Source organism: Dicentrarchus labrax, unplaced genomic scaffold, assembly GCF_905237075.1.
Source record: "Dicentrarchus labrax unplaced genomic scaffold, dlabrax2021, whole genome shotgun sequence".
Taxonomy (NCBI): Eukaryota; Metazoa; Chordata; class Actinopteri; family Moronidae; genus Dicentrarchus; species Dicentrarchus labrax.
The window spans coordinates 14483829-14767181 of record NW_026136714.1 but is presented as its reverse complement, the minus strand read 5'-3'; the positions used below and the strand labels follow the sequence as shown (position 1 = coordinate 14767181).

The following is a 283353-nucleotide window of genomic DNA, read 5'->3' as shown; positions in this document are numbered from 1 at the left end:
CATTAATGGAGTATTTTAATTTGCCAGATGCGTCCACCTCTGGTTTCCATTGTTCGTGCGTCTGTAAAACGTCTGTTGTCTGCTGGGAGGTTTACCACAACTGCAGCTACCTTCTTATAAAACTAAAAGAATTATATATTTTCAGTGTTACATTTTGGATGTTATGGTAAAACATGCGAAAATACTTTACTACTTTACCCTGTCACCATCACATTTTGCAACCACATTTTGGTCAGAAAAAACTCCCTTTAAGGGAAATTCGTCTTCAGGCCGTTTCCAGATGAGTATTTTAGCGAACTAATGGTTTATAGAGGCCTGGACTGGCATTAAAACCTTGGCATACCCGCTGCGGCTGCTGCTGCACTCCCGCCCCTTTATGTGTGACTCATATCTCACTGACAGTCAAGCGACAATTGACAACAACTAAATCCTTATGCAGATAAACCTAAAAGAGGACAATAACTTTTTGAAAATAGCAATCCGCTATAGTTAGTTATTTCTTACCTTTATTTATGGGGCGGAGCGTGCAGAGTCTAACAACGCCTTTGGGTGCAACGGGACACAGTGAAGGAGACAGCAGAGACAGGCGGACTGGGCAGGCGCAAGTCAGACCTCCGGTCGAGGGCGGGGCCGTTGTGTAATTGACATTGAGCAAAAAAAAAACAACTTTATCAAACTGCAGAGACTGTTCGTAAATGTTTTACATATGTACTAAGTGTTCACATTGTGAACATTGACGCTGAGGAGATGTTTAGTGCTCAGTATGTGTAGTTTGGGTTGGACGATCTGTCCGATGATATCAGTCTAATGATCTTATGATAGGCTATTCATGGAAATTCATGTGTACTGTGAATTGTTCATTGTTCCTTTGATATATTTATTTACTATTTATTTATTTACACGCACCTAGATTTTGCACCCACTTGTGTGTACATTAAAGTTCTTTGTTTTATTTTTATTTTTTTACCTATTCTTGTTTGGCTTGTTCTCCTTGTTTTAGCTGTATGTCTATGTATATTTCTTTTGAGTCAAATTGCTTGTATATGTGTATACTTGGCCAATAAAGTTGATTATGATGAAGTAACTGAAAGTAACGTTTTATTGTGATGGACTATTCATGTCCAATATTTATCTATAAAATATTTTGATTATTATGCCTATTACCCTGAGGCAACGGACTCTACCTTTTCCAAAAATACATTGTCACTTGAAATACAGTTTATTTAGATTTGTGTACAATTTGGTAATTAAAAATGAGTTAATGGGACAGCTGCAACACAGAGCTTATTATATGCAGTGCAAACAAAATTGTATTATATATTTATATTATTATAGTCACTGCCACTGTGAAACAACAGTGAGAGGCACAACTGTGGAAATGCTGCATTTGTTTTGGTGTAATAAAACTCTTACACCACTCGGGGGCAATGACCTCTAGCATAATATCCCCTAGGACGAAAGGGTTTTTCGTGCCCTATACTATGCTTTCAGGCAGACCTTAATCTCAGAATGTATCCAGTGTATCTTTACCAGCATGCTCCAGCAATCAGATGGCTATGCTTTAATTCAGGTTAGGAATAGTTAAGAAGAGGGCCATTGTTGGGGGTTGGGTGTGACCGTCGTACTGAATTACGAGGGTTTTTTTTTTTTGGCAAACCTGAAAGGCCACACTCAGGGAACGTTAGGACATCACACCGGGATTACAGCAGAAATACACCTGCTAGAACTCAAAACTGCCCCAAAGGCAGAGGAAGAGGGGTAAGAGACTAACTACCAGTTGATTGGGTGTGAGTTATGTATTAGGCCTAGGCATTATTATTATTATTATTATTGATATAATTATCGCATTATTATTAGTGTACGTTAATTAACAAGAAGTAGTTCATGGCTAGTCTCCAAATGAATGCGGCACAATTTTAACCGACAATGCGAAGTAGCAGGCTATTTGTAGGCTGTTACTGGTGGTCTACCGCGGTGTCTGTGTCTTATTTCTCATTAAAACCCAACTGTTTGTAGGAAATGAGACACAGTGAGGTGATTTGGGTGAAATGTTTACTTCTGTCCGGTCTAGCTCTGTGAGCGGCTGCACCGTTACCATGGTGACGCATATGGAAACAAGTGTTGATACCTCGGCGTCATCGGTCTGCGTGAACGAAATCCTCCACTGATAAATAGGACAAGATATTAAAGGTAAACTCATTAACTCGATTAATTTATGCATCATAATCGGTTGCACTTGTTTGGTCCGCGTAAGCTTTTGCAGATATTTGTGTTTGTGTGGCGGCAGTACGTCGACAGAGCCCGTGGTGATAATCAGCTAACTAATAGCTAACTTTACAACAAGCTAATCAATAATATAGCGTTAGGTAAGGTTAGAAAGCAATGTAAAGCACAGCGGTGTTCATAGCTGTTCATTTTATCCAGGTTATTATAGATAGCCACTAATGGTCTGTACTGATCAACAGATACAGTTATTACAACACCAGCGGGCCTATTGAAATCGCTGGCTATATCTTGCTTGTTAAGTAACATTAATCAATTGTCTATTTTTTTATTTTTATTGTTGTTTCCAATTTACAGCTTCAGATGTGTGAAGGACCTTCATCAATATCTGGGCCAATCCCCCCAGATCCTTCTCTGTTTCCTCAGTACTACAAACGACCTGCTTCAGGTTAGATGCAGCCACAGGCCTCTGCTATATTAAAAGCCCCCTTTAAGAGAGTAAAGTGTGTTATTTTCTAGTGATTCTGGGTCCTAAACTTATTATCTATAAGCTTAAGTGGGATGTGTTGTTTTATTAGATTTCACACTACACAACTTGGAATTAGGGATATCGTGATATACCGATATTGATGATAATAGTGATATTTTAATAATACACATATGATAGTATTGTGTAAAATATTACATCACCTAAAGCGATTTGAGGTTCACACTACAACATAGTAGGTGCAGTTATGGCTGGTTGCCAGTGCAACAGACGAGTGTAATTTATTTGCCAAATAAGTGACAAAACACACAATAAAAGTTAAAGATTTCCCCCAATGTTTTGTCTGAATTGCAATAACATTGTTATCTTGAATTGTTTTGGCCATGATGATCATTTTGTGAAAGTTTGATATTGTGACAGCCAGCATTGTATATATTGGGAGTTCTTTTAATAAATGAGGGCCCAGATCCATCATATGTATTTTAGAGTAACATCTTGTCTTCATGTGTTTGAACATTTGGAGAGCTCATTGTTTTATGAACCAAACATTAGCCTCAAATGACATGTTTAGTTTTTTCTTTCCTTCTACAGCTCGTGGCCGTTTAGAGGGTAATCACGATGGGACATTGGTGCTCCTCTCAGGGCCACTCGCTCCAGATCCTGTGTTGTACCCTGGCTGCTACAGTGCTCGTACCCCAGAACATCGTCCCCGTATTAGCCCTAATGCCACCCATATTCTGGAGCGAGGACAGAGAGGGGTGGTAGGAGAACTACTCAAACTAGACGGCGTCTCTATCACTCCTGTTCCCAAACAGAGTAAGTGCAAATTAATTGTTTTGTCTTTAAGGATGGTCTATCTTCTCATTTATAGTTTTAATTTTGATTGAGCACCACAGCCATATATAAATATTAAAAAGTAATTTAAACAACATTTCTTGACCCTTAGAACAGCGGATACACGACTTTGGTAAAGAGAATGTGCGTCGGCTCAGGGAGATCCAGAGACGCTGCAAAGAGCACGAGGCTGAGAGAGCACAGTCTCGTCCGGTTCCAGTCAAAGCTCTTTGGACCTCCTCCAAATACCAGAACGTCCCATCCAGAGTGATGGTCCAGCTACAGGTAAGGGGCATGTCTGTGAAAGATGGAAGTCCTTGAATTATTAATATTTCCTCTGCATTACTCTTAATCCAGTCTCTTTCATGCAGGTTTCTAGTCCAACTGCAAAACCACAGTGTCAAAACTTTCTGAAGGCCCACTCTAATGGTGGATCTACTGCCCTTTCAAGACCCCACTCAAAAACCTCTCCTCGAGCTTTGCAACGAAGGACCTCCTGCAACTCTACACCGGATCAGAATTTGCAAGTGAGAATTGCCAATAAATGTTTAGTTATTGATACAATAAGAGGTATATTATATTGATTGAATTTAATATTTTTTTCAGTCAAAGAAGTTGACAAGACAGCTGTAAGGCTTGCAACTCTTATCTGTTTATTGAACAAATAAGATGCATATGCATTTTTCTCTCTGTTGGGTATCTGCAATGTTTCCTTTTTGTTTTAATTCCATACATTGTTATATGTGGATACGGTTACAGGTGCAAGGTGAGTCCATAGACTTCATAAAACACAATGCCCGGGCTGCAGCAAAAACTGTGCTGCGTCGGTCCCAATCCCTGACGAACCTCCAAGAAAAGCCAGTCCCCAGTGCAGTCAAGGGACAGGTGCCTCAGTAGTGAGTATTCTTATTCGATGTCTTACCTCCTTACCTTACAATCGCAATCAGTATCCTAATCAATTCAAAATTTGTGAGTTTAGTAAAAACATGCTACAGGTGTGTTTTGACATTTGTGACTCCCTTTTTACTGCTGTTGCTCATTCCTGCTCCTCGTTTTCATTGACACTTTAACACACACTCAGTCTTGCAGAAAGGAAGGAGCAGTGGCATAAAGAGGAGGAGGAGAGGAGGAGGAACGCACCTGATCCTACAGTCCCGGCTGGTCACACCCTGATGCGTGAGAGTGAGAGACAGGAGACACTCAAGTCCCTCAAAGAGAGTATGTGTCTGTTGTGTTTTGCCTCTGCCGTTACATGAATGATGGCAACATTATACCCTGAAGTACAACATCTAGTGAATATTTGTTTCACTAATTCTGTTGTTTTCTTCTGTTTTTTTCCTCAGCCCATCGCTCCCTGGTGACAGAGCTGCTGTCGCTGCCTCTCAAAGCTGACAGTCTAAGTGTTCGCTCACGTCGGGCTCATCTTGATTGTAGGCTTTCTGAAATCGAGGAGGCCATTAAAATATTCTCCAGGGAAAAAGTTTATCTAAAAGTAGACTCCTAACACATGAGGGAAAAAGTTGTAAGAGGAAGAGATAAAGCAGTAAATCCACTGCTTTATTGTGATTAATTTTCCTTTTGTAGTTGCATTACGTAACACAACACTGAACCTTGTATAATAGACGATTATTTTAATGTTAGGAGTGTTTTCTTTTTGTAACTTGAAAATTTTATATTTTATAATGAGTGATTATTATATAAGATCAGCAATCGAGGTTACTGATGATCAGTTACTTTAAGAACAACATACATGCTACTGAATAATATGCAGGTTTCTCTCTGAAGAAGAAATGAGCAGATGCACTGTAAAGGTAACAGCATAAACCAATAGCTCCATTAGGCTACCGTCTGTTGAGATGATTTGTTTTATTATTATGTAAAACTGGCTGGTTTGTAAGGATTTTTGTGAAGTCATATGTGTATTTTTAAATGATTGGATATTAAAAATTGCACAAAGTCGAAATGTTTCAGAGTGCCAGTGTCAAAGTAGTTTTATTTATTTGAAGATGAACTCATGTCAACACTTTGCGTACCTGTGACGTATTACGCACGCCCCCCCCCTCCACGTCGTTCAGTCATTCATTGTTCAGCTCGAGCTAGCTAAGGTGCTAGGTTAGCTTGTTAGCCAAGATTACAAAGAGGTCTCTCAACTTTCCATGCATGCATATAAGACTGTTTGAATTTGTGGCTGACATTTGAGAGTTTGTGAAGTCAACAATGAGCAAGAGGAAAGCGCCGCAGGAATCCCTGAATGAGGGAATAACAGACTTCCTTGTCGGTACGTGAAGACGGTTTAGCTTAGCTAACTGTAGCTAGCATAACAACTGGGTTCTGTTTATAGTTAAAATAATGTCTGAAGATAAAATATATGTAGTTTAATAAGTAGAAAGTATTCGTTTGAAAACGCATGCTATATGACTTTTTGCTTGGAACTAAATTCCGTGTTTCTCTGCTATGGTACTCATTGTATTTCCATTTAAATGCCCTCAGTTGAGTTATTGAGTTAGCAGCTCCATAAAACAGTAACAATAAACTACAGAAGTCTGAGGTGAATATAAAGCGATGTCCTCCTGTTGTTTCCAGAGTTGGCCAATTACGAGAAAAACGTCAACAGGGCAATACACAAGTACAATGCTTACAGGTAAGCTTTATGCTTCAGTAGTCGGTGTTGCTTTGTTTAAGGATGAGAATTTCTTTCTTGTCCACGAAACAACGAATGATAAGAGATGTAATGTTACTGAAGCAACATATATCGGATACATGGACAACATGCACTCAGTTGCCTCTTTATTTTGCGCAATTAGCTAAAGCCAATGCAGTCTGTGAAGGCCAGTGATCACTTTATATTGAAATGTTTAAAATATTTAGTAACTGTCTACCATCATTAACATAAATGTGGTGGACAACAACGCCTCTTATTATAATGCAACATAGTTAAAGAGCACTACAAACTACAGCCTCCAGAATGACTATACAGTTGAAATAACAGTGATAATAATGATAACCTACATGTAGGTTGGAGTTATTGCAAGGCTGTTGTCTTAGACTGCATTTATTTTAGCTAGGGGTACCAGATAAATTGGCAACTGAGTGTGTAATACATTTGATGTCATACACCTGAGTTATACTTTATATATCTTTTACAATTAATTTTGCTAATTCCCTGCCTAGGAAAGCAGCATCTACCATCTCCAAGTACCCTAACAAAATCAAAAATGGCGAAGAGGCCAAGAAACTGGTATGTGTGCACTGAACTTGGTTTTAAGGTCTTCAGTTGTTGCCTTTATTTAAAAAAAACACACACACATTTGTGAATTAGTGACACAGTATGTGACAATTTGAACTGGTGACAATTGTCCAGACACATTATTAAATTTTGTGTAGCAACTACAAAGTGAGACACAGCAATGCATTGTCCAGTCCTGTAATGAATCCCACCTTTGTAAAGGTTATGATAATAAAGAATAGTTAAATATAAACTGTCAGTATTGTTTAGTGTGTTTTTCAGTATCACGGTTTGATACTGTATGTGTATCATGTCACCCTTGTGCTTGAGGCTTGCACGTCCTTGAACGCATGGATACATCCATCAAACTCCTGATCAAGAATTGCTTTATTAAGAAAATTATTTTATGTTTATATACATGTAGTATGGTGGTCTAACTAATGATTGCTTTTTGATTCACTACGTCTTAGAGTCATATTTTGATATATCTCTCTGTATTGAGCTTAATCTGTACTGCTTTTAGACAGTTCATTTCAGTGCAATGGTGCCTGGAAACCAGAACTGACTCCATCATTATTTGTCCTCCCTACCACTAATGTGCTCATGTTAGTGTGGTTGTGTGCTGTGCGATGCCCTCTGCTGTAGCCTGAACATTTTTGTCAACAGCTACACTGTACATCTTACGTAACTGCTGCAGGCCGCACTATTCAGCACCCTCATGTTTGTTTTCACATCTCAACAGGATGGTGTTGGAGCTAAAATAGCAGAAAAGATTGATGAGTTCCTACAAACTGGGAAACTACGGAAACTGGAAAAGGTGAGTCTTGGTGTGTAGGAAGACATGATTGATGGCACATTGATGTATATGTGTTTAATAATAGCTTTATTGTAACACATTACAAAGACTGATGTGCTACTTTTATATTTTAGATTCGAAATGATGACACCAGCTCATCCATCAATTTCCTCACCAGAGTTACTGGAATTGGGTATGTCTTAAGTGTGTAGCATTACAACAATTTTAATATCACATCATTGCACTTGTAAGTCAACACACGAAACAGGGAAAACAAATAAGTCAAATGAATCGTTAAGATGTATCTGTTAAGAAAGAATGGAGTTCTTTTCGAATGATTGACCTGCTTCAAAGAAAACCTAGACAACTTCTTACTGATTAAATTATGACATTTATCTATAGCTAAATGTCTAAACACTAAATAAATAAAATTAGTAATAATTAATGTTATACAGTGAAGAAAAACAAACAGATGAGATGAGATAAACCTTAAGTTAATGGCAATAGTGGGATTATTAAAGCAAAAACATTAAGATGTTAAAGTACCGTTAGAGGAATTCACTTCTCCGTGAAGTTGGCTAAATGTTGAATAAAATATCTATGGCTACATACATGAAAAAAAATGTGTGTTTTAAAAATAGCAAGGCTTTGTGGTACCAAATTAACTCAAAAGAAACAACTGTTTTGTTTTTTATATGGACATTTACTGTGAAATGCATCACGACTTTAAGATGTATTTGTTCATGTAGATTGAACAAATAACTAACTGAATCTCTTGGATCTTGACTTTAGCCCTGCTGCCGCCAGGAAGTTTTTTGAAGAAGGGGTGAAGACATTAGACGGTTTGTTATGCAGCTGACTCACATTACGATTGTTCAAATATTTTGTTTAATCTCATTCTTCATATGTATGACTTTATATCTTATTTGATATACAATATATTGCATGTTCATTAAGACTGTGCACAGTGTACATTTAGCTTTGGTATTTATCCAAATGAGCAATTTCTCCTGTATTTTTAGATCTGAAGAAGATTGAGCACAAGCTAAACCATCATCAACAGATTGGACTCAAGTAAGTTTGTCTGAGTGCTCTTTGAATGTTTCTAAATGTGTAATTGAGCAGTATCAAAATAAACTCTTTGAATATCTTAAAGTCTTCATCTATTGATACATGAGCTGTGTTTAATGGATTATTTTCCTGCCTTCAGGTACTTTGAGGAATTTGAGAAAAGGATTCCACGAGCTGAAATGGAAAAGATGGAGGTGATGAAGCATTTACGTTTCTTTCTGTTATCTTCAAATCTGTTTTCCCTGTGTGTGTTCTTACATTGTGTTCTTTGTTTAGACTCTTATCCTCGGAGAGTTGGGGAAGATTGATACAGAATATATTGGAACAATCTGTGGCAGCTACAGGAGAGGTAAAACTTTCCCTTCAAGTGTATTACAGTTGGTGTTCAGTTCAGGTTAGGAGTTCAAACTTGTGAACACATGTTGATCATTTCCAGGTGCTGCATCGAGTGGTGATATTGATATTTTACTGACCCACCCCGACTATACCTCTGAGACTGCGAAACAGGTGAGACTCTTCTCCACTGTAGCTCACTTATCCTGTTATAAATTTAGTTTTTACCATTCATTTTGTTCCATTTATCTTCTTTTCCAGCCCAAGCTCCTCCATTCAGTGGTCGAACATTTGGAGTCCATTGGGTTTGTGACTGACACTCTGTCCAAAGGGGACACCAAGTTCATGGTGAGGCCTGGGCTTATTTCCTCTCATGTGCTCAGCTGTATGTGTCTGATGTTGTGGATGGTAACGCAGTTAGTACAGTAACTGTACCCAACCCATGAAGCGCATGACTGTGGTGACGGTGTGCTGAATCTTGTTTTTCTAGGGAGTCTGCCAGCTGCAGCAGAGTGATGAAGATGAGGAAGAGTACCTTCACAGGCGTATTGATATCAGGTGCCCCACTTTATATTGCTCCTTAACATTTACAGTTCTAGGCATTCAATGCATATTTATGCAATACACCCCGGACTGAGTCAGTGGGTTGAGATTCATTTTGATGCTTCTTCGTCACAACATATGACACACATTTATTGAGGGTATTAACTCTGTGATCTTCCAATTAAAACATTGCATCTGCCTAGTACAATACCAAACAGGCCTAGTTACATACAATTGGATTAACTGCGAAAACATTAAAGAAAAAACCTTCTGTTTTTCATTTTTTTGTTCTTCTAATCAGTCGTTTATTCCTGCTCTCTAACTATCTTGTCTCAATTCCCTCAAGGTTAATTCCCAAGGACCAGTACTACTGTGGAGTTCTGTATTTCACTGGAAGTGATATCTTCAACAAAAACATGAGGACTCATGCTCTGGAGAAGGGCTTCACTCTTAATGAGTACACCATTCGACCACTTGGAGTCACTGGTGAGTCTCTGTCAAATGTGACATATGAACTTGTTGAGCTATGTCCCAGCCCTGTGTGATTTCTGTCATCAGTCAGTAACCAGTGATTCATGCTTTTCAGCTCTTGATATAAGCTATTTTTCTCTGTCGATCTGCTGTAGGTGTGGCAGGAGAGCCTCTCATGGTGGATAGTGAGAGAGACATCTTTGAATACATCCATTACAAATACAGAGAGCCAAAGGACCGCAGCGAGTGAAGCAAAGGACGGCTTACAGTTACATCAGAAGCTACAGCTTTCCAGGAAACAGATCAGATCAGACACGTGTACAAATGTGTGTGTTAGTGTGTCGCTTTATATATCGTATACCAGTCAAATATGTCATTGAAAAAGAAAAACAACTGTGAAAGTCATTTTAATTATTTGTTTTGAAGACTTTTTCTATGTTAAGTTGAAATCATCCCCATTAATGAAATTTAAACCTAAACACACCCGTGCTCTGCACAACAAAATTGTTATTTTGTTTTTACCTTAAGTTTAGTTCACCATGGTCGTGTATCTTTGTGAAGACGTTTGGACAAGTTATCATATCATGCTCAACAGTAATTTATTTTTTAACCACACTTGTAAATGTAATATTTTATATACCAAAAAGGGATTATAACATGCCTTAGGAGGACCGGCTTCTGTTACAGTTGTTTGTTCGTCCATCATGAACAGTGAGAACCGCTATCATCAAGGCATTATGACAGTTTTGCCGTTTTAAACTTTGGCCAAGTTGTGCAAAGGTGTTTTTAGGTTTAGTTGTTTACACATGCAGACGACAGAAGTATCGCTACTCTATTTTAGTGTTTGTTTTTATCAGATTCACCATGGAAATCTAAGAGTGTAGAATTTCTCTTCCAATTTGGGCAAATGTATGAGTAAGATGTAATGATGCAAACATTATTTGTGGTTAATGGGCTCAGTTTCTGGTTCTGGACACTAATATGGGACAATGATAATTGGTTGAGACTAATTAGGATACACATTTACCTCCTCAGTTATTGATTGTGTGAATATGACTGTTACTCTGGTAGACTTGATGAATCTATAGTATGTGGTTGTGTGAAAATGATTATATGTGTGTGTTAGGTCAGGACATCATTGTATCTTCAGTGCTTTTCAGGAAGACTTTTTGAAAGCAGTAGCTCAAAGTAATAAAGTCAACCAGATAACAGAAATACTGTATTTTGGTGTTACATATTTTAATATTTGACACAACTTGAATATTAGGATTACAACTTTGATTCAATATATGGATGATTGCAAACATTTCAGAAAATATTTAAGGGAAACAGAAAACATGGGAAACAGTTGTGTTGTGTGGGGTTGTTAACCCCCAACTGTTGACTTTGAGCATGTATGAGTGAAATAAATGGGTTAACAATGATAAATTAGCAAATTGTATTTATTTCACTTTGTTTGCAAATGTGTTTTTTGTATAAAACATTTTCATGTTTTTTTGTCATACTTAAGAAACTATTGGTGAGGTAAATAATTCAGGTTGTACTGTTGTATGTAGCTCATCAGAAGATTGGATGATGCGAACCATATTGTCAATCAACTAAATTTTAACGAGCATCACATCTTTCCTAAAAACTTACGATAAAGTTTTCATGTTTGATTTGGGGACAAATGTGTATGTCTATTTAATTTCTGTGTGCGATAAAGCCGTTCAAATCGTGCTTTTCTTACCAAACTTAACGTAATTAATAGCTAGATTTTTTTATTTAATGCCCACAGGCTACATTGTCTATAATTAGACATTTTTATATAACGTCTCTTATTATTACAACGTTAACTTTTAACGTTATATTATACGGGTTTAAATATATAAAGATAGATGGCTGCGTGTGTAACACAAAGTACAACAATGTTAAATCACTTGATGACATAAATCCTGCCATGATGCTGTCGCCAGTGAGGCATGGCCACGAGCAAGTTATTTACAACGGTTGCCCCGGCAACATTCATGTCGCAAAGCATGATGGGTTGAAATAAAATGCAAGCAGAAACACCAGAAAGATAGGCCTGAATGAGCCAATGACAGCACCCTATGCATTAATATCAACCAATCAGAAGACGTCAAGGCAGCAGTCTCTTACCGCTACACACCCACATTACTTTTGTGTCAACCACTTCGCGGGAGTTGTCACTACAGGAGCGGTCGTCTCTTTAAAACTAGCCAAACAGTACACGGGAGACTAGAAGGTAAATTTAAGAATTTGGCATGCATCAAATAACAGGATTTTTTTATTTATTCTCTTTTAAGTGTTATCTATACGGCAACATCTCCGCTCACTGTTAGACGGTGTTTTTTTTTCCTTTTGCGGGATGAATGAGCAGCTAGTTATCGCGCTTGAACGTTAGCTAATCAACAGCTAGTTAATCGAATATGTAACGTTATGTAGTGGTGGCTGTTTGTAAACCCATCTCCCTGTGACACCTTAACTTACTATTAATGCCAAATGTTATATTATCATGAGAACTGGATGTTTACTGCACGTTAAAGCAGATAAAGCCTGTTTTTTTCCCGCTACTTTCTAACGGTAGATAGTTGAGAAATAAGCTGTAATTTTGCAGCCTCATATTTAACGCTAACAGGTAAATTTGAGACGTTAACCCCGAATGTCTTGCGTATCCATAGAAACTACGCAGAGCGCGCATCCAGCGAGCTCGCAGCTGATGGAAGTTGTTATGCAACACTTGTGGAAACGGCTAGTTCAGATATAATGTGTCAGTTATTATGTAACGATAGCTTCGTCACTAACTACCCATTTATTCTTCTGTACTGGCTGACCTGACCCTTTATACTGTCCACACAGCACCCTTTAACTCGATCGATGATGAAAACTGTTGGGATGCTCAGGGTCTAGAGTCGATCGCATTGTGTGTGTGTGTGTGTGTGTGTGTGTGTGTCGTGTTCGTGTGCGTGTGTGTGTGTGTGTGTGCCAATGCGCCTGTGAAGATGATGAATCCTCCGCTGTGTTTTGGTTTCCCAGGGCAACCATGTCTGAAAGGAAGGCAGTGATCAAAAATGCCGACATGTCGGAGGACATGCAGCAGGACGCCGTGGAGTGTGCCACACAGGCCCTGGAGAAGTATAACATCGAGAAAGATATCGCTGCATACATCAAAAAGGTAAAAAAAAAACACTGTTGACGCATCCAACATCTTTACCTCCGACCAATTCACAAAGTAGAGCCCTCCAGAGTGTAACTTCAACCCACTGATTAGTGAGCCATCTGATATTGTTATTAAATGGGCAGATTTTTGCATTGGTGTGACTGCAACCATTTTGCACTCACTGACCAACCATCCTGTGCATCATATATGTTACACACCCAGTCTGGTATTTGCAATTGTTTCCAGTCTTCCTGAGGAAACCTGTTCCACTCGTACTGACCGTCCTGCAGAGGCCACATTTTTTTATCTCCATAGTGGCATTCCTGCTCAGTGTAGGGAGGGGGCTAACCATGGTGTGTAATTGTCATAGAAACAGTTTAAAAACTTGGGTATAGCTGAATCTTGAGAGTGTATATCTTCCAGTTTCACTGGAGAAGTTTTTACAGATAGGTGATGTTGACATAGTTGTCAAAGTTTATATTTCATATATTTGCAAAACTGGTAATATGATTTTACAGGGAAAAAAGAAATAAAAGTATATATTATCAAATGAGCAGCAAAACTCATTAATTTTACTAGCTAGAACAAAACAAATTGGCTAGAAAATTGGCCACTTATGGTAAACTGTAATTTAGCTGTTAATATCTAAGTAGACAATATTTTAGAAATATCAATGGCCCAAATCCCAGACTCCAGTGTTGTCACAATAAATCACCAGGCTCAAGCTTGAGGTACACACTTCTCAAAAGTGTCTGGCTCTCAGAGCCTGACTGTAGATACGACTTCACAACAATCTCATGATTGCAGAATGTAACCTGGCAAATGACAATAGTGGTTTGTCATTTGTTTTTACTCTTCCACATCTACTATACTATATACCTCATTGAGTAACATTTTCTTCTTTTATTCACACTTCAAAAAATCTTTTTCCACAAATGTTTGATGAACACAATGTGTCTTTGTCCCACACAGGAGTTTGACAAGAAATATAACCCGACCTGGCACTGCATCGTTGGGAGAAACTTTGGCAGCTACGTGACTCATGAGACCAAGCATTTCATTTACTTCTACTTGGGTCAGGTGGCCATTCTGCTGTTCAAGTCCGGCTGAGGGAACGCATTTTCTCAACATCAGCTGACCATACGTACAGTACTGACTGACTCGACAAAGGCACTTATCATTCCTTGGCAAGGGGCCGCTGCCTTTTTCTGTGCTGCTTTCTACTTTGTTCTGTTTTTGAGGATAAAAAAACATGGCCATGTTAAAGAGATGAAACACTTGTATTTATTTTTGTCTTGTTACATTAGACATGTCATTTTTTTAATTAAAGCGTAGCTTTTAAGCTGTCTGGGTCCAATGCCTGGTGTGGTCATTTTATTGCACTGCTTCATTATACACCTGCCTTATAATCAAACCATTACATTTATAATTCTATATGACCAGATACTCATGTAATAAGATGTACGAATAAATGTCCTGATGTTTATACATTTATTTATTAACATGACAAAATGGAATAAACTTATGAAGCTAAAGTCACCAGCTTAGTGCAGATATACTCCTCACAGGCATATTTGACATTTCTGAGCCACTGTATGTGTAAAGTCAAGTAATGGGTATGAAACACTGTCACATCAGGAACAGGGCATCGAACAATATTTTGAGGTCAGGAAGTTCAATGTGATTTGAGTCACTGCATTATGCAGGCAGCTCTTTTTCAGAGAATCATTAACCTTGAATGCTGCTTGTAGCTTATTCTGATGTTCATTTGTAGTCAGTTGCAAAGGATAGTTTCAGCACAAGGCACCATAAAACCTTATAATGGTGAATTCACCAGTACTACACTACAACGTAGCATTTCAGCTGTAGAAGTACATTTTATTTTATCTTTCTAGGATGGCTGCAAGATAATGACTGTCTACAGGAAACATCCACGCTATGTATTGGCACAAATGAGGCGAGAGAGGGCAAAAGACGGTGGTACTCTTTATTACAACACATTTAGAAAACCAGCTTGTGTGGGTAGACACCATTAGACAGGCAGAAGGAAGAGCGCAGGTACCCTTTCATCTGAGGTACTTTCTTGATGAGGGGCAGGAGCTGAGAATCAACAGCTTTCTGGTCCTCCTTCCTCTGCTCTGTCAGCTGGTACTTCTGCAAATGGAGAGGAGAAGAAAACCAGTGAGTCAGGTTTCACACCTGGGAGTCCAAGTCCCATCAAACTGGTCGAATTGTGTACAGTAGTGTATTTTTAGGCAATATCCAAGGTAGTTTACCTCTTTTTCTGTATCAAAGATCTCTCCCTCCTGGTGACGGGGCCTCCTCAGCTTCTTCTTCTTGAAGTAGGCATCGTTCAGAGTTTTGGGGATCTTCATGCCAGAGATGTCGATTTTGGTGTTGGTGGCGATGACAAACTTCTGGTGAGCCCTGCGCAGGGGGACTCTGTTCAAGGCAAGAGGGCCTACAAGTACACAAACAAGAGAACACAAATGTTAAAAAGGTTTATAACGATCTCCAACACCTTGTTGACAATGCTACTACTTTACAGATGATTCTACCATTGTGTGCATTACTGTTGAGTAAAATCAATCATCCTTACCAGTGACAAGCAGGAGACCACTTGAGAGCTGCTTCAGGAACACCACACGCTAATAAACAAAAAGACAAGTACAGTTAGTATTAAGCTAATGTATTGAGAGTTTGCATACAAGGCTACCAATTGCTTCATCAAACACATTAAATAGTTAGTAAATGGGCAGCTAATCAACTGAAGTAATGAGCTCAGAAAAGACTAAAAACAGGCAGCTATTAATTTGTCTTGTACACATACAAATTAATAGCTGCAATCCACTCCCAACCTATTTAGACAGGGGAAAAATAAACCTACTTGACACACACCTTGTTTTATCAAGAGTGCTCTCTGCCTGTCAGTTTCATAGCTGAAACATTATTTAGGTCAGCCACTGCTCAAAGTGTGTGTGGGCACACTTGCATGCTTCCATAACTTGCCCATGTAGCGTTTGAGTGTGGGAGGGAGGGACAATGTCTGTGGTGCCGAGGGTGTGATTATAGTGATATGTCCAGCATGCTGGCTATTTTCATGCACAGTAAAGGATGCACCACTGATATTTGCAGGGCCAGTATCTTCTGATAATGTGTTCTATGGCTCTTATTGTAAAACTGATTGTGATGAACAGCTCTGATGCTGCCAAGAGTTGTATCTCAGTTCAGGAAAGACAACAAATCCACCATGATTACAAAATATATTGCCAGTGTTGTGTTAAAACAACATGACATTAATGGACAAAGATGAATGGCATAAGATGGCCATGTCCCTCATTTTCTGCATTAAGACTCCTGAGAGCATAATGGAGGCTATGACATGTCTATTTTCAAATGTAAAATTGTACTCCATTGTCAAAAATGTTTAACTATCCTGATTTAAACTACTAGTTCACCCATAAAACTGGAAATCAGTATTGATTCTGATTACATCTGCCAGACCATGGACATCGCCAAGATGCAATTATTTATGTTTAAAGTGCAAACAGTAATAATTTGATGGTATCAATGCATTGTAGTGTATATTCGTCCAACTGAAAAATTTTGTCACAACATAATTGACTATACGAGTTCCAAAGAAAGATGTAAACAAACATTTTAACACCATCTCATAGCTCATGTTGTCCAGTGACAAACCTACATAAGCCACTGGTCAATCAATAGGAATAAATTCAGACTGACTTTCCGAGTCTTAAAAATCTTGGTGGAGATATCCTTTGTTTACATTTGGATCCCAGCTTGTGTATTTAGATAACGTCTCAACATCAGTAATTCAAGTTTTGTACAATATGAAGCTTAATTAGATGATCCTGTTTTATTCCTCAAAATCAGATTCCATTAAACAGTCCTAACATTACTTCTGCACCCTGTCGTACAAAATCTATATATCCATCCATCCATCCATCCATCTATATTATTCAACCAAAGTTCTTCCAACACACTAGAAGCACTCTGTTCCCTCGGTCAGACACTTGTTCAGCCTCAGCTGTGTGTGTCAATCATTTCTGCTAATCAATGAGAATATTCATATTATCAAGACATGCTCGAGATTATTCTCACCTTTCCACGGTGGCGACCAGTCAGCAGAATGAGGACAGTTCCTTGGGTGATAGTGGCGCGCAGCTTCCTCTTGTGCTGGCTGAAGGGTTTCTTCCCGTGGCTCTTCAGTTTACGGGGAACATCCTCTGTGGGGTAGTAACGGGGCTACAGCAGGAACACAATATTTATCACCATTTTAAATTGTAGGTTTGCTGCAAATCCAGTGGAAGACATGCACAGACAAAAAAGTGCATTCGTTTTCAATTTAAAATCAGTTTGACAGCACTGAATCAGCCAATGTCACATGTTGTAATGAGATGGGAACTGACTTACTGTCCCCTACTGTGACATTACAATTCTGCGCACCCTTTATGCTCACAATAAATACTTTTGATTGAAAACCCTCAGTAATAGTGTAGGTTACGAGGTACTTCACAGGAGGAACACATTATGGATTTGTATAAATGTGTGCACTACACATTCTTTAAATTTCTGTGTCAGCATAATAGAAATACTTTATTTATCCCTGAAGGGAAATTATAATGTAATTTACAGTTCCAACTGTCTTAAATCAAGCAAAATAAACTCTGAAGGGAAGAATAATATTACACAAAAGGAATTTACACATTTCTCACCATCTTGCGCAGCTTGACAACGCGGGTGCCTCCATTCTTGTCTCCTCCAACAGTCTTGACAACTGTGGCCTTGGGCTTCACCTTCAGCTTCTTCTCCATCTGAAACAAGATCAAATCTTTAAAACAAGACACAACCAACCAGTGCAGTGTGCACATGGCTTCTTTTATCATTCATTTTGTAAGGTCTTAGGGATCTGCCCTCACCTTGGTCTCAGTGGTCTTGGCCTTCCTCTTGTACATGGCCCTGCGGGCGTACATAGCGGAACGGGAGTAGCGGCCGATCCCCCGGACCAGAACCGGGTTCCGGCTGCCATGCTTCTTCTTGGCAGATTTCTGGTCTCCCTCTGCCATCTGACACACAATAATACAGATGTTAGTATACAAACTGCAGCAATGTTGGGCTGTAGTGTCAGGATTTATTTATTGTGGTTTATGTTCAATAATCTCAAGAACTAAATGCTCCAGCCTTTATCAGAGAGTTTATTGTAAACGGCTGTTTATTGTTGTACAACATGGTGCTGCGGCTCTCGTGTGAACCAGTACCACTGTACCAATGATTACTGAACATTGATCTTAATCTGAACTGGTATTGGTAAACATCAGGTAACACTCATCCAACGTAACACATTGGTAAAGAGCAGAAAACCTCACAACCGTGCTGTAAAGTACTAAAGTAGCTCGGTTGAGGGTTAAACACCACTTTCATCTCCAGTACATAAGAGGCATGACAAGTAACGTTAGCTAGCAGTTAGCGACGTACTACAGAAGAGCAGCTTTACATGCTAGCGCTAAACACCTGCGTCGTCAAAATGACAATTTAATGTTTTAGAAGACAAACTCTAGTTGTATGTGTCAGCGGAACCGTACGGGCAAACGGGACTACACGTTTCTATTAGCCAGCTAGCTAACGTTACACACAGCACGAAGGCTAGCCGGCGGCCTAGGACCGCCGACACAACAAACTCTTCATATTACAGAAACATCATGGACGAATCAAGGTAATAACTGGGTCCACCGCATCGTCTACATGTACAGATTCGTCTCCTGATGTTTGGAGACTGTATTTTTTATTCTGTAACGCAGATGAAATCAGATTTGATTCCTCCAGTAACACGAAAGCAAGGCTGTCTTACCTTTGCTATGAAAAAAAGACCGACATCCGGGGAAGTGACGCATATAAGGACGCTGCACGATGACGTTGACGTAATTGCGTCGTGTTTCCAGGATGTGATGGTACTTGTAGTCTTTCACGTATTTCTCGTTTATTCTCACGTTAGAAATTAAATAATTATTACAATTGTGTTTTTTTATTTTTTGATTAGTAATCAATATTTGTTTCTTTAAATATTATATATGTTATTGTTTCTATATGCCAATGCAATAAATAGAACAATTAATGATTGTCTAGAGCTTATGGGAATATATTCATTCAAGAACAACAAATAATGTTTCTAACTTTGGTCTTTTAAAAAAATTGAAATTAAAAAGAAAATCCTGAAACAATGTAACAGCAGAGCATATTGTGAAGCGCATTTTATATTTTCTTTTTTAAAACACTTAATTTATCAATTTTCTTCCATTTAATGTTTTCTGTTATCTTTATGCATACCGTCCGTGCTACAAGTAACACATCAATAGCAGACTCAATCTTCTGCATTGTTGTAAAAAAAATAAGGGAGTGATGATCCAAAAATTGTTACTGACATTACATGCATGAATATTTGATATTAAATACCATCCATTGAGTAATCCTTTCACTATGTTGTATGTTATCAGCTTTTCTAAAACCATTTTGAACATATGAAACAAAATAACCAAGGGCCCCTTACCAGCAAACAAAATACATTTTAAGACATAAAACTTTAGATTAATTGTGAAAAAAAACATATTACAACAAAAGTAATAACCAGTACTGGCTGTTAAATCTTAATTCCCTGCTGAACAAGAAAAATAATATTTGCATATAAGCTGCTGTCAAAGGCTGATCATGAAAATTTCCAAAAACGTTTTTGTTGAAAATGTTATTTATTGAGATTCTTTCACACGGAAATACAAAATAATTTTTTGCTGGAGCCATCACAGGTCAGACATATTCTCTGGCATACTGCTCCCTGGTAATGGAGTGACAGAGGAGACTGTAAGGCAAACATCAGAGTTCATTTAAACCTTACTAAACCCAACATCAACTGTACTTTCTGAGTTAATAATATGCTACATGTGTTAATGTTACCAGGGACCTAGCTCTGTGTTTGAGGCACATACATAAACAGTCCCTTGCACCCTGGTACAACGAGCACAGAAATATGAGTTCGCTCTGTATCTTCACAGGACTTCCAAGGCAACAGTGGACTGAGACAGTTATTGAACATGTTTGAATAAATAGACTGAAAGAAGTAACAACAGTAAAAAATTGGTTCGTTTTCTTTGTGGGAGAGCAGCAGTGCCTCACGTCAAGAGAACACCTGCAGTTTTATATGTATGTGAAAGGTTTTTAAAAAATCTCTTTTTAGCATGTGTATGTATGTATGTTACGTTATACGAGTGGACGGTGGTGCAGGACATTCTTCAACAGGAATTCTACTAATATTGGCAGCAGCTTCATCAGTATTTCTCGAGGATGATGGCGATGCCCTGACCGCCACCGATACAAGCGGAGCCAACGGCATATTTGCCTCCTCGTCGTCTGTCAAGAAAACACAAAGCTCATTATTCAAAGCTACTGAATGTGCGATGTCTCCGCTGTTATATATTATACATGTACGTTACCTGAGCTCATGGACCAGGTGGGCAGTGATGCGTGCTCCAGAAGCACCGAGGGGATGTCCGAGGGCGATAGCTCCACCGTTAACGTTACTTTTCTCTGGATCCAGACCAAGAGCCTTAGCAACAGCCAGGTACTGGGAGGCAAAAGCCTCGTTCACCTGTGCAAAGAAAATTACATCCGAGACACAACTTAGTAAAAACTACCTGAATAAATCAAAATATATGTGAAATGCAGTTTTGGAAAATAACTACGTACATTTACTCTAATGCTCTACTTAGGTACAATTTTTAAAAAGTTACCTTACGATTATTTCCATTTTAAGCTACTTTATACTTTTTACTCCACTACATTGATCTGATGGCTGCAGTAAGATTTCACAAAAAGCATATTATATCAAGAACAACACAATGTTAAACATTAAACCAGTTGTTTACAACCTGTTTTAGGCTTGTGACTTTTAACAAAAGAGTAGCATTTAGTTAGGTCGCCTTGTCATGATTCATATGTCTATGAGTTGTTAGCAGTTCCACCAAACTTCTCCCCTACTTTACATTTCTCACATTATTTAAATGCGGCCCAAAAAGAGGAAAAATTATACAATATTTTACAAAAAGAATTTAAGAGAAGTCCTTTTCCGTAGTACTTTGTATCTAGACTAAACTACCAACTATATAGACATGGTAATTAAAACTAGCTCCACCTAAACCAGCTTCAACTGTAAATGCTACTTACACATTAATACAGCAGCATTAACAACCTAATAGTATAATATATAATAATATATCAGTTACAGAGCAAATACTTTTACTTTTGATGATCATTAGACTTTTGTACTTTTACATAAGTAAACTTTTGAGTACTGTTTAGATTGCTGTATTGGTTTTTATACTGATTAAGTCTTAAAATAATAAAACAATTTTTCATTAGTAACAAACCTCCACAAGATCCATGTCGTTCATAGTCAGACCAGCTTTTTTAAGAGCTTCTGTGACTGCTGGGACGGGACCTAAAAGGATTTAATGAAACCAAAAGTCCTCACTATAAGAAACCATGTCAAATAACACAACAGTTTATTTTTTACTCCACAACAGTGGTGTCACTCACCAATTCCCATAATGCTAGGGTCACAGCCGGACACGTGATACGCCACAATCCTGGCCAGTGGAGTGAGCTTGTGTTCTTTCAGCGCATCTTCACTTGCAATCACCACAGCAGCAGCACCATCAGACACACCCTGGAGATCAGGAAGAGAGCGTTACATTTAATAACACTTCTCATGATAGAAGTATAGTTGTACAATATTTATATCAAAAAATATTTTACTGTGTTCCACTCAAACAGCAATGGGACATTTTGAAGTATTAAACATTTTTACTGTTTACTGTGAGGTAAAACAGACCACCTGTTTGACATTCACTAAGATGAAATAAATAAACGTATCACCTCAGGTGCCAACTCACCGACGCATTGGCAGCAGTAACAGTCCCTCCCTTCTTGAAGACAGGAGGCAGTTTGGCCATCTGTTCCAGTGTGGTCTGTGGACGAGGGTGTTCGTCCTGAGCCATGGACACCTTGCCTTTCCTCGCTTTAACATCAATGGGAGCGATTTCTGCTGTGTAGTGACCAGCCTCATGAGCTGTAAATAGAAAACAGTTTAACTATTAGCATAATGAACTGATCTAACTGCTAATGGCTGGCTTCCTTTGTTCCTTTCTTCTTTTTTTAATTCCTGTGTATTTTCTTTTTTTTGTCTTAGTTTTTTTCCTCTTATTAGTTGTTCAGATTATGATGGTAAGTCAATGTTATTCATCTTACTGTCTCCCTTTAAGTTTTTGTAAAATATGCCAAAAATATGATATTCTTCACAAAATGAAACCCGTCTTACCTGCCTTCCACCTTTGTTGCGTCTGGTACGCATAGTTGTCACAGTCTTCTCGTGTGATCTGGTATTTCTCAGCCAGGTTTTCTGCTGTGATGCCCATTGGGATTTTGATGTGCAGGTCAGTCAGGCCCGCCCACAACGTGTCCTCCAGCTGTCGATCAGACGAAGAGAGGTTTTATCTTTGTGTCAAAAGCTTCTGGAGTTTACAGCAAGCCGCCTTTATAGTCATAACATTTATGTCAAGTGTTTGGGGATTAGAAAGAAAAAAAGGAAAATCAGAAGCCGAACCTTGAGATCCAATCCAAACTTTGTACCAAATCGTATGTTGCGAACGGCGTACGGGGCCTGGCTCATGCTCTCTGAGCCTCCGCACAGGACCACCTCTGACTCCCTGAGACAAATCTCCTACAATCACACAAAGCAACAGGTTTTTGTTGTTGGAGCAACAAGACAAAAGATGTAAAATATTGTACTAATAGTAGTACTAACTACTAATGTATGGACTGTGCTCTTTGTGACACATACACAGTCAAAGTCACTTTATTAGGTACACCTGTACAATCTAATGCACTTAAATACAACATCTATCTTTATGAAGCTCATAATGTTCAATTTTCATGAAGGTAGGCAGAATAGTTGCATTAGACTGTACAGGTGTACCTAATAAAGTATGCATGCAAGTACAATACTATAGCTTATTCTACATTTGTATTTCTGTCAATGTTTTTTACTCTTGGTGGAGAGCTTACATGAGCACCGCTGATGATGGACTGGAAACCAGATCCACACAGTCTGTTCACAGTGAGAGCAGGCACTGGGATGGGAACACCACACCTCAGACCCACATGACGAGCAATGTATGGGGCATCAGCTGAGCTCTGAAATCAGGGGGGTACATAAAGACAAATGAAACCAAGAACACAAATAAGCATGTTAACATAACATATGTATTTTCATGTGGTGATAGTTGCAATCTGTTAAATGTGGCTGTTGATCTGTTGGATTTTAGGCACCTGCATGACATTTCCCATGATGACACTGTTTACAAGTTCTGGTGCCACGCCCCCTGCAGCCAGGGCAGCTTTGGCTGCATGTTCAGCCAAGTCTGTCGCACTGTGATCCTTCAGCACGCCACCATAGGTACCGAACGGAGTGCGCTTGGCAGCTACAATAAATACACCTGCAGAGAAACAGAGTATTTTAGTACAGTGACAAGGACTTCAAACCACCCACCACAGAGCCACAGCCAGATCATAGCGTCAGGGGGTACTGGGTCATCTATTTTGACACAGCCAGTGCATTGAGATGCAGAAAATAAAGTATAAAAAGTGAAAACAACATCATATGGATCGAACTGGAGCAGCGCTTGAAATTAAGGATGTCCTATTGTCCCAGGGCAATAAAAATAGCACCTGGGACACAAAGATGGGACAGTAGAGAAATGTATTGTTCATATGTAACCAAATATGTATCATTTTAATAGTTTGGCGCTTAAATTCAGAAAATAGGAGGTGGAGGTGGCACAAGCTCTGCGTCACACGCTTGCTTACACGCACAAAATCAAGCCTAGAAAGAGCCAGTGTGGCCTTTATGATTTATTCAGACAGACAATCAGGGAAAACTGTAACTGCTTCCAATGAATCTTCAGACAACAGCGCCAGGGTCTCTACCTCTCCTCTTGGGCCGTGTGCAGGCAGTTAGTAGCTATGGTGTGTGGGGCACGTTTGACCTTCTCTCTCACTCTCTCTCTACAGATCTCTGGATTAAGGTGCTCCTATAATTTCATAATAAACAACTCACTGGTGGCATGACACTTATCTTGAAACTTGCTGATATGCCTTTAAGTTTCTAATCAGACATTGAACCTCTGACCAGCCCCTAGTACGTGCATGTCAGGAGGTGAATGATGCCTTGAACTGCCTTTGCTTTTGCACTGAGCTTTTGTTTTGTGACCAACCTTACTGTAACACCTGACTTGTGCTGGAGGGCTAGACTCCGTGCAATTTATTAGATTTTACTTTGTATGAGAAAAGTGCACCAAAACACCAAGTGGACCAGAAACTAAATGGACAAAATGAGAGAAGAGCGGAAGTATTCGTGAAGGGATTATCAGTGGTGGGAACTAACTACATTAAAGTATTTTTGGGTATGTGTTACTTGCACTTTAGTCCATTTTATACTACTTACTTATACTGCACTAAATGATAGAGGGTACATTTTACTCCAATACACTTATTTAGGTCACTGCGCAGTCCTGATTTTTGCTTTTGATACATTTTTACTTGAATAAAATTATACAAGTATTTGAATAATGTGGTATTAGCCCTTTTACTTGAGTAAGGAAGGTGAGTCCTTTCTCCCCCACTGAAATAATAGCACTTATAGATCGACAGGTCGACAGACAGCTGTTAATAATCTTGACACCATCTTGTCACCTTTCGCCTAATTAACGCTGTGATCGATTTAAAACTCTCCCGATATTTTTCTCTACATAAACTCGACTTTACAGTGAAGTCATTCATTAAAGGTCACTGATAATGCTAAACTTGTAACACAAAGAGAAAGAAATGTAGGTTATCCCTGACATTGATGACTCTAAAAGCAGTACAGCTGCAGTATTGTATTGTATTGTATTGTATTGTCTGCTTTACTGGCTGCTGAACTTAAAAGTGTTTGTTTACCTCTGAGAAGCGCCATGATGTCGATTCAACAAACCAGCAGTGTCAGGATCAAACCTTTCCACGGATATGTAACACCTCTTGAGTCGGCGGTGAATATAACAACCAACCTGACACAGCAGCGACCTTTCCCCTAAATCATGCAGCCGACAACTTTCGTCCAATGAGATTCGACAAAAATATCACAAATACATTTAAACTGAAGCATTATTATTAAACCGGTGAAATAAAACTGCTTCGTAACGTCTTAATAATAATTAATATATATTGTATTTACAAACTATTTTATATTTAAAAGTCTTTAAAATATTTTCTGCGCGAAAGTGCGACCGCGTTCTACAGCGTCATCACCCCGCGACGCCCAAAGCCAGCGGACAAGCGAAGGGCTATGTAGCTAAATGCTACATGTGAACACTCGTGTTGTCCCTGAGGTTAAAGGGAAACAACGAGCAGTGGAAACATGTCGCTGTGTGTGTGTCGCGCTCTCTGCAGGGCTGTGTCCGGACAGTCGTCGAGGTGAGTTTGTGTTGAACGATGGGAGCCGACGAGGAGCCTGCTACCTGGAGCTAACGCGGGATAAGGTTATTCAGGTGCTGCTGGATCCGTCCACACACCGACGGACCCTCCACCAGTCCACATTGACCTGTATTGTGTTTGCTGGGTGTTGTTTGTTTTCAGCTTCCTGTTGGGAGAACATCGCCACGCTGCACAGAGTCCTTGGTTTGCTCCGGTGATGACTCTGAAGACATCTGCTCCACTCAGGTATGATCACCTGAGACCTGGTGGATTGATCACTCATCTGTGATATTAACTTTACTGAACCATCATTTAACTGCTAATATAGTGGTCCTGTCGCACATAGGGACGCTGTGCCAAACCTGTATGATCTTTGGTTTATTTTTCACTGATTTCATATTGTCAGTTATTTGATTATTACTTTGTCACTTATTCTGCCCATCATGTCAACACCAAGTTAAATTGTTGTGTCTGAGGCTATTGGATGTGTATTCAAGTCTTATTCTCTTATGGGTCTAACACCAGTTCAGTAAATAAAGTGGAACAGGAAACCAGGGGCCGCTGTTGTTTAAGCATGGATTGGTGTCTAGATATGTGTGTGTGCTCACACTTAATGGGGACTTGGAGGTTGTGAAGTACTGTTAACAATGCACAGGGGACTGGACTAGTAGAAGCCCAAAAACAAATGATTTACCAGGTCCCCTAACAAATGAATCCACCACGGGTATGAGATAAAGCATAAAACAGAGCAAGATGGTACTGATGAAGTCATAAATGTGTGTTCAACCTTGCTTGACACACAATTTAAGAAAACTCAGTTGAGAAAACAGTCATTTAATGTTACTGCCAAGTCTAACTAGAACTGTAAAATAATATGATGGCATTTGTTGTTCATTCTTAGATCATTATGACAACTAAATTCCCAGAAAATATAGAGTTTCATGTCATAATATACTCATATATTATTATATTTCCCAGATCTGTTTAAAGATATATCTTGTGATTGAACACGCTGACATAGAGCTATACTTTGTATTTAAGAGCGGAGCCCAAAAAGAAGAAGAAAGTGGACCCAAAAAAGGATCAGCTGATAAAAGACAGGCTAAAAAAAAAGGTGAAGAAGCTGGAGAAGATTCCACCTGAGCTCATCCCGATAGAGGACTTCAGTCAAGCCAAATACGTGGACAAAACAAGGTACAGCTCATTTCACTGTTGTCCACACTGTCATTTGTAGTTGAATTAATCCGAGGAGGTAAACACTGTGTTACATAACATGACAGAAGGAAATCCAAACTCAGGGACCAGACTGAATCCAGATTCAGGTCACATCAGAGTTCAAAACACTCATTAGTTTGTGTTTTATCTGATGTGTGAAAGTCATTTCTTTGGGCGCGCTCAGACTTTTGATAGCCACTTTATCCAAATTGTTTAGTCAAGTTTAATATTCTTACTGATTGCGTCTTGCATTTAGGCTGAAGTAAAAACTGAGAATGTTTTAGCAACATTAAATGACGAATTTTAATATACATATATTGTGTATCTTTAGTCCGTCTTTGACTTACTGTTCCTTTGTTCTTTCCTTGCTGCTCACTGACTTTCTGAAGTGCTATAAATTGGTGTTTATTATTCTCTTACAAAGGCAGCGCTTTCCACCAAGGCTGTCATTTGAAGAAAGCGAGCGTCGAGCAAAGCTGCTGAAGGACTGGTCTCGATACAAACAGGTCACCACTTACCTATCACACCTCCATCACTTAAGCTCTTATAAAAAAAATGTTGCCTCTGACCCGTGCTCCCCATCATGTGCACTTAGTGGACTATATTTGAAGTGCTTGTCTGTCTTTGTTCTTGCAGGAGCAGCATATGGCCGAAATGAAGGCTGTTAAACTTGCTCTAGAAGCCCAGAGGGAGGCGCTGCAGGAGCTGAAGTTAGAGTCTGAGGAGCTGTACCAGGCAGCGCTGAAGCCAGACCCCCTTCTGTTTCCTTTCACTCGTGAAGGTCTTGCCTACACACCGCCAAAAGCCACGTATTACGCTCCTGATGGGAAATACAACAACATCACTAAGGTTTACACACAGTGATGGACAGGGAACGGCTGTGGGTGAAGCCTGTGTGTATTGTCATTTATTTTCATGTCTTTGTTTGTGCATGGTTCTTTAAAACAGCCTGCACGTGTAGGTGTGAAGGACACTGCATCTTTTTCTTTTCGTGAATTGTACAGTCACCTCATTGTTTCATTTCTTTATCAAATGGAACAGCATTCATGGAAATTCTGCAGTGAATTGTTTTTGTCACATCTTTGCATAAAACAGGTGAAAATGGATAATAAAAATGTGCTTTATTTGTTCAGAATAATTTTTAACATTTTGTTATTTAAGGTACATAAGGCAAAACTGCTAATGCACAACTCTGTTTGGGTTTATACTGTAAAGCTGAATTCTGTCATATTAATGCATAAATAATATACATAAATATATATTCATCATGGAGCATTTACGGCATCAAAAACAGCACATTTACCTTGGCCTTGGGTTATTGGGTTAGAGTTATGGGAAATGTTGACAGGCTTACTAAGGCCAACTCCCCTGTTTGATGCAACATAATCTGTATAAAGTTTGAAGTACATTATTGTGCAGCATCAACCCTTAAAACAATGCACAACAGATCCTCACATTATGAAAATGTACCCATTGCCTAATTTGACCCAATCTTACATTAAACAAGGAAATTACTATTAAAATTCATTTACAGAGAGTCTGTGAGTGAAATCTGCCTCTGTGCTTCAGTTTACACAAGCTTAGGAGAATTAATTATTTATGAACGGCAGAAATAATACTGCCTTCACAGAGATCATATTGTAATTCACTGGTTGAATAAATGCCATCAAACATCTGTTTTCATACAGCAGCTCACTGAATACAACATGAGATGACAATGAGTGATGACCAGTCTCTCCAGCATTTTGTTCAAGTCCATCAAGTGACAAGAATCTTGAATCTTCATTTCACTATGGCCGCTATGGAACAGAGACAGCAGGTCAACAGTGGCGGTTCACGAGTCCTGAGTCTTTTCCTGGTTCAGGGGCATGTGCCAGTCTCTGGGAGGCTCCCGCCTCAGTTCCCACACTGGAGTGAACTTTCTCTGTGCCGCCACTCTGTTCCTCTCACTCGTCCGCAAGGCTTCCTGCAATACAGATCCAATCCACAATTTCATTTCAACGACATCTTTTCATATAAAGTGTTTACATGTATTCATTAGGACATTCAGAAACTTCGGTTACTGTCAGATTTACAAGTTTAGTTATTTTAACAGTGTGACTTCCTGCAGCTGTACCTTGGCCTGGGCACCCCTGTGTTTCTCCCACTCCTTGCAGTTCTGGTAGTCCTCTTTCCACTGCTGGCAAGATGGGGAGGTGCCGTACGTGTAGTAGTGGTGAAAATTATTCCACATGCTAGTGCAATGTTTGTATTCACTCCAATAATCATCACAGGACCGGGGTGTCTGTACGAACAGAAACAACAATCAGTATACAAATTATATTATTGCCCCCCCCGCTCCATTGTTGTGTGTCTGGTGATTGACTGCATCACTTCAACTTCCCTGGTTACACCTATCATCATCCAACCTGAGGAGTGCAGCAGGATAAGGTTTAAACCCTCATTCAAGACTGTTTACTCTAAATGACCAAGAACTGGTGATAGAAAATAAATACAACTATAATTGGCAGCATAGCAATGGCCGTTATGAAACAAAAACACCTGGAGTTGAATTTATTGTGGGATATTTATACGATTTTAAGGGATTAAATCATTTCAAAACAATAAACCTTGTTTTGAAGATGACGATGATGTATTCTGTATATTATTCATATGAGTAGCTACTTATTTCATAATGTTTTATTTCGTTTTATTTACTTTTTAAACTTAAACCCAACTCAGGTTACATCTGGATGAAACACTATAATAAGTAGTGTGACAGCACCTCCCTGAGGTCACTGTGGTTTAGATGAACCAGAGTTTGCTCGGTGGCTAATGTGCAGTTACATTTATCTATTATTAAATGTAGTTTTTTTATTTTTTTTTAAGCTTGCTAGCTCGATTTAAAAACAAATCATGAGTCAGATAAATAACTGAGACTTTCTATTAAAACCTCCCGGTCGCACATTGGTAGCTAAGGTTACGGTAGCTAGCGGCTAATCACCTTGATACGTATTTTGTTTACATTTGACACTCTTTACCCTTTCTCGGGACTATGAATGCCAACGCAAATAGACACTTTATCATGGACGTTATTTGTAATTTGCAATATAATGTTTAGATAATTTACCCTCCACGATGTTTCTCTAGACAGGTCCATCGCTAGCTGAGCTGAGCTAACTGGAAAAACACTTCCGGCTCGAGTTAATTTCACAATAAAAGCGCTACCGCAGAATTTCACAGCACTTATTTTGAAAAGACTCACCAAAATGAAACAAGAATATAAAAGTGTCTATGCCTGAAGGTGAGCACAATAACTAAACATCCTAAATGTATTGTGACAAATTTATTTAAAGTACTTGTTTTGGTCAAATATGGACATGTATTCTTGGCTCCTTGTGTTTTTGTCCAGTTATCTATTAGTATTATAATAATAACACCATAGACACATATTCTATATTCCAGTCTCATTAAAATTCATTTACATGCTTAAGACAAATAATCATTAGCTACAATTATTTAATTTCAAAACACAGTCCTTTATTTGTCTATAAATAAACCAGAAAAAAAGGAAAACATTTGCAAATTATCCCTATAATTCAAAAAAAAAAAAAACCTCAAACATAAAATTAAATTCTTTATAATTAAGAACAAAAGTATAGAGATATTATTGCTCCAATTTGCTTTATAAGAATGGGAGTCTGAATAACAGTATATTTAAAGTGAATTGTAAAAATTGAACAATTGTGGAAAAGGGGGGATATGCTCAAAGTTAAAAGGTAATTCAAATCTGTATCTATCGTTACAACAATACTTCACTTCTTTGTGTTGGTGGTGATATAATTTATTATGCCTGGCTCAAATCCGTCACCCTGGACCTGTGAACACCAAATTACAACTGACAGCTCAGCTTCTGTTGAGCAAGATATTACCGTCAGAGGTTTAATTACATCCAATCACAACTCAGCAGCAACACTCTCATTTCAAAAGAGACAGAGAGAAAACTCCAATGCATCTGAAGGCCAGGTTTTTTACTTTGCTGTTGAAGGTGACAATAGATATATTGAGTCTGTGCACATTAGCCAGTCTCTCCACTTGAAATCCTTCAAGGCTTTCTTCCCTTCTTGCGTAGTGACTGTCCTTGTCCGGAGAAGGCGATGAATCTGTTCAAGGCGTCATCCTGAGAGGATTAAAAAAAGAGATTTAAAAGTAGTTAAAATTGTAAATACTGCAACATACAACCTAAATATTAACAAATGTACGATACAATCCTTCACTTTTCTTACATCATCCACAAATTTCCTGGGCAGAGGCCTCGAGTTCCTGATGAAGGTGATCCTGCCAACTTTGAATTCATAGTTGGGAATGCCTCTGTGAGACGAAAGATTAGAGTTTAAGATTTTACATTCAAGACTAAAACACTGGTGGAAGCGTTCAATGTTCAGTGATGTTAAAATACAGACTAATAAATACATAAAATACATAGTGTGGCCTGGTGGCCTCAAAGTCCCCAGTTTGAGTCCAGCCTTAGACCTGGGTTGTACGTCAATCCCCATCTCTCTCTCCCCTTATTTCCTGTCACCTCTCTACCATCTACTGTCTAATAAAGCATGTTGCAGAGTTATCATGTTGAAAAGTTAAACCATTGTGTTACGATATCTAATTGTTACGCCACTTCATGTCTACATCTATCTAATACTGAACAATCTTTTCACCTTTTGATGTCACTTGGGTCAAGAGGGGCCGGGCTGGGCTCAATCCCTTTTGTTTTACCATCCAAACGATTGCCAGAGCCAGTGAAAGCCTGAGTATAAGAAACAAATTAGAAGTCACATTAGCTCAAATTATGACAGTTATCAGTAGTCATGAAGACATTTATTTGTCTCTAACCCACAGCAGCATTTACTCACCCTGAATCCCAAGTCCATGTCAGCATAACTGCTGGGATCTGCTTCTTCTTCCTGTGAATATATTTGTTTGATCAAATGGTTCAGAGCACAAAATGTACAGGTACCTTTAAGATTTGGTCCTTACTGTTGGTTCTTCCTGGTGCTGAGGACGTCGTTCAGGCTCTTTGTATCCCAGAGGAGCATCAAAATCCACCTGAGAAACAGAGTCACAACACATTTAAAGCAGTGAACTCAACAGATGAATTCACTGTTGTCTGTGATAATATGAAGGGTCTTACGTTCATATCGCACTCGATGATGGATACTGCTTTATCTGGCTTAGTCTCCATTACTCGCAGCTCATATATCTGAAACAAACACACAGAATCTATTAGCAGTGGTATTCAGGGACAAAAATTAAGACAAAAACATAATCCAATATTATTCCAATTTGAATAAATTAATTTACCTTTTCATTGTAGTTGATAGCTATGACATCGCCAGTTGTCAAGCAGGCAAAGTTTCTCAATGCATTCTCCAGTCTGTAATAAAGTGACAACTTACTTAATCACTTTAGTTAAACACAAAGTGTGAAGAATAGGTACATTTAACTGATATTTCTTACACTGCCTTGGGGTTTGTAATGTCCAGGAAGTCGGGGCTCTGCGGCTGGAACTTTGAGTAAGTGGCCACCATAAGGTTAACACTTTCCACTTGGACCAGACCACCTTCCTCCAGCAGGAGATTCTGCATCATCTGCAGCAAACAAAGTAAAGCAACAAATAATTAAGTGCTCCAGCAGACAGCTCAGTCTCTGTGACTCCGGCATTAAACCTGTTACTGTTTCTCACCCAGTGTGGCAAGTAACAGATTCCCTCATCGGCCACGAACTCCAGCACACCACAGTGCGTCATTCTGTCCGAGTTCTTGTTGGTCAGCTTGAACAGCATTGGATATGTGATATTAAGCCGGCCTGTACGAGGAAAAGGAGGAGAAAGGTTATAATCATGGGAGGTTCATTCAGGACTTTTACAATGAAGATACAGTTGATTTAGCTTCCACTTACTGAGCTGGTCCAGAGCTGAAGGTGGCATTATTACTGAAATATAGAAATAAATAAATTAGTTGAGGCAACAAACAAGATTATCCCAACACCATCCCTGCCAGTTAAATGTTACTGAATACATAAAGTACAGGTATAAGTGAATTTTAACAGTAGATGATCAGTAGATGGTTTTAGTCTGACACACTCCTACATCTGGGAGGTAGTTGAGGGATGTAGTCGTGTCCACTTGTTTTTATTATTTATGGGCTTAACTGATAGACCTTTCCTGTGCATCTATGACAAAAAGCCAAACCACCATTATTCTGGGGAATTACAGAGAAACTCCAATAAAACTTATCGCACCCGTCAACACTGTGGCAAATTTGATCAAAAGGCATTTAGAAGTGGGAACGAGCTTGAACTGATGAACCTTTGTCAAACTTGGATCCACAATAAGCACTAGTAAGCACTAGACATTGAGACAAAGCTCTACATAAGTCAACATAAGAAACTGACTAATTCAACAGTAGACAACACAAGAAAGCAGGTCTGATTACTGATACGGTAGTTCCTGTTCCCAGTGACATCACAATCAGTGTGCACTTTTAAATGAATTCCCCTGCAGACCTTTGAAAGGAAGAAATGTAAATACTGTCGGGGGGGGGGTGTTCATATGAGTGATTGAACAAGAGAGGAAAGGACTGATCAGGGCTGCTGGAGAAAAACACTGAGGACTGATGATGAACCAAGTTTGACACTTTCTAATGAGCTTGTTATAATCATTCAGTATATCCAACACAAAACAAACAAACAATCTAACTCCTGTGTTTCAACATTTCTAACAACAGCGGTTACTTTTGCCTCCTTTCTCCACGTCGGAGCGGTCGTTGGGTCCGGCTAGCATCGACACCGAGTAGCAGCGGTACTGGGTGGAGAACCGGTTCTGAAACCCTCGAGACATCGGGTGGTCGAAGACGTGGAAGGAAAACTGCGGAACAAAAACACAAAACTCTGATTAATAAAACAAACACACTGATATGTCTATGTCGGACTTTAAATCCGTCGTGACAGGGCATCTTTCCGCCGCTGTCGTGTTGTTGTTCGTTAACTTGAACGGCCACAAATACGGTCGCTATTGATTTGTCCCGTGTCGTCAACGTTAAAATAAGCGTCCTGCTCACCATGTCATCGGTCATCGGAAGACTGGACTCAAACAAGTCTGTGTCTGTTTTATGTTTTAACACAATTCGCAATCGAGCTGCGACTTTCTACTGTTGTCTTCTGCTTCTTCCGGAAGTGTACGAGCTGTCAGTAGGAAGTGACGTCGCGACGGACGTTAGCCAATCACAGCAGCCCTTTGAGTGTGCCCTGCAAATTCATGGGTGAGCCTACAGAGAGCCATTAGGACCACGGACGTAAGTTGGGGGGGGGACACACAGGGGACATGTCCCCTGCACTTTTTCTAAAGGCCGTTTTGGTCCCTGCAGTTTTTACCGTCTAAAAACAATATATATTATATATTATTATAGTAAACAGAGACGCGTCAAGCACTAGGACCAAGCGGAAAACAGCCGCTCCAGCTGAAGCCTGTTTCTCTTCGTTTAGACCCGCCCACAAGCTCCTCGATTGGCTCTGCTGTTTCTTGTGTGATTGGCCGTCCCCGCTGTCACTCCATCTTGCTTGCACACCGGTCTGAGAGGAGTTTCAGCGCACTGAGGAGGTTAAAGACCTGGCTTCACAACTGCATGAAGCAGAAAGGCCTGAACAATGTGGCAGTTTGTCACATAAACCGAGAAAGGCTTGATGCCTTGGACAGGAAGAAACTCTGCCAGGAATTTATCTCTGCCAATGATTGAAGACAACATGTGTTTGGAAGCTCTGGATGATGTTGATGATGTTGACCCTTCTGTGGTCTTTGGCTCAAATTGACCCTTGTTCACTTTTCATTTACATCAAAAATAGGATTTTCTTCCATATAACTGCCTAAAAATGACAGTGGTTCTCTGTTACACTCATTTCAAATAAAATCTGTTTACCATATATTCCAAAAATAAGTGTAAAATTGGTGGTACTGAGTTGGAGTGAAGTTGACTAACAAGGTGAAACACAGAATTGGGTGATAATGTTTTGCTACATGCTTTACAACCAGTCAAACCAAAAAAGGGAACAGTAAACTTAAAAGTAGTAATAGAAAACTAGAAGAACTACTAGAAAACACAGTGAACTGAAAGAGTTAAGAGTTTTATTAAAAATACTTGTCCCCCCACCTCTGAAATCAAAATTTTGTCCTTGATTAGGGCATAAGATAAACTATATCTCAGTGGCTCTGGTCCTACGTTTTCAGTATGTAAAGATAAAAAGGGATATGACTCGCAAGATAAATTGTTTTAAATTGTCAAAATTGAAGAAGCAACCAACTTTTAGTCCCTTGGCATTAATCAGACTCCAAAAATGTCTAATACCATTTGACATCTCACCACAAGGTCTATTAATATCGTGTTTTGGAGCTTTCATTCACTAAATGGATAGATTGAATTGTCAACTACTGTTTCTCTAAACTTCTAAACTTTTAAGCAAACATGGATGGGGAGTCTTTGAAGAAGAGGAAGAGAAAAACAGAAAACTTTAACAACCGGGCGACCTCCATCTGCTGAGGAAGATCAAATGAAACAATCAAAAGCTCCAGAACAGCTACTTAATGGACACTGTGACTAGACTGTTCTGTCGACTGCTGTTTCTAAGGTCAAAAATGAACATTCAGTCTCACCAATGCCATATTCTCGTCAGCCTTTTGTAACTCCACTCTACCGGCTGTGTGTGCCCAAGCCGAGGGTTATTTCTTCTCTGTTGACACGCTGAATAACACTGATAAGTAAACTGACACTGATGTAGAAAATCAGTGACACTGCCCTTAAATATTAATCAACATACAGCATGAATAAATCACACACCATCATTATTTAGAGCCGCGCAGTTTTAATGAGTCTTATGAAGACCAAATCAGACACGTAAGTGACAGCAGCGCACTGATAACAAGTTAAAAGTCGTAGTTTAAGCTCAGAGATCCCTGAAAAGAGGCTGTACAAGTCATAGATACAGTATATAAAATACAAAACGAAGTAAAGGCAGTGTTGTGATATTGTAGTTGCGCTTTAAAAATTAGCAGGTCTAAACAAGCCTTCTGAGGAGTTCTATGGATCTGTAGGTCAACATAGCTCTGTGGTCAAGTGTGTTGTATCATTTTCTGCCTTTCTTTTAGATGTAAGTTATACTGGAGGCCAACTTTTGGCTACTTCTTGATGCATGGCTTCAGGTAACCACTGGCAGTATGCAGACAACAGAACTGTAGGAGGAGAAAAATATAAAACAAACAACAAGATTAAATGACAATAAGGCTAATCAAATCAGACTCAGGCAATGTCATGTCAAGCAGATTGAACCCTCACATTTATCTTCCGTTTTCCAGACAGAGAGGAGGGTATCTCTGCAGTCAACTCTCTTTGACACCAGCTCTCCCAGCAAAGCCTCCGTCCTGGGTTGCAGCCTAACACAGCAACGACACAAAAGGTAAGAGAAAAGTTCTTCTTTGAAACAAGTTCCTTTGTTTATCGACAAAAACTGAGGAATGTGTGTGAGAGTAACAACTTACTTTGCCCATGTTTTCAGCATGATGGAGGGGTTTGAGAGAAGGTGGCTAACGTTTTTCTTTAGTTTAGCACAAACCTGTAAACCAAACAAAGCAAACATTACTATGCAAGACCTAAGTGTTCTTGTCAGGTGCAGGCGTCATTTTTATGGCTTTTGTGGAGTTTGTGCCAGGTTTGAATTTCAGATTCTGATTATTTTTCTTACTTATATTTACCTTAAGTTCTTTTTTGCCTGGCACACAGAGTACAATGCAGATGTAACAACAACACAATATATAAAGTTTATTCAGATAAAAACTCCAATAGTGTGGAATTGTTGATACATTTAAACTTAATTTAAAATGTTTAAAATCTGAATAACTTACAAAAAGTAATGTTTGTCTGTCATATGTTTGGTCTTGATGTCATTGTATTGGGTTGGGGGCAGTGGTGATAACTCTTTTATTTACTGTATGGAGACAGAACAGAGATCAGGGAACTTCCAGGTTTTGGTGCAGTACCTGTCCCTCAAGCAGAAACCTCGAAAACAGTTTGTAACGCTCCAGGCCGTCTGGATATTCCTTCTCCACTGCTGGGAGCTGCCAACCTATACGGACTGCAGGAGAGACACAGCAGTTACACAAATAGGCGAGGACTCCCTTTCAGCACAAACAGAGCCGTGGTGCTCAGCCGGAGAAGACTTACAGAAGGTGCTCGAGCGGTGACATCTGACGGTGCCGGTGGAAGAACAGAACCACGGTGACGGCGACTCCAGAGGGGAGCCGAAATGACAATACTGATGCAGAAGCTCGGGGACCCACTCTGCTTCTACTGCTGACACACCTGACAGAGACAAGGAGGAAGACATTTCACCAGGTGAGATCATCAGCCTGCAAATCTTGTTTCAGTAAGAGCAAAACAAACTTGAGCCCTTTTTGCCTATATTTGTTTACATTTAAAGCCCATTAAAAGTCTGCTGAATTAGCCATTAGTAGTTTCTGTTTGCAGTGTATTATTTATTGTGCAGACATCTATCAATGGATTACCTTGATAACTTAATAATGTGATGATTCTCAGGCAAGTTTTGGAGTTAAAGGGGGGCGTCCATTCTTGGGGGATTATGGACATTTACTTGTGACAGCCTTTTGAGTTGAAATGCTTGGAAAGTTTAAGTAACTCTGAATCTTAAAAAATATGTGTATCATGTCTGTGTGTTCATATATGTGGAAATCAGGCACTAAGGGTTTTAAAGTATCTTAAATGCCTCCACAAGCTTTGTGTCCAAACACTACTGCTGCCTGTAACTGCTGACTGTGTTGGTGAACGGGCCAAACAACAACACCAGGTTTTTGTCATTTCTGCAGTATCTTTGTCTCACATTTCTCCTCCACAGTTTGAAAACCTCTGGTCTAAAACAAGATATCTGTCTGACCAAACTGGGTCTCTGGAAAGTCTCTGTATTCTTTTAAATATTAATACGATTTATTAACAGTGATAAGAATTAAAGTGTACTGTGTCCCAGCTGCACTTCATATTAACCATTTTCCCCAGTCACTGTGAGTGAGTGAGGGCTTAAAACTGGAAGCCACACTGAATGCCAGCCTTGCCTGAATCTGTACCAAACCTTTACTATTTCATTCAACCTTAATTTGCTACTATAAGAAAGAATAAATTAGCTTTTTCACATTTGACATCTCTCTAAATCAGAGGGCACAAACCAGATAACACACAAAGCTCATTTACCTTTCATGTACATCTTGGTGGTCTCCATGATCTCCTGGTAGACCACAAACTCAGGCAGCGCTTTGAACAGTGCAGAGGTGGGATGAATGAACACCGGCTCGTCCATAAGAGGTGTCTGTGAACAAAATCAGATAAAGGTGAGGAGGTGAAGTGAAGGTAGACTCTCCTAAAATCACAATCCCAGTCCTCAGAGCAACTTACCTTGTAGCCGTTCTTCCATTTTGGGTCCAGTATATCTTCTGCCTGTGCGCGCCTTGCAAGATGGTCTCCCAGTCCGGCCAGAACAATCTGCCGCAAACAAACCACCTGGTGCTCTGTCGGTGGACTCATCTTGGGATTCACAAATGCTCCCACCTCTGGACACACTGCGTTCACTGGGATGAGAGCAGACAAATGCTTTTCTGTTTTGTCTCTGCAGGACATCATGTGATAGGTGTGTGTGTGTGTGTGTGTGTGTGTGTGTGTGTGTGTGTGTGTGTGTGACCTGCATTAGTAAGTTGTCCTCTGAGCCTCCTGATCTCCACCATGGCTTTATACCTCAAGCCGTTCTCCTCACAAAACTTAGGAGTACAACCGGCGAATTCACAAGCACCAACAGCACCTGTAGTTAAAATGTAAATAGAAATATATTATAACCACATCAATTTACTTTTTTGCATAATGTGTCACTATAATCCCACCCTATACCCTGTTCCTGTAAAGTGTCAACATTTTTTACTAAAGCATCTTGCCGTTGTAGCCTTTTGGGGCACCATAGTCAACCCCTCCTCAAGTCTCAGTAAGACCCTTTTCAAATCAAGTGTTAAGTTTCATCCTGAAAACCTGCTTCATGCTGAAACCTGGAAGAAAATTATGTTTTTGGAGCCACGTCCTGGGACCCTTAAAAGGTCAACATATGACCGAACAGACTCTGCTACAGTTTAAAGTACAAAACTGTCCAGTATTGTAACCTGAACAAATAGTAAGATTACCCAGCATGACCATGAGATCCCCCAGCAGGAGTGACGCTCCTTGCCCGGCCCACAACCTCCTCATTTGGGTCAGCCGAGCTCGACGCTGGGTGAGCTTGGAGTTCTCATCTTCACTACCTGCAGGTCTGAGGAGAAACAAAAGTGTTTCACAATTATAAAAACATAATGTGTGCAGCATGAGAAGACCACTAAACTTTAAAGGCGTTGGATATTTCTACAAACAAAGCCCTGAAAGCCCTGATTCAAGGTTTTATATCATTAGATCAAACATGTGTCCTCACCTGTCAAGGTCTTCGAAGATCTCCCGTACAGTCATGGCCGCTACCACAGCTATGACGTAGGGCAAGCAATCCTGCTGCTTACCGAGAGCTAACATTTTAGCATAACGTGGTGCCACAGGGAAGGAAGCCATTGCTCTGCCCAGGGGCGTGATGGGACAGCTCAGCCTCGCTCGCTCCATCTCTTTCACCCTTTGAAGAAAAAGATTAACAATCTACAGTGTGAACATGAAAATGTAAATATAAATATAACATAAAAGGGTCTAAAAGTTCCCTCAACATGACCCAAACTGTTCTTATAAATAATTATGTAATCCATGTGAGCCAAGGCAGGTGAAGAGAGGGAAACTCAATGTCAGACGTTACCTTCCAGTGCGGGGCGGCTCTTTCAGAGCTCCCAACGAGACTAACAACTGCTCTGATGCAACAAGAGCCTCAGCAGAGGGAGACGTGGGAAAGGGAAAATTGACCACCTGCACAAACAGATGAAATATGAAGCCAGTTTATTGAGAATACTATTTATTTTCTTGTATGCAGCAGGATTTCACTCAGAAGCCAGCAGGCAAGTTTTAGTTCACTTTTTCTGACCTTATCTATGTTGAGGTCCTTCATCTGTAAAACCAGGTCTTCCACAGGTCTGCGAGTGATCTCTGCCTCTGAAAACAAACTGAAGTCTCCAAACACTGCAGATGAGTACAACCTTACAGGGACAGAAAGAAAACAAACATCTGTGAATATAAAGAAAACAATTATGTAATTACAGTGTCACCTTTCAAAGTCCTGACCTGTAGCAGTGTCCCGGCTCTGTTCGTCCCGCTCTACCTGCCCTCTGATTGGCTGAGGCCTGTGAGGTCCATGTGACCTTGAAGGATGACACTCCGGTCACTCGGTCGTAGAAACGTTTCTTAACTCGACCGCAGTCAACCACGTACTTGATGCCGGGGATGGTCAGAGATGTTTCAGCCACGTTGGTGGCTACCACACACAGACGGGTCCCAGGTGGAGGAGGCCTGAACACCTACAGTCAGGAGACATCATATATATCATAGTAAATGTATTGTCACCTTGAGTTTACTGTGAGTTCAGATTATCTAACCACCACTGTCTTGTTATTACATCTGATTTACACAATAACTAACATAAACATAGCTATTATCTCTCATTAGTCATAGCTAGTAGCTGGTAGTGGTGGTAACATGATAATATCACGATAAACTGCTTTGGGCTACAAACTAGAACCAAGCAGGTGATACAAATGAACCCACATCCACACCAAGGCCACCTTTTAAAAACACCCCTTTTTTCTAGCCTTTGTAATTTTCCAAATCTTAAAACTCTTTCCAGGAAACTTATGTGAACCTGTACAGTGCAGATACAAACTGTCACAATGTGAGTTTTGATGATCTTTAAAAATGTTATCTTATTGCAAAAACAACCCTAGTTCTTCTCATGGAGAAACATTTTAAGACATAAATCTCACCTTCGCCTGTTGCTCTGGAGCCAGCAGGGAGTACAGAGGGAGGACATAGAGAGGAATAGAGGGGTCAGCCTTCTCCTCTACAGAAACGAAACACAGAGCAGGATTAGTAAGAGCATTTATCTGAAACACATCCAGCTGGATATGAAGAATTATTCATTGGGAGTAGCTTGCCTGCATTGACGGGATCATCTCCGATTTCCAGGTCAGAGCCTTCATCTTCCTCGTCTCCGATCCCGGCCTCTCTGTCCTCGTCCCCTTCATCCACTGGGAGGGCAGAGTAGTTATCCAGGTCGATTCGGGGAAGAGACTATAGACAGAGATTAAAACGTGTACACAATAAATATCTGTGGAAGAGGGGAGCGACTTTAATAATGTCACAAAAACAAGACTTTAAAGATGTTTTTAGTGGCATTTACTAAGACTTACGACTGTCTTCTTCTGCTTGGCCTTCTTAAACTTCCTCATCGCCTCTGAGGTGTCGGCTTCCTCATCTTCACCTGAACACAAAAACATGAATATACAAAAACATACCCAGAGATATGTCGGAGTTGGAGGGGTAAACAGGTGTGTGTTACACTCACCAGTGGTTGTGTTGCTCTTCCTGAAGGGGAAAGCTTTTCTCAGTCGTCTGCACAGATTGTGAACCTCTGCCTGACCGGTCAGAAACACCAGGATACCACCTGAAGGACAGAGACACGGCATGAGGGTGGTGGTGAGTGTGTGTGAAGGTTTAACTCCAGTAACTTCAGTTTGTCCTGCTTACTTATTGCATAAAATGCACAAAGTGTGAGATCCAACTGAAACCACTTCACTCAACCAGGTGAGAAGGAGAAACTTTTTATTATTGCATTGATCTGTTAATTAAGTCTGAATTCATCTGACAGTTTATTAAGATATTAGACTATGTTAGACAAGGTATGTATGTAAGACTTTAAGTTACTTCCCATGTGCAGTCAGTTAGATAACTCATGTTCCTAGATGAGGAAACACTGATATCAATTATTTGAGAAAGAGTAAAACAAAACTGCTTCTGATCGTATAACTTCAAATGTTCTTTGTCTGATTTGATCGTTGGTCAATTTAGGTCAATTTAGTTTAATTGTAAAATACATTTTAAAACTAAATATCATAAATGTGTATGTTACCTGGAGGCAGCATCCTGTGGATCTTGCAGGTTTTTTGGAAAACTTCTCCAGTGTAATCCTCCAGCGGTGTGCGTTTGTTAAAATGTATAGTGACCGGGAACTGGCGAGCGTCTACCTTGATAACGGGCGGAGGTATCCGGAACAGCTTTGTGTTGTCTGTGAAGTCCTCCACTCGCAGAGTAGCTGACATGACCAGCAGCTTCATGGGCATACCTTTCTGCAGAGACGTCAAGAGTGGAAGCAGGGATTAAATAAAAACACAGTGCAAGATTTTTACACCGAAGAGATGAAACATAGCAGAGTCCGTTACCTTGTTTCTAAGAGGGACGATACGAGACAACAGTCCGATCAGGATGTCAGTGTACACGCTCCTTTCATGAGCCTCGTCTATGATTATCACACTGTATCTCTGGAGCAGGAAATCCTATGAGACAAGACAGAGACACACTGAAAACACATCGCAGAAACATCTTGGTAATTACACGCTCATACAGATAAAATGTAGTATGTATTACAACCAGGTCAACATTCCCACTACTCATATTTATACTGGAAAACTCTACAAACACAAACTCGTGGCAGCTCATTAAAATTGTGATTTTTGAAGCCGACTTTCAGATTGAAGATCCTGCGTCTCACCATTTTCATATGAGGTTTTTTGATCTCCTCTCAGTTCCTCCATCAAAAGATTAAAGCAGACTTAAAATATAAATATGTCATCTCATAACTACATGAGGATGGGCTGGATTTTTTGATGGTTTTATTTACCCATATTTATGGATGAGCAACAATGAGAGCACTCATATGAGCCTTTATAACTGTTGTATCAAATAAAATTCACTTGACAATTAAATGAGTGTGAACAGAAAGCAGTGTTTGTTTCTGAAAATGACAGCTTGGTCCTCCTACATACACACACTAAACATAAACGTTATTACACATTCAACACTCTGTCTGTTCTGCAGTATTTTATTAAATGTCTCTACGAAGTAAAAAGAGTAAATACCTTCTGAATCTCCTTCAGCAGAACACCGTCTGTCATGAACTTGATCTTGGTGTCGCTGGTCACGTTCCCTTCATATCGAATCTGGTATGACACCACCCTGAACACCGACGCACAAACATCAGCACATTTCCACCCGCAAGTTCGTCACAAAGACGTTTCAAAACAAAAGTCTGTGGATTTGATTGAAATATTTCTAATATCTACAGTGAGTTACCGTGTGGAGAGGTTCATCTCTTTGGCCACTCTGTGGGACATGCTGACAGCTGCAACTCTTCTGGGCTCTGTGATACCGATTATTCCACTGCCACTGCAGGAAAAAAAAAAACAACGAAGAAGAAGAAGAACGTGAGCCATTTTTCTAGGTAAATATCCAGTGAAAGATTTAAGGACAGAACCGTAAAGAGGACAACCTACCAGGCATAGCCGGCTTCATACAGAAACTGAGGCACTTGAGTGGTCTTTCCACTTCCTGTCTCTCCACAAATGACGACACAAGGATTTTCTCTCACTGCCTCCATGATGACCTGCTCCTCCGCCAGCACGGGCAGCTTCAGACGAGCCTCCTACAGACCAACAGATTGAAATACACTTAAAGCAAGCAAACAAAAAACGAAACACACCTACGTGAACGTACACAGTGAGAACACACACCTGTATCTCTGGTGATCTGTCAACAGGAACGAAGACAGCCGGCTCCGACAGATTCTTGTTTTGGATTTTCTCCTGTTCTGAAATGTTCTTCTTCTCATTCTGTCCATCTTGCTCTTTTTTGTGTTGTTCTTCCTTCACTTCCTGTTTGTCCTCCTGACAGGATGAGGGAGTTTCCTTACATTCATTCATCTCTGTGGTCTCATTCGCTTCTATGTCCTCTTCCTCCTCCTCATCAGACGACGTGTCCACATCACTGCTTTCTTCTGCCTTTTGTTCCTCTTCTTCGTCCTCTTCGTCTTTCCATTTTCTTTTTCTGTTCGCTCCACTGACACTGCTGATCTTTGGCCCAGAGTCTCCATCTTTTATTTCATCTAATGACCTGGAAATAAACCCAACAGTATTAGACCCTTAACTCCACCTTCTCCACATCTTCCAATGAGAGGATTATCTTCGTCTTTCTGCTGCTCTTACTGTTTATTCTGGTAAAGTTTGTCTCCTGTTCCCAGTTTGGATGTGGTGTACAGCAGCTTCAGTTCAGACTCTGGAAGCTGCACCTCAGCCAGTTTGCTCAGGATGTCTGCTCTCTGGACGGGACAGACAGCAGGACAGGTAACTGGGTTGTGAACTACTCCTTTATATTATGGGCAGAGTTACTAAATGTTTCACAATGTATGTCCAGTATATCTGATGATTTTATGAATTAGGAGTTACTGTGAATAACTGAGAATAATATAATACCAACACCAAAACAAAACCTTTTTAAATATATTTGTTTCTCTTATTTACTGTCATCTCTCTACTGTCTGTAATAAAAGGCGCTGAAGAACAAAGAAAAAGATAAAAGGCTTTTTTCCTTTAAAATAACAAAATATTAATAACGATTTCATTTAAATGAGGAAGTATCTGATCTAAGAATAATCAAATAGGACTACAAAAGTTTTATAGATATTTTATTTATCCCGAGGGAAATTCAAGCATTATAGTCTTTAATACAGACACATTACAGTTGGAAATGCTTAATAAATCATAAAACGTATTCCTGTGGATCAACTAAACCACTGCTCCAATAATTGTTTCAGCACTCCTAAAGACATTATTGTAGTTATAAAATATAAACTGGACCAGGTTGTTTCTCTGTCTGAACCTGCAGCATCAATCTGTCTCTCACCTGAGCTGTCTTTTCCTTGCGCTCCAGGACCTTCTGCAGCTCCTTCCTCTGTTTCTTGGTGAGGGGCTTTCTGGTGGAGAAAGGTGCCACTGAGGTTTTCTTCTTCTTGGCTTTATTGGCTGGGAGGACCAAAGCGTTGCTCTCGTCTACACCTTTCAGTCTGCCCCCATCTGATGAAAACAACACATGTAAGTGGCACTACAGCAGACAATGTGAGCAGCTGAGGGGTTTAATCTCTCAGTTTCTACCTCGCAGTTCAACCACAACATCTGTCTGCTCTCCAGCTGCTGGCTGCTGAGGGTCCCTCTGCTGTCGCCCCCTCCAGTTGTGTTTCTTCCTCAGTTTCCCCATTTTAAATTGAGGTCTGGAAAGAAAACATGACCTGATCAAGTGTAATGTTGGACACCACGAAAACAACCACTTCACTAAGGACTAAGTTAGCTGGTAAGAGCTAAATCTTTATACATGTAATAAAATACAAACCTTTTATTGTGACAGGTCACACTACTGCGTTAGAGATTTAAACACTTCGCGTTTGAAATTACAGCCTTGCACAAATCTCACGTGTAAACACATGAAGGTCCATCAGGTGAAACAGTCCGGCGGGGAAACGTAGGCCCCAGCAGAAAGGTTCCGCTACTGAGATACACGTTGTATTTTTTATGGGTCGTAATTTATAAATTTAAATTTAAAGTAAAATAACTTAATATCAACTCAACATCTTAACACGTGAAATAAACTTCACAAAAAAATCCATATACATTTCCATTAAAGTTATTTTTAATAATACATTAATTTGTTTAGAACATGTATAAAAAAAAAGGAAAGACACAATGTGGGCACATTTTAATTACATCTGTAACATTTATTTTGTGTTTAAAGTATCAGAATAAAGTTCCAAAAGAAATATTTAAAATTATCATGACATAAGGGCACAATCATTAACAAATGCAAAATGGCAAATCACTACACCTGAAATAAAAGTTAAAATATGAAGCAAGTATAAAAACTGATATCACCAAACACGATATAAATGCTTTATCAGTATTTGATGAAGTACTTCAGAGTCCACAAGTCCACAAATAAAACATTTCAAGGTGCTCAACAGGGGTAAGGTAAACTTTTATAAACACATCCATTTTTATTTATCAGTTTCAACCTCAAGAAAATAGAAAATTGTAATTTGATGTTTGAACCACATGTGTTTTGTTTAAGGCAGAACATGTTTGTGTTGTTAAAATGTCAAACTTTTGATAGAAAACTGTAATTTATTCATCTGATCATTATTATTATATACAACATGTGGCTGGTGAGTAACGAAGAAAAGCAGTACAGAAATGCTAGTAATATGTTCAAAGTAGTTTACATAGTTTCCAAATCCAATAGTGCAGACTCATTAAATCTATTCTACAGTGGCATACAGTGTTTAATGTTGGTTTATGATGGTCTTTGGACACACAGATGGGTGACAAATTAAAGGAAAAACCGACACAAGCTGCCAGAACAGCTTCAGTGTTGTCCTCAGTCTCACACAATTGTAACTGAGCTCTAGTGACATGATGACTCATTATTTTCATATTTTCAGACACTCCTCTTGTGTCCTGTATGGAAGCATTTTCATTTGTTTTTGTTTTTTCCACTCATTTATTCCGAGTTTTCCTTTAATTTGTCACCTGCTTGTGCATAAAAAAACCTCTTTAGAATCATCAGCACAAAAGCCTTTGAGAGACATTTTCTCTCCACACAGAAAACAGCTCTTTTCCCTCTTTTGTATCTAACAATCACACATCACAGCTCCATCAGGTGCTGCTGTCTTTTAAAGGCATGAAATCATTCTCCCTCAGACCCTCCCCGGCTGTGAAGCTCTCCTCTGTGGTCCTCCTCGCCTCTTTGGACAGCCTCTCGAACCTCTTCAGGAACACGAAGAGAGCCACCAGCAGAGCCACCTGCACCAGCACAAACACAAACAGGCACACCTGTGAGGCCAGAGCCAAGTCACAGTACCAGTAGTGGCAGGAGTCCAGGACCTCCTGCTCGGTTAAATACACCACCAGCCGCCCCCTGAGGCTCGGAGGGGAGCTGCAGTTGACCCCCAGGTGTGACTTGAGGGCAGCAGGCTGACGCAGCAGCCAGGCTCGCAGGTAGAGGACGCCGCAGTCACACACCCAGGGGTTACCTTGAAGGGAGACAGAGCGGAGGGAGGTCAGATCATCCAGGAGCCCACTAGGGAGGCTGGTGAGCTGGTTGTCATGGAGACGGAGTTCGGTGGTCCCAGCGGGGAAACTGGTGGGCAGCGAGGAGGAGCTGAGAGACCTGCTGCTGCAGTTCACCTGACTGCCATGACAGGAGCAAAGGTGGGGGCACGCTGATGACCTTTGACCTCCGAACAAGAGGAGCAGACACAGGAGCAGAAGCCCCTTCATAGTTACCAGTCGCTGGAGAGGAGAGGAGAGGAGAGGAGAGGAGAGGAGAGGAGAGGAAACATAGAACAATACAACATTATTTGTTCATATAAATATGAAATAATACAATTTTGTACATTTTACAACATACAGCATGTTTTGGGTTGTTGTTGAGGAGGAGCTAATTTTTTAACTATTTTCAACTAAATTGAAACTAGGCTGCAAATAATGATTATTTTCATTGTGATCATTAATCATTGGGATTAATCTGCAATTAGTTTTCTTGAGTTATCATCTGATTGTTTGGTTTCTTAAATTTCAGAAAATAGTGAGAAATAAAATTAAAATTACAGAGAACCTGAAGTGAAACCTTCACAATGTTCAAATCATTAAAAGTAAAAGCAGCAGATCCGATCAGACATTTTCAGTCTAGAACCACAAAATGTTTTTGTATGATCAAAATAATACTGTTGGGTAGTTACATTTATATTTTATATTATAATTAATATTTTTACAAACTACAAAAAAATAAAATTAAGTAAAAAGTTACTAAATAGATAAACAGAGAAGAAGTAGAAAGTGTCATGAAAAATAAAAGACTCAAGTAAAGTACAAGCACCTCAGATTTGTACTTAAGTACAGTACTTGGGTAAATGTACTTAGTTACATTAGACCACTGGTGGGGACTCTCTCAACCTTGAGGTCAAGACTCTGAGGTTGATAATCAGACAAAGCAAATAAAGAAATCATTAACAGGCTCCTTCCATACTGTTAGAAACTGAATAATTCTGACAAACTGAACTTTAGATTTCTAATTTCTGTGATATTTTGAGGCAAAAATATCTGTTTTACTGTCTTTATTTGTTAAAAATGAAACTATAGAACTAAAAAGTCTCAATAAGGTCTGAAGAGAGTCATTTACCTTCAGCACTGCGTGTCTTCAGGAGAGGACTGTGTTACTTGCGGCCGCTCTGAGAGGCCAAGTGCGTGTGTTTGAGCCAGCTGGCACTCACTGATAAAGACCACTGTCAAATATGAACACACACATGTACAGTACACACACACACACACACACACACACACACACACACACGTACAGTACACACACTATTACAGTAAACACAGACCTCTAACAGGACAAGGGAAGTGTACCAGTAACTATTTTAGGGGTTAATTTCTGATGAATTTCGAGGAAGTTTTCTGAAACATGTACTTTCCTAGAAAATTTTTAGGAAATTAAAGTAATTAAAATGAAGTGTATTTCAAACACAGTAAAGAAGACAACATGGCCTGAATTATGATATGTATCAGATATAACAGTTTGGTTAAATAGCAGCGGTGATTTACCTCAATTTTTAGGTACTTGTATTCGAGTATTTCCATCTTATGCTACTTAAAATATACTCCACTACAGTTCAGAAGCAAAGATCGCACTTACTCCACTGTATTCCCTTTCACTGAATAGCACTGGATTCAAATTAATGATACTAAATATAATCAGCAAATAAAGGATGATGTATTTTTTTTATATTTAATGTATTATTAAAATTACCAGCAGCAACATAGGGCCACTGTTGTTATTTTCATCTTAAGGAGAGTCACTTCAACATTTAAGTACTACAAGAAAGCAAAATATTTCCATAACTAACACTACACTCAACCTAAAATTACAAAGAGAACGTTTTATAAATTTTATACAATATCCATGTATTTATATTTTTGCCATTATTTTATGCCAAATGAACATTTTTTAAAACAGAATTGTTTTTATTTAATTGTATATGAAGGTAGTTTAAATTGATATGAAACAATAAAAATATTGCATGAATGCATCGATAATTATATTTATATATATATATATAATTAAATCATGTAAAATACATCAGTCTGAACTGGACCATTCTGCACAATGAGTACATTTACTTTTGATACTTTAAGTTTATTTTAATGGTAATACTTTTGTACTTTTACATTTTGAATGAATTACTTTTGTTTGTAAGAGAGTGTTTTGAAGAGTACGTCAGCACATCATCCACCACTGAATATTACAAATGAAACATATATAAGTGAAAGTCCTCTGCCAGAAAATACTGATATAAATCCATCATTCATACTAATGTTAAGCTTGAGTGTCTCCTCTGACTGGCGGGAAGATGATGTGTGCAATGCAGAGGAAGAATGGCTGCAGGAGATAAACATGAATCAGCAGATAATGTTCCTGCAGCTCCGAGCCCTGCTGCTCAGACTCTGACAGCCGGAAGTGACAGAGGATGTCGTGCTGCGTTCACTGGACCTTAACGTTCTGCTTTATAACCTTCAGAGAAACAACGCATACACTGCAAAGTCAAATTGACGAGAAACAAGAGTTTATTTGTCACACCTTTATAAATGGGGCACAGGCTGAACTCACAGCCTTCAGGCAAAATATGTACTGTTGTTCAGCATCAGCCTACACACACACACACACACACACACACACACACACACACACACACACACACACACACACACACACACACACACTCTCTCTCAAACAATCTCACATACAGGATACACATCTTTACTGGCAAAATGCAGCAATTCACTTCCACGGAGAAAAAACAGAAGCACAGACACAGTATCTGCTCCTCATTATTTATCTATTTTTACCATCCCATAGTGGAATCAAAGCATACTGTAGGTCATGATGCATTCAAATACAAGCACAGGGCATCGGCTATAAAGCAGTAAAAATAGGCCCACAGAGTTTAGCGGATATGAGTAATGGCAGCATGCTTGCACATGCACCCTTGTACTGCACCAACCCCCTCATTATGTCGAAGGCTCTCCGTTCACAGTTAGCCACTGGCAATAAGTGCATTTTCAGCTCAGACAGCACATATAAAAAATGCTGGGAGAGGATATTTTGACTTGCCATATGTGAAAAAATGTCACATGAAGGTATTTATGAGGATCCGAGAGCAAATTAACAAGGGCAAAGTTGGATTTTAACAAAAGTAAGTAAAAATGGGAGTTTTATGGACGGATACCTGGTGATATTTCATTAAAAACACACACACACACACACACACACACACACACACACACACACACACACACACACACTCACACGCTCACAAACATATAATAAAAAACAATATCCATGTTCAAATTTAAACATCACCAACAACCTAAATTTCTTTACAAAACATCTTGTAGCACACATGTTCATAACCTGACAAAATATCCAAAAAGTTTAGCATTGCATTTATAAATTAGATACACAGAGTAGTAATTTAAATTACGCATTTATATTATATATGTTAAGACTGTTAAACCACAGCAAGGGGCTCAAACTGGGCAAACGGATAGTTTCAGAGAAAAAACAAAAACCCTCTGACAGACAACCCTCCAGGCAGACAAACTATACAAAGCACCAAACTGAGGATAAATGTACAGCCAGAGTTGCCACTAACACATGATATCCATGGTCAACGTCTGAAGGTCTCACTGTCGTTCAGGGGAGAAACAGTAGGTGGCGCTGCAGCCCAGCTCTGCTCCGGGAGAGACATCACTGGTCTTTATCGTGCATCTGCTGCTGCATCTTATTCAGCATCTCCTGCATCCTCTTCAGCTGCAGACAGAGAGGAACATTTAGGGTTAAACTCTCCACATGAATTCATCCTGAACCGACGACTTTAAGCCACAGATGGAGCATTTACTGTTATATATGATGTTTTGGGATTAACATCACTGCTGCATTAATGTTTATGTTGAATTTCACTGCTGCAGATGTTTAAAGTTGAGCTCATTTGAACTACTTTATATGCGGTTGGGTAGTTTAATCATCGTGTGTTTGTACAGTCGCTGTCCTGTGAGAACTATGTACCTTTGTACATTTCCCGGATAATCCAATAAACGGTTTAAATTGTTTATTTATCTTAAGAAGTAGGAGATTTTTTTTCAATCCATAAAGGAACAATTCAAAAATCACCAAATCTGGAGACACATGGTTTTCAATGGACAGTAAAGGTATGAAATTGAAATTGTAATCAGTAGAGGAACTAAAGCTGTCAGATAAGGTAATGGAGTAAAAACGTGAGTAAGCCAAATACCAGTATTGGAAATTTACTCCAATGGGCAAGAGAATGAGCCAAGCCATACAACAATGATTAATCATACAGGGTTAGTAGTATAAATAATAATAAATGTCTATTTTATTAAGCACATGTATCAGATAGGCTCTTTATATACGCTCTCTCACTCTCAGTACAATACACAAAATTCAGGTATGGGGAAGGAAAAAATGCGATTGGAAAACAGAACAATATTTGCCTCTGAGATGTAGTATAAAGTATAAATTAATTAATTTAATTCAAAGTAAAGTACCTCAGATTTGTACTTAAGTACAGTATTTGGCTACATTGAACCACTGGTTACAAGTTGGCCCATTAATTCATGTATTACTTTAAAGGTATATAAAATATTCTCTCAGTGGTTTCACAGTTAAGTTTAGTCAGCGATGTCATCTACTCCTAGTGACTTTTTAAGGAGTACAGTGATGAAGAGACAAAATCTCATCACATTCAGTATTATTGTCGGTTGTATCAGAGCAAAACTGACCTGTGACTCATCTATGATACATTCATGAAGAATAACTCTAACAGAAACATTCACTGTTTGGTGAAACAACAAAAGATTGCTTCATACCTCCTCATCTTTCATTTTGATTAGTTTCTCAGTCTCCACATCTGGTGTGGACAGTGGCAGGATGGGAATGGGACTCTCCATACGGTTGTCCTGAGCCAGTTTACTGAGGAGGAGAAGAAGAAGAAGAAAAGGAGGAGGAGGTGAAGCAGGCAAACTTCAGCCATTATCTGAGCTGTTTAAACAACCTTCTCTCTGTGATGTTTTCACATACCTGGTCATTTCCTGTATGCACTGCGCTCTGTAGTTCTCGTAGTGGACGTCGCAGGTCACGTCTTTGAGGTCGTGCATGTGTGATCGAATCAGCATGTTCCTCAGTTTCACAAAGTCACAATGCGACTGGTTCTCCACTGAGACAAAGAAACATGTCAGATTGATCAATAATTCAAGTTATGACATTCAAACTGTGTCACATACAGATGTTACATAAACATACCTTCAACTATTCCCCAGGGGTACAGTCTCCCTCTCACTCTCTGCCCTCGAGCTTCCACCACTGTGTTACTGCCGATCACAGCGAACGGGGTGCACTCCTGCACACACACACACACACACACACACACACACACACACACACACACACACACACACACATTGTTTATTTAACCCGTATCTTTCCAGAGAATGCGGACTGAGGCACACTGGTCCTGGTACTTCGTGGTAGAGTTTCACACATTCACAAAAGTCCACTGAGCAGCTCAAGAGAAGCGTGACTGTAATTGTTCAGACACGTAAAAAGAAAACTGTCTCTTGTTTATTTTGTCACACAGAACTGCTTCTACGCTACAAGGGTTAAATTGTCAGTTCACACATATATTAACTCTTCTTACTACTCGCTGTTTCTCGAGCTTTCAACCTGCGCATTAAGTCATCGCCTGATCTACGTACGGCAATCTGTCAACAGAGACGTGGTTATAAAGTTGTGTGACGTAAACTGAGCAAACCAGTCTGCTAAGGAAGAAGTAGTTAGACTTTGAGTTAAGATTTTTCTACGCACGTCACAAGCCTAAAACATTCCCCAGCTTCTATGCACCACTCAAAGGCTTGAAAAAAAGGTTGTGACAAAAAGCTTCCAGCAGCCTTTAAAGAATAAACAGGAAGTTACAGAAATGTTTGTATCCTGTCACCTTTAGTTTTTAGACCACGTTTGGATTTATAAATAAACTTTATCATTATTATCAACCACTTAAGATCTCTTAACAGAATAAACCTTCATTGTACAACGAGAGACATGAAACAGCTACAATCTACAGTTAAATATTGAATCACACAGAAAATCACGAGCCAATCAGCCTGGCTCTAAAAGCTGCTGCCGGCTCGATCTCCTGAGGTTATCGTTGCCTGCGTGCACACAACGTCAGAGCAAATCAGCATCAACTCGAACACAAATCTGACTCGTCTCAAACGGGCCTAATAAAAGTTATTACAGTACAATGCAGGAAGGTGATAGTGTCACTAGTTAGAGCTGTGATATCTCGTCATGCATTTAAATTTCACGTGTTCTGTCTGAGATTTGAGGTCAATAAAGTTTTGTTTATGTCCCTTTTCATAAACAGTCCACAGACCTTAAGAGGACCTTTTCCATCTGTTACAACATACTTCCTGAAACTGTTTCTGGAAAGACAAGTCTTTTTTTTAGCTTTTGAGGAGCGAAAATAATTCTGTTTATTGTAAAGGGTGTGTGTAGATTTAGAAGCGGATATCTCAACAGAGCCACAGATACTATGAACACTGAGGTCATATCCTACTGTATGTGTTTATCTGAGAGTTTTAGCCACTGGTAGAAGTGTAATTAGCAGATAAAAGTATTTATAAACTCAATATATTTATATTTCACTTCTGTACAGCCGACAAAATTAGAAAATGAATAAATATGAAAGAATATACTGTTGAAAAGATGACTTTAAAACAGCATTTAGACATTTATGTTGGGAAATAACATTTACAGAAAATATAATTACCCGGCTGAACAAATAAAATATGAAAAATCTAAATAATAATAAAAACTAAGTATCTCTAAACTCTTGGCTGAGTGAGAAAATAAACTCCAGAGAAGTGAAATAACCCCAATATGTGGCCACTTCCAGTGAATCAGTAACTGTAACTCTGTAACAGACTCACCTTCAGCTCTTTGTCAAGTTGTTTAAACTCTTCATCCTCATCGGAGTCACATTCTGGGAACTGGTACACTTTGATCCCAAACTTGTCTATTTCCTCTCGTATCTGGACACAAATCAGACGAATCAGAACAATGGTTACAGTGAACAACCTACATTCAGTAAAACATGGTGGAGATGTAGTTCTCGGACTCACTCTGTCTTTGAGCTTTTTTATCTCGTTGGGCGTGAGGCAGTCGGCTTTCGCAATGAGAGGAATTATGTTCACTTTTTCATGCAGAGCCTTCATGAACTCAACATCCACCGGACGTAGCCTGTGGAAGGAAAACCAGAGTGAGCACCGAGAGCGAAGTGATTAAAGTCCTACAAATGAACACAGTTTTAGAAAATCTAAAGGTGGAAAAGTGTTGTTGGGTCACTGTTACGATACATTATACATTGTTTGTGTGTGTGTGTGTGTGTGTGTGTGTGTGTGTGTGTGTGTGTGTGTGTGTGTGTGTGTGTGTGTGTGTGTGTGTGTGTGTGTGTGTGTGTGTGTGTGTGTGTGTTTTTACCCGTGTCCAAATGGAGGGATGAAGTAGAGGCAGCAGTGGACTCTGTTGTCTTGGATGTTCTTTCTGTTCAGCCCGCTCTCATCTCTGAAGTATTGCTCAAACTGCTGATCTATGTAGTCTGTGATCGGCTTCCAGCTGGGACACACACACACACACACACACACACACACACACACAAAAAAACACACACACACACACATACATCACAGACCACATTAGCAAGTCTTCCAGACACAGTGAATTCAAGCGAGCAGGCTGAATGCAGAGGCACACATCAGATCTTCCAGCTCACCACTCATTGTTGTTGACGGCGTCTCCGAAGCCCGGCGTGTCTACGATGGTCAGCTTGAGCTTGACTCCTTTCTCCTCGATGTCTACAGTGTGTTTGATGATCTCCACAGTTTGGTTAATGCGCTCTACAAAGCATTAACACAGAGAAGGAGAAGGTGACGGGGAGCAAATGAGGAGAAGCAGCTGAAAAAGCAGGTCAGAGAAAATGTAGAACAAGCACAACTACAAACCTTAAAAACAGGTCATACATAGATACTTTAACTTTTAATTTCCTACAACAGCTGGGCACTGTAGTTTTTAACAAACATCAGTCAAACAGGAGAAAATCCTGCAGTTGTTGGGGACTTTTTTTAGTGACAGATTAACAAACAATGGCTGAATTAAAATGGGTTGCACCACACAAAGTAGTTACGACATAGAGATTAGCTGTTTTTAAATATTTAAACCGCTGTGGTGTAGCTAAGTGAACTAATACCAATGTTAGCTTGCTAATATATGAGAGTGAAAGAGGTGAGCTAATATTAGATAAGACTGACACATCTGACCTGTTATAACGAAACCAAGAACATTTGAAATCACATTTCCCAAAGATCACATAATGTACCTCAAATTAGGAAATAATTTGAAATGTTAGATGTTGTTTAGGTTGTGTTATCATTCCTGTTAAATATTACAAACTCTGAAACACACATAATTATTTTGCATGAACATATGACTCAAACCAAGAAACATCTTCAGTCTCTCCAGACTAACAGAGACAGGTTTTAATGGTGCAGCCTGATTTAGTAAATAACTTTGGAGACACAAACCCAGCGATGTATTTACGGAGAGCTGCTGAAACTATATGAGATAAACTGGACTTCTTCACAGCAGCTTTGTGAGAAACGTAAGGTTAAATGTAAGACGGACGGTGGTCTGGCTTATATAAATATCAGACCTCATGCGTTCATTATGACTCATACAAAGAGATAATAAATAGCATAAAGACTCACCCTCAGCATTCAGTAACTTCCTGTCTTTGTAGAGGTCTGTGAGGAAGAGGCTGTTGACCAGGGTGGATTTACCCATACCAGACTCTCCTGCAGCACACACACACACACATATAAGGTCATAATGTATGTGAACCTAATCTGAATCGACACCTCCTTTAGACTTATTTTCAGGGCTGTTGTATCAGCCAGCACCAGTGTTAGCTAGGTGTACCTGTGTGTGTGTGTGTGTGTGTGTGTGTGTGTGTGTGTGTGTGTGTGTGTGTGTGTGTGTGTGAACTGTGTGTAACTTTACTGTCATGTTTGCATCTTCAACCACGAACTGACCTGCCACCATCAGAGTGAAATCGAAGCCTTTCTTCACAGACTTCCTGTGGACCTGGTTGGGCAAAGTTGCAAAACCCACATACTGCTTCTCCTGGGACAGAAAAAAGGACACAAAGAAGGAGGAGGAGAAGGAGGTGTTAATGACCTGATGACAGTTATTGTAGAGCTGAAACAATTAGTCAATTAATCAAGTAGTTGACAGAAAGATCATTTACAGCTTTTTTTATAATTGATTACTTGTTATTTTTGCCAAATAATCTCTAGTTATAACGTCTCATTTGTGAAGATTTGTGGCTTTTTTTTATATCATGTGATGGTTAATTTAATATTTTTGGGTTTTGGACTACTGGTCGGACTAAATAAGATATCTGAGGACCATCACCTTGGGCTTTAGGGAACTGTGAAGGGCATCCACATTTTTGACCAAACTGGTTCCATTAGGTGGAAAAATAATCAGCAGATAAATAAAATAAAATAAATTGTTAATTGATTCTCGATTGATCAACTGATTGTTTGGTTGACTGAGTGTCTCTATTTCTTAAAACTCAAGGTGATGTCCTCAAATCGCTTGTTTTGTTCGACCACCAGACCAAAACCAAAAAAATTTTGTTTACTACCACAAAAGAGCAGCGGTGGAAGGAAAGTAAGTACATGTACTGTATGTAAGTACTGTAAGTACAATTTTGCAGCACTTGGACTTCACTTGAGTACTTTCCTTTTTCTGCTACTTTCTACTTCCACCCCACTACACAGGCAAATATTATACTTTTTACTCCAAAACATTTATCCCATAACTTCCGCTACTGGTTTCTTTACAGATTCAGATTAATAATACAAAATATAATCACCAAATAAATTAGATAGCCATAGGCAAATAAAATTAGCCACACCATTACACATTAATGCATCATTAAATATAATCCACTAATTATTCTGAAATGGGCAATTTTGCATAATGAGTACTTTTACTTTTTACTTTTGATGTTAATACTTTTGCACATTTACTTAAAGCAAGTCAAGTTTTAAATGTATGACTTTTATTTTTAGTATTTCTACACTGCTACAAGAGACAGACACGAGTGGCACATCCTCACATATTGTTGAAAAAGGTACTAATTGAATAATCAACTAATTGTAGAGGAAAAAGAGGCAGACTTCAAATAACTGTAAGAGAGCTCAGAGGGTTTCTAATGTGAGAACAAAATGCATCCGGCAGCACCCAATGCAATAAAATGACCACAACAGACAGACGGCGTCTATAATGCAGAAAATCTACAACTGCATGGAAAAACACGTGCACAGCATTCCTCTGAGCAGCTGAGAATAACCAGTGTCTCACTTTTTCCACTAAAACTCTCACAGAAACACACAAAGAGAACCACAGGATACCAGTCTCTCTCTCCCTCTCTCTTTGTGTGTCAGACAGTAGCTCTCAGTCTTGCAGGTTTTCTCGGCTGCATCTGGCAGAGCGTCATCTTTACTCTACAGTACGTGCTGACATGTGCAGATATAAATACACACTCAAGGCCCATCGAGAGCATTCACGCACAGACAGAAGCTACATTCAACGGACCTGAAAAGCTCTTTTTTTTCCCTCCGCAAACACACAGTCAGAGTCCTCATATGCTGTCATAACTTGTCATAGGCATTTCCGACAGCCCCCTCGGGTGAGGATTGCATTTACAAAAACACACACATTCATTCACACAAAAAAAAACTACAGGCGGTGCAAACAGTGCATGGCAGACACACTTGCCAGAGAGCCAGAGGAGTGAGTATGAGGAAAGCTGTAGATAAATCACTGAGTAATCATAAAAACATTTGGAGGAAAGACAAATCATCTCAGCAGTAAATCTGTCACAGAGGTATCACAAGAGCAGACACCTCCACAGAAAAACAGAGATAACACCAAAAGATGCTGACAGAGAGTCTAGAGTCTAGTGTTAGGGCTTCTTGTTTATGCATTTATAAAGTAAACCTGAACTTGGCGTCTTTGTTCTTTATTGTATTGTGAATTTCTCCTCATATCTTTCACCAATTTGTCCCCCGAAATCCAACTTTTTACCTTCTGCCTGGCTGTTCTCACTCGTGGGCACAGCAGACGTTCCACCAGTTTTTCCTGCAGCATGATGGCATCCATCCCAAACCGCTCCGACACTGACGGACCAAAATAGCCACGGGTCTCAAAAGGGGCGAAAAAACAGCCCAGCAAGGAACAGAAAAAAGCAAAACTGAAGCCCCGATACCTTGACAAACCCGTCTCTTGCTCTCTGTCTGCTCCCAAATTGTCTCAAACACACCTCTTTCCTGTTTGTGCTCTTTAAATATGGGCCTTTTGTTCCTCCTACTTTCCCTCTCTTGATTTTCTTTCTTTTCTCTTCCTTCTTTCTTTCTTTCTTTCTTTGTTTGTTTCTTTCTTTTTCTTTCTTTCTTTCTTTCTTTCTTTCTTTCCTTTGCCCTTCAGCGATCCAACTCTCCCTGTTCAGACAGGTACGGAGGAATTCTCACTGAGAGGGAGACGGAGAGAGGGAGTAAGAGAGAGGTGGCAATTTGAGGGAGGAAACAAGGGAGGGATGGAAGAAACGAAGGTCTAAAAGAAACTCATTCATTCAGCCTGTATTCCCTCCCCCAGCTCTGACAGTTGAAAAATAAAACTCTGCACTGAGAGAAATGACCACCAGCTTGCACAGACAGACAGACAGACAGACAGACAGACAGACAGACAGACAGACAGACAGACAGACAGGCTAGTTCCGTTAAATGATGTGAAACATAAATGAACTTGTTTGAACTTGACAGTAACAAAAGCTGCAGTGTGGCTCCAAAACAAACAACAGCTAAAGACACAAACGCAGCAGGTCCAGGCCTGTAGAGCGAGATGATCAGATTATCAAGTGAATTAACTTGTCAATCCACGTGTTCAGTCAGTGATGTATGTGTGTGTTTGTGTGCGAGGCTGCTCGGCATCCAGTGCCTTAAAGACGAGCCAAAGGCGTTTTAATTTAAATGTTTCATTACATAAAAAAACGTTCAGTAGTGGAAGAAATACTCAGATCCTTTTTGTATGTAAAGATACTGATATAAGTAATATTTTAATTGAAGTTAAGTATCAAGAACTTGTGTGACTGATATTATATTACAGGATTAGATTGTTAAAGCTGATGCATCAGTTCATAAGAAGCATTTTAATGTTGCAGGTTTACTTGTAGGTTGTTTTAACAACTTTATATAAAGTTAGGAAGTTTACTCTGTTCCCAGCCTAGGGGTCGGGCCCCTCCACAGGGTCACAAGACAAATCTGAGGGGTCGTGAGATGATTGATAGGTGAGGAAAGAAGAAAAAACAAAGTTCGAACGCGAAAATCTGTGATAACTTGACGTTTTGTTATTTAAATAAAAGGAAACCATGTGAGAAGTTTAGAAGGTGAAATGTCTCTTTGAACTGCTAATAACTCACAGACATCTGAAATGTGACAGGAGACCACAAGAAGTTTTTATATATGAGGTCAGAACCCAGTCAGCTCGGTTTAATGCATTCTGCATTATGCAAGTTTGTTGTGTAAAATCTTAACCTAAAAAGTATAAAGCATAAAATAGAAACACTAAACTAAAGTACCTCTGAACTGTTTTTAAGTACAGTGCTTAAACTACATTTTATGTTACGTCTTTAAATGTAACAAGAAGGATTCTTACAATTGCCACAGAAACAACACTTAGGTAGGTGAGTTTTTGCTGATTATACGAATCCTCTCTACTTATGACAGGCCTACTATTGCACTACATTTATCATTAACTGTTATCCTTTAATAACAATGTGTGGACACAGTGGTTGATTGCACAGCAAATATTATACAGGTTCACCTCAAGGAACGTCTGCTCATACAGACAAGATAGTCACCACTTTGCATCTCTGCATTGGAGAGGGATTGGTTGGTTGAAAGAGAGAAATATTGATTGTCAGATGAAGTGATGGAAATATTTGTCTTTGTAAAATGAGCTCAAATTAATGCTGAAACATTTAAACATCAACAGAGTTCAAGATGACCAAGGTTAGTGAATTTTACTTAAACAGATATTTAGCTAATTCGCTATTTTAAGTGTAACATTTAATTTTATTACTCTAAAAGCAGTCGTTTAACAATCACTTGTTTGCACGCTTAACACAATGCTACAGCCAACAGCCAGTTAGCTTAGCTTAGCACAAAGAGTGGAAACGAGGGGAAATAGCTAGCCTGGCTCTGTCTGAAGGTAACAAAATCCAACTAATAAATACTGTTATTTTAGTGAGTTTTAGAGGCGCTGGTAGGAGGATTTTTTAAAACTCTGAGTCAGACTAGAAAGCAAATAAACAGATTTCCCCAAATATCAAACTGCTCCTTTAATATTGGTGTTAGTTCACATATGTGACATGTTTTATATCACAAACAATTTGTTTTGTTAGGTCATTTCAATAAATATTATAGGAGATATCTGTGGTGTCATTTTTATCTGAAAGATTTGCACATGTAGGCATGTTGTATGGGCGGGCCAGGGACGGGTGCAATGGTTCATAAAAGTTTGGGAAACGCTGGTCTAGACTGTAATGAAAAGGATGTGTAGGAGGTCAGTCACCATGTCGTCTCCTCTGGTTACTTCAGGAGTGTGTGCGTCAGTGTGTGTGTGTGCGTAGAGGTGAACGAGGTACATTTCATGGCAGTCGATTGCTTCCAGATGTGACAGTGGTGTGTGTGCGTGTGTGTGTGTGTGTGTGTGTGTGGGGTGTGTCCGACTCATACATGATGTGGGCAGCAGAGCTTTTATGCTCTTTGAAATAAAAGCCCCCTTTTTTTTCCTTCTCTTTTCTTTCCCGAAGCAGGCACACCCCACAACGATGCCACGTACAGGCTGTTACAGGCCCACTCCACACCACAGGAGGGAGACAGAGGACTCAACTCAGATAAACAAAAAAGGTTTATGATCCCTCATCCCGGTCTTCACAGCCATGATGGTGCTGATGCAAATGTCAGCAGAGATGTTAGATGAAGAGTTTAGATCATTGTAGAGAGACTTGAAAGTGTGGAGGGAGGGTGGGAGGTCAATCTGAATAGAAGAAAGGAACAGATGTCTGGAAAATGGTATTACAATAGCCCCCACGGCTAAACCCCCCCACAGTCAGTGTTTCTCAGTGGCCAGCTGTCCCTTTCTCTCTCTCTCTCTCACACACACACACACACACACACACACACACACACACACACACACACACAGACACACACACACACACACACACCAGACAGACAGACAGACAGACAGACAGACAAACTAAATATAATCTTCTTCACACTTTTTTTGTTAGTTGAAAATTCAACATTATGCTCAATTCTCTCTTTACTAAGTGAAGCCAAAAAGTTGTGTCTTGTATAATCTTTTTCTTTCAGCTGCTCATCAAAGACATTTAATGTCACATTTTGTTGCTGGAACCAGATGAGATTTAGCATTAAGGGGCTTTTAAAATCACAGAGGTGGAATATGACCTGTAGATACAAATCAATACGGTTTAAAGTTGTCTATAGACTCAAAACTAAACTGGATGGAAGCAGATGACTGGTGGAAGGATCATTAATTCCAATAATTGTTGTTATTATGTGTTACAACTAATGAACAGACAGATCTACCTACACACACACACACACACACACACACACACACACACACACACACACACACACACACACACACACAAGGATAAAAGGTTGCAGTTGTACTATATATTGTATATAAAAGCTACACAGACGTTGTGACTAAGTTGTCAAAGCTGCAACTCAGCACTGTCCCTCTGGCGTCTTCCAGCTGATCAAACACAAGGAGAGAGGGAAGGTAGAGAGGGCAGCAGGTGCAGAGGGGCGTTAAGGACAAACCATGAGTCAGGACTAATGACAGAAAGCAGAACAGCAGACTGTGTGGGGGGGAAATTAAAAGCATCTTCTAACTCACTTATTTTCTTTTACATGATCGTATAACTGTATTTTTGGTCATGTGTTCACTTTGTGTTCATGCTTTTAGACATTTGTTGCATCTATTGTACCTCTGTGCTTTAATCTGTTGATTGTTTAGTCTTTCAAATGTCACAAAACAATGAAAAATATTTATTTAATAAGCCCAAGATGACTTCTTCATTATCTGACCTTCTAAATTTTTTAATTTTCAAATACATAAAACAGAGAAAGAGCTGAAAATGTGTTTTACTTTTAAACAAACCTCTAATCAGGTCTGCAGCGACTGCAGCGACTGTCTGTCATCTGGACAACAAAGTGTTTGAAGAGCTGTGGAAAATGTGTAGGATCCTCAAGTGGACAAAATGTGATCTCCAGCTTTGTGTTTCTAAGTTTTCCGTTGTTTTTGGCTCTTAACAAGACGTACAAGAAGAGACTTTGTCGCTGTCAGAGCATTATTTTATTATAAATGCACCGTGACTCTCTCTGTTAGTTTGTTGGTCAGTGAGTGAATATGTTGGCGGGTTCTGCAGAGGCAGAGATCCAGAGATCAGCCGCTCAATCAGCAGGCAGCACTCAGCTTCTTCCTCTCAGTCATACAAAGTTGTGGCCTTTAAGGAAATGACTCTCAAAAGGCCCCAGCAGTCAACGGCAGTGCCAGGGTACAGTCTGCTCCAACAGCGTACCCATCATTCCCTGCTGCCAAAACCACTTTCACCAAAACACAGACAGACAGCGTCGGCTGAAGAAGACCTTTAAAAATCAATCACACATTTAACAGCCGACTTTTTAGATTAGATTAATACACACACGTGGAGTGGAGTATGGAGTAGACTTATATTTAATAAAAGCTGAGCTATTGGTGATAGCAAACTAAGTGAAGCTACAGCAGCAAATCCCCTCAGTGTATTGAGTTAGGGAAAGGTGCATTATATTGCTTATGAATTCATCTTGTTTGTCTTCAAGAGGAAATGTGTGTAATTAAATCTCACTTTAAAGATCTTTTAAGAGGAGAAAATAATCTTCAATGGAAATTTAAGTGGAATTTTCTCCATAATGTAAGTGAAAGGGGGATTACTGGTGGTCAAAAAAAGGTTAAAGTACATGAAAAATGTACCCAACTTCAGGAATGAGAGCACAGAGAACACATTCTTTACTTTCCACCGCTGCTCCGACCAGTACAGACTCACAATGATCTTTAAATTCAGTCGTCACAGTGAAACCGTGGTAGTGTCTGGTCCTAAAACAGTGTGGTGTGTCCCCGGCTTATAGCGGCCAGGCGGCCTGTGATGCAGCAGTAAAGAGTGGTGACCTTTACTGATGACTTCTCTGCATCTCCCAGACGTCCAGCTGACACTTTCACACCATTAAATCTGATTGCCTCGCCTAATCTGTTGCCTGCCGACCAGTAACAGAGGGGGAGATAAGGGGAGACAGGAGGGGTGAGGGTGGGTGAGACAGGAGGAGAGGGGCATAAGAACAACATAAATGGACCCTCAGCCCCCCCCTTTGTTTTTTTCTCTCCTTGGAGATGCAAAAGCCTGCGTGCACTTGGCTCTTTAACATGCTAATCTGACAGCATGTAATTGCTCAGGCAACAATAAAATAGCTTAACTGAGGGACACTTGGCTGTCATAGCACAGTTTTAGCATCCGCCTGTACAGGGACAATGGACACTTATAGGAGCTATAAGCTTAAAAACCTTTAAAACCTTAAAAACCTTAAAAACATCCCTAAAAAAACGTCCCTAAAAAAACGTCCCTAGGAAAGGTGGTATAAGAACGAAAGGTTAGAAGTTGTGCAAAATGAAAATGGAGGACACAACTTTTGTTACTTAAACAGACAAATCAAACCAACAATGAACTGATTCTACTAACAAGTACTAAGTACTAAGTATTGTCTGTGTGGTTATAACCTGATATATTTTATTCCATATATACTGTGCCATTCATTACCATGAACACAGTCCCACATACACCATCCTGCTGTCGGAAATACTCACTAATACACAAAATGTAAATTAATCTTTAGCTGAAAATAGTCCTAGTTTACACCAGTTTGAGTACCATGTGCTAAAAACAACAGGAAGTAGGGAAACCAAACTATTTATTTGAAGCATGTTTTGAAAGATTTAAGTCTAAAGTAGAGTAGTAGAAAGTAGAGAGGACTTCAGGCTGCGCAGGGCAGTCAGCAGGTATCAGGAGATGAACCAACGCTTTGGTTTTTTTTGGTCTTTTTTGACAAAAAGAAAAATATAGTTGACAAAACATTTTTTTTAACTATCCATTATTCCAATGATCTCTCAGACTTCTCATCCATGTTGTCTTAAGTTGAACTCCACAGTTCATTTTTTAACCATGGAAACAGCAACTGAACAAACACAATATCAACTTTCAGTTTTTAGGTCGTTGTCTCCAAAGTCAAGAATGAGAAGTGTGAGCTCGAGGGTTAAACTAATGTGCATGAGTGTAAAGTGTTTGAACAACTACAGCTTCATCACAACTGAGCAAACTCAATATCTTGATGAAGACCATGTGACAAACGCTCAAGAGCATGTGAATAGGTAAACCTTGAGTTGAAACGTTTTTCTCAGCTGTTGTTTCACGATAAGAATAAACTGTGCAACAAAAATATGGAATAACACACCAACTGTCAGTGTTTCAGTGTTTTCTAGTTAATTACACCGAGAACAGTTATGAAATTATCCTAATTCTCTTAATTCATTTCATTGGATTACCGCTGAGACTCCTGATCCCTATTTCCAAAGAACTTGTAATCTCAAACACATCGAGGCTGACAAAATACTTATAAAGATTTTTTCAAAGACTCTTGTTATCTGGGTCAGCCTCCAGTTACGTTCTAAAAGCTTCTTGAAAGGCAGAGCCGAGGCATGACGAGCACGGCAGTGTTATGTATAAAATCAAAGGGCATAAAAGAGGAAGAGGAGGTGAGCGGCTTCAGGTACGAGACAAACAAAAGCACCACACACATGCTCTACTGGATCACAGGTATTACAGGCGTTAGTGAGAGTATGAACATGTAAAGACACTGCAGGGCAGAAACCCCTCAAACACCCGAACAACAACATCAACTGTCAAAGAGGAAAAACTTGTTGAGGCAGAAAGTGTGTGGGAGACACACAAAGACGACGGAAGCTGCTACATAACATTCAGGTATTATTCAAGTAGGTGAAATTTGTTGCGGACATTCATGTTCCCTTCAAGTTCAGTTGTACGGTCTTTACTGATTGTCTGACTTTACATCTAGCGCCACCATGAGGTCAAAAGCATTTAGCTTAAGGTAACACTGAGCCTTGGACATGACTTTCAAAATCATCATATGGCTGCACTACACAGCAAACTGTCTTGTGATCGGGAGTCTTGAAGTCGTTGTGGTTTTCACACTACGTGACTGATCAGCAACGAGGTCACGCACTACAAGAGCACAGCGTTGCAGAGCCACTAGCGTATCTGTAGCTTCGTAGTCCAGCTTTGGTGCATTCATGTGTTCTTTACTGCGTCTCAAATGCGTGCTCTTACTGGAAAAGAGACTGAGTTTGAATATTTCACTTTGCAAAGTCAATAAAGAGTTCGAACAAGCCGATACAGAAAGTGTGATACTCTCAGACGGTGCGGTGTAAGATTCATTTTCCAACCTTAAAGCTACTTAAAGGAGACACAAAAGGCAAACACTGGACATGAATTCAGTAAATAGTTAATCAAAGAAGTTGTTGCACTCTCTGCTTCTCTTCTTACAGCTCCTCTTTTCTGCTGAAAAGCCGGAGCCACAGGGGGTTCAAATCCCAGTTTTAACACCGCACCCAACCCCCAGAGATACGCCTGTTCCTGGTCAGCAGCTGGTCCTCAGTGGGAGCCGGTGAGGGTCCCATCTGTGGCAGCGAGAGAGATGTGTGTGTGTGTGTGTGTGTGTGTGTGTGTGTGTGTGTGTGTTTAAAGAGAGTGAGAGGAGGATTGAATAACAGAAGAAGAGTTAAGCAATGGAGAGGAAAGTGTATCTGGAGCAAAGTGACACATCTGACCAAACATCTGTTCACTGCTTCAGGAAGTAACGTGACCAGTGACCTGTTTCATTTTGACACTCTCAGAAAGAGGTGACAACTCTCAACTGCTGAGTCATTAACAATCAATTTATTGATAACCTTTTAATTAGCCATCAAGTCTGCAGTTATAAATCTTTATAAGTCAGTAATAATAATCACAAGTGTTTGACTTAATAGTAATTCATCTTTAAGTATAAATGTTAATAATAAAAAGCGTTGTATAATAGTCCTTAAAGTCTTTAATCGTGAACGTTAATATGTTACTAATAAGATTTTGGTCTGGACGCTCTTCCAACTTTTCCAATAGGTCAAAGGTCGATTGGATTAAAAAGACAAAGAAAGTATTCAGCTGAAGGAGGATAAAAATGTCAGAAATGTTCCACAACCTGGCAACCCAAATGTTTTCCTTATTAATGACCTATTTGTGATCTATAAAGTGCCTAGTGTTCTAATTTAGAGAACAATTCACAGACGACCAATATTGGTAATGAAAATAAACCTTTTCTATTTGGGTTGTGAACAGATGTGACTGTAAATGTTCTCAAAAGGCTGCTTTCAAATTAAAAAAAGCAAAACAAATAACTTAATTAAAGCATATTTATGTTAAATATTCTTACCAATTCTAGTCGATGTTGCTAAAAGAGCTACTTCTTCTCTCTTACTCTGTGCTGTTTGCCACAGTCTTATAAATCACAGCACCCTCTGCTGGATAAACTCTACAGTGACAACAATATGTCACCACAGGCATCTTTCATATCGGCACTTATCGGATAACATACATGCAGATATTGATATTGATATGTCTGTGATAAGCCAATTTCAGCAGATAATGTAAATGATTTATTAACCATTAATAATTACAACTCATGAAAGGACAATATGAGAACAACAACAGAGACAGTGGATCCTTCTTTCAAATACACAAGTGAAAGATAAAAGTGACACATTTCCGTATAGAAACTAATTCACAAGTTATAACACAGACCCTCTCTCAGTTTAACACACTCAGGGTTACTTTGTCTTGTGTGACCAGCAGCTTATGGAGGCTCTTATCTACTTGTGCTACTGTGACACTATGTAAACACACCATTATCCCACCAGAGGGACTGTTATTCAGCAAATGTTACATTGACTCACTATAAGTAAATAAAACGTGATATTCAGTAAAAACTAAGTGAATTTGTGGCCATGTTGCATTCGGGTCTGTTGAGGCTTCAGTTGGAGAAACTTGAAGTATTTGTGGCTCTTCTGAGATCAATTCTTTCTGCCTGTATGATTATATTTGTTCAATTATAATAAAGTTATTTATTTCTTAACTCTGAAACAGAAATCCAGTGTTGAACAGCTACTAATGGTCCACTGCTGCTGTTTCTAAGGTCAAGATTGAATTTATTACAGATTACTTACAGATTTTAACACAACAAGGACCAGACGTGCTCAGAAAAAGGGACATTTTAACATCTATGATTCAATTAAAAGCTCCAAACCAGCTTAGAATAGACTTTGTGGTTCCAAAGGTGACGTGGCAACCACATTATTCTAGACGTGGTACGTACACATTGCTCCACGTATCTCAGCCAACTATTAAATAAAACCTGCGATTGTGATTCTTTTTATTCGGTTTCTGATCTGTGATGAACAAATGTTCAGTGAATATCCACCCACACGCAGAATAATCAGCACACGGGATTGTGAGTAGGTCAGATGGTGTCGTCCACTCCTTCGTACCAGAGTGATGAAAATGGATTAAAAAAAGACTGTTGCCTGGCAACGTGAAATCACAGCAAAGGAAGTGACGGGGGATGTTTGGGGCGACGTGAGGGAGTGAGACGTGGAAAGAGGAAGAGGAGAAGGGAGGGAAATGTTGTGAAAATATTGATTTAAGATTGATTATCGGTTATGATCTCAGCATCCAGTCAGTTTTTTTTCCAGCTCCTCCTCCGCAGCCGGGATGAGATATTTTTCTCAAAGTGCCCAACAGGGTCACAGGCAGTAGAGTGTGTGGGAGGGAAGCACTCACAAGGTGTAAAAGCTGTATAGTAATCCAAATACTGAGCATGAATCACTGCATGAGTGGATGGATATTTATAAGAGGAAGGCAGCAGCTGCTTTCACTGTAAGTTTAGGTCATTTTTTACAGTTACTGCACAAACTGGAGACACTACATCTCCGAGCTCACACTCAACAACAATCATACTAATCCAGGTTTTCTAGAAATCTACTCATATACCTGTGTGTGTCTGTGTGTGTCTGTGTGTGTGTGTGTGTGTGTGTGTGTGTGTGTGTGTGTGTGTATGTGCTCACAATCATTTCAACTACTGGATTCTGTCCAACTGGGAATTTCTGGGAGAATAAAAATATGTCTGCAACCTGACCAGTTTATATCTGCCAGCTGTGAGGGGGGTGGAGGACGACAGAGTAAATACTGGACAAATATGAAGATGGGATGAAAAAAAAGAAGCTAAATACTACAGAGTGAACAGACAAAGGTGGAGGGATTAGGGAGCAAATTATTAAAAGTGTTCTTTGTTCACAAGTAGATCTTACTTTTTATGCTTCTCATCCCTATTTAACACTGTTTACTCAGTAAGTATTGTATGCAAGTACAATATTCTGGTACCTGAACTTATACTTAATAATATTTTATCTATTTCTTGCTACTTTATACTTCTACTCCATTGCACCACAATAATGACTCATCAGTAATAAGGATTCAATATAATATACAACGTAATGATAATAATGTCTCATTCTGTGGCGTCATGATGACCCAGAGCTTTGAGGTTTTGCATGATGAAGTTTTACTTTTGATTTAAAGTACATTTTGACTGTTAATACATCTGAATACTATTACATAAGTATCATCATGAATGCAGGATTTGTAATAAGAGTTTTTTTTTATTATGGTATTACTACTTTTACCCAGTAAATGCTCTCAGTTTTTTCCACACGTCGGCTGTCATGTGCAAAGTTGAGAATATGAATGCAGGGTGAGGAACTCTACATTAGGTATCTAAAACGAATGCAGCTCTGTAATAAAGTGTTCAGTGCTGCTGATTGGTTGGTTATTTTGGAGTCTGTAGTCTGTGGTGCAGTTCAGTTGTATTGTTATTTCTGAGAGGTGTTTCTTATATTTAGTTTTTGCTTTTATATCAATGAGTGGATTAACACCCATCAGTATAGTGCTATCCAATTCACCAGCGCCACCAACTGCAGCTTTAAAAATGACCCCAAAACTACATCAAAACCTCCTTGAAACAGTTTCAGCAAAGACTGAACATTATAACCTTCATGAAGGTAGATGTATTGCAGCTGTTGTATTAGTTTCAGATTTAACTTGCAGCTGTAGAATAAATACAGTATATACATATAAAATATACCATTAGTGCTCATGTGTTGTAATTAAATATTTCCTATTACAGCTATTGATGCATTTTCAATAGCTGTAATAAACATTACACTATTTTAAATCTATTGACCATCCGGTTGGCTGTATCATCCAGGCACACTCAGCACGTGCAAATACACCTCTACTGTCATCAGATACTATAGAGGAAGAGGAGGAGGAGGAGGAGGAGGAAGGCAAAGGGTCATCAGAGACGCGACCTCCCCTCCAGGCTCATGTGGCAGCTGTGTTTTTGAAGCTGAACAATGGTCAGGAAGGGTTCACTGAAGGCAGCGACTGTAATCGTGAGTCGTGCTGATGTAACAATCCAGTCCATCAGTCGACTTAATGATCGATAATCGGTAATAATTCTGCATAATAATTCTGCAAGGCATCGGCGGAGGAGAGGATGGAGAGGGAGGAGAGGATGGAGAGGGAGGAGAGGGAGGATGCTGCCTTTTGAGTACCATGTTGGCTGCTCGCCTCTAGTGACGCCGGCCTGCTCCACATACGCGTCTAAAAATGAAACCGACCCCTCCTCCACCCTCCACCCTCCGCCTGTCAGTCTGCTGATCACACCACTGTGATGGTATGGCTGCCCTCTGAGCATCTCGGGTTTATAAAACTGACAGACAAATGTCGGAAGAAAAAGATATAGAAAAATATTGCTGCTGCAGCCTCGGTCGCCCAGTGCGAGGTTTTATTCCGACAACGCACCATGTTGACAATGTATTCTCAATTAAATAAAACACCACACAAACGCATAAAAAAAAGATGTCTCTTACCTCCGCGCTATCCTCTATTGGCCATTATAGCATGGATGATGAGGAGGAGGAGGCGCAGGTGCAGGGATGCAGAGCGACGCCCAGGGAGACACAAACATGAAGCAATCATTGGATTGATTCTCAATAAATTATTGGCTCAGTCAATAAGATCCAGAAACCCACGCTCACCTGTTTTAACCGGGATCCGGCTTTTGTACCTGATGTTGTTCGTCATGTTGACCGCTCTCCTCCCTCGATTTTACCGAAGCGACGGCTCACTGACAGCGGCCCCCCTCGCCTCTGCCTCTCCTCCAAGCCCCGGACAGACAGCAGGAGGGCGGGCCGAGCTGACAGATGAAAGCTCCTCCTCCTCTTCCTCCTCCTCCTCCTCCTCCTCCTCACAGCCAGTCACACTGCAGAGTTATCTACAAGCAGGAGTCTATACAGGATGCCATGAGGGGGGTTAGGGTCCAAAACAACCACACTGGCATCAGTGCAGCTTTAACACTCTCCAATATGGAGTCAGACATCTACAGGACTTAAACACAAACAGTGTTTTCTCTCCCTCTGCCTGTTGTTTGTATTTTTAGTGTTTCTATTTTACTTTTTAACATCCTGAAGAACACAGAATATTAAAAACATCTTGAATATCCCTCCACTTGAATTGTGTAGAGAGCAAACCGAGCCTCTTACTTATAAATTAATGTGTACAATTAATAATAAATACTTTAGGAAGCAAGTTAAAAGCTACAGAAACAAATGTAGTCTTTCATCTTATGAACAAGTCACAGTGACCATGTGAACAACACTGGTCCATCATCTACTGTTTACTTTCAATAAATGGTAATAAATCATTTTAATGGTCCTTTTTAATGGTGCAGTTAATGTTATAGCTCTATCCTACAGTCTGTGGAGGACAACAAGGCACATCTCATAAAGTCATTAAAAAGTAAACCCAAAATCAACAAATTTCTCTAAACAAATTTTATTTCAGAGAGAAATACAACAAAAACAATGTTGACTAAAAACAAGTCTTTACTGAATTATGGTTAAGAAATAATAATAAGGTTTGTCTTGATAAGTTCAACAGACACATTTGCATATGGGAGCAAAAGACAGAGATACAAAATAATGCCACATGAATGACAGCACATTTAAAAGAAGAGTAGTGAAAGAAAAATGAAAAGTTTAGTCTGCTGCTCACAGAAGGCTGGAGGGAGTTTAAACAAATAACAATTAAATATTATAGTATTTGATTTTTAAATGAGGAACCCCAAATAAAGTATGATAAAAGACTGCACATGTAGTGTACCGACAGATAAGTTTACACATTAAATGGACACATATTAAGTTACTGGACTGAATATATTGATTAGTTTTCAGTCTGTAGTTTGGCACTGACATTAAGATTGTGCAGCTCTTGATGAGAAATATAAAAATATTAACAACATGGCACTTTTATTCAACTGTAATGTGATCCTAAAAGGTTGTTTCTCTTCATAACCAAGTGCTATTAGTTCGACTACTTGCATATAGTAGCTTTTCACAAACAAACACCTAGAATTAAGTTTGTAGTGTTGGCTACACATTAAGGTTTCTAGTTTAACACAATTAAGGACAAATAACCTCAGTTATCTTTCACTGTGGTGATATTTATATGTTATTGCATCATCAGACTGAAGCACTAAAAGGTCTGAAACTGTGCAGAGGTAAAGGTGATGAGACAGAAAACATGAGAAGCACAGTTTCTTTAAGCAAAATAATTGGAAAGTGGTGCCATCTGAAGCAAGATTGTACAAATATCTTTGTAAACATTAGTGTGATGGCAAAACATCTTGGTACCGTTGTTGCTGGCAGCTCTGTGGACCATAATTAAGATCAAAGAGAAAATAACGAATATGTTCATGATAATTATCCAGTATTTAAACATTTTCCTGCTTTTTAAAATGTTGCCCAATCTCACTCAGAAAACTTGTACACACGAAACAGGACAATCAGCGAGGATTTACACGTGGATTGTAAGAAGAGTCTTGACAAGATGTTGAAGAATAATAAAAAAAAAGATAAAACATCAGTGGTGAGCTCCTGAACAGCTGATGGATGGATGTTTGGAGGGAGTAAGAAGAAGTGGAGGTGTGCAGATGAGGATGATGTCATCCTGAATACCTGGACTCCTGGTGCATCTGCCGGGTGGCAGGGATGGATTCAGAGGAGGGCCAGTGTGTGTGTGTGTGTGTGTGTGTGTGTGTGTGTGTGTGTGTGTGTGGTGGTGTGTGTGTGGGGCGGTTGGCATCACCATGCTTCCCTTCTGCTACGACTCTTTTACTCGTCCGATTTCATCTTCATCTGTGCCTGCATCTGAGCGATCATCTCCTGCATGCGTCTCAGCTTCAGAGAGAAGAAACATAAAGTAAATCAAAAAGTTTAAAATTTCCTCCACATTTAATTGATCAACATATCTCAATTACTGTCTAAAACGTTTCCATTTGTATTTCTCAACATGGTATTTGCTGATATCAGTAGCTGATCAGTAATTAACTTTGACCGGTTTAAAGCAACAGAATTCAGACAGAGGAGTAAACTTTACATTAGTAGGGGAGAGATCTTTCCAGGGAGAAAATCCTTTGCAACAAAGTCGTGTTTTATGATTCTAGCAGCAGAAAAAGCTTCTTATCCAGAAGAAACAGAAGATGACCCAAGTAACTCATTCACTGATATTTAGAGTCACTCAGAAAAAAAACAAAATAGAAGCATATCTGCTTAATTAAGTCTCTTTATAACCAGCAATTGATGATAGTTTTAAGAGCTAATGTGTTTAAAAGTAAAACTGAAAGAAAACAGAAGATAGTAAATACCTATACAGTAACTTTGTTCCTGTTCTGTGAAAACCACGTTGCCTAAATTTCACCTTTCACAAGCTTAGAAGAAAAGCATTTTCAGATCCAGTGGGTTTCTTTTTTATATTTTATCTTAAGAAATAGTAGAATTTTCTTCAGACATGATTCTGGTTCCTCCCTGCTGGTGAAATAGTTCACCAACTAGTTTTAGTCCTTCAACAGATCCCGAGTGAATATTGATTTACACTGGTCTGACTGATCAGGCTCTTAAAGGTTCAGTGTGCTTAAAAGTTGTATAACATGTCATCCAACCACAACCTAAAGGCAAACCACAATGACTGAACAAACTAAAACAAGAAGTACAATCTACAGAGAGACAAACTTCAGAAGAAAAGCACTCGGATGGTTTTACAACACTGGACACACAGTGAGGGACTGGCAGATAATCTCGAGTGCAAACACAACAAGGCAATGGATACTTACTTTACAGTGATTGCAATGGTCATTATTCAATCTAATGAGTTAATCAATAAGTTTTAATGTCTAATAATACAATGTATATTTATGTAAGCACAGCATCTGTAATAGCAGCTGAGGACAGTGTTTAAAAATGAATGAAACATAAAATCGATGTCAAACAATAAATTAATGTCTTCAACGAGCTCGTAAATAAACTCTCCTGAAGCTTTCTTTAACGCCTATTGCCATCTTGTGGCTGACAGTAGAACTTCAAATGATTCATCAGATGTTTTTATAAGTGTAGTCTTTTCTCTTTCTTCTGGTCGTACATGTTTGGAAAATCATGACGATATAAATTTAATTTAATTAATTTTGGGGGGGTCTTTTTTATGCCTGTATTTGATAGAACAGGTAAAGATAAACCTCTACCAGGTGAGCTACCCTGCACCCCTATTGTTCTTAATATTTATTGAATTATATATGTATATATTGTATTGTGCACTGACACTACCAATTAATTTTAACTCATCCATTGGAAGTGTAACAATTCAACACCGTCTCCATTTTCACTATAATTAACCCAAAACTACTTAACCCTAAAGAAATAAATGTTTACTCATCAGCTTCAGTCGAGGAATTTATTATGAAAGTACGGAGCTGTAAATTAAAGTTAAAGTTACCTTTTCATGTGTGAGTCTCAGTATAGTAACATAAATTACTGTAATATTTCCTCCTATCCAAAACCCTGACAACACGTAAACAAACAGACCACTGTCTCTCCAGCTTTATGTGTCTGGCTCCTCACATTACTGAGGTTATTCCCACCATAAAACTGGGCCAGGACATCCAGGCAGGAAGTGATGGCATATCCTGCCTGGGCACATTGTTTACAAACAGCTTTGATTGCAGCCCAGCCGCCCACTATGGTGCACTGCAGCTGCAAAATAAACAGGCCAATCAAGAGCAATCAGGAAACGGGTTATAGGCAGATTACGTGCAGGCTCACTGGACCACAAGGTGAACAATACATATGGAAGATACTGGGGTGAAAATAAATAAGAGGTATTTTCTCTTTCTAAACTATAATCACACTGAAGAACTGACAGGTTTCCTGATTTGACCCCGAGGTCTTGTAGCTATAATGCTGTATGTACAAAAAAAGATGACAAGGCAGGTTTTCTACACAGTCAGGGTGAGTCTGCATTTACTCTCCACTACATGCAGCACTCAGGGCACATGGTGATCAGGATCAGGATCCGTGTGTGTTTTTAAAAGGCTAGGTGTGTGTCTGACAATACAATACAAAGTGCAACATGCCCATATGTACACTGAAGGAGTGCTTAAGCTCTGGTGAAGCTAATATGAGGCTTCAGCAGTCTGTGTTGTCAAATTAAATTGATACCTTTGTCATGGTAATACACAGATACATTTCATTACACAGGGATTTAAAAGGACCATACAGTAGCAGTGGTTTACTATCTGCGTACACCTTCCATTAGAGCACGCCATTAGAGCACACCTAAAGCATGCAGTCATATTTCACCTTATGAAATATTGAATATATTTTACCTTTTGAATTGAATTGGAATTTTCGAGACGCTAAAACACACATCCACATTTATAACTCAACTTAAATATATATATAACTTAAATAAATGTTTTATCCTGGGACTATTGTTTATGGTGGAGATCTACTTTTCCTGTGTTGTCAGTGTAAATTGTACTAAAACCAGGTGCAGATGTTTGTCTCTTTATGATGCATTAGCTATGTAGTGAATTGAGTTATTTTGACTGTGTGCTAAAATGAACTGAAACCCATGGAAGATTTAAAAATTACAGAACTATTTGCATGAATTAGGAAATGGTTGTCAGTAATGTGAGTTGTAAGCACACCAGCCAAAGCACTGGTATGGCCCTTTAAGTGCCATTTCCTTGTATAAAAAAAGAAAGAAAAGAAAGTTAATTGTGTACTAAAAACACTGTAACTCAAACTGCTGAGGCTTCAGATTTGCTACAGCTGAGGGTTTTTTTGCACAGAACAATGGACGCACTGGAGATTTTATCCCCCATTTCCTACAGTAGAGCTGCATTGGGAAGTGAACATTTCACAGCCAGTAAGGAGAGGAGGAATAATTACAGCAACTAATAACTCTCATACATACATAGGCCATTTGAATATTAAATTTTAAAAATATCTGAACCTATCTTTTTATCTGTTTTTGGAACCTGTATTTACAGCTATCAACTCGTTATTGGATCAACCAAGTCACAGTTTAGCACAAATTGAGACAAGAAAAAGTGAGTTTGCTTGCAGTTGTGTGTGTGTTTTTACCTCTGCCTCTTTCTGTAACAGGATCTGGTCCTTATCCATCACTTCCTCGTCCACAGCCCTGCAGAGAAACAAAATTTTATTTTAAAAAACTTGCTTGAAATAAATCAACTCATCTGCTGTTGAGGTGATATAAACCAGTGTCTCACCTGCCCGCTGTCTTCAGTCTCTCTGAGCGGAAGTTCTCATAATGCAGATCCTGAGTTACCTCCTGGAGGTCTTGCATGTGGGTGCTGAAACAAACAGACATGCAATCCTTTTTTCACACACTGGGAGGCAGCAGAGCTTCACTGCAAACCTTTTCTTTAGTGGACTTTTACAACCAGCTTAATGAGAAAAGAGTCAAGTTTTAAAAGACTTTCCTTCTGAAAATGTTAACACTCAAAGGAGTTTTTATTGCCAGGGAGACTCACACAAGCATGGTGCGTAGTTTGAGGAAGTCATTGTGCTCGGGGTTCTCCACTTCGACAACTCCCCAGGGGTAGAGACGACCACGGATCTTCTTCCCCTTCACCTCAATTAGCTGGTTGGAGCCAATCACAGCAAAAGGGATGCTCGCCTGAGAAAGGAAGATAAAGGTCAGTGGGTCCCCTGAGAGAAAGTCAGTAGAAGGAGATATGGAAAATAAAGGTATCAGGGAGGACGGGATGAAGTGAAGGGAAGCAACGATGGATAGGAAGAGAATGGTATCTATTGTGACAAACATCAGCTGTGAGTCCCTCTCTCACCTTCAGGACTCTGGTCTGCTCCTTGAACTCCTCATCCTCGTCAGAGTCGGCGTCAGGTAGCTGATAAATTTTGATCCCGTGCTCCGCAATTTCATCCAGGATCTGACAGGTGGAAAAAAGAGAAACACAGCATGAGCCGGCAGTACTGTGACCTCATCGCGACCTCCTGACATGTCCCACTGCACAGGGAAAACTCAACTCTTGAACCCTGCAGAGGTGTCACTGCAGACACTACCAGGGGGTCAGCTGGACTTTCTATTGTCAGTCTGTACTCAAACAGTCCAGAAACCAGAGATCTAGAAAGCCCCATCGTTTAGAGGCAGTAAAACACCCTCATTGTCACTAATACTAAGGATCATTTCCTTCACAATGTCTTTCAATAAAAAATGTCTCCATTTGTAAAACTTTTTACCCTTATCATTTTGTATTCATGCAGAAATGTGTGTAAAGTTGTTGCTCATAACGTAAATAGCATTCAAGTTTTTAAAAGTTAATTATCCATACTACGCATTCTGTTCTTGTGCTTGTAGTTTACTTGTATTGCACTTCAACAAAAGTCTGACAATATAACCTGAAGCTAATCTCAATTAAAGCTACAGCTCATTACTGCAAAAGTTGATTCCAGCATGGCACAGACTTCTGTAATTTATATTCATACAAAATAACAGCTGCTACTCTGACCCAAAAACAGAAAGTAAGAGAGCTCTATACACTAATAGGAGGGTGTGAGTGAGTACTTGTTGTTGCAGCAACACATTTAATTAAAGCCCCCCGTGGAGGAAAAGAGGGGTGAGACAGAAAGGGTAGACAGGTGAAAAATAATAATGGTCTGTGTGTGTATTTAAGTCCTGAAAGAGTCAGAAACAAAGTTCTCACCCTCCTTTCTTCACGGGCCGACCGGTGGAGAAACAAGTTAAAACAAAGAAGCTTTCTTCTCTGCTACCTCAGGGACAGATGTCAGTATTTATTATTCCAAACATCAAAGCTGCATTTGTCTTTTGTTTTCCAGAGAGCAGATTTTTTAAATCCACAATGTAGTCTTATGTAATGGAGCCAAAAAATGTCAAGTGTTGTTTTCCTGACTTTTTGGTGACTTTCATGTACTGTATAACAGGACAGTGGTCAGTCAGCCAGGAGCCTGGGAAGTGAGCACAGGTTTTCCTACCGAGCGCAACTCCTGTTTGAGCCGTTGTTATGGCTGTTGCTTGTTTTCTCAGTGAGCTCTGTGCGCAGTGTGTGCGAGAGATAGTGTGTGTGCGAGGAGAGTCGGGTATTGTTGTGGGGCAGATCTAAAAACAAACAAGGCTTTGCAGAACTCAGAGGAGAGCGTGACATAGGACCCGAGCCTCTTTTTCCTCCATTTACACACACACACACACACACACACACACACACACACACACACACACACACACACACACACACACACACACACACACACACACACACACACACACACACACACACACACACACACACACACACACACACACACACAATTTACAGATCCGTCGAACATGGAGGCTGGATAAACATCGTTCTCTTGGGGCAAAGCGTAAAGAATTTTGGGAAACTCTGCACTCAGAGGGAAAATAAACACGCATAACACAATGGCAGGAAAAAATGAAACAAACAACAAGTCCAGTCACAAAAGTAGATAAGATAGAAACAAAATTCGTAAAAAAATGCGATAAAACAGGACAAATCAAACTGAAAGATCACTAATCAACCAGGAAAGTGACCAACCAACAAAGGTGGCATTACATATTTTATGAATGCAAACTACCATTAAATATCTTGAAACAATATCTGGTCATCGCACAAACATGGGTCCGTTGTCTGCCATCATCTGTTTCCAGACCTTGCTAAGCTGAAAGCTGCAAAATGGCTGTTTACCTGAATTATTCTGTTCCGTAACATGTGCTTAGTACAGCCTGGCACCTATAATCAAGACCTCTCAGGGATCACCAGATGTCAAAATCACTACCTGCTCCAAATCCCTGTCTCCTGCTGATTTACTGTACACAATGTAGGCCTTAATCTCTAATGTTACACCAGTCTCTCCTCCTCCTCCTCCTCCTCCTCCTCCTCCCAGCTGTGTATTTTCATTGGCACAGAGATGTTGGCAGTGGGAGCCATTTTGATTTTATGACCATCCTGTCCGGCTATAATACGACCCCCAGCCTCCCACCCCTACCCGTGCTGTTTTGGTTGGCCATGTAGGTCCACTCAATGCTGTCAGGGCAGCAGAGAAACAATGCTACATAAGACTCTGTCTCAGTATTAATTAGAAAAGGAAGGCGAAGATTTATCGCCTTATGTTTCTGGCTCACATCCTTGAATATGGAGCATTGTTTGTGGAAATATTCCATGGGCGAGTTATGATAAGTGTGAGGGTGGAGGCTGATACTGTCCAGTTAGAAAGTGGGTTAGAAATGAGACAAATTGCAGGTGAATCATGCCAGACATGTACTTCCAGTGTAAAGTCAGGCCTTTTTTAGTTCTAGGAATAGCAGTAATAAATATACTGGAACTGTTATGTGTAGACCAAATATAGCATACCCGCAGGTCTATACATAGATATAATTACAGAGGTTGAAGCCGTGGGAGACATGGCTAAGCAGTTTTTCTTCAATTGCAGGTATAACCAAAACCTCCAATCATAATGAAACAGGCTGCAAACCCGTCATTACTGGGATCAACTGTTTCATCACGACAACCTGACGAGGGAATAATATTTTCATGATTTGTTCCTTCTCATAAGCAAACCCACAAAAATATGAATGACTCAAACACCTGCTAGGCAATGAGAAATGAATCCTGGACAAACAACATTAGAAGAAAACAAATAGGTTGCTGAAGAAAAGACCAAAGAAACAAAAAGAGGGGATTGTGGTTAACACTGTAGTCTTGGCATTCAACAGGTAACCGCATGCATAAGCACAATCTCTGACACACACTAGTTTTCTATTGTGATTGTTGAGGACAGAGCTGAGCCTCCTCTGGCCTGGCATGGTGTTTGTATCTATTAAACTAAAACTCTAACAGGGAACAATACTTGGAAGTAGAAACATGTACCAGAGCATTCTTAGGAAATCAACAATGCAGAGAGAGAAAAAGTACAAAACAAAACAATCAAACTGCATCTCGACGCAAATCGAGCCTGATTGAGAAGCGCATCGAGAACTCAAGAGGGACCAGACCAGCTGCTCCTTTACGTAACGTTTATGTAACCTCACAGCTGCCTGCCAGCTTCTGCAGAGTGGCCATGGGAATGAAATGGTGCATCATTGCCATTAGGAGTAGTATATCTGATCAGCTTTCAGTTCCTTTTGAACCTTGTTTCATAATGAGAAAACATGTTGAGGGACAGGGGCCCTCTTTTTCCAAGACTGCAGTAAATCCTGGCCATGGTGAGCCTTAAATCCCCCATATGAGATTCCTGTAGGTCCAACTGTGTGTCTACATATCGGAGAATAAAACAACTGCTTACTTTGCACCTTCTCTAAATCCATTTCATCTACACAGAAACCTCCGCTCTTCAGAGGAAAGAGCTAACTTGAGCTGATGTCAACCAGAAGTTTTCAATACTAATACAAATGTACAATCAAGGTGAGAGTTTTATCACTACTATCCTCAGAATCCCACATTGTTCCTGTGACTTATGCTCTACATGATGTTGAGCCCATTTCCTTGCTTACATTTTTGCCTAATTGCTTCACATTTCCAAAACGCTGTAGACAATCATGCTTGAAATAGTGCCCCCATAACAAACCAGCTTATATAAAAAAAAATTATACCCTTTTTCCTTTTTCCCCAAAAGAGCAGAGGTACCATTTCACACAACAAACACCATTTACTGTCCATAATAAGGCCATCATCTACTAACTGAATTTATCATCACATTGGCTAAACAAATATTCAAGGGTAAATCCTGATAACTTCATGTTTAGATCACAGAAATATGGTTTTAATATTATTTTGGAGGAGTGTGAAAGCAAGTAGGGAAATAATTTACATACAGACAGCGGAATTAAAAAAAAGTTTCATATTTTCTGTTCACAACAGGAGAATCGTCCTACCACAGTTACAGCGTCAATCCGCCCCAGGTCAAGACAAACCTGAGAAAAGGCACAAATTAATTCCAAGTGTCCAGTCATAAACTATGTAAAATATGAGTTATGGATAAGCAAAAATATGGCCTCTTTCCACATAAACTAAAGGGTGAAATCACTTTTACTGTGATGAGTACAGACATCTCTAGTTGTAAATGTACGTCTAAAATAATAGAAACCCTTCAGTTTCAAGTGCAGACTGTGTTATGTCTATAAATTAAAGAGCAAAGTTGCTCCACGACTTTCTGCCAACGAAACGCAACAAAACTTTATTAAAAAAAGTTTTAATCAGTCTCTCACATGAGGCATCAATGTGGCTCTTGAGTAAATCTGCCAACAAATATAAATATGTACACCGAGTACTGAGCTGTGCGTCATTGTAATGAATATTTCAGACAACACATATTACATACCTCAATTACAAGATTACAAGACAAACATCAGAGTTCTGGCAGCATGAAAAGACAAAAGCTGATTTGTTTCTATATTACTAATACTATTTTTTAGTTGCCAAACTTAATTTGCTAACCTAGACAGTAGACACATGAGAACAAATGCTTCTCTCCTGCCAGGAAAAGCCTTTCAACTAGCCGGCTCTCTTCTGCCTGCAGGGAGTCTGAGGGGGTGAGGGAGCCCCAACAATACCTGATCTAAGGGGGTCTGAGGGATTTAGACCTCATACCAGCCTCCTACACAGACACACACTTTCACATACACATTTCTAACTGTTGCCTCACTTTGTGAACTCGTATAATCTGGCGAGAGGAGTAGAAAAAAAGTGTACACGTGTGGGGCTTTGTAGCTCCAGGAGGGCCAGTGGATCACCAGAGATGGAGGGTGACTTTCAGATCATCAACAGAGCAAATCCCTCTGACTGTTCAAATATCATCTCCGACTAAAAGTACCCAAACAGCACAAACTCTGACACGTAGTAGCACCGGGGAAACAATACCTTTCTGTTCACAGGATTAAAAGGCGCATGCATGCACAGAAACACATTCAGATGTATTCAGTCAGAGCCTGAGACTGAGACGATGGTCCAGACCGGAATAAACTGGACCAGAACAGCTGGACTTGTTCTAACGGGAGGTACTCACGGAAAGTACAGAGGAAGTCACCACAACCATGGTAACGTGCAGGCATCATATGAATTACGATGATCAACACACTGGCATGCACACATACACAAACACACCCACACACACCCACACTCCTATTGTCTGGACTAAGTATTAGTATAGTTAAGACCACCCACCTCTCCCTCTGATCAAAGAGCATGGGGAGGAACAATCAAGCCATTCATGTAATCTGTATCTAAGTGAGATTTAGAAGGGGACAGTGCAAGTTTAGGATTCCCATTACACATCAGGTTTTGTGACTTGGTCTGCTAATCAAAAGGGTCTCGACAGCAAACTCAACAGCAAACGGTGACTCATTAGCAGCACCGCAAAGTCCGGAAACCATCCTTTCAGGTTGGCCCTCAAACAAGGAAACCTGCTCTTTTCACACAGTAGTCGGCTTGTATTTTGTTCACTTGAGAACAGATGATTGTGTGTAATAGAGCTGCTCGCTCCTTGAGGAAAAAAGTATATTTATTGTTTTAAAATCTGTAGAGACGTAGAGCATGCAGAGGCACAATAACCGCTGGAGGGCAGAAAAATAAATATGTCCGCGTGTTTGAAACACAGGCAGGAAAAGGACCGGGCCCAAGCTGACCAGGGGGTCATACACTTACAAGCACACACACAAGGAGCCGTGAGGTAGGAATGACGTAATCACCACTCAACCTTTATGCATGGGGCGCCAGCCTCGACATGGACTAAGAAAGAACATTATCATTCATCACGTTCCTATACCTGCCTAATACCTAATTTTCCTTTCCTAGCTCAACAGATCAGGCCACTGAATTTACCTTTTGCGTTAAAACTGTTTCTGTTATTGCCATTTAGGAAAACCTGGTGACAATGCTGGCCGGTACGAGCGGTCCGGCACTGATAATGTGTCCCAGCGGGGCTGTAGAGCTGGTTCACACAGCAGGAGTATAGTGGAGTGGCTGGGGGAGACGACAGCGAGTCAGACAATGACGGGAACACAGTGACAGTGCTTCGGCCAAAGGGTGAAATATGGCAGCAGAGGTGACAAACATGAGGGGAGGGAGGGTACTGCATGAGAGACAGTGAGCAGAGATGGACAAGGGAAGGACAAGAGGCTGGCTGAGAGAAGAAAGGAGAGGAGATGAGGAAGATGAGGGAAGTGACAAGAGATGTGGGGAGACGGAATGGAGGGGAGGAAAAGGGGCTGAACTATGTTGCCTGAATCCTTGTGCGAGAACAGAGGAGGAGCTGGGTTCTCCAGGCATCGCTGACCTGTGGCTTACAAGAACAGCCTTTAGACACACAAAAGAAAAAAGAGATATGACAGATTGGGGTTGAGGCCTTTGGCAAAAATACACACAGCTGGCTTCCACTAACCTTTCATCACAATTAATACAACCTTCAACTTAGCGGAAAGGCAAATGGGCCGATATTGTTGAACAGTTTTACAACAAATTTCACACACTGACTATAAAAAATTAATTTACTCAATATAATATAATATAATATAGGTCAATTTACCTTTTAGCACTTAAAAGACGTATCCTAAGACATCTTCTCAAAGGTCTGAACTTTCCTCCAGAATCCCACCTGAATGCACCAATCCTCAAAACACAACAGCCTTTGGTCTGAACTGCATTATGACCATTGACAGTATGAAACAAGTTTGGAGATATCTACAAGTTGACTTTCATACTGTAGTGACTTGAACTTGAATTGCACACTGACCTGAACTTAATACTAATATTTGGCCACATTTTTAATAAAGTAAATTCATATTAGTGATATCAATTAAGTGTATAACTAACAATTCTTGTCATTAGTGATTCATCTGCAGATTGTTTTTCCAATTACTTAATTGTTTGGTCTACAAAAAACCCAAATATTCAACTTACATCACATTAGACAAGAATAGCAGAGAATCGTCTCAATTAAAAAGCTGGAACTTGGAAATCTTACTCATTTTTGGGACAGAAAATGACAAACAGATACATTTTATGTTAGCTGACTAATCGATGAATTGTTCTAGCTATAGAATAATATTAAGAAAAAACACATAAAAAACACTCTTCTGTTCAGACAACTGTTTTACTTCCGTAAGGACTCCAGTCTAAACCAGCCAGGCACCGTCCTCTGTGCTCCAGTAAAGCAGTTTGAGACTAAAGCCCTGCACAGGATATGACTATAAAGGTCCCAGACTGAGAGGATCAGTCCCTCAATATACCCTCCTCAGGGCAACTTATGAGCTAGAGACCACAGCGACCCCGGTGAAGGAAATTGGCATTAGAGCAAATTAAAAAAAAAGCACACAAAGACGCGGAGGAAGAAAGTAACAGGCAGCTGAGTGAGGCACTGCCAGGAGAGGAAGGACCGGGCGAGAGGTAAGCAGAACTAAGAGGATGAAAGCTGAACTATGGGAGGTTTGTTAACTTTGTCCGTGAGCCTGAGCTGCATAGGGCAGCAGGTTGTGTCTTGTCAGTGGAACAGTCTTGACACATTGCAGGAAACTTATATTGTTCTGTACAAGCTGTTTCCCCCAATAATAGGAGAAAGGACTGGACGAGCCTTAAGGGGGGGGCATTTACTGAGAGACAAATAGCTCTAAACGGTGAGAAAGTACCCAGCAAAAAACAAACTAATAAATACTGTGGGAGAAACACTAGGGGTTATCAATCATCCTTCAGCACTCGGCTTTCTGGCAGGTTCTTGGCTGCTGGCGCTCTGATCTCAAAGAAAGGCCTGGTGCTCCGCTACACTGCACTGGACTGTATGGAAAGACTCAGGCACGTATACCTAAGAGCCACTTCAACTAATCTGATCAAACCAACAAATACTCGAGCCAGATATATTTGTTCTCCTGAGAGACACTTATGGAGATGAATGAGCATTACTATGACGCTTACCATTTGCAATGATTACATTTATATGCACACAAGAAACCAGATTACTGAGATAAATCAGTAAAGGCAGGAAACCCGTTTACAATAGAATCAGATGTCACCCTGTGTTTTCTTGCAAAATCCCTGGAATAATTTAAACATAGTAAGTGAACATTTCATTGACTGCATATCTGTATTTAAACACTGCGAAAAACAACTTAATTAATGGTTCATTTGATAACAGGAAAACCAATACAGTTTCAGTTGTAGCCTGGACTATTTCCTGATGAAGAAGCACAGCTATGAGAGGCTACACATCCTGCTCCATGAGTTGTTCCCTGTCCTGGTATTTATACACATTCACATGTAAAAGAACATTCAGAAATCTGACTAATCTTAATCCCTTCGCCTGATAGTGAAACGTGTTTTCAAAAACCAGTGCACCATACTTATTTTTACAAACACAGATGAAGATAAAAGTTGTGTGTGACCAAACAGGAGATAATAAGCCCTATTTAGGGACACATGATGCCATTTCTAAATGTGGGGCAGATAGCTTTAGATAGATTAAACCTCTGTATTTCCTGACAGTAATGGCTTTTCCAGAAACTCATTAGACACAGTCAAACTAAGTTTCAACTGTTTTGTGTGATACCAGTATAACAAAAAGACAGTTTAGGAATAAAAATGTTGTCTTCATTGCTCTAGTATAGAGTTGTGCCTGCGTGTGCGCACACTCAGACGTTGTTGGCTACACTTTTACAGTGAACATGAAGAAAATCAAATGAAAGTTACGTCAAAACTATAATCAAGAAGTCAGACAAACAACAAGCTTGGGGGATTGATGTAGATTGGGGCGGGGGTCAATGGTGGCAGGAAACATGGTTTTGTTCATCTTAAGTACCAGAGGAACACTCAACGGTTCGAGGAAGGTCACAACACAAAACAACTCGACAGAGCACAATTCAATTGGTAGGTCCTGTAAGGACAAGCAGTGGAAGAAATTCACCTTGGATGCTGCTGGAGCAACTTGCACAAAAGCTCAAGTACATTAGGAAATTCACGTAGAAACAGCAACCCAATCATCTGAAGATGCCGCATCAGCAAATTCAAGCAATGTGACTGTAGGAGTCCTGAACAAAGCAAACTCGCTGCTGAAGAGAACAGAGTTGAGCTGGACTCCGGTCAGCCTGACGCCCTGCCAGACCACCGGCTCCGAGTCCTGAATGAGAGGCAGGTGGGAGGTCTGGGCATGCACAGGCAGGTGGGGAGACAGGCGGGGAGACAGGCTGACTTCCAATTAAAAACTGAGTAAAGTGGGCTGAGCTGAATAAATTCATTTGCAACAACAGCCCATACACTGCCTGCATTTTTCCTGAATTAGGATGGCAACTAATGACTATTTTCCATCATCAGTCTGACAATAACTTTCTTGATTAACTGTTTGGCCTAAAAACTCCAAAGATTACATTTATAATCATATAATAAAATAAGCAAATCACCACATTTGAGAAGCTGGAGCCAAAGAATGTTTGGGAGTGAAAAATTACTCAAATAGTTAATGAAATATTAACATTGTTGTGGTTTCAGCTCTATATCAGACATATAGCACAGCACAAGCATGGGAATCTATATTATTATTATTCAAATTAAATGTTTAAAGTTTGAGGTGTTTACTTTGGTGCTGAACAAATAATATCTAACAAAATAGTGATGTAGTATTATCATTAACTATATATTATAGTACCGTAGAGTACAGTACAGTACAGTAGAGGAGTAACACAGAAGCAGGAAAATCCTATTAACTCCTCTTGCATGAGAGGTTATTAGCTGAACATGTTGCAGTGAGGTGTATGTGTGTTGTATTGCACTACTCTGTCCTCCCCTTCAAGACAGCAGGAAGCTGAGGAGTGTGCAGGCAGACACACACTTGGTTCTGTTCCAACAGGAAGTATCTGGGACGGGTTGAGACTAGATGAGATGTGCTGCCTCTATATTATATACAACACTCTTTTCCTACGTTTGTCCCTCCTACTGTTTCCTCTCTTATGTTGTCCCTCCCTGTACTTTTGAACAATCTGGCAGTGTCATCAAAAACACCAAATGTAAGCCATACATCACTGCAGTTAGATAGGGAGGTAAAGTAAATGTGTGCCGATTGCACAAAACACGGATGTCTGACACACCTCGCTGCCAGTAAGGATGGGTACGTGATTTTGCTTTATTAGTTTAGTGTCTTATTCAAAGATCCACTTTCTAATGGCTAAACCATACAACTCTAGATGGGACAAAAATAAACACATAACACGCTTCAAACATCCCCAACATCCTGACAAGTGCTTAGACATTCCAGCTTATTCACTGTGCCAAGAATCAAATCTAGGGGAAAGATGACTGGATAGACTGTATATAGAAAACAGTAGATAGCCAAAGATCAAAACTGAGTGTGTGTGAGTGTGTGTGTGTGTGTGTGTGTATAATGAAACCCACCCTCCTCTTCAGGCGATCCCTCTCCCTCAGTGTCAGTGTGTCAGCCTTGGCTATAACAGGGACTATGTTGACTTTGCTGTGGATGGCCTTCATGAACTCAACATCCAGAGGCTTTAGACTAGCAAGCAAAATGATAAAAAAAACAACAACACAAAACACAAAACACAATTAGGACACAGTGGATAAAGGACACAGAGGAGGAGACCAACGGGACAAAATTGCAGGGCAAGACGGACACAGGAGATTATGTGATGTAAAATGAAGTCATGCAACACGACTCAGTTTAGGTAACTAATTATATTAACTTAAATTTATTAATTAAATAAATTAAAAGTTTAGATATAATTCACCCCTTTTCACCATAATAGGAGCACAACAATACCTTTTCTGGTCATTGGAAGTGTAGGTTAACTACCAACCACTGCTAGCTATAAAATGTTTATGGTGTAACAACAGCTAGCAGCTTCACTAGTAGGCGAGAGGTGCCTTAAAACATTAAAAATGAGGAAGTTCTCCCTTGTTGGCCTTCATTTTACCCCATTGTGCTGATGGTTGTTACAGTGTGGTGAATGTAAACTGTTCAAAGGTCTTGTAACTAAAATACACACATACTACATTTCGCTTCAGGAGGGGAACCATCTACTTTTTGAGTAAGCAGCTGGGTAGAGATACACATTAACTTAAGTTCACAGTTGGTGCCTGTGTCAAGTGTGTGTGTGTTAAAATTACCCGTGTCCGAAAGGTGATATGAAATAAAAGCAGCAGTGCACCCTGTTGTCCACTATGTGCCTTCGGTTCAGCCCGCTCTCATCGTGGAGGTATCGCTCAAACTGATTGTCAATGTACTGGATGATGGTCTTGAAGCTGACATCAGAGAGAGAGAGACACACACATTAACCTCTTTAAACATACCAAATAACCATGTAAATACTATTTTACCACCAGCACTGAGAATGACACTGTCAGTTTTAAGTAATGAGTCTAGGACCAACTTCATTGTCAAGGAGAAACTGTGAGCCAAATATTGTTTTGGATGCCCACAATGCCTGGAGTGTAGCTTCACATGTCAGGAGATATTTGTCACTGTTGCACAATTCTGTACCTCCAGATGTCTGATAGATTGAGTAATTTCAGTTGAAAGGGAGTCTGGACTATATGACTCACTTTTCAAAAAGAGGATATAAGCTATTTTAGCTTTTTTTGCTGACTGATGACTGATTAACTGGTGTGATAAAATCAAAGTTTTAACTGATGATGTTTTGTTGCAAAATCACCTCCATACTTCTTTAAATGTGTTAAAATCCTACCTGACTTTAGTGATCCCTGGTCAGTTAAAGAGCCTATAACGCACTGTGTGTGTAGTGCTTACAAATGCCTCATCGAACTGGGCTCAATTTATGAACTTTTATATTCTTTTAATAATGTAATTTTTCTGAAGGTGACAAATTCTGCAGAGAGAAAACAAAAGCGAGGTGTTTCTGTTATTTTATCTCTCTTGCAGTTATGTCCTTTGTGGGAGAGTATGTAGGTCCAGGAGTGTAGAAATGCATCAACACGAGGGCAGTGAACAGGAAAAACGTCTTGGACGGAGAGACGACATTGACACCACTAGCATGAGGATGCCACACAAGCAAACACACACACACACACACACACACACACACACACACACACACACACACACACACACACACACACACACACACACACACACAGTTTAAGGAATCCTAGACATAGGGAATGCAGAGGGAGGAGAGGTAGGAAATGGGGAGTTTGGGATGAAAGTTGAGAAAGGGAGTAGTTGAGGACAGGAGGGAAGGATGAGAGAGCACGCTGGACAGGAAACATGTCCTAAGCTTTTATCACTCCCTTCTCTTTTCACGGCACATAAACACACCAGTCCTGGCTGTTGATGGCGTCGCCGTATCCAGGGGTGTCAACCACGGTGAGGCGAAGCTTCACTCCTCTCTCCTCGATCTCCACAGTCGATGCCTCAATCTGCACCGTCCTCTCAATTTTCTCTGGGGAGTGGAGGAAAAGGAATAATAAATGGGTGGCGTAACAGTGGAGACAACCTCAGTACCTGGATTCATAACATTAATATAAAAAATTCCTGCCTGAACTACGTGCTTACACAAGCCACTGAGCTGCCACAACCGCAGGCGTCAAGAAGGTGGCTACGCCTTAAAAAAATGAAATCATGGGTTTTGTCATCTAAAAGGGTTATGTATTTTCTTACATGCACAAACTGACCGAGGAGGGCACGGATAATTGTTTTCAAGCCAGAACAAGTCCTAACCTAATTCAAGTCATAAGTAGGGCAGGGTCATATTTTGAGACTAAGGCATTCCCAACATTCCTCTTGAAATAATGCTCTGCAGGAGACATTGCAGCAGACATTTCTCTATTATTACAGTGTGCATGTTTGTGTATGCGTATGCATGTGTATGTGTATGTGCGTGTGTGTGCGTGTGTGTGTGCGTGTGTGTGTGTGTGTGTGTGTGTGTGTGTGTGTGTGTGTGTACTGGGGAGTATACCTGCAGCACCAGGGATGTAGCGCTCGGGGTAGAGGTCAGTGAGAAACAGGCTGTTTATAAGTGTTGATTTGCCCAAACCAGACTCCCCTGAAAAAAACAAAGAGACCGTAAAATACAGCTCTATTCTCTATAGATACAAATACAGTCTACATTAAAAGAAAAGAGTGATCACTCACCTACAACCATTAGGGTAAATTCAAACCCCTTTTTCACAGATTTTCTGTGCACTTGGTTTGGGAGGTTGGCAAACCCGACATAACCTGCTGCATCGGGGAACTGTGGAGCACAAAAAGACAATGACATTGTTCAAAATTATAGTCAGAAACTGCAAATAATAAAGAAATATTGAAGTAATCATGAAAACATGTATTGACTCATATTAAAGGGATAAATAATTATGTGATTTTAGTGTTATATGATTTTTTTGCATTTTACTACTCTAACCAACTTCTGCCTGAGATTCTTCATCATTTTATGAGGTGTAAACATACAAGGTGAGTGAATAAGAGTGAGATTGATGGTGATGCATATTATTGAGAAATTCCAACAAGCAATAAAGCCTAGCCATGAAACACTTGCATTTATACAGGATATCCTCTCTGGATGCCTGTGAAAGCGTGCATGCATGAGATTACAAGTACCATGAGTCTTAATCACCACATATTAGAAACCCCTCCTGTATACTGATCTGTCATAATGTAGTTTAGAGTAAAAACTGTAATGTGGTGACATTTCTGCCTGTTACTTACCTTCCCTTTCTCTCCAGATTGAGACATTGCTACTGGTCACTGGATGTCTGACAAGCCTGCTGGTGGAAAAACCAAAAAAAAAACAAAGAGGTTAATGAAAACTCCACCTTGGGATATCTATGGTATAACTCTGCACATTGACACCATGTTGAAACGTTCGTTCAGGCTGATGACTACACTGTTTTTTCACACTATCACACGGAAGGAGAACAGACTAAGAGCTCTGGGCAACAGGTTAGTTCCCAGACTCCCATTAAACCATTACAGTCTTGTGTACCCCATGCTCCTACCCCGCTCTATGACTCTGGGCAGACGACAGAGCAACAAACCAGCTTGATAAATTAGCTACATAATGACTGAGCAGGAAGAACAGGCTCCATTTTATCACCAACACACTGGCCCTTGACAGGTGGAGTGTGATAAGCATTAGAAAGAGGCAGGCTGCCGTGCGCTGCCAAACGAGGATGCACTCTGATTATGTAATGTTAGGTTGGTGGAAAAGAGGTGGCATGGGAACCTGGAATTGACCTTTCTCCATGACTGGCATGCGACAAACACACATTAGAGGACACTTGGGGAACCATCTCACACTGTTAAATAAATTAGATGGTAGTCGGGGGGGCGCACTGTATCTACATGAAAGTGGGCAGAGATCTCTCATACTGACAGGGTGGTTTCACCGAGCCGGCAGGGAGAACAATGGCTGTTTATCCCTCTGGTTCCTGAAGCCTTTCCTATACAGGGCAGCTCAGCTGGGGCAGGAGGGAGAACACGTGCCTCACCCCTGACCACATTCAAGACCGGCCACAGCAAGGGGAGACACCAATAATTTAAGGTAGAGGAGTGCCAGCTTATGAGGGGCTTTGTTAGGGGATTGAAAATTTAAAAAGGGGGCAAAAAAAGCACAGAAATTAAAAATGAGCACCCAACATAAATTAGATTGTAGTGGACAGTCTATAGACCAAATGATTCATTGTCTAGTTGAGGAAATAATCCTAGGTCCAATACACTAGTGTGACTTAATCATTAGTTTGAGCTTTAAAAGAACAAAGACAATAATAAATGCACTTTCATTGTTAATGAACATCTAAATGTAGTGGCCCACACAGGCGTATCCCTGTGTGTCACACACATACACACACACCCCGAGTGTTATTCCTCAACAGGCTCTGTGGGAACCAGCATTAGTCCAGCAGCAGATTAATTAAACCGTTCCAAGATCGCAGTTGTAATATCACAAAGACAACACTACAGGACAGACAGGCAGGAGGCACACTTCAATAATACTCTCTTAATAATGGCCATTTAATCGGCCGGGCTGCTGAGCTGCTTACACACACATACACACAGCTATCAACAGGCTAGACGTAGGAGAGATTAAACACTTTGGGCCAAAAGGGGAAAATGCCACCTTAGTAAAGCCAAAGTTCTTGGCATGTAATGCATTTACAGTTGATTTATTGGCTGGACTGAAGCCATGAAGGGGGGCAGCAGTGCCAGAAGAACTATTTACCTTCCTGACAGGCAGAGTCAAGGGTCCACACACCCACCCTCTGTGGATTAAGGACTTTCTGCTCTTATTGGAAACATTGAAACAATAATTGCACACCATGGAGATTTGGTAAACTCAGTGGCACAACAACAAAAATGGTAATTCACTGGCAACTGATCACAGCAACAGGGACCCCAGAGCTACTGAGCATAATAAAGTGATGTTTGACATACACAGACCAACAACACACATAGACCGGGGGGGGCTTGACTGTTATTGAGATACCCTTTGGGGCAAAAGGTAGTAGTTGTGGTGGGCAACAGCAATAAAGATATGATACTGGTTTTTAAGCGGTGGTTTTATAAACGCTTTATAATATGAGCCCAGAGAGAGGAAAAAAGCCACAATAAGCGGAATGAAAAAGCCTTTCAACGGCGAGGAAACCACCAGACCTGTTTATAACACAGAGTTTAAAGCACAGGATGGACTGTTTATGATGATGGGGACAGGATAGGAAATGACAAAAAAACAAGTGGGAGTCATACAGCAACAAATATTATCCTAACACTGTGCTTCACACACAGCTGCTGCTCAGTAGGATTAAATCATGCGGCGGAAAAAGCTCTACAATGATGATTAAGAGTATGGTTAAAGGTGCACATAATCCAAAAGGAATCCGTATAATTATGTTTGATAAGTGGGCATATGAATGTGACAATACTGCAGATAGATTACAGATAGAATAACAAGTGCTGAATCACAACACAAAATATTATACTTGATTATAACTTGCATTAATTTCTCCAACATTATCAAATAAGAAACGTTAAATTAAAAGAAGATTAAACGCCAACACTTTAATCATAAAGTAATTTATCAAGTGTCAAATATTATATATATATATATAATATAGTTCTTTAATGTAAGAAAGTGCTATATATACATATATATATAAGTGCTTCTATATTTTATACCACAGTAAAGTTAATATCTTTGGTTTTTGTGGTGGACATTTGTTTTTACATTCTTGTGATAATATTATTATTATTTATTATTATAATTTGTCTATAGTAAGAGATGTTGCCATACCACTAATAGCTAAGTAGCTTTAATATCTATTTCAATGCTCAACATTATGGCCAGTGTTGAGCATTAATCTAATGATCTACCTTGATTTGGGGTATTTAATTTGCTGTATTAGCCATAAACAGTCCAGTTATGTTATCTATAAATGGTTTCCTAGTTGAATTTACAGAAAAACGACAATATTATATCACATAAATTATTAATAAAATTACATATACAAAAGAAGTCTTTATCCATATCATCCAATCCAACAACAGATTATTAGATTATGAAAATAGCCGCAGCCCTAAAATTGAGCTCAGCACAGCCTTGTGCCTACATTTAGTTTACCGACTACAGGATACAGTGTGTGAAAATAATAAGATATCAAATATGACTGTTTTCCTGTTATCACGATAAATCTGTTACTTGTAGGGATCAAAGTTATTCCTAACTTCCAGTTTCACACACAGGCTATTGAACAAAGGTATCCCACTGTGTAACATCATCATTACTCAAACCTCTGACACAACAGTTCAGGTCCACTTTGGTCTGTCAGTGTGAATCAAGTTTTGTTTTTCTATTCACACCACAGTGGTAAACGGGAGGAAACATCCCCTTGTAGTTTATAGTGTCAGACAAATGTCTTCCCTGGTGCTCCCGTGCTGGCCGGTGTTTGTGAGATAAGGTCGCAGGAAGGGGAAAGGTCAGAGAGCGGTGAAGGTGCTGGATGAGAGGTGTGAGACGTCTTTCAGTACTGAGATGTTGTCCTTGTGATAGCAAACTGATCTGTGTCCAGCTGGATAAAAAATCTAAGTTGTTTCTGAAGTAAAGCGCAGCTGGCGGCCCGAGATTACAGCTCACACATTCTGCCATCGTGCCCATAGTGGTCACCACTCAGCAAGAAAGGAAATGAAATATGCATGTTTTCACTGAGCCAAAAACACAAGCAAAGATGGATGATAATTCTTCAATAGTGGCCCCACGCCACATCTTAGACAGACACATAATAAGAGTGGTTATTGTTCCCCCACTGTTATTGTGAAGTTGTCTAAACACAAAATTTATTTTGCGCAAATGTGCTTTACAATCAAAAGGTCAAGGATTAATCGGATGTTAAAAAGCGATTTCAGGGATCAGGAATGTAACATAACAGGGAATTACAGGAAATCTGTGAAAGTCAATACCCTGAATGGTGTAGTGCATATTTTAAAGTACTGATTTATGAATATGTAGGCCCACTGAAGTGAGGAGCTGAAGGGTGAAGTGTTACAATGGGACAATGAAGTGTTTTCAATAAAAAGGTATTCAGGCTCATCACTGTTTAGAAAATCTGAAGAGGAGGAAATGTTTACTTGGACAGCTGTGTCAGATAATAAAGAATATAAAACAATGCTTCAGTCACTGGCCAGGGGAGTTTGAAACGTGTGTAAAGGCCTGTGGGTCTGTAACAGTTGGATGTCCACCACACCCAGTCTGTCAGACACTGACTGAGTTTACCAAAACATCAACTGGGACAATGACATTATAATTTGATCCTTCGCAACTCTCTTAAATACCACAGCACCTTTAACTTTGATTCCCTCTTTTAAAAAAACTCGCTTTGTAAACCGACTTTGAGCGTGATACAGCAGTATTACACTTTGTTAACGTTACATGTCAAACTTTAGCAAGCAACAGTTGTTAGCGCGGATGGTGTCATGTTGCCAGCTAACGTCAGTTAGGCTTCAACTGACTCTCCGGTGTGTCTTCTTCCCGCTGCTCATTCAAACGGCTGTAAATAATAAAACACACATAAAACAACAACACTACTGAGCAGTGCCTTACCTGAGAGTAACTTTGAAATATTGTTAATCAACAGGAGCTTTTTTTTTTTGCCTCTTGCCGCTGTCCCAGCCCAGGAAGGGAAACCCGGAAACCGTCCCCGTGAGTCCGCCCTCGTCCCTGAAGCTATCTTGTTGCGCCACTGACGCCATTACGGCTCAACGGCCAGGACGGACCCTCAAAACACCGTTCCATGTTAGACCCAATATGGCCGCCTGAGTGTTACAGTTTCCTTAACAATACGCCCAGTCACCGGTTGTTCAGCCCGTCGACAGTAACTTCATGGAAAATGTTTAATGTACCATAAGGACCATATGATAATCTGTGATATAAACTGTCCATTTAAAACAGACAAACTCAGACAAGCTGTAATATATGTTTTAAATATATTTTTTTAGTGTGAAAAATAAATTTTATGTTGATTATAGGTCAGATTGTGTTTTCATGTATTTCAGAATATAATATAAATATATATAAATATAAATATAAAGTGTTGAAAAGTAAATGATATTCTTATATTTACACATTTTGTACAATATTAAGTCCTCGTATTTCCCAATTTCCACTTTATGCCACTTTATTATAGTTCACTACATTCAGAGGAATTTTGTTTATTTGACAGTCACACATTAATTTACAGATTTTGCATGCAAAACAGTCTATTATTGGCTTTTAAAACAATTATAAACTATGGATATACAGTAGCTACCCGATAAAAAATAAATTTAAACTCAATAAAAATTGATTGATAAGCTACTTAAGCAAAACATAAATAATAATTTGAATACAGGAATGTTCCTTTACCAAAATGTTTTTACATTGTGATAGTACCACTTTAAGTTAAAACTTATTCAAATTCAAAATATTCTTGAACAGTCTTGAAGTAAACTTACCTACATTTAATTAGGCCTGTATAAAAGCACCATCAAGTGAACTTGAATGGATATTTCTGGTAGAAATTTGAACAAAACTATTGTTTAAATTGAGGGTCCTGAAAACTGCCCACAAATTATTCTTTACTATGGGTGGTACATAACCCCCAACCCACCCGAGAAATATGAATATAAAAAAAACATCAAACAGAAGAACATGGTAGAAATATATAACATAATAATAAAAATCCTAAACAATACTCACAAAATGATTAAATAAGTATAAAAATAATAGGGCAAATTAATTTCAAGAATAAAAAGTTTTGGATAATCCAAAAGATTGTGTGAATTTAATGTGTGGCTGTAAATTGCTCCAAAGCAGAAAGATAGAGGATCAGAGTCTCTTAATAAACACACCGATGTAAGGCTGAAACGGTTTATAAGTGAAATGAATGCTTTTAAAAACTGATACGAGAGTTTCTTTTATTTTCTCTCTTATTTTCTGGCATTTTAAGACCAAGCCAATTAAGAGCCTCATACATATCACAATAGGTGTGAAATGGCCATTTTAGGCTGTATGTGTACCACAGACAAGTGGTATTAGCCTCCATGTCAGAAAAATCAATAACAAGTGCCCTGATTCACCCAACCACTGCATTTCAGCAGCTCCATACCCTTAAAACACCCCCCGTGCGCCTTCACCCCTCTCCTGCCCCCCTCTATTCATTGTAAATAACTGTTCAAACGCACAATGCGCTCTGGACCGCTTTATTCAGCCTCACAACTTCCCTGCGTTTTCATTGGTCCCTTGAGGATGCGGCGACAGCCGATTGGAGGAAAGTTTTCTCCTCGAGTCCTCACCCCCACCCCGCAGATATTCGTGGTCCGGTGCTACTGTGATTCCAGTTGTTTTCACATCCCCTCACTAACAAAGAGACCCAGAGCTGCTGTCTCTTACATCTCCGGGTAAATGTGTTGAGTGGTGCGCAACTAACGATTGACGCCCCTGTACATCGAGGCGAGGACGAAGAAGTAAAGAGCAGAAATACACCTTGCTTTCAAGAAGAGAAATTAGGGTGAGCGTTTGAAAAGCTTCAGACAGACTTGATTGAACGTACAGAGCGAAAATGGTGTCGGCCGGACTGGAGATCCTGGGACTATCTCTGTGCGTAATTGGCTCGCTCCTGGTGATGGTTTCATGCGGGCTGCCCATGTGGAAGGTGACGGCTTTCATTGAAGCCAACATCGTGGTGGCTCAGACAATCTGGGACGGCTTGTGGATGTCCTGCGTGGTGCAGAGTACGGGCCAGATGCAGTGCAAGGTGCACGACTCCGTCCTCGCCCTGAGCCACGACCTGCAGGCGGCCAGAGCGCTCACCATCATCTCCTCTGTGATGGGCGTGCTGGGGCTCATGGTTGTCATTGCGGGGGCGCAGTGCACCAACTGCATCCGTGCTGAGTACGTCAAAGCCCGGGTGGTAAACGCCGGAGGGGTCATCTACATCGTCAGCGGTCTGTTTGTGCTGGTGCCTCTCTGCTGGATGGCCAACAACATCATATCGGACTTCTACAACCCGCAGGTGCCCGCATCCAAGAAGAGGGAGATCGGCGCTGCGCTCTACATCGGCTGGGCGGCCTCAGCGCAGCTGCTGATCGGAGGATCGCTGCTGTGCTGCTCCTGTCCTTCCAGCGGGAACTCGGGATACTCGGTAAAATACTCACCGACCAAGAGAGCCACGCCGAACGGGGACTATGACAAGAGGAATTATGTGTAGCAATGTGGCCCATAGCAGGCGGTGCGTAAAAGTGACCTGCGGCTTTTGAAAAACTGGTTTGTTTGTTTTTTGACGGACGTTATCTTTGCACCTGCAGTTTTTTATTCTTAGAAATCTGAACTTTGAAAATCAATGGAAGCACCTCTGCTGTTTTTTTCACTGGCTCTTTAATACGCTCGGACCACAAATTCACAAATACTTTTTGTATCTACAGGAGATTAAAAAAGACTATCAACTACAAGAGGTAGCTCACGACAAAAAGGAGTATCTTTGTTAGGTACCTGCTCTTGTAAGTTTTCGAAAATTGTTAGTATTTTGAATTGTTTACCGTTGTAACAGCAAAGTTTTTATTTTCTATTGGAAACCTCACCATCGAGTCCATACACTATTCTTTCACCTTGATGTGCATTGTCAGCACAAACTTGTACAGTTAATGAGAATTATTGCACTCCCACACATTCAAAGACCCATTTCCTTTAGTGGAACTGCGCCGACATGTTGGGGACTCCAACAGTGTCCAATAACAATAACGAGCAAAGAAGAAAAGTGTAGACATGTTAAAGCCTTAATAAATCTTGGACAGGCTTTTATGTTGATGGCGGAGGGTTGGCGGTCTAATTGTGGACCTGTAGAGCCCGGAGAGGCTGGGATCCACAGGTCGCAACATAAATTTGTTACAGTCCGTTATTCGGCTGCACTGAGCTCCTGTAACGTTTTTTCCATCATTGTCACTGCAGGAAGTTTTTTCTTTTCAAAACATTCTAGGAATAAACTTTGTTTTCTGTTGTTTTGTTGACGTTTGATGTAATGATTCATTATTCGTGTATATGAAGATGCAATATTGTTTCATTTTTATTAAGATTAAACTGAATATATTGTCTGAAATCTTTAGTTAAAGTGTGTTCTTGAACAAAACAACTGACAACTGAGGTTGTGATGGTCTGCAGAGGCAGGAGTGCCCTCCGCGGCTGCGCGTAATGCATGCCGTTCCCACCATGAATCCATAAACCCCCACGGCGGGAGAAAGTATTTTGGTTAGCCATAGAAATCCAGATGACAATACCCATTCAGCTAGAGTGGGGCTCTGCTGTTCAACTCACAATACTGCACAACCCCCACCACCACCACCCCTTCTCGTCCGCAGTCAATGAAAGGCGTTCAAATTAGAGCTGTGGAGAAGTTGCTGGAATCGTCTTCACGCAAGTCACTCCATTCATTAGTCGTCACTGCCCCATCTCCCCTCCACCAGGGGCGGTGCTAAGATAGATGGGCTTCAAGACAAAAGATTACACACCATCACTTTGAACCAATTACTTCATCCACAGCTGCTTCATGGGCACCACATTTATCTCAACATTGAAGTGTTACATTAAAGGTGTTAAGATGCAGGGTTGTTTAACTTGTGACAACGATAAGAAAAACAGAATAACACAGAGTGTTTCAGTCTATGAGAAACAAGTCCTCTGATTTAAAACTGTGACTGGATTACAAAAGCTTATCCATACTTGTTTTCCTGGTCACTTAAGAATCTTAGCAGGTCATATGCTCTCTCTTTTAAAAGTTGAAAATATGGCCACACAGAAAGGCAGCATACAGTCAGGGGAGGGTGTGATCACTGCGCTCCACTACAGAGGTAAGGGTATCAAACTCCGGCCCATTTACTGTGTATTACATTTGATTAGCTGCACACAGAATACAATATTGATGTAAAATTGGATATTATTGCTAAGTCACTGAAATGTTTATGATTTGACAGAACAATCACGACTCAGGGTGCAATTTTTCCAGAGCTTTCAAGCATATCGCAAGGTCTTCATCAGTCATGGAGATGGATCTGTTGCACTGTGGCTGTTATGATTTCATTCAGGACTTTTCATCTATTTTAAATAGTTAAGCATGAAAGTTAAATCTTGACCTTGGAAACAGTTGTTTGACTAAACAAGTCAAGGTCCACTTACAAACTTTTTGTAGTTGTGAATTTCCAATGAGCAAACTCCATGCACCGAGGACCATGTGATTTTGGATGAAAGGACTGAAAAAAACTAGTAAGCGTAGTTCGAGTTGGGATTCTTTTGTCAAATTATATCATCAGTGTAAACTACATATTTAATATTTCAAGAATTATCTTTCACGTTGAGATGAAATGATAAGTCGATTAATCACTCCGCAACAATTTTAATAACTGTTTTATGAGGACAAAAGGGAAGAAATTCACTTGCAGCAGCTTTAAAATGTGAATATTTGCTGGTTTGTTAGTCTGCTTTGATATTAAACTGATAATCTTATGATTTTACGCTGTTCAATAAATAAAAAAGGTGATCTAAATAAGTAAACTTGTGAATTTATAATGGATTTCTTTTTAAAAAATTTCTAACATCTGACATAAACAAACAAATAATTGGGAAAAATTATTGGCAATGAAAATAATTCTATCCATACTTTCACGCTTAAATATTATGTCATAGAGTAAATCTTCTAGTCTGTTCAGTGCAGCTGAGAGTTAATGTTCTTTAAACTCACTGATTGTTGTTGATATGCGTCTGTAGGACAAGATAAAGTCATTTTATCGAGCTATGAATACTGTGATATGTGATCATAATACCCAGCGTTCACAGTACAGTTGCGTACTGTAGGCTTTGCTACTTTGGGGTCTGTATGGGTTTTTCTACACAAAGACACTCCCTGGAAGGTCCAGGCCGGTCTGCTTCAGTGAGATGTATTTGTCGGATTGTTAGTTCCACTCCTCTACTCACCACACAGAGGGTGACGAAGCGCAGGGTGTGTGCGGGGGAGTGTGTGACCAAGTTAAGTGAATGTGTGTGTGTGTAGAAAAGAGAGAGAGAGAGAGAGAGAGAGAGAGAGAGAGAGAGAGAGAGAGAGAGAGTTGGGGGGTGCACCTTTAAAAAAGGCCCTCATTCCAATGAGGAGAGAGGCAAATAGGGCCAGTGACGTCACTCAATGGGCGCTCGCCATGGTAACCAGCCAGAACCTGCAGTTGCCTGGCTACGGGAGCCTATAATGTGGTGGTATGGATGAGCCTAATAAAAGGCCTGGCCAGCAGACATTCCAGCAAGCATGGACACACACACACACACACACACACACACACACACACACACACACACACACACACACACACACACACACACACACACACACACACACACACACACACACAGCAGGCTAGAAGATGAAGGAGGGATTTACTTAAAGCCTGTAATGGTCACTGCAAAAAGAGCTGTGACAGCAGAAACACATTTGTTGCATTGTGTTTCAGTTTAAGAGCAAATGTTAAGTGTTGCCATAAATATTGGGCATTGGAAACACAAACACTACCTTCTGGTCCAAGGGAGTGAAAACATGAATATAAACAAATGAGAAATAGATGTCAGGGATGTTGCTCGTATCACAGAAAATGTCTGAAAGAGACAGATGACGTAACACACACAGAACCATTTTGACCTCTAAACTTGACCTCCCTCAGCCTGGCGGAGCGAGGGCCACATGGTTAAGGTCATGTCAGAAGTCGATCAGGTGGTGTGCTGATTCCAGATTTCTGCTGCTGCCCGTGAGCGCCATGCATCTTTTGAGAGGTTGGGGCATATTTCTCATGACATGAACTTTGAACTCTGAATCTGGCCTCAGGTCAGGGCGAGTCGAAAGTCACTTCCCTCGACTGACCAGGCATGATCTCATCGAAGCAGAATCCCCCGCATTTGATAGGGGTCACAACCCTCAACCCCGAGCTCCTCACACCAGCAAATAACCAGCTACTGCTTATGGAAAGTTTGTTAATTTAGAGTTTTAGTTTAATATTTTGACGTAGATTCTTCAAAGCAACCATGAAAGCAGTGAGTCACCAAATAAAGGAGGCTTAATTAATGTTGTTACTGATTGACTCAGACTTAGATCAGAGCCAGCAGGTGCATACAGTCTACAGACATCCCAGCTGGATGGAGCTTACTCACAGATAGTAAAGCCAAGAGTCAGCAGGTGGTTAAACGTGGAGGACAAATGTGGCTTTGTATACAGAGTTAAACACCCCATGAGCCATTTGTTTGAGAAACAATGCAAGTTCTAGTTAGAGGTAAGAGATGGAGATCAGTAAAAAAAAAACACACCACGTTCTTTTCTCCCGCATGTCCGCAAAGTTTACGGCTTGGTGAGTCACAAGATTTTGTCTCAGCCCAGTAGCACGACCAGGCTTCCTGTGCAGCGGACAGCGGAGCAGGAAACAGGAAGGAACATGGAGGGTGTGGGAGAGGAGGAGGAGGAGGGGTGGAGTGTGTATGTATGAAGCTTGCTGGCTGGGTTAAAGCACACCCAAAGATAAACGCACCCACACACCCACACACACACCCACGCACACACACACACACACGCACAGGTACAATATGAGGAATAAAATCAAACTAATTTATCCCATAGGCTGTGTACCATTTTTAAACTTTAAACTCTTTAAATTCCACTGACTCGTCCCATCACTCCATACTTCTAGTCAAGTTCCCAAGGTTTCTAAATATATAAGTAGATATATTTTAAGCTGAATACCAGGAAATGTGAATATAAAAATGCTTAACACACTCGTGACGCAACATGGCAATGTGGATTTGAATATTTGGCACAATATAAATGTAATAAAGCATTGACAAAGTGGTGAAACTATCAGAAGTGAACTGTTATCAAACAGTTTTATCTCCAAGATACTTGAGGGAAAATGTAATCTCTTAAAACCCACTGACAGTATATTTGTGATATTGTCAGTGCACCAAAGATGATTCAACCTTAATGCGGCTCTTATTATAGCCATGTATCAAACGATAATGTAAAAACAATGTGAAAGAGCTTCATAGTTATGAACCTGTAGAGAATTATTACCCAAATTTGCAGCTTCCCTCAGCTTTATGGAGATTAAACTTCACTGTTTTGGTTCACTCTCCCTCATCTGCTGATTTCAGTGTAAAAGCTGCAAAAACCCCACTGATAGACACAGTTAGGGACTAGCTGGTGAAAATAGTGGATCATTTAGCAATCTAAAGAGGCAGACAGTTCCCTTAGGAGTTGGTGGAGACAAAAAGAGCTAAAAGAAAGTAAATATTGGACCAAGTGAACAGAAACAAGACTGCTAATGAATGTTAATGTTGCTCAGTAACAGCTGGAAGTGTGAATAAGCAACTTGCTTGTCGTATTGACTCAAAAGGTGATAATATGTCAAAGTTGTGTTCACAAATTGTTTCTGCTAAATGTTTTACTGCAGGTTTAAACTTTCTTGAGGATGTAAATCAAATAGTTAGGGGCTCACACACTTAACCGTTGCCTAACATAACCTTAATATTTATTTAAAAAATGCTGCCAAATATTCACTTACACTTTCCCCAAACTACACAATATTTAAGTATTTAAAGTGTAATTTGAGGGAAGCCAATAACAGTTTTACAGCAACAGATGAAGTGTTTTCTTAACACGGTGATAAATAGAGTGCACAGTGAAAGTTTTATCTAAAAAATATGGGAGTTGTAACTGGGAGTCTCAACTCATTTCATGCCTGTCTGAGTGAGATCATGTTTCCACATATCACCACGAGGCCATTTTAAATAGATACATCGACAGAAGCGTGTGTAAACTTGCACAAATACTCACACACAGACACGTAGGTACGTTGGACCAGACGAAGCTGTGAATGACAGCCCTCTGCTGAGATGAAGAGGAGGTCTGGGAGCATGAGGAATGTCTTGGTGGGATCAGGAGACATTTCTGATTTGGCATGGTGAGCGAAATGTATGTGATGTCAGTCAAAAACCTCCTCTAACATGGAGGCTCACCACACTCGTGGGTATACGCCATTTTTTGCCTTCACTGTAAGCACAGTGACACAGGTGGTGTTGCTTTTACTTGCAGCCTCTTCTGGTAATGTGGACTCCCATATTAACATAGGATATGGCAATCAGTGGCTAAGTAAACAAACAGATTGTCTAAAACACACACACAAACAGGATCAGGATTTTGAGGTGTACTAAGTGTATTGTTTCCACACTAATTGCATCTTGCAGGAAAACTCTGGCTTTCTATTCTCAGAACTGCTGGAGACACAAAAAGTCAACACATGATATGTGAAAAGTCACATTTATAACAAAACAAACCCACGTTAAAGTGTGTTTTTCTTTCTCTTTCCGAGCTCTTTTCTGTGTCATTGTGCATAGGACCGCAGCATATTTTTCAGGAAGGAAAGATGTAGTGCATGTCATCCACTAAAAGGAGTCCAGCATGACTGAGCCGCCTACCGCTGAGAACGAAAGAAAGGACACTGACTGCAGAATGAAGCTGTTGTGTTTCATCCATCCGATTGTCTGTGCAAACATAAATGTAACGTGAATGACATGCCAGCTGGGTTTTCCCCACCGTGGCTTAAAAAGACACACAAACATTCTCCATCATACATAAAGAAGAAACAATCTCTTCATCAGAAGCACATCACTGACAGAACGTGTCCCCCACATTGTAATTTTTGAAGGAGCCCTAAAGTACAATATGAAGCTGATTCATCCACAGAATCAATCAGTATCAAATTTATGCAAATGTTTTCCAGGCAATACTCATCTCTTTTGCTTGAAAGCACTTAAAAACAATGGAAGAGAGGAGACCGATTCAGGGAGTAACACCCCGACTGTGAGAGGGCTGAAGGGGTTAAAGGTTGCAGGGGTTAGGGATCATTAAGGGCAACTGTGGGCTGACAGGCTGACGTGAAGCTACGAGCAAACAGCAGGGCAGAAAATATAAGTTTGACAATTTAAGTGAAATTGAAGTTTGCATATGAGGTTTGTTTGTGTGGTTTACCATATAAGGAGTGAGTGTGTGTGTGTGCGTGCGTGCGTGCGTGCGTGAGCATCCTCTCACAGTATGAATGGGAGACGGGCAGCAGGCAGAAACAGTCAGCTGTAGTTCTTTGTCTCTGGCTGTCCAGTAAAACTAATCCTATCTGGAATCTGAGATTGTTAGAGACAGAGAGGCACGAGGGAAAAGAGACGGAAAAAATAAACAGCTGGAGAAAGGATTCGAAGAAAAAAGGAAGTGGGAATGTCTTAATTATTCTGAGAAAGTCTTGCCTTAGTAACCCTGAGTGAAACTGCACTATTCACTCTTAAACATAAGATTTTATACTTTTATACTTGAAGAATTCAACTTCAGCTGTTTCTCAAGATAAATGTCTTACTGGCTGCAATAAACCAACATCTATGTAAATACCAAAACTTTGTTTTTATATAAACTGAATATAGTGGCAACAGAATTGTTTTAAGGAGCTGATGGCACCAAATAATTAGTTAAAATCACCAAAGTGATTCATCGATTTGGGCAAATAACAGTGGTAGAAAGAAACTAATTACATTTATTACTTAGTACTATACTGGGAAATTAGTACTAAATGGGCCATTCTGCAGGTGGAACTTTTGGTACTTTCGTAATATTTTTGTACTTTTAAACAAGTACATTTTGAATGCAGCACTTATACTTGTAACAGAGTATTTCTACACTGTGGTATTGATACTTTTACTTTGAGTAAAAGAGCTGAGTAGGTCTACGTCTTCCACCACAGCCGATATTTCAACCATTATTAAATTGGTTTACTGTATATGTCGATCAATCAGTAATATTTCAGTACAGACACGTCAAAGATATGTCTGAGGTCATTTAGAAACATTGTTTTCATCATATTGTTTGTTTAAATACACATTTTTAACCATTTAACTGAGCTAGTTTTGCTGAAAGTATTTATATGTCTTATAAAACATGTCTGGAGGTGATCCTTATCAAAAGTGTTTGTACATGTTCTACTTGTATGTGAAAAAAAACTATAGAAGCTGATATATAATAAGATTTATGTATCTCTCAAACATCAATATCCAATAAAAATCCAGTCTCAGTCAGGCTAAACTCTGTACCACATTGCATTGTTTCTATATTGCAAGTTACAGTTTATGGAAAGTTTAATTACATAAATTTAACTCATGCATTAAAAATTAAACCTGTCAACAACAATATTAACAAACATACTTTAACCTACTTTTTTTTCATGCAGTCCATAAAATAAATAAAATATTGCCTCATATAAACCAGAGAATACTGTATCGGCCCTCCATCACCACATCATTACTCCCACGAAAATCCCCCTCACCTCTGGAGGAAAAGGCAACAGACTGTTTGAGTGTGAGGCCTTCAAAAATGCTGCTCTGCACATCTACACATGGGCTGTACGAACATGGGGGTATGAGTGTGTGTGTGTGTGTGTGTGTGTGTGTGTGTATTACATGCCACATTCCTCAGATGCAGAGTGGCGGAAAGGGCAGTGGCCCCACTTCACTAGAGGTGCAAAAGGGGGGATGGAGAGCAAAGTGATTGATGGTTGAGAGGAGAGAGAGCCAAAAGATGGGCTGAACAGGTGGATCAACAGACTGACTGATGTCACCACTGTCTCCGCTCATTGAGCAGGTAAGGCTCAGGTGAGATGAACAGCTGTCAGTCAACAGAGGAGAGACCATTTTATGTTTTACTGAAAAACATATCAGGACACCCCAGAACTAAAATGAACTAAAACACGAGGTTCAAAGATGATTTCTGGAAACAACAGTAGAGAAAACAATCTCACCACAAGTTTCATTTAGTAGCTGCTGCAGGCTTTTGATCACTATGCATGGTCTTCATCATCACTGGATTTTGCCCAGTTGTGGTGGAAGACTGTCACTTTTGAAAGAAGAAAGGACACAATCTTCCTCTTAGAAATCAAAAGTTGAATTCAAAAGCAATAAATTAAATTCACTTGACTTGATGTGACCAGTAGGTTTAACTTTAAAAGAGATACTACTGTGTAAATTACTTTACTTCATCTCATTACCTCGATGAGAGATAAACATTTTAGTCCTCTTGTAGAAAAGTGAAACAAAAAATAAATACGTCTTGGCAGATTGTGAAATGTAACTGGAGAGCTTGTGACCGCTGTTTAGCAACAGTTACATTGCCCCAGTTTAAGGACTCTTGCATGTTTGTTTAGAAGTTAAGAGCTCTTCCAAACAGCCACTAAATGAGCCTTCGAGGTCAAGAGTTTACACTGTACCTCTGATTATAGCCAACATGAAGTGCTAAAAAAGAAATATATTTGAAGAGATACAACGGGGCGACTCAATCTGCTGATGAAGCACCAGAAAAGCTATTAAACTGACCTTGTAGTGAGAATTTCTCAACCAACAAAAACATGTTAAAAATTCAACAGAAAAAAATTAAGGGGAAAACGGGTTGCTCAAGACAGCTATCAGAGGTTAATGATAATTATGTTTAATGATAATTATGTTTCTAAAAAAAAAAACAGCGTCTCCTCCCTTTTAATGATATAAATGTGTCTTCTACAAGCTCTCTGGATTTCTGCTAACTGCTTCCTCAGAGGGTATTATTTCTCCTGGGTAACAACTCCCTGCTGTGACTGTAAACAATATCCTTATGAACATAAATTGTTCTCAAATAGGTCAGCGAGGAGAGTCAGTGAGATGTACACAGTCATGCACAATTAAAATGATGATGATGTACACAACCTCAGCCATTTGCATTAACATCCCATGATGAAGCTCAACGCTGATCACAACATTTTTCACTCCGGACTTTCCTGTACAAACCACCCAAACACCGTTTCCTCCGAGGATGAGGAGCTCATCTTGATCCAACAGTGATATGGATCTTAATTACCCCACAGAGAGCAGCCAAGGCCCCACATTTCCAGTCACTCTCTGGGCAGGCAACAAATCACCACTGGGAGGCCTGGCCTAGATTCTCAAATGTGGGCCAAGGTCGCTGTTCTGACCTTTGCCCCACATGAGCCGGGTGAGCTCAGGAGAAGATGTTAAGTTCATTAAACCTCTGATATTTTTCACAAGATGCCCCACAAATACACTAAGAGCTGTTTAACTTTCTGTTGAACCATAAGTTGTGCGTCAGCAAAACAAAAGGTTGGATTCAGATGAAAAGACTTGTCAAAGTGACTGCCAACAGCCACAACTGTGCCAGATCTTTGTTTTATGACACAAGAGAAAGTCCCACATCCAACAATGGTGGGTCTTAACATTAGTCACAGCCACCATCAAAAATCAACAGAAAACACAAATGTTTCCTTGTAGAATACTTTCAGTCTGTAGGCCTGAAAACGAAGCGGAAAAGGAAGTTTATGGGGGGAGAGGGGAGGTTATTAGCTGGTGGAATAGCTCACCACTCTGCCACCTGTCATTGGGGGCTACAAGCAGGTGTTTCTACGTTTTATTATTTATTATTAAGTATAAAAGTTTAAACTACTGGGTTTAACACATTGTCACCTTCTTCGGAGTGACCATCATTGTGATTCTCAGTATGTATCAGTGCAGCTCCTCACTGAGTCAGCTCACTGAAACATCCAATCAGCAGAGTGGGAGCAACGATCCAACACACTGGATCATTATCAATGTCAATACTGACCTTATAAAACGAGTCGAGCATCAGCCAGTTTCTTCGTCACCTTACATATATCTATTACAATTAAGTTTAGAGATTTTACATATGGGGGAACAGACACCACTGATATCAGATCAGTGTTTGAGTTTAGTTTAGATATAATTGAATAAGCTGAAATAAGCTTCAGTTCTTCTTTTTCTTGTTTCTGTTCATTTATATTCCGCCTAAGATACACAAGGACATGATTTATAGAGTAGAGACACAGTTCCTTGTTTGCATTGTTCTCTTTTACGTTTTTATAAATATTAGTTAGGAAATTTAAAAAATAGTTTTTTTAATTAACCTGAGATTAAACTGGTGTCTAAAATCTCTCACGGCAAGGCTCCAACATGGGATTTCACATTCGGAGACTTGGCAGCAAAAAAATATAAAAAAGGTGTTTATAAAAATCTTTTAGAAGTGTTTTATTTTCGATTTATATTTTATATTATAAGATCACCTGCTATTAATATGGATCTAAAGAGTGAAGATAGATACAGCTCTCATCTCGAGAACTGTAACTAACATACTAGAAACTCCTCGTGATCACAGGCAGACAAAACATTTAAATGAATTACGATGATTTATTAAACATGTTTAAAAATGTAAAAATGTGGTGGACCACTCACATACATAGACAGGAATAAAAGACAAATGTTACAAGAATATAAAGCAAAAATAAGACATCCACACATTTACAACAAGACTGTACAATATACACACAAATCTGATTTAAAACATGGATAAAGTTCTTGTTCTGGTGACTCTGTATGTTTCTGATGGGACCGATTTATCTCAGTCACATCTAACATAAAGACGTTAACAGAAGCAGCATAGGTCAAGACTCCAACCAAGAACTCGATCTTAAAACTCATGCTCACATTTCCTCTCACGACAGGAGGGTGATGAGTGCGTCTAGAAACTTGCTCCTGTCCTCCGTCTTCAGCTCGATTACTGCAGAGGGAAAAACACCAGTAAGAATCAATAAGTGCACAAAGAAACACAGTTGTAAGCCAGCAAAGTGTTTCTCTGCATGTAACTTCTGAACAAAACAAACATGTATCTCAGGACTAGAGGTAGTTTGGATAAATGTTTCAGACAAGAAGGTGTAGAAACACTCAACAAGCCTCATTCTGCATTTGAAACATAAATGATGTGAAGTTACAGCAGGTAGTGACAAAAAACATGATGATGAGATTGGATGATTGAAGCTGCACTAGAAATAAAGACAAGGCTGCCACCTAGTGTCTAATGAGGAGATGGACAACTCCCTATATAAAACATCTCTGAGGACTTGGATGCAGCACAATAATAAATGACAATATCACTTACTTGAAGTGTCGAAGTGGTCATGAAGAGTTCTGGAGCTGGTGCTCTCTGCAGCTTTCTCAAATGCTCGACCAAAGAAACTGCGTACAGAGAAAAGGACAGGAGTTGAGGAAATAGGGAATTTCTTTATGTATACTGTACATAACATACGTTACAGCTGTCAGTCATCAGAAAATTAATTAAACTATTTTCATGATCAGTTTGTGGTTTCACTCGTTTTTCAAGTAAAAACACCAAAAAATGATCTGGTGTCAACTTCTCCAATGCTTCTTCTATATTTTATACGATTGTGAAATTCAATATCTTTCAAACCCAGCAGTCTGAAGGAAGTCACATTGTAACTCATTGAGACACACCCCATTAGTTCTTTATACTACTGGCAAACAAAAGAAATAGTAATTTTGTTCTGCAGTTACTGAAGTCTAAGGAAAGGGAAGTGAGATGTTTGTCAATTTCAAACAGATTAAATCAGTTGAGAAAAAAGTATTATTTTCTCTCAAAGCATCACATAACAGAGAGCATGTACTCATTGGGAAGTCTGCAGGGTCAATAGCAAGAACTACAGCAGAACATTTGACTGTATAGTCCAAATTCATATTTTACACTAAGATTAGTGACAAAAACAGTTTGGTTAAAATAGTGTATTGTATTTTTATTAATCATGTATATTCTTTGCTCGGCTCATATTTTTTAATTATACCCCAGACATCTAAAAATAAAAAAGCGAGGTCTTACTTCTTCTTATCAGATGTTTCAGACTCAGGTGGGATTCCCACAACAATGACTGTCCCCTTCTCCACGTCCTTGGGTGCAGCCATGATGAGGGGAAGCAGTTTGCAGCGCTTATTCCTCGTCTAACCGACAAAAACAAACCAAACAAACAGTCAACAGAAGCCAAAGTCAACACAACAGAAAGAGTGACAACAGAAGGTCTTCAGTGCAAGTTAAAGCTTCTTCTTTCACAATATGATACTTACAGAATGGACAAAAGCCTTCAGGAGGTACTTGCAGAGCAGAGTCAAGGCCATGGGCTTAGAAAAGAGCTTCACATCAGGTGTTCCCTACACATGAAAGAGCAGGAAATAAATGAGCTGAGCAGGATATACTGTTAAAAATCAACCACACAAATGTGCACACAGACATCCATACCTCCATGAGGTAGCAGTAGAGGAAGGGTCCCTGGGACAGGATGAGGTTGGTACAGATGCAGCTTGCTACAGTCTGCTGGACGGCTATAAGCTTCTTCTTAGCCTGGTCAATGCCTGAATGTAGACGATCAAGGTTGCTCCTACACAGAAAGTAAACGTCACACTGTAATCTGATCTTAAACAGAAATTTTGTAGCTTTAAAAGAGCAACTGTATTCTGGTCAATGAACTAACAATAGGTTTCTGCAACACACCTGGAAAGAGAGTCCAGAGCCTTGATGAAGTTGTCACTGTCGCTCTCATCTTTCTCAGTGCTCTCCAGCAAGGCAGCAGTAGCATGCACCATGTCACTGGCCAGGAAGCGGTTCTTAAAGCCAAAGTGAACTCCAAATGTCTGAATGCGGATGTCCTTCATACTGGTTGATTGGGGGAAAAAAAGAAAAAAGAAACCGTTTCAGGTTGTCTGTCAATAAATTCATCTGAATGTAACAGCTAGTGAAGCTCTTTCTTTAAGTTATTTCTAGATTCATACCCGTATTTATTGGAAGACTCCTCAATGACCTCCCTTAGGTTCTCTTTGATTGACATGTCCATAGAGTTGAATTTCTGCCTCACTTGCTTCAGAGGTAGCCTGTTAAGGTAAATCAAGTTAGCAATCTCTATTTAAAAATCACAGGCTCATGTTGAATTTCATTTAATAAAATTAGTAGTTTTGTTGATAAATGTTTCACTGGATTTCTGGTCACTTACCCCATGTCAGCAAGGAACTCTTGGAGTTTCTTTTGGCCATTTAACGTCCAAAGCTTAAAGTGGCATGATGTGTAACAGGAATTACAGATGCTCTCATACAGGGACCAGTGCTGGTAGAGGGTTAGACGGAGGCTGAAGCAGATGGTTGAGGAAAACTCAAAGGGAAAAAGAGTTACAAAGTTTGTATGAGTGATTCCTTTCTCTATACTCGAACATGTGGAAAAGCTAGGATATAAAAAGACCCATGATGACAACATGCCAGGTGAATAAAGGATACTCGTATTCAAAGGAGATCCTCATACAGTCGATGGAGAGAGAGTTCTCCTCATCCTCGTTTCGGTGGTTATGCCGGGAAACGTGTCTCTGCATTGTGGCGATGTCTGTTACATACTTCATACTAAAAGGAGCAAAGCAGACAAGAAAACTTAAGATTGGATAAACAACTGAATGCAAACATGCAGGAAATATAACTTATGTATCCAATAATGAAGCAAAAAAACATGAATGATTTGTTCTTGAGAAATATGCTTTGAAATACTGAACACGGTCTTACTGTGTGATTTTATCATGAACCCACTGGTCCGTCAGCCCAATGACGGCCCACCTGCACAGGAAAAAGAACTCAACATCTAAATGTCTTTACAGTAAGTGTACTGTGTATTTCCACAATGGTTAAGTCATTAAAAAAAGAAAGATTTTATCATATGGCTTACCAGAGCATGTCCTTGGTGTCTTTGGTCAACACCCAAGCCAGCTCAAAAAACATCATTGCAGCCTGAAAACAGACACATGAAACAATATGTGACTATGCATACTGGACTCTAAAATGTGGATATAATGTAGTTTGTGAAAGTTTAACATGCAAATCAAGTTTAATTTTCCATCCTCATCTGTGGTTTCCAGAACTCAAAAATCAAATAAAAAGCATCTACTCACAGAAGTCCCATGATATTCATACTGCTCATAGTCGAACAGGATTTCTCTCCTGAAAAAGTAGTGAAACAGTGAGTGTCAGTTTAGAAATTGTAACGTCTATTTTATTCTTCTTTTAGAAACACTTCACCTTCGGGCCTCCCACTCCCTCTTCGCTCGCTGTCTTTCGATTCTCCTCTCAACTGCCCCCTGCGATGACATGATACATAGACACACAATCATTAGAGTCAACCCCGTTCTGATCAATTTCAGTGGTGCATTCTCATTCTGTTCAATACGCACTTCATCAAATCTCCTTCGTTTCCCAGACGGCTCTGAGCCTTCATCGCTCTCATTTCCAGAGTCACCTCCTTCCTCATCATCTTCATCTCGAAAGATATCATCGTATGTGGGCACACCGAGGTCATCATCCTGTTTGATTAGTAGCTTTATCTGTGGATGAGGTGACAGCAGTTTACACAATGTTACACTTCAGAAGTGTGAGAATGGCAGCACAGTTTCCTCTACACAGGAGAGAGAGAGAGAGAGAGAGAGAGAGAGAGAGAGAGAGAGAGAGAGAGAGAGAGAGACTACAGCTCAACTGATGACAATCAATCACCTGGGTGTCATTGTAGACATTGACCACATCTACAGGGCGGTGAGTGTCACAGATGAAGAAGATGGAGTCGTCGTCCGGCTGCAGCATCTCAAGGAGGTCAACATTTGCCCCGCAGTTGATGAGAACAAAGTACCGGAACTACAACACACCATAAACCAAAAATAGTACATTTAGCGTCAACCTTGCTTATCCTTCTGTCATTGAGTCACGTGTAAGCTCAGGTCCGATCATACCTGCTCTTTGTGCTCAAGGAAGGCTGTGCCAAGGTCCTGCCAGCCAGTGACAGGCACAAGTGTGTACTGGACCTGGTCACAGTGGAACAGCGCCTGGTAAAGAGACAAAAAGATTGAGCTATTATGGTTTAATTCCCTAATTCATCATTACCCTCTTACTGGCAAGGACACAGGAACCGTGAATCTTGAGCCAATGTCACTGAAAACAAAGCTCAAAAGAAACTTTATAGACTAATCTGAATGTATAATCAGCATTTCATGTAATGTGGTAGGGCTGCACAACATGGTTAAAACTTCATTTTGCGATTATTTGGAGAGATATTGGGATATGATTAACGATTAATGATAATCATTTTTGTATCACAAATTCAATTTTCACTGGAAAAAAAACTATTAAAATCATGATAATGTGGCATTTTTTGGGGGGTCTGTACCAAACAAACATGTTGTCTTAAATCTGGAAACAAGATTGTAGGTGAGGTCATCTCTTTAGTACCCCAGTACTTTATTATAATGCTGTGCTGTCACACATTATAGCTTTATCAAACAACTGCAGCTAATATTACAGGATACACAGGATAGGATAGTGGTCGAAAGAGTCATGAAAACAACAATATCTGAGTCACATACGAGCAAAAAACATCAGACTGGGGCCACTTGGGCCTGAAGTGGGAACATAAACTAATAAATGTGTATACATATAAATACAATAAAAAGATTGTATGACCATAATACCTGGGGGTACTAAATAACTCATGGTAGTCAGTGCACATAAACACTATACAGGGCTGAAATAACTCTTACTACAGGATACATTATGATAATAACAGTAATTTGAAGGGTTTTAGAGAAGATAAAAAGTCAACACTAGCTTTGTGAGTCTGCGGGGAGCTAATGTTTGCTAACAGTTAGCGGGTTATCTTACCTGTAGTATCTTACAGGCGCAGAGAGCATCGATGTCTGCTGCCACCAGGAGGGCGACTCTCTGAAAGCAAAGCACCGTACGGACACACCGAGTTGAGTCAAGTATCAGCTCATACAATCAATCAATCCTCTAAAAGTGTGAACAGACCGCACAGCGACGGCGGGTCAAGTTAGCTATCCCAGTGTCACAGCTAGCCTCGGAGCACTCACCTGGTTGGCGACAACTTCATAAAACTCCTTCCTTATGTCCGCGATGAACATTTTCAAAAATGTCGGATGAAAAGGTTTTTAAAAGAAGAGAGGAACGCAGATAAACCAGCGTTAAAGGGGCAACAGCAGCGGGTTGTTGCGGTCTGCTGTCAGGGGCTCGGTGCTGCGGTGGTTGTGTTCCTTGTTGGAAATGTGGCGCCAAATCTGCGCGTCACAGTCCAACCAATCAGTGGGAGGGAATTAACGTACGTCATACGCTCGAGGCCACGCCCACCAGATTGAGGACCCAGACAGACAGCAGTTTATACTTTAGTTTATACTTTAATTTATAGTTTATAGTTTATATATTCCTGCTAAATAAGGTTTTATAAAGTCTTATGTGAACTCTGGTACAGAAACTATATTTCTGTTACTTTAGATCTTTACTCAACAATACTCAACTACAGCTCAGAGGAAAATACTGGACTTTTTACTCCACTGCTACTATTTATTTGATCAGATTTAGATCAATAATACAAAATATAAATCAACTAATAAATTATAATATATTAATATTATTATTACATGTTAAACTATGCAGCATTTTATAATGTAATTCAAATCTGCCTGTGCACATTAATGCATCACTGATAATAATCCAGCAATATAATATTCTGACATGGGCCGTACTGCATAATGTGTACTTTTAAGTATACTTTAAATACTTTATGTACTTTTTTAGTGTTGCTAGTTTAACTCAAATACAATATCTCATATCCACCACTGCCTAATCCTTATTGGGAGGGCTGAAGGAACGCACAGTCAGGGTTATAGCAAACTATTATAAATGGGGAGGTCATAAGTAAGCATTTAAACTATAAATTAGGGAGATCACATTTATATAAAATACAGTTGAATTAATAAAGACAATTTTAGAAATAAACTAATTTCTCATATCCTGGCTGCAACCACAACCCTGATGGTGACGTTCCTTCAACTCTCCTAATTTAATCAAGATTAAGTGCTTCTATATTGTTATGCATTAGTATTGTATATAAAGCAATAGCTAGAAATGTAAAAGTGAAGAGATTTAAAACAGAAAACAAATTTGAAATAAGCACATTTTTGTTGCTATACCCTGTTATTAATTCCTTTTCTCACCTTTCAACGTATCCTTTAAAGTTCATATAATGCCTGTAACCATCACACACACTCTAAGCAGAGAGAGAAAATAAGCAGCGGACAGGGTGTGTATTGCAAGATTATTTAGAAACATCATTTAGTGTCACCAAAAGAGTCATTAAAAGCATCACAACATGTACAATCAGGATACTGTATCAGCATGATAGCGGCTGCTATGTGCTCCTACAAGCCAAGGCAAACTTATGATGAGCACAACATAAGTAAAGCAAACAGGCAAGTTTTAATATACGTCATGACAGAAGATCTGAAGGAGACCAGACACGATCATCAACCTGATACAGTATACATGTGCTGAAATTCACATAAATTAATAGAAATGGATAGAAATGTGAGGGTTTGGAAGGAAATAATGAAGAAAATATGTTGCTCTTCAACTCTAAAACATGCAGGATTTTATCAAAATGCAGCAGAGTCCCATTCATTTTTTTTTTGTCTTAAAGATCCCCCAGAAGCCCATTTGCCCACAAATATGATTCCTATTATAATGAAATAACATTAATAACATTTAAGGTAAACAAACAAATATTCAAAATTCAAGTAAAGTCCTACATGCCCCAAACGTAAATACACTTAGACCTGTACATCATCTCATAAATACCTGTAAGATTGAGTAGATTGAGATTTCTCTCAAAGGTTTGTAAAAAGTAAAGTTGGCTACTCCCTCAGTTGTAAATTTAACATGTTTCCACCTAGAAATCTTCACATTTGACTCCATCAGCAACAGAGGTAAAGAAAGGCAGCATGCCACATTTAAACATCATGTAGTATCTTTGCACCTGAAACCTATACACTGTAAAACAATAAAAAAAAATGTAAAGCTTGAGAACAAAGTTGTGTACACGACATGACAGAGAGCATACACTGTAACATGCAGTATATACTTCATTAATTAATTAAAGAGTAATATAGTAAACAAAGGCACAAATTCATCTGTTTTTTTTACCGAGTTTGGTCTGAAACCACTGTGATCCACCTGCTTTAAGCTCGATTCACAGCGCAAAAGTGCTTTGACCCTGCAAACCTTTGGCTGGTTTCACACACAAACAAAAACATAAAAAGTTTGGTTGTTTCTCGTGTTTTCAACTTGCATACAACAGTAACTGAACGTAATAGTTGACGTTCCTTCCAATTGAAAACCAACCTTACAAACATTAACAAAAAGATAAAACCAAAAAAAAGTAAACAAATAAAAATAATAACCGGACCACAGACGGTAGCGTTCACAGTCTTAAATGAAAGTCGATGAAAACTACCAAAAAAACCAAACGAAAACAAATGTTTCCACCAAACTTTGCATGCCGATAAAACTATTAACAGGATAGAAAACCTGACCAGCAGGAGCACTGGGAGGTGAGCACCATCATCTGGAAAGGTTACAGTCTGATCTGTCACTCCAACAACCAACCCCCTGTACACCACGTCTCTCCTCTTTCCACCTCTCTGGTGAACGTTCACACTTTAGACGGGTCGGCAGAGGAGCCAGCAGAGTGTGCAGTAACAAAAACCAGACCTACAGTAAGCCTGAGACCACTGATGTAGGAAAACATTTATCTCACTTTTACAGTCACATTAACTTGTGATGTTAGCAGATGTGCTGTGGAGCAAACAACTATGAGAGGAGATGTCTGGAACTGCTACATCGAGGCGTTATACTGAAGATTGGGCATATGAACCCTTTTCCAGAATATATTATTCAAGCAATCTGTGAATGGAAACATTCAAAATATAATATAGGAAGACAGAGAGATTTAAAGCACTCGAGACAGAGGCAGTAGAGCAGAACTGTGGAGATCAAACAGAGAAGTGGTTTTACACTTGAAGGAAACCAAAGAGGTGCTTTCAGATAGAAGTGGTCCGTATGTTGACGTGAACCATGAGACAATATCAACATGTCAAATTTTACTGTACAGTTAATAACATGGTAGCTATCCTTTTAAGTTAAATGTACTTTTGTTATTGTCAACAAATCTAATGAAAACATCAAAACCAACAGTGAATTGATCCCTCTGATAGATATTGTCTGTGTAGATCTTAGTCCTCTGTGCCATAGATCTCCATTTTCCCCCCAAAACAACCTGGGCACTAAATGTGTATTAATCCACGACTGAAAATAGACCCCCAACAACACGTTAAGTAACATTAGCTAAAAACTACAGTGCCTGGCTGAAATACTGAGCCTTTTTCAGAAATGACAAGTACAATAAATAAAGTATATTAGTGAGTGATTGTTAAAGTTTTTTAGCCTTCAGTGTGAATAAACAGACACAGAGTGATGTGAAACATTGTTGGTTTTGGACTCTTCATAGAATTTGTTGACGATAAGAAAATGTCTAATATCTAATATCTCTAATATTAATAATGGACATTCCTGTGTGAACATTTTATCCATAAACTGGATTGATTCTCCAGAAGCTCAATTAAATATGACATGATATCAATGTATATAAATTATACAGACAATAGATTTTGTGTTAATTTTAACCATATCGCCCACCCTTACGTTAAGATATGAAAACCTGTTTCTTCACCAGTTTCCCTGTCGGATTAAATACTTTATGGTGCGGATAATCTAAGCTCAAAGGTCCACTCGCTAATTATTTGAAACTCTCAACCTGATCTCAGTCTTTAGTGAGTGGAGCTGGCATCAAGTGGCATCACGTAACCTAAATTTAAACTTTTGAGCATGTGATATCAAGTGGTTTGCATACGGTGGAGAGATTGTAACTCTGGTGTTGGTTTAAGGAAGTCCTCTGACTTCTAGGTGACGACTTTCACAGTCAGCTGAGTTTGTGTGTTTATGGTGTTCATTCAGCCTCCTGTCCTGGGTTCTTGTCTCACATTTAGGTCTTGTGATCACACCTGAACCAGATTTAATTGCTGAAGACGACTTTTCACTTGTTTTGTCTTACCAAGAGTCCAACCCTTATATATTCAATTTACAGTGATAAAAAAAAGTCTTCAAATCTTCACAGTTGTGAAGCTGCAACCACCAAATGTTTGACATTATTGGCTGATGAATGACATCAAAGCTTAATCAATTATCAAAAGTGTTGTCGATTAATTCACCTACTGGTTTAACCACCTAATTGTTTCGGCACCAAGCTGAGCTCCGACTCTCCTCACCATATACTGTTTCCAAAATGAACGTCCATGCACAAACTGTATACAAACTGTATATACTGTATATACTTTTATACATACTGTATAGACACTGTATATACCGTATATAAACTGTATATACTGTATGCAAACTGTATAGTCTCGACCCTGCTTGTTGAAAAAGCTGCAAGTTTAAAAACAATCACATAATCGTGACCCTACATGAGAGAAAGTGTTTCTCAGCAGCTGAGCTAGTGATCAATGGGCAGTGGACTATTAGTGCAGTGCTTGTGTAGTTGACCTGCTCAGCTGTTGGGAGTATTTAAAGTCATGTGGTCTATAGGCACAATACACAGGGTGTGCAGGGCTGGGCCATATGGATGGATAATAATAAATATATTCACCAGACCCTTAGATACTGATGAATGTTGTATGTGATAATGTCTGTTTAGGTTAGTAAAACCTACACTTTAAACCTTGTTTATGTAGCTGAAGTCCACCATGTTTAACCGGAGTTGTTATTTTACAGCAACTCTCAAGTGTTTCAGAAACCATCCAGATGAAATGTGACATTTGTCATTTTAGTTTGGAAAATAAACTACATGTCATGTTTCACCATACAAAAAGAAAACTCCTACAAAACCGTTACAATGATTGACGACTAACAATAAATATTGGTATACTGCCCAGCCCTAGGGTGAGAAAACAGAATGAGAAGGATTACCATGTAACCCAGAATAAGTGACACCAGTAAAGAGTACGATCCAGTTACAGCTGTTCTACAGGGGCAGGATGTAGTTGGAGTTGGCCAGCTTGCGCTCCTGTGCGGCGGGAACAGTCTCTCTGTGACGCAGAGGCCTGTGGCAGTCGGGGTCCTGAAGTGGAGGGTAGTGCTGTCTGTAACACAACCAGGCGAAGGCGAGACCCAGCAGAGAACCCACTAATACATCTACGTGAGGGAGAGAGGAGATAACACACACACATAAAGTTTAAATACACTCACATCTTCTGCTCATGTGTGAAGATTAAAATATTTCGGGAGAATATCAACCCTCAGACAGAGTTTGGTTATGAGATACCCAAGAACCAGAAGCTGTTGTGTTTCACTGGTTAACCCCCCAAAAAGCAACAGTTTCAATCTTAAACAGCAGATAGACATAGTGTGGGATATATACTGTTTGTGGACTAAGGGGGACAACTTCCTCTGGATCACTTGGACTTCAAACAATGAGCTTTTGTATGTGATCTAGATTTCAAGTCAAGTTTTTAAATATTTATTCAAGCAATAAAAGTGTGGCCCTGGAACAGATCTGAAAATGCTTGACACAGGCCTGAGATAAACACATTTATTCAACATGAACGCACATTAAAACATCATTTATCTACACCTAAATGCTCACACAGGGGGATGCTGGGGAGGTGGAGAGTAGCAGTGAGGAGGCAGAACGCAGTGTTTAGAGAGTGTGTGGAACATTGGACTATAAAAGGACTTTCCTGCCTGCTGAACTACGGCAAAGATCCATAAATCTAAGAACAATGTGGACATAAAGCATGAAAACCCCACTTAGTTCTCATGCTTTGTCAGTGTTAAATTAATGACCTCTCCAGCACTTGCAGTGATAAAATGGTTCCGGGTTACAGTGTTTGTACAGCTTCTTAGGAGAAAAAGTCAAGCTACATAAACCAAAACCTTCCAGACTCTCAAAGTCAATCATCACATCTAAATTGTTACTATAAATGCAATTGTGGAGTGAATTCCCCCAGTGTGGGATCAATAAAGTCTATCTTATCTTATCTTTAAGTTAACAGACATCCTTTATACCCACAGCCATCAATATATTGTCATTTACCAGCTGTTCATATTATCTTTGTGTTTTGATCAAGATTACTTAATGTGCCACGAGAAACAAAATGACAACAGAATAATTTCCTGTCAAATATTAAAAGAACAGTGTATTTGAATATATACCTTACCTTAAAAACATAACAAATATAAAATTGAGCATCTCCCAAACGTTAAAGACGTTGTACAAACCTTGTGGTTATGTAAATGTTTTACAAATGAAGGTTCAACACTAGTTTCTTTTTCAAATGAGCTTGCAAGTTATATTTGCATGCAGAGGTAGAAATGAACTTTATCCTCAGTGACCTGCAACTGTTCCGGATTCTACTTACAACATTAAATCGTTTTGAAGTTATTTTTCTCCTTCTACATAATGAATATAGTTTAATAACTCGCTTCATTGACTCAACTGAAGTTCTGCTAATTGTTTGACATCTGAATAAAAGATTTAAACCACAATCAGTCTTCATTATTATTTTAGTCATTCATTGGTTGAGTTACTTGTTTATTTATAACTGATCAATAAATGCATCAGTTCAGACCGCAGTGCAAATGCAAACCAGTTTCTGACGGAAAGTTACATCCACAAACTTTGGAGAAGATCAAATTTAAATATTTAAAAGCTCAAACAAATTATTTACATAAAAGCTATAGGAACCCCCCTTATCCAGAGATCCTGAAGAGAAAGAGTGAGAGCGAAGGTCAAACAAACTATAGGAACACATCCAGTAGTACGCGTCTGACATAGCCGGTGCCACTTCACGTTCTTAAACACTAAACAATTGATATTATATATATTCCATAACTGTAATGCATTAATTGTAATAATTTCATTTGTAAGGATTTGACACTGTATCTTTGTGCCTCAGATGCTATTTTTATTGCTCCCAGGACAACGGGACATCTTGCATGAAATTATCTTCTTATCAAATTTTGTTTAAATTTAATTTTCCTGTCTGCAATTTGGCTTTGATCATCATTGTGTTTGCAGATTCTTTTGTTTCAAATTTGTCTGGTGTTGTGTTCACTAAGAGTGGAACAAACAAACAAGTTAAACAAAAAAGTTGAACAAAAAAGGTCACCGAGTGAAGTGTGGATGAGATCGACACTACAGGTTGATGTAAATCGATTTAAGGAAATAACTTTTAAACTGTCCTATTTGTTTGCTTGACTATTGGTGATCCACATCATATAAATATTGTTTTTCATAAGCTGCATTGAGCCATTCGAAGCTTTTCTGTGACTCTGACCTTGCCAGTGGTGTTTGTAGTCGCAGGTTCTGGAGAGGGCAATCACTGCTGCGATGAGTAAAGGGATGAGGAAGGCACACAGCCGCCATGCTCTGCCTCGGCCCGCTGCATTAAAGCAGCGCAGCTTTCCTCCGATGTACAGCGCCGTGAAACCCAATCCCGCAAAGGCGACTGCGACCAAGGAGAAAGGATAGACAGGGTGGTCAGAGCCAGAGGAAGTTTCATACACAAGATAACTCAAAGAGAAAGGGCAGGGATTTGACATGGAGAGATACTTTTTAGAGTAACGTGGGATGTTCTCCTGCTTATACAACAAAATAAGACCCTGGAGGCTAAAATACACTTACATACATCTATTTTCAGATATACCACATACCACATGCCCTCTTGCCCCACTTTGTGCATTTGTTGTTTTGCTTTGTTGCCTGCTGAGGAATATGTACCAGCTACTGATGCATAATCAACCATGAAAGGCCCTTACAGGAAGAGTGTCCGCTGGGAAAGCTCTTCCTGCCCTCCATGACGACATCTGGGTCACCGCTGCAGCGCAACTCCAGGTTCATCTGACCGTCTGGGAAACAGCGATAGAAGAAGTCTGGCCGTGGCCTGAGGGAGGGACAAACACAGGACAGATTTAAGCTTTTTTTTCCGCTGTGTAACATTATCATCTGCTAGGTTGTCTACAGTGTTTACCTGCCAACGACAAGTTTGATGACGTTGGTGAAAACTCCATTCAGCACCAGAGTCAAACTCACAGCTGGATGACAGAGAGAAACAACAGAGTCAGCTCCAAAAACTGGTTGACAATTTTAGATTTAATATGAAAAACCGAATGTCTGTATGCAGCTTTCTTACCCAGCGAGGCTTCCTTCACATCTCCTCGCTCTGACTTCTTCAAGAAGGCGAAGACCAGAATTACAATCAGTGGGGTGAAAACTGCCACACTCTGAAGCAAAAAAGAGAAACGGTTTTAATCCACTTATAGGGAAATGAATGTGTGTCTGTAAGCATGAACATACACGTTTTTCTGTGATTGCTTCTTTGTGCTTCCACTAAAAAAGGGACTATGTCAGTGTTGTCCATTAACCAGGCTACTTACACAAAATCCTACAAATATTGCAATTTTTGGGAAGCACACACTGGTTTAAACAGACTTTTCCAGCAGCCACAGAATAGAAATCAACTTGCAGAGAGACTTGTTTGAGTAAGGTCAGATCTGTATCAATACTTTAAGCGTTTATGTCCATCATCTCTGTTTTAGTCTGTGACGTTCTTGCTGAGCAGCTCTGCATTTGAAAGATCTGCAGTGGCACTAAAGTTCTTGACAAAAATAAAAGACATGCCACATCCACTGTGGTAGATTTTCCCATCTGAAGCAACCATCGGGATTCAACAAGGGAATTAATCTAAAACCTTATGATCTGCTATTGGAGAATCCTTGTCATGTAAACTGCTAGTGATTAATGTGCTAAAAAAAAACATTGGTATGGTCCTTTAATAAACACAGTAGGAGGGAAGTAATTGTTGTCAGGGATCAGGTAAGAGGCCACAAGGCTGAACTGAGGGATTTATTATGTTCCATTTTATCTCAGAAGCATGCAGACGTATTACTTACAAACATAAGAGAGGTGGGCACGTGGTCTTTCTCCACACGATGGAATTTATACAACCACATCTCCTCTGGTTGTATCTCACGGTAGAAAGGAGGAAGCTGCTCTGTCACACTACACAAACACAAGAAGAGCAGTATTATAAAAACTGTGCCTCCCTTTTAAATTATGGATCCATAAAGCAATGATGCAAATGATTCAAACGGTGGTCAGGCTTACAGGAACACAACCAACAGCGCCATCCGGATGGAAACTTCGGACAGGAAACCACGAAGCAGCCTCCTCTTCATTTTGATTCTTGGAGTGGACTTCAGTCAACAGCAAACATCATCACTCCACTTTCTTTTAACTTAACTGGGACTAAACAAAATGAAGAGCTGAGTTTTAGTTTATGCCATTAGTATGGGTGTTTAAAAGGAAAAATAAAGTACTATCTAATGAGATATGAGACATTATGGGCATGCAAGTGGAAAAACAGTAAATCTAATTACTATAAACTTCAGTTACATTCAGCAAATAGTACAAATAAAACGCTGATGGCTCATCTGAGGAAAATAATAAACTGGCTTTGCTTTTTCTGAGTACTGTTTGCCACTTAAAAAAAGTCCTTCACACCCACTGATAGACCTCTTTAAAGGACAGTGAGAAAGGACACACTCAACTCATATTCCTGATTCTCATGTTGGTTTTGTTAGGATGGGATATGTCTGACCGATAGTGGATTTTTAGGAACAATATCAATATTGATATTTAAACAATCCAGTGGCCAATATTTGCTTTTAACATAAATACATGACCTAAACAAACACGTTTCGATAAGGACTCGGGAATTTTATCATTAAAGACGTGTGACCAAGATATGCACTGAGTGGGACAAACTATGTAAGAGAGACACTGTTTCTAAAGTACCCAAAACACATATTTTTTGTATCCATATTTTTAAAAAAATACTTATATATATATATATATATATATATGTCAATGACTGATATACTGCAGCTGTAAAAGTAGGGATGTAACGATACACTCAACTCTTTTTTTGAGAAAAACGCAACACTAGGTTCATAATACAATTTTAAGAAAATGACAAGATTTTGAGTGAATGAATGAAAGATTTTCTTAGAGTTTAATTTTCTTATATTTTCTTATCAAATTATATAATCATTTTTTTTTAATTCTGAGGTAACTGCAAAACAACACTATTTCCTTTTGTGAAGTAAAACTGATGTCTTTGTACCACGATACCACGATTAATATCACAATTAATTTTTCATTATCGTCTTGCGATATATCTTTACATAGCTAGTGAAAAGTTCATATTAGTTGATTTAATGGCCTGTAAACCTAACTTCCTACCTTAAACATAGTTTATTACCTTAGACATGTCTAAAAAAAGTCAGATTTATTGAATTGAAACTATATGCAGGGTGTCAGTGTAAAGGAGGGTGAAATATCGTTGTGATCTGAAGAAAAACATCAGCGCATCTCTAGGTTTTCAAAGTGTAAAACCCAATATCACAAACAACTTCTCAATGAGCTGTACAGTCCCACATCAGCAGAGGATACTGACACTTGTCCCTTAGTTGTTAGTTGCCTCTACAAAGGAGGGAAACACTACCCAAAACCTAAGAAATGAGGAAAATATTCTGCTTTCCACCATAAATCTCCACCAGTATATACACCTGTTAAAACATCAGTAAAGATAATGTTAAATATCTTTGAGCTCTTCCTCTGTGAAGCCCCAGCCCTGTTTAAAACCTGATCTACAGGCCAACATGCTGCTGCACCTGAGTCTGCCGCCTCTATTTAATCAGACACAACATTAAGCCTCTCTTTAAAACAACAATATTAAACGTACGACTCGCCACCCTCTGTCGAAGCACTGAACAACACAAACATTACCTACCTGTCTTGTACGAAAACAAGATACTAGCACACTAAGCTAAGCTAGTTAGCAACATCTGTCAAACAAGACATCTGGCTCATTTCCGCGTTGTCAAACGGGGATAAATCCCAGTTACGTTACTAACCTCTACCAGGGCGTTTTCTTTATCTCTTTATCCTCATATTAACGTGTGCTGTTAACACGAACCGGGCCTCCACATCCTCTGTTTGTGCCGACGGTGGAAGTCGTGCATTTGAAGACTTGAAGAGAGAAACAGGGATGCCCCGCAGAGGAGGTGAGCGCGTCGTGAAGCTAACGGTTGCACCACAGCTGCTTCCGGTTTGTTACACAATAAGAGCATGTTTTATTTTCAACATAAGAGCCACTCACTCGCTTGGTGTGCAGATTTCAAGTTTTTATCAGCAGATTAAACTAGAAATATGTTTTCTTTGATGTTATTTTCTCTCTCTCTACATGTCAAGTCATTTTTTTATTAAGTCCATAAGAATAGTGCAGTAAAAACTAAGTAAGAGGTTCATTTGGTTATACTTATTTAAAAAGTAATCAGTAAAAATGTACTTAAATTAATGTGTCACTTGTACTGTGTGTTGACTTGACTGTCAATTAGTTTATGAGAAGGCAAATTTGTTTGCTACTACTGGAAATTTGTTGGCAAATATTTAGAATATTTCTCGATTTTAATCATTATTGGCATATTTTTATTATTAGATTGATCGACTCTGTACTGCATGTTTCTTCAGTTTAACTGTGTTACTTAGGCCTTATAGATCAGCCTCATGTTTGATAACATCTGGGTTTCACATATTTGTCTCATTTAGTGTAAATATTAATCAAGGACATCTGATTAATTTATACATGACCACTGTACCAATTTATGGTTTAAATATGCCACAAATATTTATCCCATATGCACTGGAGTTTATTTAAGTTAATAACCTGACAAACACAGGGTACATCTGAGTCTGAACCTATGGTAGCGCTTTGCTTTATAAACCGGAAATGGTCGTGTAGGTGATTTTATCTGACTTGACAAGTGGATGCAAGAAGCCACGTCACGTTACAGGATGCCACCTAGAGGTTAAATCAATGATGTTTGTGTGAGTTTTTATTTCCCTGTCCAATCAATGAAACTAGTTTCTCTTATTTTACAGTGTTATAGTTTTAAGTTTCCTTATTTCTGACTCTCATGCATGTGTGAATGTCAGGAGACTATTGGAGGGTTTACCTTTTAAACTGGGTAAATACGTTACCATGGACACAATAATGATGAATTGTTTTATTTCTACTAAGCCTGGAATCAACATTAGATCTGATTTTATATTGCTTTTGTCAGATTACATTTTATTATTTCTAGTAGTTGACTACTTTGTGATTAGCTGTCATCTGATTGCTTAACATATTGTAAAAATCTGTCTTTTACAACCACTTAAATCAAGTTGGTTAGTCTATATGACGTTCGCTGAGTCATATACAGTGAGAGCGTTTCACTGAGACAGAGTACAGCTTTATTAAAGTCAAACTTCAGGCATGTCTGAACTCTTCAAACTCAACTTTAGAATGAAAAAGGACAGAATCAATATTCTCAAATAAAAAGACAGTCATGTACAAAAAGAGTGTCGTCTCAACAGTCACACACATTTAGAAGCAGAATTGTACAGGCAAAAAGAGAGCACGCCACAGTAACATGATTCTATGCAAGTTCAATGCAAACTATTTACAGGTTCTTCAACAATATGCAGTATGCATTAACACAGGTTGAACAGTAATCAACATGGTATTTTGTGTTCATCCACGTTTTAATTGAAGCAACACCAAGAGAGATAGATATGACCCCAGTTAGAGTTACCGTAAGTAATTTCACTACAAGTAAAAAGATGAGTGCTTATGAAGGTGGATTTATTTATTTATTCCAACACTATTTCTCCTCTGACAGCATGTCAAATAAAACCTTAATGACAGTCGGCAACATTGCACAAAAACCAAAAGACGTCACAGTTAACTGAAACATACCCTTTGACAAACAAGAGGTTGGGGGGGGGTCCATCCTAAATTTACGTGTACATGAAAAATATTCATAATTAGCAAAAATTCATGGACAAAATCTTCCTCAGGCGATTTAAGGGTCACTTAACTGAGAACAAACATGCTGTCTCTTTAAAGAAATGTGGGCACTACAATGAGAATAAACCAACAAAACATACACATCAGATAGTATTTTTAAGAAAATGAAATGTTGCACGCTGGGACACTTAAATTAGGCATACGTAATACTGCGGCTGTATCAGCTGACAGAAGTGGACAAACTGGCACAAAGTAATTCATGATCATGCAATCTGTAGGTGCAAAAAAATAAAGGCTGTTCGGTTCTTTTGCACACTCTGTGCAATGTGGTTAAAAAAAAATAATAAAAGGAACACAAATAAAAACAAAACATTGGCATTAAAATCAGGCATTCGAAGACTCTCCAACTGAATACAGAAGTGGGTTAAACCAGTGTCTGATGCTGGAAGCTGAACAGTCACCTTGAGAAGAAAGAAAGGCTGTAAGACCAGTTATATAATCACAAGTCATCAGTCAGACAAGTTTTGACAAAAGTCAAGGATTCCTGCGGTCTGATAATCACACAAGTATGAATCCTATATAAAAAAATAATACATTAATAAATAAAAAAATAAAGAAAATTCAAGTTTAGACACACAGACTGTTGTAAGTATGTAAGTAAAAAGTGCGTTAATGATGCACCTACCTGATATTGAGCATATTGTACTGAAGTGGCCTAATTCCTACAGCTAACTGAGCAATAAAGAGTCTCTGAATGTGAGTTTGGCAAATTGGGAGCAGTGCTTAGTTGCACGAGGAAATCAGCAAGTTTAATCTTTTTTTAAAATCAGGAATCTACGGAAAATATGGGAAAGGCTTCCTAAAAAAGGGTTCGATAATAACAGAAAGAAAGTGAGTTAGTTGTTGAATGCAGAAAGGCGAGAACACTGAATCGTCTAAATTTGTGCAAAAAACAGGCATTTAACGGCATAAAGGACAGAGAAAAAACAAGTCTTTCCTAGTCAAAGCCTTTTTCTGGTCCTTTATTTGATGAATTGCCTGTGTTATGTCTGTCGGCATGTATGTCATGTGCATGTATTTAGCATATTAAACCCCCCCTCCACTCAAACATGCCTATTATTACTTCACATCAGTGTTTGAACTTCACTGTGCAGAATGATTTAAGCTCAGAGTTTGACACTAGAAAGCCGTTTTCACAATTATCCGCTGAAGGGGGAAAGTTTCAAATCATGCCTGGAGTTTTCTCACTTTTCTGCATCAAATGGCTCCCCTTCTTTTATTTTCATGATTTAGTATCTAGTCTACGCATTCAAAGAGAGCCTGAAGGAACTGAAATCACTTGGAAACACTGGCACCGTTTCACCCTGTGGCTCGACTCTTTAACTCCACGACGGGAGGCTTTAAACAAACATCTTTTAAGGGCAGAAAACACAAACAAACATGTCATGTGACCAGGGTGGAATCACAAGCAAAAGGCTGAGGGATGATTACAGATAAACTTCCTGCTGTGATGATCACTTGAGTCAAAAAACAGAACAAAACAAAACAAAACAAGCATAAAAACTGCTCTGAAACTGAAACTTTACATTCCGATATTGAACTGCTTCACACTGCTTTTAACACCAATTACAGTGAGTCACGATACAGGTCGATGAGCAGCGGCCATTACCAAATGTGGAATCATTACACCAAAATGTTAAAAAACCAACAAAAACGTATGCAATGACTAGATACAGATATATCATGTAAAACTCCCCGTGTTTTTTTAAATAGTCTATTTCACTTACACCGTGGTGGAGAGGGAGACAAATTACTGCACTGGTGGTTGAAAAAGAAATTGGTATAAAATGTGGTGCAATAAATACAAAAAATTTTGGATTTGACAGATGAGCGATTAAAAACACTGTACAGAAGTTTGTATTTGTACATTATACTGAACTGGACTGTTGTTATACCATTACATCTTTATATAAAGCCCAGCCTTGAGGATGTTCTCCAGGTGGAAAATGACAACGTGCCTCTCGTGGACACGGATGACTTTTTTTTTGTACAAAGCCAGGCTGGCAGTCATTCCTACTTGTGCCAAAAAAACAACAGCATTCAGGCCACTTTCCTCAAAAAAAAACAACAACCCAAAAACACGCCCAGCACTCACCGCGTTTCTGACCGAGAGGAAAAAAGTTACAACACAGTTTAAATTCCGACGTTACTACAAGAAGAAGAGGTATCCATTTTGAAACACTTGTCTTATGTTCTTTTAATATACATTTCTGTATATGTATGACCTAGCTAAATTGTGTAGCGACAAGCTGTGTAAAAGTGCTTTTCAGAAAAAGTTTGGCAAAACAAAAAAAAAACTGAAGAGAGAGAGAGAGAAAAACAAGCATCAAAGCGGTCACAGTACACGACGTTACTGAAATGAACTGCATCTGGGCAGTAGTTGCTACAGCCAGAATCCAACTTAAGGCTGATCAACAATACTTTAAGACAGCACCAGTGATCACAAGCTGAGCCCCTCCATCTACAATACAAATAACAGTAACTGCTCGGAGGAAATGTGGGGAACAGAAGTTTATCGAAAAAAGAAAATAAAAAGGATCTGTCTTGTTGTTTAAAAAAGCGTTTCCTTCTTCCAGGAACAACCAGAGAGGCGATGCTCTGTCCCTCCTGATCTTTAAGTACTTTACAATAGTATGAGCCAAATATGTACACAATGGCGAGTGAGACTGGCAATATGAAAATCACAAGTACTTCTGTAATGTCATACCATTACACTATATACCATTATATTTCACCTTAATAGGACTATTTTCACAAGGAGGTCTGCGTAATGCTTAACACCTAAACAAACAAACATAATACACCACTCACCGAGATGAAGTGAGAGAATCTGTCTGTAAACATTAACAAACATAGATACTGTATATAATTATATTCATCTATACCCATAAGTATATTAAAATCATGTCTAAGGAAGGTTGGAATGTAGTGTGGTCCTGAAAAAAATTGCACAAAATCGGTCATCCCCCCCCCCCCTCCGTCTTTTCCTCCAAGAAGAAGAGATAAATAAGATGGTGGATCACGTCGGGAGTGTTGATTGGCTGTGGAGGAGGAGAAAAGGCTCGTCTCCGTACAGCCATCCTGTGCGTGAGATGCCGACCACAGCTTACAGCAGGTAAACAAGGAGAGGAGCAGCGTGGTGGTGGAGAGGGTTCAGCTTTATACCTTCCTCCTCTTCCTCTTCCTCCTCTTCTCTCTCTTACCTCTCCCTCCACCTCACTCGTTGAGTTCTTCAAAGTGCCGGTAACTGACGCAAAGTGACAACACTTGAAAATTTCCACAACTGTAAAAATTAACAAAAGAAACATAATGAGGTGGTGGTCTGGGCCCTGCGATGGGGGGGGCGCAGGCGAGCTGTAGAGAGCGTTAGTAGTGGTGTTTTATGGCGAGAGAGGAGGGAAAACGGCGCACAATGATGCCTGGACACTCCCCCTGCGACACGCCACGTCGCTCTGCTCTCTCCACAAGCGGCATCGAGGTGTTCACCAGTGTGTCTCGTCTCTGAATAGGGGGCCATCGCACTGGTCAAAAAGCACTGTATTCCCTTTCGTAGCGCACTGCTTCAGATCAGAGGTGGGTCGGAGCCCAGGAGGCCGACAGGAGTGCACTTTACAGGGAACGAGGTATTGAGGGAGCTGCGGTGTCACTCTGTGGCCGGCTGGCCCGGCTCCGTCTCTGGCTCCTCTTTGACCCCGGCGGGGCTCAGAGTGGAACGGCGCGGCTGGGCCGAGCTGGAGTTGGAGCCCAGGGGACTGACAGGGTCGTGACTGGAGCAACAGGGGCGACCCTCGAGGGAGGAGGAGGTGAGCGCCCCCGCCTCGTGATCCCGGCAGAACGAGCGAGGGCAGAAGTCACAGAGAGACGAGGCCGGGGCGCCACAGACGGTGCAGTCGTGCCACGGACACTCCCAACGTCCTGCAGACAGACAGAGAGGTTTGTTATGAAGAAAGAGCAGCGCTTTCTGACCCACTAAAGGTCTCAGAATAAAGCTTTGGTGTCATGAGATGATTTAACAGGATAGGAAAGCAGAAAATACATATTTTGTTTTTTTCTCTTCTGAATTACTGAATAATTGCACCTTATTCAGATTAGACATTCTTTAGTTTGAATGGGTACAATATAATAGAATATAATATATACAGAGGTTTTAGTCATTTGGATCAGGATATCAGTATGTGAACATTACTGTTTAAAAATGGTTTAATTGGCACTGATATGATGATGCCAACAATTGCTTTTATGCTTTTATATGTCCTGGGTTTGAATTGTCTACCTCTGAGATCTCCCGCTCCACACCAATACAACAAAGGTATACAGAAATTTTGTTTGTAGGGGGTCAAGCCACTGAAAAACCTCATTTAAAAGATTACACAAAAACTTAAACACCTCGATGTGATGTCCAAAAACAAACTCAAACTGAATTTTGCTTTTTTTCCCTTGTGAATTACTGTATTGTTTTAGCTCTTCAGGCTTCTAAAAGCATTCAGATAAAACAAGAACAAAAGAAATATTCCTTACAAGTCACAACGAGTGACTGCAAGTAGATCTTACCTGTTTTGAGGGTTCAAACCAAAAAGTTTGGGAATTGAAAAAGTTGCAGATTGTTTCCATCAGCGACATAGAATAAACGTCCGATGTCACTCTAATATACTAATATAGTTTTCTTTCTGTCTGCATCACAGCAGGTACGCTATGCTGCTTAAATGACCATGAAATGTTTGTTTTAATTTGATTTTAATGAACACATACACACACGGTCATTTTGTCATTACCATATGGTGGTTTGGTGAGGTTGAGACACAGCAGGTGGTACGCTTTCGGACAGTCTTTTCTGTCACACATCACTAGCTCGCCTCCTTCTCCGCAGCAAAAACAGAAGTACTCGTGTGTGTGTTTGCCTTCTGGCCGCAGCTTCCGCTTCTTTGGCTTCAGCTTGGCGTTCCTGGCCTTCTCCTCTTTCTCCATCACCACAGCACTCTGGAGGAAACATTACAAAAAAAAAAAAAAAAAAAAAAGGCATCAAACTCAGCTTCCAAAGTCAGAACTGGATTCACTATGACGAGAGGTAAACGTCCTCACCGTCGGCTGCACCCCGAGGAATCCAGAGCAGTTGTCTGATCCACAGTGACAAGACGTTCTCCTGTTGCCCACACAGTGCAGGTTGTAGTTGAACGTCAGCTCTGTGTCTGCAGGAACATCAGGAACAAGATTCACATCAAATGGTTCATCCAACCTGCTCTGAGCGCACGTAAACGTATACAGATGTTTGACAATTTAAAGGAAAAACCAACAGAAACCGGATAAGTGTTCAATTCATTCACATCAATTCATCCTCATCAAACCATTCATGTCCTGTATGAAAGCATCTGCATTAGTCATGTTTTCCTTTAATTTTCCACCTGTCTGGACGTAGAAATGTAACAGATGGTATGTGAACTCACCAGCCTCGATGTCACAGAGGGTGAAAAGTCCGATACGAACGTCTCCGTTTACTGTCCACTTCTGCGTTTCACAGTTCGGGCTGCAGCTGTGGTTCATAAACCGAGCAGAGTTTCCTTTTGGGCCAGCGTCTATCACACGATCCTACAACGAAAGACCGACATTGAGACACAAGGCTTGAAGAAATGCTTATTGGAGGTCCTTCTTCTCAACAGTGTATTAGTGGGACACTGATGTTACCTTGGTGAGGGTGAGCATGTAGAAGTTGGTCACGTGATTTTCATGAGCACGCTTGATTCGCTGCTGGCACTCCTCAGAGTCTATCACCTCTCCCACGTATTCCGTCACAAAGTCACCCTGGAGGAAAACAACACATAACAACATTTACATTGTTTTAGCCATCACACGGACAACTTAATTTAAAATGACAATTACTGAGAGGGGCGGGAATCTATGTCAAGAACATGTGGCGATCACTGGGTCACAAAAGCCTGGAAGTCAAGGGATCTAAGATGGTTTTGGGTGAAAGGATTGGATGCTGAGCTCAATGCCCACCTTCCTGAGGGCCTGGTTGGTCTTGAGGCCCCAGCCACATCCGTCTGTCTTTACCACTTCTGTCTCTGCATACAGACGCTTGGAAAAACACTGGTTCTCACAGATGTCTCCTGCAGGACACACCTGACAACAACAACGACATAAAGGTAAGAAGTTAAGAGGAGCGATCCCTCACTTTATTGTTCAATAAATGAGCTTAACAAACAATAACAAACATGCACACAGACCTGTGGATGACACTCGTACTGCAGCATGCGGTTGAGACACTGAGACTGGAGGCTGCAAGGATGTTCATCTGTTGGTCTGCAGTTGCACCGCTGGATTTCTGACAAGTCAGCTACGTGCACCTGCACTTTCCCCACTGGCTTGTTGGACTGACACAGGAAAACACCAGCAGAATAAGTAAAAACACTAAAACTAATGGAATATAACTTCAGTGTATAAAATCTTTTAAGTAAGATATGAAATGACGTTACCTTGATGAATTTGTAGGGGGGAGGTTTGCGAGAGTTGCGTTCCTGCTCTAGAGCCTCCCTGCTCTCCCTCTGTGCCTTAAGCTCCTGAAACCGCCGGGCTGCTTCTTCCAGAGCTAAAACAACACCAACAATATCTCAGAAATTTTGTATCTTTTAATTGTTTACTACTATTTGCCCCTGTATGGTTAGTTTTGCAGTTGGTTTTATGATATTTTTTAAGACACTTTGTTTGACAACTTTGTTTAGAAAAGTGCCGTATAAATAGTTTATTGTTACTATAATTATCATTATCATTATTATTCCAACAGCTTTAAAAGATGAAATCACAACAAGGAAACTTTCTAGGAAGAAATTACCTTTCTTGAAGGTTTTGTTGATGTTGATCTGACCCGTGACAAAGTTCTTGTCGTTCTCCACGTAGGGGAAGACGCGGCCCTGGTTGATCCAGTAGTAGTCATGGGAGCCGAAGAAGAAGACAGGGAAGTCACCGATATCGTGGCGAAGGCTCTGAATGTTTGACGGCACCAAGCGAGGGTTGCAGATCTCCGCTGGCCACCACCTGCAAGGTAACGGGACAGGGACATTGTTCATGGAGACGAAGAAGAGGGAGAAAAGTGAGGTTAATGTTTGTGGAACTCTGACATCTATAAAATCAAACGTTTGGCCAACAGAAATGCTTTTTTTTGGTAGAAGAGACCTTATTTGTGTCATTGCCATATTTTAATCAAGAACCAATCTAGCAGACTATAAACGGAAGCATAAATATTAAAGGACATGGCTCACAGTCAGTGTGAGACAGGAAAACACCAGTGCTGTGCTCTGCTCAACATTTCCTGAATACCTGCATCTATAATGTCACATCCTGTTTTTGTGTTTTTGTGTGTGTGAGGTACAAAGCTAATTTGCAGTGATGAACTTAAAGGATAAGACTGGTGATATTCTATGGTTATGTCAACTAATTACTACTTTTACTCTACACACAAAGTCTGACAGGAACAAACAGTGCCTTTGTTAGGGACTGTTTTCAGCTGTGATTTGTTGCAGTAGTGAGTATTTACAGCAGCAGGGTGGTGTATATGGGATTGAGTCAGAATAAACTACAGCTCCCACATTCACAGTAATAAAAGGAACATGTCAGGCAGCGCAACAGTAAGGCTCAATGATGTGTTTTAATAGTTTTTGGAGATCAGTGGAGCTCCGAGACACAGAGGAATAAGACCTATATATATACACACACAATACAAAAGATCAATTCATTGTTTGTCTCTGGCTTTTTATTGGATCTTTTGATAACAAGAAAAATATAGAAAATCACCGGACTTATCCTTTAAATGTAACCGTACCATAAACTGACAGTTGAACAACCCTCAGCAGTCTATAATCAGTGCTCTCTGCATACCTGTAGTTGCCCAGTTTGACCCAGACAATTTGTTTGTAGTGAGGTTTCTTCCCTGCCCTGCAATCACTGCAGGACCACGCCCCCTCCGGCATCTCCATCTCCAGACACTCCGGGTGGAAGGAAGCCGGGCATGAGTCGCAGCACAGCAACTTGCCTCCTACATTTGAATGGATGTACACATTGTATGTATGTGTGTGTTAGTGTAAGTGTGTGTGAGTGTGTGTGTTAGTGTGTGTGTGTGTGTGTGTGTATGTGTGTGTGTGCATGCGTTGGTATGCAAAGAGAGGAGGAGTGTATAATTAGGTGATGCACATAAAACCTGGACAAACTCTGAATCTCATTTGCAGACAAGCCTAGAAGAAGTATGGATACTACAGAGTCTACAAATACAGCACCATGTCGTGGTTTTCCAGCATCTTACTGCGATTTGGAAATAAAGTCTTTGCAGGGAAACAACTCCCATTATAACATCTGGTCATCTATTCTGAGATGAAAAGCTACGGCCAGGAGCTTTTGGCTTGAGTGAAGGCTCCAATGAGAGCCATGCCGTGTGTAAAAAGACTGAAAATAGTTGGAAACCGCTGCATGTGATTCTCAGGTCGGTTACAACTTTTACCGTAGCAGTTACAGCATGTCTGGCAATCAGATTCAGAGCACTGTACCAAGACCAGTCTATGGGAAATACATGCGGCAGCACAGGAATAAAATCAGCCAGCAAGTTAACAATTAATCAGGGTTATAGTCAAACAAATTATTGGCAAAAAGCAGGCATGCAGTCCTGCCAGTAAAGCAAACTTTCCCATCACACATCACATCCCGCACGGACCAGCTTGCATGGAATCATATTTCTATATCGCAATTTTCAAAATGTTTTTCTTTAATTAAAAGTCTAATGAAAATTTAACAAGAGTAATTTCACTATTGTTGCGCTCAAATTTAGTACAGATTGAGATTATATTCCATCCAAGGCAGGTCCAAAAAAAATGAGATGAGCCAAAATTTCATTTCATCTGAAAATTTCAGTCAAAAATAAAACTTAGTTGCAGCTTAGAAGAGGTGAGGCTGGACAAGGCCTTTAAAATAATCAAACACAAGCCCAGAGTGCTGAAGCAGAGAAGCAGTGCGTCTCCAGCAGCGATAAGCTCCACAGACCACAGACAGAACCTGAACTAATCCAGAGCATCCTGCATCAGGGCATCATACAGTAGTTTCAGTACTGGAGGTTTGATGGCCAATTAGATTTTCCCAGCAGAGAAATTGTACTTGTTGAAAATTGAAAGAATGCTTGATTGATCTTTATTGCAGAGATATATATACCCAGACTGAGTGCTCATGCACAGCATGAACAAACCTCACAATGGGCCTTGTGCAAGAACCTCTCATACGGACAGATTAATTAATGTGCAAGTGATTTACGAGAACTTTTCTTGTGCTTAGAATTATTTATAAGGCATGAACGAAATTCACAAGCCGTCCAGATCTCTTGAACAAGCCATGTACAGATAGTCTGTGTTTCTCCACAAGAAGTACTAATGCTTGTTTAATAAACTTTTTCCCTTGGAGGGCATAACTTAAACTTTATGGTGGACAACAGGCCAAAAGCAAACACCTATTGTTTAAAATGCAGAATGGTACTGGTCCTTAGTTCCCTTAATTGGCTGACTTCCTGCTCAATTTTCCCCACCATGCTCAGATTGCTGCTAAATACATCTGGTGGGGCAAAGCGAACCGTATGGCGGGCCAACTTTGGCCTGCGGGCCACACTTAGGCCAGCCCTGATAATGAGAATCATAATGACTTTAAATTTGATGCACAAATGAGTTAAAATCATCAAAGCTTTCCAATTTTAGTTTTTTTTTTTGTTTAAAAAGATTTTATAAGATTTATTAAGGGTGTAATATCACCTACTGGAAAACATCCCCTTGACTGTCTCCCATTTCTGAATGTGGAGGTTTATTCTTGACCATGGGAACAGACATACTGTGATAAAAATTAACTCAAAGTTCACTTCCAACAACAGAGGCAGCAGTTATTATGACCATCTGTTGTCATGTGACCCAGGTGACACCAGCAAATTTCCACCTGCTGAGGAAGCTCCCGGGGAATATCTGAGTAAGTGAACTTTGAGTTAAATAAATTAAATAAAAAATTGTATTTATTTCTTTATTTCAGTACAGCAATGCTTGGATGACAAATCACTATATTAACAATAGTCTCTAATAACACTACTGACACTGATAAATGTGTTCAGTTTTTGTTTTATGATTTCTGACAGCAGGACTTGAATGAAAGTTGCTGACAAATAAAGTGGAGCAGATGGCCTTATATAGTGATTCAGGAGGATGAATTATGCTAATGATGATTCAGTGAACAGGTGATATTCACAGGCATCAACCCCTTTTCACAGCAGACATTTTAACTCTTTATAACGGGAAAAGCACAGGTGTTATTAATAACTCTCCTAATAATGCTCTGTTTTGTTCAGGTGTCCCACTAAGACAGTGTGACAGTGGGCCAGCATGCACAATATCAGGACACTGAAATTGAAGCAGCTACACTGAATTAATTTTGTTGTTTACACCAACGCTTTTCCTACAGTGTCATGTCAAAATGTCTGTGGAAAAGACCAATTTATAAAAGTTTATTATTAATAATACAGAACTGTTCTCGCATGAGGCCCACTGTTATCTGTTAATGTGTTAGGGAACTTGGCTGAGGTTACTTTGCGCCACTCTGCATGAAAATTAACTGCACATTTAACCAGTTAATTAAATTTTGCACCTCAAGGCTTTGAAATGAAAAATGCGTACAAAAAGGGAAACTAAATCAGAATGGGAGCAGGCACAACACAAAACACAGACCAGTGGGACAAAGGAGAAAGAGAAAAACTGTGCAGTTACCTTTCCCAACATTCTTTTTGGTAGCTGACGAAGGAGAGGGAATCATAGGTAATTTCAACTCAGCACGATTTGACTCAGTCAGAAGGTAGTGGGACTTATAGGCATATGAACTTAATATGGTGTCAGTAAGGTCTTGCACTAACAGCCCTACACAAGACACACAGGAAGAGACGGGGGTGAGCCGCAGTCAAACTCGAAATTACCCAAAAATTCACAAAAAGAAGAGAAAGAACAAACACACGCACAGTCTCTCTCACACACACGCACACACACAGAAGAAACAAGTAAAACAAAGTTTGTCCCAACACAAAGAGGCCAAACAGTGCACTCAACTTGTTGTTCAAACAGGCAAAACATCAGATCTAAACTGGTTAAAAGTAATTAAAAAGAAAAAAAGGGTAAATCCTGTAGTCATCACCATCCAGGACAGATGGGATTCATTTAAGTGGAGTGCAGCGTAACAGCCTGGTTCATTCATAGTATTAGTATCGGGATGGAAAACAAACATTACATTTCACAGCGATGCTATTTCATGAACAACAATGTCAAACATGAAACATGTAATATTAAAAAGATAAAATATCTAAACAAAAGTATGCGAGGTTTCAGTTTTCACTCATGAGATGTTACTGCAGTTGTGAGTGTTGTCAAAAAATGGTTAAACTCCCCCAAAAAAGATGAAAAGACTACAGTCATGGAGGCTGATCAGGTTCCTCCAATGTGAAATGCAAATAAGAAGAACTGATCTTGCGGTTTGTCACAAGATTGAAATCAGCCAGTGGGAGCAAAGTGTGTTCAGGGTCACTTGTTGAATCACGGCTGTGGGAGAGGAAGGCCGTTAGTGTGAGAGCTTACCTCTGGCACACAGGAAGCACCAGCCCACATTGACAGGAGAGGTGAGGAGGCCGTTCCTCTTGGCACTGCCGTGGCTGCTGCAGATCATGATGTGATGGGTGAGGATGACGCTGCCCGCCGCCACGCAGCTGTCTCCCGTGTGATAGGCCACCGGGCAGCGGATACAACGCATCAGACGACCTGGATGGGAAGCAGAGGAGAGGACTCAGTGACCGTTTTGTAACCAAGCTTCTGACCTTTTAAACTCAGTGGTCACTTCATATGTTTTTGTGAACTGTTCCCTCCACAAGTCACAAAAGTCCTGTAGTTGTGATACGGTACAGCACTGGTAAAGAGTCCAAAAAAAGTCTAAAATATACAGTAGGCCTATATCTCAGCACTTCATTAGTTTCTGTGAAGAAAACTAAATGAAATTGTTGTTTTTAAATTTTTAAATTATTATTTAAGAGCTAAACTTTGAAGACACAGACTTTGAACACAAGTTACATTCAGAGAGCCTTCACTCTCTGATAAACAGACTCATCCTGCATTAGAAAAGTTCAAACAACCACAGAGCTGATAGAGCAATACAAAGAAAACACTGAATATCTCAAAAAAGTTGAATTGTGTATAAATATCAGGAAAACTGATGTATTTTATTCATTGTACAGTTTTAAAGTTGTTCTCTATTGTTACTGTGGTGTATTGAATATAATATGAAATATCCATTAAATGTGTCACTTAGTCAGGGCTCGCCAGTTTAGTCAACGATAGAAAATGGGTCCCGTAAAGAAAAAGGTTTGGAACCACTGCAGTACAGCACGCGTAGAGCTGTGAAAAGGAGCTTTTATAATAAATTAGGTCAGATTCCTTTATGGGTTGCAGCTGTAATTAAAGGAAATCTGAAGGGAAAAATATGAACACTTGCTACGTTATTTGGTGGCTTCAGCCTTCAGTTGTTAGCGTTTGAATTTTAATTTTTTTCTCCTTGGTTCATTCTACTTCAACAATACAAAAAGGCATAAACATGGTTCGACACTGAACATTTGATGTTTTGCACCGCTGGTTCTCAACCTAATGATGCTGAATGATAATGAAACATAGTTTGAGTCCCATCAGTCATGTAGTGTGAAAACCACAACAACAACTCCCAGACTGAACGTTGTGTGGAGTGAACAGTACAGAGATCTGACAACTTCAAAAGTCATGTAGTGTGACCAAATCTTGATCATCCAAATGGATGGAAGAATAATCTGGAGGGTTGTGGGACGTTTAATGGGACTGAAAAAAAGAAAAAACTAAGTTCTGCTATGCAAATACACATTTCTCTTACTTTGATTTTTTGTGAGAAATATTTGATAATTTTACCTTTTTGGGAATCAAACAGTTAAACACTTAAATTAAACCATCTGAGAAGCTTAGTAGGAAAATATCTCTGCTAATAGCTCATCAACATCTGAAACACCAAAAAGATTTGGAGCCACTGTTATAGACCGTTTAGACAATTATAATTATTATTTCTTAACCATAAAACTATGATTTTCTGGGTGCCCGGTTAGCTCAGTGGGTAGAGCTGGCGACCCATGTACCGAGGCTGAGTCCTTGCTGCAGCAGCCCAGGGTTCGAATCCGACCTGCGGCCCTTTACTGCGTGTGTTCATCCCCCCCCTCTCTCTCTGCCCCCCTTTCCTGTCTGTCTTCAGCTGTCCTATCAAATAAAGGCAATAAAAGCCAAAAAAAATACTTGAAAAAAAACTATGATCTTTTATTGGGATTGACTCTACATACTAATACTCAAACACAGTATATACATATATTTAACATAATTCACTGAAGGATGTTATTTGAGATGACCCTTTGAGGGGTTTTAAGAAAATATAATACACTATGTAAGAAATGCATAGGCTGCAAAGGTCTGACTTTTAGGTTTCTTTTACTTGCTTTCCAGCTTTTCTATCAATCCACATGTAGCACTTACAGTATAGTCAGAATCAGACAGCATTAATCCTGCCTGGTGCCAAAGGTATCAATTGTACTTGATGGTGTCGCAGCTTAACACCTGAGGGTCATTTCTGTTGCAAACAGTCCATCCCCATTTTTTCCTTTCTCAATATATTTCCAGCAAGATAATGCACCATCATCTAAAGACATTTCCAGGAACATGGCAGTTACTTTATAATGGTCTGCAGCCTGCAGATGCCTCTCACCTCACATCAAATAGAGCACTTTCAGTTTGAGGTGGAACCGGATGTTTTAAGTCACAAAATATTCTGTAGGAAAAGCTGCACAAGATTTCAGTCGAGGTAAAGTAGGACCTTTTTGTCAGTCCTCTCAAACTTAAATTCTAATTCTAATTTCCCTGAAGAAAAACACAGTCTTCCAAACTTCAAGCTTCATCTTCTTGTACTTTTGTCTTATATATTCTAGCAGGGAAGTACAGCTTTGGCCTATTTTCAATTGCTACTGATTAATAACAGCTAGAAAATGTAATGGAAAAAGAAAGTTTCGTTTCATGCTCTTCACACTTTGAGTTTGCAGTGGAAGCTGTGGGACAGTGAGCTGCTGCTACATCACCAAACAGGAAATCAGCTGAAAAACTAATCTGAGGCCATCTTTACCTTTACTGGCTCGTTGCAAGTCTCTCTCCAGGCAGCAGGTAGAGCAGCTGTGCTGGGGGCAGCAGAAGCCTCCGCCTGGACTGCTGGTGGCGCCGGGGAGTTTACGGACACAATCCTCGTGGTAGTAACAACCACATCCAGACACAGAGCAGCGTGTCACCTCCCGCCCCGCCGTTTTACAGCTAAAACAAGGATGATTGCCTAGAGACAGAATGAGAGAGAGAGTCTGGATAGTAAAAAAAGCCAAACACAACAGATGTGATAGTGAAGCTGAATCCTGATATCCACTCACCATTTCTACATTCCAAGCAGGTGAATCTGCCTTCAGGTAGGGACGTCAGACCAAGACACTCCAGGTGAAACTGCCTGTTGCAGTCACCTTCACACACCACCAAACCCTCTCCATACACCTCGCAGATCTACGCACAAACACGCAGAGAAAGGCGGTTGGAACATCATATGAGACTCAACACCTGTAAGCTTTTTAGAAGAAAGCAAAGGGACTCATGAGCAGCACTGACCTGGCAGACGGTGTCTCTCTTGCCAGTGCTGCTGTCCTGACGGGACAATCCAGAGTCCACGGACTGAGTATCTGAAGCATCTGCATCTGCTGCTGCTGGACTGTCAAGACTCTTCCCAAATAAACCCTGTGAGATGGAAAAGAAGAGCAAGTTGCTGATGTGTTTTGTGTGAAAGAATCTATTTGTACAAAGCAAAAGATGCAACTAACACAGCACAGTGTGTGAATATCCAGACTGCAACTAATGATTATTTCCCATTATTAATTAGTCTTTCAACTCTTTTGTTGATGAACTGATGGTTCCGTCCATAAAATGTCGGCAAATAGTAAGAAAATCCCCATCGCAAGTTCCAAGAGCCCATTGAGAGGTCTTCCTTTGTCCAACCAATATTACAGAACCCCAAGATATTCAGATTACAATCGATAAAATTAGATAAAATTATAAAATATTCACATCTGAGAAGCTGGAATCACTGAATCTTTGACATTTTTCCTTAAACAATTAATTACTTGACAAAACGACTCATTGTTTTGCTCGAGTTGTGATGAGTGTAAAAAAGTCCAACACATTTCTGAAAATACAGAAATAAAAAAATGCTATCCGAGACTATTTTACTGTCTTATAAATTCTGCACTATGTGCTGGAAACATCTCTGTAAGTAAGGCAAATACTGTATGTATATTCTGACTTTACCTCTGGATGTTTATACATATTCTGTGTGAAAGAGAAACTGTATTTTCCTCTTTAAGTTTGTGGGTATTTCTGTACATGTTTTCTTATTGTACCTGTGGATCGTTGAGGCCTCTTGAGTCAGAATCAGAGGTGTCTCTGTACTGAGAAGAAGCCATCTCCACATCTGTTGAAGCTCTGCTTCGCTTCTTCAGGGGCTTGCAGGCGTCTGAGATCTCACTGGCTCCTAGAGGATCACACAAGGCGGGGGAATAAAAAAAAGATGGATTTAACTTTAGTATAAGGAGTTCCCACTGCAGAGGGTTACAGGAGGCATGAAATAAGGTACCCATACCTTTCTGTGAGCCCGTCCTCAGTGTGGTCTCAGGAGCCATCTCCGCCTGTGGAGGTGGTTTAACGTAAGTTATCATTGTGGAAAGTCTTGCAAGGCCACGTTCAGGAGAACATTAGCAAAATAATGAAGTCTCCTCCCTCACTTCAACAGGTGTACTGATACAGAGGTCTCATACAGAGAACTACCAGAGTGCCTGAATCGTTATTCATTGTCTAACCTTAAGCAACACGCCCCCATCAATGCTATATTTGGGGCAATTTTGCGTTTATGTGACAGCTGACAGTGTATAGTGTGTTATCTGATACCTGTTCCTTTTTGGTTTTCTTCTTAGGGACGGGATCGCTGCCTCTCTCTGACTCAGACCTGCTCCTGACTGACCGCCGCTGCAGCTTCCTCTCCTGAGAACCTGAAAACACAGAAAGATAATGAGATTTATATCTTATAATACTTATGAAAACAAAACGCCCTACATGTCTGTGTTCTACCAACCGTGTGGACTACTGTGGTGGGATCCAGGAGAGGAGGTCGGCTGCATTCCTCCCTCCTCGCTCCTCCGACTGGCGGGGGAGCCTCTCCGCTCCTCTCTCTCCTCCCCCTCTTCCTCCCCTTCGTCCCCGTCTTCCTCCTCCTCAGGACTGGGCTCAGGTTTAGCTCTGCTGTCCTGATGAAAGCATCAACATTTGAAACACCCCTACAGGTTAACTTTGTCATGTATACATTTTTCTGTCTGCCTGAGTCACACCAACCTCGGGGGAGCAGTATCCCAGGTCGGGCTGCCTGGCCTCTCTCTCCACTCTCTCCTCCTTCTCTTCTTCTTTGTCTTTTTTCGGAGACGCAGCGGCTTTTTTCTGCAGGAGAGGCCAGTCACACTTTGTGATCTCCACATTGAGCCTCTTCATGGTGATGGAGAGAGGCAGCAGCTTTCTGGCTGCTGCCGTTTTCCAGGCCCTGACCGGTGGCGGTGAGTCCTGCCGCACTCGTGGATCACAACCGGAGTTCTGCTTTGGGGAGCTGGTCTTACGCTGGTCCCCCCTCTGGTTCTTCTCTTCATTTGAGGCCTGGGAGTTTGTGCTGTCGTCTGCGTTTGAAATACTACACTGCCTGCGTGGCAGCTGCCTCCGTGGCGGCTGCTCTCTGTCGGGTGACTTCACTCCTCCGTCTTCCTTCTTACTGAGCGAGCCGCTGGAGCGCCGGCTTCGTTTCTCAGCTCGGATGTTGGGTTTCTTGCTGGGCGGGGTTTCATTAGGTTCCGGGTCAACGTAGATGAAGGTGTAGTTGTCGATCCGCTCCTGCCGCGACATCACGAAGGCGTCCTCTGCGTGGCCCACACCCACCTCCCACTGAGAACGCTCCCGCTGAGGGATAGGCTTCAGAAGCTGGAGAAGACAAATGTACCAAGTTATTTTTTTTCCCAATTTTTTAAAAATACTTTCACCCAAATTTTAAAGATTAAAGATTGTTGTTGTCTGCTGTCAGAGGACACTGCTCACTGTAATTCACCCTAATTACATAAAGGACACAAGTTACTGAATACAAATGGCTCCCAATGACTGAAATTGTTACAGAGAGACCTTCAATTTGGCGAGTTATTTAGAGAATGTATGAAAAATACATTGTTGTACTATAAAAACAGATGTGTTGTAATCCAATGAGGCAACAAAGTAAAATTCAATTAATTTATACAGTGAATCTTCTTCTTGTGGAGAGGACAGCTGATAATATGCTTCCACTGATATAAATTCAAAAGAAAATGCTAAAGAGCTGCTAATTATTCTTTCAAAAAGAAAATTTGTGATTGGGCTTTATAAATAAGTGTATATTGAAAATAAAACATCAATAAATAACCATGTTTAAATAACAGGCAGGTGCTCTTGAAAAGTCTCTTGATAATTTAAGATATATTTTATATTTGAACTGTATTACACTGTTTCATGACTGATCTTAAAAGTAATGAGGTGCCACTTCTACCAATACAGTAATCCAGGGCTCAGGAACCGTAGGCCATCTTTGGCACGCGATAGATTAACCACCAGTGCACTGGCAGTAAGTTTACAACAGAGTTTTTTGGGAATGTTGAAGCGCTTTCTCATCCGTAAGCCAAATGACCTCTTAAAACAGCCACAGACAGTTGCTCTCCCCGTCTTATTAAAAGACATTTTCATCATCAGGATGGCAGCTTTCTTCTATATAATAACAATGTCCTGATTATGGGAGACAAATGTTTGTTTCAAGTGTCTCTATGCAGGTTGCCAATATGGATCAAATACAATTACAGGTCGGTTGTTGTAATCTTTTCTATATCTGTTATATATGATGAGATTGGCTCTTTACTAATCCCATACAATTATTTACTGCACACATTTCAAACATACATCTGTGCTTTACAGAATCACAACACATATAAAGCCTGACAATATTTCCTAGATGCATTCGTACGTACTTTGTGTTTCTCTACAGGGTTTGAGGCTTTACGCAGAGTCTCAGCCTGAAGCTCATCAAACTGTTGCCTCCCCTGGTACATGACTATCCTCTTCTCATGGATCCAGGCCCGCTCAGCGACACTGCCAAAGAACTGGACGTGATACTCCCTGTGACCTGCACAGACACAGAGGAAGGAAAACAAGCTGCAGCGTGTGTGCTTCCACTTCCATACACGTGTGAATGATGGAGAGTGATTTTTGGTGCAAGTGCGCTCGTACCTCTGGTGTTGATGCGAGTGTGGACCTTCATCTGTGGGTCAGAGGAGACCATGCAGGGCCACCAGGGATAGGTACCCACTTTGGACCACACCAGATCTCCAATCACAAACTCCTTACAGAAGCCCGTCTCTTGGATCACTGATGGATGATGGACCTTCGGAACCTAAACGTGAACATAGACGAGTCACCGCTCTGTTTTTCAAACAATTGTAAAAGTGTGTTGTTGTGTGTTTACGGTAATCTGCAGTGATCTGTGTGCAAAGAATTCAAACTACGGAGAGCGAACAGTTGAGTTCTTGCCTTCGGCGTCTTTGGTTCAGTTTTGATAACGGTCTTCTGAGGCTTCTCCGTCTGCACTGGAGGTGTTTCTATCTGCTGGGGCTCGATGTGGATGTCCTCCGTCTGGCCCGTGGTACCTGCCTGTGTTTGGCTCTCGTCCAGGCTCTGTTCATGGACCTGCAGCTGCAGCCTCGCACTCTTTTTCCTCTTCTCCTTCTTCCTCTCATGTCTGCGCTGCATCTGAGCGGCATCGTTCTTCTGAGACTCCTTCTGAGTAAAATAAAAACATCAGTCATCTTTTCTTCTTTTTTTTGCTTTTAGTAACACACAAATGGATCTCTCTGTCTGCTGATATCAAATGTTCCTCAGATAAACACTTCTGAAGTTCTGTTAATAAGAAGATGATTAAAGGAAACTAAGATGCTCACAGTGTAACAATTTTAATTGGACAGATTAGAGTTAAAAAGTAATTTTGCGTTGTTCAATATACACTGCCATGTAATGTAATGTAATGTAATATAATGTAAGACATGCTGTTAGCACGTAGAGCTGAAACTTATAGTCAGTTGATCTATTGACAAATAATTAATCAACGATTTTGATCATTGTTCAAGGTACACAAACGATGCTGGTTCCAGCCGACAAAAAGTAAAGATTATATAAAAGTAAATTTTGCGTTAAGGAATATCGTTTGGACAAACAGGCACCTCGGACTCCAGAAACGTGTAATTTAATTGATTTTTATAAGTAATTGATTAAAAGAGAAATTAATTGTTTAATCAATAATTACAATATACTTATTAGTTGAGGCACTAACTATATAAATTATACTTCTGGTTACTCTGTTCTGAGTTTAAAACAAACTGCTGTTTGCAGTGTCTCTGTGCAACGCCTCGGACATCTCAGTCGTTTGTTTATGTTTATTGTCTCAGATAAATAAACTTGTTATCTGATGTAAGTTATCTATGAACAGTGTGAGGGGTGAGAAAAGTTCAGGCTACCATCGTTATTGTCTCTTTTAATTTATTTGAGTATAAAGTCTGACTTAATCTACAATGCCTTCAGGAGTAGTTCTTAAGGTTTATTAAATATATAAAATAATATACAGTTGAGATTAACATCGTAGCAAAAAGAAGCCAAGAGGCTCATGGCTCACATTGATGAAGCTGGTAAGTGGGCCTTGAGTTGAGAACTTTTGTCCACTCAGCAGGATTATCGTGGAGCAATTTTAATTTTTTTTTCATTATCAATTTAACTGCAGTTCCCCCCCCCCAAATAATCAATTACTTGTTTATTCAGAAATGGTCAGAATATTGTAAATAAATGTCCTCTGCATTTTCACAATGAAACAAAACTGAGATAAACAGCTGCTCCTTTAATATGAGAAGCAGGAACCAAAGTATATTTTGTATTTTTCATGAAAAATCACTTAAACAATGAACAAATATTGTTGCCAGTTAAATTTCTGTTGATTGATTGATTGATTGATTATGCAACTGATCATTTCCGCTTTAACATTAAGTATACGTGTTTTTTAAATTTCATATCATACAGAAGATTATACATTCCTATGCTATAGATACAGTGTGTGTGTGTGTGTGTGTGTGTGTGTGTGTGTGTGTGTGTGTGTGTGTATCTGAATGCATTACCTGCAGTTCTTGCAGCAGGTCTCCACACAGCGCAGATTCAAACAGCTCTTTTCCGTTCTGATACGTCTTTATGATCTTCAGTTTGATCTCTGGAGAGCTGGTCTTCTTCAGCACCCCACCGGGGGTGTTGGACGGGACATGAGAGGGTTGAGAAGAAGGGGTACTGTCCACAAGGGAGGGCGGAGGACTGGAGGAAGGCAGGTGTAATGGGGGAGGAGGGGGTAGAGTGTGGGTCATGATGTGAGGCGTTTGGGACAAGTGGTGCTGGGAGGGCAGCGGCGGCGGCGGAGGACTCTGTGGGTGCGGGTGGGTTTGTAAATGTGGTGGGTTTGAGTGGAAGTGGTGTGCATGGTGGTGGTGATGGGGGAGATGGTGATGGTGGTGGAGGTGTGGGTGATGTGTGGGCAGAGGGGGAGACACGGGAGACAATGGTCTCTCCTGGAGGCCAGGACCTCTCAGGACCGTCCCCTCCCCCGGCATGAGGCCGTGATCTCCGTAGCTCCGTATGGCCCCGTAGCCGTTAGCCGAGCCGTTGGGAAACTGCGAGTACATCGAGAACTTGGCCTGCGGCTCGTACATTCCCAGACCCGGCGGGTAGCCGTTGGAGACCTGCGACATGTCCTCCGAGGCCGAAGGCGGGTAGGAAAACTCCGCATCCAGGGCAGCATCATTGTAGGAGCGTCCACCATCCTCGCCCGGGTCACTGCCGGTGTCGCAGGTGCCTTCCTGTCTGATGTTGGCTGAGTCAATGAGCTGAGGGGGTTGCTGAATTGTATTTCCCATGATCCCTTGCATGAAAGAGAAGGAGAAATCCATTGTTGGGCTCCTGCATCCTTAACTGTCTTTTTCTTTGACTGGACCTGTTGGCAGAGACGGATACAATTAAATGAGGCACAGACAGGTTTAACTCATTATGACTGCAACAACTCCACACCGTGCTTTCAAATGACTCAAATACCTTGATCAAGATCATCTTTCTCTACGAAGCCCTAAGAAATGACAGAACACGTAGTAGCAGCAGCTTGACATGTATCAGATGTACTCTGCCACTCTCTATGCATCGTGTATGTGCATCAGATACAGTGCCGACTGCAGACAGCTTCATAATGTTTCATCCAGAGAATCCAGAAAACAACCAGTTCTCCTATTCTGTTATAATACCCTAACCCCTGGTTCACCGTGTGTCAGTTGGTTTGTGGTAATTTAATTAAACATAAATGTATAATAATAATAATAATAATAATAATATTGTACATAAACCTGTACACCACAGCCTCTAGATAAGGTAAAACTGTAGGACTGGAGCCTCCCGGTGACCTCGTAGGTAAGATGCATGCATGCATAAAATATAAATATGACATCCCCACTTTGAGTCCAGCGAGGGACGTTTGCTGCATGTTATATTCGGTCTTTCCTGTTCATATCGACAATGCAGTGCAATAAAAGTAATAATTCAAAAACGGTCTTGTAAAAAAAATGTACCACCTGCTCTTACAATTTGATTTAACACTGTGCTTCAGTGGTGGATATTTACAGACAGATAATAATTGCCTATCAGCGGCCTTTATGTTTTATATGTCGTGTTGCATCATCCAGAGCATACATATAGTATCTCTCCAATCCAACCTCAGCTCCTAATAAACCCAAGAGCGGAAACAATTAGTAGATTAATTTTCATAATCACTTTCAAACAAAACTGGCAAAAAAAATATCACTGCTTCCTGCCTCTCAAATGTGATTATTGGTTGATTTGTTAAGATATATATATATAAATGTGGTAACCTGAATATCTTTGAGTTTTGGACTATCAGAGGATTTCCCCATATTTCATAGATCAATGAAAATGAAATAATCAACAAGTGAATCTGTAAAGAAAAATGATTGTTAGTGTGATAAACCCACAGTGCTGTCTGAATGTTAGATACCAGTGGACAATAAGTGGACTTTTATGGTCAAACTCTTCCCAAAAATCACCATCACATATCTTAAACTTGCTCTCAAAACAGAAAACAAACTCCAGTTTGTGCTTCTGCCTGATAAGTTTACACAGCCTCCTTATTGATATCCATTAATCATCTGTGTGGTGCCTCTTTTCACAAACTATAGATCATTTTGAGTTGTTTATTTTAATTACATCAACACAAACACATGGTGGCCTGCTCTCCCAAACAAAACAAAGAGCAGCTACCAGTGTCCAGTTTCCCCGCTGCTCTTTATTTAACATAACACTTTAAATATCTAGTGATTGATTGATCAGGTTTTAAAGTGTAGCATGCCCACAGTGAGCAGACTGACTGTGGTTTAATTGAACAGACTCGGGTTGCTAAGCGTTGCCCGGAGGTTGACGACGGTGATGTAAACATCCATAAAGGTGTCAACTAACGGTCACTGGACACATATATCGACTTGTGGTGGCCGTGGTTAACGTTAATACTTAGCTACAACCTGTGTGGTCACATTTATATTATATTATATTATATATATATATATATATATATACACACGACTGCACAGACAAACATGTTTCACTGAATGATCTTATAGCCTTCTGCGATGCTAGCCCCGAAGCTAGCTACCTGACATCAAAACGGGGGGAGGGGGGGGGATGTCTCTGAAGAGACGTTAACCGTTTTTAACGGTCGGAAAACGAACACGGCGCGAGGACACGACCGTTTGTCTCCAAACACGCGCTCACAAACGTTTGCGGTTACCGTTAGTGAACGTCACACATGGAAGAAGACGACAGAGGAGGCTAGCTAATGCTAGCTAGGCTAACACTCCAGTGCCAATATGGCTGCCTTTGCCTCTTTAAATCAAATTGTCTGGCGTGATTGTACCTCCATGGAGAGGGAAAATGAAGCTAGCTGCGAGCAGAAAGCGGTCGGTGTGGAAGAAAGAGGTGCGGGGAGGAGAAGGAGAGGTAGGAGGAGTGTGAGAGGGGGACAACAACATGCATCGACAGCGGCAGCAGCCATGGTAAAAACACGCTTATCGCTGAAGAGGAGAGAGAGAGAGAGAGAGAGAGAGAGCAAGAGGAGCAGCACAGATTTCTTTTACATGCCCAACTCGAGAGATGCAGGGAAATTATTAAAAAACAAAAAACAAAAATGCCAGTACCTTCAGCGTGTCCCATTCTAAACACATACACCAACCAGCGACGTTTCCTCGTTTAATCTATGAGAAGAAGAAGAAAAATCCAAAGATAATCCCTGTAATATAGATAAAGCGCAGGCCTTTCCTTTTTCGTTTTAACGCAATTCTCTACTGAGAAGGAGGAGGAGGTGTTACGCTATCTGCTCGCTGCCCAATCCCAAAGCTTGGCTCTTCCTCAATGTAGGCAGCCGGAGCATTTAGAGAAAAACCCTGCTAGAGACAGATAATGTTCAATTCTCGCTCCCCCTCCTCTCCCGTGTGCAGCCTTCTTCTTAATAATAATCTCTAGCTCCCTCTTCCTCCGGTTCAACAAAAGCACCCTGGTAGTCCAATAGGCCTGCTCGGTCTCCAGCGCCACAGCACACACACACACACACACACACACACACACACACACACACACACACACACACACACACACACACACACACACACACACACACACACCGGAGGGGTTATCAGGAGCACCTCGGGATGTGTAGTTCACTCCTCATATGGTTTTAATAGGAAAGAGTGCAGCAGCATATAAATATAATATAAATCTACACAATAAAAGAGGAAATGCATGTGTCAGGTTTCATTTGAGGAAGAGGGGGAGGATGTAAAACAAGAAACAAGTCTATAAAATATATATATATATATATAATTTTTAATTGTGTTATGGTGGTATCCTAGGATGAAGGATTAAATAATAGTTTTAATTTTTATTTCCAGTCGTGGACACGATGCAGATGCTGCAGTTTGCACCAGCGGCTCTGATTGGCTTTTATAGCCTCATGGCCTGATCTGGAGCAGAGAGGAGCGAAAACGAAGTGACCCCTCACTCCGCCTCCATTTCAGGACACCGACACACACATGTTTGTATTCTGTTGGTGTAACTGCGCACCACAAAGGTTATTGGATAATATGGACTAAATTAATTTGTGCTATAGTTGTTTAAAGCACCAGGAAACTTGAGTGTGAAAGATTATCTTTAAAATATCAGTTTTATTTATAAAAACTGAACTCAAGTGCCACTTAATTGCTTTTTTCTGCAGGTTTTAATCCACATTTTACAGCCTTCATCAGCAGATGGAGTGTGCTTAGTCCTCATGGAGGTGGCTCAGTTGGGATGATCTGATGACAACTGAGCTCTGAGCTACAAGAAGCTGATTGAGAAAATACATCGTCAGGGTCTTTAATCAATATCCTTCTTATAACGGCTATAACTTTATTACAATAATCCATATCTAACTCTCTTTAACAGGGAAAAACACCACCGCACATGAGCAATAGGACAATTGAGAAATATCTCTTTGAATATTAAAATACTTGTACTGGTACAACTGTTTTAAAATGTCTGTTCTGAAAAAGAAGTTGTTTTCTTAGTTGTTTTTACAACGTTTCCATTCAGATTCCTTCATATTGAATTATTTTCTGGGGCCAAATATAGCACTGAAAGCCTTTAGTATACACATGATGACATTAAAATGTTTTTGTATCTGTACTGCTGACAGTCGAGTGAGCCACTATAAACCTATACATAGTCGTGCAGAAAATTAATACTGTGCTATACTTTGATACAAAGTTTTGGTCTTATGGCCCAGCAGTAAGGAACAGGCCCTAATAAAGGTTACTGCTGACATTTATGTGATGCTCAGCAAATTTGTGTTAAAAAAATGGGGCAAAAACACTCAAAACCAGCCACTGAGTGTTGTTATAGTGGCAAAGAATTTTTCCAACTTAACCTTAAAAGCAGAAATAGTAGACAGTAGTAGGGCCTCAGATTTACTGCGGTTAAATTCTAGTTTAGTCCACTAATTTGTTAGACAAATATGTGGAAGAGGAGGAGATCAAATTGGACATGTGACATGACGACTCACCATCTTTAAAATCTCAAATAACATGTGAACAACTAAAACTAGGTTCTGTAATCTGGGTTTAAATAAAGCATGATCCTACACGGCCTTTTATTCAAAGAAACATGGCGGTTTATAAAGACACAATGATTCATATATTCAGGTGATTATACACAAGACTTTCCGCCAATCCTAAATGTTACACAGCGGATCTTTAACTTTTTTTATTCTGAAATGTATTTTGAGAAAAACAAAATCCATGTTTCCACTTATAATTTCAGAAGCAAAGACCAATAACATAACAGTGGAGTATATGATTCATTATCTATCTGAGCATGAGAATGGGCTTGTTGAGTAACAGATTACATGTAACTGAGTTACGTTATCAGGATGCAAAGAGACATAATGAGATTGTAGTTACATTTAGTAAAAATGGGGATTATTTAGCAGGATTACAATTTTAAAATACAAAAACAAACTTTTTTCTTCTTCTTTTTCAAAGGTCACATTGTTCTGTTGTCTTATTAAATACACTTGTATCATTACTTCTTATTGACATTTATTTTCTCTTGTCCTTATTTACATATTTGGTATTGAGGTAATCCAAAGGTAACACAAAGTAGTCATATTACCTTACGTTTATATTGTGATACATGGATTAGGTTACTGACTACATTTTAAACTTTTTTTTCCCTCTGACTCAAACTCATTTATTACTTTTGTAGAATAAAAAATCTGATCGACTAAATCGAACTAACTGAATTCAACTCATATATTTTAAACTTTAGATGCTTTGTGGCCAATGTTGGGAAGTAACTAATTGCTAGTAATATTATTACAGTAATAATATTACTTTCCCCAGTAGCTAGTAGTGTAACTAATTACAAATACATTTCAGTAATAATACTACAGTTACCCTCCTCCAAAACAATTATCTACAATATTACTGTTATTACTGTACTGTAATGGGATATCCAACAATGTAATCACATCCTGGGATTGTAATCATGGAGGAAACAAGTTTGGAAGATGGAAACACAACTCATACTTTGAATCTAACAAACAAAACTGGATTTTAATCATCGTAAGTCTGATTTTGTGAAGGACAATTACATTGATTTTGTAGCAGAACAGTAACTAGTAGTGTAACCAATTACCGTTGGCAGAGAGTAATAATTGTATTTTTTAAAAGACTACAGAGTATTTTGTTGTTGTTGTTGTTGTTTTTTAACCACAGAGTAATCCATCTTTACAAACATACGATCTTCGGTCGGTACGCACACAACATTCACGCATGTGCAGTGTGACCTTCCAGTGCAGCTGCCTGGGAAAGGCTGCGCACGCAGAGCGGACGGTTGGGAGCTCAGACACGACGCCTGTACAACCGAGTTAAACGTTAAAAACCCACCGTAAATGGGGTTAACACCTCACCGGGTGTCTCTTTCGTCGCCGCCGTTTACCTCGCCTGCTCGTTGTGGATGGATTATATTACTCTCGTCTCACGGAGAAGCCTTACAACGCCCCGTCAGCAGCGGCAGCCATAGCTCCGTCATTGACGCTGGAGGTTAGTGGGCTCGTCATCCGCGGACATTTCACTCGCTAGCTTTTAGCCAACAGGGAGCTAACCGGCTAACCGGCGAGCTAGGCTAGCTTTAGGGTCCGAGCCGGGTGGTGCCTTCGTTAGCATGATGCTAATGTGGATCTAAAGTACCGGTACATTTTAAAAGGTTTGTAGAGTTGTGATACTTGGTGATATCTAATGTGTGTGTATTAACTTCGGTAGCTCAGGAAATAACCAACATGTAGATTTCCTCCTGAGTCCATTCAGCTGTGTCTGTATTTAACCTAACGCTCAACAGGAAGGTCTGTGACTGTGTTCACACACTTATATCGCTGATTGAGACTCACTGGTTGTGTTTTTAGTGGTTATCCAAGCAATTAAGTGTCACATGGACCTGATTGTTTTGTGATATCCGTCAGATAACCAGCGGCTGTTCAGCTGTGTTGTTACATAATACTGAGCCAGCGTGCTGTGCTGCTGTGCTCATGCTAACATTAGCTTTGTCATATTATATCTTTAAGTTAACTTTCAGAAGCATAAAGTCCGACATCTGTCCGTCTGTGCAGCTGAGTGTGTTTGAGTGTCGGACAGATGTTTTGCTTTTGGTAGTTTTCCATTCAGCCTGTTGCTGCACTAGAGGAGTGAATTGTAATCAGACACCTGCATGCTCTCTCCCACTCTCACTGTCTCTCTCTCTCTGTCTGTCTGTCTGTCTGTCTGTCTGTCTCCATGTGTGCTTTAACAGAATACTGTAATCTACCCCTGCAATGGCCGTCTTTAGTCCCCAGGTGCTACTTGCAGTCACACGATCAAGGTAAGTGAGCAGATCATGGCTGCACTTGTGTAAGTAAGTAAACCAATAACTAGCAATGTAAAACTGTATCCCTTTTTAAAAGTTAACTGGATGCACATCTGGTTCTCTTCAAGTTCAGTGACAGACTAATCGTAACCTCTTTGAGCGCAGTGTCTCTGTTGCTGTAGGAGAGTAAAAAGGACAGGCTGTGTCTGTTTACATAGTGTCTGCTGTTCAGTGAAGCCTATTCAGTGTATCCCATGACTCCAGTCACTCACAAGACGTAAACTGTGGTTTCTACTGATGGCGTAAGATCAGACACTGGGCTACCGGAGTGTAAGAGGGTGAACTTACTAGGCAGGTCAGCTTGCGTCTTAGTGGTTTCTGCTCTCGCTTCTACTACCCTAAATTCTCATGACCCCCCCTCCAAGTAGAGTCAGAGTGGTACACAGTTTGAACTCAGTTGTACGCTGGGATTAGGCAGGAGAACACATTTTTGAACTGTCAGATAACTTGCTATACAACGGATATGAAGTTAATATACTTTTAATATCGCTGGATATATTAGGCCACCATTGCATTATAACAATATTGAATTTATTGGGTTTTTGTATCAGATATTTTTACCTTAAGTTAGCCAAAAACAGTCCTTTCTATCTGGTTATTTTATCTGTAGTAAATTGATTTTCAGTTTACTGAAAATGTCCTATCCTGATACCCAACAATATTGCTGTGTAAATATACATACTGTGATAGAAGATATATATCCATGTTGTCCAACCATGGCATTAGGATGCACCACTTTGCGTGCAGTTTGTTCCCGTGCTGCAAAATGAAAGTGATTTTTTTTCTACAATATTCAATTTGGAAATAACCAACACAACATTTAGTGAGCACAAAACTGATGCGACATCACAGATAAAAATCTTCGCTTTATTTGCAGGCAAATACAAATATCGGCCAATACAGATGTTTTTGTCCTCTACTAGTGCTATGGCTAGTGCCCCTTTTATAGTTTCACACTATTCTAGTAAGCAGTGCCAGTAACGCGTCAAGAAACACAGCAATGTGTCAGAAAAGGCAGGTAAACATCGACGTAAACAATGCGGGATTTAAAACGCTGAGAAAATCGTCTTTGCAAATGTTTTATGAAGATAGAAATACATTCAACACGTTTGTTAGACCTCAAGGATAATCGCGTAATAGTAACATAAGTATAAGTAAGTAATAGTAATCACAGTCTTTGACTTTTGTAATGTTATTTTGTATTTTATTTGATTACACATGGTCACTAGTGACACAGTTGTATTCTGATGACAGGTGTGAACTGCAGACACCTGTTGTCGGTCTGAACATGTCATTAAAGCAGTAAATAATGTTCAAGAAGAGACAAATGTGTCCTATAAACAGCTGAATAAAGAGGCTTGAGTAGTTTGAAGTATGGTTTTTGTTTTGTTTTATTGACTTGTGAACACTTGGTGACTCACACTGAGCAAAGGTGGTACTTACCTACCCAACTAGTTAATCATTAAAGCAACGGAGATGGGAGGAGCGTGTTACATAAGTAGATGGGTAGTTTTGCTTAAAGCTGCCTATCATGCAGACTGTGAGGAGCCTGTTTTATAGACAGCCAGAGCTTTGCTTTGTTGTTGTTGGCTGATGAGCGTACGGTGGGGAAGAAGCAGAAATTCATTTAGATGTTTTACTCTGTGTCTTGTAGTTCTGCATTTGAGTAATTGATCAGACGATTGACAGAAAAAGTATCTGCAGCAATTTTAATATTAGATTTAGTACTTGAAGTCAGTTATCAAGCAAAATATTCACAAATATAAGGATTTGCTGCTTTTCTGTGTGTTATAGTCTCTAGCAGTGGTTTTCAACATTTTAAAGTCACGACCCCAAGAATAATCAGGGTGTTTGTGACCCCCCCCCCCGTCTGCCTGAGACTGTTCAGGGTTGAGTATAATATAACACATTAAAGCCAACAAACTCACACAGGAAGACCACAGCTTTGCCCACACACAGACTTTAATATGTGTGTTTAGGTTTATTGAAATAGCTCCTTCCCAGTCCTGAGTTAACATCTTCTGCTTAAGGCCTAAAACAGCAACAATAGAAGTACATGAGGTAACTTGGCCTGTTAAGGTGTATAAAAACAGAGTTTATCCTATAGTGTATAAAGTGTTTGTCTCCTGTGTTGAATGTCATTAAAGAGATGACACTCTTCGTTCCACACTTCTGGTCACAATATGTTATTTAATTTTACTCTCCACAACCATTTGACGACCTCTGGAAATTAACCCCGAACCCAGAAACTGTTTGGCAGTTTATATCTATTTAACTGATTCATTAATTATGAAAATCATGTATTATTGATCAGCTAATCAGTTAATCAAATACACATTTGAGCACTATCACATACTTTTATTTTCCTGACAACATTCCCTTACACAGTAAAGACTAACCAGTTTTTCTCGTCTCTTTCAACAGGGGATCGTATTTGTTATCCAAGAGGCAAAGCTGCTCCTCTCTGTCTTCCAAAGCGTATCTCCACATAGACCCTCCCCACCATGCCTTGTCCTCGCTCACACTCAGGCACTCCCGTTACGGCTACCCTCACTGTTACCGAGGCCACGCCCTCAGCCGTGGCCACAACTCCGCCCTGCTCGCCCGCTCCCTACACAGCTCAGGTTTTTGGCTCCAAGACATAAAACAAGAGGACACTAAGGCCTCACCTGCTGCTGCCCAGGATGCTTCTCTGGGAGCTAAAAAGGACTCTGTGGCTGCTGCACCCCAGTCCCAACCTCCGTCTGCTCCCACTCCCACGACGTCCACCTCCACCACCACCACCACCACCACAGCAGCCGCCGTCCCTCCAGTGCAGGAGAGGGCGGTGTTGAAAAAGTCTCTGTATCAGAGGATTGTGGATGAGATGAAGCATTACTACAATGGCTTCCGGTTACTTGGCATCGACATTAAGATTGCAGGCAGGATGGTGTGGAGGCTGCTACACGGACAGCTGCTCACACGCAGGGAGAGGAGAAGGGTAAGAGAGGCTCAATGTACATTATATGGTATATAGCGTTATTGAGTTTGTCTATATTACAGGGTTTATTTATCTTCAGCTGTAAACCTGTGCAATGGCAGGTATGGTCATCCAGATAATTTACAGTTAGTTATATATAGTCGGGCATAAACATGGACTTGGGAGAGACCAATAATTAAAGTTGCAATAGTGAAACGTAAGTCAAACAAGAGCTTCCATATTGCAAACAAACACCTTTCCTGAAACACAAGTTTTTTTTTTTAACCATTTAACCAGAATAACTCACCAGAAATGAAGAATATTTCAATTAACTGTATATCTCTTAAATCTTTATATTGAGCACAAAATGTCTTCAATATCATGACTTTTCTTTCTTTTGAATTTTTCGATTGGAGAAAATTAGTAATATGTAGATGTGAAATTGGGTTTGAGAGAACAATTAAGACATTAATTGATTATGAAAATAGTTTCTTAATAAATTCTAGTGATTTTTCTTTACATATTTGCCTTACAAAAACAATTTTAATGTAGAAAAGTTTTTATAACCATCTAACGATAACATAAGAAATGTGGCTCTTTTAATGAACAATAAAACCCCAAATGGACTTCAATTTCACCTAAATCACAAAACAACAAGTCATTTTCTGTTAAACCTACTAGTTTCTATTTGCTTGTACCTAAAAGTTACTGTGCACACACATATCTTTGACTTTTGGTTAAATTCAGCAGCACATGAGGCTTTATACTGTAGTTTTCTATGAGATATTTATAATTTAAGTGTGTAGCAAACATTAACATACTATTTTTCTAGACGTGTGTCCCAAATTACTTAGAAATGTTTGGGTTTTTCCCGCCGGTCTTCTGTATTGATCGTCTTATATTGCCCTCAGGTCAAAGCAGCATGTCTGTCTGGTTCCTTTAAAATCGTCTGGCTTCTTTTTCTGTCATTACAAAAGACTCGGCTCTAGAAGTAGTCGTCCTGGTTCCTCTCCTCTGTCACTCCTCCTCTGGGCGGTTATCAGTCAGACATATTTTATGGCTTAAGGGTTCCTTTGAGAGTTTCACACCTTTTACACGTCAATAAGGAATGTGTACTCCGTGTTCCCGAAGTTGTACCAAATGTGAGCAAAAGCAGGCGTGTCTTACAGTAGTTAGATAGACTTTCAGTGTGTCCACCTGCAGACTAGTTTTGTGTCGGAAGGACCTTTCACATTGTTCACTAACCTGCTGCGAACAAAGACGCTGTTAAAACTCCTTAAAAGCCTGAAATAGGTTAGTGTGTCTGTTAAACTGAGGCTTTAACCTGCTGTGAAAGACACTCAGCTCTAATGTTGGTCTGCAGTATTTTGTTGTGAGATCATTTTTACACTATTATACTGGCTCTTGGCTGTTGCACAGTGATATTTAGAGTTGATTTGTACGTTGTAACATTTTCACTGTCTGTAACATTTTACCATAAGTCAATTAATTAACTATTTGATTGACAAAAACATAATCACCACATATTTTGATCATTGATGAATAGTTTAGGACATTTTTAAAAAAAGAAACAGCTGAATTTTAATCTGAATCTGACCAGTTTACAACCAAATGAGAAAGAAAATCCTCACAAAAGAGAATATAGCTTTTCTATTGTGAGGACTTTCTTTCTTATGTGGATGTAAACATGTCAGATAAAATACATTTAAAGATGCCACCTGTTGTTGGAAAATAAACTATACTTTTTAAAAAAAGAAACCAAACAATTAATCAAAGACATGTAATCATCTTAAATGTTGATTCTCTGCTGATACTAAATATTTACATTAATGAATATAAATTATTATTTGCTATAACACAGGTGCACATTATTGGAAGATTCTCTTCTTTCCTAACAATAATTAAAAATATACTGAGTTTGAAATGCTGTTTTCAACTAAAAGCAGCACTTCAGAGTCATGACACGTGGGAAATGTTGCTGAAATAAACCTAAAGTAGATGTGTCTTTATAAGCTAAAGATAACTGGATATATATATTTCTAAAGTATCTTAAAGCATAAACGCATAACAAATATATTTCAGAAGGATCCATCAAATTTACTGAAACATTTTATAGAGAAAATAAACCCTCTTTAGTGGACAATCTAAATATATATAATATATACACTGTTTCTAAAATGTCTCCAACATCATCTTAATAAATCTTCTGTAATTCCTCGTTACTCGGTCGACTCACACGCTCGTACTGCCTCAGGCTGTGGTGAGCTAATATCAGCTGATGATATCAGCTCTGGCTTATATTTATTTATTTTAATCCAAGCTGGCTCTACTCACATCTCTCTCAGCTGATGTATCATTTAATAAATGTGCTGGTGGTGGTTGTTGTTGTTGTTTTATTTACTCACTTTACTTTGCATCCAGTGTTTACTTGCTCACAATGCTGAACACTTACACTGTCAGTAATTGTGAAATTGTCAATAATGTTACTTACTTTAATGTGTAGTCAGTCAGTTACAGGTATTGATATGCAAGTTATGAAACATTGAACGTGCAGTCAGCTGAGTCTTGGTTGAGTTCAGAAAACATAATATTGTTTAAAAATGTTAATACTCTCTGTAATTGGCTATGCTGAGAGGTTCTTTATATTATGAGCTCTTCCCCGAACGTATCTATGCAAATATCAGATAAGCTTTCTATTGCTTCATGGAGAGAAGACACTGGCAGGTCATTGAAAGAGAACATACTGTTACTATACGTCTCGCTGACTGACTGCTATACATGCATTGCGATATGCGTATGCACCCTCAGTGACCAAAGCTGTGCACATGTCATGGTAAAACTATATTTGGGCTATTTTAGTAGAGGACCGACGGAGCTTCAGTGCATGTGTAATGGATCTTACATGCTCACACACACACACACAGTGTCATGACATGAACACTGGCCCATGTTACAGTCAACGTTTTGTTACATCAGCGTTGCTTTTCTTTATGTTTTGCAGCTGTTGAGGACCTGCGCTGACCTCTTCCGTCTGGTGCCCTTCATAGTGTTCATCATCGTTCCTTTCATGGAGTTCCTTCTTCCGGTCTTCCTCAAACTTTTCCCAGAGATGTTGCCCTCCACCTTCGAGACAGAAACCAAAAAGGCATGTACACACACACACACACACACACACACACACACACACACACACACACACACACACACACACACACACACACTGTCACCGGAATGACCTCATGATGGGGTTCGTTATGATTATGTAACTTTTCAGATATGACTGTGGCTGCTGCACTAAGAACCTCTGGCCATGCAAGCAGCTGACTTTATCTAATCTGGGCAATTTACTTTGGGAGCTTTAGCACAATATACACGTGCTCTCCAAACCTCACAAAGGAATTATACAAGAATGTAAAAGAAAAGCAGCAGGTTTCGGTGCCTGGTCCAGTCGGCCTGTCAACTCTGATGTTCTCTGGTTGTTCTGGAGCATGGTTGAGTGGTTCACAGATATGCTCTTCTGCTCCTGGACAGCACAGCGGTGCCCAGCCTCTGAAAATGTTGGTCTCAGATGTTTTGTGAATTTACTCGACTATGGAACCAGTGACTACCACTTTTAAAACATCCAACTACCACAATGAAAAGTTTTGACTCTGTAATGTTGAACTCTAGAGAACTTGTATGTAAGTGATGACTGTATTTACTGTATTTTAATGCAGTTAACAATCAAACTGTATCTGTATTTTAAATATATATAATTCAAACTAACCTGTGTCCCCTCCCTCCTCTTCATGCAGGAGGAGAAGCAGAAGAAGGGTCTGGCAGCTAAGCTGGAACTGGCCAAGTTTCTCCAAGAGACCATCGCTGAGATGGCTCGAAGGAATAAAGCAAAAGCTCAGACAGAAGATGAGACGCAGCGCTTCTCCACTTATGTTCAGAAGGTAAATGATCAATTGTATGTCCCAAAAGTAGCAGACGATCTACCATAATTTACAAAAAACACAGCAACAGTGAGGGGAAAAACTTTAAATACTATTAACTATTAATATATAGATAAAATGTATACTTTTAGGCTTTGGTTTTCAGCCCTGTAACCAAATAAAGAATATAAGATGTATAATTGTTGTTGTATAATTGCTGGTACATCTGGTCTGGAATTAGACAATATTTGCTCACCCTGGTTTCTCTCTGTATCCTCATCAGGTTCGGGGCACTGGTGAGCAACCCACAACGAAGGACATAGTCCGGTTTTCGAAGTTGTTTGAGGACGAGCTGACGTTGGAGCACCTGGAGCGCCCCCAGCTGGTGGCTCTGTGTAAACTGTTGGAGCTCCAGCCCATCGGCACAAACAACTTGCTGCGTTTCCAGCTGATGCTGCAACTCAGAACCATCAAGTCAGACGATGAGGTAAGAGAGGGAGAGAGACGACTGGGACCTGGTAGTTTAGTGATCGAGGAATAACCCTCTTGGTGTATCACTGTCCTCTTTTCTCGTTCTTGTGCAACAGTTTTTTGACTTCCCCCTCCGTTTGTTCACAGATGATTGCAGCAGAGGGTGTGGCTGCTATGACTGTTTCAGAACTGCAGGCCGCATGTCGTAGTCGAGGGATGAGGTCTCTGGGTCTCACCACTGACCAGCTACGGCTGCAGATGCAGCAGGTGAGCAACTGAATGATAGTTTGTAGCTTTTACTTTGTCAATAGAAACTAAATCCTGAGTCTGAAGAGTTAAAGGATTTTATACAAATCTTGTAAATAGTTTATCGTCAGATATTGTAATGAAACAAGTTTATCCATTTATCAGATATATGATGTTGTCTTTGCCAATGTGAAAGGAAAGATGAATCATCATTCTCTAAGTTTGCTGTTTAAACAAAACGAACAGATTGTGTGTGTTCCTCATATATAATAAATGTTCCTCTTCATCTAGTGGCTGGACCTGCACCTGAAGGAGAACGTTCCTCCGTCACTGCTGCTGCTCTCCAGAGCCATGTATCTCACTGACCTCAAACCAAAACCCCCTGTCATCCCACCTGTTCCCAAGCTAGAGGTTTGAACTTTACAACCTACTTAAAATCTTACATTTTGTAACCACTTGAATGTACAGATTATTGTAAGCTTAACATTCCAGCTGTTTAAATAGCTGGCACGCAGGTCACCGATGTTTGGTACGGTCAGTGTTTGACCTCCTTATAGGAAGGACAAACTGTTTCATAACTGTTTATGATGTTTCTGTGTATGGCCATTTTTTATTTTAACATAGACTGCAACTAACAATTAATCAATTAATGGTTTAGTCAATGAAATATTAACGAGCAGTCAGAAACACCAGTCATAACTTCCCAGAGCCAAAAAGTGGTGTCTTCTGATGTCTCACAAACAGTCCAAAACCCAAAGATATATTTTATTTACGTCATATAAGATAAAGAAAAGCAGCGAATATGAGCAATTAATCAATCATCATAGTTGTTGCTGATTAATTTTCTTTCGATTGACTAATCAATTAATCATTGCAGTTTCATTAGTAACCCTAAACCCTTATTAAACCGTAATAAAGTTATCCTCCAGACACATGTAAAGACATAAAATACTCTGTGCTTTCTCCGATATGTTTTTCCACAGAAATATTTTGTGTAAAACTCTTAAAATTACATCTATTCATTCTCCCTCATTTAAACATTCAGAATCTATGAATATGAAAGAATATGAATCCCTTCTCAGTGTATGCAGCCTGGAGGTTTCCACTAGTTTGTTACATATTGGATCACAATTGGCTGCCAAACAAGTTGAGCTGTCACAAAATCATGTTGAGTGTTCATGTTTTAAACTCAGATTTAAGGTGAGCAACTTCAGCAGATAAATATCAGACTCAAAGTGTCAAATTGTGCACAGTGAACGTCAACAAGTGAAGTAACAATAAACAAAACAGATTTTTGAGTGGAGAGAACAAGAAGTTAAAGCACAGCAGGTCGTCTGGGGAGATGTGGTCTAATGTTTTGTTGTTATTTTTGCAGAAATCTCCTCCTCCTCCTCCTACAGTGGAGAATACAGGAGCAAACACAACCTCAGTCACTTCCGACATGTTGGCGGACCCTGCTCTCATCATCAAAGAAAGACCGGTCAGTGCACTCCTAAAACACAGCCACAAAACACGCAGCAGCACAAGATAAGATGGACATATTGATTGAAAGGATGTATTGATCACAGAGAGGAAACTGGGTCATCACCGAAGTTAAGAATAGATTTCTGTCCTACTGGAGGGGCTGTACGAATCATATTTGAGTCCTGGGATACAAACTACATGTTACAAAACATGAAAGTATTTAAATTAGATTTATAGTGTCATTTAGTCACAGATTTTTGGACAGACTGAGGGATTAAGTACTGATATTCCTTTATGGATTTAAAGGAAGACAACATTTAGGGAAATGTGCTTCTTTACTTTCTTGCAAGGAGTTAAATGAGAAGCTTGATCCCTCTGTAGAGTAAATAAAAAGCTACAGGGTCCAAAGGGAACAACATCCACCTACCAGTATCTCTAAACGCTCGCTAATTAACACATTATATGTCATTTGTTTAACCCATGCACATTTTTACGCTTTTGTATGGATTAAGAGGCCCAAACTTAACTGCTTCCCCTTGTTTCCAGTCTTTATGCTAAGTTAATCTACCCAGATGCTAGCTGTAGCTCTAATATTTACCCTGACGTGCAGACATAGACACAGTATTGATCTTCTCATGTAACTCTCTGCAAGGAAGCAAACACGTGTTTCCAATAATGTTAAACTATTTCTTTAAACTAAATACATACCCATCAGATTGTCACATAACATGAAAAACTTGATTTGTTATTCTTAGCTCATGAAAAGTTGTATAAATAGAATAAATGTATTAATGATAGGAACAGAGGCAGTTGTACATAAGACCCTTCATCTTCTGTAGTCTTATTTCTGTCTATCTGTGTGTTGTAGGTGGAGGAGATGAGAGACAAGGCTCCTGTGGTGTCGGACAAACCTCTGACTCCTGCTGAAGTCCTTCAGGTGAGGTGCCCCCCCCCATTGTACCATAGAAACCAGTATGGGATTTGATGCTACACAGGGAGGGTTTCATAATCCAGTTAGCTCTTCCTGGCTTTGATCTTTCTCACATGACATGCTAATCTGTCACAGTGGGACACGGCCACTATTCTGGAAAACCAGCTATTCTTGCTTGATAGAAAGTACTTGAATACAGTAGAGACAGTATGGAGACTGGTTGGAAATGTGTTGAGTTTAGATACATAGAAGAAATAGTTTGACAGAGTAACCATCATGAATACAGAAAGCTGCTGGCAAAGTTGAAACTGAACATCTCAAGTTAATCTGTGTGAGGTTTAAAAATAGCTGATAAAAATAGAGCTATTGCTGTCACGCTCACTTCCAAGGGATTTATTTTTTTTAAACCTCCAGTCATTAGTCGTTTTAAGGAATACTGCATGACATCAAAACACATTTTAAAGTTGTGTTTTTAATGTGATTGTAGCAGCTTTCAAATTGGCACACACGTTATTATAAAAGTGACACAAGATGTTTCACTCACTTCTTTGTTCTTTAGCTTTACTGTCTTTGTTTTAAGACGACTGTGGTTGTCTGTTGTTGTTTAAATGTCAGTTCCATTAAAGGTGGGGTAAGCGATAGTAATCCAATTCTTTATTAGCAAACATCTGCTCACGGTCCACTAACTTTATGTTCTATGTTACATTTTGAAGCAAACATGTATCATACGGGGGGATTGTGTTTTTCTCAGGCTTAAGAAGTCCGATACAAGGCACACATTCACAAGTCTGCCTTGTTGTGTCGGTCAAATAAATACAAAAGGTTTTAATCCTGAAACTTAATTTAAGTATCACTGCCAAGTAACACTTGAATTGTGTCCTGATGGATGTGGATGTTTACTCTTTGGTCTGAGGGAAGGTTATTGACAACATATTGATGTTTCATGTAGTAATTTAGGCAGTGAGGTCTTTACTTGGACCACAACTCTAAGGAACATTTACTGATAAATCGGTCACTGTAGTGCACTAATCAGTACTGCTAGCATGGAGACTCCTGGTAATTAAATAGTTTGAGACACAAACCATGTGACCGTGACCACCCCGGTTCACGGTTCATGTCTGCTGATGACCTTTGTATCATCCTATCCCCTCTCTCACTCTATGTTCCATGATTTATCTCATCATCAAATAAAGGCAAAATGGTATAAACATTAAAAAGAAATGAATCCATAAGAAGGAACTTCCCCAGTTGACTGTTTAACACATTGTATGTATGCTGGATGCTGAAATTGAACTGAAGTTGTGTGACCTCTTCCACAGGCTAAAGCAGCAACAGAGGTGTCCCAGAAGAGCAAGATGAGTGCCAACGGCGTGTAAAGAGGAGCCGGAGTCCTCTGGACTGAAGGGGGGAGATGGACTCACACAGCCCTGTGTCCTCATAGGAGGAAAAGTCTGCTGCCTCTTCTGTGTCATCTCAGCAGCTGCTTCTTCATACCCTCGACCCTCTGCTTTTTACATTTTTGCACTCCGTTCTCTGTAACTCTCTGTCGGAGCTGGACGAACCAGCCTGAAATTTCTCTGGACACTGATGTTGGATGACCATGCATGACCCATGGCGTGTCCTGGTCAACTGTTAGACAGTCTCCTTACAGTCTAGACAGCTTCCGCCTCCTCCTCCTCCTCCTGTAAATGTGTAAATATTCTGTATATTTTGCCTGTCTTACAGCACAGCAGCAGCAGCGTTGTACATTTTGCTATGCAAAGGCCTAATGTCTCTCAAAGACTTTTTCTCTCATAGCAGTTTTATTTGGATATCTGTTTGCTCAGGATGCAACAGAACTCCTCTTTTTTTTTTTTTTTTTTTGTCAATAGTTTGCTGAACGTTTTGGTTCAGTCGCTGCCCCCGCCTTCATCTTTGCTCTGTAAACTGGACCGTGCTGATGGTCATAATCACATGTTGTCAGCTGGTGGACTAGCAGATCTGGACTGGCCCTGCCTCTGAACAGGGCGACATAGCGTAGCTGCTTGCTGCTGTAATTAGCAAACAAAGACTGGTATATTATTGAGAGAGAGAGAGAGCTCACTCCTTAAACTCAGTGGTGACTGTGCTGCAGTCTAAGCCACGGGGTAAGCCACTGAATGGACAAACTGTAAAAATAATTGCAGATTTTATTTGCATATACAGTGTATGTATTGTGTTTTAACACTATGATGCTAAAATTTCTTGAAACTGAAAAGAGAAAATACTTCTTTTTTTTCCCCAGACAGATATATTATTAACATGGGGGGAAGCTTAAATCCTGAAGCCACAATAGAGATTAATGTTATTTTTGGGATTGTGGCACTAAAAGAAGTTAATGTATAGCATTACAAGTGATTCGCTTAACTATCCTACTTCCTTAGCCCTCATAAATATGACCTTAAAAGCTGTTATTGGAAAGTTTACTGTATAAATTGTAATGTATAAGTCCTCCAAACCCCCTTTACACATTTGGCATTGTGGGAGTAATTGATTTCATCGCAGCTGAATGAAAGTCGTCACTGACATCCATTGATCCTCATTGACATCCATTCATAGATGCCTCCCAGCAGCTGATGTCATAAATTAAAGCATATTTTTAAGCAAAAAAGATTGCTACTGAAGATTTATATTGTTGGTTTTACATATGTGCCTAAGGTTAAAGGGCGATTGTGTTTGTGTTTGCATTTTTCATCAGAGAACAGATTTTCTATATTGTACCATTGTTTGTATTTTGGTTTGATTATTCGCCTCAGTGTGTTTAAAAGGGCCAGGTTGCACCTTTTTCTCTTTAGTGGAATGTCTCCTCCCTCCCCTCCCCTCCCCTCCCCTCCCCTCCATTCGATCCAAGTTATCAATCCAAATCCAAATGAGTCCTTTCCTTATAATCACCAGTGTTGATACTGATGAAAAAGCAATCACCTTTTCAATCAGCTTTGCACTCGTGGTGCACAAAGAGGATAAGAAGAAAAATAATTAAAAACCATCAGAATAGTTGCTTTTTATCATCTCTGGGTAGATTTTTATTCTGACATTCTGAGCAGATGTGATCTGATTTACGAAGCAGTTTGTGCTTTTTAACAACATCCCGTCACCAGTTGAGAAAGATGTCATATTGTTGAGTTGATCTGCTGGAAGATTTTCTGACGTGATATATTTGAAGACTTGGTACTGTCTACTGCGTGGTTAAAGGGTTGTGCAGAAATTAAATGATGGGAACGACTGGACTGGTTTCATGTTTCTGACGCTGAGCAGACAGAGTTGTTGTAAATGTCTTAGTTATTGGATGGGATGCAGAGAGACACTCCATCCTGAATACCCTTCCTTGTGTCACCTCTTGGAACAGTGTTTGTGTCCTTTTATTCATGAGCATCAGTGTACCTGTGTGCTGTTATCTACTGCCATCACGGAGGGTTTGGTACATCGTTGCCATTATGATGGGTCCCCTATCTTCTTATTATTTCAGTTTAAAATTGCACTGCTGTCCAGTTACGTCTTATCCCTACATTAACATGCACCACTTTACCATGGCAAATGAGTGTTGGGGTGATGAGAAGAAAAAAAAAAGAGCATTCACATGATTAAAATCATGAAACCGTTTACAGTTGTGTGTCTCTCTCTCTTTGTTGACGATGCCTGTGAAATGAGCTGCTGTGCTACATTGGTTTGACTGAAAAGGTGGTTGGAAATACTTTTAAATGTTATGTTGTAGTCTTTCATGGCCAGCAGGTGGCACCATCTGTACAGTATATTATACAAAGGCCAAGTGAAAATATTAAGATCCTAAACAGAATAATTTACTTTGTTCACAGAAGAACATCAGACTTTAAATGAGCTCACATATAATTATTTGTTATTTCTTGTAACACTGTTACTATAACATCTGTTAATGAGAAGGAAGTATCTTTAAAAATGGGTCTACAGATAGAAACATTCATGGTAACAATGTAAAGAAGTTTATAGGGATATCAGTGACATTCAGTAAAAGCTCCAAAAGGTCTTTCCTGTGTAAATTGATAACATCAGAAGGTGGGGAAACCTGAAAAATGTTCATTTAAACCAGCTCTCATTATCTAACACACACACACACACACACACACCATGCAGATAGACTGTACATGAATAATATAACCTGGACAAATTAAAGCAAACCTATGTTTCTGTGGATTATCCAGAGTAACACAGACACTATTTCTGAGATTGATCTGACTGCTGTCTTTCTTTGATGTTGTGAGGAATTGTTTGAGGAATTTAAAAAGTATATATATATATATACATATATTAGTATTATTCATTTTACTTCCTCTTCTGCTATTCCTTACCTTTCATCACAAACTTCTTGTACTGTGGCATTTACTGTTGGATGTGCACTGTGCTATAATGTGTATATCTGTTATGTCGTAAACTATTTATAACTAAGGAAGTTAACTAAACAATACGACTTTTCTTTCACAAAACGTCGACTTGCAACTAAATAACGTGAGGTACGAAACAACTAGACCTTCACTTGAGGTATGGCTAAAGCTACTTATTTATGTGCCAGTTTGGTCATTAATGCTACTTAATGGTAGTTTAATCTATTGGTAGTTTAGTCATTTTAAAATTAACGAATGGTCAACTCGGTTCAAACCATTTGACAGTACTAGTGCAGTTAAACCGCACAGCAGCCATGTTGAAACTCTCAGGTCAGTCTGATCCTGATCTGCAGAGATATTTGAGGCACACACGCACATGCACGCACATGCATGCACGCACGCGCGCGCACACACACGCGCGCACACGCGCGCAGACAGACAAGAGATTTCTTGCTTTTATAGAGATATATAAACATATATGAACAAATATAACATATAAAGAAATATATAAACACAAACAAATACCTAATCATATATAAATAAATATAAACACATAAACAAATATAACATATAAATACATTTCAACACATATGAACAAATATACAGAAATATACAAACGTATAAAAAAAATTACATTAATTTAGTAAAACGCCATCTTTCATTAAACCGTATATAAATACACGGTTATGTTTGGAGGAGGTGGGCGGGGGGTAATGAATATTTTTAGCGGGAGGAGGGCAGATACAGAGAGTTAGGGAACCACATGATCTAAAGAAAGAAGCGGCGGTGCACAGTGGCTTTACCAGGTCAGCAGTATGTATCCATGTGTTTATGAATACTCAGTTTTTAAGAAGCTGCATTGACATTATTTTTCCACAGCAGGTTGTCTGACTAATTCCAGAAGAACAAAGCAGGGAAATATTTGCATGTAAAACTGTATGAATTGATGTAAGAATGTACCAACTTAATGGAAATATCAGTTGACATAATAATTATTGTATTTCCTTTGGTAGTCATTGGAAAAAGGTCTTGAAAACAATATTAACACACAAGAGCGTAAAGAGTGTCTGTTGGCCAAGTGCAGTCAGGAAGGTCTGTGCTATTTTAAACATGGCAGCATGTTGGCCCACAGACAGCTTCATGTTGAGCTCATGGGTTATACAAGGTGGGCATGGCTGTGTGGTGCAAACACAATAAGACTGTTAATATAAGGAAAATGTAACACACAACACACACACCAAAAGATATTGTGTACTTAGAAAGCTAAAATAATATAAATATTTACAGGAAATGTCTAGTTTTGGTTCATTAATTTGGTAAAATTCTCAACACAAGGAGGAGGTTGTTGAGACTAAATGATTGTGAGTCAATGTGTTGGTATTGTAATACACATATCTGAACTTCTTAAATCTTTCCCCTGACTAATACCCAAATATATATATTTTCTCTCTTCAGAGCAAAGATGAAGCTGACTGTAGCTGTGTTGTGTCTGTCCCTTCTTTTGGTTCATTATTCACTGGCCAAGAAAAAGGGAGGGTTTGGTGGGAAATTAAATATCTTTAAGAAGACCCCCAAACAGCCTAAACAACCCACACACCCCCAGAAACCACAGAGACCAGGGAGCTACCCTAATCAAGGAAGTTACCCTAACCAAGGAGGGTACCCAAATCAAGGAGGGTACCCTAATCAAGGAGGTTACCCCCAGCAACCACAGAGACCAGGGGGCTACCCAAATCAAGGAGGTTACCCAAATCAAGGAGGTTACCCCCAGCAACCACAGAGACCAGGGGGCTACCCAAATCAAGGAGGTTACCCAAATCAAGGAGGTTACCCAAATCAAGGAGGTTACCCCCAGCAACCACAGAGACCAGGGGGCTACCCAAATCAAGGAGGTTACCCAAATCAAGGCGGTTATCCCCAACAACCAGGCAGACCAGGGGGCTACCCTAATCAGGGAGGATACCCCCAACAGCCAGGCTACCCAGCTGGGGGCTATCCAGCTGGAGGTTACCCAGCTGGGGGCTACCCGTATGGAGGAGGTCATGGGGCTTATGGTGGTTATGGAGGTTACCCAGGTGGATACATGAACTACAACCCCAACAACAAAGTTCCGAGCCCTCGCTATGGCAGCAGCTTTGGATACGGGGGTCATGGTGTTGGGGGCGGCTCTCCCTTTTCCCGCTCGGTTCAGGCGAATGGCATGTATCCGTCTGATAAATCCAGAGGGTTTGGGCGCAGTGCAGTAATGGCAGCAGCTGGAGGAGCTATGGCAGGAATGGCCCTGGGCTACGGGCTAGGAAGGTTCCCGCGTCCTCACTTCAACTTCCACAGTCCTCAGGAGGAGTACTACTACAACAACTACATGTACAGGAAATATGGCGTCAAGTCTACTGATACCAATGACTACAGCAGAGACTACAAGTACAGCAAACCTCCGGAAACCTATGATAGGTACATGGACTCTTGTATGAAGAGAACAGACCTTCTGCCTGCAGAGAATCGACAGCCAAACAACAAACAAGCTGCCACCACCACAACTACTGCTGCAACCACCAGAACTACTGCTGCAACCAACACAACTACTGCTGCAACCAACACAACTACTGCTGCAACCACCACAACTACTGCTGCAACCAACACAACTACTGCTGCAACCAACACAACTACTTCTGCAACCACCACAACTACTGCTGCAACCAACACAACTACTGCTGCAACCAACACAACTACTTCTGTAACCACCACAACTACTGCTGCCCCAGACACTGGCAATGGCAGCGTTGAAACAGAGACCAAGAGCACTGTAGCACATAACTCCTTGACCCCTGCACCTTCAACTCCCCACCCTGTAAATGAGTCCAAGGCCAATCCCGGGCCTCCGGCTTTACAGCTGCTCAGAAAAACGGCTACTAATGACGACGATGATACAGTCAGCATTATGGAGATTGGCTACCCAGCACTGATCAATCAGCTGAAGGTCAGGAGATGCTTGGAGTTGTACATGGTTTACTCTGAAAAGTACTTAAAGAAAAAGACAGAACCCAGGCCACGCAGTGGGGCACAGGGACTGGAGATGGGCTCACAGGGGCTTTTAGCTGTGGTCACCAGTACTATAGTGATGCTACTGAATAGCAACATGCCAATGCTGCTGCACTGAGGCCTTCATTAGCAGTCACAGAGAAATATAGAAACAAAGAATGTTTATAATATTAATTTAGCAGCATGGCGTAATTTGGTCCACCACTTTGGTCCGGACTGGAATTATCTCAACTCATGGTCCCCAGAGGATGAATCCTAATGACATATGGTGCACATTTTCAGTTTTAAGTCACATATCTTGATGAGTTTTGGGTAGATTGTAATAACTTTGGCGATCCTGACCTTTCATGCCATCATCAAGTAATTTTTTTCATAGAATACTTTGGTTTATGACCTAATATTAACTAATGACATTCTTATCAGCTTCAGATAAACTTTGTTCTATGTGCTTATTAGCAAATTTTTGCATGCTAACATGTTAAACTAAGATGGTGAACATGGTAAACATTGTCTGACACCATTGTGCTGAAGTACAGCTACACAGAGTCCCGAGCAGAGCTGCTGAGGGGATTAATTGTCACCTTGGGGCTGGTATAGGCTCTGTTAGGTGATAACTGTATAAATAAACAGCACTGCAATAATGGAGATGTACTTTAAGTGTGATATTGTATTAACTCAAGGGGCACTGATGTTGTAGGACTATTTGATTCAAAGACAGTCCAAAGAGGAAAAGAGTGAGTATTGTATTGAATAATATAGACTTTAGACAGAGGTTTTACATCATGAGCATACCTTATATTACCTACATTTGTAATGGATCATAATTTCTTTAAATTTATGTAATTATCAGTTCATATAGTTCATTGAATTGAAGGCGGAAGTATGCATGTTATTGCACTAATAATCCATAAATTACATAATAAATGCAAAGAAAATAATCCCCTTTTCCTCAAAATGTATGTATTATGGGGTTATTATAATTTAAGTACCATAAGCACATTTACTCAAGTTCTGCACTTGTACTTCAGTATTTAATATTTTATTGCACTACATTTATTTGACAATTATAGTTACATTTTGCATTAAAAAAAACACATGACATATGATACAATGTATTACTGTGCTGCTTTTCTACCCAAGAGTATGAAGAGTATCTAAAATCGGCTCCACTTTAAGGAACAACAAACCGTTGATGATGACAGTAAAATGTTTTTTATATATTTTTTATATTTTCCTCCATCTTGTGTTCAGTGTTTTACCTCTGGGGTTTCTTAAAGAGAAAGATTATCATCTGAGTCTGTGGTTGTTGAGATTAGATTAAGTATTTTGTTTGTGGATTTTATGATTTTTCAAAACAAGTGTAAAGTACACTGTGGACAAACTGTCTACATCCTACCTTTTTTGCCTGAATACATTTTGTTTATTGAGTATCAGCACATGTTAAGAGCTCCATGCTGCTGTGTTGCTCACTGTCCCAAACTATTACTACCTACCAATGTCAGATGTTTTGGTAGATATGTGCCTTGGTGAGAGGTCTGCAGGTTAGTTTCTTTCAGTTATAAAGTTGTTGTTGTTGTCCAGTTAATTATTTTTCTGCATCATATTTTTAATGCAACACTTAATAAAAATAAAATGAGAGTGAAATCCAATTAGGTTAGTTGTATTTTTCTGTGAAAATGTCACTATTGTGTTGTGTTGGTTGTAAAACAATATATTTGTATGAAAATGTAACATTATTACTGTAAGGAAGTCACTATAGCCACAGTATATAGCTCATTAATTAGTGGCATCTTTGGTTTAACTCAATTAGGTTTTTTACTCTATGATGACTTTTTATTTTAAAAGAGAATGGTGGTTATAGGTTAAAAAAAATTGATTAATCACAGAAGATTTTTAGACTCTCAATGTCCAGCAGGTGGCGTCATCAGTGTTCAAGAATGTATCAGTGCACTTATCTCTCTGTTCAGGCTCTTAAAAGCACCCTCAATCTCCTGCTTATTTCTTCTGCCAGTGGCTAAGAGGTATCCCCTTTGTCTCCATCATGTCACTATGTCTCCTTTTACAATCAACATTAAAAATGAATTAATCTGGCATTTTGTGTAATGAGATAGTTGTAAGCTACGCTGAAATGTAATATTGATGATTCTCTTTCCTATGGATCACTGCTTCTATAAAATAACAATGTGCTATTTAAGTTTATTTAAAATGTATGTACCCAATATTCCATAATGCAAGAATTTGAGTTTTTGTTATCTGGGTTACAACATGAAAAAATAGAAACTGATCTTAGGTCCAGTAAAGTTTAACATCTTTGGTCCTTACAGAACTGAGTTCTTGGGACTGTTTACATTAGTATCTGGTGGTCACCTCTGGTATGATAACAGCTAACATATGACCTAAAAAACACACTTCAAATATGCCAACAGATAAACAACAACAACAAAGAGTGGCTGACTTTTTTAATAAATAGGCAGGCAAATATGGCATGGTTTGGTGGCTGTTTTCTCATCATTTATGTGAGAGTGTTGCTGTTACTCCCTCCAGTTTAAATCACGAACACAAGCCGTTCCTATTATGCACGGGCATTTATTTGCACATAGGTGGTCAGTCATGCCGTGAGAACTAGATAAATTAAAATAAACAAATCACAAATTGAGTTTCATATCATACAAAGCATTTCAAAATAGAATAAACATCAAAGGAATATTTCACGAGTCTCATCCAAATCTCCGTAGCATTAATAAGTATCTTCATAACGCCATCTTCTAATTAACATTCCAGGTGCTGTGTCTAAATAATGACCCGCCCCTCTACAACATAACAACATTAGTTCCGCGATTAAATACACATCTCTCTGTGTGTATGTGCATGCGCTTAAAATACACTGCTAACAGAAATATGATCCCCTAAAACGTAAATTATTTTAATTGTTGACTCAAAAGTATAAAATGAACTTAAACTGTATAACTGTCTCTGACGGCAGCTACAGTTGCCTTTTAGTGGAGGAAGAAGTATTCACATAGCAAAGTAGCAACTTCCATAACACCAGAATAAAGAGGATCTAACAAGTAAACATCTTGCATAAAAGTTTAACCACCAGAAGTATTCAGATCAGATAATTTCCCTTTGGGGATAAATAAAGTATTTTTTATCTTCTATCTATCTATATCAGATATTATTGATGTTTAATAATAATTGTTATAGACTTTTGACTATTTAATCTGAACCCTATATCATATTTTAAAATGCCATATGTTTATATGTAAAGTGTGTCCCTTTTAAGATCTATAGTATGAATGGATTAAAAGTCAAGTACTTCATTCTTGTAAATAAGAGTACAGTACAAATGTGGTTACTCTAGTACTATTATTTACTAAGTGCTGCCTACAAGAGGAGCTTTTGTACTCTGAATTTGCTCGTGGTCATTTTCCGTATGAAGTCAACAGGATCACATTGTTGGTTGTCGGGAAATGTGGTAAGGAAAGCTCCGCCCCCTCCCCTCTCGCCTTCTGTTCCTAGGCGACCCACATCGGTCGTTCCGCGTTACGTCATTTAGAATCTACCAGTTTCCAAACTAAAAACGTTGGAACTGCATCAACGTTCCAGTGTAACGGACGACCCGGGAAACTTAACCAAACACACCTAAACAGACGTCCCTCAAGGTAAGACTGGTCCTGAATTTAAAACTAACTGTACCCTCACATTTTAATGCCGGTTTAAATTAAAATACACATTGTGTTTACCTCCGGCGACCATCTGTACCTGTATTAGAACCGCTGCTCAACGCTCTCCTCGCGGTGTGTGACTTACTCTCGATTCTTAACGTTATGTATCTAACGTTAGACACTGGCAAGCGCCATCTTTTAACGGAATGAAAAGGCCACGTTAAAGTGTCTGTCAGTACAAGGTCAGTATTGTTTGTCTGCAGTATGTATTCATTAACAGCCCGGCTTTGCTCGGACCTGTTTTGGAGGATATTGTTGGATGAATATGTCTCACCGTCCCCCATCATCAAACAATAACAACACTTCGGAGTTCTATGGTATCCTGTCACTGCCACACCTGTTTTCTACTCATGTAATTAATACTGACTGGGTTACCTTCACAGAGAATTAAATATTTTCTGTCATGGGAAATCATCATTTTCTGGTAAAAATGTAACGATTCTAGCCACAATTAATAACAAAAAACAGTGAATAATGAGATTGGTGTCCTGAGTCGTTGTCAATTAACGCTAGCTCCCCTGCTATTGGTTGTTGTATTTGGGTGTGTGTGTGTGTGTGTATCTCTGGGTCTGTGTTTCAGATAAATGCTAACGGACACATTAATGTATTGTGGGTGATAAACGTGCAAGTGAGCAGATAAGAAGAGAGACGTCTGATAAAAGACTCAAACAGAGCTCTGGTAGGCTATGATCAGGAGGCTAACATTTAGCAATTAGCCGTAGCGGAACTGGCGTTGCTATGGAAACAGATGTGGTTTACTTCCTGCCACTGGTTGACAGCAAATACTGAATGCAAGATTCATTCATAAAACCTGTGTTTGAAACAGGGAAATGATATAGGAGCTTACTGTTCCCTGATTATCAGACTGAAGTGACATTTCCTTTCCCTTCATGATGCAAAATTATCAGACAGGTTGTTTACTCGTGTCATAAAGTCATTAACAGATATTGTCAGCCTCAAATGAAGGAGGAAATAAACCGGTTAGGGGTGCACTATATCGATCAAATATAGAGCTTTAACAATCGGTTGAGTAAATAATCAGTCCAATTACAGAAAATTAATCAAAAATGGCAACTAATTTAATAGTCGAATAATAATTAAAGTTATTTTTCAAGCTTAAATTCCTAACAGGTTTTGGACTGATACAATGATACAATTTTACAAGAAGGAATTACATTTTACAAGGAATTTCAGGATGCTAGTTTCGGATCGTAGAAGTTATAATGGGCACAATTTTGATAGATATAAATAATAATGGAAAAAAAAGTACTACATTATGATACTGACGTAAAAAGAAATCATGTGAATATCTGTAATATGCGTAAATCAGTCCTGTTCATTGATTTGCAATTTTGGCTACAATTGGGGATGGGGCGATATACAACATTATCGCATATCTCGATAACAAAAAACACTCTGAATCAGGATAACTGTGAATATCCTAACATGTCTTGACTTGAAAAAGCTGTTTAGCTCGCCAGCATACAGTCCTATACTGATTTCATGATTTAGTTTCAACAGGGGGAAAACGTTGGACCACGCATCTTTCCAGTCATTCCAAAATCCCCGCAAAAAGTTAAACCAGATGTGTGGCAATAGTATAGATTTAGATGTATAGATCTAGAAGAGATAGATCCGGGAACTTTGCCCTGCTCCCAAATTCCTTTTGGGTAAAAGCAGTCCTCTGATTTGACTGCCGCAAAACGCAAATCTCAATTCAATTGCATAATATAATAATATAATTTTGTTTTTTAGGTATTAGGAGCCCAAATCATATGGCCACTTAGGCAAACAGTTATGTCACTGAAGATCAACGATCAGTGTTGCTATACAGAAAAAAATATAAGTAATAGAGGTTGATGAATGTCCTTTCCATCAGTGTGAACAAACCTACCAACTACCTTATTGAAACTCATGTATCTGACATCTCTCACTTTTCCTATCATTAAAACACTTCATTTTGCTGTTTTGGTCGTCTGCCCAATCTGGCGTTACTGTAAAGTCATTTATGGCTGTGGTGAAGCAGAACTGCTGTCTCTATTTTTATTGCAGTTTGTGCTCATTAATCGACCTTTTACTGCGAGCAGAGAGAAGTAGAAATCAGGATGGTTTTAGTCCCAGTTCCTGTGTTACTTTATGATGTTTATAAGGTTCATTATTAGAAGGTAAGTCAGCTCCATTTATGTGAATTATTAAGGTTAAAATACTTTCTGCTCCAGACTGTCAAACCAAACTATATTCTAAAAGCAGGTGTTTTATGTTAGGGCCATATTATAGACAAACACATATTGACAGCCTGGTTTCCATAATTTATCATTTCCATCCTGTCTGTGGATGGTCTGAAGCCACATGTCGCTTCTTTTACCTTCCTTTGCTCTTTGGGTAAGTAAAGAAAATCATAAACTCAGATTTTTTTATCGTTTGATGTGCAAAATGCAACACAGCAGCTTTTAGGCACATTCACAGTACTTTTTTCACCCAAAAGTGGGCGTGGTAGAGGGTGACATATCTCTGCTCTCATGTATTGCAGCGGTATAAACAGTATAGTAAAACCTCTGACGGTAGACAAATATAATAAGATTGATCACATGTCTTTACTTGTAATTGATGTTTGTAATATTTTTGTTAGTAACAGTACACCATTACCGTGTATTAATTAAATATCCTCAAATGGTCATAGGCACTGAATGGAAAAACTGCAGCCTTAGCAACAGTGTCAGTTACAGTTGACTGTAAAGAGTACCGTATGGTCGTCTTCAGTAACATTAAGATTTTACTGAACATAACAAAATGGTACTCACAGCTCTGTGTTTAAACCATGGGGTAAACTAGATTGGCATGTTCGTGCGGTGCAAAAACATGTAGAGGCTGGCACTAAAATATGGTCGACATTAACGTATATTGCTTCTACTAACTTAAGTAGAACAAGATAAAAGAGGACATGGTTAAAGCAATGCAACACAGTAGTCAAAAACCTGTGTTAGGTGCATGTTCTCTTGTACATCAAAGTTGGAGGGAGATGCAACGCAAGGATTTCACTGCTTCTGAAAGACAGACGACTCCTATTAAATGAGACGAGACATTTTAAGGGTAAAATGATCAAATCCAAGTATTATTGTCTCATATTTTCCTTTTTCTCCCTTTATTAATTTTCCTTTTCCCTCCCCGACCCTTCCTACAGGCTGAAGATGAAGCTGGATTTGTTTGTGCTGTGTCTGTCACTTTTATCGTTTCATACCCATTTTTCACTGGCCAAGAGATCAGGAGGAGGCAGCTTTGGGAAAAGCTTTGGCTCAAAGAAGACCTCCACATCCAACAGAGGCAGCACTAACACAGGCAACAAAAATAATCAGGGCTCCAGCTCTCAGGGTGGAAACCCCAAACAGCCTGTAAAACCCAATCAGGGAGGCTACCCTCCGCAATCAGGCAGACCTGGGTATCCGGGTAGTTACCCCCAGCAGCCGGGTGGAGGAGTTTACCATAACCAGTATCCAGCACGGGGCTCCCCATACGGAGGAGGTTATGGTGGTCAGGGCGGTTATGGAGGTTATGGTGGTCAGGGTGGTTATGGAGGTTATGGTGGTCAGGGCGGTTATGGAGGATATGGTGGTGGATACATCAATAAAAACCCAAATAACAACATCCTGAGCCCTCGCTATGGCGGCAGCTTTGGATACGGGGGTCATGGTGTTGGGGGCGGCTCTCCCTTTTCCCGCTCGGTTCAGGCGAATGGCATGTATCCGTCTGATAAATCCAGAGGGTTTGGGCGCAGTGCAGTAATGGCAGCAGCTGGAGGAGCTATGGCAGGAATGGCCCTGGGCTACGGGTTAGGAAGGTTCCCGCGTCCTCACTTCAACTTCCACAGTCCTCAGGAGGAGTACTACTACAACAACTACATGTACAGGAAATATGGCGTCAAGTCTACTGATACCAATGACTACAGCAGAGACTACACGTACAGCAAACCTCCGGAAACCTATGATAGGTACATGGACTCTTGTATGAAGAGAACAGACCTTCTGCCTGCAGAGAATCGACAGCCAAACAACAAACCAGCTGCCACCATCACAACTACTGCTGCAACCACCACACCTACTGCTGCCCTAGACACTGGCAATGGCAGCAATGCAACAGAGACCAACAGCACTGCAGTAGATAACTCCTCGACCCCTGCAACTTCAACCCCCCGCCCTGTAAATCAGCCTGAAGCCAATCCTGTTACTCCAGCTTCAGAAGTTATCAGAAAAACGGCTACTGATGACGACGATGATACAGTCAGCATTGTGGAGATCGGCTACCCAGCACTGATCAATCAGCTGAAGGTCAGGAAATGCTTAGAGCTGTACATGGTCTACCATGAAAAGTACTCGCGGCAACTGTCAGGAGGGGCACAGGGACTGGAGATGAGCTCACAGGGGCTTTTAGCTGTGATCACCAGTACTATAGTGATGCTACTGAATAGCAACATGCTAATGCTGCTGCACTGAGGCCTTCATTAGCAATTTAAGTGATGAATAATATGTTAAACGAATTAAAGGACCAGTGTGTAGGATTTAATGGCATCTAGCGGTGTAGTTGTAGATTACAACCCACTCGCCTCACCCTCCCATTCCAAGAAACTATGGTTGCTGCGAAACTTTCGTAAAACATGAAATTCCCTGTCCTTTCTGGGCTACTGTAGAAACATGGCGGTTCAACATGGCAGCTTCTGTGGAAGAGGACCCGCTCCCTCTGTAGATAAAAATAACTCATTAAGTTAATTCTAAGGTAACAAACACACAACGATTCTTATTTACAGGTGATTATACACTAATGAAAACATACCTATGGATGCTATATTCCATTTCTGCCAATAGATCCTCCTAAATGTTACACACTGGACCTTTAAGTACAGGGATGTGAAATGATTAGGGAGAGAGGAACATCTTACCCTTTAGGACTCTTCATTATGTGTGAATTGTTATGTTTTCTCCATATTTAGACATTGTATCCTCATGCTTGACTGGCGCCACACAGCTGGCACACACACTGTATTGCATGTTTCAATTATGTATTCAAGGAAAGGAAGGGCAAACGCAAGATATTAAAACTTCAAGAACCATACTCATCTGTTAGCCTTTGACTTAAAATTACAATCAAATTTCCTATTAACATTCATTTATCCTGAGCTCAATCAGTCAGAGATGTTTGTTTTGTTATTGTTTAAGAGGATCACAGTCATACAGAAAGGCGTTTGTGTGTGTCTATAAGCTGTGGCAGAGGGAGACAGAGGATCTCAGAGCCAGTACAATAGGCGATGACACACAGAACACCCAAAAGACGGCGCATTTTTTCCTGAGTTTTCCTAAAACAGGATGTTATTCTACCCAGACCACATCAGAGTGAGAGAAAGCATGAAATAGCCCAGTTCCTTACTTGACCCTTTTATGAAGGAGTGCAATCTGCCGGATGTTGTTGAAAAGAACTTTATCCAACCCGCCTGGCGCCTCTTCTGTCTGAGGACGTTGGAAAACAAATACATCCATAATTTCCCAACTTACTCAGCGAGCTACTTCAGCTGAGTTGTGGTCACACGAGTAACGTATGAACTCTAGTAACGAGTAATGAGTAACTGATCTCTGGATAATGACTAATTAACTTATGTTGAATAGTAATGTGGGGATAGTGAACGGCAGATCTGCTTCTGAACTAGTGTGCGATGCTGACAGCACCAACAGCTAAGTGGGGTAGTTAGTGAAGTGACTTTTGTCAGTCTTAATACGGGGAGAGGTCAGACTAGAGAGCCATGGTGTTGCAACAGAGTGCACTTACATTTGTCTCTGGTGAAAGAGAGAGGGGCCATTAACTGCACTCAACACTGCAACCTTGTTATGGTTGGAAGGATTCTGATCCATTAAAGTCCATATAGAAACAATTTAGGAAGCTCTCTAGACATAGAGGAAAGGAGTGGCACTCCCACTGACTCATCATCTCGCTGTGTTTGTGTTGTGTGTTTTATTTAAGGAAATTGACCACAGTCTTTTGTCTTTGTCAGGGTGATGAGCTGTGTAAATAAACTGCTTTAATAATATACATTACGTGTTTTATGTGTGATATGAGTATATTAACTCCTGGGACGTTGACGTTGGGGGACTGATTCAGTTCACAGAGTTGGATAACAGTGAATGGTGATACAAAACGATAATCAATTAATACTGAACTTTAACTTGTCTAATATTCTATTAGTCTACTGTTACAGATATCAGTGCTCCACACTGAAAGGTTTTACATTGTGAGCATGACTGAGTATTGGATCATAGCTTAAAACATAAATGGACATTTATCATATGAGGTCCATTTAAATAAGACTGCTGGTAGTTATTCTATCTGGATTAAACAGACTAAAAATAACAGTTTCTGTTGTCACACTGGAATTGATGCAAAGCAATGAGCGCTTTTTCTGACTGTTTATGTATGTTGTCCTAACATTTTCCATGTGCACTGCCATTGCTTTGCACTGTGTGTTATATGTATATTTTCTTATGTGTTTTTTATATTCTTGCCTCCTTTCTCCCTTCTATCCAATGTTTGTCCTTTCTTGCCCCTCTGTGGGGCAGCCTGTGACTGCAGAAGTGCTCTTAAAGTGTAAGACCACTGATGTACTAATTCTGAATTTTAATTCAAAATCTACTGAATGTTATTTTCCATTATCGTCTCAGTTTATGGTTGCTAAGCATATCAACGTGTGTACAGTACATAAGATTTGTATAACCTTTTTTTTAATCATAGAAGCTGAAAAAAAAAAAGCAATTTAAAGGTACTCTCTGGAGTTTTAATTGCAAACTGTTACAAGATTACTGGCCAGAACACACACATTGAACACACCTCGTGACCCAGCTGTTGTGGAAACATGTAAGATAAGCTGTATCTACCTACAATATATCTAAATAAGCTCTTATGGCCTCCTCCATGGTGTTATAAAATCATCTTATCTGAACATCATCGGCTTAAGTTTTGTCAATCAATGATAATCCTCACCAATAACACCTTTTCCCTCTTGATTTCTATATTTAGAGTGCAGCCATGACAACCCTGTTTCCAGAAATGATCGTTGTACATTTTCAGTGTCACTGATTGGTTCAGTTTCAACACTTTTGCCCGTTATGTTAATTAAACAACATTTCCTCATTATGTTAGAAAACACAATCCGGTCTGTATTACGTTAACTTCAAAGCAACGTATTTGCTGTTGCAAATATAAGTGTATGAATATAATTTCTATTATATTGTAACAAACTTGTTATTGTTTGCCTGTAGAACAATCTCTGTGATCAAAACCCCCACAGTGTACCTTTAATGTGTTGTTATATGTGGCCTACATTACCTTGTGTCTGGCTCTGAATGTATTTGGAAATGCACGTGTACCGTTTTTAAAGTCATGAATGCCTTTTACTGCGAGGGATCACATTTACTGTGCTGCTGGAGCTTCTACTGCATATCGAGGGTTGACTCACACTTTTTGCTTGTCCTGTCAAATAAACATATTACATTTACTGATTTGTAGATATTTGTCTTTATTACTTTTAGAAGTGTTTAGGTGACATTTTGACTGAGACATGTATATGAAAAGCTTTTGTGGAGATTCAAAATTACAAAAATATACTGTCCCTTGACTGACATGTGCCTATGATATAACGTGTCAGTGTATAATAGATTATCTGAGATGATTTCCGAGGTAGGGAAAGTTTGATGTCTGGTTTGATCTTTAAAAACTCAATTTATATTCTTATATCTGTTTTTATGTGAAATCTAATCTGTAGAGCAACTAGTAACTTTATTATTAAAATGAATGTAGTGGATCAAATGGGACAATATAATGTAAACAGCAGAAAGTATCAGTACCTTAACATTTTTAAGTAATACTCATTATTTCCACCACTACAGCATAAAAAACATGATGTGATCGTACAGCTCTGGAATAACTGGGAACTAATACTGAGTAAAAACATAAAGTCTGTTGTGGCAACATCTCATATTCTCAGAGAATAACTAACTACAAGAGGCCTGTGTCAACACTCTCAGTGTTTCTGGTCTTCATGCATGATTACTGACTGTGGACGGTCACTGTAGTGGACAGAGGACAAAGCAAACACATGAGCCCTGGTGCGATCGGATCTGAGATGTGATACGAGTCTGCAGGCTGTTAAAGTCGTGCAGCACCACAACCCATTTGTGGTTTCAGTGAAACAATTAGATGAAATATCATGTCTAAATAATTTAATAAAAATATCAATCTCTATTATTCATGTAACATCTGAACGCTGTCTTCTCACAATAATGTGGACAATAAAATTCAACACTAATGTTCTACTTTTTTTTTATTTATATAACAATATTACAAACATTTTGCTTGTTTGCATAAAAAGTCTACAAAATGGCATAAAATGTACTTTAATGAGAAACTTTAATACATATACAAGCAATGTACCGGAAATGTGACAATATGTGAAACAATGGAAAAACTGTGTAGGATGAAATTATTATTATTATTATTATTATTATTATGGGGATGATGAAGTGTATAGCTGCTCTTAATCTCTGGCCCTGAGTTAACCTGATTAAACTAATTTATTCCTGGTCTATCTAAACAGACTGCCTGCCAGAAAACATAAGAAATCATCAAAAGTATAAAAAGACTGGCCACGTTAAACAGTGTGGAGAACAAATAGTTATTCATTGAGTCAAATTATGTCACAACTCTTGACAAATATCTACAGGAAGTGTTTGTGTTCACCGGTAGTACACCTGCAGACTGAAACATGGGGTCACACTCACATGTTGTAGAGGCTAAATGAGTCCTTTGTCACTGCGAAAATGAATTGGCAACAGCTTTACATTATTCAAGAGTCATATTATTGGTCACATTTGAATTTAAACTGCAGATAGTTTTGTTTCCTGTCAGGTTGCGGGTTATTTAGCCAGGGTTTGGACCTGTGTCTGTTTGGAGGTATCCAGCTCTGACTCCAGTCTCTACATGACTGCCACCCAGTGGCCCATGAGCAAGGACACCAGGGAGCCGATGACAACGATGATACTGTTGTAGATGGGGCCGCTGGATGCTGCGGTGTAGTACTCCATGTCTCCAGAGCCCTCTGCCTCATAGCCAGGCCTGGGCCCGTAGCCACCTCCGTAACGTGGGGGGCCGTAGCCACCTCCATACCCCCCTCCATAGCCTCCATACCCGCCTCCATATCCTCCATACCCCATTCCATATCCTCCTAACCCTCCATACCCATACCCAGGGCGGCTCAGGGCAGACCCCACCATTGCTCCTCCTACGGCCCCTGCTGCAGCTGCTCCGGCTATCTTCCCCGCACTGGGGCCGCTGCTCTGGACGGGTCTATAGGCCTGGCCACCACCACCACCACCACCACCCCAGCCCCGGCCACGGCCAAAGAGTCCTCCACCACCTCGGCCACCACCTCCAAAACCACGCCGGGCCTCAGAGCTGGGTAACAGTGTGGCGAGGAGCAGCAGGCAGAGGGTCACTGTGAGGGGGAGTTTCTGCAGGCCCGACATTATTCTTCTTCTGTGCTGTCAGAATGAGACAAAGGAAACCTTATTAGGAGGCGTGAATTTAACACTGGCGGGCTTTTAACTTGAGAGACTTGTTGTCTTTTCTGTTTCTGTTTCTGTTTCTGTTCCTTAGTGAAATTTACTAAGATGATCCGCTGGTTGTGGACTGTTCAGTTCTTAACAGTGGTGGAAGAAGTATAAATACAAATAAAAGTAGCCACGCCACAGTGTATCAAGTGTATTAGTGGTAATAATAATAGTTAATTTATGAAAATAAAGACAATCACAGGACATAAGCAACATTAAAAATACATGAGGTAGAAAATTATTATCATTGTAAAAAAAATATATATATATATCATCATAAACAAGTAAATACTAGTAAACCTATAAATAATAAGATATTTATATTCTAATGAGTTAACTAAAATCCTGCATTCAAACATACAAATTAGGTATCAGAAAAATATACTTAAAGTATCAGAGTAAAAGTATTCATTATGCAAAATAAATGAGTGATATTATTATTATTATTATTATGATGTATTGAATTATTGCTTTATTATTATTGACAACAGGTACGCAGTATTGGAACTGATTCATACACTGTTAATCTATAAACATGGATCATATAACAGGAAAATTACAGCTGTCACATTAGTGGACTAGTAACAAAAATATAGTATAAAATGGAAATACTAATATAAGTAAAGTAGAAGTAACCTAAACTGTAAAATGTACGTAGTTATTCTGGTTCCTGAAGGCACCTCGTCAACAGACTAATGAGATGTTCTCACTGCAGCTTTAGTCCTGCTGTTATTTTTACGTTACATTAAGAGCAGCACAGATCACTGCTCTTAATCCAGCTTTGAGAAACACATCTTACACAAGAACCGTCTCAATTTAACACTGCAGCTGACCTGGGATCAGATGGCTTTCATAACCTCTAACGCCATTTCATTAAGATCTGGTAGTTGAATCCAGCTCCAGATCTGTGGACCTGCTGTATTAATGACTAACAGTTATCTGACAGGGAAGAACAAATAAGATGATCCCCAGTGAGATATTTACATTAGAGCAACACACAGAGAGGTAATATATTATATTATATTATATTATATAGGTCTTTATTTATATTAAATGTTATATAAATGTTAAATCATTTTATGCTACTTTATACTTTGTTTCCACTACAGGAACTATTGTACTGCACTACATTTATTTAACAGCTTTAGTTCCTTTTCAGATTGATGTTTAACTAAACATATATGATCTATTTATGCATTATGATGCTTTACTATTATAGATTATACACAAGAATATTTATATAGCAGTTAAAATTGCCTCCACCGTGACCAACTGTAACACTACTGCTCACACATCATCAATAATAGTACAATCAAAGTAAATTGTGCTGCAAATACATCTATACTTGTTTTTAATTGAATTCAAATGCAGGACTTTTACTTGTAATATAGTACTTTCTATAGTGTGGCATTACTACTTTTACTTAATTTGAATACTTCTTCCACTGATGACGCCCAGTGAGCAGCATGACATAATTTGCTCTGCTGTCAACAAACTGTACGCAGTCTAATCTGTCCTTTTAAAAGATGAGTTGAGCTATAATTACACCGGGTCACTTAGTTTGAGAATAATCCAGTGACTCTCAGATTACAGCAGCCCAGACTCTCAATGAAGACACTTTCCTTTATGAATTTGATGCCATTTGGAGCAAGTATATCAGTAATTGTGATTTCTATCAATAGACCCTATATTTAATATACGTATTATATATAAATAACATCACAACAAAAGAAATTCACTCACAAAAACAACCAAAGTAAATAAAGAACATTGTTAAAACCTGCTGAATTTAACAGAAACATCAAACTCTTCTTAGAATAAACAATCTCACCTGTTGTGTGGCTGTTTGCTTGCAGTGATTCAGATGAGTTTTCCTCTTCAGACAGTAAAAACCACAGAGCGTGTGTTGGCAGCGGAGACTCTTCTGACAGTGAGAAGTGTATTTCAAGGCCACGCTGTTATCCTCTAGACAGCTTCAGTCAGGTGAAGTGGATCACGCTGTCTCACACCTGCTCATTGGCTGAGCGTACAATAAGCTGCTGTACCACCGACATCACACATAAATACCTGTGCGTGTGCGTGTGTGGGCGTACACGTGTGATCCCAGCCCAGTGAGTGACTTAGCGAACTCTCCCGAAGCTTCCACTATGACTACTGTTATATCTGTTAAATTATACAAGGAGATTTTAACATCATTGTATAACATGTTACCGTTTCACCCACTGACCCCGAATGAGACTCAAGGAAGGTTACAAATATAAATGTTAATCTTTTCTCAACATAACGTTTTTTTTTTTATTAAATAACAATCATTGTAAGAAAAAAACCCACATTTTCCAAGTCGTGGCATTAGTTCTTAACATCTTAAAGACTACAGTTCCTTCATTATTTTGTAAAAGACACGATACAAAAAGCAGGCAAGTCTTAAGAGTCACTAAAAATACAACATGCACACTCTCAGTCTCACACACACGCTCCTGATGACCTTTTCAACAACCATGTTAGAAATATTGAACGGACGGGGCTGTACGCACATGGACAATAGCAGACGTATGCAAAGCGCTGTACATGTGGAGGCAAACTGTGCTGCTTTTAAATGCTCATTCATACATTTACAACATTCTTCCATCAAAAGATCAACGGCGTAATTCACAGTCTTTTGTTGTGCTTTCGTGTCACAAACTGTTGCATTGTACAGCCGGTCCGATATCCAATCCCTACCAGGAGGCGTTGTGTGCAGAATGATGTTGAAATCTATCGAACAGTATTTCACTGTGCTTTTAAAATCCCAACGTGACATCTTCTTGCCATCTTACATGAGGCAGGGATGCATTATGGGGTATGCAACAAGATGACAGTTTCACATTGACAGAAACTGTGGTTTCCTGTTACTCAAATGTATCTAAGTAGTTTCCTGTGTGCTTTTAACCTTTAACAGGCACTTTACTAAAACCATTTTATGTCACGTTTGTGCTTTAAATTGATTTTGGGTATTAGCCTTTAATCTGGAGAGACAGAAGACGGGACATCTCCTTTTTACTGCACTGCAAAAAGGTTAAAAATACTAAAAGGAGTAGAGGAATGTCTTTCTGTGTGTACGGATAACAAAGAAATATAGGGAAAGGAAAGCAGAGGGAGATACAGTGATTGGGTCTGAATTAAGACTTAAAGTCCACTGCTGAGATGGTCACACTTTAACATGCACACAGTCTAGCATGTTTAAGTTTTGTCTGTATGTTGACGGATTTGAAAAAAAACCCATGCAGAGGCAGGAATTCAGAGGAGCAGGCTAATCGCTGGAACACATACATTGGGTTTTTGTCAGATGATTCTTGTTCCCAGCTGGGTGGAGGATGCGGTGCTCTGGGAGAGGTTTTGACAGTTTGATGATCACATACACGTCGCCCCCTCTGGAAGACAACTGAGCTGCTTCTCAATTATACAACGCAGGTAAGTATACCTGCAAGTACGAGAGAGAATAAATGTCTGGGCCTGCAAATATACATTAGATAATAATAACAATACTATGTAATGACCATGTGTAAGCTCATAACAGCGGATGAACATGTTGACGACTGTGGATGATGAAGGGAAGTAGATTATAAACAGTATTTTCTCGTACCTTCTCCTGAGTTTCTGCACCTCTCTGTCCTCTTCCTCCTTCAGTTTGGTGATGAAACTCCGCAGGACAGGCATTTCAAACTTGATATACTGCGCCACCTGGTGGAAGGGAAGAGACATGTAATGACAAAGCACAAAAGAGAGAGAGAGAGACCAATGTGAGATAAATAAAAGGATATTTGAAACACAGGCAGGGATTTTGTGGCTGCACGCTGTAGGGAACAGGAAGTAGGAAGTGGTCATTTACATCATATGTGACTTCTTCTCCCAGGTCTTCTTCCATGAGGAAAATCTTGCAGACCTGCTCACACGGACCCTGCATCACTCTCAATATCAGAGGGTAGTCACTTCGCTTCAGTTTCACACGCTCTGAAACATCAACACATCCACAAAGATATTTATTAAAGAACCAGTGTGTAGGACACCGCTCATGTCATAATGTGACGACCTGGGAATGACGTGAAAGTCTCCATCTACTGCCAGTGTTTGGTTTGTCTGTTCCTAGTAATGTAGAAACATGGAGGTTTAACATGGCGGACTCCAAACGTCTCATTCTAAGGTAACGAAAACAACACGATTCTTATATTCACGATTCCTATATTCAGGCGATTATACACTTACAAAAACATACTTATGAATATTATATTCCATTTCTGCCAATAGATCCTCCTAAATGTTACAAACTGGACTACACACACACACACACACACACACACACACACACACACACACACACACACACACACACACAGGGAATAATTCACTCACCTCCACTTGCATGGACTAGGTAGATTGCAAACTCATCTGGGCTGTTTTCAATTTTAAACTTGTTGAGGAGAACTCGGAGCACCTGAGGCGTCGTCATGCAGCTGTTGATCCGAACATTAGTCACTGAGCCGTAAGAAGGAGTAAACACTGCTGTCTGAGAAAAAAAACAAACATTAAAACATAAATTCAGTTTCCTATATACTGTCACTTTATGTGTGCATGGATGGATGGGTCATTGTGAATCAGTGTTTCTTGTTATTTGTAATCAACGTGCTAAAAGTACTAAATAAACTCTCTGAAACTACAGACAGAAAGACTTTTTATGGGTGCGCTGACAAACACTTGTGGCTGGTATCACCTTATGGTTGTAGAAGTGTCCGTTGATGGAAAAACGATGGCGTCGAATTTTCCTCTGGTCGCTCGGTGACCGTCGCTGGCCTCGTCTCAAGACCCCGGCATCGCTCTTCGTCCTGAGGAGCTGAGCGGAGCTGTCACTGTCCTCTGTCGAATCAATCAGATTATTAGCTATTATCCTTTAATATTAAAGCTGTATGTCTATAAACACTAGACCTACACTCATCAGCCATAACATTAACACCAATAATATAATAATGTTCTGCAGCCCCAGAACCAGACTGTGATGAACTGTGTGTTTCTGACGTCTTTCTATCAGAACCAGTATTAACTGTTTCAGCAGTTTGAGCTACAGTAGCTCGTCTGTTGGATCGGACCACACGGGTCAGCCTTCACTCCCCACGTGCATCAATAAGCCATGACCCTGTCTCCAGTTCTTTTACTTCCTTGGACCACTTTTGATAGATACTGACCACTATAGACCGGGAACAACCCACAAGAGCTGCAGGTTTGGAGATGCTCTGACAGAGTCTACTAGCCATCACAATTTGGCCCTTTGTCAAAGTCGCTCAGATCCTCATGCTGCTCATTTTTCCTGCTTCTAAACACATCAACTTTGAGGACAAAATGTTCTCTTGCTGCCTAATATATCCCACTCACTGACTGGAGCCCTGATAACCAGATAATCAGTGTTATTACTTCACCTGTCAGTGCTCACAATGTTATGGCTGATCAGTGTATATTATGTTATTCAATTCAATTCAATGTTATTTGTATAGAGCCAATTCATAACAGAAGTTATCTCAGGACACTTTTCAAATAGAGCAGGTCTAGACCGAACTCCTTATCACATTATTTACAGAGACCCAACAGTACCACCATGAGCAAGCACTTGGCGACGGCTCTAGGTGGGTGGCTGACTGCCTCGATCTAGATATCTATATTTTGTTGAGTTGTGTACTAACAGAATAGAAATCTGTAATTTTATATTTCATATTTCCCTTTGAGAATGTGTCACTGTCTGCCAGAAGCTGTAATAAATTTACTTCCAATTTCTACATATTGAACATTGAACAGAAATGTTGACTTATCTTTAAATTAAAAACAAATAAATTACTATTCCTGAGTCATATTTTTATGCTTAGTTCTTAAAATAGATATAACACTAAAATTAGTCACACAGACATAATGAAAGTAAACATCACCTGTTTAAAAGTTTTATTTTATAATCACCATTGTAAGATACAAACCTTGTAATCACAGTGTGTACAAGTGGAATTGTACAGTATACTCCTCTAAGGGTGGAAAAAATAATAAGGTTGAATTCCTTCCTCATGAGAGGTTGCCATTTTGGAGATGAGAGGTTTCCACCCAGCAGTGATGTGATGCTTATAATAAAGCAGCTGAGAGTTAATTAGAGATTTGGTCTACAGTGTTTTCAGAGCTAAGTGAATTAAATCTTCTTGACCTAATGCAATGTTTTTTTATCTTGGCAACTGATAAGACAACACAAATAAAACCGTATTATTTAGGAATTCAGTTGTGTTGGGACTGATTTATGATGCTGTTCACTGGATCCTCATTATAGCCAAGGGAGTAATACCCAGTGTGTTACGACTACATACAGTCAGTAAAGCCACTAACCGTCTGCCTGTTCCTCCATCACACCATTGTCCTCTAGTTGGTTGTCAGGTGGCGTCACTTCCACTGTGGGCGGGGTCTGCTGTGTCTCCTGCTGACCATCTGTGCTGTTGGGAGAACTTCAAAAAGAAAACAAGACAGTACGGTGTAAGAGGCGAAGACACTATCAATGTACAGCTGAAAATGTTATGTAGATACAAACTGTTAATACGTTACTGACACTAGTGAAAGGAGTTACTGTACAGTACATTAAGTAATAATGTCAACACTAATAAAAAGGTAAGTTTATTATTAGATTTCCTGCCGATAGCAGCAGTTTGTTAACCACACCACATCTGTCTGTACGTCACATCCCTGGTGGTTAGTTTCAACTTGTGAGAGCTGTTCCTCTTTGTTGATGCAGTTTATCTCTGTTTGAGATGAACTGTCAGTATTTCCTTTGATTTTTTAAGTAATTTTGGACTAATGTACCAACAATATAAGTATGAATTATTAAACTTGCAACTGGCATCCAACATAATGAAAGTGTTTATGTTATTTTGTCTATTTCCTGTAAGTTATTTATATATAAACACCCAGCTGTATGCCTGTGAGCTCGACTATCCCTGAAAGAATAGCCTCTTCTGAAGAATGGGATATCTGTGATCTTGGGGCAAAATCCAAGACTGAGCCCGAGTTGTCGGTTGAAAGATGGCTAATTTGGTGTTTCAAAGATTTAGCAATAATGTTTTTGTTGTATGGAATTACATTATCAAGTAATGTAACCAAACATCGACAAAAAGTGATGACAAGAATTTAATTTATCTGATTTTCAATCAGACAAACAAGACAAAATCTATATCTGCCCTCGCTGACTTACAGTGTATCACCATTTCCGGTCAGCAAGGTGTAACTAGATCTGTCTGGACCTCTTACCCTTGACTGTCCAGATTGCAACCGGAGTGCCAGGACGTAGAGGAAGGGGGCGGCCGGATTCGCTCGTGGTCATCCTGCATCTGAAGTCTGATTGGTCGCCGAAGGCCCCAAAAGATATTCAGCAAGCCCTCGATGATCAGCTCCCCCTCTTCCTGTTGAGAGAGAGGAGCTGTGATCAATGCACACACCCACACACACACACATATATATATAAATGCACACAATGGACAGTTATTACTCCTTTGGGATACACCGTATAATGGGCAGGGTATATTAGATTGCAAATGACTGAGAGACAAAGTAAAAAGGGCGACAGGAAGACAGACAGTGTTGAAGAGTGGAAATATTCAGATGCTGCTGTTGAAAAGGAGGATAAAACATAAAAATAACAGTAAACACACAGACACACACACACACACACACAGACACACACACACACACACAGACACACACAGACAGACACACGCACACACACACACACACACACACAGAGAGATACAGACAGCTGTAACTACTCACTTCTCTGTGTCTGAGCTGTAGATTCTGTCCTTCATAGTAGAGGTTGTACGTCTTAAGTTGTGAAAGGACTGTTACCCTGGAGAAAGAGATGTTGAATCACTGAGGAGGAAATGCTGTTTAAAAGGAGCACGCTGCTCATTACATATGTTTTTATCCCACTAACTCCAAGACATGTATACTTCACATTACTGCGGACCATTGTGAGGAGGTCAGATTGATGTCCTCCTGCCTTTGTTTGTTTCTGATGCTGTTTGTTTGTGCCTGTATTTCTACTGCTGTACTGAGACCCCTCTTGTGAAATAGATCTGGATCTCTCTGAGACTACCTGATTAAGTTAAAGCTATAATAATAATAATAAAATTAATCACAGAGGCCGTATCGCTTTGTCAGATTTTTGTCATTTACATTATCATTACTTGGCAATAAAGCTGAGACTGTTAGAAATGTTCAAGGGTTAAACATCACAGACTGGACTTCCACTTAGCTAACGGTTCATATCCTTATATCAATGTTTATTTGGGGCTCAGTGATAATGTATTATATCATTTATTATATAATGTATTATTGTACAATGCATTATCAGCACAATGTTAGTAAGGATACTTTCTGATATCGATGTAGAGTATATAACAATATGACGTGTGTAAAATCATATGTAAAATGACCTATAAAGCAATAAACTCTGTTCCACTGTTGTACATAGACAGTAACTGGGCACCAAAGTCTTCATATATGTAGAAGAAAAACTTAATATAACAAATTTTGTTACTACATATGATTCATTTTGCAGATGCTTTTGTCCAAACTGAAACTAGTAACAAGAGCTAGATGTTGAGTTGGCTTTTTAAAAGGGGATACTTCGGTTTTAATGAGATGTTTAGTTAACTTTAATTAACGTTTATTTAAATGTGTTGATCTGTGTGTCTAAATATTATGACTTACTCCTCTGTCGCTCTTCCTGAGGTTTCTTTTTAATTTAATGGTTAAAGGTTTTTTTGGAGAGTTTTTACTTATTCAACTCGATAGAGGAGGGCGTAAACTGTCAAAGTTTTCTCTCCTGACTGTAGTAAACTTAAATCCATCGTAAAACTAGAATGCTGTTATATTACAATTTAACTAAAACTTTGTCATTGGGTATAGGACAGTTTAACGTAGCTATGTTATAATATTTCTATCCCATTCGCAGCCATGTATTTGAGAAAGTGGTTGACCGGCTCAACCGCAACAATTTTACAACCTTTTTTGAGCCATTTAGGACGCTGTCAGCGTCACCAGCAACAACTAGTCCACTTAATGCTACATCCTGCTGACGGTGCTGTTGAGCCTGACACCACTGTGGTGATTTAGAAGACCATGATCCTGTTAGGGAGTAAGTTTACTGCCTTGTACCAGAGGAGTGAACAGCTGAAGTACTCTGTGAAAGCAGAGGGGTTTTCACTTGATTTCACCTTTACTGTGCACGACTAAGTTGCCACTTGCCAGTAATTTGGTGCCCCCCTGCTATAAGCGTTGTGCTCTGACACTGTATGTTGTACAGATTGTTAAGTCTCGAGGTAAATTTGTGATTCTTGATATAAAATACTGCCTTGGAAACAGTGTGGTACTTACTTATACATAAGTCAGCTACTTATTGTACATAATATGTAAATCAACCAATTAATCTATAACTCATTAAATGTACGTATGCTTGGAAAATGGTCGGCAGAGCAGTAAAGTAAACTACGCACAAGCTCGGAAAAACAAACTAAAACAAAGACTAAAACCTGTAAAATCTCTATTTCACACAGTTATTTTAAACCACAAACATACTAAGAGCTTAACAAGTCAGACTGTTTGACATGAGTTTAAAATCACAACATGTCCAACTATTTCACATGAACATTATATATATATATATATATATATATATATATATAAAAAAAATAAATGTGTATATGTGTGTATATGTATTCTCATGTGAGAAACGGTGTGGTGTTTGGTCCTTACTTGCTGATGAATTTGTTCTCTCCAATCTGAACCCCGTACTGTGTGTCATCCATTCTCAGTAAGCATGAGAGGAGCTGAGAGACAAAGAAGCAACACAGAGAGTTAATAATTTTCATCCATCGGATTCAGTCTCATGACTCCTCATGACCAGCAACGAGCAACAGACAAGTGATTGCAGGAAGAGGAGGAGGTACAGCTCCACAGAGTAAAACAATAAACAGCAGATCATATCTACTTCCCGTCGATGTATTTCCTTCAAAAGACAGATCAACTCATAGTTATCAGTTAAACCACCACTAGTGTATCTCTCACTACACAATCAAAACGTTTGGTCTCTGATGAAGTGTGACAGCTGCTCTCCACACTCTCCTCCTCCTCCTCATGCCTACAAGAGGAGGAAGAGAGTCTTTGCTTTCCTGTCACCCCTTTTAATTCTCTCCTCATGTCTATGTCGCTCTTTTACACATAAACACTCCAAAACACACGCAAGTGCGCACACATGCAGCTGTTTAAAATGGCACTCGGCCATCGTTTTCCTTCCCTCCTTGCTGAATGAGTGTGTATGTTTGTCTTTGTGTATCTGCGGAGGAGGCAGCACAGAAGGCCTCCGGAAGGAGACGAACAGGTGCAGGACACATGGGCCACCCGCAGAGCCAAATCATTTCAGCTGCTTAAACATTCATCCCTGAGCAAGCTACTGGCAGCACACATTATATACTTATCTGTCATATTTGTGTGTGTACATATATACAAGCAGTCTCTCCGTCTCTAAAATTAAACCCACAGGAGGATTCATCTCTAGAAACACGAGTGGACATTTTATTCCCTGGATGACTGAAATTAATCTTGTTTTGTTGTTAGACAATTTTAAAAAGGACGACACCAATAAGTGTTTGTAAGTTTAGCTCCTACCCTACAAACAATGAACATTTTTATAGACCATTTTCGAATGTCGGTTTTGCAGTTTGGGAGTTTTAAGATGGCAATATCACTGTCCCCCACTTTCATGGTCCCCAGATAATAAATCCTACTGGGAAGGTGACATTTTTTCTTTTTATTGAAATATCTCAGCAAGTATCGGATGTATTTCTAAGACATTGTGTACAGATGCTCAAGGTGTAGAGGACAAGTCCTAATGACTTTAGTTTAGGCTTCTGATTGTCCCATAAATATTTAATTTATCCAGTGAAACATCTCAACAACCACTGGACGGATTGGCACAACATTTTCCCATTCATTTTCCCATTCATTTTCCCAGACAATACATCCTAATCAATTTGGTGACCCCTGACGTTTCCTCAGTCATCCACTCAAAATTTCACTTTGTCCAGTACTTTTACGGTTGTGACAGTACTTCAGTGTGTTCCTAGTGTCTCCCAATCTGTCTCTCTGTGTGTTTGGGTTTGTCTGTAGTCTGTTGTCGTGGCCATGACCACCTCTTCCTCTCTCCTCTGACTCCCAGTTACACACCTGGTCTCAATCAGCTCATCATCCCTCCCGTTGGCTCACCTGGCTCTCATCATGCCATCAACCTGCAGTATATCTAGCCCGGCTCTGCAACCACTCATCCCCAGATTGTTGTTTAAAGCTTGTGGGTCATCGCCTATGTCCCTGCCCTCCATCTGTCCCTTCTCCAGTCCACGCCATCTCCTCTCTTCTAGTTCAACCTCCAACCCTAGGAGCCATCAGCCCCTCACCTGACCGCAGTTAGAATAAAGACCACTACCAGTTTGATATCTGTTTAAAATTAAAACAAGCACTTTGGTTTATGACCGAAAACATGCAAAACTAGTGCCATACATCTGCCTCAGCTGTACTTTGTGTTTAGTGCTAACCTGTGAATGTTAGCATGCTAACAGGCTAAAACTAAAATGGCAACCGTGCTAAATATTACCGTCAGACGCCTGATGTTTAGCAGGTGATACAATTCAAGGCAACCATTGGCTTCCATTCATTTCAGTATTATATTAAAATAAATTAGCAGACCATTGAAACTTGTGTATGCTATGTAATCCATCAACGTGAGCAATCACAAGTTCAGTTTATATTACTGTTACAGATTTCACTGATTCACCACAATAATGTGGCTTTGAGAAATCAACGTACTATTCATTAGTAGAAAGCATTGTTTCCTTCCATGTTACTCTATTATAACACAGAGCCTTTATAACACACAACAAATAATACAACTGAAAGTAAGTAGTATAAATGTCAGATACAAGACTACAAGTGATCTTACCGTAGTAAAGACTGATCTCGTTGAGTCACGAGAGAGAGAGGGAGCTGCAGATATGGAGAGAAAGAGAGAACGAAAGGTTAGGCAGGTCGACTGTATCTATCCTCAGGTATTAGCAGTTTTGTCACTCAGGTGTCAGCTCCTTCAGGGTCTTTTCTTGTGAGTGTGATAGCGAATACTCGGGGAAGAGTGGAGGCATTTAAAGGAAGTGCTCCCCTTCCGTTATATCACTTCCTCCTTCAGTCACACAGGAAACTGACACTAGCCTTTACACAGCCCAAAACTTCCTCAATTCACAAATGAATTATCATGCACATCCAAACAAAGAGCATGGGCAGAAATACTGATAAGACCCACACATACGCTGCCTTCCCCTTTTCCTCTTCCCTGATCTAAGGGCTCAGATCAGACACATATCGAAACGTACTGTAAACAGAGGTATTCAAAAGCTGACAAGCAGAGTTATATAGCAGCTTTAAACACACAGTACTGATAAATAGGAAAACCTGAGGCTGTCAATCTCTGAAATAAATGTGTTGAGTTATTGTGCACAAATTAAATATTAAACACCAATCAGCCAAGCCCGCTGCCAAGGTCTATCAATATTTCATCACCTATTATTAGTCATGTCAAACGCTCAAACGCTAACCATTCACCTACACAATGGAAATCATTAGTCTTTAATACTGCGGCCGTGGTCAAGGGCAGCTTTGCTCCTGGACTCATTAGCGGGTGATGCCAGTGGTCTGAGACAGACATGTGGCCAGCTGTCAGACCAAGACAATGTTGTAATTGTCTGGCAAGTCACAAGACCAACGTGAACTTTAAGTCAACTAAATTGTCATCAGATTACAAAATTGATCCCTCCTTGATGTTACTGAAGATAAAGATCAAATCGGACATTTAACCTTTAAAGCGGCTGCTAGAGTATCATTTACTCTTGTGATAAGTTTGTACCCTGTTAAGTGTTTGCTGTTGGTGAAAGGTTTGCAGAAACATCCACTTTTTAGGCTTGATGGGTGTATTTATAGGGATTTCTTCAGCTCAAGATCTCAGAGGACAGAGCTGGGAGATATCTCACTGCGACACTGATTTTGTAAAGGGTTTCTCAAACATTTTACATCACCTCAGAAAATTTTAGCCTCTCCACCATTATGACCAAGGTTAAAATACAGTAACGTAGGCTGACCATATTTAGCTATGGACAGTTAATGCAGGTGGCAGGTTTATTCCTAATAAGAAGATTATTTATTGTTTATTGTTTAAAGAAAGAAATCAATACTAGGGCCAATATGATACTTTAATAATAATAATGACTTTTAAAGTTCAAATTATGTATGAAAATGTATTAACATGTTTTTTATTAACATAAAAGAAAGAAAATGTGGGTAAAAAAACAACATATGACTTGAAACTATCTGATGAAGACTATGAATCTGAACAGACATTTGATGCCAATACTCGGTAACATGATACCCAAAAAGTATTCAGGTTCAATACTCGGTTCCAGGAACATAACCACAGTTTTAGAAATACAAAGGTCATGAGTTAAAATCCCTCCAATGCAACCCTACACAGCTTTAATAAAGCAACATCAACTCATACACTTCTACTTGACCTTTTGTTCACCATGTTCAGAGTCTATAAAATGTATAAAATTACGAAGCAGTGATAGCTGTTGTTGAGGACCTCGTCTCTGTGGAAATTATCTGTGTGACATGGATGCACTCTAAATAAAGATTTACGTCACACTGCAGAAAGCTGCCTGCGCTTTTTATTTTGGAGGTAAAAGCAGAATTTAAAAGCATCCAGACGGACCCACAGTTGACCCAGTCCTGACTCAGATCAGCTCTTCTCTGTGCTGGACAACCATCTAAATGTATCCCCTCTGCCTCATTACAACATCAGCCAAACCTCAGTTCTCCTCTGTCTCTGTATCTTGATGTCTTATTCTTCATCATCTGCTCAGTTGTTTCGTATCACACTAACTTTATTAGTAGCCGTTCAAATTCTTTTCTCTCTGCTGTCTGTTTTTCCCATTCAGCTTTCTCCTTCGTGTCCCCCTTGTGAAAGACCAGAAGCCATCAAGTGTGCCATTAAAACTCATGACCACAACTTCCTGACTTTTCTCCCCCCCACTCTCTCTCTTTCATTGACACACATGCACGCTTGTTTTCTGCCCTCTTGCCCTTGTTGCCTCTGAACCTCCTCTGTCAAAGTCTTTGGCTTAAATGGACGATGAATAGCTCCAAACCTCCTCCTGTTCGCTTTCAAATCCACCACCGCCACCACCCTCAGCCTCCACATTACTAATGCTCTGCCTCACTATTGTCAAAATTGTCATAGCAACACCAAAAACATCTGAGCTCCAGCAACTAGCCCCACAACACTGAGCCAAAAATAGTGTGTTTGCGTCTCCTGCTCCTTGTTAGGCACACTGGGGTTGTCAAAAATGTTGCAAGGCTCGACTCGAATCTACATATGGTTTCCAGATTCTCAAGATCAAGCTGAAACTATTCTCGCCCCCTTTGATTGCAGAGCTGGAGCAATGCATCCACAAGAAATGTAGCTGCGACTATTTTGATAATCGATTCATCATTAGAGTTATTTTTCAAGCAAAAACTGGAATGAAATCGTTGGTTCAAGCTTTTTGAACGTGACTACTAACTAACTAACTAACTAACTAGCTGGTAGTTAGTAGCTGCAGCTCTAGTTGACTGGATATTTTACACTCAGTTACAGCCAATGCTGCACAATTAATAGAAAAATCATTAAAATCACAATAAAGCCAAGTGCAAAATGTAAACATCAATATAATGAAGTACTTTGGTACTTCAGAGAGCGCAAGAGATACACTGGCCTACAAATCTTGTTCTCCAGATTTATGAAAACATATTTGACCCAAATGAAGTTCGTATCATCATGATTTAAATTTGTAATACAAAATTATCATTCCCACACTAATCATGAATCATATCACAATATGTTGTCATGCAGCCGTGGTAAAATCCTTCTTATAATGTTCAGTTCATGATTTTAGGGGTGTTGATTAAACTTTATGATCATTTATTTGTATTGTTTTAGAGACTAAATATCAGAAAATGACCACACATTGTAATCAAACCCTCTATAAAGCGTATCATAAGATCTGTGAAGGCAGGACTTACAGTACTTTTATCTAAGTGTACTTAATAAAGCCTAAACATTAGGTATTCACTTTATTTAGGCAGAGGGTCTCTGTCCTGATGCCCTGCCTCTGTCTAGCCAGCCTTATGTGTGCTGAGAGGAATCTTAACTATCTACTGCTTGTTATGTAACCTGTTTTACTCACACACACTCCCTGGTAGAGACCAAATGTGATGAGATACGTTAATAATATCCAGATTTTATGCTCAACATTTAGGTTGCACCATCACGTTAAAGTGCTATGGGGCAAACCTATTATCACTGAATATAACGTTATATATATATATATAAATATATATATATATATAAACACGCCACATATGAGATTCGAGATTATTAATCTGTTAAAAATATAAATAAATGTTGCTGTTTAGCATTTTATGTTGTCAAAACCTGTGTAAGTGTGTTGAAGGCTCTCAAACTACACCCAGTCCGTATCGCCACATCAACCCACAGACATCACGATCTGCCCACTGAGCTACATCGACGCTGCCGACTTTTGGAGACCCTATTCCGGCTCACCAAACCCGGGGACGCGGCTGGCTCTCCTGGCTCTCCTGGTTCTCCTCTTCCTCCTCCTTCCTCCTCCTTCCTCCCTCTTCTTCCCGTTGCTGCGGTTCAACCGTCCGTTAACGGTAAACTCCTCCGGTCAACTCGCTCGCTCTCCTGGCCGTTGGAGACAATCACTGGGGCGCGTGCGTCCAGTAGCTGGTAGAGGGAGAGCGCGAGAGATCCATCTGTTGTGGCGGAGCTCGCGGCACAGCAGCGTCAGCGGGCCCCGGCAGGGAGCCAATCAGAGAGCGAGCCCTGACGCGCCTTTGTTCGCGCTGCGTTCGGAGATGAATGAAAACACGACAACAATAGGAGAGCCGCACATGCGCACAACGTCCGTCCGGGGAAGGCGGGCATTACTCTTCAATAGAAACCAAATTTACTGATTTACCGAATAACTATAACAGATTTTATGTAGGCTCTTTATAAAAATGAAAGAAGGCGGGAATTTTAGTAAGTATAAGTAAGTATTTGTGAGTATTGTGGCAATTATTTTATGTAATAATATAATTCTGAGTTATTTATTTGATTACAAAATATTATTTTGACACCAGCTTGACTTGCTATTGTGTTTGTTTGTTTTTTACAGATGGAAATGGGATTCTACGACGGTGGGAAAACAAAACTAAATTTAAAAATCTTGCTGCAGTTTAACAGCCGGACATAAAACATACAGTGGGATGTCGTTTGTAAAACACATTTAAAAGAGCTGCAACATTGTCGAAAGAAAATGAATCAGTAACTTTTGCTAATCGATTTATGGTTTCTGTCCCTTTTCAGACCAAATGTTGTTGTTCTAATCACATGTATATGATGGTAAATATGTTTTGGATAGTTGGATAAAACAAGGAATTTGAGGACATCATATTGGGCTGTGGGTAATTTTAATGACAGAAATTGTTAGTTGCAGCCCTAATATTTAACCAAATTAAACTTTATATGGATAGCCCAGCTGCAGATAGTTCAGAGAGTATTATTTGTAACATTTCAGCAACTAATTAGTTGAGATTCAACAACTGTTTTCTGATATTACACCACTGGGATTCAGGTTTAGACACAAAAAAAACTTATCTTGGTTAGGGTCTGTTCATCAGTTGTCACATATACTCGACAGACAAAGTGAAGCTGTTGAAATGTTACAAACTATAATGATAAATTATCTGTAGGTAGACGATTACCCCAGTCTTTACTAAAACTGAGTTTACAGTGACTTACTATGAAATAGCTGCAAACATGATGTGTAGGGCCACTAAAACCCCGTAAAGAGAGGGAGCCCCTTTACAAGAGCCTACTGGTAGAAAGCAGGACTCACCTCAAGGCCCTTAGTGTGTTAGCTGATATTGTATTTGTAGTGCATATTCTACATAATACTACATTATAAATTAATCACATTACCACAAACCAACTGCCAAACAGGGAACTGGGGAAGCTGCCATTTTACCTGGTTTGTAATCCATCTTTCGCTGCACAATAAGGCCGTTCATATGATCTTTATATTTATCTATAAACTACTGGCTTGGCTACATCTACCCACCTGTGTTTGATCAATAGCGGCCTCATGTCCTTTACTTTAGTGTGTTCTGTGATCTGATATGTAAGATATATTGGTAGTGATAATGATTTTACCATGGTTACACAGGCCTGCTATAACCAATCAAATAAGGTGATGTTAATGCAAGAGGAAGAGTAACACATAGCTGTGATAGAAGAAACTGACAGTCAGTGTTTAGATCTTCCTATCCAGCACATCAATATTAACCCATTAGTCTTTTTATTAGAGTTAAATCAAACGGTCACAGGATCTGACCGGGGCCATATTTCAGTTTTATTGTCACAATCACGGTTGGTGACCAATGAAGACAAAAGACTGTATTAATTCTGTAACATCTTATTAAATAGTTTTAGGAACAAAGAATAAAACATTTTGTTGCTACAATTAGTTTACACAATTTCTCTTCCAGAAGATTTAGCAAACTTTACTCCATTAAATATACATTTATTTTTTATTTTTTACATCTATTTAAAGTTTCTCAGCTCATTCTTTCATTTATACTGGTAATGTGTTAACATGAACAGAAAGCAATGTTAGAGTAAAAAAATACAATGTGAAAAGGTCCTAACAAACAAACAAACAAACAAACAAAAGGATTCCACCAAACCACAGATTCAAAACAGGATTAAAAGGTATTTACTTTTTAAATAAAAAGTACAACAAAATGGTGCGCTTTCCAGCATGATTTAAGATTAAAAGTTATGATTTGTTTCTTACAAATATTTGCTTGCAAAAAAATTAAAACAATATATATATAAAATAAAAATAAAAACATTGAAAAAGATAAAACACTTAATACACAAAAGTATATTATTCAGGTAGCACCCCCTTCAAAATAACTGAAAGGGATTGATGTCTATGTGTTACACACCTTATGGCCACCTTCTTAAGAGCCACCTGGTTGGTTAAACTGTATTTAATTCAACTCACTAAGGAAGAGAGTTTGGGCTTGTCAAAGTGTTTTTACTTTAAAATGGGCTAATTCTGTAACAGCTATGTGAGAAACAAGTGTGTAAAACTCTCAAATAAGAGAGAACAGTACAATACAAAGTGGAGGGTAAATGTTTAAAATCCAGAAGAAGAACCTGTCTTTAGACACAAAGTCATGCTCATCTTGCCATTAAGTGATAAGGCAGGTTTCACTGAGCTGCCAACAACCCGGGCTCTTAATAAGGTGGCCAGCCGGTGTCTTCTCCTGCATCCAGAAACATCAACAGTAAGAATTCCCAGGGAGAAAAACCAGGTACACTTAATATGAGAGGACACCAATATATTTTCACTGCAGGACTAGGGGGTGGAGGGGGTTAAACAGAGAGTGTGTGGAGAGAGGAGAGAGGATACGATGGGAGAATTAAGTGCTGGTTGCATGAACATGATATGACACAGAAAACAAGTTTCACACGTTGTACATGTGATAATTAGGTGTGCATGCCATGTACTACAGAATTCACTACAAGAGGCCCAACAAAAACTGCCCAACCACCCTCCATTTACTCCCCGTCTAAGAGAGCAGATGCGAGAGGTGGCGACTGCTCTCTGACCTCGATCGTCATGTGCTCCCGGAGCGAGGTCACACAGCGTCGGGGCGACGAAGCCAAAAACATCAGTCGGTGTGTCAATAACTGCACTGTTAATTTTACCAACATTGCTTCTTATCTACAGCTCTCCTGCTGCCAGTCCCCAGCTCAGACAACATTTAGATGAAGGATGGTGATCAGTGGTCACCAACCACTCCTTGTGTTTCTCCGTCACGGTCACAGACGTATACAGTCAGAATGTTAAAATATTTCATGAGACCAACGTTTAAATCCTACATTTCCACAGACTCTTCCAGTGTTACACCATCAGATTATGTGACTTGATAAGAAATTTAATCTATTTTACAACTGCAAATGTTTTTATTACAGGTGAATGGTGCCTCCATAGTATTTAGGCACATCACACATTTTGATAGCTGTGATTTCAGTGGCAATATAGCAAGAAATTCCTATTCGGGTCACAGCTTTTGGGGCAACATTGGTCCCTGCCACTACAGAACTATAGGTTAGCCAGTAGAGGAGCAGAGTGGAGCACCACAGTCTTTGGAAATATTGTATTTGGTTTCGTCTTTAGAAAACGTTTTATCATTCTGGGCAGACATCTGTAAGATCTTTGAATATACAACCCACCTCTGGATAACAAGTACAAAATATGCTGACTTTCCCACCATCGAATCACAAGAATAACACACGTTGACACGGCTAGACGTGCTATCATAAAGGCCCAAAAATATTAATTCAGAAAGTGGTACAGAGTCTTCAGGTCATCAAACAAAAATGTTCATACTCTATAAATCTGGATAAGCACTCTAGTGACGTTTTAGGGTTTCCGCTGAGTGATTTACTCACTCTGACCCTGATGTCCTTGGCACCATTACATGTGCAAACAGTACTTGTAGTACAAAGGCCCTCACTCAGACATCTGAATTAGTTGAAAGTGTTTTCTCTAAAAACAATATGATATAAATGGAATGAAATAGAAGCAGCTTACGTCTTACATTAGAAACTTTAGAAAAAGCTGCTGTCCCCCAGGTGAGTTTCTAAAAGCACAGACACTGTAGCTGAGGCGGAGAGCGGAGGAGAAGCGGTCAATCATCATCACACCAGCCTTTACAGGGCATGAATATGTAAACTAATAAATATACTTTCAACATTGTGCAAGACACATGTAAACCAGCTATAAACCTGCTTAAAGCAATAAATAACAAATAAATAGCTTTAACAAGAGATAAAAATGTGAGAAATGTTGGGATGAGATTTCAAACTAATTTTGCAAGTTTCTTAAAAGCAACAACTGCCAATGCTTAAGAAAAGTTTTGGTAACAGGACAGTAAGAATAAAATAAAAGCTTTTAGCATTTTGGTTTAGTAAAAATCTCAGATCAGGCTAAATGTTTAGTAGTTTAGTTTAAATTCTCATTGTGCTGCTTTTCAGTCCTACATTTACGAAGATTATAATGTTGCAGACTCTTTTATGGTATTATTAAATGTCTGTTTTTCAATTAAAATACCAGAGGCACACAGTGTGGTCAAATTAGAGACTCACTCTTCATGGTCACACCTAGGTCAATAAGGTACAGGCTGCCGACACTCTGAAACGTTCAGTCACTCAGCCAAATGTGCTGCTACAGCCTGATGTACAGTAACAAACATCCACAGTTAACTAACTGAAGTGGGCGAGAGTGGCAGGCATACGGGTGACTGAGAGTGGGAGGAGGAGGAATGTAAGGAAAAGTCATTAACACCATTTAATAAGTTTAAAGGGTTAATGAAATCTTGATCAGTCATGATTGGCTGTTGTAAAAACACACACAAACTGCACCATCTGAGAGGACAACATTTACACTCTCCAAACCCCTCTTATTTCATTTAAATCCTCCATAAATCCTCCATATGCAAATAACCCTTACTTCTTAGTACATTTATGCAAGAGACAGCAATATGGGTTTGGATAGTGGCAGGGGTGTATTATTCTATGGTGCAGCCTTTGTAAACCCTACATTAATACACATAAGTGCTAAAAGCAGAGCACAAGTGACACCTTAAAACTGTGAGAGAAGATCCACAGAGAGTATCAGAGTCTCCTGTTGTCATCCATCTTTTTTAAGCCTTGTATTTATACACACAAAGTCCCTCTGAAAGGCCACATGTCTGTGTTACTGTGTGCCACTAATGCAGCTTTTGCAAATGCACTGCGGTTGTCACGGCAGTAGGGACATGACTGAAAAGCTTGTTTTTGTTGTGTAAGTGCCTGCATGTGTTAGAAGAGATTAGAGGTTATCAAATAAAAATAAATATCTTAAAAGTCTCCAAATCTATGAAAATGAATTCTGTCCAGAATAAAGTAAAACAAGGCAAGTCCCATTTGACTGCCAAATGAGACATGGGTGTGTTCAGGAAAAGTAGAGTTTTGGTCTTCTTAGTCACTACTGCATAATACTGACACAGTAAAGAGATGTAAACTGGTACGTTGCAGTGAGATCTGGTGAATATTAGCACTCAAGGGGGATGTGACATGTTTTAGCGTGAGATGAGCGGATGTGATATGCTGCTAAATGGGTCTCTGAGGAGTTTTACTGACCCTGAACTGTGACGTTCTGGTTTTGAACTCAGGAGGCAGCTAGTGCAAAAATAAAATTTCACAATCACTTTGCATGGTTAAGGGCACCTGACAAACCACTTCCATCAATCTGCATGACCCTGACGTGCATTGTAGCGCACAAGCTAGTTTTGGCGAAGGCTGTTGGTGTGTGAGCGTGCATGTGTGTATCTCTAATTTGGTTGCATAATGAGTCTAGAGGCAAATGATTCATAGGAGACATTTTGCATAATCCATCAATTGACATGATCAAATCTACTGTGCTTTCAGTAGAATATGTTTTATAAAATGACACGGGCAGTAAAAGTTAACAGTGATTATGACTCAAACAATCAGCTTTGATCGTTTGACGTCCATCTGTCTCCTTCTGGATTAAAGTGCAAATAAAAGTAATGCACAAACTCAATATCACACACACACACACACACACACACACCTCAACTACCCTCTGCATGGTGACATCTTTTATAGCATGCTGTGACTTGCTATAGCATGCTTAAAATAGCATAGTGGGAAGTGGGAAAAGACTGACACAAGCTAAAGAAAACACATACTGACTGACGGACAGACGGACGGGCGGGGGGGGGATTTGGTGCATCACATTTTCGTCCACACAATCCTGAATCCTGCACCGCTTCTGTCCTCCACTCTCCCATAGTGTACCATCCCTTGCTCCCCAAATTCAGCCACATTTAAGATTTTTCAGAACCAGCCCGTTGGCTATACCCGACTCTCCCCCGCTGCTGTGCCTCCCTCCCCTCCCATTCCTCCTCCCTTCATGGCATCCCCATGTCCCATGCGGCTCCTGCAGGCCTCCCGTAGCCTCCCCCACTGGTAGCCTTGGAAGGTGGGGCTGATGGGGATGTACTTGAAGATGGGGTGTCTGCGGATGAAGTCCATTCCAAACGGCAGATCGTAAGATCTCATCCCTTCCAGTTCAGCTGCACTGACACCAGCGCCACGTTTCAGCTTCCTGATGCCTCGTTCCTCAGGGGAACCTGAGGAGAAAAGGAAGAGTTCCTTAAAATCCTTAAAAGTAAAGGAACATGATAAACATTTCCTTTGATGCTACAGTGTTATGATGCGTTTGAAGATAAAGAAACAGAAAGTCAGACGCTTAAAGGGACCAGCCATCCTAAAGAATCATTCATCCTTTGATCCTCTGTTGCTTATCTGGGTCCAGCAAGTTCAGCCCAGCATCGTTCTCCCAGCTCTCCCGAAGGAGTCTTGAGATGTTCCTGGATATACAACCGCCCTCAGGACGTTCTGCCTTTATACTTATATCTGTACCTGCTTGGCAGTCACAGCCACGTAATGAGTGATATGAGTTTTCTTCCATAAAAATGTCTTGCATACTCTACCAATCTTCCAGTACATTATCATCTATTTCAGTCATACACTTCATAGCACGATGGAAATTCGTTTTTGTGAGAAAAAAAAACACTGGCCGAAACACCTTACCTGGAATAGTATTGTCCAAAATGAAGGCGACAGAGCCTCCGACAAACATGGCAGTGGTGAGGAGCACGTTCAACACTTGGTCAACTCCAACTATGCCTGAGGAAGATAAAGAAACGGAGGCTTAGTAAGCAAGTAAAATATGTCTTATTAAGTTTGTATTGAAAATTACTTATGAACAACATTATAAATCTCTAATCAACATAATTTGAGTCATGTTAGTTTGATCAGTGAATTAATTTCCTCAGCAACAAATCACCCAAAACAACTAGTCACTGTGTGTACTTCCATACTTTCTGTGTGTTTATTTTATAACAAAGAAAGTTGAGTCTGAATTATTCCATTTAGTTGAAGCAATGTAATTCTATCCAAGTCTATTGCAGCAGCGAAGAAGAGTTGGCACAAGGAAATATTCCAAGTCAATTGTAAACACATTTAGAAAAGCAGTTTATAGGGATCTCTCCACTCACCTGTGACCAGCGGGTTCTGTTTGAGGTAGCTCGGCAGCATCAGACCGAAGAAGATGGAGAAGCCCAGAACAAAGAGGTTCCTGGAGGAGTTGAGGTCAACAAACTGCAGGTTGGACAGCCCCACCGCTGTGATCATACCAAACAGGGTGCAGAACAGAGCTCCCAGGACAGGGTCAGGCAGAGAGGCAAACAGGGCGCTGAATTTACCCACAAGCCCTAGCAGCAACATCATGGCAGCTCCGTACTGAATCACACGTCTGCTGCCCACCTGGAAGACCAATCAGAGATCAGAGGGAGTAAAGGGAGTCAGTCCCTACAGCACCTACAGCCTCCGTTTGTGTGTTAAAGAGGAGGGTTTGCCAAATTAAAAGCCTGAAACCGCCCAGCTGGAGTCAAAGAAGATAATAAAGTCTATTTATTCTCCACTGACCCTAACTGGAAGAACAAGGGCTGGATAATGTAGGTGACATCATACACATTTCTTTCTTCATGGTGGGTAAAATATAAGAAACCATCACTTTGTCTCAAGCTACAGATATTTGATTTAACAATTAAAGAAGAATGAACCATCTATTTTATAGCACATGCTGATTATTGTGAGGACGTTACACATTTACACTTAATTAGTACATAGTATACGGTAATCTAACTCAACAGCTGAATGAACAAGACCAATCATTATGTACGATGACTGAAGTCTCCCAACTCATGATGGAGAAGGACTGATGCATCTCACAGTTGGTACGTCCATCTTAATGACAGTTTGTATGAAGGGCTAATGAGTTTAATGTTATTTTCATTAACAATTAATCTGCCTACTGTTTTGTCAATAAACGTCAGAACATTTTTATCACCACAATTTTCCAGAGCCTGAGGTGACTTTTTCAAATTACTAATTTTGCCAACAAACAGCCCCAAAACCAAATATATTGAATTTAAAATTATATAAAAAAGGGAAAACAAGAAAATCCTCACATTCAAGAAGCTTGTACCAGCAAATGTTTGCCATTGAAAAGTGACTCAACCAATTAGTGGTTTTTCAAAATAGGTGCCAATTTACTTACTGATCTGACTTATCATTTCAGCTGTAGTTGAATTATTTTAATAAAATAAATGTAGAAACGGTAACCAAAAGGCAGGACAAAGAAAACAAACTGAGTGAGTACAGGTTGTGTTACCTTTGTGATTCCCAGGACCCCTATATTTGGACTGGAAGAGGTGGAGCCATTTCCTGTCCCAAAAAGACCATCCAACACACAGGAAATACCCTCGACAAATATCCCCCTACAGAACGGAAAAACAACCTAATTAAAGCATCCTCCAGACAGTAAATTGCCTGTGAGTCACTTCAGAAAAAAAAAGAAAGATTAGAGTAAATCAGAACAGAATCAAGATAAAGTGAAGCGTTACCTATTGATGGCGTGGATGGGAGGTGGAGGGGCACAAGAGAGACGTGCACAGGCGTAGTAATCTCCAATCGATTCGATGATACTGGCCACCACCGCACTCATCATGCCAATCACGCCTGCAGCTGTTACAGTGGGTACGCCCCACTGGACTGTAGAGGTAAAATCACAGAAAATATCCTAAAAACAAATCCTCTCTGTCCCATCGCCTCTGGCAAGGGTTTATCTGTGGTCCATATTTAGAGGCAGTTTTTATTTTTATACTTGTTTACACAACTAAATATTCATACATGATACTGTATGTGTACATCACTGTGGTGGAGCTAAATTTAATTACTTTATACACTGCTGGGTATCTTAACCTAAAATGTATCATAACTTATTAGTTGATTTGTATTTTGTTATGATTTTGAATAAAAAGCTAAATGTTTTCGAGTAGCAGTATAAATAAGCATAAAATGGAAAGTTTTCTGTGTGCAATTACAGTTAAGTTTAATCAAATCAAATCTTAAACTTCTCTTGCTTCTCATTTTTAGTTTCTAACTATCCTCACACATGGCTACCTGCTGTACCAGGCATAAACATCAACAATCCTTTCCAACAGCTCCACACTTACAGGGATATGGGATCTTAAACCACGGTGCGGCGGCGAGGATTCCTTGACGTGCGTCCGTGCGGGCGTAGAAACCGTACTTGTCTACCTCCGGCGGGAAAACATCAGTCACAGTAAAAATGAAACACAGCAGCCATGACACCAGGATGGCCATGATGATCTGGGCGCAAGAGAAAAGAAAACACATATCAGACATTCACGTTAATGTGAAATAAACACATTTTACAAGTTATAATCCGACATCCTTTTGTTCTGTTACACAATATTTTTACAATATCTCTCTTTTCTCTTCCTGTAAATTGCTATAATTATTTTTGAGAATTCATCTTGAACTTGGTGGCATTTACATCAAGTTATCTATTTAAATAAATATACAAAGTCACAGTTATGCATTAGCTTGTGGGTTGTAATTATCGACATATATGTTAATAGATGTAATAGCTAACAGAGCAATATCACAGTACGGAGGCGTGTGTTTGGATAGAGCCTGACTTGGTCTAACAATGTGGGAGAGGGAGGTCCTTTACAGCTCTGTCTCTCTCTAAAGCTCCTTATCACGCACTATATTTACTCAACCACGTCGGATCAATTAAATCAAATGTAAGGGACCAGATTCACTCTCATGACTACACTCTTATTAGAAATACGTCACATAATTAAAGAAGAAAGAGATGCTCTAACTTCTGTTTGACTTTAAACCTTAATTAAACCAGTATTATTCATGCTTTACCCTCCTCCCTCCTGGCCGTAGATACAGACAACCTATCTGGAAAAAAAACATGCCCTCATCCATAACTGCTTTTAGATAGCCCGGGCAATCTGTAATAGACTTGTGTTGCTGTAATGTTCTTGTTTGTTTATACATTCAGTGTTGTTTCTTTGTACAGACTCTATACAATAAATAATAAAACTGAAGTTTAAAAGTGTTTCACCATGTGATCAGCTTCCAGGGCTCTGGCATGTTGGCTGCTAAGAAATGCATGTTAGCATTTCTACAGTTAAGCGTGACCTAATGAAAACCAAAACAGCACTGGGAAGCCTTTTGAGGGGACAGATGGGTAACTTGATGTGAATTTATGAGCGTTTTTATTATTTCATATATCACCAGCAGAGGGCAGGAACAGACTGATTTACAGACTGCACAGAGGCACGCAAAGGGAAAACCTCTTAACCTCCCAGGGAGAATGAGATTAGCTCTGTTGAATAATTTGTGACTTAGATGGGAACACAGTTTAAGGTGGAGGCAGGGGGCCAGTTGTAAAGAAACCAAGGTCAATTCATTAAAAGAGAGCTGAATATTTACCAAGAAAAGGAATCAAAAAGTGGAGTGCAGACACAGTTTGTGCAAAAGGTAAAAAGCTGTGTTATGTTTGTACTTTTATAAGAAGTTGTATACTTACAGGGAACATTTTGAACACCTGCAGCCTATAGGAAGTCCAGCCTTTCTTGGCCTTGTAGACTGGCAGAGGGAAGTGAACGTTTCTGGCATACTGTGAGAAGAGCAGCACCAAGAAGATAGTCCTGCAGACAGAAACAGTCTTATTACGTCTTATTATTTTCTCTACTGTGAATTCTCCTGTGAGAGCTAATTCTGTATGAACATGTTCCATTTCCTCACGTCTACGTCCGACTAGGACCCCAGAGGCTTCAGAGCCAATCAATTATCATAACCGCCTCAGAAAGAGCAAATCAGTGGCAATTACAGCCACATATCCTCTGTCCCTGTGGAGCGAGAAGAGAGGCCCTCCAGCTACAGTGTAAACAGCCATGACACAGCAGGAACTGATGTCACACCACATGCATATCACAGCTTTGAAGTTGATCTGAGCTAATCCTATCTTTACAATCTAAACCTTTTGTGTATGAAACACGTGGCTGTGAAAAATATATGTGGTTCCTTATCAAGAGAGAACAATGAGACGGTTTGAGTTTCCCCATTGTGACAAAAAATATATATCTAAATGTTACAGAAACCTGTCCCACCACTCCTGCAACATTATCTGATCATCAGAACATACCGAACATATAAAGGTGAACAGTGACGTAGGTAGGTAACGGGAAGTAGGTAGGTGAGGTGAAAGCATCACTTTACTGCATAATAGTGCAGACTTACAGCATAGCAATGCCCCAGTGTTTTCCAGCCCTCTCCCCTGCGGCCTGGAAACCAGACAGGCCGATAAGGGCGACAGTGGGGGTAATGGTCAGCGGTCCGATGTACTTCAGCAGGATTCCAGGCAGACCCAGCGCTCCAATACACACCTCAACCAGGGATGACACGATGATAGCCCCTTGGATCTGACAGAACAAAAAGGTTAAGAATCTGAACATGGAACAATCCAGTTAAACACAGCTGCAGTTTTAATTTATGTTCACTTTGAATCAACAACTCCAGCCTATGGAGGTACAGGTGCAGGCTCAGAGGGATAACAAGATGATGTTGACTGAAGCAAGTACATTTTAATTAAACTTGAATACTTCCATTTTGTAAAACTACGTCAAGGTTTCCCGCAATACTTTGTAAAGGAGACACCCTGCCTCGCCTGAAATAAAAGCGTTTCCTCTAATGTCAAAAGAAATTATAACCTTTTTATGAAATATAATACAGGCTTCAGACAAAATGTGCTGTGAAATGTAGTACTAATGCTCAGTCTACACAGGGGACTGTTGGAACCATATACACTGATCATGAGACGAAATATGACGGCTCTGTTGGATTCAGCTCAGCACTGATCGGTCACATGGTACATGTGCTTTGGAGTAATTAATCAGCACCAAGGAACATTTTGTTTGCATCCTGGTTGGAGGAGACAGGGTAACAGAGACACCAGTCATCCAGTTTCCATTCGATACTTCTGAGTGATAATCCAGTTTGTTCTGTCTTTATTTGTCTTTGTGTTCTCTTCTGTCACCTTTTATCACATGCACGTTCCTGCTGCCCTCAGCCCCTCGTTGTCCCATTCGACAATTTGACTCAATTTGATTGAGTTTAGTCTCGTTTACACGTCACATAAAAAACAATTACTCAACTGGCTTACGCAAACAGAAAAAGGTTAATACAAATTAACAGCTCCTGTCACAGAAAATCAAACCCTGCAGCCATATACAGACAGTGATGTTCCTATTTGGAGGCCAAAAAAACCTAAATGTTCAACTGTTAAAACACAGAAAGCCTCCTTTATTTAACTATAGTTGTGTAAAAACATTGTGTAAGGAGTTATTCAAGTCATGCTGAATAACATCTCAGTGTACACTAATCATATTTTAGCTTTTTTTTTTTTTTAACTTCCCCTAACACGTCTATCCAGTTTTGCTTTCTTCTACTTGTCAAGCTTCCTTCCTCCGGGCCCCTTCCCATCCACCGTTCAAGTCCATTACAATCTTTCATTTTTTGCCTCACCTCTCGTATCCTGGGGTGCCAGATGTGCTCTGTGTGGAAGAGCTCTGTGCTGTTAAAGACTGGAACCTCTGGTTGTGGAAAAAAAGATTAATTAGATCAATATGTGAATCATAACTCCAGTTATTTGTTCAGAGCACACAGATATAAAGTGGATAATCCCATTTGGGTCCCCGTTTAAATTCTCTGCCATCTTTTTAGGCTTTGATGTTGACAGTGCTGGGATCAAAGTAAACAAAGATACAATAACCCACAGTTCTTATCACAACGTTTTAGTGTCTTGTACTGAAGTGAAGAGTGAGAGGGAGAAGAAGAGAGAGGGATTACCTGTATTATTACACTTCCATTTGTCCAGTGACAGGATGGCTCTGGCTGGTGCGAGAAAGGCAAACGCGCTGGCCTGGAACAAAGGCAACCTAAACACAAGAAAAGCACCAGTAAGAAATTACGTTACAAGCCTGAATTATCACACAGATGTACAACAAAGGGAGTGTTCAAATAAAAAATTAAAACAGCAAAGCTTGTGGTTATACTGGGCAGATGTAATTTAAGTAAAACTTGAAGAGGGTATTTGATCTTTAATTACGAAAAGTAAAAAATACTGATTAAGTATTGAAAAAGGTAAATCAGTAAAGAAAAACAACAACATCAAAAAAGAAAGCATCATTGACACACACACACAGACACAGACACAGACACAGACACAGACACACACACAGACACACACACAGACACACACACACACACACACACACACACACACACACACACACACACACACACACACACAGACAGACAGACAGACAGCATCTGGGCATTTCTTTCAATCAACCTCACCCAGCACTCTGACTCATCAATCCACACAGAAGATTTTCCCCCTCCCCATCTTATTTCTGCTACTATATGTCTATGTTTATTTTTTCAGTGTCTTGCATTCAAATATCTTCTAACTGAGACAATCCAACCTGCTCAAGATGTAACATACGTCTGCTTACATAAGATGCAGTTTAACGGCTTGACATTCACATTGAATTCCTATTTTATTTTGTTTCACTTTATTGATTTTACTCTACTTGAATCCTTCAGAAAACAAAAAAGATTAAAATAGAAGTAGTAAGAGGTCTGGAGTAGAAGACTACAAGCCCGTCGAGTCCCCACACATCAACAGTCAATTCGGCCCCAGCATCAGATTTTTTTCCTTTATAGGTCAAGCTCAGGTTGGACTTGCACCCATTGTGTGTGTGTGTGTGTGTGTGTGTGTGTGTGTGTGTGTGTGTGTGTGTGTGTGTGTGTGTGTGTGTGTGTGTGTGTGTGTGTGTGTGTGTGTGTGTGTGTGCGCGTACACACACATTTAAAAAGGGCTTAACTGTTGTCAGTGCATGGTAATAGTCAGGATCTAGGCTAGTTTAATAGGTAGTCATTCAATGTATCAATGTATAGTGATCAGAGTCCAATTTGTTTGGCAACACATTTTGGGTGTATCCGCACTTACATTTGACCATCAATCAGTTCATTACAGTTGTGTTTTAGTGTTAAGTATCAACATGTGTTTGCATTTCCCTCCTCTCCCTCTCTCTGTTAGTACCCAGTGGAAATTCTTAGGAGAAAGTAATCCACAGATAGTGGCTGTCTGTGTCACCTCAGCACAGCCTCTGAGCATGTAGGCTGCTGGTGTGACGGGAATGCCATTCACGTTCAAGCCAAGACTAGACTGTGTCTTTGTTTGTGTCAGAGAGTGAGGAAGAACTGAGTAAGGGAGAAAGAAAGAGCCAACACCCTCTGCCTGGAGGCCACACTGAACAGAAAATGTCCCTGTTGTTGCAATGACAAGATAAATATTAAAGCTTCTTATATTAAAAATGTTTTCAGACAATCTAAATATAAAATCTGTCTCCAAAATGCATCAGTCTTCTGTATTATTTATCAGTTGGTTGGGTAACGTCCCTTTTATGGAAGGGCTATGTCTAGCCTATGTCTAGTGCCTGTGGTGGCTCAAATTAAAATTACATTTATTTAGCCAGAGATTGCGTGTCCTGACATGATGTATTTGTTCCTTATTTGGACACTAAAAAGTACACAAAAAAAAAAAAGTACTGTGGCCATATTTAACCTCAAAGCACATAAAGATTTGTCAGCAAAATCCCAGTCTTGTGGAATACAGATACAGTCTTCTCTACCACATACATCTATCAATAAAAGGTTTCTCCTGAACTTCCCACTAAATGTAGGAGTTAAGGAAAAAGAAGTAGATAAGACAGTGTTTACACACCATTTTCATCGAGGCGTCAGTCAAGGCCATGGAGTTTGCGTCAAAAAGAACAGTGAGTATCTGTATCTGTCTGGGTTTGTCTAAATGAAGTGATTTTGCTAGAGCGATAGTGGTGGGAGCTGCTGCACTCCGGTAATAATAATGAAACACTCAAAATCTGCCACCAGGATGGAAAGATTTAAGATTTATTACAGAAACAGGGAAAAAAAGCAAGGGTTTACCTCCCTGAACTGCTCCTCTTTCATGAAAGAAAAACACTACCTCATGCCAACATGACCTTGCTTTTATTAAAACACAGATCCAAAAAGGTAGGATAATATCCATGGCAACAGGTAATGTCTCATGTAAGCGGTTACTTTACTGATATTGATATAACCGCCAGAGATAAATCAGGTGAATCACTGGTTATGAAACACACAACCCAAACCGGCTGCATTATGTACTTGCAACATTACTGTGTAAGTGCAAAGAACAATTGAAAACGAAAAGGCGGCTAATTAAAGAGATTAACAGGTGTAGTCCAACGCCACAGATCTTCAGTTTCTGGAATCTGTTCAGCTTCTGTGGTTTTCTTAATAACATCTGAGCTTCTTTTTGAAAGCTGACTCAACTATTACAAAACAAATAAGGCTCAGTCACATGGGACGACTGCAGTCACATAAACGAAACAAGGAACTTAAAAAGTTATCAACTCATCATATTCTGATAGAAAATATGCATACAAGTCTTTTTAAAAACCTCTTTTACTATGCGTCTGTTTAATTTACCCGTGAGATATTTTCAGGGAACCTACCATGACAAAAAAGGACGGGTCAGGATCTACTTAAATGCATGCAAACACACTTAAACACACTCCTGAGTGACAAGAAGAGGAAGGACTGTGAAAGAGGAACTTCATGTCAACAATGGCCCTTGTCTTAAAGTAGCACTTATAGATGAGAGGAAGAGAGTGGAAGAAAGAGGGGGCGTAAAAAAGGGAGGAGATGAGGAAGTGAAAGATGGAATAAAATGAGCGACCTATAGAAAAACTGCAATTTCGTGTTAGTATGTAGATACAAATCTACTGTGTGACTGGGAGTGTGTGTATTTAAGAAAGTATATCCCTGAGGCCATGTAAGACAGTATTATGTGTATGTATGCGTGTACCTGCAGCCCAGTGTTGTCTGTAGCAGGGTGGTGATCCCCACACAGAAGAAGATGGTCCCTATGAGCTGACTGGTGGCCCACTGATCGAAGCCAACGCACATCGCCTCAGCGAGGAGGAATGGCACTGCGATAGTTCCACTGAAACACGTCAGGTAGTGCTGCAAAGACAAGAAGCCATAGAGTCGGAGTGTGTTTGTGTGTGTGTTCACCGTTTGACTTTGTTCGACATGACATTTTGAGGTCTACGCTGCCGGTTAGGTTAGGTCAGGTCAGCAGAGCACAAGAACACCATAGCTACAACCTTTTAAATATATATATATATATATTACCTACCAACCTTCCAGGTAGAAAACTCTCCTAGAGTTAATTACCTTTTTGTTTGCCTGTTAGCTGAATTTCGCAAAAACAAAAAACCCCAACACATTTATGGTTAATTGTAAATGGGTGGAACTCAAACTGCTTGATACTACCTCACATTCACCCATTCACAAACATTTATACATCTCGAAATTACAAAAAAAAAAGTATCAAGACCTAATATTTCCTAAGTGCAGTTTCAGTGGTGGTTAAGTTGCTGTTGGATGTATGGTTTGTTTGGATACATTTACATTGTTGAATTATTCATCCATATTGTTATCAAGCATCATGATAAACCGCTATGGTTTATTCCTTTTCTTCTATTGTCAGACAAGCAATTCAAGCTATTCTTTACCTGTCAGCCTTTGCTAATCCCTCCTGACAAACAAGCCATTAAAGTTGTTCTGAGGATCAACCCACAGTACTACAATCGGTGAAGTTTGATTGAAGGGTTTGTGTCCAGATGTACACTTATATTTCTGAAGATGTGTTTTATCATACATAGATATACAATTATGACTCCAAAACAGAGGCAGATGACAGAGGAAAAAAGTCCAGTGTCAGATACAAACACATTGTGGTCACACATTGAGGACATCAACACAGTAAACCACCAAATGACAACTCCTGTGAGCACAATCCTATTTTTGTGTTTAGCGTCCAGTTGCATAATAAATATTGTAGACGGTCAGATGAAAAATACTGCACTGAGATGACAAGTACACACACGGGAAAGGATATGACACACCCTGTCTACACAGGACATGTAAGTGCATGTTTTTCAGTCCATATGGTGAAACACATCCGTTGGTTAGGTAAAGAAAATATACTGACGACTGTGAGTCAGCCATGTGAGAAAAACCGTTCAGTGCGTAGATTTACCTGTAAGCCTAGGAAAACACACAGGTACCAGGGTGGGGTGTCTTCAATGGTATAGATCATATCCATCCTCCTTGCGTCTGTACTGTCTGTGCTGTCCAACGTCTCAGACATTGAGCTCTACAAACACACACAAAGAAACAGGATAAATGAGATCTTCATAGTTTATATCTTTCATGACATGTTTACTTTTGTACTCTACACTAAAATAATATTTATGCAAACATACAGGAAAATAACTAATAAATAATAATAATCACACAGTCATATCAATGGTTGATGTGAGAACAGCACGTCTGAGCAGACATAAGGGAGGCTAAGTTTTTTTTATCATTCATAAAATTCAGAGAAAGAAAGAAACTGTGTGAAAGAGAAAAAAACACAACTTCATTCTCTCAGCAAAGAAAAATGCACAGTCACCGTGAGAGTGAAAAAAGAGCACAGAGGAGAAAAAAAGGGGAGATAAGATGGCTGTTTGATGAGTCGGACTGATTTCTGGTCCACATGTCGTCAGCACTTTCCTGTGCTAGTTAGAGTGGGAATGAGTTTGTGTTTTACTTTTTTAAATACAAAGAACCAGTTAAGTAGTGAACCATAAAACTGAGTTTTCCAATACCAAATGTTTATTTGTTAAATTCAAACTATAAATTGTAAAATGATATCACACGCACACACAAATGAAGGTCATAGTTTACCTTGCTTTGTATTTAATACTAAATACAACAATTCAAAAGTTATAAATATAAACGTTACAATGCTTCATTATTTATGGTTGTTTCTTTACTCATCTGTCAAAAATGGATCAGTTTTAATCTTTGAAGGAGTAATGAAACAAAAAGGAGCAGCCACAGTGAGCAGACAAAGAGTTTTGGGAGACAAGCTGCACACCTCCAACCTCTAACCAAGGAAACTTGCTGCTGAGTGGAAAACTACTTGTGCAGCATGAAATCAGAAAGTGGATTCAATTATTTTTGCCTGACTTCTTTAATAAAACAATGTCAGTTTGTTTGGTCTCACTGTAAACAGATGGAGTTGCTGTTCAAGGAGTGTTTGCTGTAGTATAAGGCCACACTTGTTGTTACTATGGTAACTATAGATTGGTGGTACTACAGACTGAAATCATGAGGATTACAACTTTAATAATGTAGGGGAAAGGTGAGAGGGGAAAAGCAAAGTCATTGAAACTGTGATTCTGACTGTAAGCTTTTAGAACCACATGACCATAAGTCAGCCTGCTATATAGAGGCTTATTTGGGAATAAACCAGCACGAGAAATGACGATTGTTTTTCACTTATCAATCTTTCCTCTCCTGTTACCTTTTCTGCTCTTTGATTTTCTTTAGTGTAAATGGCCATCAGCTCTGTGTTCTCAGTATCCTGGTCTCCACTGGCACCACCCACTCCATTTACCACCACCTAAAAACACACACAGACAGACACACAGACAGACACACAATTCAAATCTTTGATGTTGTCCTTTTTCTTTTAATGGCAATTCATAAGGCAATCTTAATTTGTGAAAAGCACGCTGGCCCAACCTTTGACACATTGTTGGCCGGCTGAAAAAAACACATGAAAAGACAGGCGAGAAGTGCATGTTGATGCAGCGAGGTGTGAAAGAATAAAAATGCGAGTGTCAAGTTGCCAGGATGTTAATGAACCAGATTTTATAACCTGCACATGAACACGTGTTTCCAACATTATCCAAACTCACTTTACAAAAACAAATATCATCCGCAGGGTATGTGTGCAAGTGTGTGCTTTTCCTGTGTATGTCCCAAAAGTATCTGTGTCATGTTAATCAACAAAGTAAAGGTCATTATAAACTGAACAGACTGAGAGGAAGATTACAAACACTAAAAATGACATTTAGAGATTATATACTTTTGAATGTTTTCATGTCTGAGGGGCAAGATGCAAAGAAATGGAAGTGTGCAAACATGCTCATCCATCAACTGCTTCCAGTCTGTCTTTACAGACAAGTTTTTACGGTGCAGTCCTGCGATTCCTTGTGAGAAAAAACATAAAGGAGAGGACAGACCTTCGAATGTACTCAAGGATTTCTCACATGTAAACATACTTTTGCTGTGTCTACATGCCGAGCCCCCCCAGATTAAACACTGAGCAGCTGTACATGTAAAAAGAATTTGTGAAATGTTTGAGATTAATGTCTGTAACCTAAGAGGTTTTACCGTCAGGTACACAAATGGGACAAAATAAGCACAAAGGAAACTTTAAGCTTGTATCATATTTCCTTCCCTTTGTGTTCTACTGAACCAGTTTCCAATACCAGTTCAGGGAAGACCGAACAGCAAACAAGCGGAAAATACTGACACTGACATTGTCAATTTATATAATGATATGGTGAATGTGTGAGCAAACAAATACAGAAGCATTAACATTCATTTAGAGTTATGTTTCTGGACAGCAGATGAATTCAAGTTCAAGTTTTCATATCCGGGTGCTGGGTCACAGTAACAGCAGGCTAAGCAAGCAGTTTGTTGTCATTATGCCTTTTGACCTACATGAAGTTATGGCCTGGTGCCAAGAGGACAAACAAAAGAAATGGATGGACTAAACAGCAGCACCAATTGGCTATGAAGTCCACCGTTTGTACTCGGGCTGTCTGCTCACACATATACATTACAAGCAAAAAGCAATGCCAAATCTGAGCTTGAGTCAATGAAAGAGAGAGATGGGCGGGGGAGGAAGAGGGCAGTAATTATAAGGTTGCATGCATATTGACCGAACCCTGTCTTTGTCATTTGTTCATTATGTGAGCGTGCCTTGAGCATGTCCCTGATACGGCTGTGGTTTTGTCTCTGTGGAAACAATGCAGTACAGTACAGTACAATAAAAAAGACCAATAAACACAGTCGTGTACCGGAATAGGGTAGAAATCTGTGCCATGTTTGCTTTCCTCCTCATATTTTCCTCCCTCACTGCTGCTGTCCAACGACTTGGAGGTGGTATTCTTCCCCACACCCATCCTTGTGTCTTTGATGTGCTCCCCCTCCTCCTCTTTCTCTGTCCCTCCTCTGTCTCGCTCCTGTGTGAACACTGCAGATGAATCCTTCAGTCCGATTACATCGTCCAGGACTGCCTCACCTGCTTGGATAAAAATAGACAGATAAACAGAGCGATTAATATATGGATTTATAACTTTATGGGTTCCAATAACCTAACGTCATTGTGAAGTCTGATCAAATCAGAGAGAACTGAGAGGCTGCCAGGCCGTTAAACTTGACTCAGGTCTCTTCTTCTTGTTTTTTTTTTTTGTCCAAAATACGACAAAACTATGTTAACTGCAACCATTTATCAAGTGAAAAGAGAAATCAGTAGTCTGTTATATATCTTTATAGGCTTTTTGTTGCTAAACAGATTATGAAAAAGCCCCTTTAACACATCAGTTGTGGCCCTGCTTTCTTGACTAGGTGATTAACCAATCTAGAGCTGAAACAGGTAAGCAACTATTTTGATAATCAATTAATCATGCAAGTAATTTTTCAAGCAAAAAAAGACTTTGACTATTAGTCAGAGAAAACTAACAATCTGAAGACATTACCTTGGCCTTTAAGATAGGCATTTTATAGACCAAACAATTAATCAAATAATCAAGAAAATAATCAGCAAATAACTAAATAAATAATGCAGCCCTATACCAATCATTAACAAATAATCAACAGCGTAACAGAGTTAATAAGCTGCCTTTGGGAGAACAAAGCCTACATTTAATAAATAATCCATATTGCCAACAGGTCTGACACAAGAGAGGAGGAGGTAATACATAGAGAGGTGAGATTATGCAAAGAGATGTGAAGAAAAGTGAAACATGGACATGTGTTTGATAGAGAGGAGGAACAGAATGATCAGAGTTGAGAGAGGATGAAAAAGATGCAGGAGGCAGAAAGAGAGGAATGTCAGTTTGTTCTAGCCGAGGATGACATTGTTCAGTTTCTGGTCAGTGTTGGTTTATCATTAACTGTCACTCACTGACAGTATTGTAATGAGAAGTGTGAGGAAGTGAAGAGTTGTCAAGATCAGTGTTCAGAGCAGTCACTCAACTACCTGTCAAACCCAATAAAAAGACCATCACACGTCGACATCAAGTGTTCCTGCATGAACCAATTGCTCTGAAACTTTTCCCTTCATTTACTATTTTAAAAACATTTACAGATCAGTTAATGCTAAAAATGGAAATGAGAGACACCAATCCCTCTGAGGAACTTAACTCATATTCTTAATATTTGTGACTGTGTGTGATGACCGCTGTGTGACTGAACTGTCTTGTTGTATGTATTTTTATCTCAGGTCTCTATTGTAAAAGAAATCTTGATCTTAATGAGACTTTGTGATTAAATAAAGCTGAACTAACCAACCAACTAATGCAGTGGTTTGGTGTACAATATGTACAAAAAGACAGTCACACATGTTTGTCCGATGCCCAAAGCATGATGATTCATGTCTCATGTGATATCTCTGACGCCACTGTCTGGAATTAACAAAACAGTAAAGAGGTTCACACTTTGTTTTTACATTTCAAAATTACAGTACTTTGGTCCTTTAACAACATCTTATTGTTGTTGTTGTGTATCGTATTGGCTCTTTAAGACAGTGGCATTAGCCAGGTCATGAACCATGTCCCGCTGTAAATGAAACTACATCACACACCAATACTGTAGTAGATCATCAGGGTCGACAGGTTCACTTTACAAGTAGTGTTGCAACACAAGGACATGATGGATGATGGATCACTGAGAAGATACCTTAAAATGTTGACCTTAACCTCCAAATAAATAGTCTTACAGATGAGTGAAGTGTTGACAAGCCACTAAGGATCCGCTTTCTTTCATCCCACTGGACTGCTGTTTCATTTCCTTCATTACTTATAAACCAAGTTACCAAACCTATCTGTAGTCTATGTACTCTATGTACTATAGCAGTATAACTGATTAACTAAATGTTGGTTGGTATTTTGGTTTCTCCCCATTTTTCATTATGTGTGTGTCTAGACGGTGATGGTAGGAGTGTAACGTAAATATACAAATTACACTGACCGAAACAAAGACCCACGTGATCAAATATTCAAAAGCATTCCCTTAACATGTTTCTTACATGCACTTAAAACATAGCAAGCCTGAACAAGTAACTGGATATTTCTTTTCCAATACTGGATATAAAAAACTCCCAGAACTGTGATTTTCAGTATAACTTATGGTATTAACAACTTCTTAACAATCTCTAAAAAAGTCGACAGTTTAGTCTGTGACTGCTGACTTTAAAAGCTATGAACCCTGCTTGGTAAAAAAAAGTATATCATTATATAAGTTTGTAGTTTAATTACAATATTGCTCAGAAAGTTTTTTTTCAATTTGAGTCCAGTCTGGAACATTTTTCCCTCCCTATATTTTTACTATAAAAAACAGCAATGATGCCCCCCTCAAAATACTTTATACATAGAAATATTGCCACTACATATACTCCTTAAATTGTTCAACCCTAAAAAAGTGCAGCTATGTTTACTGAAACTACACAAGAGATGTTAACAGCCTTATTCTAGCGTCACCTGCATATCCCAAAATATTTTCCCCACCCAGCCAGTCTCCCTGCTTGCAGTGTAAAAATGTTGGGATAGGTGTAATACCTAGTTGACACATCCCATCACTCCTGTCAAGCTGGGCGGCTGGGAGCATCTGTGTGGAAGGGGCAAGAGAGAGAGGGAAAGGAGGAGGTAGAAGAAGTAGAGAGGAAGAGAGGAAAGAGAAGGAGAGACTGGGGAGGCAGAGGGGTCAAGGATAAGGAGGAGGAGGGAGGTGAGACATAAGTTAATTTGACAGACAGCATTTAATCACAAGCAAAAAGTTAGTGTGTAGTGGTACTGATGTGCTAAGCAAACATGGCTGTAGGAAGGCAAGAGGGAACTGTGTTCGACCTATAGAGGGTGCATGTAACTTTAGGAATAATGAGGGGGGAAAAAAGAAAAAGCCAGTCCTTGTCACAGGTGGCAGGTAGAAAAAGTTGAGTTACAGATGAACATTGCATTTTTTGTAATTCCAGTCATGATCAATATGTTAATATTTTTATTAGAGTTATAAAAGGAGAGAGAGTGGAGTACAGCTGTGATCGAAGATGTTAAAAGAACCTGATACAATTTAATTTCGTTAGCTGAAGAAACAAATTCATAAATTATTAACGTCTTTTTTTAGGATCTACTACCCAATTCAAAGAGGAAATGTTGATCAAAACCTCATATTTCTTTTGAGTTATGCAAAATATTCCAGTATTTTCAACTAATTTTGCTTTATTACAACTTGGTTCTTATTTTGATAGCTTTAGCCATCATTCCTCTTATAGGCAACAATAACGTAGAACACTTTAAGATCTTTAAATGCGGCACTTTCACCAAAAGGATATCCAGAAGGCAAACATCATGAGCAGTCAGATGATGAAGTTTTACAAGCTCACATTACCTGAGGGTCACTGGCAAGGCTTTTCTCTCCATTTTACAACATTAAATTTCAATGTAAACAGCTGTTGCATAAAACACCACTAAAGTAAAGCTCTTAAAGCCATCTGTCCTCCAGGTCAACTTCGATTTTTCTGTCTTTTAGGTTCAAAAAGAGAACATTTTGTAACAGCTGTCAGGTGTCTTAAATGTGAAAAAAAATGCTAATTGTTGTTATGCACAAATGTTGCAGCCTTGCTAAAGAATTAAATAATTCTATTCTTTTATTGAAGGATTGTAAAAACATTATGTGGAGCCCAGAAATATTAGCTACCACTGTTGTTACAGTCGCTAATGGTGACAAACCTTAAAAGTACAAGGAATGAGGAAATGTAAAAACTGGAATTAGATTTCTCAATAAACGCTTTATGATCTCATCGGTGGGAGTAGTTATGTGCATTCAGTTTTCCCGTTCAGTGAAGGATTATAACCAACATTTTGCTCACTTCTGGATTTACATCCAATTAACTTGGTTTAGATAATCTGATTAAACTGTTGGCTTGTTTACAGCATGTTGCACTGTCTGACTGAATGCACATATTCATTTCCCCCTTCTCTAGCTTATTTTTACTTATTTTGTTCCCAAATGATAACATTTACCAAGTAAAATATTACCATGTTATCGAAGCTACGTCATAATAAATCAGCATTATTCAAACAATGTGATGTAACAAAAATCATTCGTCCGTCTTTCATCCTTCAAGTCATTCTCTGACCATTGAATACAACACAGAGCACATGAAAATAGAGCACATATCTGTCCTCAGTGCTGCCCTGCCTGAGGCTTTAACAGTAGCGTGAGTCAGTTGTGAGATGTAGAGTGTGACAGAAAGTATCCCAGCAGCCTCTGGGTGACTTAAAGTCCAATGAGGCGTGTGCCAGCACCAGAAGAGCCATGTTACTGTGGCATGACATCCTCAAATGCCCTTTTCCACTGTCGCCCAAGAGACAGAAAGACTCTCCTCATCCGTTTTCTGTCTGTTGATGTTGACTGGGAATTCATTCACACACAAACGCACACAACAAAACATCAGACAACCACAGAGAAAACAAGGGAGACACAGGGAACTGGAGCGAGAGGAGAGAGAGAACTGAAACTGAGTTTATGTGATTATGCAACAGACAGCGGGGGTTTCATAAACACAAAATAACTTAACTAAAGATACCATATAGCGGATAAAAGTAGGGAAAGTGTGCATGTTTGTATGTGTCTGGAAAAAAAAAAAAAAAAAAAAAAGCAACAGAAAAAGCACTAAAGAAGCCAGGAGGAACAAAGACAACTGTGGTGGTAATTTTAACTCATCCCAGAATATGCGGGCTGGTGGACAGAGTTTCCGCCTGGATCTATAACCATGGTAACCTGATCTGTGGATCCTGTGCAGGCTTGTGCCGAGTTGTGTGGGATTCCACCGGAGGAGGACACACTAGATGTTTGTGTTGGCGTTTGCATCTCTAGCGCCAATATGTGTTTCAGTGTGGAAATGCATGTGTATCAATTCCATGCCCTCCAGATGTTAGTCTGCAGTTCACTCATCAATTCTGGACTATATGAAGCCTCCCGCTGGTCTACAGTAATGGGGTCATGAGTTAGGGTAGGCAGCCAGCCGTGGATTTGTCGATTGTTTTCACACAATTTTACAAATGCCCACCCACCGTCAGCAATAAGTCCATTGAAATTTCATTGAACTTTATCTAGGATCACATTCACAAAAACAACAGCATCCTAATACGAAGGCTACAACTAATAACTGATCTATCAGATCGAATCTGATTGACTGTTTAATGTGGAGAAAAATATAATAATCTTCAAATTGTTTGTTTTGTTTGACCTACAGTGCAATGTTTGTTATCAGAAACAGAAAAGCAGCAAACTATTGAGTGTAATTTTGATTGAAAAATTAATTAACTGTCAATCAAATGTCTAATCGACTCATCTCATGAGTATCGCCTTACTATCACCAAACTATCAAACTTCAATCACCAGAGCAGGGATGGTAATTGATAAGATTTTATTGATAGCAATGCCATTACCGCTTCTGCTTATCGGCCCGATTCTTTATCGATTCTCTCATTCTTTCTGTTGGGGAAAAGAAAATCTGGCCTACACAGGTTTTCAGTTTCAGTGCAACTGTTTTATAAACTCTATCTCAGTGCAGAAACAGAGCAGGAAAAGGCATTGATAGAAGGCAACGTTGTCAGACGGTTTCAATAAAAAAGGAATTAGAATGGCTTGGACAATTTGGAACTGGTTCTCGATTTCCATCCTTACACCTGAAACAATACATCAATAATAAGTAATCCCTAAATTAGAAAAACCATATATCAAGGTAGACAGAAAAGGACCAGGTGTGCATTAGACAGCTTGTTTAATCTAAAATGAATAATACATTCATTTACAATACAGTACTTTTCACTATTTCTAAAATAGCCATGTTGCACTGACATGTGTTTGGAACAGAAGATAATATGAGAATAAGTTGTTACTTATGTTTTCTTTCATAGTGAAAAATAGTTATGCGACAGGTATTTGGTCTCTTATTAACAGTTCAACAATACAAATGACAGTTGCCACTCTGTTTAACCAGGAATATAATTAATCTGCCAATCACACCTCAACAACTTTACCGAGCTGCTGTGAAACTATTTTAACTAAGAAATCATCATAAAGGCTTTAGTAATTTTGTTAAGATATGCGTGTGTACTGTGCAGCCACGTTCTTGAGCATGACACTTTACATGACTGGGTACACGTGAGGGGTTCATGTATCACCGTCAAGGGGGTTGGGGGGGGGGGGGACTGTAAAACTTCTGCAAGGTCATGTTTACATTGGCCAACTTCCTGTCAGTGGAGCAGAGGTGAATGAAGATAACAGAGTTTATCTCAACAGCTGAGTTGCAGGGACAACCCGCTGTTTCACCAAAGGGGATAAATGATGTGAAACAGAGTTATATATGAATGTGCCAGTAAGTGCTTCAATACAGGGGTAAGCAATAATGTACCAAAGATGCCCAGCGGACTTCTTCCAGCAGGCTTCACTGATGACCAGAAGCCGAATGAATCACAGAGAGATCAGTTTGCTGCTGTTGAGACTGTATAAATGCATTTAACCTCTAAAGTTCCAGTAGTGCTGTGTTTTGTTTTTTTATTGTGCCTCCCTATAAGTATATAAAATAGTACTGTAGGAGGTGAAAACATGCCTTTTACTATCCCAAAGGAACAAGGTGAGAGCTTTGCTTTTAAAAAAGGTCCATATTTGAGAAAATGGAAGCAGGACAAATTACAAGTTAGTCTTGAGAAATGATAAAATACAATTGTTGAGCAATATTCTTGTGATTGATCCTGTCAGCACTACTTCAAATTTAAAATAAAAGTAGTGGGCAAGAGGTGGCCCTGCATTTCAAATGTTCAAGTCATTTTTACATGGTATTAAATTCTAATGTATTTTTGCACGTCTCAAACTCATTAAATTTGAGTTATTTTCTTACGACTCTATGAAAGTTCTTTATAAAAACATGTCATCTTTACATGTATAGTTTATTACCATTTATTTTTGTTTGAAATATTAATTTAGGAGGCTGTATATAGCCTTCACTGTTAATTAGTGAGTTAGTTACAAAGAGATTGGAAGGCCTTCTCCAAATACTGGTTTTGGCTGCACCAAATCGGATGCTGTATTTGTGATGTCACCCTTTGCAAAAGGAATTTCCAGAAGCATAAAATTTTTATTTTAAACGATCATAAGACCGAACTCCTTTAAAAAGAAAAGAGGAATCAAATAATAAAATCACCTGGTGAGGTTTGTGGTCAACACCTATAGACATTTGGCTCTTCATGTCACAAGCAATGAACATTTTCACTTTCCTCCCACACAAGTCAAGTGGAAACTACCCTCAGATACATGTGCACACAAGCACAGGTACATGTACGCACACTGATTTGTTCTAAACATCAAATTATAGTGGCAGCTGGCAGTGGCAATAACAATCAGGGCTATTATCAGTCACACAGAAATAGACAAAGCAAAGCAAAACACCCTTTACACACTTACACGAGAGACCGCAGACGTTTGAATTCACCTGAAGATTCATGCAACAAACACAGCATTTTCACATGTGTGAGCGTTTCTGGTTTTGTAACTCGATTATGTCATCTGAGCAGTTCACTGGTTTGAGTGAATCCCATTTAATTAATGTTTTGACGGCTGAAATAAAACTACTGAACGACTATGCTGTAAATCTAAAACTTGTCTTTTAAACACTTTAATATGCTTTTTATAAAACAGTGGGAAATTATTAATTTCCATCCATATTCCACTGCTTGGACTTTGTTGCATTTATTTTATTCCTATGATTGGGGTACACTATATTTATTTTATTTCTCATCTAGTACTGTTTTCCCCCAACTGATCTCTTTCATTGGTCTGCTCGGCTGCAGTACTACTCACTTACTCATTTTTGTCAATGAATCAAATCAAGTCAGTAACTTTATTCATGCACACACACACACAGCTCAATAAAACGCAGAGAAATAATGGTAAAGAAAACAAAAGATAAAAATATAAAAAGTAGAATGTACCTAGTAGCAGTTTTACTAGCAGATTTAGAATATAAAAGGTCTTAAAGTTTCAGTAGACATGGGGGACAAAATATTCATTTCAAATAGAAAACACCGTTGTATAAAGCCTTCTATTAATTTGCACTGACTTTCACTTCCTCTCAGTTTTGCCACCTGGATCGTAAGACACAGGCCAGAGGCTTTATGGACGCAGTTAAAAAGAAAAAGCTGGCAAAGACAACAGCATGGGTTGTGATGATGATATAACCAAAAGTACAAATACGATTTTATACGGACTAATGAGTTTCATTATTGTCCGGGAATCTAATCAACCTCCAGATGAAAATCAACTTGAACAGTGCGAATTAAAAAAACAAAAGTGGTGTCTGGTCTAACCCCAAATAATACTGCTTTCTTTTACAGTTCAGCAGCAGGTGGACTCCCATGCTGTGCTGTACAAACACATTTCTCAGTAAAAGAAACCAAAGCAGCAGGAAAGACGGTCACATTTAGATCACAGATATAGAGATGTTCAGCCTTTAACTGCATTTCCATCCCGTTCTCACAGCAACACCTACACCCACACAGCATGCCATCAGCAGTACGTGAATGGGCGTTGAAGGTTAGACCAAAAAAAAAGACAAAGTAGGCCTGTACTGTAACTGTACGCATTTCTTTTAGGTTGTTCGACCACCCACATCCTCAGGCCTCCCCCCATCAAGCCCAGCAGGGATATCTAAGACTAAAAGGTATCCATTGTTGCTTGAAGTTGATGAAGTCCTTTAAGCCTACTCGAGCCAGACTCCAGCTGTTGCTCACAATGGGGCAAGCCGTTTGTACAGTAACTGTGGAGACAGATTACCGTCATTCAGCCCCGTAACCGTTTCATAATGATCAGGTAAAACAGCCTGACCTGAGATGTTAAAGCAGACACAACCTGTTTTTACAGCAAACAAGGTTACTCAGTAACAGTAAAGTGTCATCACAGAGAAAACATTGTGACTGTACTCCATTACAACACTGGTTGTAATGGAGTTTAGAGGCCGTCTGCGACACGTACTACTTCAAGCTATTTTCTCATACATTCTGCAAGGCAAACAACTAATGATTATTTCTTTATTAAGCCAATCTGCTGATAACGTTTTTGATTAATAAAGTAATTGTTTCATCAATAAAAAGCAAATATCATAAATATCAAGTGTCTCATTTTGACCGACCAATAGTCCAAACCCCAAACTGTTCAGTTTTCAATGATAAGCAGACAACCATAACATTAGAGAGACTACAATCAGACAGTGTTGACTTTCACAATTAATTGATTATTAAATTAGTTCCAGATTAAATCCATGGCAATTGACTAATTGTTGCAGCTTCGGGTTGGTTTTGGCCAGAAATATCAACATTTAAGGCTGTAACTAACAATTATTTTCATTAACAATTAACTATTTTCTCAATTAATCAATTGAACATTTGGTCTAAAAAATATTGAAAATTGAAAAAAAACAACAACAACAACAACAACGCCCATCACAGTTCAACCAGAGCTCGTCTTATTTTACTGTATCACAGGATCATCACAACCACCCAAACACATCCATGATAGACAGAACAGACAAAACAAATAAGGCTCAGAGAGATAAGGAGACATCACTGGGTGAGGCTCCTCACACACAGACCTGATACCAGAGCCAGGAGAACACAGGGATCAAAGAATGAGGCCTAGAGATCAAGATGTTCAACATACAATAAGGTCACATTGCTCTTCACATAAAACATTATTATCCCGTGTATTGCAGGTGATCTGCAAGGATTGAATGAAGACCAGATTTAACAGAACTACAGACTTTACTGTTGTGAGCAGCACAACAGAACAAGTCACAACAAACAAACATTTCTAGAAAAGAAAGCCAGAAATTCACTGGTTCTCAAACGTGAAGATTTAAAAGGTTTTCTTAGTGTAACATGATATTAAATTTAATACCTTTGGGTTATAGACTGTATGGAAAGTATGCTAGTATCAGCTTCTTAAAAATGTGAGAATTTTTAGCTTCATCACAATTTTTTTTATTACACAATATGCAATATGAGGAATTTAAACATATGATTTTGTTTTACCAGTTTTTACCAGTTTTGACATTTAAGGAACAAATCGATAATTGTGAAAATAATACACAGATTAATCGATAATGAAAATTACCATTAGTTAAAATCCAAAGCACTTGTGCACTTAGTGGTTGTTTCACATTGATGTGATTTCATTTAGGAAGTTGAGTGCATCCACTCATGTCTTCCTACTTCTCTTAAACTTTTACTTTGAAAGACTACAACAATAACAACTGCAGTGACTGGTGTGATTTTAAGAAATGTTAGTGGTTTTCTTAAGTTTATTTTTTAGAGAAGATTTTGTTAGTGGTTGTCAGTCACATGTAGCTATGTTAGAAATTACAACACTAATGTAAAGACAGGAAGGAAATGGAATGAGGTTTTCAGTTCAGAACTTTTCATCTGTGGCACAACATACCACATACCCACAATGTGGATGGTTAGCCATCGCCCTTCGTCAGATCCAATCAACTCTCTACTCTTCTTTCCCCTGTGTCTCTCTGTTAATATCAGTCCAATAAAAACAAAAAGGCCCAGAATTGTTTTTGAAAAAAACCCGCAAAAACCAACTTGAAACTACGAAACCGTAGAGAACACTTTAGAGATGGATAAACAACAAAACTCTGACAACATTGTGTGGACACAGACCTCAAACAGAACTTCCAGTAGGACAGAATAAAGTAAGTAAGTCAATTAGAAATGCTCTTTAGTCTGTTGCTACTAGTCCATCCATCATCTGTCATGCTGCTGATTAAATTTTAATGAAACTTATGATGTGGGTCATTGCTCAGTTCCAGTATTTTCAAAACTGCACTGATTGCCTTTAAGGAAATGCTTCAGCATTTAACTGTCTGGATGTGAGGCTCAAAATCTGGGCCATGGCTGATTAGATTTTTTTTTTTTTTTTTAAATAGAGAAAGATTGATGTCATTGCTTCATCCGGGCATTCAACTATTACTGAGGTGGAAAGAGGACACAGTGGAACCACTGTTGTATATTACATAAAACTCTTCAACTAGTGCTGCAGCTAAGTATTGTTTTCTTGATAAATTAATTGATCACTTAAATGTCAAACTTCTTGAGACTGATGCCAAGAGGGGAAAAAAGAAAAACACTGATTACCAATATAGTGAATTTCTGAGCTGGAATGAAAATAGACTCTGTATATGTGGATTGTGCACCCATTTGACTATGCAAAGATACTCAGAAAGGCTGCTTTCTTAAACAAAGAACTTAATCAAACAGTATTCTTAAAACAATAGCGCAAAACGCCCTGTCTAGAGCCAGTTTTTGGTCTGTCCGTTCTGGGCTACTGTGCCTCCACAGAAGGAAACATGCTATGTCTGTAGACAAAAACGGCTCATCATAAAAAGGTAATAACAACATAACAATTCCTTTTTTTAGGTTATTATACACTAATGAAAAATACCTATGAATATTATATATTACGTTTCTGCCTAAAGATCCTCCCAAATGTTACACACTGGATGCTAATTTAATTAATTATAATTAGCAACAAATTCTTGTTGACGTCACAGAGCTGCTTCTTCTCTCCTACTCTGTGCTGCTTGTAGATTAAATGACACCAATATATCACTACAAGCATTTTTGCTGAAAATAGTTTTTTATACATGCATCCCCAATTAATCAATAAGTGGCCCCACTGGTCTCTTCCATCCACACATCCCCACTCACATTCAGAGAAAATCTTTAAAATACAAAAAGAAATCAATTGAATGCTCATTTATTCACTAACTCGTTAGACCATGCCAGATGAGACCAGGCAAAATGACTGACACTTATCTCGAATTGTGAAAACAGTTCAATTGCACGTAGACAGTCATTGTGTGCAGCTATAACAGCCAGCCACACACGCAACAGAGGAATGCCCTCTGTGATGGATGGCAAATTAATAATAATTAATTTTTACACAGGATACCTCTGCAGTAAAGAGCGGATATCATCCTGAACTTGCCCTGAAGTATCAGTAACAGCTCACAAACATCACTTTCCTGGCACTGAGGAGGATAAATCCTTCTCTGATACGGTTATAGTGATTACTGTAGTTTAGTTTAATACTGCTGGCTATGTTGTTCAGTCCTTGTTATGCAAGAATCTTATGGTGTGCTATGCTGCCTTCGGCCATTTAATCTCCATTTTACTCCCTTTATTTCATCTCACACACAAACTCAAGATTAGAAAGCCACAATATGTAGCCACGTTTTACTTCACTTAGCAAAAAAAGTAACATACCTATAAACTGCAACAATTTTTTATTTTTTTTTATTTAAGGTCATACTATCTGGAGCCAAAATGTTACCATTTACCACCCACAATGCAACACCACACACACAGTACAGTGGGAAGGCACAGCATGACCCAGCACTATGGTGTAATCTTAGTCACACGCTGCCTACAGCAAACAGGGCCAGGAATCCATTTCTGTGACCCAGTTCACCTCACTGTGCCTGTTCCTGGCCCAGCCTGGCCCAACATCCTGTGATGTGATCCTCTGCTCTATATCCATTTACTACTAAGGAGGAGCTTCTGCGAAAGCCTGAAAAGAAAGCTTTAATCAGGGAAAGAACGGAGAGGAAATGATGCATGTGATAATTGCGGCTTTCTGTACAAGCTGAACTGCAGATAAACTTGCTAAGCAACTGTATTTAAGCACCTTTTAGGGAAATGGGGAACAACAATATGTTTATGAGCTTGACTGATGGCTGCACGTGGACATGTACTAATTCATTTAAGAACAACAGGAGGCATTACCTGGTCAGTACCTTTTCAGCACTTTTCAGGATGCCTAGATTAGTACTGATAATGAACGACACACAGCACTCTGTATGTTCTGGCCTGAAACATGGTTGTTATTTTAAATAGAAAAAGGTAAGAGGAGGCTGTACTAACCAAAACCTATGAGGCAAACGTCCATACAAGAAAAGATGGACACTCCGGATGCTGCATTTCAACTACACGGTCACGAGATACATTTCTCATGCAGTGACATTTTGTAAGTTGTTATTGTGTTTAAAAAATAAATTACTTTTTAAACATGATGAATTACTTAAGAGCTGAAACAATTGGGGGGGGGGCAAGGAAATAAACTTCATATTTCAATCATTTGCTGGCATATCTTCCTCAAATATTGCATTATCGACTTCCTTACAGACGGGAAGCAGCCAGAGAGGCTGGACAACCTTACATCCAGCACCTGTACAGTCAGCAGTGGCACCACCTAGAGATGTCAACTGTCCCTACAGCCTTTCTCCCTTTACATCATCAAGTGAGAGGTCGTTTTTGTCAAATTCCCCAACCCTCATCGGTCAGATCTGAGACGAGTCTGAAGTGGAGACTGACCAGGAGGTTGGGAACACTGCCAAGATGCAGGTTTACTGAGTTATCTGGATAACTGTGCTGACTAAACCTGAAACCTCCTTCGCATGTTCAGCTGCTCAGTGTTTAGCTCTGTTTCTATGGCTTTTTTGCCTTCGTAAACTTTATTTTTATACGTTTATGCTTGTTTTGGCCTGGCTGTACATGAATGCGCGCTGTGAGCTGTTGGTAACCAAATTCCTGGTATGCACACTTGCCTAATAAAACTTAGTCTGGCCCTTTGCTTGGGTTTGAGGGTGACTCAGCAGGATACTAAATGCTAAAATAATTGACACAGTTCCACAGTTGTTCAGTTTTAAGGCTCAGTGTTGAAAGCAGTAACTACACATACTAGCTGTGCACCAATATGGCCATTGTTGTTTGCCATGGACAACAGTAGAGTTCAATGAAGCTGAGACAAACCTTGGTCTTGCTCTCACACACCAGCGTGCCACAATACAAGATATAGTTACAAGTCCTATTCGAACTGCAGGCACAGGTGCAATCAATGCAAAATACTCTGCACACAAGAATAGTGTTGTGTGCAAAGATTGTAGTACCAAATGTAACACTAAGCAGCTGCTCAAATCACTTAATGTAATTTTTTTTTTAAAAACTCACTAAGCCTAACATACAAGTTTAATTTAAAATTAAAATACAAGAGAGCCACTTATAGATAGGCCTTGACATAAAAATACACTGAAGAACACTCATCATCAGGATATTTTAGACCAGTTTCAGAGTAATTGTCTTGGATTAAAGGAATTAACTAATAGAAAATAAATACATCAAAAAGGACACTTTACTGGTTAAATAAAACACTTTCCACACTGGTCTAAACTGCGTGTCTACAGTCTAGAAACATGCAAACACATGCCACTTACATGCCTAAAACCAAGCACCAAACAGTTAACACCATCCTACAGTTTTCCTACCGCTCTGCTACCCTTTTGTCTGTTCTCCAGGATAAAAGTGAATAATAAAATAAAACTGATAGAAGGACAAATTACTGTTTTTAACGGTTGTGCTTACCCAATGGGAGAACGCACTTCTTACCAGAATTCATTGGCTCACAATAAGATTCAACACATGAGAAGAGTCAGACAAAATCCAACTGGCCTGCCGAATAGTCAGCTGCTCAAACATTTCTTGGGGGGTATTAGGTTAGTGCATCTCCAACTAAAAATCTGAGACTTGCACTTCACCATTAGGTTTAAAAACCTACTGGTAACACCAAAATGTAGGGAAACTTACGAAATATGTGCATCAGATTAATGCAGACAACAAAAACTCTGAATCTCCGACAATAACTAATCTCATGTCATTACTGTGTATACCGTACAACACTCAATTTCCTCTTTTATGGACATGATGTGCAAATGATGGTCGTCACACCAGTATGAAAACCTGTCGACATCAGTTTTATAGTATTTAATATCAGAATTGCTGGTGAGTAAACAAAGAAACGATAGGCCAAAGATCATGCAGAATTTGTACAATAAAGACCTACTTTGTTGTTTATATTAGCTGAAAAGCATCACAATAAAAGTTAATTATACTAAACATGTTGCTGGAGTTTTGACCTCGAAACTATTTAAGTTCTCCGTGAGACTTTGAAGCTGGTGAAGTTGTGCCAGAAATCCCTACTCCGACTAAACTGAGCACAACAGTATGATCTGGAAATTTCAATTCAGATTGATCAGACCGGGAGCTGAGACAGTCAAGCTGGTTTTTGGCATCAAGGGCTTAATACCAAGTTATTTTAGATCTCTCCCCAACTCCAGACTCCAAGGGAAGCAGCATCTTTATCCACTAACATTGTATGTTTCTCTGCCATACATTTTTACCGGTTTGGTAGTGACTGTTTGCCTGACAGATGAACGCATGCTGTAAAGCGCACACACACACACACACACACACACACACACACACACACACACACACACACACACACACACACACACACACCTGCCTAGCCTCGTTTCCAGGACAACCCCATCATCAAGAGCCAATAAATCCTAATGGCCAAATCAGCTCCAGTGTGTCAGTGTTTCTGACCACCTCTACCCTTATGGGGGTCTCACTAATGCAAAAGGGTCGATGCCAAGTAATGATGCGTGTTTGGCCTTCCTTTAAATTGTATGTTTTGTTGTTTTACAGTCAGAATAAAACCCTCATATCTAGAAACCTTGAGGCCTCCACGCCATTAAATTTAAGTATTACGTTAGCTCCTGCGTGAAATGAATTTGCCTCAGTCTGACTTAACTGGTCCTCGTTTGTGTGCCACGGTCACACTTCGGCATCAGCAGACAACACGGTCCCACCGGCACACAAAGTCCTCAAGCTAACAACCGGAGGAGAGCCCTTTAACACCGTTACATCTCTAACCGCTCCCGAGCCGCCGCTAGTTCGAGCCCCGGCTGCGACCACGTAGAGAGCAGTTTCTATACACCCTTCCTCCCCAACATCCACATGTACGCCAGGTCTGTCTCACTGGGAAGACGAGGGAGGGGAGGGAGGGGGGATTAAAAAACACGTTTTTTGTGCTCACCTGCGTGATGAAAGAGAAGACGGAGCTCACTTCCCTTCTCGGCAAACGGTAACGTCCGCTGGCTCGTCCCCGTGGTTGGTGTTGTACAAGCGGAGGAGGGAAAGCGAAGACACAAGCCAACACTAGAAGCCTGAAGGTAGGGTCAAACAACACGGGACTGTGGCACAGAGATGAGGCCGTCTTCAGAGAGCCTGGTTCGTCCGACACAAGGTGCCTCTCTCTCTCTCTCTCTCTCCAACAGACGGGGTTATAAACAGCTACCGCACGCTCTTCTCATGGAGGGATTTCGCCTTTCATAAAGCCACGGGGTTGACGTTGCTCACCGCGCATGCCCACATCCAGCCGTGACGTCAAGCGTCCACCTCTCGCCCCGCCCTGGAACGGCGGCTCAGCCAATCAGAGGCGGGCTTAGCGGTGACGCTGCCCTGTGAGGCTCTTAGTGACAGTGCCTTCAACAGTTTTCGTAATAATGACCTTTCATACATAACCTGTGTGTTTTAACCCGTAAGTTCCCCTTAAATGTTATTTAAGAAAAGGGGGTCTATACTCTCGGCCATCAGGCACAGTGGAGACATTCCTGTTTCCACCACACTGCCATCTGATGGTTGTTTATTTGCACTGCCTTTATTGGCCTACATTCACACACTGAACCTGGTAGTTATGGCATAACCATTTGGCACAAGGTTGAATAACAGGGCTAAGCCAGAAAGTTGCAAAAACTTGTGGTGACGTTGAAATACTTTTTTTTTACTGAGCTATTATTGATTTTACATGAACACCTGGTACATGTATCAAGTAGATAGTTATTTGAGAATTACAGGATATTTGACATCTTTATAAAACATGGTATTTAGTTTAACATATGTCCCCTAATAAACACAAGTCAAGAGACGAAGGGATTGTTTGCATAAAGTGAATAATATATAATGTATGAAAATGTCCAGTTTAATACTGCCTTGCATAACAAATTAGCTTTCCTTAGAGTCTCTACTGGAGTTTGGTAATATGTTTGTTAAGATGTTTGATAAGGTTGTAGTGCTTTGATGAAATACAGGTTTGGAATATACCACCTAAAGACACTGTTACATGAACATATGGGCAGTGCCTTATTATCTAAACGGTTTTAATACATTTTATGGCCACATGGGGGCAGATTAACTCAAATCTACCATGTTGCCATGGTATGTTATAAAACAATGGGCCTGTGACTAACCAGCTCACAAGGACCAACATTAGCATGAATGTCTCTGGCCACCTGATCAGGGCCAGATTAACCTGAAGGAGGACCCCAGGGCAAAAAATAAGATGTGGGCACTTACTGACTTCCCTCTTACTCTTAGACTCTGTGCATCATTGTGTACGCTTCAGTGATTTAACAAAACAAAATGTATTTAGAAATAGGATTCACATAAGCACAATATATACAACAAAAACCAAAATAATAAAAGTTGTAAAACCACATTATAACCTGGAAGCCTTCGACAAGAAAAGGTCTCAATATTAGGTCAATTTTCATTTCAGATTATATAGATGTATAGGAATGTTACATTTGTTTCCACAGAATGGGCTGTTTAGGTCTTCATTAAGTATTTTCCCCACAGGGATTATTAAAGTATTTCTGATTCTGATTCTGATTTATGTTGGGGATACAGGTCAACAGTAATTATGAGGGATCAGGGTTTAAGTACATGTAAACACACTGATTCTACATGCATATGCAGATTTATAGGTTACAATGCGTTCATTTTTAGATTACCTGCATAACATGATTATCTAATCAGGTGTATGTGAACACACTGACCATATCTGAAGCCTTTGTGCACCAGAACACCCAATGTTGTCCCCAGTTGTTTGGTTTCAGTGTAAAAGCAGTGGAGTTTGAGGTGAGTGTGCATGTGTGTGTTAGGTAAACCTGGTTTGAACTGCAGAGGAATGCTTTGATGAAGGATAACAATATAGATGTCACATTGTGAGCTGCATGGATTCCATGTTCAACCAGAAAAGTAATAACTCTCTCAACAGGCTATTTTCACACCTCACATTTGCTGACAGATTAACGGCTCTCTTGTCAGTTTACTTCATGTTCGTTCACGTATAGTTTTTCAGCTTCATGATCTGAATGCAGCAAGGAAATGTAGTGAAAGGACGCAATAATAAGGAGAAGTCGCAGCTGTTAACAGCATCTTTAATTAACCGACATCACAAAGGTCCTACTGTACTGGACATAATACTGTGGCACTTAAGAGTCAGCATGCTCGCAGATACTGAAGAACCAATAAAGCCTTAATTCAGCGCAAGAACACACCTAATAACAGTCCTTTTGTTACTTCACACTTACTTACTCAGTTTTCCAATCAGACCAGCAAAACATAATCCTCCAAAATACAAAAAAAAGGAGAAATATTTTAATAAAACATTTAAATTTGGTCAAGAACTGCTACTAAACATGATTTTAAACTGATTAACACAGAGATTTCTAAAACAAATATTCAGTTCTGGTCCTGTTCCATCACCCAGTGCAGCACAGATGAGACCAATACGACGTAGGGTATATAACTATTAACTATACATATATACATACACCAGTGGTGTATCAGGTGCAGGTATCTACAGTGCCTTTATTACAGGCGCATATAATACATAGTCATAAAATTGTAGTGCAAGCTAATTCCACATCACATATTTGATGACAAACATGCTTTAGTTCATTTCTCATTTTTTGTGTCACTGCGATTTTTAAATTTTTTTTTGTGCTGCTGTTAGTTCACTACATCCAGTGCTCTAAAACCTCTTGAGGGAACAGCAGGTTTGTGTGTGTGAAAGAGAAACTGTGTGTGAGAGAGACGAGGTGTATTAGTGTTAAAGCTAGAATCTTTGTGTGCTCAGGTCGGTGGATTATTTGTACAGTAAGCTTCTTCATTCCTTGTTGGTTCTTTTCGTCTGACAGTAAAAACACAAGAAGGTCTTCTGTTTCTTCATTTAGGATTAAAAAAAAACAAAAAAACACACTGGATAGATGGGGATTTTTAACCAGCAAGCTCTTCTTCTGTCTGTAGCAGTCCTTTTTAATCCACAAGCAGTTGCAAGATACAGCTAAAGGAGCGCAGCGAGAAATAGAAAAAAAACGTCTAGTTCCTTTATCTTTACAGTACCTACTTTACGTGTCTGGATGTCATGTGTTAGTGTGGAGTTTGATTTGCATGGGTGTGTGCTGTGTTTTGTGTGTGAGTTGTGCACGTGAGCGAATGAAGGACAACAACTGAGAGCATTGTGATTCTTTAGATCACGTTCTCAAACAGCTGCATGGAGTTCATGATGTTCTCGTCCTGGAAACAAAAATAAAGAAAAACATTTGTCACCAGACGTGTGAAGTAAAAGTCAAAGTCAAATTGTAGTTCTTTAGCCCAAAATTACAATAAATAATTAACCTTTACAATCTGTACAACATTCAATACCCTCTATCCTTCGTTCCTTCAAACATAATACTATTTCTATCAAGTGACCACAGTGACAATGTAGCTTCTAGTCAAGTCTTTCCAGACAAAAGGGATTAATTTAATATTAGTGATAATGTTCATTCAAAGATGTCAGTACTGTTAGTACTTAGCACTATCAAATTGTTTGTAATTCATCAATATTCAAAGCTCTTTCTTATTATTAGTCAGAAAATACTGGTTCTAATATTAAAGTTCAACCAATTCTCCTTAATGAGAAGCCAAATTATTTTTGATTAAAGCATGTTTGAGCAGCTGCAAAGTTGCAGCACATTTATTGCCCAATGTTTGAGTTTGGGGTCAATGAAACACACAGATAGATCAGCTCAAGCTGAATATTCACTCATTATCTACTAACCCCATGTGAGTCAGAGCTCCACGGATGTTTAAAGATCAAACCCAAACTGAGTGGACACATATAGTTTAATCTTGGACCTCACGTACATTAGGTCAGTCTTGTGGCAAAAGAATTACAACAAGAGGCCAAATATTCTCTATTTTCCTCACTAACGTTGTTTTTCTTCCAACACATGTGGAGAGTTTTGCCCATATCCACCCACAACTGTAGGTAAATCTGTCCCCTCTAGCCCATACATATCAGTTGGTATTTTGCAGCTTTTGGAGCTGTAGTGACATGTTTTCCAGCTACAGTCAGGGAGGAAATACAGAGGAGTATTAACTGGCATCATGGTGGAGGTCAGGTCTACCCACTTATCTAAACTCAAAGAAACTAATAAAAGTAAATATATCATATGTCCTTACCCAAAAATGTAATTTAATATTGTGAATTAAAAAGACAAAGACAAAAAACATGAATATGTATCTTTGTTCATCTTCCAGCAGGAATAAAGAAAATCCTGGTGGGCATATGGTGTACACGTATCATGGAGTCTACACCACTTGTGAGTACATAATAAGTAAATATTATAATATTTAAGAGGGGTCTTTTAATTATTTAAAAGGACTGATGGTGTTAATTCAAACACCATAAACTAAGGTTTTTAAACTTCAATAAAAAATAAATAAACAAACACGGTTGTAGCCGTAAAATCAAACACTGAACCTGACTGCAGCAGTGTGGAAAATATTCCTGGTCTTTAGCTAAACAAACAAAAACATTTAATTGAATGATGCAATACATTTCGACATGAATATAGACAGTTATCTTCTGGAGTATGTGCATCATTTATAGTTTGAGGTGTTAAGCTAGACAGTGTGCAGGAGCCCCTCATTGTTTTCACCTTCTCTCTTTCTATGTAGTTTGTGGTTTTATCATTAATGTATTGTACTGTTATGAACCACCTCCAGTCTCTTGTGGTTTGGGCTATGTGTGGTTCAGCTGCAGCTCAGTGGACGTGTGGTTGAAGTGACAACCCTGAGAATGGGAGGTTTTACCACCGGCTCCTAAATGGAGACCAGTCAGTCATGTCTGCCTGACAGTAAGGACAAGAAGAACTGTGTGTAAGACCCAGAAACATACACATAACCTGTTCTTGGGGTGATGTACAGCACTCCCTATACTGTATGTGGCTCAGTCTTATAAGTACTTTAAAGCATTTACTGTACCTCCTATCCATATCCAAGAGTCGAGTAGAGTGAGGTTAACATCCTTAACCACCAAAACTACCAACAACGAATGGCTTTTTCCTCCTTTTCTTACTCCTCTTCCTACTGTAAGCGTAGGTTTTGTGTTGGTTTGTGCCACATAATTGAGCTGCTCTGTTTAATAAAAAAGTACATCTGAAAATGACGAGCACAACTGATTGTTGATTGACTAAGGGGTAGAAGTGTCAGAGCCTTATTAAGCTGACAATATAATGAGTCTATGTGTGTGATTATTGCACAAACGTCAAGTGTTGAGAGAGGAAATTAGGTTAAATCCACCTTCTCATTGGTCGTGTGAATGAGAGGTGGTGGGAAATATGGAAGACGATCTCAAATTATAAGATGATGTCGAGTGCCTGGATGTGAATCAGGATGAAGACGAGAAAGTGAGGTATTTCTCAAAAACATGAGTGATGCTTTACGGTGTTTGTGAATGAGTCAGTGCTTGTATAACCAGTGACGACATGTTGTTAAAGGCAGCAAGGTTGTACACAGCTCTATTTGTGCTGCTGAGTAACTGAGATTTAGTTTGTAAGAGTGAAAGAGTGAAAGAGTGAAAGAGTCACCTTCTGACAGGTCTCAATGAACTCTTCAATGGTCACTACACCATCTCGGTTTTTATCCATTTTCTGTCGGAAAAAGAAGGATCACAAAACAGAGAGAAAGGACAAGTTGGTGAAAGCATTTGAGGGTGCTTGGTAATCATCCTTTGAGTAGATATTAAAGAGAGGCCTTGTAGCACCATGTACTTGTACCTGGAAGAACTTGTCCACGTGTTCATAGGGGGCTTCATCTCGCACACAGGGGTAGGTGTACCTCCCCATCATGTCATAGATTGACTTCATAATCGCCAGCATCTCCTGAAGAGAAGAGGTCAGAAGCAAAAAAAAGTTAAAACAATAAACTACATTGTTTTCCACCATGCACTGTTGCTAGATTTATCTCTACATGTGAATGAAACTGACTTTACCTACACGTACGAGACTAGATTAAAAATGGTATTTCTCATGAATAATGCAGTGTTGGTTTGACCTGAAGTTGCAGTGCATAGACTAAACGTTGCATTGTCCAGAATGTAATGGTAATTTTAATAATTTATCAGGTTTTGTCGATATAGACCTTTTTCACAGCAGTCACTTTGACATGAAATAGTAGAATAATCACAGGTGTTGCCAGTGATACTAATTAAGGTCCTGTTTCATTTAGTTAGTTTACAAACATTCACAACAGCAGCAGCACCCTGACTCTGTTTGAGCTGAATGGAGCAGATCACTGGTGACACAGGTGTTTACCCAAATATTTAAATTGTTATGTCATTTGCACAAAACAGGTTGAGATTTTATAAATAAGATTGGAGATTTTTTTATACTGATGACGTTACAACATCTGAGTTCCTGAACTGAAACAAAAGTGATTTGTTAAAATACCTTAGTTTGAGAATCTAAACATGTTTTTCCACAATTTGAGAAAGTCAAACGTCAAGAGCCAAAGCTTCTACATACAGTTGTCCAAGAGTTGTGTTTGAATAAAAACAAGTATGATTTATATTTCATTAATAAACTTTTGTGGCACTGAGTAAGTGTGTGTAGGTGTTAGCCTTGAACCCACCTGATGTGCATATAATTAATCTCTTACAACTCAAACACATCCCCTAACCCACATGTACCTCTTTAGTGATGTAGCCGTCTTTATTAATGTCGTACAGGTTAAAGGCCCAGTTGAGCTTCTCAGTGACCGAACCTCTGAGCAACACCGACAGGCCGATGACAAAGTCCTCAAAGCGGATTGAACCGTTTCTGTCGATGTCAAATGCGTTGAAGAGGAAGTGGGCATAGGTGGTTGCATCTGTGGACAAAAGGAGTTAGAGTCATAGATTTAGTGTGCTGTGTTTAGACATACTTTAACTTTAGTAGAACAGGTTGGATTGTTCAGATATGCATTATTTTGTTAATTATATGATACATTTAACATTCTCTGTTCAATCACTTCAAACTATAAAGATCAACATCTACTGTTTCTTAAAATTAACATATGGGTTCTTCTACAGTAGCTACATGGACATAAAGCTCTGATACAGACAGCGATTGTTTTCTTCTGCTAATGGCAAAACTACAGAAATAGACAATCTGGTTTGTTTATGTAGGTCATATAGAGGCATCAGATTAAATTGAGACTGTTTCATTATCAGTTAATAATTATAGCCTGAATTGCTTTTATAATGTTGGGACTTTTGCAGAGACTTTATTAATATAAAATGTATAAAATAATAATAAAATTAGGATTAGGCAAATGCTTCTTACACATTAATTCATCGCTAACATGGATCCAATAATATACATATAACACAATGAAAGGGGTAAATCTACAATACTTTTACTTTGATACTGTAAATACATTTAAAAAAAAAACCATTTAGATTTCAAATGCAGGACATTTTTCTAACTATACTGTATTTCTACACTTATCTATGGCTCTGTATACTACCACTGTCATTATCTAACATATGTTTGACTATTTTGATGTATCTATTCAGTTGTTTTTTTTCACAAGATGTTGAAATAAAATATAATTCTTGAACATTAAACATTAAATTCATATTTTTCTGAACACCTTTAGCCAAAAGAAAAACCTAATAATTTCCATACAGTCTCTAACAAGAAAGGACAAGAGAGGAGAGATTGTTTTAACATCTAACCTCCTTGGGGAAAGAACTGAGAATAGATGGTCTTGAATGTCTCCTCATCAACCATCCCACTGGGACACTCCTGCTCAAGAGAGAAAAAAAGTGATATATATTAGAATAATTCAAATCTATATAAAGCATTGTAATGGAGGAGGTGGAGCAGCGAAGAACGTTTCAGCAGCCGGCACGCACGTTCTTGAAGCCTCGATAGAGAGACTGAAGCTCCTTCCTGGTGAACTTGGTCTGAGCCTGCAGCTGGTCCAGCCCCTCCGGCTGGTGACGCACCGTCGACAGCTCCAGATCACTGTCGCTGCTGTCTGTGGGTGAAAGAGACAGACAGAGAGAGAAAGGGATGGGTAGACATACAGGAAGAGAGAAAAGAAGGAAGGAGAGAGAAGTGATGTAAAGAGGGGAAAAGATGAAGAGAAAAAAGAGGGAGGATGGGGGCAGACGTTGAGTGTGTGGATGCAGGTCAACATTCAGGGAGGGGTGGGATCACATTCAACAGGGAGCCATCTGTTACAGAGCAGGTGGGGAAAACGTGCAAGTTTCAGAGAGAGATTTGGCAAAAAACTGTAGAGGAGCAAAAGGCAGGCGAATGAGGGAGTAAAAGAGAAGAGGAGGTACTTTCTTTATGGCAGAAATGTCGCTTTGATCTGCTTTTTTTAATTAAAAAGCCACTGCAGAAAATAAGAATTTGAGAAATTCAATCAAAGTCACAATTAAGTGTCGCAGCATGATTTATTATCAGTTCACACCCACTAAGAGAAAGCACTGCACGACCGGGGGAAAGAAAACATCCAAAACAAAAGGAGGTTTTTCTACCATTACCGTACTTACCATCTTAAGACAGAGAGAACAGAGGAGGACGAGGAGGAGGATGGGTGTTGACACCGAGATGGATTGAAAGAGAGTAAATGGAGAACAGTGAGAGAGTGATAGTAAGAGGAAGGAAAAAAAACAAAAACAAAGAAAAAACAAGTCAAGTCACATCAGTGAGGGGTTAACCGATGGGAACTGAGCGGTCCAGTGGAAAACACTCAAGTTATGTCCTGATAAAACATCCAGCAGAGCAGTGAAATATAATATGCTGTGAAACATAAAAACCACAGAGGAGGGAGGAGATCCACGCTTATGTAACACCGACGGTTCAACCTGCACAAAGTGAGAAGGAGACAGCGCGAGACGACCTCTGACCTCCTTCACCAGATGAACACTCCCATTGATAAAAATCAAAAGTAGGTGCCATGTTGCTCTGCTCCAAACAAATAAGTTAATAACATTGATAATAGTTTGATCTCAGATGTAATCTGTGAGGAGATCAGGTATTTCAAGTGTTTTCCATATTATCCTTTAATGGGTTGTTTATTAGTAAGATAATATTAGCTTTGTCAGTTAGCTCAATTAGCTAGCTACAGCTGGCTGCTACTGTATGAATAAAAACTAATCTCTATATATTTTATTTATTAATGCATACAACATAGGAAACACTTTGTTTGAACTTAAGAATAACTGGTGCTTCCTGGTGCTGTAAATACTCACTAGAGCACTAAATACGTATTCATACCCAGCAGAAAATAGTCCCCAACAAATTCACTCTTTACTCCTGTTTGAGTAACATTTGCTAACAACTACAGTGCCCAGCTTTTGATTAACCTTTTTGAAAATACAACTATATAACTGTGACCAGTTTTTATACTTTTACATCTTTAAAGAGTTATGCATTTATTGAAACCCAGATAAATAAAAAAAACATCTTTATTATTCATCTTTGTAAGCACCTCACAACTACTTCTACTGCTCTCATGATTTACAACTAACGACTCGAGTCAAACAACATTCACAAGAATCTACAAGTGGATACAATTAAAAACTGTCACTCCTCGCTCCATGTCCTCCTCTTCCTCCTCCTCCTCCTCCTCACTGCCCCTCTCCCAGGTTGTCTCACCGGTCTCAGTGATGTCGATCAGGCCCAGCAGGTGCATCAGTTTGAGGAACATGATCACCAGGCAGACGATGCCAACTGTCTGCAGTCCCTCCGTCTCCCACCTCACACTCATCTTCCCCTCGTCTTCTATCTTTTCCTCCACGGTCCTTGTCTTTGTTTTCCCTCTATTACTACATTATTGGACTTTCTATACACATTTCTTTCAATCCGATCAATCTCTTTTTGCCTCCCTCTCTCTGTTCTTCTTCTCTATCGCTTCCTATATCAGAAACAGTGTCACTCAGTCATCACAGTTTTCTTTCCTGTAGTTTCTCTTACTCTGTTCAGCTCTCTCCTTCTGCCTTTTTTAATTGTCTGCCCTTTTTTACCCCCCGTTGTCTCTCCTGCTCAAATGGATCTTTCAGGATATTATCCACAACTAAGAGCAGGGTCTGACGCTCCAACTCCTTTATTGAGGTCAAGTGGTTTAGATTATTGCAGTAAAAATACCTCTCGAGAGAGAGTGAGAAAAATCTCCCCTCCAAAATATCTGGACCACCACGTTAATCCATGGGAAATCCAATCAGGTAGAGAGGAACCTCTCACATCATGTTTTTTTGGTTTGGGATTCCTCCGATGAATATTATTCCTCTAGTTGGTGACAAAACTCTTAGCAAATAATAATAAAAAAAAACAATATCCATCATTTGTCCAGAGGTGATATGTGTCACAAAAACCTCCAATGGCTGAATGACAGATGCTCTGCAACTTCTTCCTCTCTTTCCTCCCTCCATCTCACATCTTATTGTCTGCTAATTAAGGCCTGCCTTTAAGGAATCAGAGAGGGTGGTGACAAAAGGTCAACAGGTGTCCTGAATCCCATTTTCCCAGTCAGCTCTGTGATCCACTTTCTAATTGTTCCCCTGTCTCTCTTGGGGTCCATAACACAGATTTAATACTGTGTCAAACACTCATAATAATGGACTAAAGAGAAACAGTGAGCAAATGCTCCCTCTAGTGGAGACTAATGACACAACAGGAACAGAGACAGTGTGCAGCCATTGTTTAACGAACAGGTAACTTCATCCTAGATGTAGAAAATTGTTTCCTATGGGTGAGATTTACCCTGTAACAATCTTTGTCTGTCCTTCCCCCTAATTACATTCTTACTTCTCCACACCCGTTTACGCCCATTTTCTACCTGCCCACTAGAGGCCCTCAGACTTTTTCTCCAGTCTCACTCCCACATCCAGCCACTCTGTATTATTGCTGTTACCTGAACCTCAAACTCACCTGTACCTGCCTGCCTGTGTCTGTATCTGTATCTGTATCTGTATCTGTACCTGCCTGTCTGTATCTGTGCCTGCCTGTCTGCCTGTCTGTATCTGTAACTGCTTGTCTGCCTACCTGTATCTGTACCAGCCTGCCTACCTGCCTATATCCCGTACAGGCCTGCCTGTAAGCCTTTCATGCAGATTATAGGTGACAGTACTGTTTAAGCCCTGAGGTTTACCTGCACACTTCCTCTCGGGATGAATACAGCACCAACAAATTCCACCAATAAGGTACGGTGGACTGTATGTGGCCTGAGAGACTAAAACCCAGGGCAAATGAAAGTTTCAAATCGCACACTCAGCTCCTTAAACTCATTGCTGTCAGCACATATTAATAACTCAAGGTGACTTATCAACTCAGTTTCTTTCGTCTGGATTTTGGTGCCTGGACGGTTTGAGGACACAGATATTGTAAGAAAATCAGAATGAAACAACTCAACAGGGAGGAGGGACATGATGATTCTGGACATTTGGAGTTAATACTTTCCTCTAGAAGAACCAATCATCAGTTAGAGCTACATTTATATTTTTACAGATTTATTAGTTTATTAGTTTTATGCCATTAACTTGTAACAAAGGGTGGGAGTGTGTATTCTCTGTCTTAATGTCTTAATGTTGTTTGATGCTTGTAAATATTATTTAAAATCAAAATGAGGAAAACAAACAAGGAAGAGGAGAACAACTCTGAAGGCCAGTTTCAATGTACAATGTTAGGTTTTCAGATATTAGGTTATTATAGTTACCCAGTATTGGACTTAAGTTTTGTAACTTTGGTTTTGCAGTTTTAGGAAATTGATGGATGGATGATGTTACCATCAAATCAATTAAAAGTACAAAAGTAATCTCATGAGTCATCTGTTAAATGAACTGTGCGACAAAACATGAGAAGAGCAAACAAGTCAAAGAGGAACAAATAAAACTACTCATCTCCTCCCCATCACTTTACAGTATATTGATGTTACTCCCCACTAAAATATCCAGGACAAGAGTCAGATGGGGAGTAAAAATACGAGATATTGGTATCAGAGAACCCCAGAATAGGGCTTGTACATCTCTAAAGACAAGGCTACCTCGGGCATCAGATGTCAGCCCAAAATAGGACCAAGTTGGACTGAACCCAAAATCGACATCAGAGCAGAAAGGACTGAAACAACAATCAAAAACCAGAGTTTTTTGTTTGTTTTAGATCAGATCATTTAACTAGATGCACACATAATGTGGACAGACACACACACAAGGAGTGTCAATGCGTGTATTTTTAGTGAATTATTGGATCTTTTCTTGAGTGCTGATGATATAAATAATGCAACAAATAAGCTACCAGACTTTACTGGTCTGCTGATTGATAAAGGACGCCTGATGTACTCCTGATGTTAAATGTGGAAAGTCAATGATTCCTTTCAGACATATTTGATCACATAAATAATACAATACTATTATTATAAGTACAATAATAATAATAATAATAATAATAATAATAATAATACAAATATATAAATATATCAACAGCAGAGTTGACATTTGATGGCTCTTAAAAGTGAGAATTTGCTGTTTTTCTTGTAAAGTAAAATTAATATTTAGGGGTTTTGGGATATTGGTCAGACAAAAAAAAGCTTTGAAGACGCCATAATGTTGATTTTTCACTGATGATTTTAATGTTAATGTTTTATAGACCAAACTATTTATTGATTAATAGATCAAGTAATGTAATAATAAAACTGTAGAATGAAAACTCTTAATGTCATTGAACCTCTCAAATTCCCAGAAATATTTCTGAGGGCGTCACCTCAGTCTCCTCAATGTGAACCACTCACAAAAATACCCAAATCCTAAACTGAAGAATAACCTCAAACAGAAACTACAATGTCAAACGCCACGGTGCAAGTTTACACAGCGGCAAACTCATGAATGACTGCAGAACTGAATCAGCACCACAGCGAGAGTCTCAATAACACCTGTGACCATCACAAAGATGATATTTATAGTGGGGCTGCTTTTAGAGTCTATTTCTATCCAATCGACCAGGAGCATGAACATCTGGACTTGTGTATCCTGAAGAGTTACCTTTCATTAATATCATTAAACGTTTTCCTACATGAAGACAGGTTGGAGAGATAGTAAAATGCCTTCAGTGTAATCTGTTGGCCAAACAGATAAATGTGTTTGGGTCGATGAGAAGATGCTCCAGCAGATGAGATAATGATGCTGCAGTTGGTAAGTTAACCCACTCAGGGAGCTGATGAAGTAATGAAGTGGCAGGAATCAGGATGAAGACACATGATGAGAATTTCTGAGGTTACTGAGGAATAGCCAATAGTGTCCTTCAGGGTCCTGGAGGAGTGCTCCAGACTCCATATTTAGGCTGCCTCAAAGAAAGCCTGTTCGATACCGCATGTATAATTGATGTGGAGTAATGCTAGACCGGGGTGTAGGCCTTGCCACAGAGGGAGGAGGAGGAGGAGGAAGGAGGAGGAAGGAGGGGGGCGCTATTGGTGGAATTGAAGATCGGAGAGATTGAGAGGAGTGATAAATAATGAATGGACATTACTGGTGTTTTTGTTGAATTTATTACTTATAATGCCGAACCATATGAGAAGCACTAATGTGCCGACTGGAGCCTTCCTGCTGTAATTGTTTTGGCACACTGACTGCAGCGCACTCTGACTGGCTGGACTTCAGCCCAAAACTCTAATCAAAGGGTACTGCATCAGTCAAAGAGCAGCGTCTGATGGCTCTTTTACAGTCCCAAATGTACAGAGACTACCGACCCATCAAGGTTTTATGGTGTATTCCTTAGTAGGCAAAATACATCCCATTAAAGTTTCCCACTCTGATGCCATACATATATTTTATGATAGTCCAGGACTTACCAGAAATACATTTAAAATAACACATGGTACTATAGTGATTGTATAGTATTTTCCATTTTATTTTATAGACTTTTATTTTGACATTGAGATTATACGACCAGCTTCATAAACCCATTGGCCACTCTTTATTTATTTATTATATTCATTTATTTTTACAGAGTAAATTGATTACTATAACTGTAAATGTGCTAGTGTTAGCCAAAAGGCTAATTTTCAGATGTTGTCCTTTGTTAAATTAGCCATTAGGACATTAAAACTGCAACGCCTCATCTCTGTTTTATTCATTACTCTTATATTGTCTGTATTTTATGACTCACTTTTGTCTTTTATTGTGAAGCACTTTGTGACGTATGATCTAGACAGTGTAATATATATAAAATATACTGAAGTATAGGAAGCCCTGTGGACAAATAATGACTTTAAACAGCGGCAGAATTATTCTGAGGTGCAATTATCAATACTACAGTATAGAAGTATTTATTATTACTGACGCATTAACATGTAAGCAACATGTTAAACAGTGTGTGGTCAATTAGAGAAACAGTGTGTATGACCATTTTTGCATCACAATTTTAATTTTCACTGAAACAAATTGTTAAAATTATGATACAGTGACATTTGTTGGGGTCTGTACCAAACAAACATATTTTCTTACATCTTGAGGACAAGATTTTTAGGCCATGGCCTCTCTGCAGCACTTCAGTACTTCATTATAAGCTGTTTTGTCACATCTTTTTATTTTACTGCAGCTCTTGCGATTTGCATATTGCACTTGGCCCTTTGTGATTTTCAAAAATATTTATTTGTGAATCCCATAAACTCCGGTATTATTATACACCAGATAAACTTATAAAAATGTGACTCATGGAGGATAATTACTATAAGAGGTGTGAAAATGAAGCAGGTACTTTCCTTTATTTAATGTTGGCTTATTCCTTTGGAAACAATAATCACAAGCATTGATGAATGGTTGCACAAACCACTGCCAGCTGTGTTTAATAGGTGGCAGGTCTCTTCTACAGTACGACAGCATTTATACAAACAAGAATTTGAGCTTATTTATCTTTATTAAGCTTTCCAAGTAGTCAGTCATTTTGTCACTCCTTAAAGAAACAGAACATTTCTCAGTTTATCACCAAATTTGGAAATAAACCTAAATGTTTCTACTCAGACGTATAACACTAGAGTTTAGCAATGTAAGAATTCACTACCTATTTAGCATTTATATGCTTTTAATAAATGGTTTATAACATACACAACACAACTCATCCTGTGCAGGCTGGTGTAAAAACAGATAATGTCTTCATTGGAGAATTAAAAACTGATGAGTTATAACTGTGTATACTTACATTATAGTTTGTTATAAACCATTTATTTAATGTCTATAAGTTGCTAATACAGTCAGCGTTTAATAGGAGGTTGAACTAAAGTGTTACTGACTGAAGTAGTGACTCAGCATAAGTGCCGTAGAAAACCGTAGCACCGAACCTCAGGTATCTGTTAGAGAGTAGAGGGGCCACAGGTGGGCCCTTACCTTCAAATGAGGACATGGGCTCCAAGATGCCAAACTGCTTGAGAACTGCCATGAAAAGGATGATGACCACGCCGATGGCAAACAGCTCCATGCCCTGGATCCCCATGACTTCAGGATGAGGGGGGGCCCACTGAGGGCCAAGCCAGCACGAGAGGGCCTGGCCCCGGGAGGGAGAGACACGAAAAGGAAACCTGGGCCGACCCGAATTACGCTGGGCCAGGCAAGTCAACAGCGAGTGTTTTCAACAGAGGTGATCAGAAATCAGTCTGGTTGGTGGGTGACTGCATGGGTTTGTTTCCAGGCCCAGGAGACAGCATGAGAGCCTGTCCAGCGAGCTGGATGAAGGCTGCTCTAATGTCAACACTGATGCTGAAGTGGAAAATATGTGGAAGCTGACATATATGGAAAACCTCCCTCTCTAGACCCATGAGGGAAAATGGGGGTTGTGTCACAAGTCATTTATTACAGCGCATTAAACGAGACGTTTAGAGTCACTTTCCAGACTTTCCTTCTGCATGCACTCTCAGGAGCTCAAACTGGCAAAGACGAAAGTTACTGCTCACCCTCTTAATCCAAACAGCTATTATCAGTCCTCACGTCATAGTTTACGCTCATGAATCACATCTTGGGTTCAAATGAAAATGTCTTTTGGGAACAGCAAAGAATTTGCCTCTGTGTCCATTTTTATCATTTTCCTCCCATTAGGTGGGAGAAAGTCCTGGTGAATACAGCTGACTTATTGAAATACAGAACAGAAGATGAAATATCAAAGTCTTCTCATCCTCCATGCCATAAAAACGGCAAAATAGCATTAGCATTACATTAGTAAATTACCCCATTATATGCGACCACACAAGCGGCTTCTGAAACCTCAGCTTTGGAGCAAAAACATGCTCTAAAGACTCTTTATCTGCAAGTACAGTCTGTCTTTCTAGTCTGAGTGGCATCTGCTCACATTATTCAGGATGTGATAATCTTTTAACACAGACCTGTCAGTCAAAATACAAAATTTCATGGAAAGTGAAAACTGGCTAAAACAAGGCTGTACTTTCCAAATGATCAAAACCATTAATCCGGCATTTACTTATGGGACTTGTGATGTTTTAAATCAGCCAAGAAACCACTTTTTCCGCTCACTCCCGCTGCATTTCTCTCACAACTGTCAGTAATCCTCTGGTCCACTAAACGCCTTTCGCCACAGGCTTAATTTAACCCCAAATAGTTGAACTTCGTGTTCTGCGTTGCTGTCCCGTCTGATTCAGTTCACTTGACTGTTTGTCCAAATCCAGCTCCAGATATGGAAGAGTATGGCTCTGGAGAGAAGGCACTTAGAGCAGCAGCAGCAGCAGCAGCAGCAGCAATGTCCAGGGAGGGAAATCCTGAAACTGAGAGGAGCTGTGGGGAATGAAACCTCCTCCCCTGGTGTCTACCTCCTCCGCACACACTTTTCCATCAGTCCTCTCTCTCTCTCTCTCTCTCTCTCTCTCTCTCTCTCTCTCTGCAGCTTCCTGAGTTTATCTGTTGCTGCTTCTAGTTGTAACTTTTCCTCCCTCGACTCACTTAGTCAATACTCACTCCGGCTGAGGTTTAAAACTGAAGTGCCCTGTCCACCCTAAACCTTCCATCCTGTCCTTGTTGTGGTCTCTCCTTACTCCTCTGCACTCCTCCTTTTTCTGCGTCTGTTCATCTGATTCGCTTTTGCGCCCCGGAGCTTGCCTCCTCCTCCTCCTCCCTCCATCCCCTCTGTCATTCCATAACTTTGGCCAACCGCAGACTTTCTCTCACCCTCTGCTTGACTCCCTCTTGGGCTTGACTGCTCCAAACTACCCCTCCTTTCTCCATCACATCCACCTCTTCAGGGGAGGTTTTCTTTTTGGTAGAAATGTGTGTTTAGTTTAAAATTTAAAGCTCTGGATTTTAGCGATCATTAACTGTGAGGAATTGAATGCCAAATAAACAACTCAAAATATTCTAATGTGAAAAACTATCAATTAATAGCTATTTTTTACTCCAAATAGCCTACAGCCATCGACAGAATGTAGGACAACGGGCCCCTGGACACAGATATATAAGAGGACCCCCACCCCTCCAACAAAGGAGCAAGACCCCCAGACTGAACAAGACAGTTTTGTGTCTCTTTATGATCATTATGTGTCTCTCTGTGGATGTTTTGCATCTCTCTGTGGTCATTTTGTGCCTCTTGTCCATCACTTTGCATCTGGAGTTTGTGTCTCTGTAGTCTCTTGATTTACTTTGTTAGCAGTTGCCCTGTACTCAGTAATCCATCTGTGATATTAACAAGCAAATAACCACTCACCCACTTTCTGACTCTGACAGGGGGGCACTAGGGATGGCCAATCAATAAACCCCTCTGATTACATCTGCCTTAGCTGCTACAGTTTACAGTTGAGGGGTGAAGTCAAATTACCCAAATATGTGTAATGTGGGCACGCACACACAGATCAAATAGCAGGAACACCCCACTTCCCAACTCTTCCTCAACTCTGTTCTCCTTCGTCTCCTTTTCTCTACGAACTGAACACAGTGTTGGTGTGAAGAACAAGCTGGAATATTGTAAATGTATTACTACATTATTAATGTCTCAACATCTTAATAATTCCTGGAATATGTGCAACAGCTGTCTGTAGAGAACATGGAACAATATATAAATGTAGTTGTATGACTGTGGCATTAGCAGGTCAAAGGAGGATAACTGATGACTCTACACTTACTAATGCATCAAGATAAGAATGGAGATGTGTGTGTGTGTATGTGTGTATGTGTGTGTGTGTGTGTGTGTGTGTGTGTGTGTGTTGATGCGTTGTGTGTGTGTGTGTGTGTGTGTGTGTGTTGATGCATTGACTTGGTTGGAGATAGGAGACACAAATGGGAGGCCAGAGTGAGAGAGATCAATATCTTTGTGGCAGGGCAGTGGTGGTGGAGCTTCCCCTCCTCTTTCTCTGCTACTTACACTTTACCAGAAAAATCCAAATCAACCATCAGTAATGAAATCACAAATCTATTTTCAGTCTCCACCGTTACTATTCCTTAATTATTCAGAGCCTGTGGTGTCCGATGAAGGTCAAATTTACATTTCAGTTACCACTTTGTGGAGTAGAGTGGATCAAGTGACAGGCATCCACACACACACACACACACACACACACACACACACACACACACACACAAACACCATGCATGTAGGTATGTGGGCATTATCTGACGCTTAAGGGGAACATCTTTTTGGGTTTATTTATATGCATTTAAGTTTGCTCTCTTGTATATCATGTAGTGAGTTTGTGTGTGTGTGTGTGTGTGTGTGTGTGTGTGTGTGTGTGTGTGTGTGTGTGTGTGTGTGTGTGTGTGGGTGGTTGTTCCTCTGGGAAAGCCATTAGGACACTAACAGGTTTTTAAAAGGAAAGCTTTGCGCTGCCTGCTGACACAACAGTCAGTAAACAGGGAGAGAGGACCCAGAGTGTTTCCTCTCAATCAGACACATCAGCAGAATCACCTCAGTCGCAGAGGAAGAACTGACACTTAAACATGTGTAGAGGTATTTGTATAATCATGAGCAAAGACTCCTTACAGTTGTAATACTCTACAATGTTGTCACATCAATTAAAAGCAGCTCGTTATTGTCCACTCATAAGGGATTCAGACAGCAGTCGATTCATGAAAACTTGAGCAAAAACTTTGCGATGAGAAGTTTTAAGTAAATAAAAGTGACAAATAATATATACATAATTCAAAGTTTTACCTCAGTAAAAGTATTCAAGTAGTAGCAACAACATGTACTTAAAATATCAAAAGTAAAAGTACTTGATTACATTATTTTCAGGCATTGGAGAGAAACTAAAACTGATTTTAAACATTAGGTAAATGCAATAGTAGAGAAAGCATCCATTCTTGTTAGATAACATTTGGAAGATCTATTCATTAATTTATTTTATATGTTCTACACAATGTTTTACATTAGTTGGACTCCTGTGACCCTTAAATGTTTAGATTTAGAATTACCTGGTGCCATATATTGATGTTGTAAAGTAAAATAACTCATTATTAGTTTTACGCAGTTTAAATATGATTGTTAGATTATTACTACTGATCTAAGCTTCCTTTTAATGTTGCAGCTGGTTGAGGTGGAGCTAAATCTAACCCCAGATGTTAAATGTTTATTTCCTTTTAAACAGCATTATCGTTGATATCTTATTACAACTCTTCAGTGAAGATATGTTTACACTGAGTGAAATATTCAACCTCAAGTCTTGTTTCTCATGGGACTGAAGAGTAAGGATTACTTTACGTTTGAATAGTTTAAGCTATAACAATAGTTTATAAACCTATTATATGTTTTTTGTATAAAATCTAACAAGTAACACAGTAACGACATTTGAAATGTAGTGGAGTAAAGTCATATTAAATTTAAATACTCAAATAAAGCGTTGTACAGTGAATACACTACCACTCGTCTGGAATAAGAAGTGATGTGTTTAATATTTGCAGACACAACCTACAGAAACTCTAAGCTAACTAATCTCTACTACAGAGAGAAATGATTTTATACAACTGAACGCAGTGTTTGACTACGAAGATCAGAAGAAAAAAGAGAAAATGACAGACGAAGAGTGAGAGTGATGAAGAAGCCCAGTACGGACAAAAAGAGTGAATGAAGAGACAGATAATGTGGAGGTGAATGAGCGCCTACCTGAGCGATGGTACCTGGCCGCGCTGTGGCCACAGTGAGAGAGGCAGCTGGGCCGAGAGAGGCGCCTCCTGGCCTCCACAGAGAGAGCAGCCATCACAGCTCCCATAGTGCACCTGAACTACCACAACAATAAAGCTAACAAGCTGCTCTGAATACTGCTGGAGATCCTGGATTTAGAGCAAAGTCTAACCAGATCCAAACTTTAAAAGACTGGATGTGAACACTCAGTCGTGGAAATCAACACTAACAGAGAGCTTTAAAACTGGCTCGAGAAATCTCAGCGAACGAGCTCGATAGTCTGAATCTTACGTAGCGACAACAGCAACTGCCTGGCACTGTAGAAAGGTGACAGGTTAGAGAGCTTTTCTGTGTGTGTGTGCATGTGGTTTTGTTAGAGGCCACATTTGAAAATCTGTTTGAGTTTGTGACACCACGTCACAGTGTGAGAGGTAGAGATAAAACAGAGGAGGGGATCAAACAGCACTGCTGATCTTCTGACCTTTCACATCACACACATCACACACCTCCACATTTCTTTTTTTTTCTGTCCGTCTCACTCTCTTCCTCTCTTCGGATCGGTCCTCACATAGAAACGTGACTGTAAGTCCTATACACTCTCTCCCTCTTATAGACTCTCTGTTATACAAACTACAACTGTTGTGTTCCCATTACCTCACTGCAGACAACAGTGAAGTATGTAGCTGTTAAGTTGCAGTCTGCTGCTGACTGAACACTGCTCGCGTCTGTATTTGACAACCTGGGAATGACAACGGGCTGTGAAGTGTGCAGGAGAAACTATGTTGGCCACGAAAAACACCAAAGGCCCTTTCTACAGGCAGTGTTTGGTTTGTCCGTACTGGGCTACTGTAGCGGTGGCGATTCAACATGGCAGCCACTATGGATGGTGACCCACCGCGTTTGTAGATGTAGATGATCTAATTGTTATAACTGACCCTTTAAAGGAGTTTTCCTTTTAACAAAGAAACTTATGTTTACAATCTCCTGGAAGTTAGTACTCCTGAATAAACAATCCAGCACATAACCCCATGTAAAAGCACGTATATTAGAAGCGATTAAACAACTAGGGGTAATAGAGGTACTATAAAGCATGTTCAGTGAGCTTTAGAGGTGCTGGTATATTTTCTTCAAGTAGAAGCAGACAAGCTGTTTCTCCCTGTTTCCAGTCTTTGTGCTGAACTAAGCAACTGGTTAGTCTTGAATTTACTGGACAGATATGAGAATGATATCTATCTCCACATCTGGCGTGATTATATTCATGTGAAAATGTCTTTCCTTTGATTGTGGTCACTGGGTGAATCTCTGCTGTTTCCCTGTAGACACTGCTGCAGTTTATGACAAATAGAAGATAATGGAGCTTATCTTAATTTTCCCACATATTTTGTTTGTAATTAACAGTTTTTAACATTACATTTACAGCAAATCCTTATGATGTAAATGGAACATTTATTCCTGGACTGGACACTTTGAGGAGACTCCTGAGGTTTGTCTGAGTGTTTCCCAGCATCATCAGCAAAAACAACAAATGACAGAGCTTTTCTTTGTAACTGCAACTTGTCTGCATTTTTAGTAAATTGTAGAAATATACACCAAGGTGCATCGAAACAACTACTCGATTATTATCCAACAGAAGGAACTGAGACATTTAACATACCAATATTCAATATTAAAATAATTATTAGTTGCAGCTCTACAATACGCAATATTCTCACAATTATTTTAAGCTATTATTAAATTACTGTTAATAATTATCGTATAGTTTTTTGCTCAGTACCTTGTCTCTGTTTCTCTAGTAGTATCAGTCAGTCTGTCTGTCTGTCTGTCTGTCTGTCTGTCTGTTTATATATTCTATATATATAATATAATATTCTTGTGTACAATGTTAGCTGACGGTATCATGTCTTACACATACTTTGTTGACTTTGCTGTTACTAATCTATAATTTTCTATAGGAATCAATTCTATTGCTATTTTTATTTCATACACATTTTCATTATTTATTTGTCAAATTCTAAATTCTGTTTTCTATTTATGTTATCTGTACTTTTTTCTGTCCCTGTGCTGCTGTAACAACCAGATTTCAATAAAGGAATATCTTACTTTACCTTCTTGTTCCCCAGCAGCCATGTAATATCCCATCTGTCCACTAGAGGGGGCTGGACACCATACAACACACAGCACTTCCCCTCCATTCACTAACACAATCAGAGACGAAAGATAAGGCAATGAAACACGAGAGAAGGGATCAAATTTTTCGGACTATTCCAAGATCGTATACAAGCTTACTCAGCTGTGTGGCTTGTCACATCACCAGTTTCTATGTCTCACAGGGAAATGATTGATCAGGAACAACTAATACATGGCTAAAACAAGCAACAAAGAAATATAATATGAAGAAACACATGCAGCATGAGCTTATTCTCTGTAAAGCCACGCTATGTAATAACGTACACAAGTGAAACTTTGTATGTATTTCTGTGCACATACAGAGCCAGCTGATCAAACAGTGAGCCTCCAGAAGTCTAAACACACTGCAGATAGCTGATTATACCCTCCATGTCTTCTTAATGCTCACGTCCTCCCTAACAACCTGCTCCAGGGACTGAAGATGAAAACTTTTGTTGACACGAACTGCCCTCTCCAAACTCAGTAAACAACACCATAGACATTTAAATTTGCTGTGTGGCCTCTCCACTAAAACTTTCTACAAGAGCTGCAGAAATATAACATTGGTCATTAGGGGAAAGATGGCAGCTCTTTTCAGGCTTCTCCCACTCCTGCTATCTCTGCCTCGCCCCTTCAACTGCTTCTTATGTTCCAATTAAAACCTAAACCCAGTCTCACTTCCTTAAGAGATAATCCTCTTTTCATAAAACCACCTCAGCCGGGAAGGTTCAAAGACAACCATAGCTGTGTAATTAAAACAGGGACTTCTTAATCAAAGCAAATTTTTTCTCCTCTCCCTCTGCCCTGGTTGTTGCTTTATTCCTCTCATTTCTCTTTATCCAAAACCCAAATCTCTCTCTCTCTCTCTCTCTCTCTCTCTCTCTCTCTCTCTCTCTCTCTCTCTCCCTTCTCCCTCCCTTCCTCCATGCAATGCTAGAGGCAGAATTAGGTTTAGGTAATGGATCAGTGGAGACCTGAACCCCTACCTGTGCAGGAATCCATCATGAGAATTCAAACTGGGAACTGTCTAGAGAAATGTGCGATGAATGAGTCTAAACAAAGCCGGAGGCAACAGAGGGCTGTCTTTCCTCTGCAGAGAACATTTATCATCAAGTCCAATGTCTCCTGTTGCCTCTCTAAAGAGGATGTGTAAATGTTGCACCCTGAGGTGTCCTCACCTATCTGTACACACTTCAGGAGAATCTGGGACAGAGGAAACAGTGGGGAATACCAGACAGAATGAGACTGGTGATCAGCATTTAAAAAAAGAAAGTGAAGAGAGGAACGAGTGTGGATAAACAGGAAACTGGGGATGAAGAGAGAGAGAGAGAGAGAGAGAGGGATACCAAGTGCTGATTCAGCCAGCGGTGGTTTGATGATGTTGGTTGGATAAAAGGACACGAGAGGAGGACAGAGGATAGACTTACACATAATCAATGATGAACGGAAGGACATACAGACTAACTCAAGAAGGACAGACTGGTAAAAAAGATGAACAGAACAGTAATAAAAATAAAAATCCTAATTTGGAAAAGGAGCCACCAGTCAAACAAAACCCTGTAAATGTTTCCTTCAAATAACACTCAGAAGGCTCATTTAATTTGAGAAAAAGACAACAGAGGAAACACTGAATCTAAATCTGCTTCTCTAAGGTACAAAAGTTAAAAAGTCTTTAGAATATGTTCAAAATAAGACCAATGAGTATCAACCACACACACTTCTTCTAAACACAAACTCCTCAGTACATCTGTTATCAACACATATCCTTTAGTACCAATACAAAATGTAAAAATACTCCATTCAAGTCTCCCAAAAGTGTAGCTAAAGTGGCTAAATGTGCTTGAAGTATCAAAAGTAAAAGTACTTGTCAATAAGTCTGAACTACTTTACAGCTAGGTAGTTTAGGTAGTCCTGTGGTTCCCAACCTCGGGGTCGGGCCGAGGGAGAAAACAATCTATGTTCTTCTTCACAAATGTGTCGTTATTTTCACATGTCATCTTTTCTGTGAACTATTGGATGATTTTACCTCTTGAACAGGTATTTAAATGAAACCATCTGAGAGGTTTGGATGGGTATCGCTCTTTAGTGTAACAACTCATACATAGACATATAAAATGTGACAAGGTGTCCCAACTATACAAGTATATAAGTTTTTATTAACCAGTAACTGTACAAAATTTCCATCTGAAATGTAGTGAAGTAGAAGTATAAAGCAGCAAAAACTGGAAATACTCAAGTAAAGTGGAAGTACCTTAAAACTGGACATACTGACCACCACTGATTCAATATTCACAGTCACAGATAAAAGAAATGAAACCTTATATACATATTCACAACCAATTAGCTATTAAACTTTTAGTTTTAAGGAGCAGAAATAAAAGAGAAAATTTACCTTGAACTAGCGTCCCAGTGATGAAGCCAAAGAAGCAGCGCAGCAGCTTGGTGATCTCTTTTTCACACTCTGCCTTGCATGTATTCATCCTCAAAACTCTGACCAACTGAACCAACAACACCACAGAGTATAAAAAAACAGGAAAAAGTCAAAGCACCCCACAAATGTGAAGAAATAAAGGAAGAAAAATCACGAGAGGCTTCACCCAAAAACAAGAAAGACACAATATTAAAGCGTGCACTAAAAAACTCCCAGAGGATGTTTCCTTGGTCTGATGCTACCTGTTCCCTTTCAGATAACACTCTAAAGCTCCTTTTTAAACTGGTGTCCCAGTTTGCTTACAGGTGATGTTCACTCCCTCCTCCTCCTCCTCCTCCTCCTCCTCCTCTTCTTGTTCTTCTCTCCGCTTTCATTTGTTTCTCTCCTCTACCCTTGTCGCCTCAAAGGAGGGTGAATTGAATCGCATGATGTTGGGTCCGTCCTGAAGCTCCGGTCGTTTCATATGACCGACCCTGACAAACCACAACACACAACACTGACACCCATTGACACTCCTCCTGTTTCAGTCTTGATTAGGCCACAGCGCCGCGTGGTCACCGGGACGCGCTCACCCTCTGAAGTTCACTTTCTCTGACAGACTAAAGTCGTACAGAGAAAAGCTGGTGTGGAAATATTTCACAGTTCAGTGAAGAAACCAAATCTCGATGCTCAACTTTCCTCCCTCCCTCCGTTGTCTCTCCTCCGTTCGACACTCTTTTCATATTACAGTCACTCATATCGCCCCTCTTCATCTCTCTGTTTCCCCCATATGGCTTCATTATCTGACTCTTCTTCAACGGTGTGAGAGTTACTTTTAATTCAGAGATTAAAAAGTGTAATTTCTTTCTATCAAACAAAAAACGTCACCATACTTATCTAGTACAGACGGCACTTAAGCTGGTCTGTATGTTTGATAGCTTCTACATTTGTTTCTGTTTCATATCTCTGTAAATTGAATATCTTTGTGCTCTGGACTGATTTATAGATTGAACCAGTGATTCTCAGTCAGACAGATTGTGAAGCTGCTCGGATAAAATTAAAAAAAGTAAAGTTGTGAGGAGAAAAACACAAAAGGAGCATTACAAATTGATGAGACACAACTTCCATTAGCTTGAGTCTGGTTGTAACACCTGAACTCTACATGCTGCAGCAGAGAGTGGTGAAAACTAGTTTGCAAGCGAGCTGAGAAATAAAAGAGATTGCTAAAAGCTGCCACTTGAAGTAGTGCAAATGCAAACTTAAAACAACACATCTTCATTATCCTTAATAAATTTAAGATAATACAGGCACCTGGTAATTCACCTGGTAGAGCCTATGCCCCATGTACAAAGGCTGAGTCCCTACCGCTGTGGCCTGGGTTTGATCAGCGCTTAGCTTCCTCAGTCATTCCTCACCTTCCTTTTATATGTATTTGAAGAATCCTCAAGTCATTAATCCCCAGAAACAACAGTGAGGACATAACCTCTGTGTTCTCTTCATCTTTGCACTTAATTAATCAGTAAAAAAGAAATCATTAGCTGCACAGCAGGTCAGAGTAACATCCAGGGCCTGACCTGCAGACTCAGCCTCCTCACTCTCAGTACCTCCTTCTGTTGACAGGACGAGCATCCTCTCTGCCTTCTGCCCATTTTATTTTCTACAAAGCCTCATCTGTAGTCCTTAATGTCCAGCAGTCTATCAAACTGAGCACTTACCCCGCTCCGGTCTAGCTCAAATCCTGCTCGCTGTCTCGACCTCTCCATGTCTAAACCAAACCACAGCAACCACTCCACCACCACCCCATCTCCCTCTCATACACATCTCCATCACCGTGCTGTTATTTTTAGATGTTGGCCATTAACGAGGTGAGGGCTTGCCCACCGACAGTGCTGACTCTCTCTTTCCTAGGCATTACTGAGATGAAATAGATCCCATCACAGCTCTGTTTTCTTTCTCGCTCGGAGACCTTTTTTTTTTTTACTCGCGTGCTCCTGTTTCACCCACACAAAGAGCTTTCTCAATGATTTTTGCAACCAAAGACAGAAAATAAGGCTTAAGGGATAGTCTGAATCTGTTAAAGACTGATTATGTCTGTTAATGTGTGTCAGGGAAAGTAAAAAAAAGAACTAACTCCACTAACAATGAGTAGTGAAATTCTCTCCTAAATCATAGCGTAGTGAAAGAAACTGGAAAAACAGGTTTTCCCATCATTTTCAGCTTAAAGTATTTCATCCAAGCAGCTTGAAATATTGTTTCCATTTTGTAAAAGTCCTTCAAACTTTCAAAAATGTTAACAGTTGTCTCTTGTTGCCACTTGGGGCCGCCAAAGTGAAAAGTTGCCTGGTGAGCTGTGAGGAAAAACATAGCACCTGCTGGAGCCAAGAGAGGAAGAGGAGAGGAGACACCTACCTGATACTGTGGGTATGAGTGTGTGTGTGTGTGTGTGTGTGTGTGTGTGTGTGTGTGTGTGTGTGTGTGTGTGTGTGTGTGTGTGTGTGTGTGTGATAAACAGGATTGCATGATAAGCCACAAGGGCAGGTCTTATACGACTGGTTTCAGCACTCACATTTCAATGACCTGCTAGAGTACCATTACATGGTACATGAGGCTGAGCTGGCCTCAGACCTTAAAAGGCAGGTCACAATCACACACGTCCACCTCATTAGGTTTAATTAAGTCTCTCTGGAGCCTCAGGTAATGTTTGATTTTTAATGAACGTGGCCTTTATTTAAAGCCCCAAAACAGTGTTTAGATCCAAAACCAAGGTATCTGCCTTTCAAAACTAAATCAGCTTCAGTGAGGACGGGAAAACAAGGAGGCAGCAAGAAGAAGGAAACAAAGAGAGGGTAGAGAAGGAACAGAAAAGGCAAGAAGGAACACAAAGTCATAGGGAAGGACAGAAGGAGGTAATGAAGATATAATAAGAAGTAGAGAAGGTAACAAGGACAGTATATAGTGAAGGAAAGCAAGAGACAGGGAGGGACTTGAGGAAGCAGGGAAGGAAGAGGAGCCAATGGAGAGGAACAACTAGGGAATAAGTAGTGAAGGAGACAAGTAGGTACTGAAGGAAAGGAAAAGGAGGCATAGAAGTTGGAAAGAAGGAGACAGGGAAGAAAAAGAGAGGAGACATGCAGGTAGTGAAGGAAATGAAGGCAGGATAGGATAGGATTGGTACAATCTGGGAAGGAAAAGAGAAGGCAGAGAGGGACAGGAAGAAGTAGGGAAGGACACACTGAGGGAAAGGAAGGAAAGTACGCAGCTAAAGTGGAGAATGACTGAACTAGGACTCAGGGAGGAAAACAAAAAGTTAATTAATAAAAGGAGGCTAGGAGGGACAGGAGGAAGTAGGGAAGGGGACAAGAATGCGAAAGAAAAGACGAGACATGAGGAGGAGGAACAGAAAAAGTAGCAGGGAGACAAGTAGATAAGGAAGGAAAAGGTGAGGCACAGATGGACTGGAAGAAGTAGGAAAGAGACAAGAAGGAAGTGAAGGAAAGTAAGAGGCACACAAGGATAGGGCCCTAGTGAAGGAAATGAGAAGTTAGTGAAGGACAAGAAGAAATGGTAAAAGGACACAAAGAGGTCATAGAGAGTGTAGTATAGATGATGAAACCAGATGAAGAGCTGAAGCATATTCAACATGTTTTCCCTGATTATTTAAACTACAACTAAAACTATAAAAGCTGCTTTGTGTCCTGAGTAAATGTTAATTAAGTTGCACTATACACCTGTAGGTAACAATAATGTAACCTTAGCAGACAGACTGAATGCCTCTCTCTCTCTCTCTCTCTCTCTCTCTCTCTCTCTCTCTCTCTCTCTCTCTCTCTCTCTCTCTCCCTGCAGGCAAAGGATTGATTGTGCACAATCCCATCTGAACCACTGGGTGGAGCACTGAGACCAGGCCCATGAGGAGTAGATCCCAGTCCAACCAACACACTGGATCCTGCTGGGTAGGGAAAGTCCTAATTTATCTTTTAGCTCTTCTAGTTTTTGTCCACCAGACCAGTGTGCGTGTTTGTGTGCTTGTGAAATGCAGAAATAGTCTGAAACAGTAAAAAGAGGTCCAGAGGAAGAAGAGGGGAGTATTTCAGGTATATGTGTACATTATTAATGGTGCACCAAGGCTGTAGAGACATTTGATAAATGAGTGTATGCAACTAAACGCTCTCTGGGTACTTGACCCCAAGGTCAACGAGTCAGCCGTGCCCTTCGAGAGGTCCAGCAAGTCAATTCGTCGATCAATTTAAACGCTGTTAGTCACACTTGTTGTGCATTCACCAAAACGTCTCACCGACGCATCACACTCACTCATGATCGGTCCCCCCCCCTCTTCTCACCTTTGTCCTGTGGCTGTGTGCTGGCAATGATCCATTTGACCAGGCAGCACTTCATCAGCGCTTTGCGAGAGAACCGCGGCTTCTGCCACTTCCCAGAATCCTTCACTCTGCCCGGCGCAGGCTCCACGCCGTTGGCATCTCCCAGCAGGCTGCCATCGACTACCTTGCCATCCGCCTAGAGGGAAGGGAAAGATGGAGGAAGGAAGAAAGGAAAGAGAGAGTTCAGGTTGATATTGGAAATTAAACAAACCAGGCTGATATCTTTAAGTTAAGCAGGAGATTATGTGTGTGTCTGGGAAATATGATTAGCTTCTGATCTTCAGGAACACCTGAAAAGGGTTTAAAAAGAGTTCAGTTCAGCAGATCGGTAGAGTTTTATACATTTTTTCTGAATATTTGGAAGGTTTGTGTGAAAATGTGTCAGACAGATTGATCCATCCATCAGAAATATGGTAATTGTGTTTGTCTGCTGTTTGATGCTGAGCAGGAAGTATATCAGTGGTTTTTCACTGAAAACAATGACGCTGATGAGAGCAGAGTGACCAAAGTTGTGAGCCAGAAAAACAAACCGATGAGAGCTGAGACATTAAAACACTTCAAATACCGGAAACTTAAATAGAGTTTAACTGCAGAGTCGGGAGAAAACTCTCCACAGGGTTGTCTCAGTGAGAGAGACACATTTACATGTAGCCAATTAGGCCATTATTAATTTTAATTTTAATTTAATTTATTGATTAGAACAGCTTAAAGTACTTAATTGTTTTGGATTGCATTTATATGAGAGCCAATGTTTAGTAAGCCCTAAAAATGAAAATTATTTAAACACATTATATTTTCTTCTGTGTTTTTTGATGTGTATAAAAAAAAATCATCCATCTATCGCTAATTAATTGCCACAGTAATTAAGTGTTGGAATAGCTTTTGAATCCTTGTGTCTGAATGTGCATTCAACACAGCCAACACCACCATCATGTGGTCGCTTTACTCACCATATGGTCTTGGAAATGTTTTATTAAGGATGGATTACAACACTCTGGCTGAAAACACTGTAGCTCACAGCGATCCACTGACACTGAGTGAACACAGAGAGAAGAATAAGAGGGAGACGTCTTTAGTTTTAGAGAGCGAGAGATGGTTTGAGTTGATTTCCAGTTCATCCACAAATCTGTGACTGAGTTTTTCTGGGTAAAATGTGGAAGACGTAAACCTTGACATCAGCTTTCTAAGAAATTCTGGTGGAGGTTGAGAATATTTCTGAGTTAATCACACTTTGAAACATCTACCCACTCAGATGAATTAAAAGGCTGTTTCTGTTCATTTTCATATTCAGCTCCAATTCATCATCGTGACTCTCACTATGTAAGACCAATCCCTTCCAACTCATTCATATTCAGCGTTTATCCTCTTTCATCAGTGGAGATAAACTTGACATAGAAGTTTTTTTTTTGCTCTAATATATTTTTCAATTTCTTTCCATCATATCTTGGCAACATTTCAGTTTCTTTTGCCGCAAAACGCTGATTTGATGTGATGGGATATGATTTAGCGAGAATGTCTTTTCTCAAGAAGCCCTATTAAGCTGCTCCTGCTGGGCACAAGCAAAACACACACATAGAGAAACACATGTGCACACTGGAGGGGAGGAAGATGAAAGAGGTGAACACAGAACAAACAGTAGCTCTGTTTACTCTGTGGGGAAGAGAGCAGAGCAAAGGATGATAGAGGGGGAGAGAGGGAGGGAGATGGGAGGAGGGAGCATGCACACAGAGGATTTTAAACGGCTATTTGATCCCACGGGAGTCTGACCATGCAAATCCCTTACTTTAAGGTAGTGAAAGAGCATGAGAAAGGGAAAATAGAGAGAGAGAGAGAGAGAGAGAGCAAAAGAAAAAGATGTGAAAGAACACGTTCTGCTCATGTTCCTGGAAGAACTGAAGTCAATTAGCATAATGAACAGGGGCCTATCTGAGAAGAAGAGCCAAAGGACGGCCAGAGGACGGAGGGATGGAGGATGGGAAGATAGAGGAGATGAAGATATGAAAGCACTTTGCTGGGGAATACGTTTGCGTGGCTATTTCTGTGCATCTTCCACATGAACAGGCGGATAAAAAGAGTAAAAGATGAGAGGAAAAGGGCGGGAAAGGAGGAAGGCTGCTGGGAGAGATGTCCACATAGATACACACAAACACAGAGCCGAGCTGGCTCGCAACATTATGAAAATTGGCTGAAATGGAAAGAGATGACGGAAACTATTCTATTTATCCTAACATCTATTTATTCACAGATCAACAGCGGCACAGCAGAGAGGAGTAATATGAGAAAAGGCATGAGGAATGAGCTCAGCAGCAACTTGCTTCTTTCTTCTGAGAAGTAAATTAGAAGAAAGAATTGTTTTCAATGTGGCCTTTCAGTGGAAGTCATAAATTGCAAAGAGAAGGTCCACGAGACAAACAGATGCCGACAGACACAGTGTAAACACAAGAAAGTCCGGCGCTACATTAGTTGTTTATTCACGGACCGCTGGACACGCAGGCATACTCACAATCATAAGGCGCGCGCACACACACACACACACACACACACACACACACACACACACACACACACAGAGTTTCAACTAGTATTTTTCATCTCATGTTCCTTCTTAACGCTTCAGCGAGCTTTGTCCTGGGGCAGCACTTCCCTCTTGAAATGTCTGCACAACATCCTGCAACAAACACACAAACACGTATACAAGCGTATACCCATAACGCTCAGAGGAAACACAGAGCAGCGACGCGCTACACATCACTACGCTCTCCCATAAATCATTAAATATCCGTCGCCGTGTTGTTGGTTCAGTGAATGTTGGTTTACATGAAGCGTAAACTCTGGCCTTATTACATGAAGTCTTCTCCCTGTTTTTCCAGTGTGCCCAGCAGAGAGAGACAATCAGACCAATTAAAATATAGCTGAAGAAAAAACATACAACAAGTTCTGGACATCTACAACAAAAACATACAAGTAAACTTCAATGCTATTCAGCACTGAACAGAAAACAGAGAGCATAAGATTATCCGTCCACAGCCCGGTCATTCAGGACACAGACAAACATGGCAACCCAGAGAAAACGTATTGAAAAACAGAGCAGCACTTCCTGTAACACTACAACCTGTTAAAGACAGAAACATCTAACTCTTTACTGAAAACATTCAACACCCTCAAACACACAAAACAACCAAACTTTAATATTTACTTCGGGGGGAAAAGGTGACGTCAGAGAGAGAGAAAACACATGAAACTATACCAAACACCTTTAAAATATTCCAATCAATTGTTATAACTCTAATCTAACATATTTCCTTTTTCTTTTCTATTTTTTTAAAAGCAGCATCAATAGATTATTTTGGCCAGGACAAACACAACACTGATAATCTTATCACAATGCAAAATTGTTATGGATGAATGTGTTAGCAGTTTTACACATTCATGTTTCTGGCCACTTGTTGAATATAAGTCTAATATTCATATTTATCGGATAGATGCAAACAGCATGCTATTATTATTTTAAACTTTGTACAATATTGTTACAACGTTGTGCCTAATTATGGTCAATGCAGCACATGTGCGAGAAAAGAAATGATGACAAACTCATGAGAGGAGAGAGAGAAACTGAAGTAGGATGGATCCTCTCATAGTGACAGAGTGGCATGGAAAAAACGGCAACATCGACGGGGTGAAACAGGGAGAGAGCTGTAGTCTTGTAATGTCATATTAGCAGCTGGGAGTTCCCATTAATAAGTTATATGTGATTATCATTCAACCAGTCCACAGCAGAGATACAGCACGTCTCTGTCTCTCATTTCTATTTCTACGACTCAAACTCAGCCAGCAGAGGTTCATTTCTTCTGCCCGGCTGCTTCTTCAAGGTCAAAATGTGCTTAAACGTGCCACTCCAGGGAAAATCCTGGAGTCATAGAAGATGTAAAAAAAACACCTCCTGAACCAGTCGCTATAACTTTTATTCCTCATGACACCTTATCTGTCAGTTTGAGAGTTGTGTAACTATAGAAGTAATTGTTTCTCTTTCTGTCTGTGTCACTAGACAAATCTATAACTGACTGCTCTCGTTTCTTGTGTGTGGTTAAATGGTAATTGGCTGCATTTAAAAGTGCTTTTATCCAAAGTCCTTTACAATTTGCCTCTCATTCAATTCATCCATTCACACACACTGATGGCAGCAAGACACAGTGCCTGACCATCGGGAGCAATTTGTGGCTTAGTCTCTTGGCTGAGGACACTTCGACATGCGGGCAGCAACTGCGAATCGAACCGCCAACTCTGTGATCAATGGATGACCTGCTAGGGCTGGGTATTGAACAGCTATAGATTATTCTAAAGAGTCCTTAAGATTAAATGACAAAACACATCTTCAGTAGCATCTTCTCACGTGACAATGTCAGTTCTCATTGCTGTAAAAATAAAACCATTTTCTGATCTTTCACCGCTATGGTTAAGGTTTGGTTAGGTTTAGGTTTGGGAAACATTGTAGTTTGTGTTAAAATAACAACTTTGATAAGGTTAGGGGACTTACGTCATCATTGTTACGATAATAACCAAGGTTAGGGAACAATCAATGTGGTCAGACTTACAAGAAACCAACACTGGCTACCTCCTCCCTCTGCAGACTTTGTGCCTCTATAACGTCACACTGTTTCCTCCGTTGCTTCCAACCAATAGTCACAATTCCTACGGCTGCTGGAGGGTTCGGTAGCATTTTATTAAATCTACAATCCAATATTCAACCTGATTATCAAATCCCAGTCCCTTCATCGAGTAGTTGGAACTTAATATCCAAGAACTAAATTTAAAGATAAACATTCAAAGAACTATAACGTCAGACATATTACATGTTTGCTATTCAGCTAAATGATTACCTGAATGTTTTGTGCGTTGTTCTTTGCAAATATATAAAGAGCAAAGAAATAAAGGTTTTGATAAGAGATTTGTTGCACTGAACTTAGTGGATCGGGGCATTTATTGGAACCCAGCCTTACTAATATTAGACAAGCTAATTTAGGCACAAAGCAGCCAGGCTTTGTTGAGAGAGTTTGCTGTTTACTGTCCATATAAAGAGAAGGTAATATCACATCCTTTCATCTGTTTCGTCACAGAGCTTTCAATAGTTTTGTCATAAATTAACTATTATCTCTGCAGCTGCACTGCTCGAGTTTAATATTCTACCCTCGTGGCGACATCTAAAGCACACAGATGTACCAAAATAACCATGCAAACATATGTGAGGCAACGCAGATGCATCCACAACACATCTACAGTATAGACAAACATTCAGAGCAGTGACATAAAAGCAGACTATAAATATACTGAGACCCAAATGCACACACATACAACAACCGCCCACATACTAACGCTGCAGCTCAGTGATACCAGATACAGAAGTTCAAACAACCTTAAAGAAATGACAGCACAACAATTCTGGATTCAATTAAGAGCAGAATTAACTGTTGGATAAACCTACATGTTGAACTGTAGTGAGACCAATACTTACATAAAGACTTCACAGAGTAGGGTTAGATTAAATTAAGCTGTATGTTTATCTGCTTTTAGTGTAAACTGCAATCATTGGTATGTCCGGTTAACTAGCTTACCACCGACAGCTGTAACTAAGCGCTATTTCCATGGCCAAAGAGCATATAAATACATTATTTCTGGGGTTATAGGTGATGGTTAAAGAAAGCCTAATTCTTCCACTTTTCCATTCCCACTTCCTTTTTATTGGATTAGTCAAAGTTTATGCTCCAACAATCCCAGCCAACGTTACCGGAGGTCATTTATTAAACACGCTGGTTTGTCCTCATCTTTGCTTTTAATGTTAAATCAGAATCAGAAATACTTTAATGATGAAATGTCTTTGTTACAGTTGCTTTACTCATATATATAAAGGACAAGTGTGTAGGATTTAGTGGCATCTAGTGGTGAAATTGCAGATTGCAACCATCTGAATACAGCTCAGCCGTCCAAGCATCTAGTAGAAACTATGGTGGCTGTGAAACCCTGTGAAGCTTTATCTAGAGCCAATGTTTGGTTTGTCCTTTCTGGGCTCCTGTAGAAACATGGCAGTTCAACATGGTGGCCTCCGTAGAAGAGGACTCGCTCCCTCTGTAGATATAAATGGCTCATTGTAAGGTAACGTAAACACAACAATTCCATTTTTCAATTTCTTCTAATCGTAATGTTACACACAGTGTTTGAAAATATATAGTAAGTATGAAAGTTAATAAGCAGCCAGTGTCAAATTCAAACTGATCTTACATTTTTCTTACAACAGACTAAACCTGGGGTGCCGTCATCACCTGGCAGAGCGGGCGCCCCATGTACTGAGGCCCCGCAGCGGCCGGGGGTTTGACTCCAGCCTGTGGTCTTTTGCTGTGTGTCATCCCCTCTCTCTCTCTCTTCCCCTTTTTTTTGCCCCTCTACATCTGTTGCTATCCAATAACAGCCCCAAAAATACATATATTATTCACAGAACGTTAACTTATTTAGCTTGTTAGCTACAGCTGTTAAAATCTACTCGCCACAGTTTTAATTTCAGCACACTCGAGCCAGAAAAGAGAAACTGCTTTTGTTTATTGCTGTGTTAAATTAAACCCATTGTAATAAATCTGCCACCGTTATAATTGTTAACTATGTAGCAACATTAACTTAGTGAATTATACAACGTTAGGTTTTGGAGTGTTTTTTTAAATGGTTATAACATTTATTTTCTTTCTTTCCTTCTCTGCTCTTCCTATGAACTCAACCACAAGCTTCTACTCCTTCCTACACTCCTTTTCTCTCTCAGTATCTATTTATTGTTCAACACCCCTTAAAAAACCTCTGTAGAAGTATGATTGATCCACAGGGCTACATTTCAAAGACCTAACCTAATTTCACTTGGAATGAAAATTAGAATACTCACACACACACACACACACACACACACACACACACACACACACACACACACACACACACACACACACACACACACACACACATATCAACTCAACAGTCATTTAATCAGCCGTTCATATTAATATTTATTCTTTCCCCTCACCCTGGATGTCAGCACAAATCTGTCCTTCGTCCCTCCATCTCCTCACCTCTTCATTCCTTCCAATTTATTTCACAGTCAATCACTCCTTCTCCATCTCTGCCCCAACTACACACACACACACACACACACACACACACACACACACACACACACACACACACCTCACCCTCTTTTCTCACTATAATGTCACCTGTCACCAGGCTACTGTGGTGAAGCAGAAATACCAACTGGGATCTAAACATACGGGAGGTAGATTCAGACCTCTGAGAATGTGAGAAAGACAGTGTGTGTGTGTGTGTGTGTGTGTGTGTGTGTGTGTGTGTGTGTGTGAAGCCCATGTGGGATTGCATATGTAGAGAAATGAGGCGTACAGGCAAGAGGAGGAGTGCAGTGACAAGGACTGACAGCACAAAGGCAGAGATACGGTAAATACTTGATAAAGCCCTTGCACATAAATTCCACCCCCCGGGATTTCAGAGGAAGCCGAGCCGAGCCGCGTGCGAGAGCGAGACCAATCTCTGGTAGGTACAGGTGCGACGCAGCATGAGAACGACTCACAGATTCACTGAGAGTTACCTGAGATGTGTTGACAAATAACAGGTAACAGATTTGTACCTGGACATGAAATGATTGGCAGCACAAAAAAAAACAAGGTTGTGTGCTTCTTCAAATGTATTAAAAACAGTGGAAGCCTAACATGAAGATTGTTGCATTATGGGAAATGTAGGATCAAGCACTTTTGGAACTTGACCCAGACATATGACATTCCTGGTTCAATCTTTTTTTTTTTTTCGGCCAGACATGATATACTGTACATGAGACTGAATGCTGAAATAAACACTCAATGCTGGAAGATAAATTAAAATCAAGATTAGAATAACATTATTACTATCTGCAAAGTCCCTATATGCCATGATATTATAGCTTTCGGTTCACAAATTACTCCATCAGTGCCACAAAGCAACCAACACCAGATCCACACAACGCAGCCAAGTTACAGCCAGCCGGTCAACCCCAGCTTAGCCTTCATCTTACAGTTAGCTTCTTGGCTGCCCTTGCCTTTGCATCGGGCCTTACACTTTAAGCATTTTGTTAAGGTTACAGAAAACATCACAGACTTAAATAAATAATAAAAGAAGTCAACCCTGACCTGAAGGACTTGTTTACTTTTTAAATATTCAGCTGAAACTGAATCTTTTACCTCAACCAAAGTGCTTATGTAGCCCATACAGGATGTGAACCCTGGTCTCTGGTGTCAAAGTCCATAATCCAGCCCCTCCAGCCCCTCCAGCCCCTCCAGCCCCTCCCTGTGTGTGGTTCAACAATGTCGCCTTCCTTTACTGAACAAATGTAGCCAGTAAACATATTTGCAATGGGCATTTATATTTCCTGCCAAAAGTATTAGGCAAGACAAATAAGTACAACTTAAACACAGTTTGTAGGAGACAGAGTCGACTTATAAGTCCAGTTCTAGTCCAAGAAAAACTAATAATTTACCATTTGTTCAAATGCCCAATACGAGCCACGTTTATCTGATAAGGAAAACTGTCAGCTGTGTGAATAATGACTCTTGTCTGGAAGGATGGTCAAAAAGAAGTGTGTGACTTGGACACAGGAGACCTTTCATTTCATTTTCTACCAATAGTTAAGTTCTTTAAATTACCAAACCTTAACTCTAGTAGAGGCAAATCTTTCTTAAGGAATAATAAATGAAAAAAAAACTCAACAAGGAAACAACAGAGAAAACAAATGATGGTGAAAAGCTGAAGCAGAAAATATGGGAAACAAAAACAAGTTGAGTCACTTGACAAAAGACAAACAACTTCACAGATGGTAGTTTGGATGATAGTTAGGGAGCCAGACTGATGAACTTCTGGAAATGTGCCATCATCTTGCCAGCAGAACTGTAACCTTTACTGAGAGCTGATACATAAAATATGTACATACATTGCTGTATACGATGTAAAGATACGGTTGCGTGGCTCTTCACATGAAGCATCCTGAAGGGAATATGCGAGCGAGCTGACGGTCGAGAGCTGATACTATTTGTGTCCTGACTGCTTGAGCCTCTCAGTATGGCTGTCAGTGTGAATCAGTGTGTCTGTGGGAGGATGGCACATCCATATGGACTGCATGCTGTTCGTGTGTGTGTGTGTGTGTGTGTGTGTGTGTGTGTGTGTGTGTGCGTGTGTGTGCGTGTGTGTGTGTGTGTGTGTGTGACTGAGAGGGCGCGAGTATTATATTGATGTGTGAGCCTTCATGTGGAGAAAGAATTAATACTCTGGGGAGGCTATGAGCAATAGAGGAGCCATGTTTCAATTATCAGCTTCTTCTCCTCTCTCTCTCTCTCTCTAACACACACACACACACACACACACACACACACACACACACACACACACACACACACACACACACACATCAGTCCACGCCAAACACAAGATCTTGTCATTTCTCTTCGTACAGGTCAATAAGTACATTGACAGATAATACAGATACTGTGTATGAACATGACAACATTAATTGAGTAATTGATATTTTACAGCATCATCTTTTCACCTCACTGCATTTTTACCCTGTAGATCAATAATAATATGTGTGTGTGTGTGTGTGTGTGTGTGTGTGTGTGTGTGTGTGTGTGTGTGTGTGTGTGTGTGTGTGTTTTTATGCACACTAACATATATAAATGCTGAAGAAAAATAAATTCTCCATTTTGGACCAATTTACCACATCAAAGATCATTCACAATGATAAATGTGCCCCTTTCAAACCCCAGATCTTGAGAGAATTAAACTACAGTAAGATAAAATGAACCATTTTAGTGAGAAGGTAAAAGCTCTTCCAGTGTGCTGTTTCTCTGCAGTACTGTGAAGAAAAGCTCACCTCTGTGCTTGATGTTGTAGTTGGATCAGAAGTGTGTGGCACCCATCCCTGTTCCCACTTTACAAGGGTACAATTACCAGACCTGTTAAATTATTTAAATCTACCAATCACACCACCTATTGAACAGGTGGGTCCCTCAGACACTATATCAGGTGCCTCACAATAGCACACTGTATGTATGTATGTATGTGTGTGTGTGTGTGTGTGTGTGTGTGTGTGTGTGTGTGTGTGTGCCGTCAGCCTGTCTGATGTAGTGTCACTGATCTGTGCAGGTTGTGCTGTGTGCGACTGCTTTGATTGACGTGCTGCTTTGTGGAAAACTGCAACATCAGACTGAGGCTCTTAAAGGAAAAGTCCACCATCAAATACACTTGTTACGTGAGCTTTAAAGTCACAGTGTGACGCCAGTAAAAAGGTCCAGTGTGCAACATTTAGGAGGATCTATTGTCCGAAGTTGAATATAATATTCATAGGTATGTTTTCATTAGTGTATAATCACCTGAATATAAGAATAGTCCATGCCATGGATTCAAGTAAACAAACATGTTTCTACAGTAGCCCAGAACAGACAAACCAAACTCTGGCTGTAGATAGAGCCACTATAGTTTCTCCTACACACTTCACAACCCGTTCTCATTCCCAGGTCATCAAATACAGACGCGAGCAGTGTTCAGTTAGTTGCAATCTGCTACTTCACTGCTAGAAGCTACTAAATCCTACACACTGGTCCTTTGAAGTGTCTTTATCGTCCCAGAGATGAGTCAAAATAAGAAGAATAAGTGCAATGTGGACTGATTTAACCCTCCCAAAAAACAACATTTAAATTAAAAGGTATGTTCAATAATTGATAAATAAATAACAGCAGACAGAATCTCTTTCTATCTATGGCAGAACTGAACTGATAATAATCCATATTTGCTGACTAAATTGATCATTTAAGACAAAGGACAGTGTCAGTTGTTTGAGTCAATGCCTCAAATAGAGATATTTATTTATTTATTTTTAAGGATGTGTGTTCAAAGTCCCCTAGAGGCCGCAGTGATTTATGACAGGAGCAAAGAAAGACTGTCACTGAGGGGGTTTAAAACATCCAAACATTTAATACTTGCGACAACTGTTTGTTTCCCACAATCGACGTCAGTTTCTTTAAACAATAACTACGATTGATCCCTCACCGTAACCATGACAACAAAGTTTTCCTTACCTTAACAAAGTAGTCCTTTCTAACCAAACTGATGATGTTTCCCGGAGCCTAACCGAGTCATTGTTGTGCTTAAACCTAACCAAACCTTGACCAGAGCGTTGACACATCCTAAAATGGACGTTCAACATCAAGACATCCTGCAGATTGTGGTGTCAGATCAGAAAAATGCGTTGTTCTAGTCACAGACAAATGAATCCTCTGAGTTAGGTGTATCTTTACTTGACTGTAGGAGCCTTGTGTCACCTACAGGCATATACAGCAAACCAGACACGACGCTTTAAGACCCTCACACTCCGGGAATGTAAGACTAGGTTAAAGGTTAAAGGTTAAAGGCTACAGAAGATAAAGATATTCTGTGCTCATTATTGTCAATAAATCCCATCATAAGACCAAAACCATCAATGTGTTCATCCGGATTTAAGTGTGACGCAAAGGAGTTCACGAGAATACAGCGTAGGTATCCATTTATAGCTCAGCATCAGATATCACCACAGAAACCATGAACAGATCTGTTGTACGTGAACAAACCTGCTTCCTTTCGAGTCACGATACAACTCGAGTCACTTATATTTTACAGTATTTTGCCTTGTCTCGTTTCTGAATTGGAAAACCCGGAAAACCCGGAAAACCCGGAAAACCTCCAAACGAAGGCAAACAGGAGGCGTCCTGATGAGACGGCTTTCTTGGAACCTCGGCAGATGCCATAAAATCCTCAATGTGCAACTATAAATTAAACTTTAGTCTGTTTCTCAACACTTTCCAACCTTTTTGTGGCTCTCAGCCTCGAGTCCATTTGTTCTTACTGAAGGCGTAAATCTTTAAAACAGGTTTCCAAATACATACAGTGCTTTGGTATAAAAAAAAACACATTTCCTAAAAATGCAGTGCGCTGAAGTTTGAAGTAGACATTACTCAGGAGTGAACAGGAGTAAATAGTGCATTTATAGGGGGCTATTTTCAGCAGGATGGTGTAAATGTGGGATTGATTCAAAATAAACTACAGCGCCGAAGTTCATTACAGTGAAGGAACATTTCACCCAGTGCAACAGTTTGCCTCAATTATGTGTTTTTAATAGTTTTTGGACGACAATAGAGCTCTATGGCACAGAGGAATAAGATATATCCAGCTCATTGTTACACATTGTTAGTAGAAGAAGATGAAAGTGGATGGCAGACATGGGATCACTAAATCCAGTAAATTCAAGAATTCAACACAAAGTAGTTCTCAGAAGAGACTGAGCCTCTTTCAGATGGATGGAAATCTAATAAATAATAATGTTTTATATGAGAATATGTGAGGACTCTCTGTGACAGCCACTCTGATCTCACTGAAAATGACTCAGAATAAGCAAATAACTACAAACTCTATTGATCATAAAGTCATTCTTCTGTAAAAAACACACTGAAGTGAGTCACACACTCAAATATCAAGCACCCGGGTGCCTCACAGCGTGATTTAATTCAAACACCTGCATGTCAATACCCCGAGAGAGAGAGGAGAAAAGAGAAAAATCAAAATGTTGAAGGAGAGGTGCTGCTGCAGTTGGCATTTGGCAGGTTTGATTTATGATAAACATTCGATTAGCTGTTTTAAAGCTGAAACGATCAATAGGCAATTGATCAGCCACTATTTTGAAGATTTATAAATAGTTTAAGTCATTTTTCAAGCAGACATGCCAAACATTCCTTAGTTCTAGCTTCTCTAATGTGAACATCTGTGATATTAAATTGAATATTTTTGCATTTCAAACTGTTTATTGGACTAAACAAGCAGTTTGAAGACATAACCTTGGATTTCAGGAAATTGTGTTTAGCCATTTTATGACATTTTATAGGTCAAACGATTCGACAGTTTTGATAATCAATTAATTTAGTTTAATCATTTTTTTTAACCAAAAGGTGCAAAAGTTAATCACTTCCATCTTAATAAATGTGACTATTTCCTTTTTTTTTAAATTATTCTACAGGCAAACTACTTCTGACTTGGTTGGACAAATAAAGACATTTTAAAATGTCACCACCAGCTCTGAGCACTTCTGATTGACATTTTTCACAATTTGCTGATAATTTGTGCGCTGAACAATTAACTGATTAATGGAGAAAACAACCTGTCATGAAAACAATTTGTTGCAACCCTAATTTAAATGAATACTCTGAAGCCACTACCAACCAGCGCTGTAACAAAATGAAATAAGGACGTGAAAAAATAAGTGCACGTGCATGAAAAAAAAAGCTAGACTTGCACAGACTAAAGCCTCCAGGACCTCAGCTCTCCATCTGATTATGTTTGTGTGATTGATCGACCGATTTACTGACTGACAGATTCACTCACTGAGTGATTGATGATGAGCCTCATCATTCAATCTTCGCCTCATCCACACTGCTTTTACTCCCAACATCCAGCCAGAGTCTCATGCAGATGAGAGATGTGCATCCAGAGGTGTGTGTGTGTGTGTGTGTGTGTGTGTGTGTGTGTGTGTGCATGTAGGAAGAGACCATTTCTCTTCTGTCAGTGATCTAATGTTTGCATATGTGCACAAACAAACAAACTCTGAGATCAAACACAGGCTGCAGCTTCCTTTCTCCAAGTGAACGGTGTGCAACCATGTGGAGAGAAGCTGCCATCCTTTTCTAACAGGATTTAATTTACTCTGCAGTAACAGGTTCTCCTTGTTTTCTGGAGAAACATTCATAGAGAGGAGGGAGCCTCAACCAGAAACACATCATCCTGGCAGCATTAATGAGCATTGCCCTGCGAGGTGTTGGAAGTCACTTCGGGGAGGCTGGGCTTTCACTTTACAGTCTATTACCTCGGATTTAGACTCAGAGGCTGCTTGCTGCTGAGGTCTGATCTGCTAAATTGTATCTTGAGCCAGGGAGGCAAACAAGCAGGGGCAGAATTACAAACACAATCTCCCTCCTCTTCCCAGAATTGGGGATTTGAGGCAGACTGTGCGGATTTTAAGCCTGATACAGATTTGTAGTCACGCGTGGATCACTTGGAGCCACACGAGGAGGTCTCTCCACTGACAGATAAACCAACACTAAAAAAGAGAGTGAGAGGGAGGAAAAGTCTCGGTGGGAGACGTTATGCCAAGTGACACTTGCTGGAAGCCGTCTGCAGAGAGAAGCGTCTCCCCCTCTCCTCAGCCTCCAGCGGGGCTGCAATTACATAACTTCACTCCCCAAACTCAGCTTTCGGCAAAAAGTGGGAGCAAATGATCCGCTGAGAATCGTGGAGGATATAATAATAAGATAGAAATATAAATTCAGCTAACAAGTATCCCTGCGAGCAGACGCAGGCTTGTTGATTTAACTTAAGACGCGTTTTTTCTTGTTGCTTTTTACCACCTGCAATAAATATAAGAATCATTTCAACCTGTCGTCTCGTCGTACGTCGGGTAATAGAAGAGGATCGTATTTGTGTCTTACCTGCATGTTTCTCTGTGTTATAACAGCGACACTGATGGCTGATTCCTGCCCGAGTGTGTCCTCTCTGTGCGGACTCTCAACCTCCGACTGCCGCTCCGCTGGATGCGAAGGAATGCGCACACACACACACACACACACACACACACACACACACACACACACACACACACACACACACAGATATATAAAGAGTAGGTGGGTGGGGGGTGGAGTGAGGGGTGCAGCCAGAGAGGAAACAAGTGGTGGACCTTCATCTTTTACAGCGTAATGATGTAAAGAGACAAAGTCAACAGGCTTAATTCTCCCAGTATTTTACCCTGAAACATCACCTGCAGGGAGTCAGTGAACACCTGGATTAACATCAGGAAACAAGATGCTGCACATAAAGTACATTTAGGACCACACTGTACATTTATACTTACTCTCCTCTCTTGTGCTGCTGTAATGGTAAATTTTCTTCTTTAAAATTGGTGATTTATTATTGCTATTTAATCCACTAATGTTTTATAGATCAGTTATAAGAACATCCCTTTGGCTGATGTTTATCCTCCATCAGTGACACTAATCAGTGACTTTTTAAGATCCATCCAATAGACTGTTTAACCACTGCAGCAACACTTTAGTTTAAAGGTCCAGTTTTAAACATTTTTGAGGATCTATTGGCAGAAATTTAATATAACATTTATAGGTATGTTTTCATTATAAAATAAGAATTGTTGGGTTTTTGTTACCTTAGACTGAAAAAAAAATATATTTCATGTTGATCCACCATCTACAGTAGCCTATTGGACAAACCAAACACTGAGTTGGCCGCTTTTCACGGGTTTCTCAGCCCCTGTAGTTTTTTCCTACATGCTTGGAATGTGAGGGTGAGGTGAGGGGGTTGTAATCTGCAACTACACCACTAGATGCCACTACGCTGCACCTTTAACTCCTCCTATTTAACATTCATATACAGCTTATAAACACCTGAGAAATTATGTATAACTCATTATAATGAAGGATGTTTTTAATGAGAATTTAAAGGGCAACCGCATATGAACAATATGAATTATTGATAATATACAACAACCAATGCAGGCAGCCATGTCTCAGCAGGTAGAGCAGGTTACCCACACCTCCTGTCCTTGTGTCGAAGTGTCCTTGAGGAAAGGTCAAATGCAGGGGACAAATTTATATTCAATGTATGTAAAATT

General features: G+C 39.7%; 24 protein-coding genes and 1 long non-coding RNA gene across 48 annotated transcripts in view; 9 read left to right on the top strand and 16 right to left on the bottom strand.

The window, feature by feature from the left end:
- The window catches only part of vdac3 (voltage-dependent anion channel 3), a 9930-nt gene extending 9298 nt beyond the window's left edge, over positions 1-632 (bottom strand). Inside the window, exon 1 of one of the 2 annotated variants that reach the window (XM_051423629.1) lies at positions 505-632. The gene's annotated coding sequence lies outside the window, so the exon portion shown is untranslated. The remainder of the gene's footprint in view (positions 1-504) is intronic. The other variant, XM_051423628.1, reaches the window with a different exon arrangement.
- A 913-nt stretch (positions 633-1545) lies between these two features.
- Positions 1546-5511, top strand: enkd1 (enkurin domain containing 1). 3 transcript variants are annotated; one of them, XM_051423041.1, is made up of 9 exons: positions 1549-1758; positions 2072-2190; positions 2581-2671; positions 3302-3526; positions 3657-3829; positions 3916-4071; positions 4304-4440; positions 4626-4762; positions 4888-5511. In XM_051423041.1, exons 3-9 carry the CDS (start codon positions 2587-2589, stop codon positions 5046-5048), a joined length of 1074 nt encoding a protein of 357 aa, XP_051279001.1. In that variant the 5' UTR covers positions 1549-1758; positions 2072-2190; positions 2581-2586; the 3' UTR covers positions 5049-5511. The 3 variants fall into 3 exon arrangements, with proteins under 3 accessions (XP_051279002.1, XP_051279001.1, XP_051279000.1); XM_051423042.1 differs by lacking the exon at positions 2072-2190 and having other exon boundaries at positions 1546-1758; XM_051423040.1 differs by lacking the exon at positions 1549-1758 and having other exon boundaries at positions 1823-2190.
- Positions 5512-5596: 85 nt separating this feature from the next.
- polb (polymerase (DNA directed), beta) lies at positions 5597-11412 on the top strand. The gene is made up of 14 exons (XM_051423043.1): positions 5597-5822; positions 6128-6185; positions 6716-6782; positions 7513-7587; positions 7701-7759; positions 8359-8408; positions 8589-8640; positions 8777-8831; positions 8914-8986; positions 9074-9144; positions 9232-9318; positions 9461-9528; positions 9860-9999; positions 10140-11412. Exons 1-14 carry the CDS (start codon positions 5762-5764, stop codon positions 10232-10234), a joined length of 1011 nt encoding a protein of 336 aa, XP_051279003.1. The 5' UTR covers positions 5597-5761; the 3' UTR covers positions 10235-11412.
- Positions 11413-12103: 691 nt separating this feature from the next.
- dynll1 (dynein, light chain, LC8-type 1) lies at positions 12104-14501 on the top strand. The gene is made up of 3 exons (XM_051423560.1): positions 12104-12229; positions 13021-13159; positions 14117-14501. The coding sequence occupies exons 2-3, from the start codon at positions 13028-13030 to the stop codon at positions 14252-14254; spliced, it is 270 nt and encodes an 89-aa protein (XP_051279520.1). The 5' UTR covers positions 12104-12229; positions 13021-13027; the 3' UTR covers positions 14255-14501.
- A 616-nt stretch (positions 14502-15117) lies between these two features.
- On the bottom strand, positions 15118-18382 carry rpl6 (ribosomal protein L6). The gene is made up of 6 exons (XM_051423542.1): positions 18085-18382; positions 17881-17979; positions 17267-17410; positions 15744-15792; positions 15421-15605; positions 15118-15298 (listed from the first exon to the last, which is right to left on the bottom strand). The coding sequence occupies exons 1-6, from the start codon at positions 18229-18231 to the stop codon at positions 15146-15148; spliced, it is 777 nt and encodes a 258-aa protein (XP_051279502.1). The 5' UTR covers positions 18232-18382; the 3' UTR covers positions 15118-15145.
- Positions 18383-19886: 1504 nt separating this feature from the next.
- On the bottom strand, positions 19887-25362 carry acaa2 (acetyl-CoA acyltransferase 2). The gene is made up of 10 exons (XM_051423520.1): positions 25208-25362; positions 23540-23706; positions 23276-23404; positions 22815-22931; positions 22530-22677; positions 22105-22280; positions 21749-21878; positions 21580-21650; positions 20647-20801; positions 19887-20563 (listed from the first exon to the last, which is right to left on the bottom strand). The coding sequence occupies exons 1-10, from the start codon at positions 25221-25223 to the stop codon at positions 20482-20484; spliced, it is 1191 nt and encodes a 396-aa protein (XP_051279480.1). The 5' UTR covers positions 25224-25362; the 3' UTR covers positions 19887-20481.
- A 176-nt stretch (positions 25363-25538) lies between these two features.
- On the top strand, positions 25539-28073 carry mrpl40 (mitochondrial ribosomal protein L40). Its single transcript, XM_051423551.1, has 5 exons — positions 25539-25720; positions 25883-25966; positions 26762-26914; positions 27360-27441; positions 27572-28073. The coding sequence occupies exons 1-5, from the start codon at positions 25665-25667 to the stop codon at positions 27797-27799; spliced, it is 603 nt and encodes a 200-aa protein (XP_051279511.1). The 5' UTR covers positions 25539-25664; the 3' UTR covers positions 27800-28073.
- Positions 28042-30147, bottom strand: cunh22orf39 (chromosome unknown C22orf39 homolog). Its single transcript, XM_051423558.1, has 3 exons — positions 30045-30147; positions 29052-29219; positions 28042-28901 (listed from the first exon to the last, which is right to left on the bottom strand). Exons 1-3 carry the CDS (start codon positions 30072-30074, stop codon positions 28770-28772), a joined length of 330 nt encoding a protein of 109 aa, XP_051279518.1. The 5' UTR covers positions 30075-30147; the 3' UTR covers positions 28042-28769.
- A 282-nt stretch (positions 30148-30429) lies between these two features.
- Positions 30430-34167, bottom strand: ufd1l (ubiquitin recognition factor in ER associated degradation 1). Its single transcript, XM_051423539.1, has 12 exons — positions 34030-34167; positions 33704-33836; positions 32870-32902; positions 32655-32776; positions 32429-32559; positions 32273-32345; positions 32103-32171; positions 31949-32017; positions 31825-31875; positions 31630-31718; positions 31201-31285; positions 30430-31094 (listed from the first exon to the last, which is right to left on the bottom strand). Exons 1-12 carry the CDS (start codon positions 34042-34044, stop codon positions 31020-31022), a joined length of 945 nt encoding a protein of 314 aa, XP_051279499.1. The 5' UTR covers positions 34045-34167; the 3' UTR covers positions 30430-31019.
- Positions 34168-34186: 19 nt separating this feature from the next.
- LOC127376565 (uncharacterized) lies at positions 34187-37458 on the top strand. Of its 2 annotated transcripts, none has more exons than XR_007887533.1 (3): positions 34187-34263; positions 34454-36415; positions 36958-37458. It is a non-coding gene; the product is annotated as an uncharacterized LOC127376565 (long non-coding RNA). The 2 variants fall into 2 exon arrangements; XR_007887534.1 differs by having other exon boundaries at positions 34201-34263; positions 34378-36415.
- On the bottom strand, positions 35805-45531 carry dhx37 (DEAH (Asp-Glu-Ala-His) box polypeptide 37). The gene is made up of 27 exons (XM_051423482.1): positions 45400-45531; positions 45165-45280; positions 44917-45086; positions 44220-44332; positions 43749-44127; positions 43512-43660; positions 43312-43404; positions 43098-43194; positions 42402-42515; positions 42092-42308; positions 41528-41626; positions 41373-41443; positions 41118-41253; positions 40947-41023; positions 40252-40484; positions 40055-40166; positions 39833-39939; positions 39470-39658; positions 39189-39313; positions 38702-38818; positions 38419-38591; positions 38218-38332; positions 37180-37317; positions 36996-37090; positions 36498-36571; positions 36295-36392; positions 35805-36191 (listed from the first exon to the last, which is right to left on the bottom strand). Exons 2-27 carry the CDS (start codon positions 45265-45267, stop codon positions 36115-36117), a joined length of 3471 nt encoding a protein of 1156 aa, XP_051279442.1. The 5' UTR covers positions 45268-45280; positions 45400-45531; the 3' UTR covers positions 35805-36114.
- A 225-nt stretch (positions 45532-45756) lies between these two features.
- Positions 45757-48378, bottom strand: gp1bb (glycoprotein Ib platelet subunit beta). The gene is made up of 2 exons (XM_051423550.1): positions 48241-48378; positions 45757-47351 (listed from the first exon to the last, which is right to left on the bottom strand). The coding sequence occupies exon 2, from the start codon at positions 47337-47339 to the stop codon at positions 46716-46718; it is 624 nt and encodes a 207-aa protein (XP_051279510.1). The 5' UTR covers positions 47340-47351; positions 48241-48378; the 3' UTR covers positions 45757-46715.
- Positions 48379-49662: 1284 nt separating this feature from the next.
- septin5a (septin 5a) lies at positions 49663-70779 on the bottom strand. Of its 2 annotated transcripts, XM_051423522.1 has the most exons (12): positions 70680-70779; positions 70483-70496; positions 56283-56373; positions 55959-56045; positions 54968-55091; positions 54676-54810; positions 54318-54435; positions 54126-54227; positions 52441-52537; positions 52219-52354; positions 52008-52110; positions 49663-50931 (listed from the first exon to the last, which is right to left on the bottom strand). In XM_051423522.1, exons 3-12 carry the CDS (start codon positions 56290-56292, stop codon positions 50869-50871), a joined length of 975 nt encoding a protein of 324 aa, XP_051279482.1. In that variant the 5' UTR covers positions 56293-56373; positions 70483-70496; positions 70680-70779; the 3' UTR covers positions 49663-50868. The 2 variants fall into 2 exon arrangements, with proteins under 2 accessions (XP_051279482.1, XP_051279481.1); XM_051423521.1 differs by lacking the exons at positions 70483-70496; positions 70680-70779 and adding an exon at positions 58348-58898.
- A 651-nt stretch (positions 70780-71430) lies between these two features.
- Positions 71431-95211, bottom strand: zgc:63587 (uncharacterized protein LOC393431 homolog). 2 transcript variants are annotated; one of them, XM_051423525.1, is made up of 12 exons: positions 95063-95211; positions 90679-90734; positions 90106-90205; positions 89930-90016; positions 89290-89413; positions 88122-88256; positions 87393-87510; positions 76815-76916; positions 76500-76645; positions 76236-76319; positions 76090-76147; positions 71431-72849 (listed from the first exon to the last, which is right to left on the bottom strand). In XM_051423525.1, the coding sequence occupies exons 2-12, from the start codon at positions 90703-90705 to the stop codon at positions 72784-72786; spliced, it is 1047 nt and encodes a 348-aa protein (XP_051279485.1). In that variant the 5' UTR covers positions 90706-90734; positions 95063-95211; the 3' UTR covers positions 71431-72783. The 2 variants fall into 2 exon arrangements, with proteins under 2 accessions (XP_051279485.1, XP_051279484.1); XM_051423524.1 differs by having other exon boundaries at positions 90679-90737; positions 95063-95187.
- A 1606-nt stretch (positions 95212-96817) lies between these two features.
- On the top strand, positions 96818-98591 carry cldn5a (claudin 5a). The gene has a single exon (XM_051423549.1). It carries the CDS (start codon positions 97059-97061, stop codon positions 97704-97706), a length of 648 nt encoding a protein of 215 aa, XP_051279509.1. The 5' UTR covers positions 96818-97058; the 3' UTR covers positions 97707-98591.
- A 10182-nt stretch (positions 98592-108773) lies between these two features.
- cdc45 (CDC45 cell division cycle 45 homolog (S. cerevisiae)) lies at positions 108774-114529 on the bottom strand. Its single transcript, XM_051423505.1, has 18 exons — positions 114334-114529; positions 114125-114184; positions 113200-113292; positions 112967-113104; positions 112651-112800; positions 112499-112557; positions 112372-112420; positions 112149-112210; positions 111989-112039; positions 111713-111832; positions 111436-111567; positions 111218-111316; positions 110940-111101; positions 110688-110826; positions 110516-110599; positions 110274-110392; positions 109542-109618; positions 108774-109163 (listed from the first exon to the last, which is right to left on the bottom strand). Exons 1-18 carry the CDS (start codon positions 114382-114384, stop codon positions 109099-109101), a joined length of 1710 nt encoding a protein of 569 aa, XP_051279465.1. The 5' UTR covers positions 114385-114529; the 3' UTR covers positions 108774-109098.
- A 1033-nt stretch (positions 114530-115562) lies between these two features.
- Positions 115563-125514, bottom strand: plpp5 (phospholipid phosphatase 5). The gene is made up of 8 exons (XM_051423540.1): positions 125348-125514; positions 123537-123677; positions 123323-123431; positions 122563-122653; positions 122401-122464; positions 122189-122313; positions 121708-121878; positions 115563-119563 (listed from the first exon to the last, which is right to left on the bottom strand). The coding sequence occupies exons 2-8, from the start codon at positions 123605-123607 to the stop codon at positions 119394-119396; spliced, it is 801 nt and encodes a 266-aa protein (XP_051279500.1). The 5' UTR covers positions 123608-123677; positions 125348-125514; the 3' UTR covers positions 115563-119393.
- A 1191-nt stretch (positions 125515-126705) lies between these two features.
- Positions 126706-151339, bottom strand: nsd3 (nuclear receptor binding SET domain protein 3). Of its 5 annotated transcripts, none has more exons than XM_051423472.1 (25): positions 150854-151339; positions 147737-148596; positions 146109-146357; positions 145809-145971; positions 145550-145704; positions 143856-144485; positions 143599-143770; positions 143415-143515; positions 143110-143155; positions 142871-143001; positions 142086-142211; positions 141857-141983; positions 141565-141765; positions 138969-139148; positions 138114-138260; positions 135214-135370; positions 134171-134373; positions 133815-133927; positions 133566-133712; positions 133339-133461; positions 133024-133140; positions 132786-132927; positions 132424-132530; positions 132117-132321; positions 126706-131259 (listed from the first exon to the last, which is right to left on the bottom strand). In XM_051423472.1, the coding sequence occupies exons 2-25, from the start codon at positions 148550-148552 to the stop codon at positions 130988-130990; spliced, it is 4830 nt and encodes a 1609-aa protein (XP_051279432.1). In that variant the 5' UTR covers positions 148553-148596; positions 150854-151339; the 3' UTR covers positions 126706-130987. The 5 variants fall into 5 exon arrangements, with proteins under 5 accessions (XP_051279432.1, XP_051279435.1, XP_051279434.1 ...); XM_051423475.1 differs by having other exon boundaries at positions 138114-138137; positions 150854-151338; XM_051423474.1 differs by having other exon boundaries at positions 146109-146354; positions 150854-151338.
- Positions 151340-154032: 2693 nt separating this feature from the next.
- letm2 (leucine zipper-EF-hand containing transmembrane protein 2) lies at positions 154033-168753 on the top strand. Of its 2 annotated transcripts, none has more exons than XM_051423511.1 (11): positions 154033-154291; positions 155034-155102; positions 157572-158127; positions 161108-161251; positions 161901-162044; positions 162307-162510; positions 162642-162761; positions 163032-163151; positions 164116-164220; positions 165073-165141; positions 166455-168753. In XM_051423511.1, the coding sequence occupies exons 2-11, from the start codon at positions 155056-155058 to the stop codon at positions 166509-166511; spliced, it is 1566 nt and encodes a 521-aa protein (XP_051279471.1). In that variant the 5' UTR covers positions 154033-154291; positions 155034-155055; the 3' UTR covers positions 166512-168753. The 2 variants fall into 2 exon arrangements, with proteins under 2 accessions (XP_051279471.1, XP_051279472.1); XM_051423512.1 differs by having other exon boundaries at positions 154033-154454.
- A 1473-nt stretch (positions 168754-170226) lies between these two features.
- On the top strand, positions 170227-174196 carry LOC127376529 (protein pygopus-like). 2 transcript variants are annotated; one of them, XM_051423509.1, is made up of 2 exons: positions 170227-170321; positions 170964-174196. In XM_051423509.1, the coding sequence occupies exon 2, from the start codon at positions 170971-170973 to the stop codon at positions 172663-172665; it is 1695 nt and encodes a 564-aa protein (XP_051279469.1). In that variant the 5' UTR covers positions 170227-170321; positions 170964-170970; the 3' UTR covers positions 172666-174196. The 2 variants fall into 2 exon arrangements, with proteins under 2 accessions (XP_051279469.1, XP_051279468.1); XM_051423508.1 differs by having other exon boundaries at positions 170244-170314.
- A 1849-nt stretch (positions 174197-176045) lies between these two features.
- On the top strand, positions 176046-183803 carry LOC127376533 (PE-PGRS family protein PE_PGRS18-like). 3 transcript variants are annotated; one of them, XM_051423516.1, is made up of 3 exons: positions 176046-176209; positions 179454-179809; positions 179873-183803. In XM_051423516.1, the coding sequence occupies exons 2-3, from the start codon at positions 179461-179463 to the stop codon at positions 180757-180759; spliced, it is 1236 nt and encodes a 411-aa protein (XP_051279476.1). In that variant the 5' UTR covers positions 176046-176209; positions 179454-179460; the 3' UTR covers positions 180760-183803. The 3 variants fall into 3 exon arrangements, with proteins under 3 accessions (XP_051279476.1, XP_051279475.1, XP_051279474.1); XM_051423515.1 differs by having other exon boundaries at positions 179454-179836; XM_051423514.1 differs by having other exon boundaries at positions 179454-183803.
- Positions 183804-184610: 807 nt separating this feature from the next.
- On the bottom strand, positions 184611-188022 carry prnpa (prion protein a). 2 transcript variants are annotated; one of them, XM_051423552.1, is made up of 2 exons: positions 187745-188022; positions 184611-185844 (listed from the first exon to the last, which is right to left on the bottom strand). In XM_051423552.1, exon 2 carries the CDS (start codon positions 185827-185829, stop codon positions 185281-185283), a length of 549 nt encoding a protein of 182 aa, XP_051279512.1. In that variant the 5' UTR covers positions 185830-185844; positions 187745-188022; the 3' UTR covers positions 184611-185280. The 2 variants fall into 2 exon arrangements, with proteins under 2 accessions (XP_051279512.1, XP_051279513.1); XM_051423553.1 differs by having other exon boundaries at positions 184611-185839.
- A 155-nt stretch (positions 188023-188177) lies between these two features.
- rassf2b (Ras association domain family member 2b) lies at positions 188178-198168 on the bottom strand. Its single transcript, XM_051423529.1, has 10 exons — positions 197957-198168; positions 195718-195791; positions 193732-193807; positions 193213-193364; positions 192301-192416; positions 190661-190803; positions 190303-190456; positions 189782-189903; positions 189536-189633; positions 188178-189373 (listed from the first exon to the last, which is right to left on the bottom strand). Exons 2-10 carry the CDS (start codon positions 195768-195770, stop codon positions 189304-189306), a joined length of 984 nt encoding a protein of 327 aa, XP_051279489.1. The 5' UTR covers positions 195771-195791; positions 197957-198168; the 3' UTR covers positions 188178-189303.
- Positions 198169-203563: 5395 nt separating this feature from the next.
- slc23a2 (solute carrier family 23 member 2) lies at positions 203564-238777 on the bottom strand. 6 transcript variants are annotated; one of them, XM_051423495.1, is made up of 16 exons: positions 238460-238777; positions 225016-225143; positions 222256-222482; positions 220689-220787; positions 219375-219491; positions 218136-218293; positions 215048-215136; positions 214724-214791; positions 213440-213621; positions 212727-212847; positions 211330-211486; positions 210718-210865; positions 210486-210591; positions 209308-209575; positions 208841-208936; positions 203564-208377 (listed from the first exon to the last, which is right to left on the bottom strand). In XM_051423495.1, the coding sequence occupies exons 2-16, from the start codon at positions 225062-225064 to the stop codon at positions 208100-208102; spliced, it is 2163 nt and encodes a 720-aa protein (XP_051279455.1). In that variant the 5' UTR covers positions 225065-225143; positions 238460-238777; the 3' UTR covers positions 203564-208099. The 6 variants fall into 6 exon arrangements, with proteins under 6 accessions (XP_051279455.1, XP_051279459.1, XP_051279456.1 ...); XM_051423499.1 differs by having other exon boundaries at positions 222256-222479; XM_051423496.1 differs by having other exon boundaries at positions 225016-225064.
- A 1849-nt stretch (positions 238778-240626) lies between these two features.
- LOC127376554 (calsenilin-like) lies at positions 240627-282274 on the bottom strand. 4 transcript variants are annotated; one of them, XM_051423543.1, is made up of 8 exons: positions 282158-282274; positions 267543-267717; positions 246434-246558; positions 246254-246323; positions 245225-245403; positions 244314-244418; positions 244125-244187; positions 240627-241785 (listed from the first exon to the last, which is right to left on the bottom strand). In XM_051423543.1, exons 1-8 carry the CDS (start codon positions 282161-282163, stop codon positions 241738-241740), a joined length of 771 nt encoding a protein of 256 aa, XP_051279503.1. In that variant the 5' UTR covers positions 282164-282274; the 3' UTR covers positions 240627-241737. The 4 variants fall into 4 exon arrangements, with proteins under 4 accessions (XP_051279503.1, XP_051279505.1, XP_051279504.1 ...); XM_051423545.1 differs by lacking the exons at positions 267543-267717; positions 282158-282274 and adding an exon at positions 258612-258773; XM_051423544.1 differs by lacking the exons at positions 267543-267717; positions 282158-282274 and adding an exon at positions 253907-255570.
- Positions 282275-283353: the final 1079 nt, after the last annotated feature.

What these genes read in the sequence shown, in the direction of transcription:
- LOC127376533 (XM_051423514.1), top strand. Translation starts at nt 179,461, where the DNA reads ATGAAGCTGGATTTGTTTGTGCTGTGTCTGTCACTTTTATCGTTTCAT.
- dhx37 (XM_051423482.1), bottom strand. Translation starts at nt 45,267, where the DNA reads ATGGGGAAACTGAGGAAGAAACACAACTGGAGGGGGCGACAGCAGAGG. An exon ending in TGTTGTGGTTGAACTGCGAG is followed by an intron (nt 45,087 to 45,164) that starts GTAGAAACTGAG and finishes TGTTTTCATCAG; the next exon opens with ATGGGGGCAGACTGAAAGGT. An exon ending in ATCTTCGAAGACCTTGACAG is followed by an intron (nt 39,314 to 39,469) that starts GTGAGGACACAT and finishes GTTTCTCCTCAG; the next exon opens with ACCTGCAGGTAGTGAAGATG.
- acaa2 (XM_051423520.1), bottom strand. An exon ending in ACGACATGGATCTTGTGGAG is followed by an intron (nt 20,802 to 21,579) that starts GTTTGTTACTAA and finishes TTCTTTGCACAG; the next exon opens with GTGAACGAGGCTTTTGCCTC. An exon ending in CACCTGGTCCATGAGCTCAG is followed by an intron (nt 20,564 to 20,646) that starts GTAACGTACATG and finishes TTTTCTTGACAG; the next exon opens with ACGACGAGGAGGCAAATATG.
- rassf2b (XM_051423529.1), bottom strand. Translation starts at nt 195,770, where the DNA reads ATGGATGACACACAGTACGGGGTTCAGATTGGAGAGAACAAATTCATC. An exon ending in GAGAACAAATTCATCAGCAA is followed by an intron (nt 193,808 to 195,717) that starts GTAAGGACCAAA and finishes CTCTTTCTCCAG; the next exon opens with GGTAACAGTCCTTTCACAAC. An exon ending in TGCAATCTGGACAGTCAAGG is followed by an intron (nt 192,417 to 193,212) that starts GTAAGAGGTCCA and finishes TTCTTTTTGAAG; the next exon opens with TTCTCCCAACAGCACAGATG.
- mrpl40 (XM_051423551.1), top strand. Translation starts at nt 25,665, where the DNA reads ATGTCGCTGTGTGTGTGTCGCGCTCTCTGCAGGGCTGTGTCCGGACAG. An exon ending in GTGTCCGGACAGTCGTCGAG is followed by an intron (nt 25,721 to 25,882) that starts GTGAGTTTGTGT and finishes GTTTGTTTTCAG; the next exon opens with CTTCCTGTTGGGAGAACATC. An exon ending in AAATACGTGGACAAAACAAG is followed by an intron (nt 26,915 to 27,359) that starts GTACAGCTCATT and finishes TCTCTTACAAAG; the next exon opens with GCAGCGCTTTCCACCAAGGC.
- dynll1 (XM_051423560.1), top strand. Translation starts at nt 13,028, where the DNA reads ATGTCTGAAAGGAAGGCAGTGATCAAAAATGCCGACATGTCGGAGGAC. An exon ending in TCGCTGCATACATCAAAAAG is followed by an intron (nt 13,160 to 14,116) that starts GTAAAAAAAAAA and finishes TGTCCCACACAG; the next exon opens with GAGTTTGACAAGAAATATAA.
- ufd1l (XM_051423539.1), bottom strand. An exon ending in ATTACAAACCCCAAGGCAGT is followed by an intron (nt 32,346 to 32,428) that starts GTAAGAAATATC and finishes ACTTTATTACAG; the next exon opens with ACTGGAGAATGCATTGAGAA. An exon ending in TCATCGAGTGCGATATGAAC is followed by an intron (nt 32,018 to 32,102) that starts GTAAGACCCTTC and finishes TCTGTTTCTCAG; the next exon opens with GTGGATTTTGATGCTCCTCT.
- LOC127376529 (XM_051423509.1), top strand. Translation starts at nt 170,971, where the DNA reads ATGAAGCTGACTGTAGCTGTGTTGTGTCTGTCCCTTCTTTTGGTTCAT.
- nsd3 (XM_051423472.1), bottom strand. Translation starts at nt 148,552, where the DNA reads ATGGATTTCTCCTTCTCTTTCATGCAAGGGATCATGGGAAATACAATT. An exon ending in GAGGCCTCAACGATCCACAG is followed by an intron (nt 142,212 to 142,870) that starts GTACAATAAGAA and finishes TCCATCTCACAG; the next exon opens with GGTTTATTTGGGAAGAGTCT. An exon ending in CAACAAAACCTTCAAGAAAG is followed by an intron (nt 133,928 to 134,170) that starts GTAATTTCTTCC and finishes GTGTTGTTTTAG; the next exon opens with CTCTGGAAGAAGCAGCCCGG.
- zgc:63587 (XM_051423525.1), bottom strand. Translation starts at nt 90,705, where the DNA reads ATGTCTCAATCTGGAGAGAAAGGGAAG. An exon ending in AGCAGACCAGAGTCCTGAAG is followed by an intron (nt 76,646 to 76,814) that starts GTGAGAGAGGGA and finishes TTCCTTTCTCAG; the next exon opens with GCGAGCATCCCTTTTGCTGT. An exon ending in AAACTACGCACCATGCTTGT is followed by an intron (nt 76,320 to 76,499) that starts GTGAGTCTCCCT and finishes TGTTTGTTTCAG; the next exon opens with CACCCACATGCAAGACCTCC.
- septin5a (XM_051423521.1), bottom strand. Translation starts at nt 58,422, where the DNA reads ATGGATGCCATCATGCTGCAGGAAAAACTGGTGGAACGTCTGCTGTGC. An exon ending in TGAGAACAGCCAGGCAGAAG is followed by an intron (nt 56,374 to 58,347) that starts GTAAAAAGTTGG and finishes TTTCTGTCCCAG; the next exon opens with GAGAAGCAGTATGTGGGTTT. An exon ending in GAAGTTACTGAATGCTGAGG is followed by an intron (nt 55,092 to 55,958) that starts GTGAGTCTTTAT and finishes AATGCTTTGTAG; the next exon opens with AGCGCATTAACCAAACTGTG.
- polb (XM_051423043.1), top strand. Translation starts at nt 5,762, where the DNA reads ATGAGCAAGAGGAAAGCGCCGCAGGAATCCCTGAATGAGGGAATAACA. An exon ending in CACAAGTACAATGCTTACAG is followed by an intron (nt 6,186 to 6,715) that starts GTAAGCTTTATG and finishes TTCCCTGCCTAG; the next exon opens with GAAAGCAGCATCTACCATCT. An exon ending in AACTACGGAAACTGGAAAAG is followed by an intron (nt 7,588 to 7,700) that starts GTGAGTCTTGGT and finishes TTTATATTTTAG; the next exon opens with ATTCGAAATGATGACACCAG.
- rpl6 (XM_051423542.1), bottom strand. Translation starts at nt 18,231, where the DNA reads ATGGCAGAGGGAGACCAGAAATCTGCCAAGAAGAAGCATGGCAGCCGG. An exon ending in CTGGTCGCCACCGTGGAAAG is followed by an intron (nt 15,793 to 17,266) that starts GTGAGAATAATC and finishes TTTGTTTATTAG; the next exon opens with CGTGTGGTGTTCCTGAAGCA. An exon ending in TGGTCTCCTGCTTGTCACTG is followed by an intron (nt 15,606 to 15,743) that starts GTAAGGATGATT and finishes GTGTACTTGTAG; the next exon opens with GCCCTCTTGCCTTGAACAGA.
- cunh22orf39 (XM_051423558.1), bottom strand. Translation starts at nt 30,074, where the DNA reads ATGGACCTGTCTAGAGAAACATCGTGGAGG. An exon ending in CTAGAGAAACATCGTGGAGG is followed by an intron (nt 29,220 to 30,044) that starts GTAAATTATCTA and finishes CTGTTCGTACAG; the next exon opens with ACACCCCGGTCCTGTGATGA. An exon ending in ACAGGGGTGCCCAGGCCAAG is followed by an intron (nt 28,902 to 29,051) that starts GTACAGCTGCAG and finishes TCTGTATTGCAG; the next exon opens with GAAGCCTTGCGGACGAGTGA.
- slc23a2 (XM_051423495.1), bottom strand. Translation starts at nt 225,064, where the DNA reads ATGCTCCCAGCCGCCCAGCTTGACAGGAGTGATGGGATGTGTCAACTA. An exon ending in CAGATTTCTACCCTATTCCG is followed by an intron (nt 220,788 to 222,255) that starts GTACACGACTGT and finishes GTGTGTTTTTAG; the next exon opens with GTGGTGGTAAATGGAGTGGG. An exon ending in GGCACCCCAGGATACGAGAG is followed by an intron (nt 213,622 to 214,723) that starts GTGAGGCAAAAA and finishes TTGTTCTGTCAG; the next exon opens with ATCCAAGGGGCTATCATCGT.
- plpp5 (XM_051423540.1), bottom strand. Translation starts at nt 123,607, where the DNA reads ATGAAGAGGAGGCTGCTTCGTGGTTTCCTGTCCGAAGTTTCCATCCGG. An exon ending in TGCCCACCTCTCTTATGTTT is followed by an intron (nt 122,654 to 123,322) that starts GTAAGTAATACG and finishes TTTTTGCTTCAG; the next exon opens with AGTGTGGCAGTTTTCACCCC. An exon ending in ATCAAACTTGTCGTTGGCAG is followed by an intron (nt 122,314 to 122,400) that starts GTAAACACTGTA and finishes TCCCTCCCTCAG; the next exon opens with GCCACGGCCAGACTTCTTCT.
- cldn5a (XM_051423549.1), top strand. Translation starts at nt 97,059, where the DNA reads ATGGTGTCGGCCGGACTGGAGATCCTGGGACTATCTCTGTGCGTAATT.
- enkd1 (XM_051423042.1), top strand. Translation starts at nt 2,587, where the DNA reads ATGTGTGAAGGACCTTCATCAATATCTGGGCCAATCCCCCCAGATCCT. An exon ending in CTACAAACGACCTGCTTCAG is followed by an intron (nt 2,672 to 3,301) that starts GTTAGATGCAGC and finishes TTCCTTCTACAG; the next exon opens with CTCGTGGCCGTTTAGAGGGT. An exon ending in CACCGGATCAGAATTTGCAA is followed by an intron (nt 4,072 to 4,303) that starts GTGAGAATTGCC and finishes ATACGGTTACAG; the next exon opens with GTGCAAGGTGAGTCCATAGA.
- letm2 (XM_051423511.1), top strand. Translation starts at nt 155,056, where the DNA reads ATGGCCGTCTTTAGTCCCCAGGTGCTACTTGCAGTCACACGATCAAG. An exon ending in TCTCCACTTATGTTCAGAAG is followed by an intron (nt 162,045 to 162,306) that starts GTAAATGATCAA and finishes TATCCTCATCAG; the next exon opens with GTTCGGGGCACTGGTGAGCA. An exon ending in CCATCAAGTCAGACGATGAG is followed by an intron (nt 162,511 to 162,641) that starts GTAAGAGAGGGA and finishes GTTTGTTCACAG; the next exon opens with ATGATTGCAGCAGAGGGTGT.
- gp1bb (XM_051423550.1), bottom strand. Translation starts at nt 47,339, where the DNA reads ATGAAGGGGCTTCTGCTCCTGTGTCTGCTCCTCTTGTTCGGAGGTCAA.
- cdc45 (XM_051423505.1), bottom strand. Translation starts at nt 114,384, where the DNA reads ATGTTCATCGCGGACATAAGGAAGGAGTTTTATGAAGTTGTCGCCAAC. An exon ending in GAGTTCCTTGCTGACATGGG is followed by an intron (nt 111,317 to 111,435) that starts GTAAGTGACCAG and finishes TTACCTTAACAG; the next exon opens with GCTACCTCTGAAGCAAGTGA. An exon ending in GAGTCTTCCAATAAATACGG is followed by an intron (nt 111,102 to 111,217) that starts GTATGAATCTAG and finishes CCAATCAACCAG; the next exon opens with TATGAAGGACATCCGCATTC.
- LOC127376554 (XM_051423543.1), bottom strand. An exon ending in CACACAGCCACAGGACAAAG is followed by an intron (nt 246,559 to 267,542) that starts GTGAGAAGAGGG and finishes TTTCACCCACAG; the next exon opens with ACAGCAGCGACAGTGATCTG. An exon ending in TCTATCGAGGCTTCAAGAAC is followed by an intron (nt 246,324 to 246,433) that starts GTGCGTGCCGGC and finishes TCTCTTGAGCAG; the next exon opens with GAGTGTCCCAGTGGGATGGT.
- prnpa (XM_051423552.1), bottom strand. Translation starts at nt 185,829, where the DNA reads ATGTCGGGCCTGCAGAAACTCCCCCTCACAGTGACCCTCTGCCTGCTG.